This window comes from Erythranthe guttata, chromosome 10 (genome assembly GCF_056151865.1).
Source record: "Erythranthe guttata isolate IM_541 chromosome 10, IM_541, whole genome shotgun sequence".
NCBI lineage: Eukaryota > Viridiplantae > Streptophyta > Magnoliopsida > Lamiales > Phrymaceae > Erythranthe > Erythranthe guttata.
Genome location: NC_142542.1, coordinates 5794094 through 6045344, shown reverse-complemented (window position 1 = coordinate 6045344; position 251251 = coordinate 5794094). Strand labels below are relative to the sequence as shown.

Sequence of the window (251251 nt, the reverse complement as noted above, 5' to 3'; positions counted from 1 at the left end):
TTAAAAAAAAAAGTCAATTAACAGTTAAATTACTGTCTCCGACAGTTAAATAACTGCTGGAGACAATAATTTAGCAACGAATATTGTAATATTAATTAAATTTTTTTAAGAATAAAAAAGTCAATTAACAGTTAAATTACTGTCTCCGACAGTTAAATAACTGATGGAAACGGTAATTTAGCAACGAATATAGTAATATTAATTAAAATATTTTTCAAAAAAATCAATTAACAGTTAAATTACTGTCTCCGGCAGTTAAATAACTGCTGGAGACAGTACTTTAGTAGAAAAGACAATAATATTAATGAAAATATTTTTGAAGAAAAAAAAAAGTCAATTTACAGTTAAATTACTGTCTCCGACAGTTTAATAATTGTCGGAGACAGTAATTTAGCAGTCAAGACAGTAATATTAATTAAAATACTTTTTTTAAGAAAAAACAAAACTATATAAAAAAAAAAAAAAAGTCAACGCCGGGGACCGCGGTCAACGGCAGTTGACCGGCCGGAAAAAAAAATTCTGGGGAAAAAAGTTAAAAAAAAAAAAAATCAACGCCGGTCAACGGCGGCGACCAGCGGTCTCCGGTGGTGTCGGGTGAAAATTGAAGTTAGGGTTAAAATTGGTTAATTGATGAAATTGGGCTAAATTGGGGTGTAAATAATGAAATTGAAGTTGAATTGTGTTTCAATGAATTGGGGGTAATTTTGGTATATATAAAGTGATTTTCCTTATTTGCGAATAAGTTTGAATGAGTTGGATTTATTTGAAAGACAAAAAAGTTGGATGTCCCTCTTTTAATTAAGTGCCCTTGTCATGGGCCTATTTGTCATTTACCCTAAAAAAATCCTAAATCGTGGACTAATTGCCGGGTAGTTATATGCTACACCTGGTTATTTACATCGATTGGGTTTGAGTCGTTGATTTGATTAGGTAACTCACTAAACAAGTTTACACATGTATGTATTTGTGATTATACATAAACTTACGATTCAAATTCACTCAACATAAATAACTAGATGTAGCACTCGATTTTCCCTAATTGCAATGGATTTGTGTTATGGATACAACTTAAGCGGTACAAGTGTACATATTAGCCCTAAGTAGTTAACCCGGCCATGATAATTTTCATTTCAAGTTGATAATAGAATTAATATTGTTATAATTATTTTACAAATGAATCCAATCAAATGTACGTGAATTCAGTAAATTTCACTCTTGTGTAATAACATGCAAATCATACGAAATATGAACACTGTATCGAGCAAGTTATGCGCGATATGTTAATTTGTTTTTTGTTCGGTCAAAATATCGAACTCAAATCGCTAAATATGACTGTGTTGTGTTGTCACTGACAGTAAATTAACGTAATTATACTGTCAATGATTGTTAATTAACATAATTGTACTGTCGTTGACAATACATTTATGTAATTGTGCTGCCGTTGACAGTAAATTAATGTAATATTATTATTTTTTATTTTTTGTTATTTTTTTTATTTTGTTTGATTTGTTGACAAGTCAACGTAATTATATTACTGTCGTAGACAGTAAAATAACTGTAAACACAATAATATTACTGTCAACAACATCAATATTAGTATTTTTTTTAGGTTTTTTGTTTTGTTTGAGTTATTCACGGAGTAACGTAATAGTATTACTGGCTATTATTGTAATATTACTGTAAACACAATAATATTATTGTGGTTGACGGTAATATTAATGTTGTTATAGTAATATTGATGTCAACCACATCAATATTATTATTTTGTTTGGATTTTTTTGTTTGTTTGAGTTATTCACAGAGTATCCTAAAAAAAAAAGTTATTCACAGAGTAACGTAATAATATTACTGTCTATTATTGTAATATTACTGTGATTGACGGTAATATTACTGTTGTTATAGTAATATTACTATCACTCACAGTAATGTTAATTATTTTGGTATTTTATTATGTTTACATTTGTTGAACGGTCAACATAATAATATTACTCTATTACACAATAATAATGAGTTTTGTTGTGTTAATATTATTGTGCTAGAGATTAATATAGAAATATTGCTATGTTAAACTGTAGTTCAATTAATTTTACTGTGTTTAACAGTAATATAGTTAATATACTGTCAATCACACATCAATATTGTTGCTTAACGAAAAAAAATGTTATAGAAAGGAGAAAAAAAATCGAAAAAGTCAACGCTAGAGACCGGCGAAAAATTCCGGAAGAAAAGAATTTTTTTTTTTGAAAAGTCAACGCCGGAGATCGGCATTGACCGCCGGAATCCGGCGGGAAATTGTTTTTTTTTTTCTTTTTTTTGTTTGAAAAAGTTTTGGGTCAAAATTGAATAATTTGTGAAATTTGGGGTCAAATTGAAGTTAAATTAAGTTAAGAATGAAATTGGAGAATATTAAAGTATGAAGGGCTATTTTAGTCATTTACAAAAATCTGGACCATGTGTGGACTTATTGGTAATGAGTTTTTTGTCTGGATCTCTTTATGAATAAGTACACATTGATGGGCTTATTTGTAATGATCCCATTGTTTTATTGAAGTTTGGAATGTCCAACAAAAAATATGCTTAAAAGGCAAGATAATTCATGATAACATAATATTTGCGGGTCAACCCGATAAGTTATTGGGGATACCAACTATCAAACAAAGTCCAACTATTTAGTTAATCATGGATAATATCCCAACAAAATGAGGCCCTAGTATTACACTATATAAACTGATAAATTATTAAACAAAACTTACGTATATTTCTAGAGCTAATTGCATATAACCCCCTGTGTAATTTCGAATGGCTAAAAAAACCCCTGCGTTAAAAAAATTAGCACAAACCCCCTATGTTGCTTTATACGTAGCACACTGCCCCTTTCGTTAAAATTAGCTATTCACTTACATACAATCACTAATTTACCCTTACGAAAGAAACATAAAATTGTAAAAAAAAAAAAAAAAAAAAAAAAAAGTAAAAAACGGAATTCAGATCAAAACCCAAAACAATCTTCCCCAACACACTGAAAAATCTTATTAAAAAAAAAAAAAAAACATCTTACAAAAAAAAAAAAAACAGTGAAAAAAAATGAGCTATTGTTTTTTTTCCTTTTTTTTGAATAATTCTTCATTCAAATCCTCCCCAAAACATTCATCTCCTTAGATTTTAATAATTTTTCAGTAATCATTCCACACAACTCGCCAGAATCGAAGTGTTACTGTTCAATTTGGCCAGAAAATGTTTGCCCACGTCGAATCTACCTTTAGCCAGGCCCCCACCCTTATTTCTCGCCGAAATAACTCCCGTAGTCGGATCCGGTTCTTCTCGCCGGAAAAATGTTGTTGAAGGACGCATGTACTGCAAATCCTCCATTATCGATGAACGGCGGAGGGCTGGGGGGTTCAAGCACTTGGCGTTGGTGAAGAAAAGTTGTCGGTGGAGGAAAAGATTGGAGAAGACCGGCGGTGGGAGGAAAGGGGCGGCAGTAGGAGGAGGAAATTTGGGAAGAAGACGAGTTAAATTGAGATCTATTTTTTTTAAATTCGACTGTAGAATTTTTGTTTGCGTAAGAAATTTTGAAAATTATAATTAGATCCAAACTTTTCTATTATTTACATTAAAACCCAACTAGATTTATGTTTATTTATAAAAGAATTTAAGTGGGTATTTTTGACTTTTCACCTTAAAAATTACACTCTCGGTTACACAAGCCACGCGTACAACACACGACATGCTGTCAAGGAGTTTTTCGCATTTGACTAATTTTCATCGGGGGGTTCTTGCTAATTTTTTTAACACGAGGGGTTTTTCGGCAATTCGAAATTACAGAGGGGTGGTTCTTGCAAAAAAACTATATTTCTAGGTTGATACTATTTCATAACGGCCAGGCCCTCGATTTTCTTTCATTAATTCCGGCCTCCAAAATAAGGCTCTCAACAACTTCTACTTCAACCTATATGGGTGATAAAATTGTTGAGAGTCTTATTTAGTGGCCCGAATTCATAAAGAAATATTTTCCATTAGAAATGGAAGAAGAACGCCCACAAATTATTTGGGATTCGTAACTAAACACACGATCAATATATATAATATTAAAATATATCAATGGAGGAAGAATAACGAAATATGACTATTGAGAGCATTATTTTGGAGTCGAAATCCGGTACATGACCAATTTTAAAGTTCCGAGCTCATCGGGCCAGCCCGGAAAGAGCAGCCCGATCAAACCGGAATCAGAATTCATCAACCCAAAAAATGCGGTTACATGTGGATTTGCATTAGCTCTAGCTAGGTATTAGAGATAGACTGCAGAAACATGTATTTATAGTAGATGATGCAGTGCAATTTATTAATGGAGAATCTTCTGTCGTGATATTTACATTGAATATCGAATTATGTCACGTGTAAAATTGATATGTTTTTTTATCCGTTACTTTTTTCTGTTAATTTTCAATGAATGAACTTTGCTATAGAAGATTACCATGGAAGATTTTCTCTACTTTATCTGTGTATAAATTTTTACTAACAAATCGATTGATATTAATTATTAAAAAAAGAAAGAAAATTTAAAAATCCCTCGAGCATATTTGCTTTGATTTTTACAAAATAATTTTGTTTTCGATATCGTTTAGGTGTGAAAATTAGACGACGGATCAAAGTTTACCATTTTCAGGGAGAACAAAATCACTTTTTTTCTTTAAATGAAAAAACTACCGCAGACTCATATTTTTAGAAAAATCATGAATATTGTGTAATCGAAATTTCAAAAATTGAAATGAAACTTTTATATTCCAAAATCAGATTTTTTTTTGTCTAAATTAGCACAATAAAATGCATGTAATGTTGGTGTCGTAAATGTTATTCATGTATACTAGAAAAAAAAATTATTTTGAAAATTAAAGTTGAATTGAAATATATATATATATATATATATATATATATATATATATATATATATATATATATATATATATTATATATACTAAAATTAAAAGTTTGTTTTATTGTACTAGATCTAGTATTAAAAATGCCAAAATTCCGATGCCAAATGTCATGTAATTCAATAACATGCATCTCTAATTTGACAATAAGCATACACGTTGTAGTATTTTAGGGATAAGTCGTTTTATTTTTCTTTTTTATTAACTACCTATAACATCTAATGATTATTAACTATTGATCTGCACATAATCACATGCAGTACCCATGTATATATACGTGCTTAGCAAGAAGTTATTTCACTACAACAATGATTAAAAATTACCCGATGTGTTTCATCGGGTGTAACGTCTCAACTCCGATCGAACAAACTACTTATAACTCCTACTATTTAGTCAATCAATTGATGACTTAATAATAAAAATAACAAATCATCAAATAAGATACACAAATATAGTACAAAATTTAAGCATTGCAATTTGGAATCTTCTATTTACAATTTCGTTCATAGTCTATTGATTAAGGAAAAAGGTTAATATATATTACATTTCAGTATCATTATTTTCGTTAGCAATTATTTTAATGACCATTTCCCACAATGCACAAATTAAAATCCAACAGCAATTAAACTTAGCTATTTTAAAAACAAAAAATCAAGAAAACGAAAATCAGGATTTTTTACATGATGTAATCCACCCACATTTTCACTATAAATGATTCACCCTCCCTCTTCTTCTTCAATTCATCTCAGATAAGCAATAACAAAGAAAATACAAGAAAACATCCAATTGGGATTTAATATAATTAATATATTTATATATAATATAATGGCAAACGCAGGTCCATCAGTCCACAAAGCTTGCGCTGCATGCAAGCACCACCGCAGAAAATGCGATCAAAACTGTGCACTGGCGAAGTATTTTCCGGCGGAAAAATCCGGCGATTACGAAAACGTGTACCACCTTTTCGGCATCCAGAACACGCTGAAAATACTGAAATCGGTGGACGAAGATGAAAGAGATGCCGCCATTGAGAGCCTTATTATGGAGGCGAGAATGAGATTGGAATATCCGGTGCACGGCCACTTTTCGGTGGCGAGAAAGCTTAGTATCGAGATTGAAAAGGCGGAGAAAGAGCTTGAAATTGTCCGCCAAAAGATTCACATATGTAAAGGAGCGGATAATCGGGCCGGCCCGTCGACCCGTGGAGGGCAGCCCGATCAACTGTGAATGTGTTTTGGTAAAATAAAATAAAACTTTCTATTAGACCTAGGCTGCTCGAACGTGTATTTATAGTGCGTTGGATGATTGTGTATTGATACATTTTTGTAATGAAAAATCCTCGATCGAGATATTTACATTAAATCGACTTACGTCACGTGTATAATTAATTGAATGGCTTTTACCTTTTTAATTTAATCCGATCCGATAGTTTTTATGTTTTCGTGGTTGACGTGTTCTGATTATCCGTTATCCGTTATTTTTCGATGGAAATTGCTATGTTTGTTTACATTCTTTGATAACATTTATATATATAAATATTGTGATAAGGTTGCGAAATAAAATTTTATTCAATGAATATATAATTTTACGGTTTGAACTTTTTATCCATTTTTGGAAATTTAGCCATTTTTGGACGAAAAGAGAAAAAAAAAATTTTGAGATCAGTTTGTATGTTTCCAGGGTCGAACATGTTAACTACTCGATATATTAAAATGCTTATGCCAACTGAGCCAAAAATAATTGTTGAAAACATTTGTACATAGTCAAATATATAATTTAGCACAATTGGAAGCTCTACACTCATTCACTTTGGACTTGGGCCAGCGCTGCTTATAGCATACTGAATATTCTCTTATCACCCTTACCGAAGACACGTTCCATACTCAGCCCGACCCACCATAGCTACGGTAAAGTAGCTTTTCCATTATATAAAAAAAAAAATTATATAAATATTACTTAATAATATATTTTCTTAAATCTGAATTTCAATTTTTGTTTTATATATAAGACTAAAACTTTAAGCCTGCAAATAAATTTTTTTTTTAAGGTTTTTAAACATTTTTTGTTATTTGGAATTTTTTAAACTTATAATATGAAATTTTAGTTAAACTTTGTTAATCAATTAAAAAAAATGAATTAAGGAAATAAAAGATTTGAACCGTGTCATAATTAACTAAAATAATCATTTAAACTCGAAGCTCGAAAAAATCCCAAATCCAGCCGTAGAAATCACAGTAAGACATTCCCCTACTTGATAATTAAATAGTTACTACTTTGATTTTAGATGTGGTGTTTCAATAACGCCTCTAATTTAACAATAATTTGAAGCTAGATTGTAATATTTTAGCGATAATTCAGATTTTTCGTTTTATTAACCATGTGAAAATTTAATATTCCATATATAGCTAATAATTTTATTGGATATTAGCATTTGTTTACGAGTTTGAGTTTTTAATTGCTGGAGTCGAGCTATCTTGAATATATATTATGTCAACCGATTATAACTCTTATTATTTAGTCAATCGACGACTTAATAGTAACAACCGAGCAATACTCTAATGATGAACATTTTCATTTACAACGTTTCCAAAATCACCAAATAATTCTAAATTTCGAAAAAATTAGTATAAAAAAATTGGTACACAAATATGGTAGAAAAATTCAAGCAATGTAATTTGCAATCTTCTATTACAAATTATGTTCATAAGTTTTTTTGGATATTCTTTTAATGAATGTTTCCTAATTTCTACTATGCACAAATCAAATCCAACAGCAATTAAACTTATGTTGCTATTTCAAAAAACAAAAATCAAGAAAAGAAAACGCAGGATTCTTTCTATGATGATGTAATCAACGTGTCTTCACTATAAATTAGTCGCCCTTCGCCTTCATCTTCTTCGTATCACACAAGCGAAAAGATAAATACAAGATATATACTTAATTTTTTTTTATAATTAATATAAATGGCGAACGCAGTTCCGGTAGCCCAAAAAGCGCGCGCTGCTTGCAAGCACCAACGCAGAAAATGCGACCAAAACTGCGCGCTCGCCAAGTATTTCCCGGCGGAAAGATCCGACGATTTAGAAAACGTGTACCATCTTTTCGGGATGCACAACACGTTGAAAATATTAAAATCGGTGGAGGAAGAAGAAAGGGATGCAACGATTGAGAACCTTATTATGGAGGCGAAAATGAGATTAGAACATCCCGTGCACGGCCACTTTTCTGTGGCGAGAAATCTTAGCATCGAGATTGAAAAGACAGAGAAAGAGCTCGAAATTGTCTGCCAAAAAATTCACATATGTAAAGGGGCGGATAATCGGGTCGGCCCGTCGACCCGTGGAGGGCAGCCCGATCAACCGTGAATGTGTTTTGGTAAAATAAAACTTTGTATTAGACCTAGGCTGCTCGAACGTGTATTTATAGTGCGTAGGGCGATAGTGTATTAATCCATTTTTGTAATTGAAAATCCTCGGTCGAGATATTTACATTAAATCGACTTACGTCACGTGTATAATTAATTGAATGGTTTTTACCTTTTTAATTTAATCCGATCCGTTGATTTTTATTTATTTTTTCCATGGTTGACGTGTTTGTTTATCCGTTATCCGTTAATTTTCAACGAAAGGAATCGCTAAGTTTGTTTTTCGTTTACATTCTTTTACAACTAATGAACTAAATAAAGATTGTATTGTTACAATTATATAAATATATATTTTTTCAAATTTTGATCTTGCTTTTAAATATTTCTTGAGATATTTTTGTTTGCTATGTATACTAATTTGAAAATGAATGGGCCCAACTGAGCAACTATTTTCTCACGAGGTATTGGGCCATAAAAATGTCATTGGCCCAATAATGTGAATGACGTCATATCTCTAAAATTGAAATGCGACAAACATTGAATAAAGGATAAAAAAATCCTAAATCGTGGACTAATTGCTCGGTAGTTATATGCTACACTTGATTATTTACATCGGGTGGATTCGAGTCGTTGATTAGATTAGGTAACTACTCACTAAACACATTTACACATATGTGTATGTAGAATTATGTATAGATTTACGATTCAAATTCACCAAATATAAATAACCAGAAATTGTACTCAATTTCCGCTAATTGCCTGATAGGTTAATGGATTTGTGTTATAGATACAACTTAAGTGGTACAAGTGTACATATTAGACCTAAGTAGTTAACCCGGCCATGATGATTTTCATTTCTAGTTTATAATATATTTAATACTGTTGTTATTATTTTACAAATGACTTCAATCAAATATATGTGAATTCGGTAAATCTCACTGACTCTAGTATAGTAGCATGTAAATCATACAAAATAAGTTATTTGTTCGGTCAAAAAAATCGAACTCAAATCATTAGACGTCGCACTGTCCTTATTACCCTTATAGGCCAATTGAAATTCTTTCTATTATTCACATGTAGGAATAATTTCCATTTCCTTTAATAATTTGTGGGGTAAAAACAATTCTTTAAAAAAAGAAAATCTTCTTTTTTTTTTCTCTGACCTATTCGGTTGAAAGTCACATGCAACGTAGACTGGTGTAAGAAATAAGGACCAATAATAAATAAGCCAACACTCATAAACAAATCCTGACCACCGAATTTGATCGTGTCAACACGATCAAAAAAATATCTATTTAATTCCACAGAGGAAGATAAAATAAAATATCTTTTTTATTATCCGAGGTCGTCGTGTTCCCTGGAAGGCGAAATGACCAAAATGCCCCTCCGATGCCGGAGGGTATTTTCGTCATCTTTTACCTCTCCGCCCCTCTGTTGAGCATATCTTTGTACCTCAAAATGGAGTCCAGCCTCTGCAGCTTCAACTGCTGCCTGAACCTGCTGATGAAATCGTCGGCTTTCGCATCCACCGCCGCGTCGTCTTCGCCGCCGCCCGCCGCCGTTCTCTCCCTCACCGTCGCCGGCCTCCGCCGATCCACATCCTCCTCCTCCTCCTCCCCGTCCATCTTTCCGGCCGGCGTCATTCTCTCACTCACGGACTTCTTCAGCACCTTCTTCGCCGGCGGCGCCGCCGCCTTCTTCTTCTTCACCGGATGGGACTTGCTCCTCGTCACGGGATGGAATTCTTCCACGGCCTTCTCCACTTCCTCGGGATCTTGTTCATGGTGGACGACGGCGTGTTGTTGTTCTTGAGCCGGGACGACGGCGGCGTGGTGGTGATCCGGGCCGGGCTGGTCGAATTGGTACCGGGAGAGGTTGAAGGACTTGACCCGTTCGAAAAAACCCGGAACCCGGCCGAGCTGGCGCGGCTGTTCGTCGTTGTTGTCTTCGCCGGAGTTCTGTGGATTTCTGCGAGGCTTGACTATTTTCGATCTCATAAAAATGGTGCCGATCATTAGGTTCAGAAGGCAGAAAAGAACAGTCGGCGTTAGCCAATTCGCCACCAGTTCTACTCCGTAACCGCCCATCGTTAATCTCCCTCCGACGAACGACCAATACGACGTCGTTCGTTCACAGTATGACTTTCGTTTAGCTGTAGAGAGAGAGAGAGGGTAGTCTAGAGAGAGAGAGAGAGTCTGTTGTGATGTCTGTTCTGTGTGTTTGTGTGTGTGTGTTTTATACTGGGTGGGAGGGAGAGGGTGAAACGTGGAAATTTGGATATATATGTGGTCAAACTGTAATAGGATAAAAAGTGTAAATCCTTATTTGAAATAAATAAATTTTAAGATTGAGACCGTTGAAATTAATTATCTAATTAATTACAATTTACAACTTCGGTTAGCATTGTATGTATGAAGTTACGATGTCGACAATTTTAATCTGTTTATTTTATTTCTAATTTATTTATACCTTTAATTTGTTTAATCTGGGTAGGTTTAATAGATGATTTAATATTGCTTATTTAATTTTCAATTAAATCCATAAGGTCGTCTTGGAAATTGCACACATTATTTATGTTAAAACAATTTGGGGGATAAAAGATATTATGAGTTTAATAATATAAATTTAATATATTATCAGTTTAGAATTATTTTCCATATATTTGAGCAGAATATTATTTACAATCATTATTATCTTCAACTTTATAAAAAGAGTTTTGTGTAGATAAAAGATACTTTTCTTTCTTATTTCCATTTTTCACTTCAATTAATTGGAAACATTGGAACTTTATTCGACCTGAATTTTATTTTTTTCGTAAATATTTAATGAAAAATTACAGCCAATATGATGAAGAAATTATTATTATATAATAAAAGTATTTAATTAATGGGAAAAATAATATCCACAAGACTACAAGATATTTTAGGTCTAACGAACAATATGCTATTTCTTTGTCCCAAACATTTCTCTCAAGACAAATACAGTGGTGGAAACATTAAACTCTACAGTGATGTGTCTGTCTTCTCTCTCTCTCTCTCTAGATAGATCTATCTCTCTCTCTCTCTCTAAAAAATATATTGAATAATATGATGACGTATGGGGTAAGTGAGATATGTTGATATTTTTTACATAATTCTGTGGAAACATGCATCGAATGATGACATCACTCCAATTTTAAATTAGATTAGATACATATTATATATGTGTGTTTTAGCAATTATTTAAACTGCAACCGGAGTGTATATAACATTTGGATGAGCGAGAGGACAAGTCGGTATTAAGTATTTTATTCTTTTTTAAGAGCGGAGGACCTGTTTTAATAGGAAAATCGGATATCGGAGGATGACTGACACGTGGATAGTTTAAATAAAAATATAATTAAGATTCTAATAATTGGAAAAAAGAAAAAGAAAAAAAAAAAACTCCAGCATAATTCATTACTCATCTAACCCTAATTATAATCAGCGTGATTAATTAAAAGATAAGACTAAAGAGTGTCACATGTCAAAAAATTAGAAGAATCCGATTTATATTAAATATCGGCTCATCCGCACAGAATTTAATCTCTATATTTAATTGTGTAATACTAGTTTTTATATTATAAGATGCTTGCATATGAATAAAATACAATTTTTATAGTTTTTATGATGTCATTTCTAAAATTAATTATCGAACCGCAAGACACTCCCTCATTTCTTAATTAGATGTTGAACTTTGCACAAGTATTAAGAATTTCAGTGAATATATCTTGATTTTACGAAGAAAAAAAAAACACATTAGAAAGACTAAAATAACTTTGATCGTTCAATGATATGATAAGAGATAGTTAATACTTATAGTTGAATTAATTAATAAGATTAAAATAAGAAAAATGGATTTAATGTTGTATTTGGAATCTAACGCAACATAATATATAGAACAAAAATATTTTTAAAAAAGAAACAGTTATTACGAAAAATAATGAGTATAAAAACATCGTTTGCTATGCAAACACATTTTTTTGTAATTTCACTAATATTATTATTAAATAATTAGTATTAACGCATACAGCTTACCCATTTATTTATGTTTGAGACCAACAGCTTACCCAATTAATTACTCAAGCGACTTTAGATAATTTTTCTCTTCAAAAGGTCACAACTGAAAAGAGTTGCTTACACGTTTTATTCTTCTTTCATAAACTTAACGGCACTTCACTTTTGTGAAAATTAATGAAAGTTTGCCTTAAAATGGACAAAATCAACTACTTTCCGTTTGGAATCATGTTATTTATCCATGGTTATTACATTGATTTTTAAAGTATATACAAAACCTCTCTTTTTTCTAAATAAAAATAAAATATTTTGTTGGATTTTGGGGCCAACTGAATTATCCTAATTCAATCCATTAACTCATATCTTTATTAAGGCAACCCAACATGTTCTCAGTCCAACAACACAAAAGTCCAATACTCTGGTTAAATCTTGAGAATTCTCTAGAACTTCTATCTAGACCGTTGATTTTGATCTTTTGGTTGTCTTAAGTTTCCGACATTTTCTCTCTCGTTATCTCTCCTCTTATTATTGTACCACTGTATTTAATTATTCTTGTTTACTTTCCGCAACACTCTCGTTGACGATGACAATGGTTGTACCTAAAATGTCTTCGACCATTTTCCTTTAATTTATCCAAATATATCGATGTATATTGTTCACATTTTTTTCTTTCTAAAACATAATTTTTATTTCAAAATAAAGCATGTCTTTAAAAAAATAATTAAATGAGTAAAAACAATACTTTTACTAGCATTTTCGTACTTTAATCATCACTTCAATCTCAATTTATTTTAGTGAGATGAGAGAGAGAGAGCCACATATTTTAATGGTCGACATGAAAAGAAAATTTCATGGGGTTCGTCGTCCACGCGGGGAAAAAGACAAAAATAAGATAGGTGCATGGAAACTTAATTAAGATTTTAGTAATTATTAGCTGGTTGGTGGCAGTGGCGGATCCAGGACGAAAATTCAGGGTATGCCGGCTGTGCCGAGTCCAAGAATTTACTGTACTGTGGGGTTAAAATTTTTGGGGGTTCGGGAGCAGCGCCCCCGGAAAAAAAAATTTGAACCTTTTTTTGTTGGATAAATTAGGAGAAGGGAAAAAAAAATTGAAACTTTTTTTTTTTTTTAGATAAATTAGGAGAAGAAAAATTTGGGACTTTTTTTGTATATTTTGAATTTTGGGTGGACTAAATAATAATATAGATATAATATAATGTGTTTTTGGGGAGAGGGGCTAAAAAAACAAGAAAAAATTTAGGACTTTTTTTGTATATTTTGAATTTTGGGTGGACTAAATAATAATATAGATATAATATAATGTGTTTTTTGGGAGATGGGCTAAAAAAAAAAAGTTAGGACTTTGTTTGTATATTTTGAATTTTGGATGGACTAAATAGTAATATATATATAATATAATGTGTTTATGGGAGAGAGGCTCAAAAGAAATTTAGATAAAAATATTAAACAACACTTATTTGTACCATAAAGGAGTCGAACTCATGAATTCATGTAACAACTTGGAGATCTTTGCCACTAAGGCAAATTTATTTTCATTATTTGGGGTGGTCCATGGCATACTTGGCCACCCCCTAGATCCGCCCCTGGTTGGTGGTGTGGACTTGTACGAAAATATTTGAGCAATTAATAAATATGAATAATAAATTTTGAAAATGATGTAATTTAAGTCGTGTAATTAATTATTAAGGTTCGCACTTACTGTAACTAGTCAAGTTCACACTTCATTTTCTGGGGCCATGCAACATTTGAAAACGTGACAAAAGTCTTTGCTTAGCTTGTTGAATATTTAACCTTTAGCCCATACCAAAATCCTTTATGATGAATTGTCTGATTACTTGATTTCACAATCTTTATATTTCTAATTTTGATAAAGGTACCCATAATTAACGATGGGACCAAACTAATCGCTACTCGACTCATGATCGTTCTTTAAAAATTTGTTTGTTCCCAGATTTGAATGCAATTATGTTGCATAAATTATAGATGTACTCGAATCGAGGTCGATATAACTTTAAAATTCAGACAAAGTTATGCAAACATAACATCGTCTCAAGCTCGACTCAATTCATATTACCACTCTACATTCACAAGATTCATGGGCTCTCTCATGTATTAGTGGTTAGACAAAATGTGAAGAGTGAAGGATTATAAAGTAGGGCCATATGCTTAGTATAAAATTAGCACATAAACTTATTGGGCCTGTTAGAATCCGAGAGGATTCTATTTCGGTTTTTCAACACGTGTGCGAAAAACGTGTATAAAAACTAGGGAAGTTTCCTTAGTTCTTTAAACTCTTATTTTGTCATTAATTTATTTAATTGCCTAAGTGTTTTATTAACAAGGAATTTATTTGTCTAAGACTTTCCTTGTTTACATAACTCTTTTTTCCTTACGTGAAGATTATATCTAACCTAATGGGCTCTAATTTTGTAGGGCTCTACTAATTCACCTAAGGAAGTATAAGAAGGGCAACATCAACGTTTTTATACGTTGTCCCTTTTATTTTGAGAGAAAACTATTTTCTGCTCTTACGTTGCTGCTCCAGAATTCCTGATCTTAAATCGAGAAGAAAATACAGAAAAAGGAGTTTGCTTCTTTCACCGAAAAGAAGATCGGTTCTTCGGGAGGAGAACTCAGAAGATCTCGGGAGGAGGTCGATCCGCCGACTGAGGGACTCAGCGTTGAAGGAATTTCAACCGTGCGGAAAGGGACGTGCTGCAAAGTGAAGATTCACAATTCAGCGTAGGATACAAGAACGGCGTCGACAAAGAGGGAGTCTTTGCATTTTCGATTAAGTCCTATTACTGTATTCGTAAAACTAAAAATTAGTGAATTTCATTTGCAGGTCCCCGTGGATGTAGGGTACAATTGTATCCGAACCACTTTAAAATTTGTGTCTTTTTATTACTGTTCCATTAACTGTTGCAACTCTTCGTAAAACAGTAGAACAGTAGCTAAAACTGAATCTGGGATTTATCGGACACAAATTTATAATTAATTTGCACGAAATAATTCTATCAATTGGCATCAAGAGCCTGTCACTAAATATATCTAGTGAGATTTTGGGAACTGATTACTCTTATTTTGTGCAGATATGAATACTCAACGAGAAGGATCTTCAACTACTCGTCCACCTCTTCTAATCGGCTCCAACTACTCATACTGGAAATCAAAAATGAAGATGTTTATCAAATCCATAGATGAGAGAGCATGGCGCGCCATCATAACTGGTTGGACACCTCCCATGATCAAAGGAGAAGACAAAGAGGAAGTATTCAAACCAGAAGCAGATTGGAGTGATGGAGAAATACTACTCGCAAACTACAACTCGAGGGCCCTAAACGCAATATTTAGTGGTGTTGATGATAATCAATTTAAACTAATAGCGTCATGTGAATCTGCAAAGAGAGCTTGGGAAATTCTTCAAGTCACATACGAAGGAACGTCAACTGTAAGGACATCCAAGTTACAGATGTTGGCCACCAAATTCGAAAATTTGAAGATGGAGGAGAATGAGACGATCACTGACTTCCATGCTAAATTATGTGATATCTCAAATGAATCATACGCACTCGGTGAACCATACTCAGAAAGCAAATTAGTGAGAAAAGCTATGCGCTCATTACCTGAAAGATTCGCTTACCGAATTGCTGCCATTGAAGAAGTCAGAGACGTTGACACGCTCAAACTAGACGAACTCATGGGGAAACTTCTAGCACAAGAACTCAATCATGGTGAAAATCATCGTGAAAAGTCTAGAGAAAAGAAGATAGCCTTTCAAGCAGAAACATCATATGCAACGCCCCAAAATTCGTCAACTCAAGAAGATGAGCAAACAGTTGAAGAATCCTTGGCACTATGTTGGTCGATAACCTACACGCAAGTGCACGTATCGTACAAGTAATATAGTGGACTAAAAGTCCGGATATCGAACCCACAGGGAATATTTAATTACTTAATCCTAGACGCTAAATTCTAGCAATTATTATCAAGCCCACCCTACACAGTCGAATTTAGAGATAATTAACTAAATTAAAATAAATTAAAAAGCAAATTAAAAAGACAAGAACACGAAAGCAATTTAAAAACGAAGATTAATCAAAGTAGACAAGCCTAGGATTTTATTCTTCCCCCTATGTGATTATTACTCCCCCAATTCCTTCAATTATGCAAGCAATTAACCCGGATTATTAACCTGAGATGCTAAAATAATCATAACCCGCTTCCGCGTGTATTACGATTCTAATACTCTAGATTCAATTACTATATTCCTATGCAATTAATTCTAGAACACAGCATTAAGCACAAATCTCAATAATGGCTACCTAAGAGATTAACTATATTCCTATGTTAATACCACAAAGGCTCTTCTACCACAGTTCTAATTATTAACCCGATCTTCCGATTCATGCGATTAACAATAACATAAAAGCACATAAGTTGATCAAGTTCATGCACTTAATAAAACAAGTAGAAGAAATAATCCGGAATTAAAACTTGCATAAAATCATAGAAAAGGGTTCATAAATCCCACATAGGGTTCCAAATAAAATCCTAGAAATAAGTAGTTTAGCTACTCATAATTAAATCAAAAACGCAAGGAAAATAAATCATAGACGATAAATCTATGCTTGGAGTCTTCGTTATTGCTTTGTTGCTCTTGAAATTGCGTAAAAAGATGGCTCCCTAATTGTGTGCTTGGCTTGGTCTTATATAGGGTGAAAAACTTGGGGAAGAAGGCAGTTTCCTTGTACAATTAAGATTCCCTCACTGCGCCAACTCGCCCATCCGGACGGCCGTGTGAGATTTATGCCTAAAATCCGCACGGCCGCGCGGTCTATTCTCCAGAATTCTGCTTTTTTCACTTTTGGCCCATATTTTCTCCAAAATTGCAGTTTTGACCCCATACTTTTCCAATTCTTCAATTTGTACCTAAAATACAATAAATCAACTTTTTAAGCACCAATTATCGTTAAAACACACCAAAAGCTCAAATAAAAAGATACGATAAAGTGTAAAAATATACACTTAACACACCCCCAAACTTGAACTTTTGCTTGTCCTCAAGCAAAAATCTACCAATAAGCAAATAACTCAACGATAACATCTCATCACATAGATCAATGATCAACTTCACGTTTTCAGAACTTGTAATTATAATGACAATTCCTTAGACATTCGCAAGCTCAAAATTCAACAACACTTAGTCACTCACCATTACAAAAAACCACAAATCATACAATTGCTTCAAGTATCCCATATTTGCAAGTTAAAAATAGAGAAAATTTATACTTACATGCATATGCTTGACTCCAAATACTCACCAAATTATTCTACTCCACTAATATCGAACATTAAGCTATTGGGATCATTGGGGCTTTGTGGCTTTCAATTGTTAGGCTCTTTGGTTCGAGGTAGGAAATATGGGTATGTGTGGCTATTCTTCTTGAATTTAGGTGATTACGCCAAAATTTGAAAGATAGGCGTTTGAAACAATGAATTCACCTCTACGGACTTTAATACACTCGATTCTCAAAAGTTCAAAAGTCTCCACTTTTGCTTTTGAGGCAATGGATCGAGTTTTCAAAACAATTCACAAACTAGTCCTTATTTCTCCCTTCTAGTCTCTTCTTCTTCTCTTTTTCTCTCTCTCTTTTTTTTTTTTTTTCTTTTTTTTCTCTTTTTTTTATATATATATAGAAGCATAGATATTTGTCTTCTTTTTTTTTCTTTTTTTTTTTTTTTTTTTTTTTTTTTTTTTTTTTTTTTTTTTTGAAGAAGAAGAAGAAGGACCTTATAAAAATTTTCGACCGAACTCCAAGGGATAATTTTATTCAAGAATCTCCACCTATTCTACCTTACACATTGGCTAAAAGAAAGAACACCTTTTCTCCGAGGCTCAAAACAAGGTTCTAAGGATAATTTCGATAAAAAGGTCAGCTTGAAAGGCTCAAACGGTTCAAAGAAGGCCCAAATCATATCCCAAAACACTCACTACTCAATACTTCGTATCATAAATTTCCTAAGGTGAGTCTTAAAACCGAACATAGCATGATCTAGCACAAATTAATTCCAAATTTAAAATACAAAACATTCAACCAAAGCAATGCACAAAATGTGATTCCTAGCAATAATTCGCTTCTAAGTTCCGTTGAATCGAAAGCTAAACAAACATCAAATCTTTATCACACAAGCACAAGCAATTTCATCATCAAACATTGATCATCTCTCATCATCATAAATCATCGATGCATTCGACTCAAGCAATTTTTTTTTTTTTTTTTTTTTTTTTTTTTTTTTTTTTTTTTTATATATTCCGGAAAAACGAGAAAAACAATAAAAACGAATAAAACCTAATGCATGCAAACTAAAATAATTAAGCACAAAAATAACATGTTTTTCACCCCCGAACTTAAAATTTTCGTTGCCCTCAACGAAATTAGCACAAAGTTTAAGGATAGAAAACACCTGATTTAGTCGGAGTCGATGTGATCGGGGTGTTCCTCCCTAGCTATCTCATGCTCCTCATCATCGGAAAGCTTGGGCACAGGCTCAAGAATGGGTGCCGGTGGATGCCGGCTCGATGCACTCGGGCTTGACTTGAAAAGATGAGATTTTGAAGAAGTTGGTTCGATGCTCTAGCCTCCCTGTCAATACCAACACAAAATAATAATTTGAGAATGCGTGAGTGAATTATATGTGTGAAATTGAAGAATTTTTGGAAGAGAAATTCAAAAAAAATTCGAAAATTCGTGTGTGGGAGTTAGAAAGAAGGAAAGAGGGGGGTTTAAGAAATAATGGGGGAGAAAATCGAATTTTTAGAATTTAAAACGCTCAGTAATAGCCTCGGACGGCCGTCCCATCTTTTAGCCTATTTCTCGGACGGCCGCACCGTTTCTCGAAATTGGGCAGAAGCGGCTCCGAAACTCGGACGGCCGTCCGAGATTTTAACCCTCATTCCGCACGGCCGCGCCAAGCTGCAATTTCGTCCAGTAGCTGCTCCAAAATCTTGCACGGCCGTGTGAAGAATTGCAATTGGGTCCCTACTCGACTCTCGACTCACGTTTTCGGCCCTGACAAATAAAATCCAAAAATAAATAAATTAGAATGCATGCTTATGATACTAAAAACGAAACGAAAAATTAAATAAAAATACGAAAAACAATAAAGCTCGGGTTGCCTCCCGAGAAGCGCCAAGTTTAAAGTCTTCAGCCGGACGTTGCTTCTTTAATTTCAAGCAAAAGTGACCGAAGTCACTTGGCAATCTTCACTCGCTTCCCAATACGGTTTGAGCCGGCTCCGTTTTACATTGAGCGTACGATTTGAATCGCGCTCCTTTATTTTGACCACCTCGTGCGGAAGAGCTTCTTGGACAATAAACGGCCGCGACCACTTTAATTTGCACCTCCTTGGAAGTAACCAAAGACGGGATTTGCACAATAACACCAATTGTCCTTTGTGCAATTCCTTTTTGATTTTCTCCTTACGACCACAATAGCTTGACTCATCCTTCTCTCGTGACTTGCTCGAGCTTTTTGGTGGCAACATCTTCCTTGCATTCTCATCGTCGTTAAGACCTCGACTCGTATGATTTTCTCTCGGAGGATTTAAAATTGAGTCCATAAAGTAAACTTGCTCCTTCCGATTCCCGTTTCCGCCATCATCTCCTGCACTCAAAGATGCTTTCCCATTGTCCAAGTGCAAAACATCAAATTTTTCATTATTTGTAAAATCCATAAGCTCAATAGCAAAACAATCATTACTATCACATGGATTTTTATTAGCACTAAAAACATTGAATTTGATTGTTTGATCATGCACAGTCATTGTAAGATCACCACTAGCACAATCAATGAGAGTTTTCGACGTGGCTAAAAACGGTCTCCCTACGATAAGAGGTATCTCCCTATCCTCATCTATATCTAGTATCACGAAATCAACAGGGAAGATAAATTTATTGACTTTCACTAGCACATTCTCTAAAATACCTTTTGGGTAAACTAAAGATCTATCGGCTAATTGAAGAGTTATAGCCGTCGGTTCAATTTCTCCTAACCCAAGATTTTTAAAAGTAGAATACGGCATAAGATTAATGCTAGCGCCTAAATCAATGAGCGATCTAAAATTTTTACCTCCTATAGTACAAGGAATAGTAAACTTACCTGGATCGCCGAGTTTTTGTGGAAGAGGCCGAGTAAGAATCGCACTAATTTGCTCCGTGAGTTGGATCATCTCGTTCCCTTGCAATTTCTTACTTTTCTTCACGAGGTCCTTGAGGAACTTCACCCACTTCGGCATCTTTTGAAGTGCTTCAATGAAAGGAATATTTATGCGAATTTCCTTCAACTTGTCCAAAAATCTTTGATATTCGGCGTCGAGCTTCTTCTTTATAAACTTTTGAGGATAAGGAATTGGAGGGACTTGTGAAGGCACCGCTGATGGTGGCTCTTCATGAGTTGATTCTTTTTCCTCATTCACTTTCGGCTTCTCAATTACCGTGTTTCTCTTCTTCTCTTTTCGTGGGGCTTCCTCCAATTTCTTACCGTTCTTCAAGGTGACTGCTTGGCACGTCTCGACCTCGATCTTTTTTGTTAGCAATCGTTGTGGATATGGGATTGGCTCGACCCATTCGGCTACAGTGACTTGCGGCTTGATTTGAATTTCTTCCCTTTTTTCGCTCTTGACATCGATAGCTTGGCACGTCTCGAACTTTTGATTTCGAGGATCTTCCGTATTCGATGGCAATGCTCCCGGCGGGCGTTTCTCTTGCTTCAAAGCTAATTGAGCGAGTTGATTCTCCAAATTTCGCAACGAGGCTTGGGTAGCGGTCATGAATTGGGCCAATATCTCATCCGTGTTTGATTTTTGGGCCGGTGGATTGTTGCCTTGATAGCTTTGTTGAGGAGGGGCTTGATTTTGGAATTGACCTTGAGGTCTTTGATATCCTTGGCCTTGTTGATTTCCTCCATATTGCCCTTGTGATCTCCACCCTTGATTTTGAAATTGGCGAGGCGCGTTATTGACGTAGTTGAGCGATTCCACATCTTGTTGGCATTGGAGTGTGTAGTGATTTCCACCGCAAATTTCACAACATGGAGATTCGATTGCTTTGACTTGTTGTGGTGGACTTGCTTTGATGTGCTGCAGAAGGAGTTGATTTTGTTGAGCAATTTGGGTCACTTGAGCTTGAAGGGCCGTAATTGCATCTAACTCCAACACTCCGGGAATTTTCTTAGCTCCACTAACCGTCCTTTCGCTTGACTTGGCAAACCGATTTTGTGCAATTTGATCCAACATGATAAATGCATCCGGTATCGATTGACTCATAAAATTACCTCCGGTTGAGGCATCTAAAACGGTTCGTGCATTCTCGTTGATCCCTTGGTAGAAGATGTGGATTTGCCGCCATTGTTCGACTCCATGTGTTGGACACTGCCGCAAAAGAGTTTTAAATCTCTCCCATGCCTCGTATAATTGCTCGCCTTGCTCTTGGACAAAATTGTGAATTTCTCGTCGGATTCTCTCGTCCTTCTCGGGTGAGCTGTAAACTGTCATGAAGAGGTTGAGGAGTTGAGACCACGACGAAATAGAGTGGGGGGCTTGGGACATCAACCACTGGCGAGCTCTTCCTTGTAGGGAGTGCTTGAAGAGAATTAATTGAAGCGCCTCTTGTGAAAAGCCGTTTTGACGGTGGGAATTACAGGTATCTAGAAAATTGACAATGTGAAGATGGGGATCTTCACCTGCCAACCCACTAAATAGCCCGTTATTTTGGAGCATCGTCAAAAGGCCTTGCTTGATCTCAAAATTGTGCCCCTCAATAGGTGGATATTGGATGCTCGGGCGGAATCCGTCATGAGTCGGGATTATGTAATCTTGAAGTGCCCGTGGCCTAACTGCTGGTTGTGCTGGAAGTTGAGGGGGTGGGTCATGGACTTGGTTTCCGTTGGCCCCGAGTAAATTACCCGCTGCCCTGCGTTCTTCGTCCTCCATTATATTGTTTGCGCGTTGAAGTCTCCTAGCCGCTCGAAAAGTGCGTTCGATTTCGGGATCAAACGGTTTTCTGGCAAGATCGAGTCTCCTAGGCATACACCGTACCTAAAACAAAAATAAAATAAAACAAAAATTAAATGGGTGAATCGTGAAAATTGTTCAAATCTAGAGCTAGAATAAAATAAATAATTAAAATAATCCCCGGCAACGGCGCCAAAAACTTGTTGGTCGATAACCTACACGCAAGTGCACGTATCGTACAAGTAATATAGTGGACTAAAAGTCCGGATATCGAACCCACAGGGAATATTTAATTACTTAATCCTAGACGCTAAATTCTAGCAATTATTATCAAGCCCACCCTACACAGTCGAATTTAGAGATAATTAACTAAATTAAAATAAATTAAAAAGCAAATTAAAAAGACAAGAACACGAAAGCAATTTAAAAACGAAGATTAATCAAAGTAGACAAGCCTAGGATTTTATTCTTCCCCCTATGTGATTATTACTCCCCCAATTCCTTCAATTATGCAAGCAATTAACCCGGATTATTAACCTGAGATGCTAAAATAATCATAACCCGCTTCCGCGTGTATTACGATTCTAATACTCTAGATTCAATTACTATATTCCTATGCAATTAATTCTAGAACACAGCATTAAGCACAAATCTCAATAATGGCTACCTAAGAGATTAACTATATTCCTATGTTAATACCACAAAGGCTCTTCTACCACAGTTCTAATTACTAACCCGATCTTCCGATTCATGCGATTAACAATAACATAAAAGCACATAAGTTGATCAAGTTCATGCACTTAATAAAACAAGTAGAAGAAATAATCCGGAATTAAAACTTGCATAAAATCATAGAAAAGGGTTCATAAATCCCACATAGGGTTCCAAATAAAATCCTAGAAATAAGTAGTTTAGCTACTCATAATTAAATCAAAAACGCAAGGAAAATAAATCATAGACGATAAATCTATGCTTGGAGTCTTCGTTATTGCTTTGTTGCTCTTGAAATTGCGTAAAAAGATGGCTCCCTAATTGTGTGCTTGGCTTGGTCTTATATAGGGTGAAAAACTTGGGGAAGAAGGCAGTTTCCTTGTACAATTAAGATTCCCTCACTGCGCCAACTCGCCCATCCGGACGGCCGTGTGAGATTTATGCCTAAAATCCGCACGGCCGCGCGGTCTATTCTCCAGAATTCTGCTTTTTTCACTTTTGGCCCATATTTTCTCCAAAATTGCAGTTTTGACCCCATACTTTTCCAATTCTTCAATTTGTACCTAAAATACAATAAATCAACTTTTTAAGCACCAATTATCGTTAAAACACACCAAAAGCTCAAATAAAAAGATACGATAAAGTGTAAAAATATACACTTAACACACTACTATCGAAAAATTTTGGGAAATTTCTCAAAAAGATCGAAAGAAGGGGAAATCTTCCAAGCACAGGGAAACCCGTGAATTTTCAAAATTCTAGGAGAAATTCAAATCAAGATAACTCAGAGGAGTCAAAACCAAGAAGAATACAATGTCGAGAATGCGAAGGCTTTGGTCACATTCAATTAGAATGCGCAAACACCCTGAAGAAAAAGAAGAAAATGTCACTTACTACTGGTTGGAGCGATGAAGAAGAATCTGATGATGACCAAGGAAACAACAATCAAGTCACTAACTTTGTAGCATTCAGCAGCAAAGTTCCTCTGGACAGCTCAGAATCAACTGTTGCTTCAACTGTTGCAACAGACTGTGAAACAGAATCCAGGTATGAAAATATGTGTTCTGATTATGAAAAAAATCTAAACGAAAATTCTTCTTTTGCAGAGGATCCGAACAGCAGCAGTGATGAGGAATAACCAACCTTGGATGAAGTAAAGGAGGTATATGAAAAAATGTACCAAAAATGGCTCGACGTCGTTAAGGTAAATAACTTCCTGGAAAAGGAGAAGTTTGTGCTTGTAGAGGAAAACAAGACACTAAAGGTAAGAATCTCTACTCTTGAGGAAAGGGTCATATCTAATGATCAAGAGAAAAATAGTTTGCAGGCTAAACTTACTCAAACTCAAGAAGCAATTGCAAAATTGAACTTGGGTAGAGGTAATCTAGATGAAATCTTAAGCAACAACAAGCCAAACTATAATCGTCTAGCCATAGGAGGGAGTCAGCTACCCAAAGTTGATCTAAAGCGAAAGGAAGATCAAAACAAAAAAATCAACTTTGTTAAACAAGCTTCTGTCTCACAAACAGTTGCAACTGTTGAAGCAACGAAACACAATTCAAAGAAAAGGTTTATTCCCACTTGTTTTTTCTGTCAAAATCCAGGTCACATACGTCCTAGATGTTTCAAATATTTAAAACTTGTGAAAAAGCTTGTGGCTCGTTCTCTTTACTCTGCTAGGGCTGATTATTTTCCTTCACCCTCTCAAAAACCCAAAAATAAAATTGATATTTCCAACAGACCTCAGCAAAAAATTTGGGTTGAAAAGTCCACGTTTAAATGCTTATCTGCGATTACTTCTTTAAAAGCAAGTACTACTAATGATTGGTATTTTGACAGTGGGTGTTCACGACATATGACCGGTGTTAAAGAGTTTCTGAAAAACTATCAACAAATCACCGGTGGAGCTGTTACCTTTGGAAACGGAAAAAAGGGTGAAGTGCTAGGGAAAGGATCGCTAAATCATGAGAATCTGCCAAAGCTGAAGAATGTACTACTTGTAGAAGGACTCACGTCAAATCTGATAAGCATCAGCCAGCTATGTGATCAAGATCTTGAAGTCAGATTCAACAAATTCGCATGTCGAGTATTAGACAAAGACGAGAATTGTGTTATTCAAGGAACTCGATCATCTGACAACTGCTATATTCTTGTCTCTGCTGGTATGAACTGTTTCAACAGTCTGTCAGACTCTACAGTGCTTTGGCACAAAAGAATATCTCATGAATTCTCCGCACCTAAAACACCTCAACAAAATGGAGTGGTTGAACGCAAAAATCGCACTCTGCAAGAGATGGCCAGGGTCATGATGAACGCAAAGGAGATCGCTCCTCGTTTTTGGGCAGAAGCAGTTAACACTGCATGTCATATTATAAATCGAGTCTATCTTCGACCAGGTACCACTAAAACTCCGTACGAAATTTGGAAAGGACCACTGGAAGAGGAACCAACAAAGGAATCGGAAAACAGCTCCAGTGTCGCACCAACAGTTCCAACAGTTGATGCAGCCTCTACCAATTCAGAAGAAAGTGATGTCAATTCTGAAACAGGAGACGAAGCTGAAGTCAGGCCTCTCGAATTGGATGATCAAACTCACAAGGAACCCTCAAGAAGAGTCAAAAAGAATCATCCAGTGGATCAAGTCATTGGCCCGGTAGAAGAAGGAATTCAAAACCCGAGGCTTTAGCGATGCTGATTGGGCAGGTGATGCAGACGATCGAAAAAGCACAACTGGAGGATGTTTCTATCTTGGGAACAATCTCGTGTCCTGGTACAGCAAAAAACAGAATAGTATCTCGCTTTCCACTGCTGAATCGGAATATATCGCCGCTGGTAGTTGTTGTGCCCAACTCTTATGGATGAAACAAATGGTATGTGATTATGGTATTAGTCAAGATTTATTGCATATTTATTGTGACAATATGAGTGCGATTAATATTTGCAAGAATCCAGTACAGCACTCTCGAACTAAGCATATTGAAATTCGCTACCATTTCATTAGAAATCTTGTAGAGGAAGGAACTGTCTCATTAGAGTATGTCACAACGGAGAAACAACTTGCTGACATCTTTACTAAACCCCTAGATGCACAAAGGTTTGATTCCTTGCGAAATTCGCTTGGAATTTGTATTGTCTGACCTGTGCAGTTGCATAAACTGTTGCAACAGTCTGTGTCCAGACTTGCAACTTTTAAAGTTTTATGGACACATCACGCATACTGCATTTTGTTCATCTAGGTTATGCATTAGACATATTGCATGTGATGAGACCCCTTGTGTATTGGATACTATCTGTACTTTCGTATCTTGTGAGGTAGAACTTCATCAATCCCCAAATGATAGCTACAGAGGTTTTAGCTTATTTACTACCCTTCACAGTCTTGTCATGGTTGAACACACTCATAAGGTAAAGCTGCCGCTCCAAATGAGTGAAAGCTACTCTTGAATTTTCGTTAATTCTATATATAAAATGTCAATCAATTGGTCTGTGAATAGTTCGAAGCCTTTTTGAGTTGAGTCAGTAAATCACGTGGCCGAAAGCTCGCTACAAGGCTCAATTAGAAAGCCCAAGGGACTACACATTGCACGACCATTATAAATTTTATATGCGGTCAGTGAATAGTTCGAAGCCTTTTTGAGTCGAGCCGGTAAACCACATGACCGAACACTCACTACACGACTCAATTAGAAAGCCCAGGGGACTACACATTGCACGATCATAACTATCTCGCTATTTTAATTGCTCTGCTCTTCATGAATAAGCTACCTTTGATAGTGTGTGTATGCTGCCTAATAAGAGTGTTTTTGTGCTTGATTTGAGGATACTAAATTTGCTGTTAGTCTCCTTAGTCTATCTCTTGGAGCTTGCTTTTTGTTAAAATTGAAGATAAACCCCATGGTTTGATAGTCCTAATAGTATCCTATTCACTTGTGTTTATTCACTCATTTTTTTCTCACGTTTATTTTTCGTCTTAGTTATTTGCCTCTGCATGTTAGGCATTTATTTATTTATTTATTAAAAAAAAAAAATTCCGGGGTGGGTTCGTAATTTTTGGCGGTAATATATTTCTTCGGAGTAACTCACTGTTCTGAGCATTTTTTTCTTCTCGAAGTTTATTTGAACTGTGTTGGGCTTCATATGCGAAAGTTGAGAGTTGTTGTATCTGAATTTGATTTTCATTAATTGAATTTATTGTGAGCATAATTATTATATTTGCAATTCTCTCACTTGACTATTCCTAATTGCTAAACTACCCCTGAGCAGAGCAACAGTCATCCTTGGAGAATCCCGTATTCAATTTTTTTCTCTCCAATTTTTCTTCTTCCCTACTGCTCTGTTTGCTTCTTCTTCTTCTTTTGCAGCAAAACCCCAAAAATTCAACACAGTCGAAGGGAATCAACAACATCGTCATGGAAAAAAAAAAAAAAAAAAAAAAATTCGGTGGTTCATCCTCGTCGTCCAAACGACGGTCCTCACGGCCGCCTTCGTCGAGAATTTTGGCAATCTGCCACTCATTTTGGTCCCTAGGTTTTCTCCACCGCTGTCGCCGCCAGTCTCACCGCCGTCACCGTTCATCTATTCTCCACCATCTCCTCAACTGCCACACTCGCCGGCTGCCCAATCGTCACCACCACCGTGTGCACCGCCATCGCACCACCCAAACCGGCCTCACCTGCAACCCGCCACCTCGCCGCTCTCGTCGACGCGTTACTCACTCTGCCTCGCCTTCCGCTACTCGCACCACCGCAGGTCACTCTGCACCGGATCCCGTGGTGCCTATCTCTGCTGTCGATGCTTTTAATTCTCGGTTCTTTCTCCGAGCGCATCAAACCCGGTGGCGTCTGTCAAGTGCTTCATGATTTTTATGCCAACCTACCTAGTGGGGTCTCTGATTGTCGAAGTCGTTTTTACGAAAAAGAAACTCGACTATTTTACTGCCCTTGCTCAGAAAGGGGGAGATTATTCTTGAGGGGGAGTTGACAACGAAGCATCAACCCAGGAGGAACCGCATACAGGGGGAGCTGATGCAGCTGCTGGAACTACTACTGATCCAACTGTTGTTGCTCCAACTGTTCCAACAGTTGATGGTACAACAGCTGAAGTTGATACGAATGATGACGAGGAGTTGTTCGTTGATGCTGAATATATTCTGGATTAGTTTTTTTTGTGGTTGTCGAATTCATTTTCTGAACAACGGCCTCTAATAGTCTGCTAGGCTTAACTTTTTTCTTGTTTTGTTAACTGCTGTTTTCTTTAACTGTTCTAACAGTTACTCTATTATGCAGTCTAATGTTTTGTCAGGTATTTGATCAAGGGGGAGGACTTGATTATAATAAATAGATGACAAAGGGGGAGATTGTTAGAATCCGAGAGGATTCTATTTCGGTTTTTCAACACGTGTGCGAAAAACGTGTATAAAAACTAGGGAAGTTTCCTTAGTTCTTTAAACTCTTATTTTGTCATTAATTTATTTAATTGCCTAAGTGTTTTATTAACAAGGAATTTATTTGTCTAAGACTTTCCTTGTTTACATAACTCTTTTTTCCTTACGTGAAGATTATATCTAACCTAATGGGCTCTAATTTTGTAGGGCTCTACTAATTCACCTAAGGAAGTATAAGAAGGGCAACATCAACGTTTTTATACGTTGTCCCTTTTATTTTGAGAGAAAACTATTTTCTGCTCTTACGTTGCTGCTCCAGAATTCCTGATCTTAAATCGAGAAGAAAATACAGAAAAAGGAGTTTGCTTCTTTCACCGAAAAGAAGATCGGTTCTTCGGGAGGAGAACTCAGAAGATCTCGGGAGGAGGTCGATCCGCCGACTGAGGGACTCAGCGTTGAAGGAATTTCAACCGTGCGGAAAGGGACGTGCTGCAAAGTGAAGATTCACAATTCAGCGTAGGATACAAGAACGGCGTCGACAAAGAGGGAGTCTTTGCATTTTCGATTAAGTCCTATTACTGTATTCGTAAAACTAAAAATTAGTGAATTTCATTTGCAGGTCCCCGTGGATGTAGGGTACAATTGTATCCGAACCACTTTAAAATTTGTGTCTTTTTATTACTGTTCCATTAACTGTTGCAACTCTTCGTAAAACAGTAGAACAGTAGCTAAAACTGAATCTGGGATTTATCGGACACAAATTTATAATTAATTTGCACGAAATAATTCTATCAATTGGCATCAAGAGCCTGTCACTAAATATATCTAGTGAGATTTTGGGAACTGATTACTCTTATTTTGTGCAGATATGAATACTCAACGAGAAGGATCTTCAACTACTCGTCCACCTCTTCTAATCGGCTCCAACTACTCATACTGGAAATCAAAAATGAAGATGTTTATCAAATCCATAGATGAGAGAGCATGGCGCGCCATCATAACTGGTTGGACACCTCCCATGATCAAAGGAGAAGACAAAGAGGAAGTATTCAAACCAGAAGCAGATTGGAGTGATGGAGAAATACTACTCGCAAACTACAACTCGAGGGCCCTAAACGCAATATTTAGTGGTGTTGATGATAATCAATTTAAACTAATAGCGTCATGTGAATCTGCAAAGAGAGCTTGGGAAATTCTTCAAGTCACATACGAAGGAACGTCAACTGTAAGGACATCCAAGTTACAGATGTTGGCCACCAAATTCGAAAATTTGAAGATGGAGGAGAATGAGACGATCACTGACTTCCATGCTAAATTATGTGATATCTCAAATGAATCATACGCACTCGGTGAACCATACTCAGAAAGCAAATTAGTGAGAAAAGCTATGCGCTCATTACCTGAAAGATTCGCTTACCGAATTGCTGCCATTGAAGAAGTCAGAGACGTTGACACGCTCAAACTAGACGAACTCATGGGGAAACTTCTAGCACAAGAACTCAATCATGGTGAAAATCATCGTGAAAAGTCTAGAGAAAAGAAGATAGCCTTTCAAGCAGAAACATCATATGCAACGCCCCAAAATTCGTCAACTCAAGAAGATGAGCAAACAGTTGAAGAATCCTTGGCACTATGTTGGTCGATAACCTACACGCAAGTGCACGTATCGTACAAGTAATATAGTGGACTAAAAGTCCGGATATCGAACCCACAGGGAATATTTAATTACTTAATCCTAGACGCTAAATTCTAGCAATTATTATCAAGCCCACCCTACACAGTCGAATTTAGAGATAATTAACTAAATTAAAATAAATTAAAAAGCAAATTAAAAAGACAAGAACACGAAAGCAATTTAAAAACGAAGATTAATCAAAGTAGACAAGCCTAGGATTTTATTCTTCCCCCTATGTGATTATTACTCCCCCAATTCCTTCAATTATGCAAGCAATTAACCCGGATTATTAACCTGAGATGCTAAAATAATCATAACCCGCTTCCGCGTGTATTACGATTCTAATACTCTAGATTCAATTACTATATTCCTATGCAATTAATTCTAGAACACAGCATTAAGCACAAATCTCAATAATGGCTACCTAAGAGATTAACTATATTCCTATGTTAATACCACAAAGGCTCTTCTACCACAGTTCTAATTATTAACCCGATCTTCCGATTCATGCGATTAACAATAACATAAAAGCACATAAGTTGATCAAGTTCATGCACTTAATAAAACAAGTAGAAGAAATAATCCGGAATTAAAACTTGCATAAAATCATAGAAAAGGGTTCATAAATCCCACATAGGGTTCCAAATAAAATCCTAGAAATAAGTAGTTTAGCTACTCATAATTAAATCAAAAACGCAAGGAAAATAAATCATAGACGATAAATCTATGCTTGGAGTCTTCGTTATTGCTTTGTTGCTCTTGAAATTGCGTAAAAAGATGGCTCCCTAATTGTGTGCTTGGCTTGGTCTTATATAGGGTGAAAAACTTGGGGAAGAAGGCAGTTTCCTTGTACAATTAAGATTCCCTCACTGCGCCAACTCGCCCATCCGGACGGCCGTGTGAGATTTATGCCTAAAATCCGCACGGCCGCGCGGTCTATTCTCCAGAATTCTGCTTTTTTCACTTTTGGCCCATATTTTCTCCAAAATTGCAGTTTTGACCCCATACTTTTCCAATTCTTCAATTTGTACCTAAAATACAATAAATCAACTTTTTAAGCACCAATTATCGTTAAAACACACCAAAAGCTCAAATAAAAAGATACGATAAAGTGTAAAAATATACACTTAACACACCCCCAAACTTGAACTTTTGCTTGTCCTCAAGCAAAAATCTACCAATAAGCAAATAACTCAACGATAACATCTCATCACATAGATCAATGATCAACTTCACGTTTTCAGAACTTGTAATTATAATGACAATTCCTTAGACATTCGCAAGCTCAAAATTCAACAACACTTAGTCACTCACCATTACAAAAAACCACAAATCATACAATTGCTTCAAGTATCCCATATTTGCAAGTTAAAAATAGAGAAAATTTATACTTACATGCATATGCTTGACTCCAAATACTCACCAAATTATTCTACTCCACTAATATCGAACATTAAGCTATTGGGATCATTGGGGCTTTGTGGCTTTCAATTGTTAGGCTCTTTGGTTCGAGGTAGGAAATATGGGTATGTGTGGCTATTCTTCTTGAATTTAGGTGATTACGCCAAAATTTGAAAGATAGGCGTTTGAAACAATGAATTCACCTCTACGGACTTTAATACACTCGATTCTCAAAAGTTCAAAAGTCTCCACTTTTGCTTTTGAGGCAATGGATCGAGTTTTCAAAACAATTCACAAACTAGTCCTTATTTCTCCCTTCTAGTCTCTTCTTCTTCTCTTTTTCTCTCTCTCTTTTTTTTTTTTTTTTTTTTTTCTCTTTTTTTTATATATATATAGAAGCATAGATATTTGTCTTCTTTTTTTTTTTTTTTTTTTTTTTTTTTTTTTTTTTTTTTTTTTTTTTTTTTTTTGAAGAAGAAGAAGAAGGACCTTATAAAAATTTTCGACCGAACTCCAAGGGATAATTTTATTCAAGAATCTCCACCTATTCTACCTTACACATTGGCTAAAAGAAAGAACACCTTTTCTCCGAGGCTCAAAACAAGGTTCTAAGGATAATTTCGATAAAAAGGTCAGCTTGAAAGGCTCAAACGGTTCAAAGAAGGCCCAAATCATATCCCAAAACACTCACTACTCAATACTTCGTATCATAAATTTCCTAAGGTGAGTCTTAAAACCGAACATAGCATGATCTAGCACAAATTAATTCCAAATTTAAAATACAAAACATTCAACCAAAGCAATGCACAAAATGTGATTCCTAGCAATAATTCGCTTCTAAGTTCCGTTGAATCGAAAGCTAAACAAACATCAAATCTTTATCACACAAGCACAAGCAATTTCATCATCAAACATTGATCATCTCTCATCATCATAAATCATCGATGCATTCGACTCAAGCAATTTTTTTTTTTTTTTTTTTTTTTTTTTTTTTTTTTTTTTTTTTTATATTCCGGAAAAACGAGAAAAACAATAAAAACGAATAAAACCTAATGCATGCAAACTAAAATAATTAAGCACAAAAATAACATGTTTTTCACCCCCGAACTTAAAATTTTCGTTGCCCTCAACGAAATTAGCACAAAGTTTAAGGATAGAAAACACCTGATTTAGTCGGAGTCGATGTGATCGGGGTGTTCCTCCCTAGCTATCTCATGCTCCTCATCATCGGAAAGCTTGGGCACAGGCTCAAGAATGGGTGCCGGTGGATGCCGGCTCGATGCACTCGGGCTTGACTTGAAAAGATGAGATTTTGAAGAAGTTGGTTCGATGCTCTAGCCTCCCTGTCAATACCAACACAAAATAATAATTTGAGAATGCGTGAGTGAATTATATGTGTGAAATTGAAGAATTTTTGGAAGAGAAATTCAAAAAAAATTCGAAAATTCGTGTGTGGGAGTTAGAAAGAAGGAAAGAGGGGGGTTTAAGAAATAATGGGGGAGAAAATCGAATTTTTAGAATTTAAAACGCTCAGTAATAGCCTCGGACGGCCGTCCCATCTTTTAGCCTATTTCTCGGACGGCCGCACCGTTTCTCGAAATTGGGCAGAAGCGGCTCCGAAACTCGGACGGCCGTCCGAGATTTTAACCCTCATTCCGCACGGCCGCGCCAAGCTGCAATTTCGTCCAGTAGCTGCTCCAAAATCTTGCACGGCCGTGTGAAGAATTGCAATTGGGTCCCTACTCGACTCTCGACTCACGTTTTCGGCCCTGACAAATAAAATCCAAAAATAAATAAATTAGAATGCATGCTTATGATACTAAAAACGAAACGAAAAATTAAATAAAAATACGAAAAACAATAAAGCTCGGGTTGCCTCCCGAGAAGCGCCAAGTTTAAAGTCTTCAGCCGGACGTTGCTTCTTTAATTTCAAGCAAAAGTGACCGAAGTCACTTGGCAATCTTCACTCGCTTCCCAATACGGTTTGAGCCGGCTCCGTTTTACATTGAGCGTACGATTTGAATCGCGCTCCTTTATTTTGACCACCTCGTGCGGAAGAGCTTCTTGGACAATAAACGGCCGCGACCACTTTAATTTGCACCTCCTTGGAAGTAACCAAAGACGGGATTTGCACAATAACACCAATTGTCCTTTGTGCAATTCCTTTTTGATTTTCTCCTTACGACCACAATAGCTTGACTCATCCTTCTCTCGTGACTTGCTCGAGCTTTTTGGTGGCAACATCTTCCTTGCATTCTCATCGTCGTTAAGACCTCGACTCGTATGATTTTCTCTCGGAGGATTTAAAATTGAGTCCATAAAGTAAACTTGCTCCTTCCGATTCCCGTTTCCGCCATCATCTCCTGCACTCAAAGATGCTTTCCCATTGTCCAAGTGCAAAACATCAAATTTTTCATTATTTGTAAAATCCATAAGCTCAATAGCAAAACAATCATTACTATCACATGGATTTTTATTAGCACTAAAAACATTGAATTTGATTGTTTGATCATGCACAGTCATTGTAAGATCACCACTAGCACAATCAATGAGAGTTTTCGACGTGGCTAAAAACGGTCTCCCTACGATAAGAGGTATCTCCCTATCCTCATCTATATCTAGTATCACGAAATCAACAGGGAAGATAAATTTATTGACTTTCACTAGCACATTCTCTAAAATACCTTTTGGGTAAACTAAAGATCTATCGGCTAATTGAAGAGTTATAGCCGTCGGTTCAATTTCTCCTAACCCAAGATTTTTAAAAGTAGAATACGGCATAAGATTAATGCTAGCGCCTAAATCAATGAGCGATCTAAAATTTTTACCTCCTATAGTACAAGGAATAGTAAACTTACCTGGATCGCCGAGTTTTTGTGGAAGAGGCCGAGTAAGAATCGCACTAATTTGCTCCGTGAGTTGGATCATCTCGTTCCCTTGCAATTTCTTACTTTTCTTCACGAGGTCCTTGAGGAACTTCACCCACTTCGGCATCTTTTGAAGTGCTTCAATGAAAGGAATATTTATGCGAATTTCCTTCAACTTGTCCAAAAATCTTTGATATTCGGCGTCGAGCTTCTTCTTTATAAACTTTTGAGGATAAGGAATTGGAGGGACTTGTGAAGGCACCGCTGATGGTGGCTCTTCATGAGTTGATTCTTTTTCCTCATTCACTTTCGGCTTCTCAATTACCGTGTTTCTCTTCTTCTCTTTTCGTGGGGCTTCCTCCAATTTCTTACCGTTCTTCAAGGTGACTGCTTGGCACGTCTCGACCTCGATCTTTTTTGTTAGCAATCGTTGTGGATATGGGATTGGCTCGACCCATTCGGCTACAGTGACTTGCGGCTTGATTTGAATTTCTTCCCTTTTTTCGCTCTTGACATCGATAGCTTGGCACGTCTCGAACTTTTGATTTCGAGGATCTTCCGTATTCGATGGCAATGCTCCCGGCGGGCGTTTCTCTTGCTTCAAAGCTAATTGAGCGAGTTGATTCTCCAAATTTCGCAACGAGGCTTGGGTAGCGGTCATGAATTGGGCCAATATCTCATCCGTGTTTGATTTTTGGGCCGGTGGATTGTTGCCTTGATAGCTTTGTTGAGGAGGGGCTTGATTTTGGAATTGACCTTGAGGTCTTTGATATCCTTGGCCTTGTTGATTTCCTCCATATTGCCCTTGTGATCTCCACCCTTGATTTTGAAATTGGCGAGGCGCGTTATTGACGTAGTTGAGCGATTCCACATCTTGTTGGCATTGGAGTGTGTAGTGATTTCCACCGCAAATTTCACAACATGGAGATTCGATTGCTTTGACTTGTTGTGGTGGACTTGCTTTGATGTGCTGCAGAAGGAGTTGATTTTGTTGAGCAATTTGGGTCACTTGAGCTTGAAGGGCCGTAATTGCATCTAACTCCAACACTCCGGGAATTTTCTTAGCTCCACTAACCGTCCTTTCGCTTGACTTGGCAAACCGATTTTGTGCAATTTGATCCAACATGATAAATGCATCCGGTATCGATTGACTCATAAAATTACCTCCGGTTGAGGCATCTAAAACGGTTCGTGCATTCTCGTTGATCCCTTGGTAGAAGATGTGGATTTGCCGCCATTGTTCGACTCCATGTGTTGGACACTGCCGCAAAAGAGTTTTAAATCTCTCCCATGCCTCGTATAATTGCTCGCCTTGCTCTTGGACAAAATTGTGAATTTCTCGTCGGATTCTCTCGTCCTTCTCGGGTGAGCTGTAAACTGTCATGAAGAGGTTGAGGAGTTGAGACCACGACGAAATAGAGTGGGGGGCTTGGGACATCAACCACTGGCGAGCTCTTCCTTGTAGGGAGTGCTTGAAGAGAATTAATTGAAGCGCCTCTTGTGAAAAGCCGTTTTGACGGTGGGAATTACAGGTATCTAGAAAATTGACAATGTGAAGATGGGGATCTTCACCTGCCAACCCACTAAATAGCCCGTTATTTTGGAGCATCGTCAAAAGGCCTTGCTTGATCTCAAAATTGTGCCCCTCAATAGGTGGATATTGGATGCTCGGGCGGAATCCGTCATGAGTCGGGATTATGTAATCTTGAAGTGCCCGTGGCCTAACTGCTGGTTGTGCTGGAAGTTGAGGGGGTGGGTCATGGACTTGGTTTCCGTTGGCCCCGAGTAAATTACCCGCTGCCCTGCGTTCTTCGTCCTCCATTATATTGTTTGCGCGTTGAAGTCTCCTAGCCGCTCGAAAAGTGCGTTCGATTTCGGGATCAAACGGTTTTCTGGCAAGATCGAGTCTCCTAGGCATACACCGTACCTAAAACAAAAATAAAATAAAACAAAAATTAAATGGGTGAATCGTGAAAATTGTTCAAATCTAGAGCTAGAATAAAATAAATAATTAAAATAATCCCCGGCAACGGCGCCAAAAACTTGTTGGTCGATAACCTACACGCAAGTGCACGTATCGTACAAGTAATATAGTGGACTAAAAGTCCGGATATCGAACCCACAGGGAATATTTAATTACTTAATCCTAGACGCTAAATTCTAGCAATTATTATCAAGCCCACCCTACACAGTCGAATTTAGAGATAATTAACTAAATTAAAATAAATTAAAAAGCAAATTAAAAAGACAAGAACACGAAAGCAATTTAAAAACGAAGATTAATCAAAGTAGACAAGCCTAGGATTTTATTCTTCCCCCTATGTGATTATTACTCCCCCAATTCCTTCAATTATGCAAGCAATTAACCCGGATTATTAACCTGAGATGCTAAAATAATCATAACCCGCTTCCGCGTGTATTACGATTCTAATACTCTAGATTCAATTACTATATTCCTATGCAATTAATTCTAGAACACAGCATTAAGCACAAATCTCAATAATGGCTACCTAAGAGATTAACTATATTCCTATGTTAATACCACAAAGGCTCTTCTACCACAGTTCTAATTACTAACCCGATCTTCCGATTCATGCGATTAACAATAACATAAAAGCACATAAGTTGATCAAGTTCATGCACTTAATAAAACAAGTAGAAGAAATAATCCGGAATTAAAACTTGCATAAAATCATAGAAAAGGGTTCATAAATCCCACATAGGGTTCCAAATAAAATCCTAGAAATAAGTAGTTTAGCTACTCATAATTAAATCAAAAACGCAAGGAAAATAAATCATAGACGATAAATCTATGCTTGGAGTCTTCGTTATTGCTTTGTTGCTCTTGAAATTGCGTAAAAAGATGGCTCCCTAATTGTGTGCTTGGCTTGGTCTTATATAGGGTGAAAAACTTGGGGAAGAAGGCAGTTTCCTTGTACAATTAAGATTCCCTCACTGCGCCAACTCGCCCATCCGGACGGCCGTGTGAGATTTATGCCTAAAATCCGCACGGCCGCGCGGTCTATTCTCCAGAATTCTGCTTTTTTCACTTTTGGCCCATATTTTCTCCAAAATTGCAGTTTTGACCCCATACTTTTCCAATTCTTCAATTTGTACCTAAAATACAATAAATCAACTTTTTAAGCACCAATTATCGTTAAAACACACCAAAAGCTCAAATAAAAAGATACGATAAAGTGTAAAAATATACACTTAACACACTACTATCGAAAAATTTTGGGAAATTTCTCAAAAAGATCGAAAGAAGGGGAAATCTTCCAAGCACAGGGAAACCCGTGAATTTTCAAAATTCTAGGAGAAATTCAAATCAAGATAACTCAGAGGAGTCAAAACCAAGAAGAATACAATGTCGAGAATGCGAAGGCTTTGGTCACATTCAATTAGAATGCGCAAACACCCTGAAGAAAAAGAAGAAAATGTCACTTACTACTGGTTGGAGCGATGAAGAAGAATCTGATGATGACCAAGGAAACAACAATCAAGTCACTAACTTTGTAGCATTCAGCAGCAAAGTTCCTCTGGACAGCTCAGAATCAACTGTTGCTTCAACTGTTGCAACAGACTGTGAAACAGAATCCAGGTATGAAAATATGTGTTCTGATTATGAAAAAAATCTAAACGAAAATTCTTCTTTTGCAGAGGATCCGAACAGCAGCAGTGATGAGGAATAACCAACCTTGGATGAAGTAAAGGAGGTATATGAAAAAATGTACCAAAAATGGCTCGACGTCGTTAAGGTAAATAACTTCCTGGAAAAGGAGAAGTTTGTGCTTGTAGAGGAAAACAAGACACTAAAGGTAAGAATCTCTACTCTTGAGGAAAGGGTCATATCTAATGATCAAGAGAAAAATAGTTTGCAGGCTAAACTTACTCAAACTCAAGAAGCAATTGCAAAATTGAACTTGGGTAGAGGTAATCTAGATGAAATCTTAAGCAACAACAAGCCAAACTATAATCGTCTAGCCATAGGAGGGAGTCAGCTACCCAAAGTTGATCTAAAGCGAAAGGAAGATCAAAACAAAAAAATCAACTTTGTTAAACAAGCTTCTGTCTCACAAACAGTTGCAACTGTTGAAGCAACGAAACACAATTCAAAGAAAAGGTTTATTCCCACTTGTTTTTTCTGTCAAAATCCAGGTCACATACGTCCTAGATGTTTCAAATATTTAAAACTTGTGAAAAAGCTTGTGGCTCGTTCTCTTTACTCTGCTAGGGCTGATTATTTTCCTTCACCCTCTCAAAAACCCAAAAATAAAATTGATATTTCCAACAGACCTCAGCAAAAAATTTGGGTTGAAAAGTCCACGTTTAAATGCTTATCTGCGATTACTTCTTTAAAAGCAAGTACTACTAATGATTGGTATTTTGACAGTGGGTGTTCACGACATATGACCGGTGTTAAAGAGTTTCTGAAAAACTATCAACAAATCACCGGTGGAGCTGTTACCTTTGGAAACGGAAAAAAGGGTGAAGTGCTAGGGAAAGGATCGCTAAATCATGAGAATCTGCCAAAGCTGAAGAATGTACTACTTGTAGAAGGACTCACGTCAAATCTGATAAGCATCAGCCAGCTATGTGATCAAGATCTTGAAGTCAGATTCAACAAATTCGCATGTCGAGTATTAGACAAAGACGAGAATTGTGTTATTCAAGGAACTCGATCATCTGACAACTGCTATATTCTTGTCTCTGCTGGTATGAACTGTTTCAACAGTCTGTCAGACTCTACAGTGCTTTGGCACAAAAGAATATCTCATGAATTCTCCGCACCTAAAACACCTCAACAAAATGGAGTGGTTGAACGCAAAAATCGCACTCTGCAAGAGATGGCCAGGGTCATGATGAACGCAAAGGAGATCGCTCCTCGTTTTTGGGCAGAAGCAGTTAACACTGCATGTCATATTATAAATCGAGTCTATCTTCGACCAGGTACCACTAAAACTCCGTACGAAATTTGGAAAGGACCACTGGAAGAGGAACCAACAAAGGAATCGGAAAACAGCTCCAGTGTCGCACCAACAGTTCCAACAGTTGATGCAGCCTCTACCAATTCAGAAGAAAGTGATGTCAATTCTGAAACAGGAGACGAAGCTGAAGTCAGGCCTCTCGAATTGGATGATCAAACTCACAAGGAACCCTCAAGAAGAGTCAAAAAGAATCATCCAGTGGATCAAGTCATTGGCCCGGTAGAAGAAGGAATTCAAAACCCGAGGCTTTAGCGATGCTGATTGGGCAGGTGATGCAGACGATCGAAAAAGCACAACTGGAGGATGTTTCTATCTTGGGAACAATCTCGTGTCCTGGTACAGCAAAAAACAGAATAGTATCTCGCTTTCCACTGCTGAATCGGAATATATCGCCGCTGGTAGTTGTTGTGCCCAACTCTTATGGATGAAACAAATGGTATGTGATTATGGTATTAGTCAAGATTTATTGCATATTTATTGTGACAATATGAGTGCGATTAATATTTGCAAGAATCCAGTACAGCACTCTCGAACTAAGCATATTGAAATTCGCTACCATTTCATTAGAAATCTTGTAGAGGAAGGAACTGTCTCATTAGAGTATGTCACAACGGAGAAACAACTTGCTGACATCTTTACTAAACCCCTAGATGCACAAAGGTTTGATTCCTTGCGAAATTCGCTTGGAATTTGTATTGTCTGACCTGTGCAGTTGCATAAACTGTTGCAACAGTCTGTGTCCAGACTTGCAACTTTTAAAGTTTTATGGACACATCACGCATACTGCATTTTGTTCATCTAGGTTATGCATTAGACATATTGCATGTGATGAGACCCCTTGTGTATTGGATACTATCTGTACTTTCGTATCTTGTGAGGTAGAACTTCATCAATCCCCAAATGATAGCTACAGAGGTTTTAGCTTATTTACTACCCTTCACAGTCTTGTCATGGTTGAACACACTCATAAGGTAAAGCTGCCGCTCCAAATGAGTGAAAGCTACTCTTGAATTTTCGTTAATTCTATATATAAAATGTCAATCAATTGGTCTGTGAATAGTTCGAAGCCTTTTTGAGTTGAGTCAGTAAATCACGTGGCCGAAAGCTCGCTACAAGGCTCAATTAGAAAGCCCAAGGGACTACACATTGCACGACCATTATAAATTTTATATGCGGTCAGTGAATAGTTCGAAGCCTTTTTGAGTCGAGCCGGTAAACCACATGACCGAACACTCACTACACGACTCAATTAGAAAGCCCAGGGGACTACACATTGCACGATCATAACTATCTCGCTATTTTAATTGCTCTGCTCTTCATGAATAAGCTACCTTTGATAGTGTGTGTATGCTGCCTAATAAGAGTGTTTTTGTGCTTGATTTGAGGATACTAAATTTGCTGTTAGTCTCCTTAGTCTATCTCTTGGAGCTTGCTTTTTGTTAAAATTGAAGATAAACCCCATGGTTTGATAGTCCTAATAGTATCCTATTCACTTGTGTTTATTCACTCATTTTTTTCTCACGTTTATTTTTCGTCTTAGTTATTTGCCTCTGCATGTTAGGCATTTATTTATTTATTTATTAAAAAAAAAAAATTCCGGGGTGGGTTCGTAATTTTTGGCGGTAATATATTTCTTCGGAGTAACTCACTGTTCTGAGCATTTTTTTCTTCTCGAAGTTTATTTGAACTGTGTTGGGCTTCATATGCGAAAGTTGAGAGTTGTTGTATCTGAATTTGATTTTCATTAATTGAATTTATTGTGAGCATAATTATTATATTTGCAATTCTCTCACTTGACTATTCCTAATTGCTAAACTACCCCTGAGCAGAGCAACAGTCATCCTTGGAGAATCCCGTATTCAATTTTTTTCTCTCCAATTTTTCTTCTTCCCTACTGCTCTGTTTGCTTCTTCTTCTTCTTTTGCAGCAAAACCCCAAAAATTCAACACAGTCGAAGGGAATCAACAACATCGTCATGGAAAAAAAAAAAAAAAAAAAAAAATTCGGTGGTTCATCCTCGTCGTCCAAACGACGGTCCTCACGGCCGCCTTCGTCGAGAATTTTGGCAATCTGCCACTCATTTTGGTCCCTAGGTTTTCTCCACCGCTGTCGCCGCCAGTCTCACCGCCGTCACCGTTCATCTATTCTCCACCATCTCCTCAACTGCCACACTCGCCGGCTGCCCAATCGTCACCACCACCGTGTGCACCGCCATCGCACCACCCAAACCGGCCTCACCTGCAACCCGCCACCTCGCCGCTCTCGTCGACGCGTTACTCACTCTGCCTCGCCTTCCGCTACTCGCACCACCGCAGGTCACTCTGCACCGGATCCCGTGGTGCCTATCTCTGCTGTCGATGCTTTTAATTCTCGGTTCTTTCTCCGAGCGCATCAAACCCGGTGGCGTCTGTCAAGTGCTTCATGATTTTTATGCCAACCTACCTAGTGGGGTCTCTGATTGTCGAAGTCGTTTTTACGAAAAAGAAACTCGACTATTTTACTGCCCTTGCTCAGAAAGGGGGAGATTATTCTTGAGGGGGAGTTGACAACGAAGCATCAACCCAGGAGGAACCGCATACAGGGGGAGCTGATGCAGCTGCTGGAACTACTACTGATCCAACTGTTGTTGCTCCAACTGTTCCAACAGTTGATGGTACAACAGCTGAAGTTGATACGAATGATGACGAGGAGTTGTTCGTTGATGCTGAATATATTCTGGATTAGTTTTTTTTGTGGTTGTCGAATTCATTTTCTGAACAACGGCCTCTAATAGTCTGCTAGGCTTAACTTTTTTCTTGTTTTGTTAACTGCTGTTTTCTTTAACTGTTCTAACAGTTACTCTATTATGCAGTCTAATGTTTTGTCAGGTATTTGATCAAGGGGGAGGACTTGATTATAATAAATAGATGACAAAGGGGGAGATTGTTAGAATCCGAGAGGATTCTATTTCGGTTTTTCAACACGTGTGCGAAAAACGTGTATAAAAACTAGGGAAGTTTCCTTAGTTCTTTAAACTCTTATTTTGTCATTAATTTATTTAATTGCCTAAGTGTTTTATTAACAAGGAATTTATTTGTCTAAGACTTTCCTTGTTTACATAACTCTTTTTTCCTTACGTGAAGATTATATCTAACCTAATGGGCTCTAATTTTGTAGGGCTCTACTAATTCACCTAAGGAAGTATAAGAAGGGCAACATCAACGTTTTTATACGTTGTCCCTTTTATTTTGAGAGAAAACTATTTTCTGCTCTTACGTTGCTGCTCCAGAATTCCTGATCTTAAATCGAGAAGAAAATACAGAAAAAGGAGTTTGCTTCTTTCACCGAAAAGAAGATCGGTTCTTCGGGAGGAGAACTCAGAAGATCTCGGGAGGAGGTCGATCCGCCGACTGAGGGACTCAGCGTTGAAGGAATTTCAACCGTGCGGAAAGGGACGTGCTGCAAAGTGAAGATTCACAATTCAGCGTAGGATACAAGAACGGCGTCGACAAAGAGGGAGTCTTTGCATTTTCGATTAAGTCCTATTACTGTATTCGTAAAACTAAAAATTAGTGAATTTCATTTGCAGGTCCCCGTGGATGTAGGGTACAATTGTATCCGAACCACTTTAAAATTTGTGTCTTTTTATTACTGTTCCATTAACTGTTGCAACTCTTCGTAAGCTAAAACTGAATCTGGGATTTATCGGACACAAATTTATAATTAATTTGCACGAAATAATTCTATCAGGGCCTAACACTCAATTGGTATAACACTTGTTATAAAACATATTTGTAAAAGGGCTTATTTAACACTGTTAGAATTTATTTCGTGCAGATATAAATTATTTGTGTCAGATTCAGTTTTTCGTTACTGTTGCGTGAAGTATTGCAACAGTTCGTGAAGCAGTTCGTAAAAACAGAAATAAACGAGACACAAATTTTAATGTGGTTCGAATACAATTGTACCCTACATCCACGGGGACCTGCAAATAAAATTTACTAATTTTTAGTTTTACGAATACAATAATAGGACTTAATCGAAATACAAAGATTCCCTCTTTGTCGACGCCGTTCTTGTATACTACGCTGAATTATAAATCTTCAATTTGCAGCACGTCCCTTGCTCCGCACGGTTGAACTCCCTTCAACGTTGAATCCCTCAGTCGGCGGATCGATCTCCTCCCGAGATCTGTTTAAGCCCCTCTCCCGAAGAACCGATCTTCTTTTTGTATAGAAGAAGCAAACTTGTGATACTCCTTGAATCTTGGTGTCTTCAACACAAAGCCTTGAAGCCGGTATATTTTCTATGAAAATCACGTATCACGATGGAACAATAAAAAACGAGAGCCAAGAATATTTTCTGTGAAAAACTTCTCTCGATCAAAGACGTTCCGGCAGCAGCAAAGAAAAGAGAAATCTTTTTTCTCTCAAAATAAAGGCACACGCTACACACACGTTGATGCTCTTGTTTATATATATTTCCTTAGAGAATAGTAGATCCCTACACAAAATTAGAGCCCATTAGGTTAGATTTGATCTCACGTAAGGAAAGAAAGAGTTGTGTAACAAGAAAGGTCTTAGTCAAGAAAATTCCTTGTTAACAAAACATTTAGGCAATTACCATAAATTAATGACAAAATAAGAGTTAAAAGAACTAAGGAAACTTCCCTAGTTTTTATACACGGTTTTCACACACGTGTTGAAAACCCGAAATTAGAATCCTCTCGGGTTCTAACAATCTCCCCCTTTGTCATCTATTTATTATGATCAAGTCCTCCCCCTTAGTCAAATACCTGAAAATAAAACAATTAGATGATAGACGAAAGCAATAAAACTAAGGATCATCATCAACTCTTTCAACAACAAGAGTGGCATCAACTGCTGCAATAGTAGGTGCCACAGTTTCAGCAACTGTTCCCACAGTAGTGGCTTCGGCAGGTGGTTCACAACGGAGTCAGCTCCCCCTGCATGTGTGTCTTCCACTGTGAATGATCCTTAGGCAGCTCCCCTTGTAAATGACTTCATTCTTCCCCTTTGCTTACTTGGCTTTGTAGACTTGGAGGGCGACGTGGTAAATCACCCACGTGATAAAAGACTCAGCAAATAACGTTGGCATTATAGCACCTCCTTTTATATTCTTGTGAAGACCTAAACCAATTAATGACAATAAACATCTCCATAGAATTCCACTTGGTGTTGTGGACTTAGAATCCCACCGAGATTCTAACACTCTCCCCCTTTGGCATTGATTGGTCAGAACATTTACTCCCTCTAAATATATGATACATGCATGAACAAGGGTCAGCAAATTCAAAATAACATCTGCAAATATAAACAGTTGCAACTGTTTATCAAACAGTTCAGCAGATAGTGTACATTTGTTCAATTTAGCAAAGAACAACAAAAAATATGCAGTGGCAGAATCAACTTCCCTTTACAATGAATTCCTCCGTATTTGTCCTGTATTTCTGCACTATTCCAACAACTGTATGATGCATTGTCTCAACAGTTGTCTGAACTCCCCCTGCATTCATGCACTGTTCCAGCAACTGTCTGATGCACTGTCGCAACAGTTGTCGGAACTCCCCCTGTGTTCATGCCATCGATACTGTTCTTTTCTCCCCCTTTCTGGGCAATCACCATGCATAGATAACTCAACATGGTGCACGTAGATGTTCAAACACTTAACAAAAAGATCTTGATGATTCGAGCAAGCTGTTCAAACACTTAACAAAAAGGTCAAACGTAGAGAGAATTTTGAAAGTAAGTGAGAAGAATCACCATACATAACATGCACACAAAATCACAAACTCACAACTCAATACCACACGATAATTGCAATGCGAAAATCAAAGGATAGTGATATCAAATCCAACATAAAATAACAAAGACTACAGACTTTGCCAAACTTCCTAAGAAACGTGGAGATGAGAGGAGTAAACTCAATAGATCCGGCTGCAACAAAAAAATAAATTTTACCGGCACATAAACAAAAATCCCGTCTCTCTTTCTCTCTCTCTTTTTTTTTTTTTTTTTTTTTTTTTTTTTTAAATAATGCCTAATGCAAGACAAGAAGTAAACATGAGAAATAAACATGAGTGAAGAGACATATGTGAATAGGATACTGCATGGACAAACAAAACATATGGGATTTATCTTCACATTCACGATAAGCGCAATCCCCAAAAATCCGACTACCAATGCAACCAACAAACTTAATAATCCCAAGTCAAACACAAAGATGCTCGTATTAGGTAGCGTACACACACGTCTAATGGTAGCTTTTTCTCATGAAAAATAGAGCAATTAAAAGGAACGAGATTATGGTGGTCGTGCAATGTGTAGTCCCCTGGGCTTTCTAATTGAGCCTTGTAGTGAGTGTTCGGTCAAGTGGTTTACTGGCTCGACTCAACTAGGCTTCGAACTATTCACTGACCATATGTATAATTTATATTGGCCGTGCAATGTGTAGTCCCCTGGGCTTTCTAATTGGGCTATGTAGCGAGCTTTCGGCCACGTGATTTACTGACTCGACTCAAAAAGGCTTCGAACTATTCACTGACCAAATGGTTGTAGATATATATATTAGTAACAGTAGTTCAAGAGAGCTTTCATACATTAAAAGAGGCAGCTTTTCCCTATAAAAACATCCAACCATGACAAGACTATTCAGAGAAATAAATAAGTTGGAGCCTTTTAAGTAATCATTTTGGGAATTGGTGAAGTTCTACCCCCACAAAATTTAGAAGTACACGAAGTATCAAACTCACATTTGTCTCAATCATATGCAGTATGCTTAATGCAGGTCCTATATGAGATGCAAAAACATATGAAGTGTCCTACCACTAAAAGTTGCAAGTCTGGACACACAGACTGTTGCAACAGTTCATCCAACTGCATCAGATTAAACAACATAAATTCCCAGCGATTTTCGCAAGGAATCAAATTTATGTGCATCAAGGGTTTTTGCAAAAGCATCAGTTAATTCATTCTCCGTTGCAGCATAATCAATTGAGACAACCCCCTTTTCGACCAAGCCCCTTATGAAAAGATGACAAATATCAGTAAGCTTAGTTCTCGAATGCTGAATTGGATTCATAAACTTATTTTTCGCATACAAATTATCACAATTCAGATTACCAAGTTTTTTATTCCCCAAACTAGCTTTGTCACCAGAACTGTTGGAACAGTTAGTACTATCATCACATGAGTTTAAAGAAGTAATGGCAGATAAACAATTAAGATCAGACTTCTTTACCCAGATTTTTTGTTGAGATTTATTCACTAAATCAACCTTTATCTTGGGTTTTTGAGACGACACAAAAGTGTGATCAATTTTAGCGGAAAGTGGTGAGCGGGCCATTATTCTTTTAACCATTTTCAAGTACTTAAAACACCTGGGTCGTATATGACCAGGAACATGACAAAAATGACAGGTAGGGACAAAGCGTTTTCTTGGAGATGACTGTGTTGATGCAACTGTCGCAACAGTTTGTGAAACAATGGATTGTTTAACAAAATTGATTTTTCTTTTTGAATCTTCTTTCTGTTTCAATGCATCATTAGATAGTTGATTACCCCCTATACCTATACGACAGTAGTTCGGCTGATTTTTGTTCAAAATTTCATTCAAGGTTACTCTACCAGTATTAAACTTAGAAATAACATCTTGGGTTTGAGCAAATTTAGCCTTCAAGCTATCTATTTCTCTACTAGAAGAAATAACATTTTGTTCAAGAGTAGAAATTCTTACCTTCAACACTTTATTTTCCTCTATGAGAACATGTTTATCCTTTTCAAGGCGCTTATTTACCTCAGATACTTCAAGCCACTTCCGGTACATTTTTTCATATACATCTTTCACCTCTTCGAGGGTTGGCTCTTCATCATCACTACTGCTCTCAGATTCACCTGCAAAATTAAATGGTGAAGTCAGACTATTGTCCTTATTTAAAGATAATTCATCATACCTGAAATCTGTCGGACAGACTGTTGCAACAGTTCCCTCGGTTCTGCTCATCGAAGTAGTACCACTAAATGCCATAAAGTTAGTGGTTTGATATCCTTTGTTGTTCTCATCCTCATCACTGTCCTCTTTATCACTCCAAACAGTGGTGAGTGACATCTTGTTTTTCTTCAAAGTGTTCGCACACTCGGCCTGAATATGTCCAAAACCCCCACACTCTCGACATTGCTTTCTCCTAGACTTTGCATCACCAAAATAACCATTATTAGAAAACTTTTTAAATTTGTTAGGGTTAACAGACTTACCTGATTGAGAGGAATTTTCTCTATTTTCAATTTTTTGACGCAGGCTTTCGAGGTTATTTGACATAATTGCTAAGGATTCTTCAACATCAATGTCACACTCATGAAATGTTTGGCCTTGTGAGATGCCATGGGAAGCTTCAGCTTGGAATGCCACATTCTTCACCTTTTTCTTTTCTCGAATATTTGCTCTAAAATTCATTTCTTGGGTTTGCAGTTTACCCATGAGTTCATCTAGCTTTAGCGTATTGATATCTCTCACTTCTTCGATTGCTGCAACTCTGTAAGCGAATCTTTCTGGTAATGAACGTAGTGCCTTTCTTACCAACTTTGTTTCCGAGTATTGTTCACCTAGTGCATACGATTCATTTGAAATATCACACAGCTTAGCGTGGAAATCAGCTATCGTCTCGTCCTCCTCCATATGAAGACTCTCAAATCTCGTGGCTAGCATCTGCAGCTTAGATGTTTTAACAGTTGATGTGCCTTCATACGTCACTTGTAGGATCTCCCATGCCTTTTTTGCTGATTCACACGATGCTATCAGTTTGAACTGATTGTCACCAACGCCATTGAAAATTGAGTTTATCGCCCTTGAGTTGTAATTGGCAAGTAATATCTCTTCATTAGTCCATGCTTCTTCTGGTTTTACCGTTTGCGTACCATCCGTTCCTTTAGCCATGGGCGGGGTCCAACCAGTCACGATAGCACGCCAAGCTCGTTCATCAACGGACTTGATGAACATCTTCATCTTCGATTTCCAGTAAGAGTAGTTTGATCCATCCAAGAGAGGTGGTCGTACTGTAGACGCTCCTTCACGATGAAGCATATCTGCACAAAACAAATTAAAAAATTAAATCCCAAAATCTCACTAAGTGTATCTAGTGACAGGCTCTTGATGCCAATTGTTAGAATTTATTTCGTGCAGATATAAATTATTTGTGTCAGATTCAGTTTTTCGTTACTGTTGCGTGAAGTGTTGCAACAGTTCGTGAAGCAGTTCGTAAAAACAGAAATAAACGAGACACAAATTTTAATGTGGTTCGAATACAATTGTACCCTACATCCACGGGGACCTTCAAATAAAATTTACTAATTTTTAGTTTTACGAATACAATAATAGGACTTAATCGAAATACAAAGACTCCCTCTTTGTCGACGCCGTTCTTGTATACTACGCTGAATTATAAATCTTCAATTTGCAGCACGTCCCTTGCTCCGCACGGTTGAACTCCCTTCAACGTTGAATCCCTCAGTCGGCGGATCGATCTCCTCCCGAGATCTGTTTAAGCCCCTCTCCCGAAGAACCGATCTTCTTTTTGTATAGAAGAAGCAAACTTGTGATACTCCTTGAATCTTGGTGTCTTCAACACAAAGCCTTGAAGTCGGTATATTTTCTATGAAAATCACGTATCACGATGGAACAATAAAAAACGAGAGCCAAGAATATTTTCTGTGAAAAACTTCTCTCGATCAAAGACGTTCCGGGAGCAGCAAAGAAAAGAGAAATCTTTTTCTCTCAAAATAAAGGCACACGCTACACACACGTTGATGCTCTTGTTTATATATATTTCCTTAGAGAATAGTAGAGCCCTACACAAAATTAGAGCCCATTAGGTTAGATTTGATCTAACGTAAGGAAAGAAAGAGTTGTGTAACAAGAAAGGTCTTAGTCAAGAAAATTCCTTGTTAACAAAACACTTAGGCAATTACCATAAATTAATGACAAAATAAGAGTTAAAAGAACTAAGGAAACTTCCCTAGTTTTTATACACGGTTTTCACACACGTGTTGAAAACCCGAAATTAGAATCCTCTCGGATTCTAACAAACACACTAAAAAATGTATGTAGAAATTATCGTTAGCAATTTTCTTAACAAGGATATATAATAATATATTCTTTTTAGTAACGAAAGAATCCGCAACCAACTCATATAGGTGAACCGGGTAAATTTATAATTTTATATAATAGTTTGCAAACTATACGAGAGACGTAAATAACACTAAAATAATCATGTGAGACAAACTCGAATTATTGACTGTTAGACAAGAAAATTTGAATTGAAGTCATACACTCAATTAGTCTAACCACTATATCATTTTTTACCGGACAAATATAATATTATTTAGAACTATAGGGTATAGGCCTAGGGCGATGCATTATTTAAATCTCATTATCTTCAATTAGATGTGCCTAACAATCAATTGGTTCAAATTTGCTAAAAAAATAATTATATTTGCACATTTACTTTTTCACCCTCAATCTCTATATATATTATGTAGTGATCTCTCTTGGTATAACATCAATAAGATGCACAATAACACGTGTAAATTAATTAATATTTAAATTTAAATAATTTGCAGTGTATCGCATATAATCATTTGAACATTAGGGCATTTTTTATTATAATATAATTGACGAGGGTTGACTTTGGAGGACTTGGTGGTAATTTCACAGGGCACGGAAAACGGAAGGGGAAACGGGAAAACGCAGTTCCCCATAACCCATCACACGCCTTCAAGTGCAAAGAAAACGCCGTTTACTCCACGAAGTCAACGACACTACCACAGGCTGAAGAAAAATGGTGTGTTTTACGACGTCGTATAACGTGGGCATTGAATGCAGGAAAAAGCAAAAACAGCAAACGAAAATTACCACTTAAGTATGGTTTTACTTCCTTCTACAGCTAATCTGCCCACAATTTTCTTCCCCTTTTGTCACGATTGTTTTCCATCCCCATTCCCCATTGCCTCTGTACTGTGTGTGTGTGCGCTTTTTTCGCGCGTGTGAAAAAAGATAAATTACCTTTTTTTATGGGAGAAAAAGCTAGGTGGGAGATGAAGACGATCAGCATTATGTTGGCGGTGGTGGTCGAACTGCTGATCGGAGCGTCGCCGGCGAATGCATTTTATCTCCCCGGCGTTGCGCCGCGTGATTTCCGTACGGTTAGTCTTTTTCTCTGATTCTGAAAATTAGTGGGCTATTATTTTAATTTATCTGGGATATTTTCGTAATTTTGAAAAAAATTGAAATAAAATTTGGGGGTGAATTTTTGATTTGTTGTATGGCTCTCTTGTATATATATATATATATATATATATATATATGTGTGTGTGTGTGTGTGTGTGTGTGTGTGTGTGTGTGTGTGTGTGTGTGTGCAGGGTGAAGTTCTTGAAGTTAAAGTGAACAAACTTTTCTCAACAAAGACACAATTGCCATATGATTACTATTTCTTAAGTTATTGCAAACCTCCAAAGATTAGTAACAGAGCCGAAAACTTAGGAGAAGTTCTTCGCGGTGATCGGATCGAGAATTCCGTATATAGTGTAAGTATTTGTTATTCTGATCTAAAGAAAAAAAACACAATTATTTTTGTTGTTTCGTTTGTCCATATAACTTCGTTAATGTATGCGCGTTCCAGTTTCGAATGAGAGAACCACAATCGTGTAAAGTAGCATGCAGAGTGGAACTAACCGAAGCATCTGCTAAGAACTTTCGAAAGAAGATCAACGATGATTATCGCGTCAATATGTAAGCTTTCGTCGTTAGCCGTTTGTTCGTTTATATAAGTTTTTTTTAGTATTTTAGTGTTAAGTATTTTAGTGTTTGCATGTAGGATTTTGGACAATCTTCCTGTTGCAGTTGTTTGGCGAAGTAAGGATGGAAGTGAACGGAAAATTTACGAACGAGGATTCCCGGTTGGATTTAAAGGGAAATTTTCCGGAGTAAGATTCAATTACGTTTAAATATATTTTTTATTTTCTTACGAATTTCTTGTATACTTATTCATTTTACGATTAATCGTTGTTTTATGGAGCAGAGCAAAGACCAGAGATATTTTATATACAACCATCTTAACTTCAAAGTTAAATATCACCCCGATCCTGATGCCGATACTTCTCGTGTTGTCGGTTTTGAGGTCACTCCTCTAAGGTTTGTGTTCTAGTATCTTTTTCTTTTTTTCTTTTCTTTTTTATCATTTTTTTAAATTTTGATTATTGCAAAACAGCATAAATCACCGTTACAAGAAATGGAACGAAAACAGCACAAAGTTATTAACGTGCAATGCCAACAACAAACAAGTACTTCAACCGGGTTTACTTTCTCAAGAAATCAACTCAAACAAGGAGATAGTATTCACCTACGATGTTTCCTTCGAGGTTCGCCGTTTTCAATAACAGGGTTAATTGCATTCAACACCCCTGTCTTTACTCCAATTGTTAAAAACCCCTCCGTGTTATAAATACTAGCAAAACCCCCCCTATGATTCAATTTTATTAACAAACTACCCCCTAAATTTCTGTACTTCGACTTCTAAACGCTCGTTTTTTTCACAGTCAAGTGATATCCGATGGGCATCAAGATGGGACACATATCTCCTAATGAACGACGACCAAATCCACTGGTTCTCGATCATAAATTCCTTAATGATTGTCCTTTTCTTATCGGGCATGGTAGCTATGATAATGATGAGAACCCTTTATCGAGACATAGCCAATTACAACCAATTGGACCAAGAAGAGGTCCAGGAAGAAACGGGGTGGAAATTAGTCCACGCAGACGTTTTCAGATCGCCCACAAACACCAGCCTTCTCTGTGTCTACGTAGGGACAGGTGTCCAAGTCTTCGGCATGACATTTGTCACCATGATATTCGCCATGCTCGGTTTTCTCTCCCCTTCTAACCGAGGCGGTTTAATGACGGTCATGGTTTTCTTGTGGACATTCATGGGCTTATTCGCGGGTTACTCGTCGAGTTATCTTTACAAAACATTCAACGGCAAAGATTGGAAAACGGTTTCTTTAAAAACGGCACTCACATTCCCTTCGGTACTTTTCATCGTCTTTTTTGTGCTGAACACTCTCATATGGGGGGAGAAATCATCCGGTGCAGTTCCTTTTAGTACAATGTTCGCACTAGTACTATTATGGTTCGGTATTTCGTTACCGTTGGTTTTCTTAGGTAGCTTCTTGGGAGCGAAAACCCCCGTGTCGGAGAATCCGGTTAAAACGAATAAAATTCCTAGGCCGATTCCGATTCAGCCATGGTACATTCATCCGTTATTCGCGATGCTTTTCGGTGGGGTTTTGCCATACGGGGCGGTGTTTGTGGAGCTTTTCTTTATACTGACTTCGGTTTGGCTGAACCAGTTTTATTACATATTCGGATTCCTTTTCGTGGTGTTTGTGATTCTTTTGGTGACGTGTGCGGAGATTACTATCGTGATGTGCTATTTCCAGCTGTGTAATGAGGATTACAGGTGGTGGTGGAGGGCTTACTTGACTTCTGGTGCTTCGGCTTTGTACCTATTCATGTACGCGGTTTTCTACTTCTGCACGAAGCTGGAAATTACGAAAATGGTGTCGGGGGTCATGTACTTCGGGTACATGTTTGTTATTGCGTACGCGTTTTTTATACTCACGGGGACGACTGGTTTCTGTGCTTGTTTCTGGTTTGTGAGGAAGATTTACTCGTCCGTCAAGATCGATTAGTTAAGGACGAGGATTTACGATTTTCCTCGTAAGAACGAGGGTGATAAGAGTTCATAGTTGATATCTTGATGTACGGCTTAAACTGTAATTTTTATTTTTGGTGGTTAAAAATGTGTTACTGTAGTTGATGAAATGAAACTGCAGCTGTTTTTTATATGAACATTTATGTTGGCCCTTGGAATCTGGATCTTTAATTAAATATTAATTTGTTTAGCAAACTGATTTAATTTTTGAATTTAAATGTTCCAATCAATTTTTAGCATTTATTAAATATTATTTATTTATTAAGAAAAAGCAGATGAGTTTGTTGTACACTTGTACTTTTCCTTTTTCACTGTGAAAAGCAGTACGGGCAATACTTTTTCCATCCTTAAAAAAGAAAAAAGGAAAAATAAAGAAAGAGAAAATAGAGGAAATAAATATTCTTCCCGCCATTTCTAGCTCGCTCCATGCCACGATTCACCTTACCCTATGACACGTGGCAGTCTACGGCACCCACCTCCTCTGTCAGTCAGTAAATATTTTCCCCCAACCCCCCACCCCCAACCAGACGAAGCCATTTCTGTAGTTTGCACTCCAAACCGACGTCGTATGCTCCATCCTGCACTGCCATTCCCCATTTTCGATAAAACACACACACACACACACGCATTCCCCTATGTAAATCAATGTGATGCATAATCAGAGCTAAAAACATTTACGATTTTTAATCTCTTTCTCTCTCACACACAAAAACGCACTCGGATAAGAAATGGAAGACGGAAGCAGAGGAGCTGCGGTTGGTTTCGGCGATACGACGGCGGAAGAGGACGACAGCTTGGTGATGGCTTCGTCGCTCATCGTCGACGAAGAGACGGCGTTGGAGCTCTCGAAGCTTCTGGACCTGTTCCAGGCGCCTCCGCCGCCGATGAAGGTCCGGTTCATCGACGACCCGTACTCTTCGCTGGTGATTTTCCAGTCCTCGTCGGCTTACGTCACCATCAACGGCAACGAGGAGTCCTGCGGCTCCTCGTTCTCCGACTCCGACTCCTCCGTCATGGCCAGCGTCGACGTCTGCGGCGCCAGGAGGAACAGAGGCGCGTGGTGGTTCGACTCCACCGAGGCGCGTGAATGGTGGATGGAAGGAAGCGTCGGGGAGGCTGACGTGGATTTGGACAGATTTTTAACCGACGGTGGCGATTATGGCGATGAGGCGGAGGATCCAATGTGGGTGGAGTTTCTCAGCGAAACATTAGGATTAGGGCAACTCTAATTAGGGGAAAAAAAAAAAAAAAAAAAAAGGAAGAAGAAGGTTGACTGGGGTTTGACCGCCGTCTGTAAATCGATTTGGTTGTTGACTTCGTTTTGAACGGAGAAATTGTAAAGTTCAATTCTCTAACATAAGATCCAACTTTTTTGCTGATTCAGTTCTTCTTTTCCACAAAACTGTAGATAATCTTCTTTATGAACATGCCTTCTATCTGTTTGCATAAATGCTTCAATGGCGATAGTTATAGTAATCAAGAAGCCTATTTGCTTCTCTAAGCCCACTAAAGTAAGCTCCATGAGTGGTGGAGTACAGCCTTCTGTGTGTGGCTTCTCCTGCAAACATAATCTGAAGTTGTGGATTCAGTGGCTCAGCCAATACATCCATGTCGTCTCCACTCGATCCAACGGCTACGAAGCTGTACGATCCGAAAAACAGAGGATCACTCCCCCACTGGGTCCTCATCGCTTTAACAAACTCGAACCGCTTCCCGGAATTCGAGTTCGACGACAGCAAGTTCGTGGTGGTTGTTGAGAACCCTTTGGCAATCTCAGCTTCTTCGAGAGATTCGATCTCGAGCGCGTTTTTCCCTGTTATCCAAGACACCCAAACGCTCGAGTTAGTGTAGATCGGATATAACAAAGATGTCTTTCTGATCCAATCAGGAATCTTGGGGTGCCTTAGTTCGGAATTCGGTTGACGGAACACCATTTGCAGGAAGGGGGACTTGGTTTCTTGATCGTGTGGAGGTAGTTGTAAGAACACTTTGTTCACAACACCAAATCCGAGTTTCGAAATTGCCCGAATCTTGGAAATTGGCAGTGGTGGATCGAACATATGAATCCCATTTTTGAGGACTCCTAGTGAGACGGTAACTATCACATGATCGGCCGATAGAGACGTTCCGTCACTAAAATGCAGCTTCACAGGCCCAGATTCGTGCGATTGTTGCCATTCGATTTTTTCGACTTTTCGATTTAATTGGATCGTACCCGAAGGCAAAACAGAAGCTAGAGACTCGACCAGGCTCGTGTAGCCTCGAGCTATGGTAATCTCTTCCCCCGGAAAAATTGCGTCCGCGTACTCTCTCTCCGCGTTGTAATCAAGAACCGTTAAATCATCCGCAGAACTGTAACCCCTCTGTATATTCTCGTGCATCGCGAAAATTGCCTCCTCGATCGATTTCCGGCTCCAATTTCCGACCCCTTCGACACCTTCCCGACCTTTCGAAACTCCCCAATAAGCTTCGAGACCTCGCCTGAGAAAAGAACCAACACTCAGATTTTCACCATCAGGGCAATTCTTCCCTATTTCAGAGATGAGGTCACCATCTTCAACAACGGACTTGCCCCTCATGTGATTCATGAGATTCTTGAACAGGGTGGAAATGGGGTGGACAATGGATGGGCTGAGGCGGTGGCCACCTTCTGCTACGGTGGTTGGGTTGCCGGAATCGATGCCGATCATGCACTCCCATGGGCGGTGAGAGTGGAGCAGGTTTTGTTCTTGGGCGATTTTGTAAAGCGGGCTGCCTTCAATTCCGTGGATCCAAGTAGCGCCTTGCTCGATCCGATCGCCGCAGAACTCGGACGAGTTAATCCGGCCGCCGATCCTGCTTCCGCCCTCCACAACCATGAGCTCGAAAAGCTGCTTCAGGTGGGTGGATGTGTGGAGCTTGTTGGCGGCGGTGAGACCCGCCATTCCGGCGCCGACTACCACGACTCTGGGCTTTACGTTCGCCATTTTTTTCTCCCTTTCTTTATTGATTTCCCTTATCTTTTTTAGCTGCTCGATTATTTGCTTATTCACCGACAAAAAAGAAAAGGGACTGCTGAACTGGTGAAGATAAAGCTGTCTGTATGAACTCTTATTATAGTAGCAACTGAATGATGTACCTACCTTTCTTGAAATCTACCACTTTGTTACAATTATGTTTTGAGATTAAATTCTAACTTCTAAGGTGATCCTATTGAATATAAATCGGATTCTATTAATTTTTTGACGTGTCCTACTTTTAAGTCTTAACTCTTAATAAATCACGCTGATTATAACTAGGGTTAGAAATTAGCTGATTATAACTAGGGTTAGAGTTATAATTACGGTTAGAGGGGTTACGGGTTATGCTCAGTTTTCTTTTTCCTTTTCTTTTTCTTGCACCAAAAGGCGAAATCCCTCGCCCCCAGGGCCCCCATCCCTTGGCCCGACAAGGATTGATGAGGGAATGTAAATCATGGTAACTCAACGGCCCGTTAAGGTAGCGGACCCGGACCTGGTGCCCACAAGGAACCAACCTTATTGGAAATCCTTTTCTTTTTCTTCCAATTATTAGAACGAGCATTTTTTCCCGTGCGATGCACGGGATATTATTTCAAAAGTGAAAAAAAAATTAATCAATTTAATACATAATAAGAAAATATAGTATACTACAATAGTAAAATTTAATAATGTAGTATTATTCATATTTTATATAATATTAGTTTTTTTTTTTTTTAAATCTGACATATTAAGATTTATAATTCAAATATATAGAGATTAATAACGAATCGAAATTATATCTTTATCTTTTAAGATTTGAGATATATTGATGAAAAATAGGAGATTGGTAATTATTGAAAATTATAGTAAAAAATTAGTAGACAAAAAAATATTAAAAATAAATAATTACAAAAGTACCGTTCGATAGGATTCAAAATATTGAAAATATTTAATTACAGAAATACCATTAGGGTTCTTTAGGGTGGTTGCCCAACGTTTATTTCTTTTATATATAAGATCCTAATTATATTTTTATTTAAACTATCTACGTGTCAATCATCCAATAACATCCGATTTTCCTATTAAAACAGACCGTTCGGCCTAAATTTGCACCCTTTGAGTAATTACGAGGATATGCATTTTCAAGCTAATGGACCGTAAAAAACGTTAACATGATGTATTACATTATCGAAAGTAGCCATGTGTTAAAATTAGTTATCGAAAGAGTAATCGTAGTTTTGAATTTGGAAAAAATCCATGTACTGAAACAACCGAGCCCACTAATTGGAGTATGGATCCATACCCAATAAATTGATTTTAGTCGGATCCGGATCGAGCCCAATAATTGGAGTATGGATCCGTACCCAACAAATTGATTTTTGTCGGATCCGGCCCGAGCCCTAATCTGAAATAGCCACCCCCTTTGGCGGGAGAATCTCTCTCCTCTCTCCTCTCTCTCTCTCTCTCTCTCTCTTCTCCGATGTCGAGATTCCCAGAGATAAGCTCTCTATTTGGTGCACTAGCATCCAATCTCCAGACTCAACATCCGGCGGCCGAAAATGAAGTAGATCACTCTCTCTATGTTCTGAACCGTTCACTCAACCTGAGTGAAGCGCCAAGGGTTCGCGTTCTGGAAACCGCTCTCTCGCTCATGGGCTTCATTGCTCCACAGGTCTGCTTTAGGTTTCCCTAAAAATCATCGAATTTCGATTACGTAATCGGTGATTTTTCTGATTTTTTTTGTTTACTGATTTTGGTTTTTGATTTCTCGTAGGTCTATGAGTCGGCGATTGAATTTACAGTGAAAACATTAGTTGCTGTTTTATCTTCTTCGATTGAGTGCAAGGTGTTGAAAATCAATAGTTATCGGGTTTTGAAAGTGGGCGGTTTGATTCCGGGAAGAGATTGTGGCAGTGTTGTGGAAATGTGTGCCGATATTTTGGGAAAATTTGATGGACATAATAAAGGTTATCTCTATGTTGTTAATTGTTATTATCAATGCACATTCAGTATTTTTCTACTTTGCGTTTACGTTTACGTTTCTATGGTAGATTAATTTCAGATTAAATTTGCATTACTTGTTCTGTAACCGGGTGGTTCGGGTAGTTTTATTTCCTGTTTCGGCATTCAGGTATCTTGAATCGTGGAATATATTTGCTGCAGGTAACCTTTCTGCTTTACTTTTGCACAACGTTATCAGAGTAGCAGCTCTTGCACCCTGTTCTCCACATGCATTGCCGTCGACTTCCGATGTCGATATGGAGTTCGATGATTCCAGCACTTCTGCTCTTGCAAATTTAGTTGGCCATTTGACAAATGAGTTCACAGTTAAGAATGGCGAAATACCTTCAAGGTGGGGGGCTATGTGTAATTTTAGTATGTGCTACCATTTTATACGTAAAACTATTTGTCACTCCCTTTTTGTGAAAGCATCGTCGAAAAAGTGAGATATATGTATGTGTTTGCAAGCTTACTCAATTGCTTTTGCAGGTTGATGTTATGGCATTTAGATCCGATGATGTTGAAGCAAGATTTATCACAAATTTTGCAAGAAATCGTCGAAAGGCCATTCCTCTGTTTGAGCATGGAGATTTACAATAGGATAGAGTGGAGATCCAAACTGATTTGCATTGCCATATCACCCTCGATTTTCGCCGAGACAAGGGCTTTGTTGCACAAGTGGTTCCTAATGACGTAAGTTTGTAATTTCATTTTAGGGTAAATTCCACTTTACCCCCTCGTACTCTGCCTGAGAGTCACTTTACCTCCTCGTACTCTCAATTTTATCGATTTACCCCCTTGTACTTGTACAATTTCCCAATACACCCCTTTCCTTCATTTTTTGTCAATTTTGACTCTAACGCCATTTGGTCAACTCTGTAAATTACAAAATTGCCACTGCATATAACGCGTCGTTTCTCCTCCGTCAATATTGTCATTTATTCTTCTCCCACCACTTCCCCTTCCAAGATATCCCCAAATTGAACCCCTAACTTAGTAAAAATCAAGACCCAAAAATTGATCGATTCCACCCAGTGCAAAGAAAAAAATATATGAATGTGTGAAACTTTCTCTTTTCTAATCTCGAGAGTCAAAATCGAAAAAACTCAATATTTACGTCAATATTTTGACTCTTGACCAAATGGCGTCAGAGTCAAAATCGAAAAAAGTTGACGAAGAGGGTTGTATTGGAAAATTGTACAAGTACAAGGGGGTAAATCGACGAAATTAAGAGTACGAGGGGGTAAAGTGGTTCTTGGGCAGAGTACAAGGGGGTAAAGTGGAATTTACCCTTCATTTTAATATTTTTGATCTTTTACCAAATTCTTTCTCCTTTTCGATTTAAACTTTGTAATTCAAACAACACATTCAGTTTATGCTATTTTCTGAGAAGTTCTGAAATTCTGTTTCTAATGAAAAAATACAATGTATATTCTTTTAGGAGGTCAGGTTTTATGTAACCTATATAATTTGAACGAAACTTGAAAGTAACTTAGGAGATCTCATCTGACTACTGTTTCACTAAATTGGTAGGCTTGGATTTACGTAACAGGGGTCTGGCTTCCGTCATGGAATTTCTGACCGTGCTTGTTGGGCAAGTGCTTGATATAATTTCCAGACCGATGTGGTGGGGAATATCCATGGAGGTTGGATCGAAGCTCCCATTTTCTCATGCGTATTTCCCCTACGACCATGATTTATTGAGAATTTTGGCTGCACCTGTATCCCTGGAATACTTTCAGTGCTTGCTTTGCAAAATAAGTGGCTCGATTTCTACTGCTGGAGTTCATTCACATTCCTCTCCCTTGAGAACTGCAATAAAGATTAGTACAGTAGATCATAAATCCATGTGGTACATTCTTCTACCTGTCTCTTAATAATCATTTTCACTTTTTTTTTTGGAAAACTAATTTTATCTATCGTGTTACAGGTCCATGGTGGTGAACTTCCCTGATTGGTTCTTTTATGCATCCATATTGCTCTTTTGTGATAGCATTCCCGCAGATAATCTTGGTTCCGGAACATTCCCTACGTCAGTTAAGCTTAAGTCTCGTCTAATGCATGATTCTGAAGTAGCTTGTCCCTCAGGGGCAGCAAAGTTTATTGCCTGGTTTTTAAACCCCATGAACGAATCTAGTCAATCACTCACCGTTGATTATCTAGTGAAGGTTTCGGATTTATGGACTCTGAAATGCTCCTGCCCAAATAAAGGTACAGAGGTAAAACGGGTTCCTAAGGAGAAGACTAGCAGGCTCAAATTATTACACAATAAAAAAGGAATAACTCCCCAAGAGCTGGATAGTTCTGCGGTGTTTATTTGGCTCAAGGAATTCGAAGACACGTATATTAAGATTTTCAAAACGAGTGGTGTTTCGAGTTCCAACGCAAAGGGCTTCAGCTTCCACCGAAACCTTTTTTTGAGGAAGGTGCCGTTAGGCATATTGCTTCTGTGTCCTAATCGTTTAAATTTAGCAGGATGCTCCTTGCTTTTGCATTATGCTGCTACTGGATCTATTGTAAAGCTTTCAGATATGCAAAATTCTGGAAAAGGCAAAAAAGTACCGAACTACTATTGGCAGGGGGACTCGTTGATATGGATTGAGCATTATACTAAAACGGAGGCTATTGCAGGGTGTAGAATCGTCTTTGATATAACAGATGTTGCCGAGAGTATTTCTCCTTCTATGTTTGAAACCGAAGAGGAGGGAGTGAATTTTATCTGCCAACTGAAATCAAAGAGTTGGGATTATCTATTTCAGTGTATCAAAAGGTTGCTTGAAATCAAGATTGATGGAGACGGGGCCCACATGCAAAAGGATCTTCTCGCAAGAGTAATGAGGTGGAGGCATCAAGGTAAAGATGTTTTCGAAAACAACAAGGATATGGATTTCGTATGCAACACTTTGGACGTATAAATAGCTTCATCACGGTATGTATAACTAAAACTGAATCTTAATTCTTACATATGTATTATCATGTCTCGAAAACAATATGTGTGTATAAAAAACTTGTTTTCACATTGCGTATATTGCTGACTGGAGAATGATATATCTTTACAATTTGCCATTCACCCCCTCTAGGCAAACAGTGAGAAATTTCTTTAAACTCGAAATCCTCCATTGAAGCATCTTTTACTCGAAGACGATACATCTTGATCTTTATATGTATGTATGCATGACTATGCTATTCTCTTATCCAAAGAGATCTTAGTCGGATCGCCACCCCATTCTTCGAATACAACCAACAGATTCCCGCTTGGTTTCAGCCATGAACGCGGTAGATGGTACCTAAAAGTTCTCATTTTTAGAGATATTTTTTTCTAATATGAATAAAAGTCATTTAATGCTGTCAAATAAGCTTTTATTACCATCTCTGAGAGGGCTGACCGCAATTTCTTTGGCATTTCTTCTCAGTGAAAGTGCCAGCATAATTACACTCACCGCAGCTACCTTTAGCTATATATCCAGGCCAGTGTCTGCCTATGCTTTGCCCGTTTATCCATATCTCACCTTTTCCCATACTAATCATATCTAATCCCAATGGATCGTTTCCTTCTGGTGCGTCAAATGTTGTCTGTAACAAATCAAAAAACGTATATATATGTTACACGAACTTATAAGCTAGATTAGTTGAGTTTTTTTTACCGGACGAAAACTTACCTTATACCACGTTAGAGGTTGGTTTTGAGCCAGCTGGAGGGATCCTTTTACCCTTTCACTGACAGTAGCAAGGCTTAGTGATTCTCCTTTCAGACCAGTCTATACACGAAGTAAAACAAACGTCGTGTTACGCTTATGAATTTTTGTAATGCTCGAAAATAATTGTTTTGTAGCACAAACCTTATAAAACCATCTCTGCTTTGTCAAGTCTCTTGTCCCTTCATTGACACCCTTCAATGTGATTGGACCAAGAACTCCCGTATTCCACCTCTCGTAATGCACCCCAACATTCTGACCGGAAAGAAAAAAAAAATCGATTTTTATCATTAACAATGTAATAGCATAAGTAATTCGGAAAGAAGGTATAAACTAACCGGTAGACCAACGGAGACGCTAAGTAAAGAAACTTTGTTAATTCCCGCTCTCAAATTAACGTATTTGCTGTAAGTTAATTTCGGTTTGTCCAGGCTTCCGTATACAGTTCCTGCCACAGATAATTCAGCGTGAAAAATATGCATATTATGATACGATGAAAACCCGGGTTTCTAATTACCTGAAAACTGGCCGTTGATGAAAACATGCAAAGTATCTCCAGCTGACATTACTGTGAGAAGTGGCCACTGTCCGCTCTTTAGAAATCCTTCGTTCGAAGCTATATTGATGCTGTAAATAGTAGAAAAAAAATACGTATTATATAGACGAACGAGAAATTCAATAATAAAATAATAACGAACATTCTTGATATACACTTACTCTGTCAGATACCATAGATAATCGGAGGAATCTCTGGTAACATTTACTTGCTCCCACAAACCTTGCATTGCAAGTGTGTCGCCGTCGTCTGCAGAAGGAGTCTGTTCGTTATACGATTCCCAATTTAATCCACTACTTATTGGTACCATTTTTGCCTCGGACCCTTTTGAGTTAATCTGCAGCCACATACGTAAATATGCATATCGAATATTAAAATCCATCGCTCTTTTTTCATTAATAGAAAAAATTGATTTATTTTGGATGATTATCAATTTCTTACCGTTGCAGTGTTGTAAACTGCAGTCTTGCAATCGGGCAAAATGCTGATTGACCAGGGGGGCAAATCGTATTGCATATTTCGAAAAGTCAACTTTGTCGAATATGTAGTGTCGAAATTGGAAAGAAATGCGGCACAAGCCCCCGATTTTGATTGGAAGACATGAACCTACGATGGGTTTACGAGCCAAGGTTAATAGGGAAGAAAAAAAAAATCGTCACAAGAATATAAAGTATAATTTACTTCTTGATTTTTCCCAGGCCATGTTACTGTGGGATATGAAGAAACTAAAGCTGCTTCACTTTGCTTAATTGCTTTGTGCAAATCCCTCAAATGCCCCCATTTCGGCTCGTTCAGAAGTCCTAATTACGAAAAATAATCGTATTTATTTATATAAGACACATTAATAAAGATTAATTTACAGTAATGGCACTTAGGCAATTATTACCATATTCATCTATTGGAGCATCGTAATCGTAGCTGGTGGCGACGAAAAGACCAGCTGCATTTCGACCAAAATTCGTTCCTCCGTGGTACTGTAGCAAATAACAATAATCAAGAATTATTAAATTATTTGTTTATCGAACAAAAATGCCTATTTGGAAGAGAATTAAATATAAACAATTACCATGTAATAATTGAAGAAAGAACCATTGTTCTGTACAAATCTAGCCACTGAAAAAGCCAAGTCTTCAGCAGGTCTGTAAGGAACTGGACCACCAAATTGTGTGTACCTAAATCACATATAAAAAAAGTTCAAAAAAATATTTTATTAAAATATATAAATATTTATATAAAGAACTGATAATTCGATAAATTACCAGCCAGTCCAGGCTTCAGTCCACATTTTCGGTTTATTCGGCCTATTAGGAGTGAAGCCTTCACAGTAGAAACCATTGCAAGTATCTATCTGGAAGAGTTAAAATACCGAATTAGCAAAATATCTAAAAAGATATCCGAAATTTGAAATTCAGAGACGAGAAGATAAATACACTTAATATAATATTTTTTTATCTGATCATTTAAAAAAAAAACGTAATCAGAATTTTCTTACCATTGGATCAGGAGCAGTTTCTTGTTTGCACATGATCCACGGAACACCGGTATCGAGGCCAACAGCCATTTTTGCTGCCCATGCACTATAAGCTTTACCCGGAGCACCAATTTCCCACTCTATCGGTCCATATTCGTTTTCTATCTGCAGTTTTTCGATTCAACAAAATTAATTTTTTTTAAATTAATTAATTTATGGGTAAAAAACAAGCAAAATAGACTAATAAATCACACTCTTTTTCAACCTGTGACATGATTATTGGCCCTCCCTGAGGCTCAAACAAATTTTCCGACTTCATCAAGTTGACGATTTTTTCAACAAATCTTTGCATAGCAACCTTAACAAGTCAATGAATACCAAAACCCATTAGCTGAAATAAATTAAACTAATGCAATTTAGTCAACAAAACAAACCTTAAAAAATAAAAATTCAAACCTTAAAAGGTTGATTGTCTGTCCTAAATTCTATTCCTGGAACATATTTCAGCCAAACAGGGAATCCCCTGCACCAGAAAACAGAGCAATATGCATGTCAGTAATAATAATCAAGAAACACAACATAATTTCATATTATTTTGCATGTCTGTAAAAATTAATTAGCATTACCCAAAATTCCATTCTCCACAAACATAAGGCCCGATTCGGAGATGAACGTAGAGCCCGGCCTGATGTACTAGTTTAATGAACTTGACAAGATCGAACCGCCCTTCGAAATTATACTGGAATGAAAAAAAGATTCAATGTTTCAGCTTAAAAAAGCAAAAAAAATAATATAAAAAAATAAAATAAAAATGCAATCTTTTTTTTTTCAGGTTTATTATACATTTCCAGGAGATGGCTCATGCCCATTCCAAAACACATATGTTTGTATAACATCTAATCCTCCATCTTTAGCCTTCTGTATAAGATCAGGCCACATCTACAACCCAAAATAAAAAAAAAATAAAAAAAAAATCAATTAATCAACATTAAATTACACATAAATCAAAAGAAGAAAAAAAAAAAAGATTCGATTTTTATTATTTGTTTTACCTCAGGAGTGCTTCTTGGATAGTGAATAGAACCGGATATAAGAATCTTCCTTTGCCCATTAATGATAAAGGCTTTGTCATCATAAGAAACAGTTGCTCTAACAGAAGAACAAGCAATTGCCAACAAAACCGTAACCACCAAAAATTTGATTTTCGACATTTTCAAGATTGAACCCATTTCTCATTGGGGTGTCTCCTAGCAATATATATACAGGGTTTTTTTTTTTCTTTTTCTTTTTTTGTTTGGGTTCTTGAAAATAGGTTAAAAAAATCAAATCTTTAATCGAGCACTAGAAAACAGAAAATAGAACAGAAAGAAAAGATGAGAAAAAAAGAAACGTCCAAGAAACCGTCCTTTATTGATTCTTGCAAGAATGAAAAAAAAATGAAAGTTGTATTTAATAGTTATATCTTTGTTGTGTGCAGCTGAATGTATAAAGAAATGTGGGGGAGTTAATTTATTGAGTGGAGTTTCTGGTTATCTGTGCATGAGAAATTGGGGAAGCTCCAACTGCTTCATAAAGATTTATAGAGTGGATTCATAGATTGTAGGGGCCCACCCGTTCATCCTTTACCGGGAAATATAAAATTTTCGCCCCTCAATTTTGCACGGATTATAAACATTTGGTCCCTCGTATTTACAAAAAACACCTTTAATCCCTCATATTTCAATAATTTAACACTTTCGATCATTTTCACTAATTTATCGTTAATCCGTCAGTTAAGTCAGTGCAACGAACACGCTTGATTCCATTAGTGCTAATGGATATTTGACGAAAATGACTAAGAGTGTCAAACTTTTGAAACATAAGGGACCAAATGTGTTTTTTGTGAACATCGGGAACCAAATGTGAAATCGGTGCAAACTTTAGGGACGAAAACTGTATTTTTCCCTCCTTAACCAATGAAGTTTTACATTTTAGTCCCGTCTCACAAGGGATAAGCTCGTAACTGGAGCAAGTGAATCCGTGTCAAATTGATCCAAATTTGAATCATTTTGCCAAAAATTGTTACGTCGGGTTCCCCCTCAAATATTATATATTTTTTTTAGAAAGCAAATATTATATTATTCCGATAAAATAATTGAGTTTTCTAAAAACATATTGTATGTGGTTAATATTAATTTGAGCATATTTGGACCAAACATCAATCCACTTAGCTAGCATCAATTAAATCATATGCACATACCATTTAAATCCAGATAATATTTATTTTCTTTTTTATTTAATTTCTTGCAAGTTGGCGTAGGCCTCACAATTCACAAACATGTCATTAATTCCTGGAAAACTTGTTTGGGAAATTTGTTTGCTTCCAGAGTTTTTTCATTTATAAGCACAAGCTTCCAGTTGGCTACTAATAGCCCTCTTTTACCTACCCTTTTTATTTCATATTTTCAATATTTTCTTGTTTTTTTTTTTATATATAATAAATATTTAATTTTACATTTGAAAAGAAAGATTATAAAAAAAATAAAGTGAGAGAGAGAGAGAGAGAGATGGCATTCTTTATAATCTTTACATTAAAAAGCTAATGTAGATTTTAGGTCATCTGGAACATTACAAAAAGAAGCATAAAGAATAGATTTTCCACAAATTATTATTATTCCATCTTTAATTAGGTGGTCTAATCTTGTTTATAAAAAAAAATATATTAATTTGTACGTATACAATGCATGGCTACCTGACATGCACTAATGCATTATCTAATTCAAGCACCATACACTAATCCATCATCTTTTGGGCATTATTAATTTAAATTAAAACAAATCCAAGCTTTAGTTGCGATGAATCTTTATTCATTAATATTAAAATAACTGTCCTACTTTTTCATTAGTCGTTACTTTAAATGTATAATTAATCTTAAACGACATTTATTTCAAAACAATTTTCATCGCCAACAAGAACCTTAAAAAGAGAGTTTTAAAACAAGGGGAAACTACAGATAAATCCCTAATCCAAAACTCAAAACACAGATCAGTCCCTAGGTAGTTTCCCTAAGCAATTCAGTCCCTATTCACGCGTCTGACATGCAGATCAGTCCCTAATGTGAATTTTATATATTTTATTATATTCTCTCTCTTCTTTTTCATTCTCACCCTTTTCTCTCTCCTCCTTTTCTCTCTCTTCATTTTCTCTCTCTTCATCTTCTCTTTCTTTCTTCTCTTTCTTCATTTCTATCTGCTCTCTTTCTTCTCTATTTCTTCTCTCTTTCTCTCCTCTGGTTTCCTCTTTTTCCAAAGAAAATATCATTGTAAAACCCACCCACCCCACAATGGCTACAAATGATGTATCTAATGATGTACCCACTGTGATTCTTGGAAGTTGTCGATATAAGCATCTGATAATGAAGATGAGTGTGGTCGACATTGTCGTGATCCGCAAAGATGAAGCTAATTCGCGTGGAAAGAGGGTTCGCACCGATGGCTGGTAGGTCTCCATATTTTTCTGTACTGCTGAAATGCATTTCTTTATGGTCGTTAATTATTGTGATACATAGTATAAAATATGGCACGTAATAGTATCATGCTAATATAAATATGGTATGGACGTATGGTACTTACAGTACGTAATCGTTGTTCGTATAGTATGCGTGATTGGTAAATTTGGTACTGTTGGTGGGAAAACATAGTATCATATAATGGGGAAGATAGTACGTAACCTTCATCTGAATAATATGGGTGATAGGTAAATTTGGTACTGTTGGTGGGAAAACATAGTATAATATAATGGGGAAGACAGTACGTAACCATTATTCGGATACGTACAAGCAGGTATATCAATTCACGATTAACCCAATTCCCTCGTTTGATGAGGACTTTGACTTGTACGATGCGTGTAATGCTCCGCCCGATGTCTTTGTTAATGCAGCTGATTGAGAACTCGACCAGGACGTAGAAAGACAAAAAGAATTCATTCACAAGTGCAGTTCGGGTTTTACTGTTGCCCACACCATGGTTACTCCCATTGGTGTGAACCATTTGAAGTTACGCAAACTTTTTCCAACTCAAATCGTGAAGAAAATGAAGCTACAAGTGCGTCGATGAACCAAGTCCATCGAGAAAGTGAAGTGAAGAATTGCAATTCTGAAGGTGGAGTAGTTCATAGTTTGATAGTGTTGAATCTAGTAATATTTGCAGTCTACATGCTATGTAAAACCTATGTACTGTTGTTTAATTAGTGAACATAAGAGTACAATGTATAAGCTGGTAAAGTTAGGGTTATTCGTGAATATAGTACGCTTTGTACACATGTGAAGTACAAGTGATTCGTGAATATAGTACGCTTTGTTCACTGATAAAGTATATGTTTGTCATTCATATAGTATTGTTACACTGTATATATTATTGTCGGGCCAATGCATCCATATGATCGCATTTGAAGACACAACTCTTCAGTTTAAGACTATTAAGAATGAATGGAGACAGTGTGGGAGTTGATCAATATCGATTATGGTAACAATTGAGGAAAATATTAGTTTTACACTTGAGCATTGTAGGCTTGTATGAATATATTGTATAGTATATGAGTATCATGTATGAAATTCAACATATTTATGGGATCTTGTATTCCAAACGCAACAATAATGCTCACCTACCTTAAAATAATCATCTAAAACATAATTTATGCATCTCCCGTACTTATTGATCATTAAAGCGTCAATGAAATTGGTACAATTCAATTCATCAAAAAATATGGTACGCTTTGTTCATCAAGTAAGTACAATGAATGCACATGTGAAGTACAAGTGATTCGTGACTATAGTACGCTTTGTTCACTGATAAAGTATATGTTTGTCATTCATATAGTATTGTTACACTCTATATATTATTTCCGGGCCAATGCATCCATATGATCGCATTTTAAGACACAACTCTTCAGTTTAAGACTATTAAGAATGAATGGAGACAGTGTGGGAGTTGATCAATATCGATTATGGTAACAATTGAGGAAAATATTAGTTTTATACTTGAGCATTATAGACTTGTATGAATATATTGTATAGTATATGAGTATCATGTATGAAATTCAACATATTTATGGGATCTTGTATTCCAAACGCAACAATAATGCTCACCTACCTTAAAATAATCATCTAAAACATAATTTATGCATCTCCCGTACTTATTGATCATTAAAGCGTCAATGAAATTGGTACAATTCAATTCATCAAAAAATATGGTACGCTTTGTTCATCAAGTAAGTACAATGAATACACATGTGAAGTACAAGTGATTCGTGACTATAGTACGCTTTGTTCACTGATAAAGTATATGTTTGCCATTCATATAGTATTGTTACACTCTATATATTATTGTTTGGCCAATGCATCCATATGATCGCATTTTAAGACACAACTCTTCAGTTTAAGACTATTAAGAATGAATAGGAACAATGTGGGAGTCGATCAACATCGATTATGGTAAGTTTTTCGTGAATACACATGTGAAGTACGCTTTGTTCATCAAGTAAGTACAAGTCTAGTGTTGACAAAGTATCTTCGAATAGACTAGAAAGTATTTGTTGCTCATTTTTATGGTACGCTTATATTCTTTATACAAACTAATTAATCGCAAAATAAAGTACCATGTGTTCAAAAGGTAAGTACATTTCATCGAAACATATAGTACAATGTATACAATGGAAAAGTACGAGTAGAGCTAATCAATAGTATTATTAGCTCTACAACAAAAGGACAGATTGTTTATGGCACAAAAAACACATTCATCTATTTGAAAAGCGATCGGTGAGCACCTGCAGCCTATTGATAGCTTACTGCAATCTTCTTTTACATCAATTCCTGCAATTATATACACATAAAACTACAATTATAACAAATACAACGTACTATAAAGTTCAACTACTAGTACTTCCAGTAATTTCGTTCAATACCATCCAAATGCACTAGCAATACCATTGTTGCATATGACACATACTACACTACAATCAAACATTATACTATTCGAATGCACTAGCAATATCACTCAACAGCACTAGCAATACTATTGTGGCATATGACTTATACTACAGAACCACCAAACATTATACTTCAAGTACCCTGTGTCAATACCATCTAAATGCACTATTAATACCACTACTGCGCATGACACATACTATAGAACCAGTACGAAAAATACAATAAGCCTCTTTCCCATATCATAAGAATAATACCCAAGAGAAAACTATTACAAAATCATGAAATTCGACAACAAATAAATGATCTTTGCAAACCCAAACAACAGAACAACAGATATTGGAACCGATTTAATGATTAGGGGAAACACCGAATAAAGTCGAGGCATAATACCCATGAGTGGATATGTTCAAAATCATGCAATTCTATAACAAATTAACCTTTTGCAAGCTCAAGCAACACCCAAATGGGTCTGTTTCCAATAAAATGAAAAAAAAAAAAAAAAAATCAAACCTTGTTGTTTACCATGCTTCACCATTGTCTATAAATGGGTTTGTTTATTTTTATTTTTCCTTTCGCTTTATTATTTTTCTGCGTTTTGTTGATTCTTCGTGCTTCGTAATTTCTTCGTTCTTTGTTGTTTCTTTGTTCTTCGTTTCTTTGTTCTTCGTTTCTTCTCTGTTTCTTCTTGGTCTGAAAATGGGTATAAACTGGCAAAGAGCGTGTAATACAAACGGCGCGTTGGAAGTTGAAAAGAAGTTATGTAAAATTAATATAAAGTAAAGGGTATTTTAGTATTTGCACATTTTATTAGGGACCGATCTGCATGTTAGGCGCGTGAGTAGGGACTGAATTGCTTGGGGAAACTACCTAGGGACTGATCTGTGTTTTGAGTTTTGGATTAGGGATTTATCTGTAGTTTCCCCTTAAAACAATTTTAATAATATTATTTTTTCATAAATTAAATAACCTTAAAAAAAGATTTTTTTCTTTCATATAACCTAAGATAATATATAAATTATAATAAAAGTGTGACGTTTAATTATTTTAATAATTATGCTAGTTGCTGTACCTTTGTCTTTTCAGCCATGCAGTAATTTGCACCAAATATTCAATTGCTTACATGCAACGTAACTATAAAAGGCATGCAAGAAGTCATATTCCTAATAATAACTTTTGTTAGAATATAAATTAAATGATAAGAAAGTTACGTGTGAATTAGTCCAATAACAAATCAAACCAATTTTTCTTTTGGATGAGAATGCCATGTCATGGTTAGTTGGGCTATACCTTCAGTTCAACGAGAAACTAGGTGGGCCCCAATTTTCACATTATCTATATTTAATTATTTTTTCTTTTCTTTTTGTTTATTGATTCGAAGTTTAGAATTTATCCAAATCTTGTTATCCAAGTTGGTTAAGCTATCGGCTAATGACTCATGATGAATATGATGTCGATTAAAATATTATATTTTTTTCCCATTAAACGAATAATTACAACTAGATAATTGTTAAAATAATTGTGGGGCCCACGTGACCTTGACTTTTTTTTAAAGGTCAAATCAAAGTCCAAATCTCATCGTCGTATATTTCAAAAGAATAAAACACGTACACGAGTTTTCAAAATTTGAAGCTTGTCGTCTTTAACGAACTCCTTAAGTCCAAGGAGATGACTGAAAATTAATTTTATTCAATCAATATTTTCAAGTAACATAAAAATTCAGTAAACACAATTTATATAAAAGTCATTAATTGCCACAAATTATACGAGAAAGTATGCATTTTGTTTTTCCTTTATTTATTTATTTTTAATAGTTTTTGGGTGTCCAAATATTCCTAATCTAATTTTGAGACGGATAATAATAATAATATACAATTATAATTTATTTATATTTAAAAAAGGATTTTCTAGATAAAAGCAAATTATAGTTTTCTTTTGGGCCCAACAAAACCAAGTGAAGTTGATATATAACAGATGTTGGGCCTTTTTGATTCATGTAGATTATTCGGTCTCTATTCGAAAGTTTTGAGCCCAGATTTAATTAATTTTTCGGCAGCCCAACTCCAGGAATTGTGCCCAATAATTTAAGCCCAAAACTCCAAGTCAACTGTTGATCTTGACCGTACAAATTGAAGAGTTAATCATGGATGTCCATCCACTCATGTAAGTATTCTCTCATGTCCATAATCGTTATGTCTCTCTCTCTCTCTCTCCTCTTTCTCTCTCTATAATACCATCGTAACTCGTTGTCTTTTTCCAGCGACATATTTACGGACCTTGCCGAACAATGAGTGACTTTGATTCCGTAAATTATTGATAGTTTGATACCACATTTAAGAGTACAAAAGATGCCATTTTTATGTAAATTCTTAGCCAATCCTAATATCATATACCCCACCTATGTCTTAGTGTTCTCAATTCATGTACCTTTTATATGTATAAAAATATAATTGAAAATAAAATAAATAGTAGGTGCATAGCATAGATAATGTGATGTGATATAAGACACCATCATATTTACAATTCTAACCACATAACTAATTAAGGATTCAATAATTTGACAAGTATTTATATAATATAATATTGTTTGTAAATTAATTAATAAAATTAACATATAGTTTTGAAGTCTGTACCAAGTCCTGGTGGACAACGACAGCGCGTGGTGAGCCGTAAAAACCAATGTGGGGGACGGGGGCTTTTTCGACATTTCATAAAAATGTCAGAGGAAAGGGCCCTACAGATTTAGAGGCAGCAACATGAAAACTACCTTAGTTTGGACATACCTCATATTACTGACAACTTTTTTATTTCCATCACTGTCCTCGCCCACAAGTGACTCTTGCTCCGCATACGTGGTCTCTCTGCTCATCATATACTAATTCTTTTTTCTCTCTCATTTAATATTTATAATAATAATAATAATAATAATAATTTTATTTATTTTTAATATATATATAGTCTGTCAGGAAGTGTTTTTATCCAAGGAACACCCTACAAATAGTATGTTTTATTGACCCATAAATAAATTCATGGCATTTGTACTTGGATCTAAGAATTTGAATTTTTTTCAAAAATATATAAATAAATATTAGTTATTATTACTATTTTTTTAAATTTTGATTTTATTATTAGTAATATTATTTATTAATTATTATTATAGAAATCGGCGGTAGCACAACTGAAACACAAGTTGCAGTGATTAGTTAAAATTGTAGAGATCTAAGAAATCTAAGTTTGCTTGGCTGGGATTGATCGCAGGGTTTTATGGTATGAAATTTAAATATGTTTTTTTAGATGATTATTTATGTACAGCAAGTTGCTGCAAAAAATTAGAAAAGTGTATGATCATATTTCACACACACACACACACTCATCACACTGCAAACAGGACCAATTGCATGCAGTTGACCAATTGTATGATCCCTCACTGAAAATGAAATCACGGAGCTTTAATTTATTAATATTCCCCAACACAAAAATCTTGCTTGTATTAATATTGTAAAATTAATTAAACATGGTCTTCATTTTTCATGTTTATGTATGTATGTATGTATCTAATTAAGGATTATTACAACATTTGTCATAATTTTCCCTACCATATGACCTCATCTCTCTCTCTCTCTCTCTCTCTCTCTCTCTCTCTCTCTCTCTCTGTGTGTTATTTTTTTTTGGAGTGAATATAAAATAAATAATGTTTTAATGTTTGCTTTGTTATTGAAAAATATCAAAAGAGATCTAATATTGAGAAAAAAAGAAAGAAAGATGAATTAAATGGAATCTACTAGGCATGAAGAAATCTAATTTGTAATTGAATAATTGATTAGTTGCTTTCAGAATTGGTCAAGTGGCCAAAAACTTTTGGGGTCCTATGGAATTAGTATATCATATATGTATATCTTATCGATACATTCTATCAGAGCCTTCTAGTTTAATTTGGATCTTAATTTTTTATTTAATTATGTAAACTCAAAATTGAATTGATTTCTATAATATAATCATATTAAAATGAAATTCTAAATAAAACAAAATGAAAATGAAAATTATCATAAACGGCAAAAACGAGTTAATGAGTACTAAATATGATCGGTTGAGTTGGAACTTTAGACATATGCTATTTGTTTAAATTAAAATTATGGTCAAAATCGAATGCTCGAAAATTACCAATTAATTGGATCACCCGACACAATTTTATATATATTTATATATATAAAATAACAGAGATTTGAGAAATGTTTGGATGGCCCGTTGGCCATATGCTGGCTCCACCGTAGCTTAAAAAAAATTGTAATAAAGTTGATATATATATATATATATATATATATATATATATATATATATATATATATATATATGTGTGTGTGTGTGTGTGTGTGTGTGTGTGTGTGTGTGTGTGTGTGTGAATTATGAAGTGATAAAAGAGTAAGATTAATATTAGGATGGGTGTGGGGGAGGTGGTCTTGTCCTATACATGCAGGCATTCAATGCCTTTTGGCAACACTTTGACAATCATAATATTATTTCATCATGAACTCCATCTATACATACAACTGATTGTATATAAATCTACAGAAGATAGATATATCAAGATTAATAATATTAATATACATATATATATATATATATATAAATATAAAATTAATAATGTGGTGCAGTATATCTTGAGGGTTTCTTTTTTTTTAATTTGAAAATTCCATCAACCGACCCTGTAATCTTAAATTCTGTATAATGTAATAAATCATATGAAATTGTTTTATATGTCACTTCAAGTTCCTAAAGTGTATCATATATACTACAGAATATGCATTAATTTAATTTCCTTATTACCTAACTGAAAAATTCTGGCCATGCATGCTAACATTACATATTTATATTATGTATGTCAGAAGTTTATTCCCAGGGTCATGCAATATTGTTCATACTAATTAATCCCATCACTACTGATCAATCGTACGTGCATGCATGTTCTACTATATATATATATATATATGAACATTATTAAGGATTAATTAACTAATTAGATCTAGCAACTTCTGATCTATGCATCAAGAATATTAATCTACTAACTATAAGAGTCGTAATGTAATATAATAAAATACAAGTCATGTTTAATTATATATTATAAGAATGAAAGGGGGTTTAATAATTAATTTAAAGATAGGGTTCTGTGAAATATATGGTGGTGTGGTTGCATTCTGCTCCTTCCTTTTCATTTTGTCTTTTTTTGTACATGTTTGTTTGGTTGTCAACAAGTCACGTGAATTTCTCGCCCCCACCCCCACCCCCACCCCCCTCCATTTCATCTTCCTTTAAAAGAGCTTCAAAACTTTGCTCATGATGAACAGAACCTTCTACACACATAATTAATCAACACTTCCTTCTACAGTACTTGATTGATATATCAAGCTAGCTAAGAACCCTAATTTTCAATATAATATATAATATAATAAAATGAACCTAAACTCTTTGCCTGCAATAGAGCAAATGAACCACAAGGATCACGATCAACAACACTACCAGCAGCAGCTTCCCTTCGCCTTGATCGCTACTCATCATCAACTTGTTTCTTCTTCTTCTTCGTCTTCTTCGTCTCAACTTTTCTTCACTACGCCACCTCATCATCAACTGTACAACCAGCCCCACTTTCAAGATCATATGGTACATATATAGTTTTACCTTCGTTATTGCATGATCTTCTTGTAGTTCAACCATTAATTAATTAGTACAATGTTATATATATATATATATATATATATATATATATATATATATATATATATATATATATATATATATATATATATATATATATATATATATATATATATATATATATATATATGCTGCCATTTCTCATTAATTAATATTTTATTTTTAATAATCTTGTAGGATGAAAACTATGCTTATCGCGGAGGATCATCATACGAGATCAAGAATAGTAATAATAATAATAATAATAATGGTCTGAAAATAACTCTATGGAAGAAAGAACCAGACGAAGGGGCGGCGGCGGATATTAATCCAGTGAAATGGATGTCTTCGAAGATAAGGTTGATGAAGAGGATGAATAAGAATATTCCGGCAAAATCCAAGATCGACAGCGATCAGAATCCATCTTCAAATTCTTCATTATTAGAAAGTAGCGATCATTTAAGCAGCGGCAATAGTTCCTCGTACAACAACAACAACAACAGCAACTACCCAATTAGGGTTTGTGCTGATTGCAACACCACCAAAACTCCTCTCTGGAGAAGTGGTCCCAAAGGCCCTAAGGTAATTCATTCATTCATTAATTAATTCATCATTTTTTTTCTTCTTAATTATTATTTAATACACATTCCTTAGTTAAATATTTTTTTCTAATACTCCCTTTGTTTTCAAATTATCTGTCGTTTTGGAGATCGGAGAACTTGTCTTCTTTCATTTTATACGCACTTTACAATTCTAACGATGCATTAGTTATTCTTTTCTCAATTTTGCCTTTATTAATTTTAATTAGATTAAGAATGATTTAGTGAAAATAAAGTTAATGAGAAATCTATTTTAGTCACACTATATATTTATTAATTTATTTTTATTACATGTGCAATAATCTAAAACAACACTTATTTCGAAACAGAGAAAGTAAACAAAATTCACACAAGTTAGTGGATCACCATGTTAATTAATATATCTAATTCTTAACATTTTTCTACATTTGATGTGCACACAGTCACTTTGCAACGCGTGTGGGATAAGGCAGAGGAAGGCGAGGCGGGCAATGGCCGCAGCCGCAGCTGCCGCCAGCGGAGCGGTGGTTGCCGCCAACCAGCCGCCACCGGTGCTGAAGATCAAGGTGCAGCACAAGGAGAAGATGGGCAAAAATAATGGACACTCGTCGCAGCTCAAGAAACGCTTCAAAACGGCTGATAATAATACTAATGCCGCCGGATCATCGGCCGATAGTACTAATAACGGAAAGAAGAAGCTCGGTTTCGAGGAATTCTTGATTAATTTGAGCAACAATTTATCGATTCATCGAGTTTTCCCCGATGATGAAAAGGATGCTGCAATTCTGCTTATGGCTCTATCTTCTGGCCTAGTTCATGGTTAAAATTAATTCCAATTTATTTATTTAATTCTTATTTAGAGAGATCATAGGTTAAATCAAGAATTAGGGCAGATTACAATCTTTATTTAAGTTTTTGTGATGGATCATTTGGTAGCTAGGAGATCCAGAGAGTGAGATTTTTGTTTTGTTTTTGTTTTTATTTAATGAATTAAATAAGAGTAATAAAAATTAATTAATTAATTTGTGTGGCGATGTGTTGTAAACATTTTTGGATGGATTTGAACAAGTTGATAACCTAATATGGAGCCAAGCAGGCAGCTCATATGCAACTTGAGGCCTTCAAATTTCGTTTTTTATTTATTTGCTTTTATTTTTGTAATTATCTAAGTGTGTGTGGACCAATGTTTTGAAAATCAGACCGGACAAGCTACTGACTCAATGTTGGACTGATTCAATCGGGTTCAACCGATTTTTTATTTTTTTCTTACAATTATTTGTACATATTTTTTAATAGTAAATAAAACATATTTTCTTTCACATACACTAACTCATTATTCATTTTCAATTGAAACATAAATGGATTTAATATTTTTTCAAGTGGGCAGTAAAATAACGCCGTTTTATTTGTTTATTTCAAAAAACAAAAATTTGGACAAAAAGAACCCGATATTCACTCGAGTTCCGATATTACGTTTCAATCTGTCAAACCGGAGCGGACAAGACAATGGTTCGTGATTTAATCGGTTCAACCGGCCGATCACGTCCGGGTTTCAAAACATTGGTGTGGACACTGGACAAAGAGAAATTATATAAACTACAAAGTGGTGCTTATTATTTAAATAAAAATCAGATAAATTAAGAAATATAATAATATATGTATGGTGGCCGTTATGTTGGTATGCGGCTGGCTGGCGGGTCCCACTGTGAAATATCGGTACAGACTCTTCCTTCATTTCTGTTAATTTAATTTGTATATTCCATAAATAAAAACAAATATAAAAAATTCAAAAACTCTATCACGTACGGTGTTCTCTCTTTCTTCTTTTCCTTCTCTGATTTCTGATTTCTGATTTCTGATTTCGTCTGGTTTTGGATGTACTTTATCAAGTAGTATACAATAAATTCATGAAAAACATTAAAAATAATAATAGCAAGAAAAATAATTACTAGCAATTGTAAACTAATTAAATAGCCATTTTGTATATAATTTTCCTATTCTACTCATTAAACTAAGGTATAACTAACGAAAAAATGGATAGAAGGGTATATATGCCAAAAGGTTAAATGTTTGGGTTATAATTGAAAATACCAAAGTTTCTGGGAGGTGAATGCAAATTTGCAAATAACCCTTTATTTATTTATTTCGTGATTTTCTTGCAAAAACAAAAAAATAAAACGAGTTTTATAAGAAAAAATCCTCTAATTGGTTTTCCAATAATCGCCTCTAGAAAAAAGTTATTTAATTATTTATTCAAAATGATAAATAATAATTTATTTATTCGATTAGGGTTTGTAAATTGGGGAAGCCCTTTCCTTTTCCCCCAAGTTTAGAAAATCCATGTTCAAGATCATCCCAATCTACTGCAAATTTTCCATTTTCAGAGCTCAATTTAACGATTCAATTTGTCAAAATCCAGTTAATCGCACACTTTCCCCCCCTACAGAAACCGCAGACGAAAATTGAGGAAGGAATAAGCAAGATAGTGAAAATGGAGGGAAGCCCACCGGTGTATCAGATTCCAAGTTCAACTGCTGTCAGATTCACCAAATATCTCTGGCGCGGCTTTTTGATTGCCAATTTCGGTCTCGCTGGTTAGTTTTAATTAATTTTATTTTTTTTATTTTTGGCTTTTGTAATTAATTAATGAAATGTTGAAACACAATCGGAATTATGCTTTGAAGTAATCTGGGTTTTGTCTTAATTTTAGTTTAGTCGATGTTCTTGAACTGATTTCTGGGTGTGGGTGTGTGTGTGGGTTTATTCTTCGATCGAGCATTTTACATCGTTCAATTTATGCATTTGGAGGATTTTTTTTGGTTTAAGTGAGGGAAAGATCACAGTTTGAAATGAAAAACGGAAGGTGTTTGGTCATCACTTGATTGCAATTCGAAGTATTTAACCCTAGGTTTATGCATGAAGGTTACTGTGACTATTTCGATTATATATGAACTGCTGTTGTGAAGGATTCATCTTTTAAGATAGTCGGAGAATTTTGTAACCTAGCTTTTAAAATTTTACTTATAACCGGGATTATCTCAGAATTGCCATGGAAACGTCGGATCGAACAAGCTCATTGATTTGATTTGTTAAGAGAGGATTTGAGGACGGATTTCAAATGACTCCAAATGAGACGTATTTGACATCCACAGCGATGACTAAAAAAATAACTGAAAAACGAGTGCTCGAGATTTGAAATTCCCATGGTCAATAGAAACGAGCTCAAATGGATTTGTTATTATGACTTTGAAATTCCTTGCTCAAACCCTTCGATTAAAATGCAACTTAAAACATCATAAAAATAGGCTGCCATGGTTTGCAGGAATAAACACCGCCAGGATAAAAAATAACAGCGACTCTTGAGTTTGGTAATTTGGTTTACATGTTAATCTTTTGTAGCCAGTTAATTGGTGTGCATAACAATTTATTTATTTGTCTTGCTTTTGTCAGACAATTCTTTTGCTCTGCCATCGTTGTTGATCTAGAAAAAAACGATTCAGCAAAGAGAGAAAGAAAAATACACTAATTGATTGAAGCTTTGATGTAATCTGATATTCGTTTGTTAATTGTGTTTGTAGCGTACATGTTTGCTCTGCCGAGTAAGAAAGAAAGACAGAAAGACCAAAGTGAAGTCCCCCCCGAAGCTGCCCACGTTCCTCCTGCCGAAGCTGCCCCCGTTCCTGCTTCCGAAGCTGTCCCCGTTCCTGCTTCCGAAGCTGCCCCCATTCTTGCTGCCGAAGCTGCCCCCATCCATGCTTCCGAAGCTGCCCCCATTCCTGCTTCCGAAGCTGCACCCATTCATGCTTCCGAAGCTGCTCCCGTTCATGCTTCCGAAGCTGCACCCATTAATGCTTCCGAAGCTGCACCCATTCATGCTTCCGAAGCTGCACCCATTCCTGCTGCTGAAACTGCTCCCATTCTAATCCGAGAGGAAACAGTATATTTTCATCCGATTCCAAAGCCCGTGATTGTGCGCCAGCCCATGCCTGAGGAACAGCAACGTGAAATTTTCAAATGGATATTGGAAGAGAGGAGAAAGGTAAAACCCGTGAACCAAGAAGAAATGAAGCGTATTGATGAAGATAAAGCTATTCTCGAAGAATTTATTCGATCTGATTCTGTTCCAACCATTTGATGTTTTTTTAGATTCTTGTCTTCTTTTAGTAGCTAAACTTTTCCAACCCCCCACCTTCCTCCCAGGCTTTTTTTTTTTTTTTTTTTTTTTTTTTTTTTTTTTTTTTAATTTTATCTGTACAAATTTTTGGGGCAATAAATAACTCTTCTGGAACAAGAAGATATCATATAGGCTGCTTCTTTAAGAGAAGATTTTTCTTCTTTAGATGAGATAGGGATCTATATTCTAACTTCATCAGCTTGTGAATTGAAATTTATTTTGTTTTTTAATAGCGAATTTCTCATTGATTTTGAATTTTATTATGCATTTCATATTTTAGGTGACTAATAACATGGAATTTTTCGAATTCGGCCGATTTCGATCAGAAAATTAACGATTTTGGAGAGAGTATTTTCATTCCAAATTACCAAAATTTTCAATTTCTGCCTTTTCCGAAATCCCCTATTTCGATCCGGTTTCCACTCCTAGTCTGGAGATAATACATTGAAAAATGAGGGAAAATAGTACAACAGATGAGTTTGTTGATGGAAGATTTCTTCTTCATTCATCAAATTCTTGTTTACCTAATCTATGTACACTATAAATTCCCATCTTCTTTTGGGCAATGTACCTGAGTTAGATTCCATACCTAAAAACCGGCAATCAAATATGCATTGCCAGTCTTCAGAAATATCAGTCGAAAATCTAAAAAAAAATTAATCGAAGATTCGGAAAAAATATATCAAGAAAATGAAACAAAGTGACTACTTCGTAATCACTGCTGATCAATAGGTTCCTCGATTTTCCGATCACCGGTGAAAACTATATGATCTCCGTCTCTCAACAATTCTATACAGTCGATTTCAGCTCCGTCTCTGCTCAAAACTTTCTCAGGCAAGAAACCATATTTCTTCACACATATTTCCAACAGCTCCTCAAATCCACGTGGCAGCAGCACAAGCTTCCCCGCAATATCCCCCTTCTCCGGGCAGCTCACGGTCAGCCGGGCAGCATAAACCCTCTCGGGTCCCACACTCGTTGCCCTCGTTTTATCCACCGGCGAAATCAAATTTCCTTCCCCACCATTCTGCGCCGCCGACATAATCCCGAATAGAGAATTATGGAAACTATTTTTAACCTTCCTTCTCGGGCGGGTCCTGCTCCACGACCCGTCGGACCCCACAAACGAACCGTCGGGATTGAACGGCACAATCGTCGGCTCGCTCTTGAACCTCCCCAAGAAGCGGACCCCACGGCTCTCCTCCGGAAGAACCGTGACCGTAGGATTACGATCGATCTTGGTGGGGGCTTTATAGTCGTACGATTCGAAGAGGTTCTTGATCTCGTCGTGGCCTTGCTGCTCCGCCAGTTCGCGCGAGCCCCACCCATTATCGTCGGGCGCTTCAATATCGGCGCCCTGGTCAAGGAGATACTTGACTATCTCAAAGTTGCCTTCCGAAACTGCAATGTGGAGAGCGCTGGTGGACCCGTTGTTTTTGGGCTGGCCCACATTGCCACCGTGGCGAACGATTTCCTTGAGCAAGTCCAAGTTGTTTTGTTCGGCTGCTGTGCACGAAAATAGGCCTACGTCACCGCCGGTTATTTTAGCGCCGTTATCTGACAGTAGCTTGATAACTGATTTATGTCCACCGAGCATCGCCTCCCATAACGGCACACTTCCTTCCGAATCTGCACGACAAAAAAAAATTTTAAAAAAATAATTATTTAGAAGTTAAAAAATGTAAATATCGAACAACTAATTAACTACCTCTGCTATTTGGATCGGCTCCAGCATCGAGCAAAAGAAGCACGCAGTTCTCGTTTCCTTGTGATGCTGCAATATGCTGCAAGAAAAAATAAAATAAAGAAATTAGAAAAAAAAAAGGAAATTAGTATAGAGGCCCGCCTATTTAAATAAACGAAGATATTATATACCAAAGCCGTTTTTCCGATATTATCGGATTCGTTAGCATCCAAGCCTCTCTTTAACAAATGATGCAAAAGTAAGTCGTCTCCTCTAAGTGCAGCAAAACATAGAGTGAGAGGTAAGTCCATTCTTCCTCGAGCAAGCATCGTTTCAGTTTCCATAAGTACTCCCTCCATTATCGGATCCTTCGTTTCTTTCAAATGCTGAACATCAAGAAAATTATTCAATGCAATAAGTTCAAAATACCACTATTTATATTTCATTTTCAATTATATATAAAATATATACCTGTAGAAGATTATTCATGATAATTGTCCCATCTCCAACATTAGCTTGAACGATGTTTAAGAATGTGGTACGATTAAGCCGTAATAGCTGGCTTAATCGTTTTGTACGAACTGTGAATAATTGAGGCCTATAGCAAAGCACACCAATTTCACCACAAAGGTCACCGGTTTTCGCCTCTCCAACAACCTGCAATTATTTACAAGTGTTTTTTGGTTAGTTTTTTTTATCGAAAAAAACTCTTCTTTTTTTTTTTAACGAAATTTTGGATTTAAAAATCGAGACTTGCCTGTTCAACCCCATTTTTCATAACCAATAGTTCCTACAAAAATACCACTATACATCATGAGATGGGAATATATAATGTGCGCGGAAAAATATATTGAGTTAATTGCATTTAGTACCCCTAGTGTTACACCGAATTGCTAAAAAACCCTTCGTGTTATAAATATTAGCGAAAAAACCCGTATGATGCATTTTTCTAGCACACAACCCCCTAAATGACGTGTTTTTAAGGGGTAGTTTGCTAATATGGTTGCAGCGTAGGGGGGATTTTGCTAATATTTACAACAAGGGGAGTTCTATTACAATTAGAGTAAACACAAGGGAGCTAAATGCAATAAACCGAAAATATAGTAGTCCAAGAAACGGTGAATGCACATACCACTGCCCCGGTAGCAAGAATATAAAAGTCGGTCGGTGCTTCGTTCTGCAAGATCACATCTTCTTTGGGAGGGAAATACTCGGCTCTCATTTCCGAAACCTTTATAGTACAACACACGATTATGACAAAAAAGTCGAAAATTCATAGAATAAAAAAAGAAAAATAGTTAGGGAGAATTAACAATTTACCAGCTGGAAAAGTAAATCGTTGGACACCCCACGAAACAAGTAGACCTTATCGACTAAAGAGTAGAAAAGGAAATGGGAAATACTCGATCGAATTGCTTTCGGAAGTGAATCGAGTGTTTCTTGCTGTTGAAGCCCCTCCGAATCAGTTCGAAACTTCAGGCATAAATGCGAAAGCATTTGATCTTGAAGGCGAGCTGGCAATTGATTCCTCTGTGCAAAACTCGATGCCGCTTGAATTGTATCCCTCTATACAATTTAAGATGAAATTAAATCGATAATGAGATAGTTGCTAACTTTTTTTTTTCAAAATAAATACATAAATAAATAACTTACGAATTGCCGGGTCTTGCTAGTCCCGTGGACCACTAAATTAGTCATGTTTCCGATCAAATATGCGGTGAGTCCTAAATTGAAGAGCATGTAGAAAATATCGAATATCATTTCTCTCGTATTTTCTGCATGCAAATCTCCATAGCCGACGGTGGTTAGTGTAGTGATGGACCAGTAAATCGAAGTAACATAGCGGACCCACAAGCTCTGCTGAAGGAAATCGTGCATGGATGCTCCGATCCACGTGTTTTGTGGATTTCGATAATGTGCTGCAAGTAGGTAATAAAAGCAACCTGCACAATGTACTGCAAAAAGAGTAACCTGCACACACAAAACAAAAAATCAAGAATTCGAATTCGAATTCAAATTCGTATTTCTCTAAGCTGCATTTTATTTACATAACGAATTTATAAAGGACTTACGCATATAAGCTTCGCACACCGAACCCAAAAGTAGTTGAAGCTTCTATCCTTCTCCAATCTGTTTTTTTTTTCCAAGACGACATAAATAACCGATTATAACAAAAAAATAAAACAAACAAAGCAATATTGAAAAAGAATGAATTTTTATTTTTTTTACCGAGCGAATAAGGCACCGACTCGTCTAAGCCGCCAAAGACGAAGCATGTTGAATAAACCGTAAGTCCGTAACGGTTTAGGGGAGATTTTTTGAGCTAGTTCCGAAGGGATTGTAGAAATAACATCGAATGCTAACCAAGAAGTAGTGTATTTCCAAGCGATTTTCTTTGGATTGTCGACTAGAAGATACGTACTCCGATCCAAGAAAGCTACGAAGAATGTTAGGATTATATCAACCGCGAAAAACCCGTTGACAATGTTGTCCATTATCGACAACGGCCCTCTCGGTTTATCGAGAAACCCGAATTCGAAAGGCGAAGCCCAAGCGGTGTAGATCACTAGGATGACTAGAAATGCCTCCCATGCTCTGTCAAAATTAATTCAATACAACAAATTAAATATAATTTATTAATTGCAATATATAGTTATCTAGAGAAATTAAATAAATGTGTGTTCATATATACAAGTTGATGGTCCATGCTTTTTTCAAGAAAGTCTTGGAAAATTGAATTGAATGTAAGAACATTACATTGACAACATTAGTAAATAAATAAATAAATAAAAAAAAAAAAAAACATGTCCCACCATCAAGATTTTGTGAACTAGGTAGGTGAAGTCCATAAAAGGCAAATAAAATAAAATAAAAAATTAAAATTAAATTGAATAAAAAAAAGGGTTCTTGAAAAAAAAAAAAGAAAACCTATATTGGCGATCATAAGGGGAGATGATGAAAGAACGAAGCTTGATTCTACGATTGCTTCTTGCTCCAAGAGAAGGGAGAATCCCAGTTGACAGGCTGTAATGGCTGCCTTCTCTGGAGAACTGTTCAATCTCCTCCGTCTGTGCGCCGCCGCACATGGAGGCGCCGAACATCCGCCGCCCTCCTCCTCCTCCTCCGTATACATCCTCCATTTTTTTTATTTTTTTTTTTCTGGAAAAAGCAACACGAGGTAATTTATTTACCTTGTGCTCTCTAGTTCTAATTTCTGTCGAATATTTTTCTGCAATATTTATATAGAGGTGGCAATTAATATTTGTATATCTATATTATATATATGTATGTATGTATGTATATATTTGTGCCAAAAAGTATCGGTGGGTGTCCCTACAGACTTCACTTTCAAGAAAGTCTCTATATACGTTGACACCGGAAACCAGCGACAGAAATCAGGGTTTTTCTTTTTCTTTTTCTTTTTCTTCTTTTTTTTTTCTTTCAAGATATATTATTAATTAATTTTGATAAGGGAAGAAGATTTGCATTATGAATTTCTTGTAAATCTTTTGGTCAACAAAGGTCAAATTTATATTGTGTCCGTGTACCTACGTGTTGTAAAATCGAACGGTTCACAAAAATTAAAAATCGGATTTTCAAGAACGGAAATAAAAAAATTTGAGACAGAAACGGGTGGAACTTTTTTTTTTTTTTTTTTTATAATATGAAGTATATAATAATGTTGATATTATAAACATAATTTGTTATAGAAAAAAAGTTTTACTATAGAGTAGAACCTCGCTAAATAAATAATCTCGATTAAATAATGGTTTCTCTCGGTCTCGACTCGGTGAATACATGTTAAATAAATAAAGGTTTAACTGTAAAGGTTTAACTGTAATTAATAAATATTTTGACAATGTGGAAAAAGCAAAAGCAAAAAATCTATATAATTATGCCACCATGCTTGTTGCTTTGGAAAGTCAAAAGGACTTGGATGCAAATTTTGGTTTGAACTTTGAACTGCTTTTTAATTCATAATTGATGTGCTATTGATATTTAATGTTGACTCAATCACAAATTGGCACGTTGTTTGATTTTTCTTATTATATTCTAAATCATTCTTTTATTACAAAAAATTAATCGTTAATCTCAATGCTACAGACTCACCATTTTGGAGCAAATTTTCATGTCGATAAAAATACTTGGTTTTAAATCGTTGATCTACATCAATAGTTATCCGTTAAGCACATATGCATATAAATATTGTATTTTATCAGATGTAGATTCTACAAAATCGCTCGAAGGTGCATTATGAGACAGAACATGTTTTGCCAAATCTACACTTTCTTAAATATTTGCGATTGGGTATTAATTTTTAAATTCCAAAAAGGTAATAAAATCATATTCTGACTTAAGTATCTTCTTATCTTATAACTTATAAGTTATAAGGTTTTTGAACCAGAATCAAGTGTGTTAGACAATCATTCATGTTACACCATAATAAATTAGTATATTAATTAAGTGAAAATATATTTTTTCTTAAATTATTCATCTATACATAATAATAATAATTAATACACATATCAGTATCTATATATGTCTTACACGTGCCATTTCTTTCTTACCTATTTAATAATAAATGGAGTACTTATTTATATAATATATATTCAAAGCTGGGTTGCCACCTTTCATCCTAAAAAATAATAAAATTAAATTAAATAAAAAAGAAAAAAAAAAAGAAAAAAAAAAAAAGAAGAAAGAGAGGTGGATTGACAGAAATCTATGTAGTATATAAAAGTTAGAGGTGGGAGTGGCATACGAGGATGTCATATTGCAACAATTTATGTAAGTGTTCTCTCACATCATTTAATTTTTGGATTTCTTGCTGATTTCTTGGCATTTTCCTCTACCAAGTTGTAATATTGAAATATATACAAAAATAAAAAATATTAAATTAAAAAAGGAAATGGAAATAATTGAGGGTATCGCTCAATGGCAAGTCAAGAGTACAGTCCGATTTATCGAACGAAAATATGCAATCGAACTCGGTTCATTAGGTTAACAAACTTGAGCTCAAAAGAGCTTTTAATGAACGATCTCCAATCGAATCAAGTATCTGGTAGTTTGATTTGAAGTTCTTTCTATTACTATTACGTAGGCATGTTTTGGAGTTTACGAGTCGAACTTAACTCTAAAGTAAATTTTATAATGACCGACAAATCTTGTCAAATTGTTTACTTGAGTAGTTAAATATCATACAATGAAAAATAAAATTAAAATAGTTTATAAAAATATATTAAATGAATTGTTAGTAGCTAGTAGCACGGACACGGAAGCGGCAGATACGGGAAAACGGCATGTCTGATATGAGATAATAATTCTATGGACGGGGCCGGGGCCCACCTAGAATTAAATAACACCGCAGCCGGTAAGTTTCAATCCCACACTTCAAAATTGCCTCAATTTATGGCACACCACACTACCAGCAGTAATTGTTACCACTAACTCTTCATTGGTTCTTCTGGGAAATATCACAATGATATATATAAAAATAAAATTTCAACTTTGTGTAAAGTCGAAGCCACCGCCACCTTGGGATGTAAACGAGCCGAGCCGACCCGTGAGCTCGACGAGCCGGCTCATAAAAAACTCGAACTCGGACTCGAGATTTTCGAGCTCGAGCTTTCTGACAAGCTGAGCTCGAGCCGGTTTTCAGTTGTTCATGAGCTCGCGAGCCGGATTTATTATTATTTTTTATTTTTTATATGTTATTTTTATTTAAATAATGTATAATAATATAAAATATTATAGAAATAAATACAAATATTAAAAATATATATAATTACAATTTAGTTTTTATTTTTTATTTTTTTAAATAATTTTTAATAATTAAAAAAAATTATAAAAAAAAAAAAAAAAAAAAAAAAGACAATGGGCTCGAGCTCGACAAAATTGACACGAGCTCGAGCTCGAGCTCGACAAAATAAACTCGAGCTCGAGCTCGAGCCAGCCAAAAGAGGCGAGCTCGGCTCGTTCACACCCCTACCGCCACCCGTAAAAAAAAGAAAAGAGAAAGAACAACACGTGTAAAGCTTCAAACGTATTGGAGATATAAGTATCAAATAATTCAGACGAGGATAATTATTTATTATCACAACATATGAAAAGTATAAACTTTTGAACGTCGGAAAGTTCAAAATAGGGGACAAGAACAATGCAATAAACCACAATTGACCTTTCTATAGTTTGTTCTTACAACACCATTGATTTACATTGAGCTGTCTAAGAAAGAAAAATGTTAGTACAAGTGTACAACAGAGTTTCTGAATGTGAGAGAGAGAGTAATACCCTATGAGTTGACCGGTTTGCCGTTTAATTTAGGGAAAGGGTCTTGTTTGCTTAAAACCGCCACTTTGCTCTTGTGGGCAAAATAACCTTTAACGAGGTTCTTGTATATAAGAATGGCCATTATGCATTCCACCTGTACAGAACAAAACATAATACAATTGTATAAGCATACTACGATCCATGATTTTTTGCTTACATTGTAGCGTCGAATTATTAAGCATTCAGTTTAAAACCATTGTACTTATTGACGCCTTTTTTGTTAGATTTTATTTGCTTCTTGAAAAAAGTGGCGCAACTTGAGTAAGTTTAGACTGTTTAGTAAATGTACCGAAAAGGAAGAAATACGAAGAAAACATTACCTCATCGACATCCATGTCCATCTCAAGCCATTTCAGTGCTTTAACAATAACGTCTAACTTAATCTGGTGCGCTTTATTTGGATCCTTCTGCTTTTGAATGATATAGCTGTGACAAATGCAAATAGAGAACTTAATCCAAGCACTTGGCGTAACTACCGTAAAGAAAAGGCCCAGTTAACGGTGCTACTAACATTTTCTTAACTAATCGTTGGTAAACTTGGAGCTCTAACTTCTCCAGAACAAGGTATACACCAGACCTTAAGAACCTGACAGTGATGCGGTGGGATAAATTATTTTGTGGATTAGTATCTAACAAAACCTTGTGCCGGATAAAAAAGGAGGGAAGAAAATACTGGTACCTGTCCTCGTGTTCTTGAAGGGCATGTCTTAAAAGTCGAAGATCACCTCTTCGAAGAGCAAGCACAACATCACTATACTGCAAAAAATAGATAAAAGGACGGACATCTTACATATCATGTATATATATGTGTTTCTGTGTGTTATTATTTATTTCACATCCACTTGTGCATGTATGATAAAATAACAAAGACCGAACATTGAACAAGTAAACCAAATAGAAAGGAGGATAACTTGAAAAATGATTTAATGATGATTTTAGTAGTAAAATGTTTTCCTAAATGTATGATAAAATACAATACTTAGGGGACGTATTAATGGTCAGCATAGAGATCATACATACCTCAGTTAAGTTAAACTTCTCAAGAAGCGTTGTTCTAGGTAGGATGCCGATGGAGAGCTTCACAGGTATCAGATATTTTAGTATCATCCTATTGGAAAAAGAATAGAGGATAAGTAAGCAGTAAAGAAAGACCCGTCATCTACCTAAAAAATGAAAACTATTGAAAGAAAAGGGCAAGCTAAAGAACAAAGAATTTACAATGAATACTTTAAAAAACCGAAGAACGTTGTCATTATGAACTAAAAAACCTAGCTAACACATGTAGGAAGTGCTTTATGCTTCGGTATTTTGCAAATTTGCTTCAGTTTTATGAATAACAATGAAATGAGAATATATAGGCACCGTGTGGGGACCTTATATTTGCTTCTTTACTTGCATTGCAATGCGCCAACGCATATGATAATTTGTGGTCGGCAGCTGGAAAGTTTTCATTGTACACCTCGAGACGACCAGTGTAATACATGTATGTGACCTTATCCCTGTCCGGGAACTCCTCAAAGTCAAAAAATTTAGCGGTTTCGATACTCCTTATCACACTGCGACATAAGTGCACAGTCCCCAGCTTGAAATAAATTTTAAATAGTTGGCATGTCACGTATAAAGCACCGACGCGTTTTGCTCCTTTCCCAGCAAGAACACCAAAAACTTTCATGAGGAAAGAACCAGCACCTTTCAATTTTTCCGGGGTTTTCCCTATTGAAGCCAACTCTATATCAGCCTTCAAATGCAACAGCATAAATTAGTTAGCTTTTGTGAGTCTCCTCTTTAATGTATGTGCGTATTCCACAAGGAAAACGAGAGAAACTAATGTACATCTTACCCTCTCTGCAAGAATCCTAACTTCATATGCGATCACATACAGTGCTTCCAACGCCCATGCTGATTCCCAATTTCGAAATTCCTGAATAAAAGCACTACAGTTCTCCATCATTAGGAATTACACTAGCACGCAGAAAGCCGAAGCATAAAACAACTTTTTGTTGAAAACAAACATACTTGGATACTTTTTCAAATGCCACGTAAGCCTCAACCAGATTTCTCAGCCGATAACTCTGCAAGGCACGGAATATAGGAACTAGAATGTCTGTATACTGCGAATATTTCTCAGATTGCCTAATAATTCTGTTAGCATCCTGCAGATTTAAATAGCAACGTCAATTACCTAGACGATTTGAGAAGCCATACTTTCCCAAGGAATTACTTTAGGCACGTTGTAATATATACGTACATTTCAACAAATGATTGAAGCAAAATTAAAAACAGAAATCTGCCTTAAAATGCCAATTCACAATTATGAATTATATACCAAAATTAGCATTTCAACATAGTTTACTGCCAGAAATCAGATTCTCTCCAACCACACTTTGAGCTACTTGCAGATGTGCGGATTCACCAGAGAATCAAACTTCAGTACCACATCAACCCAACCTAATTACTATGCAGAAGCACAACTTAACTATACTTCAAAGCCGTGAATTTTCGAGGTGGTTGCAGCTTTAATAAATTCAAAGCAGAAATTTTACGAGTACGCTAAAATTGAAAGTATAAAACGAGAAATTGGACCTGGTAGGTGTTGAGGGCGTCGGCGAGGGAGAGGAGAGCGGGGGAGTTGGAGGAGACGGAGAGGAGACGGCTGAGGGATTGGCCATCCTGATACGAAACGGCGTCGGAGAATCGTGTTAGGTACTCGGTGATTCGCCGGTGAGCTTCTCCCATGCTTACATATGCTGCCATTTTCACTGTCAATGTAGAAAGAAAGCCCTGCAACAATTTCACTCGGCGGTGCTTCGGTAATACGACGTCGTTACGGTTTTAGGTTTCGTGCTTTGTTGTTATATGGAGCGGGTACGGGTTTGGGTTTTTTTGGTGGCTCCGATTGGTCCACTAATAATGGGCCGTAGCCCAATCAATATGCATAGGTCTTGTAAGGCCTTGTTTTGTGAACTATTATTAGATTTAACAATCTTTTTTAAATGTTTGGAGTTTTTATATATATATAATTAATCACATTAAAATAAAGGATAATACGGCAAATTACGACCACCCATGGAGTAAGGTCAAATTACGAGTAAAAAAAACTAGGGATGGCAATGGGTACGGGTTTGGCGGGTCTTGGACCCGGAACCGACCCGTTTGGGGCGGGTCTGGGTCAGCTAAATGGTTTTGGGTCGGGTAATGGGTTTAAGTTTCTAGAACCGGATGGGTCTGGTCGGGTTACGGGTCTTATTGGAACCGACCCATAACCGACCCGTGTATATATATATATATATATATATATATATATATATAATTTCGGATTTCATTTATCAAACTATCAATTTTCATTCTGTCTATTCTCATTTACCTATTTTCACTGTTTACTTTTTCGAATCTCATTTCTCATCATTAATATTTAACACTTGTCGACCACCGCTAATTTTCTTGCATTTTAGATTTTACTTATTATCGAAATTAAATATAAGTGTGCAAATTTAGGTCGGATGACCTGTTTTAATAGAAAAATCGGATGCCATAGTATGACACGTGGATATTTTAAATAAAAATATGATTAGAATTCTAATAATTGGAAAGAAAAAAAGAAAACCCCAGCATAACCCGTAACCCCTCTAACCCTAATTATAATCAACGTTGATTTATTAAGAGTTAAGACTTAAGAATGCCACGTGTCAAAAAATTAATGGAATCCGATTTATATTAAATATCGGCTGATTCGCTCAGAATTTAATCTCTAAATATAATTAATTGTAATTGTATTGTTCATGTTATATCACTTGTAGAGATTTTTTAAAATATTTTATTTTAGTATTGAAATTATTTCGTAAAAATATACAAGCAAAATGTTATGAAAGTTAAAAAATATTAAACTTTTTGTATGTTAACGGGTCTAGCGAATCTGGCGGGTCAAAACTGTTTAGTTAGGGTCTGGGTTGGGGCGAGTCTGGGTCTAAGCTAAAACGGGTTGGGGCGAGTCTTGGGTTTATATATTTTTCGTGGGTCGGGTCTTGGGTTTAGGCAAACCCGACCCAGAACCAACCCGTTGCCATCCCTAAAAAAAACCTCGTGTTTGTACATAAATTGTGGGGTACGCCAAATTTACACCATTTAGCGTTTGGTTCGATAAAAAACCGAATTACCAAAAATTTATTAAAAATATTAAAATTTTGATTTTTTTGATTTTGTTTTTAGTTTAAATACTAATATTGCATATTTATAAACTAAAGTGAAACCAAATACCACCTGAATTAAGGGTTCGGTAATCGGCATGTACGAATTTTCGTTCGGCTCGATTCGATCGATTTACCGGCCGAGTGAACACCCCTACCCCTAGATAAATAAGACATCGTAAAGGACGTATAAGACAATATATAATTAATTGGTGGATGAGTTTTTTGGTAATTTATCCAATATTAATAACATAAGAGTTTTCATTGGATGTTGAATCTGCAGGAACTTCCATACACGCCGTGGAATCTACCTACCCACTTGGCGGAGAGCAACTCCACCAACCAACCACCGTCAGCTGTCATTTCCTCCAGTTCACTACTTTCCGACCATCTTTCAAAAATCTAGATTCCCCCAAATTCTACAGAAAAAAAACCCATCTTCATCGTTGAACCTCTGACCTAACCCCAGAATCTCGGAGCACATGGCTTCCAATTCAGCACCCATCTTCACCCGAAACGAACAAAAGCCAATGCCGATCTCAACTAAAGAAGAAGAAGAAGCAGAAAACGAGCTTCCGATATCGAATTCATCCTCCAAATCCGCCCTTTTACCCTCCAACCCCTCTTCCAAACCCCCTCGCAAACCAGTAACCACCACACTTCTCTTCGTCTGCCTCGTCACCTCCACCTGCGTCTCTCTCTCCGCCGCCGTCGCCTTCGCCTTTCTCTTCTTCTCCGCCGCCTCCTCTCCGGCTAACTCCCTTTCCACCAATTCGGTCTCGAGATCTCTCTCGAAGCTCAAACACCCAGTTGTTCTACTGATCTCCTCCGACGGGTTCAGATTCGGGTACCAATTCAAAACGGATACTCCGAATATAGACCGGCTGATCCAAAACGGGACGGAAGCCGAGCACGGATTGATCCCCGTTTTCCCAACGTTGACTTTCCCCAACCACTACTCCATTGTCACTGGCTTGTACCCAGCTTACCACGGCATTATCAACAACAAATTCTCCGATCCCGTAACCGGCGACAAATTCAACATGGGCAGCCACGAGCCGAAGTGGTGGCTCGGCGAGCCGCTTTGGGAGACCGTAGCGAATCACGGCTTGAAGGCTTCGACTTACTTCTGGCCTGGCTCTGAGGTGCACAAGGGTTCTTGGGATTGCCCTAAAGATTACTGTATGTTTTACAATGAATCCGTGCCGTTCGATGACAGGGTCGATACCGTATTGAACTACTTCGATTTGCCGAGCGATGAAATCCCTTCATTCATGACGTTGTATTTCGAGGATCCAGATCACCAGGGTCACCAGGTGGGGCCCGACGATAAACAGATTACTGAAGCGGTTGCTAATATAGATAGATTGATCGGAAGATTGATAACCGGTTTGGAAGAAAGAGGAATCTTCGAGGATGTGCATATGATTATGGTGGGTGATCATGGCATGGTTGGCACTTGTGATAAAAAGATGATCTTTTTAGATGATTTGGTTAATTGGATCGATATTCCGACGGAATGGGTTCAGTCTTACACTCCATTGCTCGCGATTCGCCCACCGGCTAATTATTCTTTGGCTGATGTTGTGGATAAGATGAACGAGGGTTTGAAGTCGGGTAAAGTGAATAACGGCGAATATTTGAAGGTTTATTTAAAGGAGGACTTGCCGAGTAGGTTGCACTATTCAGATAGTTATAGAATCCCTCCGATTATTGGGTTGGTGGAAGAAGGGTTTAAGGTGGAGCAGAAGAATTCGAAGATTCAAGAATGTGGAGGTGCGCATGGTTACGACAATGCGTTTTTTTCGATGAGGACTATTTTTATTGGTCATGGACCAGAATTTGCTGTCGGTAGAAAGATTCCGTCTTTTGAGAATGTTCAGATATACAATTTGGTTACTTCGATTCTGGGAATTGACGGAGCTGTCAATAATGGGACATCTTCGTTTCCACAGGGTGTTCTTTTGCCTAGCCGTTGAAACTTGAAAAACTCCTTTATCATCTCCAATCAAGTGGAACTACTTGGAGAAATTGGACGGTTGAGATTTTCCGTAATGATGAATTATCGCAATGAGTTCATGGCGAGATTGATGTATAACTATTTATTAAACTCATGCTTTTATCAAGTTTGTTAGACGAAACCGAGTAGGTATCGATATGTTGTGTAATATGCTCTCTGTATTTGTAACCCTTTTACAAGGGGTAATTTTTCGTCACTCGATGAGTAGTTGAATCTGTAATTGTAATCTTCTTGTTCAAGTATTACCCTTTTACATATGAATGCATGTGGTTGAAGGGTAAGACTAGAGCGCCGTGTGTTCGAGAAATTTATTCGAATATACAATCTTAATTTGGTTTATCAAATTGTTATTTATTTTTCGCAAGTTCGCATTATATAGTTGAAACATAAATGTACTGCACTAACTGATGTTTCTTTTAGCTGCTTGTCGTCTTCGTCTATATCGGTATTGCTCTGGTTGTTTTATTTATTTCGGAAGCTGATTAATATTGAACAGAGTGGGTAAGCTTCAAAACGGTGAGTTTTTTTTGAATTTGGAGTCTATTAAATCAGCACAATCGTCATTTAAATTGGCCACTGACAGTTGAAGCGAAAATCGTGTTATGTACACAGGTGATTCGCCGTATGTGTAGATTTACAGTTTAAATCCACCCAATGTAGCGTCTAAAAATTCCGGGATTATTCAATGAAAAAAATCCATGTTCCTGCCTTGTCGATCACATGTATGTATAAAAAAATGCAAGTAAAAAAAAAAAAAAAACCTACTTAATCTTAAAGATTGAAAAAACATATTCCTGCCTTGCCAAACACATGCATGTATAAAAAATTCAAGAAATCTTAAATTAATCATACGATTGATTCTCAATAAGATCTTGTCTTCTAATTTTCTGCAATTGCATGCCATGTGCACTTATAAAATGTTAGTTTCGATCTGATCCGTTCGATTAACACTACCGCGCCGCGCGTACCAATCTCACCTACTGTTCCTTGTGTTGACTGTTAAGTGTATATTTATACACTTAATTGTACCTTTTAATTGGAGCTTTTGGTGTGTTTTAATGATAATTGGTGCTTAAAATGACTATTATTTATATTTTAGGTGCAAATTGGAGAATTGACAACTTTTGGGGTGAAAACTGCAATTTCGGAGAAAAAGTGGGCCAAAAGTGAAAAAAGCAGAATTCTGGAGAATTAAAAGACCGCACGGCCGTGCGGATTTTAGTTCTCAATCTCACACGGCCGTCCGGGTGGACGTGAAGGCGCAGTGAAGAAATTTTAATTACACAAGGAAACCCGCCCTATTATATTTTTGCACCCTATTTAAAGGCCAAGAGCACACAATTAGATAAATCTTTTACCTTTTATCGTTATTATTAGTTCTTAGTTTTTTATCTTTTCTACACGCAATCAAGGAGCAAGAGAACGAAGACGAAGACTTGACGACTCTTCATCCTAGTTTTCCTTTTTCCTTTTCTTTTCTGATTTTTATGAACTTTCGTATTTTTATTATGTTTTTCGTTACGAACATGAGTAGCTAAGTTTTTATTCTAGGATTTTATTGGAACCCTATGTGGTAATTCGAACCTATTTTTCTACTTTTATGCAAGTTTAATTCTTCGATTATTTCGTCTATCTTGATCTTATTTAGTGCATGAGCGTAGCTAACTTATGTTGCTATTTGTTATTGTTAGAATTGATTGACAGATCGTTTTAATAATTAGAACAGGGATAGAAGAGCCTTCGAGTAGTTTTTCACCGAATGCGTGTGTTGATTGCATGTATTATCGTAGACATACAGATAATACCTTAGGTAGCCGTTTGCGAGACTTGCTATTTAATGCTTTATTTATACTAGGTTTGCATAGACATATAGTCAATCTTTTATGAATAATAGGTTTATAGCGCATCGACAGCTGGTTATGAATAATTTCGTGTCTTGGGTTAATAATCGGGAATCGTAACTTGCATGATAGGAGATTAATCGGGTGAAGAATTATCGCATAGGGGGAAGATAAAATCCTAGATCCGTTTATTATTGATATTTTCTCGTGATTACTTGCTTTCTCAATTAGTTTAATTTATTTAGTTAATTAATTTGACAACCCTGCGTAGGCTGGATAAAAATCACAATTGTTAGGATTTGGTACTTAGGATTAAATAATTTGCGTATTCCCTGTGGGATCGACATCCGACTCTCACGAGTCTACTTTACTACTTGTTTGCGATACGTACACTTGCGTGTTGGTATTTAGCACCCAACAAGTTTTTGGCGCCGTTGCCGGGGACTACGGCTAAATTATTTATTTATCCTAATATTAAATTTGAACAATTTTTCTTACTTCAGCCAAATTTTTTTTTATTTTATTTAATTATTTTTTTTTTTTTTTAGGTACTTTTTATGCGAAGAGGACACGACACGAGCCTGCTACCTCTTGATCCCGAAATTGAGCGAACGTTTAGGCAAGCCAGGAGAAATCAACGGTTAGCCCAAAACACTCCGGCAACGATGGAAGAAGAGATAAATCGTGGGAGAGGTGACCAAGGGCATCTACCGAATGCAGTGGGGGAAATCATCAATGAACAAGAGCAACGCCAGCTAATTAATCCACCACCTCGTCAACGAGCACTGCATGAGTACACCGTTCCAACGCTAAATGGATTTCAATCAAGCATCCAGCAGCCCCCCATTGAAGCCAATAATTTCGAAATTCGAGCGGGACTCCTCACGATGCTCCAAAACAACGGTTTATTCAGCGGATTGTCTCATGAAGACCCACATCTCCACTTGGTCAACTTTCTAGAGACGTGTGATTCGCACAAGATGAACGGAGTGACACCCGAAGCACTGCAACTCCGCCTGTTCAAGCACTCCCTACAAGGAGCAGCCCGAGAATGGTTGCAAACTCGCGCACCGCACTCCATCTCGTCTTGGGCCCAGCTAGCGCAACTTTTCATGAACACATACAACTCCCCAACAAAAACAGAGAGAATCCGGAGAGAAATTCAAAACTTCATACAAGAAGCCGGTGAAGCGTTATTCGAGACGTGGGAGCGGTTCAAGCAGTTAGTAAGGAGGTGCCCGAATCACGGACTTCAAGAGTGGCGCCAGCTGCAAATATTTTACGATGGGCTACAAGACAACTCGAGAACCGTGCTCGACTCTGCAGCTGGAGGAATGTTCATGAGTCTGACTTACGATGAAGCATACGAGCTTTTGGAGCGAATCGCCAGAAATAAATACATGCGGGCATCGGATCGGTCGAATAGCGGAGCCGTCAAGACGGGAGGAATTTTGGAGTTAGACGGAGTCACTGCAATCACGGCCCAGTTAGAAAAGTTATCGAAGCAAGTAGCGGCTTTGCAAACTCAGCAAGTCCATGCAGTCCAAGCTCCTGACCAGCGCATAGAAGAAACGGAGTCTCTGAATTATGTGCATGACACCAACCGACAACAGAGGAACCCGTACTCCAACACGTACAATCCGGGATGGAAAGATCACCCAAATTTTGGGTGGGGAGGAAATCAGCAAGGACAAAGGCAAGCACCACCTCAAGGTCAACCGCCTACTTATTCACGACCAGCTCCCGGATTCCAAAATCCGCCTCAAGCTCAACCTCAAGGTGGAGATCTCGCAAATATCTTGGCGCAATTTATGACAACCACCCAAGCCTCCATCCAAAATTTGGAAACACAGATGGGTCAACTTGCAACCCAGCTAACCGCGAGGCCATCGGGAGCACTGCCGTCGAATACGGAAGATCCTCGGAAGAACAACGTCGAGCAGTGCAACGCTGTGAGCTTAAGGAATGGGCGACAATTGGAGGAAGCCCCACGAAAAGAGAAGCTAGACACGGTGATCGAGAAGCCGAGCGTGATTGGGGAAAAAGAAGCAACTCACGAAGAACCACTATCGTCCCCAGTGAAATCACGAGCCCCTCCAATTCCATATCCTCAGAAGCTTATAAAGAAGAAGCTCGATGCCGATTATCAAAGATTTTTGGACAAGCTGAAGGAAATCCAAATAAATATTCCGTTTATTGAAGCCCTTCAAAAGATGCCAAAGTGGGTGAAGTTCCTCAAGGATCTCGTGACAAAGAGGAAGAAACTGCAAGGGAACGAGATGATCCAACTCACGGAACAATGTAGTGCAATTCTTACACGGCCCCTTCCACAAAAACTCGGCGATCCAGGTAAGTTCACTATCCCTTGTACTATAGGAGGTAAAAATTTTAGATCGCTTATTGATTTAGGTGCTAGCATTAATCTTATGCCTTATTCCACTTTCAAAAATCTTGGGTTAGGTGAGATTGAACCTACGGCTATAACTCTTCAATTAGCCGATAGGTCTTTGGTTTACCCAAAAGGTATTCTAGAGAATGTGCTAGTAAAGGTGAACAAATTTATCTTCCCGGTTGATTTTGTTGTACTCGATATTGATGAAGATAGGGAGATACCTCTTATTTTAGGGAGACCGTTTTTAGCCACTTCAAAAACCTTAATTGATTGTGCGAGTGGTGATCTTACAATGACAGTGCATGATGAAACGATCAAATTTAATGTTTTTTGTGCTAATAAAAATCCATGTGAGAATAATGAGTGTTTTACTATTGATCTTATGGATTTTACAAATCATGAAAAATTTGATGTTTCAATTTTGGACCATGGGAAAACATCGTTGAGTGCAGGAGATAATAACGGAAAAGGGAATCGGAAGGAGCACGTTTGTTGTGCGAACTCAATTTCAACACCTCCGAGAGATAGTCAAAAGAGTTGGGGTGCTAACGGTGATGAACGTGCAAGGAGGATGTGGCCACCTAAAAAATCAAACGAGCGTCATCGGGGAGAAGAACCCAATTGCCGAGTGACTTCGGTCACATTAGCTTGAACAAAGAAGCAGACAAAGTTCGGCTGAAGACTGTAAACTTAGCGCTTCTCGGGAGGCAACCCGAGCTTTCGTTTTTCTTATTTTATTTTTATTTAAATTTTTAGTTTGTTTTTATTTTATTTTTCTAAAAAAAAAAAAAAAAAAAAAAAAAAAAAAAAAAAAAAAAGTTTCAGGGGCACTAATAAGAAGTTTTTATTTTGCAGGGACCGAAATGCAATTATTGACACGGCCGTGCAAGAAAGAGGGCGAAATCTCACACGGCCGTGTGAAACTTCGGGGAGGCTACTGCGCAAAACAAGCTTTTGGCACGGCCGTGCGGATTTTAGGCCAAAATCTCGCACGGCCGTCTGAGATTCGAATGGGCTACTGCCCAAATCCGGCTTTTGGCACGGCCGTGCGGATTGCAGGTAGGGGTGAACACGGGCGGGTTTGGGCGGGTTTGGGGGAAAAAATAACCCGACCCGAAACAGGCGGGTTACTAAAACCACAAACCGCACCCGCCTAGTTATTCTTGAAAACCGCACAGTTCGGGTTCGTCGGGTTGGGCAGTTGGCAGGCGGGTTGCGGGCGGGTGAAGAGAAAATGGATTACAATTTTTTTTAATTCTAAATAATGTACATCCAACATCAGTTGAGTAGAAATAAGCTAATTCTTATACAACTAAAATTTTCAAAACAGACAAGCAATACAGATGTATAAAAGAGAGTCCAACTGAACTCGTGAATAAATAGAAAAAAAAGACGAAAAATAAGGCTCTTAAAGTTATGGTGTTAATACTTAATACGGTGGAAATAAGACCGAAATGATTCCACAATCTAAAGTGTTTGAGTTTATAACACCTGCCATGAAAATGAAAATCTTTTTATTCCTCAAATGAAAATTTAGATCTGCTGCCGGTGGAAGAATCGAGCGGTGTCGTCGATGGGAGAATCCAGCTGTGTTGCCGATGGTGGTGAATCTAGCAGCGATTGTGGATTGTATAAAATGAGAAGAATCAGAAGAGTAAAGTTGGGTTTTGGGAATAGGGTTGACGGCGCATAGTGGAGATGGGAAAGAAATAGCTGAATTATCATATTTATACTTAAATTGTGGGTATGGGTGCGGGTCGGGTTTGAAGCGGGTTTCAGTAACCTAACCCGCCAACCGACCCGTACTGTGCGGGTTTCTCACTTTTCAAACTGCTGTACAAATAATAAATTTGAAAACATGCGGGTTTTGGGCGGGTCGGGTCGGGTTGAGCGGGTCGGGCGGGTCGAGCGGGTATATGTACACCCCTAATTGCAGGCCTGAATTCCGCACGGCCGTCCGAAAAAAAAAAAAAAAAAAAAAAACGGGGCCGATTAACAAGGTTTTCCAACCCACGATTCTCACAATTCTAATGCTCATGCGCACGGTGGAGTTGGTGAGCAACCCGACGGTGGTTCCGACATTTAAACAGGTGTTTTCTATCCTTAAACTCCGGGCGAATCACATTGAGGGCAATGTGAATTTTAAGTTTGGGGGTGTTAACTACTTGTTTTCGTTTATGTGCGCTTTATGTGTGTTTTATTTTTTATTTTATTTTGCATGCTTTAGTTTTTGTTTTAATTGCCGTTTTATTATTTTCGTTTTTCGAAAAAAAAAAAAAAAAAAAAAAGAAAAAATTTGTGTCCGATGCATCGATGAATTATGATGATGATAGATGGTCAATGTTTGATGATGAGACTACTTGTTTTATGTTGATAAGGAGTATGTATTTGTTTAGCTTTCGATTCAACGGAACGTAGAAGTGAATTATTGCTAGGAATCACACCTTATGCATTGCTTTGGTTGAATGTTTTGCATTTTAAATTTGGAATTTATTTGTGCTCAATCATGCTTTGTTCGGTTTTAAATCTCACCTTAAGACATTTATGATACGAAGTGTTGGGTAGTAAGCGATTTGGGCCTTCTTTGAACCGTTTGAGCCTTTCAAGCCTACCTTTAATTTTTTATCCTTAGAACCTTGATTTGAGCCTCGGAGAGAAAAGGTGTTCTTTCTTTTAGCCAATATGTAGAAGGTAGAAAAGTGGAGATTTTTGAATAATTATCCCTTGGATTTCGGTCGAAATGTTTTATAAGATCTTTCTTCTTCTTCGAAAAAGAAAAAAAAAAAAAAAAAAAAATAGATAGATAAAAAGAGAAATAGATATATATGTGCATCTTTATATATATATCTAAATTCCTCGATTCGAAAAAAAAAAAAAAAAAAAAAAAAAAAAAAAAAAAAAAAAAAAGATTAGAAGGGAGAAATAAGGACTAGTGGATGAATTGTGTTGAAAACTCGAGTCATTGCCTCCAGGCAAAAGTATTAACGTGTGAATTTTGGAGAATCGAGTTTATTAAAGTCCCTAGAGGTGAATTCATTGTTTCAAACGCCTATCTCTCAAATTTTGGCGTAATCACCTCAATTCAAGAAAATTAGCCACACATTCCCATATTACCTACCTCGGACCAAAGAGCCTAACAATTGAAAGCCACAAAGTCCCAATAATCCCAAGAGCTTATTGTTCAATATTAGTTGAGTAGAATAATTTGGTGAATATTTGGAGTCAAATATATGCATGTAAGTATAAATTCTTTCTTTCTTTAACTTGCAAATATTGGATACTTGAAGCAATTGTATGATTTGTGGTTTTTGGTAATAATGAGTGACTAAGTGCCGTTGAATGTTAAGCTTGCGAATACCTATGAATTGTCATCATAATTGCAAGTTCTGAAAACGCGAAGTTGACCCATCGATCTATGTAATGAGATGTATGGTTTTGTTTTGTGCTATTTTATTTGATTTTACTTGAGGACAAGCAAAAGTTCAAGTTTGGGGGTGTGTTAAGTGTATATTTATACACTTAATTGTACCTTTTAATTGGAGCTTTTGGTGTGTTTTAATGATAATTGGTGCTTAAAATGGCTATTATTTATATTTTAGGTGCAAATTGGAGAATTGACAACTTTTGGGGTGAAAACTGCAATTTCGGAGAAAAAGTGGGCCAAAAGTGAAAAAACAGAATTCTGGAGAATTAAAAGACCGCACGGCCGTGCGGATTTTAGTTCTCAATCTCACACGGCCGTCCAGGTGGACGTGAAGGCGCAGTGAAGGAATTTTAATTACACAAGGAAACCCGCTCTATTATATTTTTGCACCCTATTTAAAGGCCAAGAGCACACAATTAGATAAATCTTTTACCTTTTATCGTTATTATTAGTTCTTAGTTTTTTATCTTTTCTACACGCAATCAAGGAGCAAGAGAACGAAGACGAAGACTTGACGACTCTTCATCCTAGTTTTCCTTTTTCCTTTTCTTTTCTGATTTTTATGAACTTTCGTATTTTTATTATGTTTTTCGTTACGAACATGAGTAGCTAAGTTTTTATTCTAGGATTTTATTGGAACCCTATGTGGTAATTCGAACCTATTTTTCTACTTTTATGCAAGTTTAATTCTTCGATTATTTCGTCTATCTTGATCTTATTTAGTGCATGAGCGTAGCTAACTTATGTTGCTATTTGTTATTGTTAGAATTGATTGACAGATCGTTTTAATAATTAGAACAGGGATAGAAGAGCCTTCGAGTAGTTTTTCACCGAATGCGTGTGTTGATTGCATGTATTATCGTAGACATACAGATAATACCTTAGGTAGCCGTTTGCGAGACTTGCTATTTAATGCTTTATTTATACTAGGTTTGCATAGACATATAGTGAATCTTTTATGAATAATAGGTTTATAGCGCAGCGACAGCTGGTTATGAATAATTTCGTGTCTTGGGTTAATAATCGGGAATCGTAACTTGCATGATAGGAGATTAATCGGGTGAAGAATTATCGCATAGGGGGAAGATAAAATCCTAGATCCGTTTATTATTGATATTTTCTCGTGATTACTTGCTTTCTCAATTAGTTTAATTTATTTAGTTAATTAATTTGACAACCCTGCGTAGGCTGGATAAAAATCACAATTGTTAGGATTTGGTACTTAGGATTAAATAATTTGCGTATTCCCTGTGGGATCGACATCCGACTCTCACGAGTCTACTTTACTACTTGTTTGCGATACGTACACTTGCGTGTTGGTATTTAGCACCCAACATTGACTATACTCTTGTATTTAAACGTGATCGAGTGAGAGAGGCGGAGGAAACCATATATATGCGTCAAACTCTTATTAACTCTTGAGCTAATTCAATCTCCAAAACTGTAGCGCATATTTTCTTCACAAACCATATGGGCATGGCTTCCGATTCACTATCCATCTTAACCGAAAACGAACACAAACCATTGCCAATCTCAACACCGAAACGAGAACAAATTGATCGCCCAAATTCACCCTCGAAGCCATGTTCCTTCATCTCTCTCGTTATCTCCTCCTCCGTCGCTCTCTCTGTAACCATCGCCCTTGCCTTTCTCTTCTTCTCCACCTCAACCGCCACCTCATCATCAGTCAACCCCGTTTCCACCGACCATCATTCGGTCTCGAAATCTCTCTCGAAGCTCAAACGCCCCGTCGTTATAATAGTTTCCTTCGACGGGTTCCGGTTCGGGTACCAATACAAAACGGATACTCCGAACATCGACCGGCTGATAAAAAACGGAACCGAAGCTGAGCTAGGACTAATCCCCGTTTTCCCAACCCTAACTTTCCCCAACCACTACTCCATAGCCACCGGCTTGTACCCAACTTCCCACGGCATCATCAACAATAAGTTCACCGATCCGACTACGGGAGAACAATTCACCCTCCGAAGCCGCGAGCCGAAGTGGTGGCTCGGTGAGCCGCTCTGGGAGACTGTTGCTAACCACGACTTCAAAGCAGCCACTTATTTCTGGCCCGGCTCGGACGTGAAAAAGGGTTCTTGGATTTGCCCGAAGGACTATTGCATGTTGTACAATAGTTCCGTCAGTTTCGAAGAGAGGGTCGACACCGTTTTGAACTACTTCGATTTAACTAGCGACGAAATTCCGTCGCTAATGGCGTTGTACCTCGAGGACCCAGATAGTCAGGGCCACGAAGTGGGGCCCGACGACCCTAGGGTTACGGAATCCGTCGCTAATGTCGATAAATTGGTCGGAAGATTGATAACCGGTTTGGAGAAAAGAGGAATCTTTGAGGACGTGCATATTATTATGGTTGGTGATCACGGCATGGTTGGCACGTGCGACAAGAAGTTGATATTCTTAGACGATCTTCTTAAGTGGATCGACATTCTGACGGAATGGGTTCAATCCTACACTCTGTTGCTCGCGATTCGCCCGCCGGCCAATTATTCGTCGGCAAATGTCGTCGCTAAAATGAGCAAGGGCTTGAAATCGGGTAACGTGACTAACGGAGAGTATCTAAGGGTTTACTTGAAGGAGGATTTGCCAAGTAGATTGCACTATTCGGACAGCGAGCGGGTCCCACCGATAATCGGGTTGGTTGCGGAAGGGTTTAAGATAGAGCAGACGAATTCAGGAATTCAAGAGTGTGCAGGTGCACACGGATACGACAACGCGTATTTTTCGATGAGGACTATATTTATTGGGCATGGACCAAGATTTGCAAGGGGTAAGAAGATTCAATCTTTTGAGAATGTTGAGATATATAATTTGGTTACTAAAATACTAAAGATTAAAGGAGCTTCCAATAATGGGACTAAGTCTTTTGCAAAAGATGTTCTTTTGCCTAGCCGTTGAATTTGTAATTTTAAGTTATGTTTCTCTTGATCTTCTTCTTCCTTCTCTACGTTGAGTAATTTGTATTTTTAGATAATATGTTCAAATAAAGTGTTGAATTTGGATTGGATGATTTGAACCAAGCATTGATTCTAATTCATACTATAAATTTTATCAAGCTTTGTTTACATTTGATCAATTTAATAATAAATAAATAAAAACCTAATTTAAAATGAGTACACGTGTTCTTGCCATGTGACATGCTTGTATAAAAAAAAAAAATCAAGAAATCTTAAAATAATTATATTAAGTAGAAACTCGATACATTAATACCTAATGAATTAATAAATTTGGTTAAGTAATAATTTTTCCCGGTTTTGACTTGAAAATAACGTGCTGAACTAATAATTGGCTATATTTATAGGGTAATACGCATTCGAAAACTTTAAGAAGTCCCATATAATATATATAAATTAATAATAAATAAAAATAATTTTAAATTACACAGTACAATATATATTTTATAGATCCATAAATACTAATAAAATATAAAATTAAAATGTTATCTTAATCAATAAAATTTCCTTTTTTAATATCCAATTAGAATAAAGTAATTAATTTAGTTTATAAGGCTAATAATAAACTATTTTCTTTTCCATAAATAAAATTAAAAAAAAAAAAGACACATACAAATAGTGTGACTGTGTGACGCAAGGCCCAAGAGAAATACAAGCCCCACCCAATCCTCTCTGTTCCACTACTCACGTTGAATCGCCGCCGCACACAGATCCCTCTCGCACGCCGCCGCCGCCGCACTGCACCGCGATTCGTACAGGGAAACTTAAAATTAGTACGGTTCCTTTGATTTTTCAGCTGTCAGAAGCTTGAATTGATTACAGTGAGTCAACTCAGGTTCAGAATAGGTATAAAAAAAAGGAGAAATGACGAGCTATCTGTGGAGGAAATACGCAGACTATGTGTACACGAAATGGGAGAGGACGATTCTCTGGGATATGATTGATCCTTACCGGCGGCCCAAATCGTTCACTCCGTTAGTCACCATCTACATCTGTGCTTTTTATACCGGTGTTGTAGGCGCTGCAATCACCGAGCAGCTCCACAAGGTAAAACCTAACCACTTGTTTCTCCGACCTATTTTTCAGATTCAAGATGAATTTTGCTTGGCACTATTAATTTGCTCTATTGATTTTCTTATGAATTATTGAAATTTTTTTATGCTATGATCAGATGATTATGTTTTTTTTTTTTTTTTTTTATAACTGCAAGTAATATTAGATTGGTATGCCTCTAGTTCTAGGTCTTTTAGATTGTTAAATATTAGGGTAAAATAGAACAAAACCCGAATTCTGGGCATCGAATTGCATAATTGAATTCCTTCGTTTCGTGTTTGCTGATTTTGAATTCAATTGAAATCTACGATACTGATTTTGACGAAGAACAAGAACCACACGTGTTGTCGATGCTCTTTGCTTTATAACTTCAGTTGCATTATATCTCATATATCATATATATATATATATATATATATATATATATATGTGTGTGTGTGTGTGTATTCTGAAATAGTTATAATTCGGAATAGTGTTTTGAAATTGAATTCTATTGCCTGCATTTTAGAAGCTCTTGCTACAAGTCTTTCAATCTGCAAGGTTAAGTCCGTTATCGGAATATGAATGCACGCTACTTAAGATCATTTCCTGAATGGTTTCCTTTACTGTTTAATTGTATGAGAACAAGCGGTTGCCTATTTTTAATACGTAATTATCATAATACTGGTACTGAAAACTGAAAAGATTGCGATCAATGTATTCAGAGGCCTGTTCGACTAATATTTGTTTCGTTTTTGTTTTTATTTTTTTTTCTTAGGAGAAATATTGGGAAACACACCCTGGGGAATCGGTTCCTTTAATGAAGCCAATGTTTTATCGAGGGCCTTGGAGGGTTATGAGAGGTGATGTGCCTCCATTCATCAAGAACGAATAGCTAAAAGCATCCACGAATTAGCTATCGGTGCTTGGTTGTCATTTGTACATATCGAAGATATATATGCTTATTAATCGAGATTTGAGGTACTTGATTTAAACTATTGGAGTTGTTAAGCATCGTCGTATTCGTGGCTGCCTTTTCGAGAAAAATGCAATAGTTTCCTTTTTGTTTCGTTTTTGTTTCTTAATTCTTACTAGGATAACGCGACCCTTCATGGGACGGACACCAACTTTGCTGGTCTGTGTTTGCTTTTTTTGTTCTGCGTCTGGATTGAATAGTGAATACTAAAGGCTATATTTGTAAAACTCGAAATGGAATAGATCTTTTGTATGATGTTCGGTCAAGCTCAACGAAACAATGCTTGCAAACACACTTGACCAATGCAGGGATGGATGCCTATGAATGTGAATATATGCTCAAGGCATCTCAAACCAACTGAATGCACCAATGGCGATGAAGATTCTTTCTGTCTACGATCCAATTGATGGACACTCACTATACAGTCAAATTTCAGTATCGACAGACGGCTTAAACTACACGAACATTTCATTTTCATACAACTCGGAATGCTCTACCAGAGATGAAATACACATCAAACTCGCGTGAACTACTTTAAAGCTGTTTGAACACCAATCCAAGACAAAATAATTTGCACAATGGAAGCAAAAAAGCATCTCCATATCAGAAAAGATGCAGCAAAGAAAGAAAAATACGGAGTTGTAGAATCGAGGACTTGATGCAAAGATGCAGAATAAGATGTTATAGTCTTATAGACAAGCTCAATGATTAGTTGTAATTGACAAGAGTAGTACAAATAGGAAATACATAGGAACAACAACAGCAATACTCGAGAAAAACAAGAATTGCAGTTATTCATTGATCATCATAAATAATAATTTGCAAGATCGAATCTACAGTTGCAATAATCTTAATCACAGATCACCGGAATTCGAATCGTGAATAGCCAGAGGCTTATTCGTGTTTTCGGTACGTTTTTGTTTTTTCAGCCAGAGTGACAGTAAAATACCCGAAAATCACACTTGGGCGAAACTGCCTTCAACACAAGCCTTGCAGTATCTTCCTGCCTGACCTTAGCACCTTCCTTCTCCACCAGCGCTGCCGCCACAATACTCTCGTAACCGCCGCCACCGCTCGCCACATAGGCAATCAGTGCCGCCTGAACGGGGCCTAAGCTGGGATTATAAGCTGCAGATTCGGTGTAAGAGCCTTTATACACATTTCCTTCAGAATCCATCAATGCCACACCCGACGGACACCCGCTGTACGGTGCGTGTGCGTTGTTTGCAGCTTCCAAAGCCGATTCCCTCAAAAGATCCTCACTTTTTTCATACTTGCCGCAATTCCCATTTGCCAATTTACTGAAGTTCTCATCATTTCCGTTGCTCAAATTGACAGAATTGACGGCATTTGGGGGCAATAGATCCAGCCGATTGTCGTGTTGATCGAGCAGAAGCGGGCATTCGTGATCGAGCAAATCGTGCGGGCCGAACGGATTGGGTAAAAAATTGGATAAGGGTTTGCGATTCTCTACATGGTCAATGTTCTGAGCGCAATTTTCTTCATCGATGACGAGGATTTGGACGGAGGAGGAGTGGCGGAGTTCCTGCAGGAACTGGCGGCAATGGCCGCACGGGGCGGAGGAGACGGCGAAGGAGAGGAGGCGGCGGCAGCGGTGGACGGCGAGATTCGTGAGGAGGAACTGCTCCGCGTGGACGGAGTGGTGGAGCGGCAGGCCGGGGAATTCGAGATTGACGCCGACGAATACGCGGCCGTCGGAGCCGAGACCGACGGCGCCGACGTTGAAATTGGAGATTGGGGGCCGGGCTAAAGCCTGCGCGGAGTGGACGAGGTGGGGGAGGAGGTGGAGCACGGAGGGGAGGTTCAGTGATTCGGCGATGGATTCCGCAGCTGAGGCTTCAATCACGAATTGATTTGCAGAGAGATGGATCTGATTCATTGTGTGACTGTGTGTGGGAAATTGAAGGTCGGAAGAGAATCAATGGAGGTTTTCCGGCGGGGGGAGGGGGGAATTTGGGAAGTGGTGGTGGTGGGGTATTTATAAGGCTGAGATTCGGTGGTTTGCATTTCATAAACTCAGCTTTTGCTAACATGCGCCACATGATTCCTTTTTTGACCTTTTCATTCCCCTATTAGTTGTAAAACATTAAAATATGATAACAAATAAATTATTAAATAAAATCATCTTATAATATGACCAACAAGAATTGACTTAATTACTAAAGTAGGAGAGACTATATGTGAAAATAAATAAATTATGTTTTTTTTTTTTATTATATATATTTTTAATTGATATTTATCTATTTGTTGTTAATAATTTTCATTTGATATATGGTAGTAGTTTAAGAAAAAGAATCATTGAAGATGATGAGAGAAGGGTCCCCATGACTTTTGTTGGCCTTATCTGGATAATATTGCATTATTTGGGGGCAATAGGAAAAGTTTATTGAATTTCCTTGGTGTTTATTTAATCTCAATCAAAGATTTGCATTATTTGATTACTATACATGTGTGCAATTATTTGTGTTGTTTGAAAGATTCTCATTAGTTTTTATCTCTTTTTTCAAGTCCAAGTTGGCCTACTACTAACAACCAATACTCAAAAATTGATTTAATTAAGTGGAAATTAGATAGAAGTTTCTCAAAAATATTTTTTATAGCTTTAAGAACAAGTGATTAAGTAGATTTGATGTAGTGCAATGGAGTTGGACCGAATCGGACGGATTGCAATTAAGTTACACGGGACGAAGATAAGTCTAGAAAACAAAGGTCTTTTAACAAATTGAATTTGCTAAAATCCGACAGTTCTATTCTAATCATTTTGTGCAACTAAGTTTATTTCATTTATTTGTGGTAAAAACTTGGGGGGAGCTTGGAAGCTATTTATTTAAAACCTGTACAAAGGAATCTTCACCTATCTCGACTCAGCGAAACATAAAATAAAAGGGTGAAGAGAAATCGGTGGGAAGGAAATAAAGACCATTAAATTATGAAGCGGACGACTTTAATCTATAAATTAAACTATCACTCGATGTGATACACGAGGTGTAACATCTTATAGAGACATATGTCAACTATGAGAAGAAACTATAGGCTTTGTCTATTAATAGATGTGACAATGATATAACCCATTCTTTAATTTGGTAAGTTGGACAAAATGTATATAATGTTACAAAACAAGTCATATTCCTTATGTAGTTAGTTGGTGCAAGCTTGCAAGCATTACTATATAGAAATTCTATTTCAACACGCTTTTCATTTAATTTAACTATCAATAACGCTTTTAGATCTCGTGTTTTGCTTTCTCTAAATCAAGTCATTTTCGCGGAGCCAATTAATTTCCTTACATGTCAAAGTTGCATGGCATTACATTATAGGCGCCCGTTATATGCAAGCCCATTTTTTTATTAGTTCAAACCCACATAAAAAGATTTATTAGTTCAAACCCCTAAACTAATTTATTTTTATTACATCAAGACCAAAGATGACGAATATACCCTTATCCACAAATAATACTTGAATATAAATAAACCCTATTTTTTATTTGTACAACACCAAAAAATAAAAAAACTCAAAAGACATAAAAAAAAGAATACGGAAAAAGAATACGACAGCCGCATGACCATCGCAGAAGACCGCCGCACGACCACCGCACAAGACTGCCGCACGACCACCACTAGACCGCCGACGACGATCAGCAAGCCACCACCACCGCACTACCACCACCAAACCATCTCCACCGCACCATCACCATCACCCCACCACCACCAACAAGTCCTTTTTACTAAACTTTTGTTTGTCAATTAAAAAATATTAATCGAGCATCGATTCTTGATAAATATGCGTGGATGAACATTAATCTATGCTTACTTCTTGTTGGGTTGCAATGCGTTAGCCGATTTTGGAAAAAAAATTGAGATTGAAATTGATTTTTTTGTGTGTTTTCGTTGTTTTCCCAAATCGGTTTATCCAGACCGATTTTGTACACGAAAATCGACGTCACAATACCGATTTTTGTTAACAAAAATCGGCAACACAACGCCGACTTCACAAGTCAAAATCGGCGTTGTAACGCCGATATTTTTTTTTTTTTTATGATTTTTGTTTTTTATTTGGCTTTGAATTTCATTAAGGGCAAATTAGTATTTTTATGTTGGAGGTTTTGAACTAATAAAAAAATGGGCTTGCATATATCCGTCGCCTACATTATATTGATTAATTAATTAATCAATATAACAACCAATTACTGATAATAATATAATAAAAAATAAAATGTTCTTCAAAGCCTAATTAATTAATATATAAAAATTACAAGATGGCAGCCCAATTAGTTAGATCAAGAACAGCCCAAATTGTACAACAGAATTTAGGCCTGGTAAGATTTGTTAGGACAAAAGCCTTATCCTCGTACACGTGTGAACGAGAAGATGGCCACGTCAACTGCTCACACATCAATCACCAACCCATGATTTAAAAAATTAAATTTCATATTTTAACAAATATATTTTTTAATTTTTTTTTGAAATTTATGTATGTTATTCATGTATTAATTAGTAGGAAGTAAAAAGAGAGAGAAAATGGGGAATCCAATTGGCATAAAACTGCAGCTTTTGGGTGGGATTTATCATCCTGCAACAAAAATTTTATCTTCGTCTTTACCAAGAATCGGTGAACACAGACAATCACGTAGGTTGGTATTAGGTTTTGGTGTTTCATTTCTGTCTCAGTTCACCAACATGTCTCATGGCGCCAAATCTTTCACTGCTTTCGCCGCCCGCCAAAAGGGTGCTGTTGAGAAGGTCATTATTCTTCAAACTTTTTTTTTTTTTTTTTTTTTTTTCATTTTAAATTCTAGGGTTTGGGTAATTGTAATTTTCTGGGCTTTTGTCGAATTGGGTGTTGTCATTTTCTTGAAAATTTGGTACAAAATTGGTACTGGTGAACTGTTATTAAGCTTTGCATTGTCTAGAGAACATTCCACGGAATTTTGAAGATTCCGTTGAATTTGATATAAGGGTGAACGTGGAAGAAAATTCATAGTTGACGAGTACCGGTTGTAATTACCCAAATAGAAGGGGTAATTTTGTAATTTGGCCTTACCTCAGGCGTGGCTGTAATAATCCTGTGTCAATGTGTCATGATTAACTTTTGTTTAGATTTTAAAGGTTAATCACCAGCTGCTGCTAAAATGTTTAATGCATTTAGTTAACTAAAAATTCTGCTTAATTAATTATGATTTAAAAGGTATTAGAGAATGTGGAATGGCCCGAGCAATTTCCCTTCAAGGACGAGGATTTCCTGCGCTTTGACGAGTACGTAATCCCCGAAATTATCTATATGTCTATATATATTATTACGATTAGTTAAGGTTGTCTGAAAAAACAACACGACAGATCACCAGATACGACGTTCTACGAATCTCCCCGTTTCGTGACACACATAGACGATCCCGCCATTAAAGCGCTCACTAAATATTACTCGGAGGTTTTCCCTCCGAGTAATACACCTGGCGTTGCTCTACTCGACATGTGTAGCAGCTGGGTGAGTTTTTATTTACTTATTATATCTTAAACGTTATCACCGCTTCTTTAATTTATCAAAGTTATTACACAAAACGTAACACGATTCTTGTGATTTGTTTAGATCAGCCATTATCCAAAAGGGTATAAGCAATCAAGAATAGCGGGAATGGGTCTCAACGAAGAAGAGCTAAAGCGAAATCCAGTGAGAAAATCATTATATTGTTAATTTGCTGTTTGAATCAATTAATTAATTAATTGATGGCTTTGTAGGTTCTGACAGAGTATGTTGCGCAAGATTTGAACGTCGATCCGAAACTCCCGTTCGAAGATAACACCTTTGATGTTATTACAAATGTGGTATGCTATCTTATTTTATATTCAATATACGTCGTCCATAATTAAATAAATGCTAGGCTTATGTATAATCAGTAACTCGATAATGTTTCAGGTAAGTATCGACTACTTAACAAAGCCTCTCGATATTTTCAAGGAGATGTCTCGGATCCTCAAACCAGGTGGACTTGCTATTATGAGGTATATTTAATCACTTCCATTAATAATTTTTTTTTATAATTTAAATAATTCGTCTAATTTTGTGACTTTTGCCATGAAGCTTCTCTAATCGATGTTTCTGGACAAAGGCAATCTCGATCTGGACATCAACCGGAGATTCTGATCATGTAATGATAGTCGGAGCATATTTTCATTATGCTGGAGGATTTGAGCCTCCTAAGGTAATTAATCCATATCCAATTTTTTTCTTACTTATAAATTTCTAAAATTCTCGTTTTTTACCAATTTTTTTTTTCTTTTCATTTTTCTTAAATAATATTTTTAGGCAGTAGATATATCGCCAAACCCTGGTCGAACCGATCCTATGTATATCGTGTACTCGAGAAAATTATCAGCCTGACTCAGGATCACAAATTAGTCCCTCGGAAAACGGTGAGCCTTCGATTCAATGTTTCTGTTTTCGGCGTGCATTCTGGATAAATGCATGTAACTTGCTCGAATATTATGCTTTATTTTTTATATGAAAGTCGATCAAACACGAGAGAATGTGTTGGTGGTTTCGGTGCATTTGTCTGGGAATATTGCAAACTCACATGCCTTATAATTTAAATATAAATATCATCTTGAAGAAACATAATAGTAACAATTTGTGTACATAGAGATAAATAGATAATTAAATTAACACATATATACATGTAATACATGCATGATTATAATACCGATAAGCCGACTCGGACTCTTATTACATAGAATAATATGATTCAAACATTGATTTAAGGGTTTCTAACATAGAATAATATGATTCAAACATTGATGTAAGGGCCACTCTGGATGTACGGTCAAATTACGAAAAAACTCCTCATATTTGGATAATTAAAATCACCCCTCAATTATGATTCTTCTTAAATGTCCACCCTTGCAGTGTCAATTTAGTGGAATCTTCTAGATTATGTGGAATGTTTTTAATTTTGTTTCGTTTTATCCCATTTTAGCTCCTCATTTAGAAACAAGATAATTATAAGATGTGTACAGTTAAACCTCTATAAAATAATAGAGTTGGGACAAATAAAATTCTATTCATTTAGTGAAATATTAAATTATTGAACTAATAATTTGGTAGGTTTTTATCGAGTCGGGATCAAAAGAAACTATTATTTAAACAAGGTTATTAATTTCTCGAGTATTAATTTATCGTAGTTCTACTGTATATTAACTTATAAATATCAGATTGTGATGCATCGGAAACTGCAGTTTTGCACAAAACGAGTACAGACTAGAAAATATTTCATGGAGTTGAGAAGATTATGTTGAAAAAAATTCAACGCGAGGGGATTTTTGTAATTTGGTCTTACCTCAAGGGTGGTCGTAATTTACCGCATATATAAATGTATACATACAACTATACACGACATTCATATTGCAGAATATATTGCTAAGGGCAGAGGACCAATGGACTATTGACACGTACATGTGATCAAAATATTCCTGGAAAAAATAGACTTTAATTGAAAGGAGTCCAATATAACATAAAGAGTTCAAAAATAATATTCTCATTCCATTCTAACACAAAAGATCAAGAACATGAACTCCAAATTCCATAACTCAAAAAGCAAAAGCACAAAACTACAAGCAAAAGAATATATACAAAGCCAATAAAACGTCACGAAAAGTTGCCGGAAAAAAAAGAAAAAAGTCGAAATAAAGCGTTCGCTTATTAATGCTTACGATTATTATTATTTTAAGCCCATCCTTGTTTGTATTTACGGAAAAGTTCCTCCGTTTGGGCGTTCTTGTAAGCACTGCAAGCTATGAGATAAACCCATATCAAAACCACAACCGTCACTATTAGCACCACATTCACTTTCCTCCACTCGTGCCGTAAATTCCCGAGCAAGCCCGCTTTGCAAGAATTGCAGTTGTAGCAGAGTTGGCTCGGATCGTTGTTCCATATAACACAATCTGGATCCACTGCTGCGTTGGGTGGCCCGACCCACGTTGTCGGGCTTGAGTACTGGAGCCCGCATATCATCGGAGGCTTGCAGCAGCCCGACTTTAGCCCGGCCCGAATAAGATTTTCGAAAAGAATATATTAGAATTAGATTCAAAATGTGATTAAGACAGTTATAGAGCATAGGAATAGGATACCTTTCGGCCACTACTAAAACAACTTTATATTTTTATATCTTTCACAATACAATATATGATCTTAATTTCAGGGGGGAAAAGTCCAAATTGCCCCTTTGTGACTTTCATCTTTTCTTTTTCACTTCAATTAATCTATATCCATTAATTTGTTAATCTATTATTAATGTTGGGGGTAAAGATGGAAAAAAAGATTATGCTTCAAACTCTTGCACCAATAAAGGCGAAATCTCTACCCGACGAGTATTTGATAAATGTAAATTATGGTGACTGAACGGTGGTGCGTTTGTTTAAACTCATTAGTGGAGACAGGGATTTTTATTACAGATGACAAAAAATGATAAAAGGGACCCACCATTAGGTAAGATTCAAGAAACAGAGCAGGATTACAGACTGGATTTTTAAGGAGGCAGGTGAACTGAAGTTACAGTTAATCTTATTTTGTTAATTTAAATCAATTTAATTTTGTAATTTAATGATTGAATTCGAAAGAAATAAGCAATTTCCTTAAACTCCATTAATTATAATTTAATAAAGAAATAATAAAAAAATTAAAATTTAAAAAAACCTGAACAGGAGAGAGATGGGCAGCGAAGAAATCAGCAGCAGAAATAAATCTCTGATTAAGCTTAGGACAAGTTTGTGAGTCAGCCAAACAGGCCCTTATACCACCCCAGTTGTCGCTGCTGGTGACGTGGTCCCTCAGCCAAGAAGAGAAACCCTCCAGCCTGTACTCGTGGAACCCCATCCCGGGGGATGCGTACGCGCCGTTGGGGCGCGTGACGACGAAGGCGAGCACGAGGACGACGAGGAGAAGCACGATGAGGATGAACATGCAGACAAGGTAGACGCCGAGGAGTCCCTCCTTCTTCCAGTACGCGCCGACGAATCCGGTGAGGGTCACGAGCAGGAAGGCGAGTCCGATGAAGACGAGGGGCCACCGGAGCCAGCGGATGCAGTCGTTGTCGGGCTTGGAGGCGAGCCATATTCCGGCGGAGATGATGGGGATTGAGCACATCAGTGCGACGAAGTTGAGTAAAGCTGTGAGGTTGTTGCTCACTGCCATTTTTAGTGCGTGGAAAGAGGTGAGGCGGCGGAGATGCTCTGTTGGAGGAGGAGGATCGAACAGAGGATTGATCCCAGTGTGAAACGGACAGACACACAGTACATGTGATCTATACTGAGAGGAATGTGTGAGAGAGAAAAGTGTTTTAAGTCAAAGCTGTAAATAGAATAAGACAGAATATTGTAAAAAAGAAAAATCATGTTACAAACTTAAAATTAATATTCAATATTAGAAAATAACTAAACAACAATGGGTCCATAGCTCAGTGGTAGAGCAATTGACTGCAGATCAATAGGTCACCGGTTCGAACCCGGTTGGGCCCTTAATTTGTTTTTTTTTTTCCTACATTTACATTGATTTTATATTAATTGTTTTTTGTTTTTTTTTTCCTACATTGATTTTATATTATAAATCTATAAAAATAGGAATTTTTTTCTGGAATTAATTTTCAAAATAATCCTTAAAAATCTATTTTTTTTTCTCCATAATTACATTCATAATCTCAATCTTTTTATATTATTTACATTATAAATATATAAAAGTAATGAATATGATTTTCATTTCAAGTTATGATTTTAAATTACCAATGATTTTGATTAAAAAAAAAAGGTTCGACTTCGGAATATGATTTTCATTTCAATTTTAGGAATTCCACTTTCCATTTTCTTACGAGAGATGAGATGAATGATAGGAAAAAGAAGGGGTTTAGCTCGTAAATCTCTTTTGGCTAGTTTCGTATACTAGTCAGTTTCAAGTACTATACTTTGGACACTGTATTCCTCCATTTTAAGTTTCCGTTACATTACAGTGAGCTCATTGGTAGAGCAATTGACTGCAGATCAATAGGTCACCGGTTCGAACCCGGTTGGGCCCTTAATTTGTTTTTTTTTTTCCTACATTTACATTGATTTTATATTAATTGTTTTTTGTTTTTTTTTTCCTACATTGATTTTATATTATAAATCTATAAAAATAGGAATTTTTTTCTGGAATTAATTTTCAAAATAATCCTTAAAAATCTATTTTTTTTTCTCCATAATTACATTCATAATCTCAATCTTTTTATATTATTTACATTATAAATATATAAAAGTAATGAATATGATTTTCATTTCAAGTTATGATTTTAAATTACCAATGATTTTGATTAAAAAAAAAAGGTTCGACTTCGGAATATGATTTTCATTTCAATTTTAGGAATTCCACTTTCCATTTTCTTACGAGAGATGAGATGAATGATAGGAAAAAGAAGGGGTTTAGCTCGTAAATCTCTTTTGGCTAGTTTCGTATACTAGTCAGTTTCAAGTACTATACTTTGGACACTGTATTCCTCCATTTTAAGTTTCCGTTACATTACAGTGAGCTCATTGGTAGAGCAATTGACTGCAGATCAATAGGTCACCGGTTCGAACCCGGTTGGGCCCTTAATTTGTTTTTTTTTTTCCTACATTTACATTGATTTTATATTAATTGTTTTTTGTTTTTTTTTTCCTACATTGATTTTATATTATAAATCTATAAAAATAGGAATTTTTTTCTGGAATTAATTTTCAAAATAATCCTTAAAAATCTATTTTTTTTTCTCCATAATTACATTCATAATCTCAATCTTTTTATATTATTTACATTATAAATATATAAAAGTAATGAATATGATTTTCATTTCAAGTTATGATTTTAAATTACCAATGATTTTGATTAAAAAAAAAAGGTTCGACTTCGGAATATGATTTTCATTTCAATTTTAGGAATTCCACTTTCCATTTTCTTACGAGAGATGAGATGAATGATAGGAAAAAGAAGGGGTTTAGCTCGTAAATCTCTTTTGGCTAGTTTCGTATACTAGTCAGTTTCAAGTACTATACTTTGGACACTGTATTCCTCCATTTTAAGTTTCCGTTACATTACAGTGAGCTCATTACCCAGCTGAAGTGACTAGAATGCCCTTCATTAATAGACTCAATTTAGGAAGTTAGTAATCCAGAGTGCTTGTGAAAATGCCCAAAAAAGACTTAATAGTTAAGACATATTTATATATTTAAACTTTATTATTTATGCATACACAAACACTCACTTTATTTAGGTAGGAAAAAGTTAAGGAAGCAGTTTTATAGCAGCTTCTCTTGAACTTTGACAGCCAAAACTTAAACAAGAAAACACACACACACACATAGCACACATCACACATAGCACACAGCACACAGCACACAGCACAAAGTATTATTACATATTAGCAGGCTGGTATAAGTATAACCCTCACTTCTCTGCCTTAAGAACCTCTTCTTTCCCATTAGCCATGTTCTTCAAGGACTGAAACCTAAAACCCTTGTCTCCGAACTTCGTTTTCGAGTAAAAACTCAGATAATCTCGAAAACGAACACAATTCGGAAGCAAAAGCTCCGGAGCAGGGGAAATAACCGCATCGCCGCACGGGTTATAGAAAGTGGCAATCGAGAGCCTATTCCCATCCTTCATTGCCATCACCCTGTGCAGAGCACTTTTGTATACTCCATTACTCAGTATCTCGATCTGATCGCCCGTATTTATGAATATTCGATTATTCTTCGAAGGCGGGATTTTCACCCATTTCCCGTCTTTGAAAAACTCGAGCCCCGGCACTTGATCGTCTTGGAGCAAGAGAATAATCCCGCCTGCATCCGTGTGCTCCCTGAGCCCTCTTATAAGCTCAGGATTCGGACACTGAGGATAAACTGCTGCTTTTGTCCCCACAGTGGGGCCCACACTTCCCGAGAATGCATCCTTTATGCGATCCTTGTCGATTCCAAGATTCTCGCACATGAGCTCCGATAGATTCTCTGCTAACTTGATTAGTTGCTCGATGTATTCGTCCATTGCCTTTCTGCATATACGGGCGTACATTAATTTTTTTCGATGCAAGATCGAATTATTTCGTGTTTCTTAAAACTTACTGGAGGTCTTTGGAGAGGCCGGAGAGATCGTTGATGTTGGAATTCGGGCGGTGCCAAACGAAGAAGGTGCTCTCCCAATCCTTGTCCTTAATAAACTCGTTGCTCTCCATTTTCTTCGCCGTATCCGAGTTGTAGAAGCTCTCTTTCATATTGTCTTCGTAATGAGTGTTCATTAAAAGCTTCACCTTCTCCATGATGTCTTTATCAATTCCATGGTTCTCAATCTAAACGTACCGAAGAAAGAAAAAACGCAATTATTTTCCGAAAAAAAAAAAAAAGAATTCGCGTTGAAATTAAATTTCAGTTACCATAAAGAAGCCCCATTTTTCGCAAGCCTCGTGCAGAAGCACCATCGTGTTGCTTCGTTTCTCGCCGTCGAGCTCGCTAAAGTCGATCACGGGTATTTCCATCTTCACAGTTTTATTGTTCTTGTGTATATATATATGTTTGAATGTGAGATATGAGAGTTAGTTGATGGGGTGTATATATATAGGCAGCAGTTGGGGAATGTTGAATATACTTACATTATTACATATGTATATATTTTATTACAATTATGGTTAGTTACATGTTAACGGTAAACTTACTGAAAGTAGATTAATTAGTTTGGCGCTTTGGGGAAAAACGAGGAAGGTTAATTAAGGCCCATATTCAGACCACCACTCCACCATCACCATGTGATTTTAAGCTTTTAATAATAATTTGACTTCAAATCAAATCTATTATTTTATTTGTCTCCCATATATCTTTGCTTCATTCTTGTTGAAGATTTTTTTTTTTTTTGTCTTGTTATATATGATGCTTCCTTTCTTCACCTCCTCCCCATGTGAATTAAACCGCCAACAACTTTATTTTTAAGAGAACTCGCAGTTATTCGAACTGCGCTGAATAAACTCCGTTTTCGTGCAGTAGCTCACTAATTACACGAAAAATACGAAAAATGAAAATTATGTTCAGCTAACCATGTAAGAGTTTCAACTCTGGTTAAAATTATCTTGCTCTGCCAACTAGGTGACCCGTGAGGGACATTTTTTATTTTTGTTTCTTTTTAGCATGTCTAATGGGATTAGTACTATTTAAAATTTTCTTGTATTAAAAGTATTGTAATTGGCTTGCATTGTAGATCATTGTTTTGGTAAAACCAAGTGCAAGTGTGCCATTGAATGAGGTGACTTTAGATATGGGCAATAATCATATTGGCTCCACCACAACATAATATTAATTAATTTTTCGAATTTATTCGAATTTTTATCGTTCTATATTCGAGTCTGAGTCAAGTTTCATATCTTGTGTCGCACATAAATGTTCCCAATTATGGGTTCACTTTGTTCACAAAACGAGTTCAAACAAACCTTTATAATTTCATTCAAGCTCGACTACCATGATTTACTTTTAATAAAAAAATAAAAAAAAAATAATTCAATAAAGTAGAATAAAAAAATGAGAGAGCCCAACCAAAATGAAACCATGGGCTTACTTTTTTTTTTCTTTCCAATGGGCGGTATACATATTGGGCTGTCCCATTATGTTTTCTGTTTAATTATGATAATGTCTTATTCACATAGTTTTAGATTTTATATTAAAAAAAAAAAAAAAAAAACACCCAATTTTGTTCTCAATCATTCGAACCCTATCTTTGCAATTAGCTTTTGTTTTTTCAAATTTTCTCACCATTGTCATGCAGGAAAATTTCTTAGGTTGTTCGGTCGGTTTTTTTTTTTTTTAATAATAATATATATAAGGGTCTATTAGATATAACCCCCTTAAACATTCAAATAATAGGGGTAGACCCAAATTTAAATTTGCCATTTTGATAAAAGCCCAAGCTTTTCGTAATTACATAATTACCCTCAATCAAATACCACAAATCCCGTTACTTTACCTTTTGAAATAATATCAAATCCTTCGGCCCATAGTTGATTAACGAGATGCATAGTCGAATTACATCTGTATTAATATACTATCTCATATCATTTAATAGACTATCCCACTGGTATAATTTTACTATGGATCTCGTTAATCGACTATGGGCCGAAGAATCATCAAAACCCTAGATTTGAGAAGTGACGGCGGCGGATTTGTTTTTAAAATTAATAGACTATCTCATATCTTTTAATAGACTATCCCATGTATCTAATTCGACTATGGGTTTAGTTAATTGACTATTGGAAAAATAATAATATATATGGAAACTGAATAATATGTTTGTTTGAAATACTAATCAATTAGGGTAATTTTCCTTATTATATGAAAACGATTAGGGTAAATAATAATATATGTGAAAAAATAATAATATATATGGAAACTGAATAATATGTTTGTTTGAAATACTAATCAATTAGGGTAATTTTCCTTATATCATGTAATAGACTATCTTATTGATCTAATTCGACTATGGATCTCGTTAATTGACTATGGATCCCGTATTATTCAACCACATATAGTATATTAATAATTTCAATATAGTACATTAATCTGCTATGATAGTATATTACGGTTATAGTAGTGATATGAAATTGTGTTACAAACAATATACCACTGAAATGACAAGAACATTGAGAACAACACCAACGTAAAGTATTCCACATAACCAATAAAATAGTACATTAATAATCTCATAATTTCAATCTAGGGTTTTGATTAAATACATAAAACACATCATAACAAAATCAAACCAATATGTCGAGTTAAAAAACCCTAGTACATTAATAATCTCATAATAGTATAATAAAATGAAAATGGTAGTATCATACGGTATTCATAATAGTATACTACTGTATTACAACGGTTTAAGTACTTAACCGAAGTTACCGAGCCATTACATCGTAAACACCTCTTTATAGCAACCAACCCACCAAACCTCAACAAAATCCGTACGAAATTCGCCATCGAAAAAACCTAAAATCATGAAACAAAATTAAAAATGCAGAATACTAAAAAAATGATTAAATAGACTGCAAATACATTTGAATGATAATACATTAATATCATCAAAAATAAACTTAAAATGCAAAATCCATACGCTAAATTAAAAAAGACTATGAACTATATTTTAATGTACTACCCAGCACACTTAAATCGGCTGTTATAAACAAATAAACCAACTATCGGTCGGGATAAAAACATGAACTCGACCACAGCGGACAATTATTCGGATTATTGCATAAACCAACTACGAAGCTCATATAAAACAACTCTGGTCCGATCTGCGTGAACCATCCTCTTCTAACTCTGTCAATCCTCTTCCAAACAAACATCATCGGCCAAAAAAACGATATATATATGACGGAATAATTTTGTTAAAAAACGTTCTGCTTAATATAATCAAGTATCAACACAATTCTTAAAAATTTCTAACCACCGTACACGACAATCATGGACATTGAGCAAAAAATAAAAACAAATAACGCATTCATACCCGCTTAACAACGTCCAACAACAAACGCTCAAAAATCGATCCTATTTCCACGACGGTGCAGAAATCTTCAAAGACGATAAAACCCGCTGGAACGATGAAGAGAATCTTCAAAAAATATTGTACACGATTTGATATAACGGCCAATGATCTCACGTAAATTTATTCCGTGATTTTAGGCAACGTATCAGCAAATCTCAAATCACGTATTAAAGGAAATAAATGTCGTTTAATAATAAAACATGGGTATTAAAGAGAAATTATATAATATATTTTGCCAAGTTGGCAAAATTGGGTGTATCTCAAAAAGGGGAAAAAAAATTGGATCTACCTCATTAGAAAATATGAATAAGGGGGTTTTCCCTAATAATCAAATGCAAAAAAAATAAATAAAAATAAAATAAATTAAATTAAATAAATAAATTGAGGGCGAGTCAAAGTATTATTTGTTTTGTGATACAATGAATGCGACCTAGTTTCGTCAATCACGCAAAGGTAACTTTAATTTCACCTAAATTAATTAATTAATTAATTAATGTACAAATGAAACAACTTTGCCATAGATTTTTGTTATGGGAGTTAATTTCCAGCATTTCCTACGTGGCAGAGCTGACCTGGATAACCACGGTTATTTCTATGCTACACCCGGTGAAGGTTACACCGGGTAATTTTTTACCGTTGATCTACACACACCAATGTGGGTGTGTGTGTGTTTGTGTGTATATGAATGGTAAAGATCTACCCGGTGTATTTCACCCGGTGTAGCATAGTATAAGCCGATAACCACCCACTAAATCATAATATGTCAACGTGAAACGGGTCAACCCGTTTGGACCGAACCTACCCATTTCACTTCCAATCTAACATTCCAACAAAAACCTCCACACCCGGCCCAATGAACCCTGGCCCAAAATCTATTTCATCTTATGCAATAATTTGATCCCCTAATAAAATAGTTTTTGTCAATATAAATTATATATAACGCATAGTTGAGAGTTGTTGCAATTACTCAAATAAAAAGGGATTTTTAAATTTATTATACCTCAGGGGTGAATGTAATTTACCCATATATATATATATATATATATATATATATATATATATATATATATATATATATATATATATATATATATATATATATATATATTGTAGCATCCAAGTTGAATAATAGAAGTCAACATCTTCTTAAAAAGGTCAAAATTGAGGCCATAACATGTTAGAAAGTTATGGGTAGCAAGTTGGAAGTTTGTAGTTTGGTATCATTAATTAGTTTTTGATGAAATTGCAAAGGGGACCTCATTGTTGTCCGGAATTAGTGTTTTGTCCTAAGTGGGAAGGGTAATATTGTAAAAGTACATATCATAGTTCATCCAATTCCAAAGGACAAAATTTGTCTTTCTTGTTGTCTTTTCATCCTTTGTCTCATACAAACATCTTAATCCCACAAACCTTATCATGTGGTGTCTCAACTCATAGCTCACACACAATTATGGGTACATATTTGAAATATTTTCTTGAATTCTGTCGATTATAATATGATTTTTCTTTTCGATTTTGAAATAATATTAAACAAAGGAAAAATGTCTTATTTTGTGAAGAGAATTAATAAAGATAGGTGAAATTATATATCCCAAAGGAATAAGAAAATGGACCACTTTTACTAAGTTTATATACATGCGGTATTGAAGTGCAAAACGTGTCTGAATATAGACAAAGCTCTTTTTGCATACCTCAATTAAATCTAAAACTATAGCTGGAAAAAGTTCCTTATTTCACCATCACTAATAAGTAATATTTACATATATAAAAGTCATGGCTTTTGAGATCCTACACCGGGTAGATCTTTATCATTTATATACACACAAACACACACACACCCACATTGGTATGTGTAGATCAACGGTTAAAAATCACCTGGTGTAACCTTCACCGGGTATAGGATAGATAAAACCAAAAGTCATGACAAACTACACAACTTCTTCTACCTTCTTCTGTGGTCCTATTTTTTTTTTTTTTTTTTTATGAATTCATCCAACTTGCACATTTTACACGTCATCAAATCCACATTATCAAAATTTGTTAAAATCTGGTATTAAATCCGATAGGTCAATAACAAACTAACTCAGGGGTAAAATTGTCATTTTTCATCTTTTAGCTTTATTAGTCATTAATTACCTGCAAAATTAATCACAAAGATAGGAAGACATCTTCTAATTATAACTTTTATTGATAGCCTGCATTCGTTTGAATCTCTACAACCGAACATGTTATGAATCTCGAAGAAATATAATACTATATTTAAAAAGTGGCAAAATAAATTTGTGTGCAGATGAAAAACAAGTTGGGTATATATATAATATATGTATGGACACTGGCGGAGCTTCTAAGGGGCAGGGGGGCTGTTGCCCCCCCCAAGAATTTTTTTTTTTTATAGCTATTTTGACCTAATATTTTTTGAATATTACTTTTGACCCCCCAAAGATTTTGTAAATATGTTTCTTAACCCTTACTTTTTTGTTTATTCTCCATAATTTTATATAAATTATAGATATATATTATATTATATATATGTGTCGTAATTTTTTTCGCAGTATAAACCTATTTTTTTCAATGTCTTGTGAACCTAAATTTTTTTTCGGGGCGCTGGCCCGAACCCCGAAATTTTAGTTAGCCACCCCTACTTTCTAATACTGGTTCCGCCCCTGTGTATGGATATCATAATAATAATAATAATAATAATAATAATAATAATAATAATAATAATAATAATAATAATAATAATAATAATTTATTATTAATAATATATAAAAAGATAAAATAATTTTAAAGTCTTGATCGATAGTTACAGGATTGTCGTTTACCAGAGTCATTGTATCTGAAAAGCGAAAAGACAGCTGAGTAAGGTTTGTATTTATTGATATTCTTGGAATTATATTATGTATTTATTTGAATATGAGATGAATTATATGGTATATTTGCTACACTGCTGATTTATGGTATCCAAATTAAATACTCACACCCCCACTTTTGCTTCACCCAGAGTAAGTAGGTTCCAAAAGACAGCCATGAAAATTGAAATTTAATTTCCAGGACCAGTTTTTTTTTTTTTTTTTTTTTTGCTGGTGTGGTCCATTTATATATACTTATGTGTGTGTCTATATATATATATATATATATATATATATATATATATATATATATATATATATATATATATATATATATATAATGTTGAAATCAAGACTTGTCTATATCTGCATGAGACATAATTACAAGTTGCATCCATTCATATTTTCATGCATAAGGAAAAATATATGTCTTTTTCGGTGTGGTGAATGTCGTTTCAGTTTTAATTACATTGTTCCGATTTTAAATGTGATTTTGAACAACTTGGACTTGGAATTTGGCATAACTCAAAACACATAATTTTTAGTTCTTTGACTTACCTTTGTAATCCAAATCGAATCGTCAAGATTAGATGTCGGGTGAGAAAGATATATATGAATTAACGAACATTAACCGCAACTTTGATGTTTTTAGTTTATATAAAATTCAGAGTGTAACTCATTCATGCATAATTTTGTCATCTAACGTCCAATTTAGCTGATTCAAGTTTGATTAGAATGCTAACTAAAATGACTACAATTCCCGTGCTTTGAATTTTGCCAATATCAAACTAGAAAATGGTCAAAGTCACATTCGAATTCAAAACGATATTCGTAAAATTGAAACGACATTTAACATTTCAGTTGTTTTTCGCCCTAAAAAATCAATATAATTTCTTAGTCTTTTGGCTATTTTCGTGAAAGACAAACATAGCCAGTGAATCCTCTTGTCTAAATTCACCTAACATGGATGTACTACTACTTGAATCAAAACTTGTACGGACCTTCTTCTCTCTCTCTCTATATATATATAATTATATATACACATATACATATATATACATGTACATATATTCCAACCCCAACTACTAGTCTACTCTTCTAAATCCTAAGGTTGGAATTTTGTTCAAGGACTTGACTTAGAAACTTGAAATCAATAAAAGTGCTAGTCTAAATCAAATTCTTCATATAATTTGAATTAAATATAACATTAGCTAAACGAAAAGCTCGTTAGTTTTACGATGAATAATCATCTTATCGAAAAAATCGACGTCGTTAGAGAAGTGTATCATTTAATTTTGACTCTAAAACACATTCTCTCGAGTATCATATAGGCTATTGTTAATTAGCCGAGACTAGAAAACTAGATGGTCCCAAGTAAAATGGACGTATCGTTTTAATATTTATTGACTTGGACCGAGTAAAATAAACATTAACGTTTCAAACGGGTCGATCATGGTTTTATTATTATACACGGTCAACCCTGTATTATTCAATTGTGTCTATTCACGGGTCGAAACTAGTACAATCAATTACGTTCCATTGATAACTCAAGCTCAAAACTTTACAGTGCTGTCTAATTACTTGCAACATTATATAGCTAAAACCAAAACACCAGACTGTAAAAATACTTTTAAGTTGTAATTAAATTAACAAATTATTGCAATACTACAGCATAATAGATAACTAGAATGCTCGACAACAAATTATTCATAAGGATCAAGAGACGCCAATCGGTCCCATTGGAGCTGATAATGTAAGTTCCAAAGGTGGAGCTCCTGCATTTGAAGAGTAAGAAGATTCGTATGACCAAACGAAATTTTCTTGTGAAGAAGCAATTAATGGAGATATTTCGCCACCACATTCTCGCTCGCTTGATTTCTTGCAATCATCATCATCTTCATCGCCTCCAAATGAATTCAGGTCAAAACGAACTCGCCATTTCGAGTTGTTTGTGGAGACTTTTTCCGAACCAGCATTGTCTTTTCCACCAGCCTGTGGTATATGTATAGCCATATTAGCCGAGACAAGTTCATTATTTCCAATTTTTTTTTTTTTTTGTTAGATTATGATTATAAATACCATGTCGAAGAGGCTGGAACGTCGTTTTTTCTTGGTGATGGAGGCTTGTCGGAGAAAATACTTCTGAGCATGACTAGCAACTTGAGTTGGTGTTCTCGAAGTTACATAGTTTCTTGAAATTCCCCTCCAATCTCCCTTTCCAAGCTTCTCCAGCCCTATTAGGAATGTTCGATGTTCCTCTTCTGTCCATGGAACTCCTAGACGAATTTAAAAAAAAAAATTAAAAAATTAAAAAAATGAAAATTCTCATCTTTTCAGACAGGGGACAAGAAATGATTACGGAACGAGAACACGGGCTTGGAGGAAAAGAGAGGTAGGAACAAACATGGATATATATACATATATATATACTAGTATTTTTTGCCATATAAAACCAGACAAGAGTAAAACAAACAAACAAACAAAAAGTTATTATTCCCTCGGGATATTAATGCTTCTCAACTGCATAATAATCTACCTGCAAATCTTTTTCTCACACACACACACACAGATAAAGAAGATAAATACCTTTCTTTCTTTCAGGGATTCTGGCTAAATTGCCATCAGAGAGATAACCGATGGATGCTTTATCATCGTTGATTGGAATTCTTGTCGAAGACGATAAGGAGGAAGAAGACGATAGGGCTGACGGTGTGGACGATAAGCAGTCCAAGCTGAAGCTTTTCTTCATGTGAATATTATTATTATTAGTATACGAATACGAGGAGATATTATCAAGCTGCACACCAAACAGTCTCACTGATCCACAAACACCGTTAATGGCTGCCCCTTTGGAAATGTTATTGCAAGTTCTTGAATTGTGGCCTATGTTCCCACATTGTGAGCATTTTCTCCCCATTTTCATCAACACAAACAACCTCAAAACTTCCAAACCACCAACACCTTAATTTAGACAGACACCCCTACATGCACTCTCTGGTATCTCTCTATGTGTGTGTGTGTATGTGTGTGAGAGAGAGAAAGATAGAAATATAGAGAAATTACTGATAAGTATATATGTGATATGATATGATGTATAAGGGTGAGTGGGGTTTATGAAAATGTTCCCACACCATATGTAGATGATTGGATGGACATTTGTTTTATGCTTGATATTTTTTGCCAACTTAAATCATCTCTCTCACACACACACAGTCACACACACACACACATGTATATGTATATAAGGAGCAAAGAGAGTAATAGAAGGTAAAGGCTAACTTTCATGTGAGTACTATTTTTGAAGTGTCAATTGCCAATTTCAGAGACAAAGGGGGGACCATTATTTGTTTATCAAGAATGTTGACATCAATTAGCATTCATCAAATCCACTTCCCATAGATTTGATGTTTTCCCCATAAAGATAAACCTTTCCATAATCTCTTGTTATAATTATCTTAATTACGTAACTTCGAGATTAAAGACACAAATCACATAGACAATCAACTTCTAAAATTTTCTAATCAAGATGCTGACAGTTTCTGACAGGGGCTTTCTAGAATTCTATGTATCTGGGGAAGGTGGCTATGGTATTCCATAGATTGAATTCGTATATTTTTCCAATAGAAATCGAACATGTGTTCGTCTCAAACAAGTAAACTAAAACATTTTTAGTTTTTTTTCCTTTCTTTAACCTAAAATTTAACATTCGACGAAAGAACCCGCAACCATATACATAGTGATGATAATGATTTCAATTGTTTATATATAAAAAAAATTGACAATATAGATAAGAATTTTCTAATGAACTTACTTTATCTAAAAAATAATTAACTAGAGGATACTCCTGATCTTCTTTTAAATGATTAAGCTCTTAAAGATAAGTAGTTCTTGGCTTTAAATATAAATTTGTGCCCAAACATTATCTTCATCGTGCAGAAAAGTACCTCCATTATTGCCTTGAAAAAGATATTTTCCTAACTCCCCAGTACCTTTTCTTTTGGCTCAAAAGTTGAAAACACAATCAATATTTCGTAACTTCGAAACGAAAAAATCTCGGTCTATGCCAATCCTACCAATGGCCCGTTAAACTTTTTCTATTTATCGATTTTGTTATGTTGGCATTGTTCTTGATCCGACAAATTCTGCTCTCTTCGTTGTTCTCCAAACCAACTATGACAGAGGAAATGAGAAGGTTAAGTTTAGCAGATACTTCACTATTTCGGGGTATTATTAATTTTGACGAATACTGAAATGGTGATTTTTGGAACATAGGAAGTGTCGAACCAAATGTAAAGTTGAATGGATTAATAGCACCAAGCGATTATCATCATCTCAGTTCATATAATCACATACAAATAAATTATTTATAGCATAAAAGAGTTCACAGTAGAGAAAGCACATCAATGCATGCAAAATTACCATTTTCTATTGATTAAACGAGCAGATAACCAGAGTAGCAAGATGCTAATCATGCAAGTGCTTTGACGTCCTATTTACAGAAGTTTCCTGCAGAAAAAAATAAATAAATAAAAAAAGGCCCAGTTGGAAAAGATTATAGTGAAAATGAAACCAGGCGTAAAAATGATATGTTTGGTACTCATAATACATTGTGTAAGCGATCCGTTAGTTGAAAACAGCCTTCCACCGACGATGCTCCGAAACTAAATTGTCCCTGCAACTGCAAATTACAATTTGAGATAACAGTGCTTAGACATAACAATAATAATTATTATTAAGGTCATGAAGGACCTATGTGCAATTAATCAAATACCATTCCTTGCAGATTGTGCTCGGTGGTATGATGATGGCTGACATGTGCCGAAACTGCATTCAAATTTCCCTAAAATGGAAAAGGCAAAGGAGTTTAAGTAAAACTTTAGCTTCTCTTAAAACGACATATTACGTATAGTAGATTCACAAGGATACAGAGCACTATTACCAGAACACCCTGAGTAATTGGTTGGTCACTGTAGTAGCAATCGTGCAAGGAAGATAGAGTATTCGGATTCAAATTCCCCTGCCAATATTCATTCCAAAAATCACTTTAAAGTTTAAACACAACAACACGACTCCTCTGTACTAATATTCCAAAGTAAACACCAGACTATAACCAAGATTATAGTTTATTGCAAACATACAAGTTTTGCTTAGAAAACATCACAGAAAGCAGCATACAATTTGACATACCATCCCTTGCGTGTCCTGCTGAGAAATGTAGGACTCGTGAAAGCTGCGAGATCTTTCGTTCAACTGCTCCTATAACATTGATCGGAGCTGCATAAATATATAACTGCATATGTTCTCAATATAAAAAAATAATTATAAAAATTTCAATGAAGACAAACCACATTCTGGCTGCTTTCCTCAATTCCAAACGATAATGTTTCATCCTCGGATCGCACCTAAAAATATGAATAGACAATTATTCTTCAGGAACTTCCTTATCGAAATTTCTCGAAAAACCCAATACAAAACTTACCTGCCGCTTCTTTGAAACTTTCTTTATTTTACCGTAAGGACCTCGAGCAGCAGTCCTATCAGTTTCCAGGACACTCTTCTCAGAATTGTTCACGCCCACGCAATGCTTCAATGCTTCTTCTATAGCATTGAACGCAACTTGATAAGCTTCACCCGATGAAGAACCTTCTTCACTCAGTTTCATAGCAACTTTGCAAAGATAATTGAGGCGCTGTACCCTGAAGTTTGTATTAATTAATGCTGGATTAGTTGTATCTTTAATCTTTGCTTTTCGTGTCCACCGCTTCAGTATATAATCAGATGGGATAGTGGAAATGCCTAATAGTTCGAGTACTGATAAAGCATGTCGACAAAGAAATCCGTTATATTCAAACAAACGGCATAAACAGCACATGTCACATTTCCCCTTATCCCATGATAAAGCAAAGCTCTGCTTTCTTTCGAGATCATCCACCCGAAATGTTATGGTTTTCTCATCTTCGGCTTCCTTTCGAACACTACAAGCAGCCATTCCCCAAACTTCATTTTGAAACTTTTTAAATGTTGCATGTGTGTAAAGTCTAGACATTTGCTTCTCGAAAGGTGAACGAGAAATTGATATTGGTGGAGCATGGTGAGTTTCGATGTCTGCCCTAGCTTCTTCTTCACACCTCTCGTGCAAAAATAACGTGTACCGATCAATGAACTCCTCGATTTTAGTTTCTTTCTGCAAGTACTTGTCGAAGAAAGAGGCTACACTTTGTGATCTCTCGACCGTACAAAATCCACCAAGAAAAACATGCCTCATGTAAGTCGGGACCCATTTCCTACGATCTTTGTACATCGATTGCATCCACTTATCATCTGCAAGATCAAATTCTTTGACCATATTTTTCCATCTGTGTTCAAATTCTTCATTCGACCAGGACCCAAACATGCATTCTTTAAGTTCCAGCACGAAAACTTCAAGCCCACTCAATTTATGACTTAAAGTTGGACCAACTTCGTTTAACACATGCCCAGGGCTAAAACAATGGAAAGCATTAGGAAAAACCTCAGACACAGCTTCGATAAGTGAATTGTCATTATCAGTTATAACCACTTTGGGGCTGTTGCCACTAACTGCCCTAAGCCATGTGCGCATTAACCAAACAAAAGTCGACTGTGATTCATCCCCAATCAAGGCGCAACCAAGCAAAACAAATTGAAAATGATGATTCACTCCAATAATAGGTACGAAAGGAATGCCATACTTGCTTTTAATGTAATGAGTATCAAAGAAGACCACGTCACTGAAATGTACATAATCATGTCTACCTTTTGGATCGACCCAAAACACATTTCTCATACATGCTTCTTTGTCGAAATCTAGTACATAGTAGAATCCAGGAGCCTCGGCCTGCATGTACATGAAATAATCGAGCAATAATTGAACATCCCTCTCATCCAAAGCCAACTGCAGCCCTTTCTTTCGGCACAAAGCATTATCATTCCGATTCTTTTTTCCCCTCACAGAATTATTATAGATGTCGTCAGGGCGAATTTCGTGATTGTGCTCCTGAACAAAATTGCATATATACCACTTGCCATCGGGTATTTTCTTGATGTGCATGCTTGCTTTGCAGTCCGTTTTGGGGCATGATTTTGGACTAATAGCCGTGTTGGAGTGGCGGTTGCTCCCAAACCTAGAGCAAGCAATTTTGATATCGATGAACTTGCCGGATTTCTTCGATCGTCGGCTGGATTTTATTGTGATCCCAAATCCTATTTTCCGAGCATACTCGTTATAGAAAGAATACGCCGTTTCCTTCGACTCGAATTCCATACCATTTCGAGGCATGCCACAATTCATCACAGTCCCAATATCATTATTTATGCCCACACCGGGGTTTATTCCGGGTTCCTGCCCCGAACAAAATTCGAGATCAATCTCCATGGGCAGAAATATAATCAGTACTGCATCACATATATTTGTCCTCGAAAATGTACCTGACAAAATTGGGGGTAGAAATTCATTCCGGGTGTCGACAAATTGAAGAAATTTAACTAATTGCAGCCAACACAAGTGACTAAACTACTGATTCGTAATCAGCAGTACGCTTCTACACTAATTATAAAAAAAATATCAAACATGTGTTCTTATATACGTGAAAGTGTACTTACAGTTCTTTCGTTTTGCTTTCTCGATCGGAAGCAGTGAAATTCAGTGGCGCTCGGAATATGTTCGTAGGAATGGCAATTTTCAATTTTTGAATTTTGATCGGCTATTTTTGCAGGAATTACGCTTCCAGTGATTCTACTTCTGCAGTAGAGTGCAAGTACGGTTACCCAGTTTTTGACGCATTTGTCCTTGTTAAATTTGTTAATACTCTCTCTCTCTCTCTCTCTCTCTCTCTCTCTCTAGGTTTGGGAGAGTGATGAAATAAGCTGAATAAAATGCAATTATTTGCAAAAAAAAAATAATTATATATATGTATAATTCCTGAGATATTAATTTGTCTCAATTCTATTTATACAATTTACAGAAAAAAGTACAAACAAATTTTAATTCAAATTTCAAAACAAAATTAAAATATATATATATGATTTAATGATTAGTTACAAACTTACAGTCCAATACTAAAATAGATATACAGCATATCAAAATATTTGTTTATCTAAGAAAAAAAAAATATCAAAATATTTCAGAATCAAATGTAACCGAAACATTAACGTTCCTAAGCGGAGGGATGACAGATTCCACATCATCCAAGCAAGCAAAATATGTATCCAAATTGTGCTGACTGTGTAATAATAATTACCACTCTAACTCACCCTTGTTGAATGTTAAACTGTAGAACTGAAGAAGAAGAAAAATCCAATAATGTGGACTGAAACTCGAATTTCATTGTCGAAAGAAGACACATAAATCACCTTGAATGTACTAATACCAAATACTTATAAAAAAAAGGTACTAATATCAAGAAGATCCAGTCCAGGACCTAAACTTGCAGATTCCACGACGATCCTCTGCAAAGGAATCTCGGATTGATTTTACCATTAAACACACCACTGGAATTCGACCCAGTTCCTCATCCTTTTCCTGAAAACAAAAATCCATTATTTTTTCGTAAAGCTAAGTAACGAGATTAAAAAAAAAATCTGCTATTGATGAATTACCAATTCAGTCAGGCGGTCTTCGATGCCCAATAGATTTCCTTCACTAGGCATAAATATTTTTCTATACGCTGCTCTCAGGCTCTTTATCTGTGTATAATAAATAGAATATGTGTCGTTAGCCATACAAGAGTATGTAATTAACGACAAAGCTATCATATTTCCATATAGATTTTTGAAGTAAGAAAAAATTGAAGTGAAAAACCAGCCTCCACAATCGAAAACCCACGACGCCTTAGCCCTTCTAGATTTAATCCACGCAGTCCAGCTCGTTCACCACATACCATTGTGTACTTGGGTACATCTTGAGAAACCTTCAACATATGTCAAAGACAAAGCAATATTAAAAAGAAAAAAAAATCCATTTAAAAACAAATGGAAAAGAGATGCTATAACAAATTGCTACGAAATTATCGAAATTCCTTACCACCGAACCACCACCAATAAAAGAAAAAGAACCGATATGACAAAACTGGTGTATTACAGTTGCCCCTGCTGTGTGAGTATAGTCCTGCAAAATAAATCACTTCATCACTATAAACGAGATAATACCATCTCGGAAACTTGCCATGGAAGGCAAAAAAAGTACAAAAGAAACAACGATTTTCACCTCCACAGTAACATGGCCTGCTAATAGAGTATTATTTGCAAAAATGTTATTGTGACCAATCTTGCAGTCATGTGCTATGTGACAAGATCCCATAATAAGATTGTTATCGCCAATTATCTGTTGAAAAACATTTTATGAGACATAGATGCATCCTAAAAGCAATGTAAGAGAATAAGCAAAGGTTTATGTTTGCGTACTGTTGTTTCATTTGGGTGTGAAGATCGATGAACGGACGTGTACTCTCTAATCTCGTTATTGTCACCAATCTCAAGGAAACATTCATTCCCTGGCTAAGATAATAATAATAAAGTAACCACTTCAAAGACTCCCCTAACTATTTCAAGGTAGACACGATTTTTTTATTTTATTTTATGAAAAATTGGCCTTATAATACGGCCTTACAATTTCATATGGCCTCGATATATAGAATTTGAAACCAACCTTGTATTTCATATCTTGACATTTAATGCCCACCACAGCATGATGCCCGACAATATTGTTGGATCCAATAATCGTACGGCCCGGAATATCATCACCAACTACAGCACCCCTAACAGACACACAGTAAACAGATTCAACTTCAAACAGACGTAGCATAAAGAACTATGAACTCAAAGTCTGAGATATTTATATACGATTTTCTTACATCATCAAAATGCAGTTATCTCCTAATTCCGTATTTCCAGAAATATGGCTCCCGGGGTATAACTGACAAGCATCCCCCAACTTTGCAGAAGCTCCAACAGTACAAAAAGGACCGACCGAAACACCCTACATTTAGAGTAACCTTTATCAAAATTCATATAACCTAGCTTCAAAAGCTTGCAAATTGCAATGCATTAAACAGAGTGATAAACCATAAACCAAACAAATTCAGGTCATACTGTTTATGTGAAATCAAATTAAACCTAGAACATTCTCGAATTTAATTTAACTAGACCTATATTTTTCTGTTTGATTTTTCTCCTTAACTGTGATAAATTACTGGAAAATTAATGACAATACCTGACCTAAAATGGCGTCCGGATGAACTACGGCAGATGGATGAACCAAGCTGCAGTTGCTTCTCGTTTCTGTAGGGTTCAATTTGTCTTCCTCCTTAAAATCTACAGATGAAATAACATAAAAGTGGGAATGTATGCATAAAAAGATGAAAGAGAGCTGTAACTGAAAGCAATAATACATGGGAGTGAAGCGGAGAAGCTTCGGAGATTGAGCCGTTGAACAGCAATGGTGAACGGGCGGCGAATTCGTGAAAGTGAATTCATTATTCCCACCCAAAAAAGGAAAAGGGGTTTTCTTCTACTACGGTGCTACCCTTTTGTGTTCATAGTCTGTGGTTTTTGAAATTAATTAAATATTTCGACTGGAGATTAAGGGGAAAAAAATGGAAAAATTACAGTTTTCACCCCTCAAGTTTTCTTTAATTACACATTTGGTCCATCGTTGTTTCGATAAGTTAATATTTTTTTGTCATTTCCGTCGATTTACCATTAGTTCGTCAGTTAAGATAGTGTGGGACACATGCTTGATCATGTTATTACTAGCGGAAAATTGACGCAAATGGCTAAAAGTGTTGAATTGTTGAAACAAGAGGGACCACATGTGTTTTTCTGCGAACATTGGGGACCAGATGTGGAATTAGTACAAACAGGTGAAATTTGTATTTTTCCAGGAAAAAAAAATTGATTGAAAAGCTTACTAAGATTTATTTATTTTTTTTTTTTTTTTTTAATTTGGCAAAACCAGAAGGTAGTAAGTAATAGACAAATAGTATAATATCCGATTTTTTTTAGGAAGATACAAATTCGATTTCCATTTCTGATCCGATTTTAATTTCAGTTTCTATTTTCAAAATTTTGAACATTTTTTCTCATAAAATTACCCTAATAATATCAATATACGTCACTAAAACAAATTCCAAACTCCACTTATCTATATAATATATAAAAGTTGAATTGCACACCTAATTGATTGACATTTGGCAATTTCAATTGGTGACAAGTCCTCAATTTTATCCCAAGTGGCGAATTGATTGGTGGAAATAAATCATAAAAAAACATGTCATCATTTTCCAAAAATTAAAGATAATTAAATTTATTTAATTATTTTATTAATATATTTATATCCAACCATTTATAAAATGCTCTAAATATATCAACTTTGTTGGAAACTCTAGATAAATTTATTTTTTTAATTTAATTTTATAATTAATTTAATTTAATTTAGTTAAATTTAATTTAAAATCTTCCCTTATTATAATTGCTTAATTGGTGGTATTACAGAAATTTTGTATTTTAATTCATAAACTTGGATTTATATTAACAAAATATTGCAGAATAAATTATTTGATATGGTACATTTTACATGAACATGACCAGAGAATATGTTTTTTTAACTAATTTAATATTATATATTGATATTATATGTAAAAACAAAAAAGATAAATGTTCGAATTTACAATATTGCGAAAATCGACACTATGTGTTTCTACCATGTGTAGAGTAATATACTCCCCATTATTTACCATATTAGAAATTATACTACATGAATTTCATGTTATTGTTTAATCGGTTATTTTTTCTTCACCGAATATAGTGACAATAAATTTTACGATTGATTTAGCTTTTTGAATTATATACTAATTAAAATAAAAACTTTATCATGATTATTCTAATAACTTGAATAACGTAAGTTAAGTTTAATCAATTGATAAAAAAAACGAATTGATTTTATATATTTCAAAATATAACAATGTTATTCTAAATCTTTGGTATTAAATTACTTTATTCACTCTATTTCAAACCAAACATTAAGAATATCATATCTTTTGGTTAAAATGTATAATGATCGTATATACTATATATTCTATATATTTAGAATATCAGCTAATTTTTATTTTTCCATTTTTTATTTATATAAGCATTTTATAGTGACTTTTGTTTACTTGAAATTTGATCTATTTTCAATAGCATCACTCTTTATGTTTGTTTTTAACATATGGTCATACCTGTAAATAAGTTAATTTAAGTTGTATATTAACAAAGATAACTTATGAAAACCACCTGAACTTAGGCTAAATTAAGAAAAACACTCCCACATATTTGTAATTAGCAAAATCCATTGATGTTTATTTCCGTCTTACATCGACCCCCTTATGGTATGAGTTTTCAAGGAATTTTTTTGTTACGCGGAATATTCCCCGAAAAATGTTGATTATACCCTGCACACGCGACATTTCTTTATGGTATTTTTTAAAGACAAAAATTACCCTCAGGGGACTTTACGCGAAATCTTTATTCTTCCTAAATAAAACTTTCACAAATTTTTATTATGACCATGACCACCCCTGAGCGTAATTTTTGTATTTAAAAAGTACGATAAAAGAAATGACACGTCTGCAAGGGTAGAACCCATATTTTTTGGGATATTACATGGAATAAACGATATTCCGTATAATATCACACCATAAGGGGGTCGTGTAAGACAGAAACAACATCAAGTAGATTTTGGTAATCACCAATAACTGGGGGTGTTTTCTGTAATTTAGCCTAAGTTCGGGAGAATTTTCATAATTTATCTTATTAACAACGATTATTGTTCTTTTACGTCTTAACGTTTGCTTATACCCTTATAATATTTTAAATAATTTAATGTCAGTTTGATAATATAATGAAATATTAATTTCTAATATATTTTAATATGCATTTTTTGATGCTTCAGCACATAAGAAATTTGATATAAAGGTTCGAGATTGAATATAATTTTTTTTTCTATAAAAAATAATAGATCATTGCAAAAAAAAATACTGATGCAAAATCAAAATTTGTGATTAATATTAGCATTAGAATTAGAATTATAATTAATATTTTTTGAATTAGTATTAGTATTAATACTAGAAATAGGATTCGGATTGTAATTAGGATTAACAATATTATAATTAATATTGGATTATGACTAATATTAGTATTAGAATTATAATAAGATTATGATTATGCATAGTACGATAATTAGTGACATATATTAGTATTAGGATTATGGTTAACATTAGGATTGTGATTAGAATTATAATTAAAATTAGAATCAGAATTGACATTAGCATTGGCATTTGCATTATTAGTATTAAAATTATTAGGCTTATGATTAGTGTTGGGAATAGAAATATGATTATGATTGGGATTAGAATTATAATTAGTATTATGAATAGGATTAAGAATAGGATAAGGATTTGAATAATATTAGAATTACAGTTATAATTAGCATTAGCATAATAATTAGCATATCCAAATTAGAATTAACATTAAATTTAGTATTAACATTAACATATTAGTATCAGTAATAGTATTAATAATAGTATTAGTATTAATATTAGTATTAGTATTAGTATTAGTATTAGATATTAGTATTAGTATTAGTATTAGTGTTAGTGTTAGTATTAGTATTAGTATTACATTTAGTAATAGTATTAGTATTAATACAAATATTAGTATTAATATCATTATAACTATCCATATCAACATTAGTATCGGTATCAGTATCAGTACCAATATCAGTATCAATACCAGTATCAATATTAGTATCGGTATCAATATCAATATCAATATCAATATCAGTATATGTATCATTAGCATTAGTACATTAGCATTAAAATTAGTTTTAGCATTAATATTAGTATTATTAATAGTATTAGTAATGTTATTAGTATTAATATTACTATTAGTAATAATATTAGTATTAGTACTAATATTAGTATTAATATCAATATAAGTGTCTATATCAGTATAAATATCGGTATCAGTATCAGTATCAATTTAAGTATCAATGTTGGTATCAGTTTGAGTATCAGTATCAATATGAGTATCAATTTCAGTATAAGTATCAATATTAGTATCAATATCAGTATTAGTATTAATATCAATATTATTAGTATTAGTATTAGTGTCAACATCAATATCAGTATCAATATCAATATTAGTATCAGTATCAATATGAGTATCAACATGATTGTGAGTATCAATATTAGTATGAGTATGAATATTAGTATTAGTATTTATATTAATATTAGTATGAGTATCAATAAAACATCAGTATCAGTGTCAGTATCAGTATCAGTATCAGTATCAGTATCAATATCAGTATCAGTATCAATATCAGTATCAATATCAGTATCAGTAAGTATTAGTATTAATATTAGTATTGGTATTGGTATTGGTATTGGTATTGGTATTGGTATTGGTATTGGTATTGGTATTGGTACTGGTACTGGTATTGGTATTGGTATTGGTATTGATATTGGTATTGGTATTGATATTGATTTAAATATTAGTATTAGTATTAGTATTAGTATTAGTATATTAGTATTAGTATTAGTATTAGTATTAATATTAGTATCAGTGTTGATATCAGTATTGGTTGTGGCGTATACATTGTATCTCTTTTGCAACATTTATAAGTTGTGTTGTTGTTTGAGTAATGTACATCACTAATTGAATGTTGTTAGTGATAAACTTGCAGGTTATTTGAATATCTATTGTGTTACTATGTTTGTTGTTAAGTTAGTTATTTTGCATAAGATTCACATGGTGTAGTAATTGTATTCCATGAAATAGAATTATACCATATGTTTTAAATGATTTCACATAATCTTCATATCGTGTTTTGCGCGCTTCATGTATTATTCTTTGTAATATTTAAATGAATTTCATATGTTACAACTATGAATTAAGAGATAATTTTTTTTATTTACTTCAATTTTATTTTACTTGAATTGGTGTTGTTATAAAGAGCTAATCATTTAAATATTTTTATTTTTCTCATTTTGAATCTGACCTCCGTGCAACGCACGGGTGAAGTACTAGTTTTGATCAAACATTTTAATTTCTGAAATTTCAATTCTGATTTTTTACGATTTTTTTACAATATAATTGGAATTATTTTTTCATTTAAAAAAAAACTGATTTTTTTTTTACTAAAGTGTTAATTCCGTTCTGATCCGTCCAATTTTGAACCCCATTGTAACCGTAACATAAATGATCTAGCTAATCACCGAAGCAAAACCAATGCAGCACAATACTTGAAGCTGTTATAAATTAACTCACAGCACGAATGCAGCAACAGTAACAAGAACAGAAACAAGAACACATTGCAATAAGTACTATCATATTACTAATCTTACACATCTATATTGATATGCTGTGTCATATTCATATAATATAATCCGACCATCCAGACATAAACGAGGTATGATCCATCGACTCTCCAGGAACTTCCTCGTGCTTCGTGGGCTGCTCTTTCCCCCCCACCAACCTAGCCGGATTACCGACAGCTGTCGTCCTAGGTGGCACGTCTATCAACACGACGGACCCCGCACCAATTTTGGCCCCCTCCCCGATCTTCACGTTCCCCAGTATTGTGGCCCCCGCACCAATCAACACACCGTCGCCGATCTTGGGGTGGCGGTCACCGCCAAACTTGCCGGTGCCGCCTAGGGTTACATGGTGGAGGATGGAGACGTTGTTTCCGATGACAGCTGTCTCCCCGACCACAACTCCGGTGGCGTGGTCGAAGAGGATGCCTTTACCAATCTTGGCGGCGGGGTGGATATCTACGGCAAAGACATCTGAGATTCGAGACTGGAGCGCCAGTGCTAACGGCCTTCGGGATTGAGTCCACAGCTTGTGAGCCAATCGGTGCGCCTGAAAGTAAATTTTGTAAATATTTTTTTCTTGAGAATCATAACAAAAATTTCAGCTGTTAAACATTAGAGCGCATGCAAAGGTTAATATGTTGGTTTCAATTGTATGTACATGTTGAGGTGCAAACAATGTCCCACATTGGTTTAATATGGGAAAGATCTATGGTTTATATAGAGGGGATAGTAACTCCATTGGTATGAGGCCTTTTGGGGAAACCCAAGAGCAAAACCAGATGGGCCCGGCCAACAATACCATACCAATGTGGAGTTCGTGCTATCCCCGCGGGGGCCCAACAGTATACAAGACATTTTAAATTGTATACCTTCTCAGCCACATGTACAGTTCTTTTCGAGCTGCTATTAGTCTCTCGTGATGTTCGTGATGTTATTTTGGTTGATCTACGTAAAAATTCCGACCCACTGAGTAAGAGTTTTAAGACATGAGTTCTACTTGTACGAATAGTCCAGTGATAAAGACATGAGTTCTACTTGTACGAATAGTCCAGTGATAACCTTGTTTCTCAACTTGGTCGATCCAATAAAGAAGTGTCCATTGACTATGGTTTTAAAGCATCAATGATAAATTTCTGACTTATAATATACACGAAACCAAATTTTACGGGAGCATGACAAGAAGTCTAACATTCTTCTCCTCGATTCTGGAAAATTTACAGAATCAGCAAATAGTGACAGATAGATATTATTACTTCGTGAAATCCGATCCTACACCAAATTTTTTAAGGTCGATTTTACAACTCCCGAATCCAGAAAATGTGCAAACTAAGACACCAGACAGTAAACACCATAACTACCTTCAAACAATATTCGACAAATCGAAGAAAAAAAACCAATTCATAGAGTTATCCATGTAACAAGGATTGTTTGAAAATTAATGAACTTGTCTAGTGTACTCTGCAAAATGCAATCTGATGTAACAGGCAAAAAAGCTTGCAGCTGAGCATCCAATATGCATCTATTATCTAAAGCAAAATAAGAGAATTATGAGCATAAACTAAAATTGGGCGAAAATTACTAAACTCCGAATTACTAAAAATTCACAAGCACTTGCTCCCAAAATCATCAATTTCGAAAATTAAGAAAATTAATTAACCTGGCAAGCGAGGAATCCTTTGTAATTGAGAAGGCAGTGGGAGAAGGAAACGCAGGCGGGGTCACGGAAACGGGCGGCGCGTAGGTCGGCGACGGTGGCGGAGCGGAGGCCGGCGTCGGTGGAGAAAATGTTGAGGAACAGATCATAGAGAAGCGTGGAAAGCAGCGTCGAGGAGCATAGCTTGTTCCCCAAGTGGAAGGAGAGAGAACGCTCCAATGAAGAGTGAGATAGGATCGTCGAGTACAAGTAGCTGGCCAGAGCCGGCTCGGCTTCGGCGTCGCGACGAGCCTCCGATTTGATCTGCGTCCACACCCACGCCTCCTCTTCCTCCGACCCCGGCGGCGGCAGCGGTGGCGAAGGCTGGCGGAATTCTCCAGCTGGCATCGGAGGAAACGTCGTCGTTTTTCTCTTGGTTAATCGTCTCGCGGCAGTGGATATGATTTGGTATTTTGCCGCATTTGTGGATGATGATATATACACATACGAGACAATTTGATTTTTTATTTTATTTTATTTAATTAAAGTTGGTGTTAATTATTGGCCTTTCAAATTATTATCTTATTACATTAACGCCATTTGATAGTGACATCTTATCTAAGCAGCACCATTAACCAAATAATTAATTAGTAACTAGATAATTAATTCAGTCTCATCTAATTCAATCTAATCCGATTCCACAATTAATTCAATTTCATCTAATTCAATCTAATTCGATGCCATAATTAACTCATTTCATCTAATTCAATAGATAAACAGAACGATTTTGTTTTTGATTTAGGGTTATATGAATTATGATGCAATTAATTTACAAAAACTTTCATCTGAGATTTGCTAATCTTTCTTCCTTTATGCTCTAAACACCTTTTGTTTCTTCTCAAAGGCTTCATTTCACAAGCAGAACCATCATCCAAGATAAACCCACAAGTATGGCTCGATTCCGAATCTCGAAAATCGCCACCCTCTTTCGAATTACAGCCGTTGATTCTCAGTCCTTTGTGCACGGCGCATCGCTTTCGTCCAACGACAGGTGGTGCGGTACAAACAGATCCATGACCAATGGCAACTCCACATATACCATCAGTACTAGTGCAGTTATCACGTGAGCCATGTTGCATCTGTGTAGGCTGCAGCCTCTTGATTCCGAATATCCTCGAAAAAGTCGTGTTGTTGTTGTTCGTGTCGCTTGGATTATCGGATCCGTTCTTTGGCTGGCAAGTTTTGATTCTAATGCCGACTTTCTTGTTGTTGGTAAAAAAGAACTTCTTTGCTAGGAGGGAGAATTGGGATTCTTTTGCGATGCGGTCGAGTTTTATGCTGACATCATCTTGGCGGCGTTTGTTGTTGCTGTCTTTGTTCCACGCGTAATCGAATTTTTCGAGCAGCTGTTTCTCGGTTATCTCTGCGTCCTTTTTGCTTTTCATCTATCGAAAAATAAAATCCAGAAATAAATGAGAATATTTATTTGTTACACTACAAGGTTTTCAGCTCACCAGCAAATGATCGAGCATTCAGTAAACTAATACGGTAGATACAATTACTTACGGGAGCACATCTGTAAACAATTGGCAACCCTCTCGAGAATACACCGGTGAATAATCCAAGCCCCTTATTCGAAGAAACGCTTTGGCAGTCTGTAAGTTTGTTATTTGAACATCGACTCTCTAAATGGGAACCATCACGACCGTACTGCTGTAGTCTTGTCCTAAGATTGTCGGCTTGTCCGAGATAAACAGGAACTACAGAGTTCGAGTCAAATTTGCGGTGGGCCCCTCTCCCAGAATGTGGGCGTGACGAAGCTATTCCAAGTTCGTAAACTCCTGGACAAGAAGTCCAATTCGGAAGGTTTTGTGTTCTGTACTTTTCCGCTCCTTGTTTTGCCATTGAATGATCTTCCCAATCGTAGGCTCCGATTAGAATCTGGTAATAACCGCACAGAATGACGGGATATTCATCAGCACTTTAAATCTAATGCCAGGAACAAAATACGCAAATTCTATTGAGATCCAGAACTCAAATCAACTACCACTTTGAAAAATAAAATTCAAAAAAAAATAAAATAGCATGTGCTTGTTTCGTCGAAAGCATATTCTACATTCCCAGCCACAACTTGATGATACAAATAGAGCAAAAGCCCTTAAAAGGGGCCGAACTCGACAAAAACTAGCTGTGACTGCTTTCTTTGCCATTTGTTTTACAGTCCTTCTCAATTGTTTTCAAATATTATTGTGGGCAATGGTTTCGATTCGAGTTCGAATGAGTTACATTCCGAACATTTATCATCATACCCTTCAATTAGAGCGAAAAGAAAGAACAAAAAAATAAAAAAAAAAATCGAAAACTCCTTCAATTAAATGAACAGAAGAACGTGAGAAATCCAGATAGATCCCCTGATTATCTCGATTGAGCAATTGCTAACTGTAATGAAAAAATAAATCTAAAATCAAAGTCCCAAACTACTTCGCTGTTACTAATTGAAACTCCTGAAAGCTCAAAAAAGGAATAACCATTATTCTCTCAGAGCAACTAGGTCAATCAAACAATCACCATCACAAAATCACCAAACATATAAAATTGAAACATTTGGAAATTATTAAAGCTCATCACTCGTAGACTGCTCTGTGTGTGTGTGTGTGTGTGAGAGAGAGAAGAGAGAGAGAGAGAGAGAGGACCTTCCAATCGGAGAAAGCAGAATCATGTTTGGTGCGGCTGAAATCTTCTCTCTTCAGCCTAGTGGCGGAGGTGGCGGAGGTGGCGGAGGTGGTAGGTGCTCCCATTGAGCTCGCCCTATATCATTCACTGCTGCTAGTGCTAGTAGACCGTTGCTCAACCATTTGTTGTACATGTAATTGTTTTTTTTTTTTTTTTAATGTAGAGCCAGCTCCTGGGTTGACCAATCAAGGTTGACCAAAATGAATACTTTATGCCTGTTTGGACCAACGGGCCTCAGATTTGGGCTTTTTTCTTAATAGTTTTATTTGGGTCTATCGGGCCATGGTCCATGTATATAAATATTAGGGCTTAATTGCACATCCACCCCCTGTAAATTTCTGATTTTCTCACTTTACCCCCTCAAAAAATTTAAAAGTGAATGCCCCCTTCAAAATGTTATTCTTGTTGCACGCACATTGCCCCGATAGTAAAACTCCGATGGATTATTCACCGCAATTGAATATTTTTGTTGCAATTTTATTCATATGCCTATATTAACACTTACATCTTCAATAAATGTAGTTTTATTACACTAACATAAGCAATGCTGCAGATGCCAATTATTAAAAAAAAACACACACACAATACCATATACAACTGGTAAAGAATGGTTATTGTTGAGTTCGAGATAGCGAAGGCGAAGAAGAAGAAGGGATCGAAGAAGGGTGGCTATTTTCACGAATATCAACAACTTTTGCCACCGCAGCCTCGTCTCTCGATGGAACTCGCAAGTATGCCTTCATGACATCGTAAACAGTAAATCCAATTGCTACCGAAGGCACAACCTGAAACTCACAATACAAAAAAAAAAAAAAAGAAAGAAAAAAAAACCGCATTCAATAATTGGTGTATGAAGAAGAAAAAAAACGAGTCGTAAAAGCACGAGAGAATTTTTCGTTCACCTTCAAGTAGTTTATGCTGAGCCCGGAAAATAATTGCTTCCATCCTTGCGTTTGGAAAATCATAACAAGGGTTTCTATTGTCCCTCGCTTTGCAATGTTATGATCAGATATTACGAGCCGCTGTACCTGATTAGCCAAGACGAGATTTTTTTTTTTCGATACACAATTTCCCGATAAAATAACCAAACAGTAACTATAATTATCTAATTAATATCGTTTTGCCAACCAAACAAGGCCTTAATGTAACACTGAATCGGAAACAAGTATATAACTATATATATTAATTAATACCTGCATTTGTCGCCTGACAACATCGAGAGGATAAGTGAAAGTCTGACCGAGTAAACCGGCAATGGAGCCGCAGACAAGTTTAACGGTGATGTCATTTTTGTGATTTTGAGGGACGTGTCTTTTCATTTCCTCGTAGAAATAAAACTTTAATCCCGCATACGGAAATATTCCATAGAGTGACGGAGCTGCGAAAAAAGATTAATTATTAGGAAAAAAAAATAAAAAGAAAAATTCCGTTAAATCATACGACCGAAGCAACGTACCGACACCTCGGTAGAGACCTCTTAGTCCAGCATCTTTATATATGTTCGAGAAGCAATCTCGAATTCCTTTATAGACTACGTCTTTTGAAGCACGGCTTTTGATATTGAGTTTCGAGGGTTCTACAACCTGCACGAGTCCTATTTTAAATCATTGCTCGATTTTTTAATTTTCGAAAAACGGAACATTTGAACGAAAAATCTTGTATAGGTACTTGCCTGATAAGCTAATTTCGTGCGGACCAAATCGAGTGGATAAGTAAAAAGAACAGCAGTTCCGCCGGCAAAAGATCCAGCTAAAAGATCAAGAACCGGACCTCTCCCAACGCCGGGAAATCCCGAAATTACCCATCTTCGGTATTCTTCGTAGGCCATATAATGCAATGCTGCGTAAGGCACAATACGAGCAACGCTAGCTCCATTCCCTCTAAAAAGTAAATGAAATCGTATATGTTTGAGATTAATGAAACAATTAAATGAGAAAAATAAATAAATAAATTATTATGTCGGTAATAGAGTGTTCTACCTATAAAAACCAAGCACCCCTTCTGTTTTCATGATTTTTGAGAAGGATCCCGATAAGCCAAGGCTATGAAATTCGGCTCGCCTGGTCTGGGAAATATACGATATATAATCATGTTAGTTTCTTTTAAAAATTTATAACCGATGAAGATAAAAAAAAAAAAAAAAAGATTCAATTTTTCGAATCTTTTTCAATCATGAAAGCTACCATCAATGGAAGTACATTATCTATCGACTTTTGCAAGCAATATATAGCCAAGGATAACGAGGCCAAAAAAGCTGAAGAGTTGGCTTATTTGCAGTTTGGTTCAATCATTAATTTGCAGTTTGTCTTATAAAACACACATTTTCGCTTATTATCGAGGCAAACTTCATCTAGGACAAAAAGGGAGGTTAAAGTTCATGATTATCAAACGGCAACTAATTGTCGAAATTAAAATTAAATAGCATCTTAAAGTGCAGACCTAATCTAAGTTTACACTCATTAAATCTCAACAAACTTTCTCAATAATGCAAACCATTCATACAAATCTAGAGTCAGCCCACTTTTACAATGTAGGATCTTAAAAGAAAAAAAAATTCCCGAGAGCCCGAGCGATTGAAAGGTCAAATCTTTGATGATTCCATCATCTATGATTGAGTTGCGAAAACTTCTGGATAGGTGTCCTACATCTGCACCGAATTCTTTCTGGTTAAATAATCTCGTTCTAGTTGCTCTGGAACAATTACAAGATTCTACGAAACCAACCGGTTTAAACGAATTATAACCGTGATTTTCGGCAGCAATTCTAACAATGGACTCAATTAGCTAAGTTTGCTGTAATTAATTGGTAAATTTCAATGCAAGCACCGAAAATTAAACTCAGACAAGTATCCCACCTCCTCAATCCTAAGTACCCAAACCCCAGAGCAAATATCAAGAACAAAAATCAAGAACAGAAAATCAAGAAAATGTTATCAAGAACAAGAAAAAAAATGGTTTAACCTGAAACAAGATCTTGACACGTTCGAGAGGTGCAACGACGGTCTTGGCAAAACCACCAGCTACGCCGCCAGCAATCAGCTCTTTAACGAAAACAGGGGTCCCTTCAATTAACCCATTCGGCATAAACACCCCTTTTTCTCTCTCTTCTCTCTTCTCTTCCATTGCCAATTACTTACTTCCTTGATCAAGAATTATACAGACATGTATGTATTTGTGTGTGTATGTATATATGTACACAGAGAGAGAGGGAGAGAGATAGATCCTCCCTCGACACTCTCTCTCTCTCTTCGTGTATGTTGAACAAACAGAACAAAAAAAAAGAGAGGAATCGAAAACGTTTTACTGAATTGTTGTGGTGTTTTGCTGTGATGAAATTGTGGGGTTTTGAGTCAGTTGTTTGGTATGGAATTAACTGTATTTATTTATATTTTATATGCTTTGCGCAAGTCATTGGTATTTGCCTATTTAGATTCCAATTCCCAACTTAAAAGAGAAAAATAATAATTTTATATTTATAATTAAAAAAAATAATTAATAATATAATAATATAAAAATAAAAAGGCCAGCAAGTCAAGGAATTGGTCTAATTAGGTGTCTTCTTGCCCAATTCTATTAATAAGAGAAGGGCTGTTTCATTTGTGATATATATATATAGAGAAAATAATTGTCATCAATTACCAAGTTTGTTCTTGAATTTCACACATCGATTAAACCTTGATGTGTTCGATTTACAGAAACATAGGATGCATTTCACAAGACAATAAGTTGAGTAGTTCATAAACTTGTTTCATATCTTCAATGCGACTCGTTAGTAATAAGTTCGAGCATGATTCTAGCGAGATCTTCACCCTTGCCCCACTCGTGAATTTTCGCTCTAACAAGTTGAGGATTCTTCATTATACGGTTCCACAAAGGGAAGTTCTTTCTCGGCATTGCACAGTCTCTCTCAACAAGCTTCAGAGTTGGACAAAAATCATTCATCCCATCGCCGACGTATATTAATCGTCTTTTCCTCCCACTTTCTGTAGTAGAAGCTTGGATCCGGTCAAGCACACGCCCCTATAAATGACAATATTAACCGGAAGTTCAATAATGGTGCATTTAAAGAAAATTTGTCTAAAAAAAAAGGTCGAAAAATGATCGACCTTGCATAGATTGGGAGGACAGAGATCGCAACCATGAGGCGAAGGTGAGAAAGGAGAGATCCTAAGCCTTCGATTATCTACGACAGAAGGGTTTGTGGTGATCTCGGAAAAACACTCGTAAATTCCGTGATGTTCCAATATAGTTTTGATGTAGAACATATTCGAGTCACTCACAATCTTCAAATCGCATCTGCAACCACCCCAATTTTTTTATTTTTTTTGCATCGTCTTTTCCGTTAAATATTATACGAAGTCGCTAAACGAATGAAAGATTCCGAAAAAAGAAATAATCAAAATTGAAGAACAATGAGAAGATGGTGAGGAAAATACCCAAGAGCATGAGCTGATTTGATAGCTTCTATGACATGGGGATGCAAAGGCATCGATTTTAAACAGTCGGAGATTTCTTCGATTGTTTTTCCTCGAATGTGGAGCTCCTCCAACATCCTATCCTACACAACAATGGCTTTCTTTCAACACATATAATTCAAAAAAACACTTTGCACAAGTCAATCAAAAGACATGGATGGTCAACCTGATAAATAACCTAAAGAAATTTCCACTGATTGAAGAAATAAACCATATTTTATCCCAAATTAAATTGATAATCGTACTGCACACACACACACACACACACACACACACACACACACACACACACACACACACACACACACACACACACACACACACACACACACACACACACAGACAGAAATTGCAGACCATGAGAGAGTTCCACGGCAATGTGGGTCGGAGCTGATTGAACAATTGGGTCAGACCCATATTCGTCACCACCCATCTGTCGCTGTCGTCTTCGATAAGCGTCCTATCGAAGTCGAATATCACCACAATTTCTCCGGCCATTTTCCGTGGTTCTGCGGCGTCCAGAAATTGTGAGTTTCCCGGTGTCGCCGCCGTCTTTCTCAGACTCCAAATATTCTCCTTCTACAGTTTGGGCCGTTTAAACGATGTTTTGATGACGGCCCAATCGTCTGAAATTGATTTTTTTTTTAATCCATAATAATATATTCAATAGCCATTAAATAATTTAAATATAAAATAAAATATAAATCCACTATAATCTATATATAAAACAAGCTCAAATTATAAAATAAAAGAATTATTAATAAATGTCAGCTCACTTGCTCTCCATTATTCATAAATGTCAGCTCCAAGATTTACAAATAGAGAAACAAATCAAGAAATAACTCTAATGACCAAACTACCCCCCCCAATATTATGTCCAATAAAGAATTTCCTTCTCCTATCTAAACACACCCACCCCTCTTACTCATTTTCACAAATAAATGAAATTTAAAAAAAAAAATTATGTCTCCAATCTACAGAAGCAAAAATAAACTAAAAAATAAAGTAATTATCTTTGCGACGAAAGGCGAGTCTTGATCGGTTTTAGCTTCAATCCCATACTTTCCGGAGAAAAAAGTTCAGGCGAAATACAAGTAGGGCTGAGTGGACTCCTTGGGCTGCCACTAAACTGATTCGGTCTATGTAGACCAAACCCCATCAGAAAATACTCCATCGAAGTCAACATTGCTTGTGGCTGCTCTTCGGTCACCATCGAACCACAACCTTGTACCTGTAAATAAATGTAATAAACATCTGTTTCAATATTTTATTTATTCTCCGTTTATTTATACCCATTTATTACGTATGCATGTACCTCAACTAAGGCGCTGTATCTTCTGTCCAGTTTAGCAATCATATCGAGTGCATCTGAATGAAACGGAGAATTGTCACCCACAAATACTAGCGTTCGACACTTTAGTTTCTTCAAACCACTAGTTATGTCGGGTCTCCTGTTCATTGTCAAATTTAATTTTAAATAATTTAATTTAAACGAACCCATAAATATGATCTCGGTTCTTTTTTTTTTTTCTTTTTCTTTACCTATCTATTGCTTGAAGAAAACGCAGCACATTTATGCTCTGCCTCTCGTCTAGCAGCTGGAAAATCGGAAAGATTTTTAAAAACAAAATGCGTTGTTATACTCTAGCAAAATTTTCCAATAAAAAAAGAACAAAATAAATGCATGCATATCGACACATACTCTTCTGCACGCTTCAACTATATCTGATTCTGGAACTTCGGCATTGCCACGAACTTCCTGATAAATTAAATGTAAAGCAAATTAAATAATAAACAATTTATGTTAGTTGGCATAATAATCACAATAATATAGTAATGATTGTAAAAATATATTCAAGTTACCTTGCTAAAATATCGGTATAGTAAACATTCCTTCAGGACGCTACACATACCATAATAATACAACAAATTTGACATCACCTGCGTAATTCCATAACAATTCTCTATTTTTAGCCAACGATATTGAATTAAATTTCAGCAACAAAAAACTCGTACAAAAATGCAGATATGTACCTTGTTACAGAGCCATTCTGTCCAAGATGGTGCTTTGCACAAAGGAGAAACGAGGATCAAACCGACAACTCGCTCCCTATATTTCATCTGTTCAAAAATAAATCCTCATTACTATGAAAACACTAAATAATTAAACGACCTGGTGAAAAATAATATTGAAAACATACGGTAAACAAGGTAAGGATGTAAGCACCAGCCATTGCACCCATGCACATAACTGCACCAAGCCTGAACAAATTAAATAACACGTTTATAATCACAGCCCCCTATGATAATACAAAGGTGATTAAGAGATTTCCACAAATGCGGTATTAATTAAGGTTACCTAAAATAATTGAGCACCTCAAGAATTTGATCTGCTAAATCATCAACACTCGGCACAGGATTGCTATCACAAATTGCAGAAGCTCCCAACTGCAAGAACTCTTATCAGAGTCCCGTAAAAAATTGCCGTGAGTAATAAAATTCAGTATCGATAATAAAAATAAAAATCACAAAAAATTAGTAAATAATTACACAACTTACAAACCTCGTGACCAGGAGGACTGATATGGTAAACGCAGAAATTGTGAAGTAGCAAAGCTGCTGCTTCTGGACAAAAGAACAACCCTTGAAAACAAGACATATCTGTAGAAACACAGAGCAGCGCATAATCAGACAAAAATAATCGTAAATTGGAGAAAAAAAATAAAAAATGGAGTTTATTGCGAAGGAAACTAATTACTCACGGTTTAAAGCTAAATCAGGGTAAGTGACGAGAGCTGGCTTATCTGGATCTCCATAAACAATAACAGATACAGAACCACTACCCGTTCGTACAATGTGCTCCTGGTGAAAGATTATATTTAAGTTACAATAAGCAAAGGCCTACATTTAACTAAAATCAAAATTCAAGAACCATAATAAAGAAGAAAAAAAAACCCGCAATTATAGTACCATTAATATTTTCTCCCCCAAACAGGAAACTATTAATAATCAAATAGAAATTACGATCTAGTCTTTGATCATCCTTCAAGAAAAGGGAAACACCAGAATATATAGAAGCAACTTTTTCATTCTTAAGAAAAAAGTAAACCATGTTCACCCACAAAATTATTAAATTAGTCAAAGCAGGAAAAATAAATAAAATAATTTTTTTTCCAGCTTCCAAAAGAGCATGGTATAGAATGAGATAGTGATAATAATGTAATGATTGCAACTTCTAACCACTAGCAAAAGAAACAAAAACAGACAGCAACAACCAAGCTGTAGTAAAGAATTGTTTTCAATAAAGAAAAGCTACAGGTGTCACTAAATATTCTTCTAGATGACAAACCAGTTTTAACTAATGACATTAAAGAATCACAAGCTATACGAGGAAATTCATCACCACCACCAATGTATCTTCATTATGATAACATAAAATACTGCCCTAACAGAAAATTAATTAATACCGGAAATTGAATCGAAAACCACAAAATACATAATAAATGCATTACCAAAAAAAATTAAAAAAAAAAAAAGCAGATTAGAATAATTGAACGGAAAATCGCAATTAGCGACGAAATCAAGTATTCCGCCATTAATGGAAGAGTAGTAAAAGCTTAGAAGCAGATCTAATCAGAATAATAAAACTGAAATTCGTAAGGAGAGAAAAAAGGGGGAAAAAATTGAAAACCTTTCCGCCGAGATAAATCGTTTCAACATCGAGGCAAACGGAATCGCTGCTGAATTCAGCCATGGCCGTTGCCTCTTCCAATCGCAATAATTTGCTTCTGTAATCTAAGAATACATTAATTAATTAAAAATCTTCGAGACGAAGAACTGTGTGTATATGTATAAAAAATTGAATTTTTTTCGATGGCTTATGTACGAAGCGATTCTTCCGCCTCCCTTTTTTCTCGACTTTTATTTTCCACTTCAACAAATATTCTTCCTTTTTTTTTTTTCTTTTCTTTTCTAATTCAGTGAAATAAAATCAACTCTCTCTCTCTCTCTCTCTCTACATATATACATACATACAAATTAAAAGTGATGATGAATAACGGGGGCATTTGTGTAATTTAACTGATTCTGTGAATGGACTGTGGTCAAGAATCTAACCGCAGTTAACGGCCGACACCGGCACCGCTGACGGTTTACTGATACGGAATATGCCAAATAATTTTGTCCTCTCCGTTTCAACCTCTACAGCCACACAATTTTCTTAATTTCTTTTATGATTCTCCTTTTTTTTTTTTTAATGTAATTATAGTATTTGAAATATAAATGAAAAAATAGGAAAAATAAATAAATAATACATTGTAAATTGTATAGCCTATTTATTTTACAATATCAACGTAACCAAATTTTTATATTACAAATGGAAAAATAACAAAGGTTTCCATTTTTTCTATAACATCATGAAGAGATAAATTGATGAATTGGTAATAAAGAATTCACCAATCTATATATTCAGTAACAAAATCCTATTAATTTAACGAAATATTAAATTATCGAACTAATAATTTAGTGTATTTACACCGAGTCAGGACCAGAAGAAATTATTATTTAAGTGATTGCTATTAATTTATCGAGATTCTACTTTGGTTGGGTTTCTTCTTTATCAGTAAAAAATATCAACGAAAATCCGATAATGCTTAACGACCTTCGCAAATTATTAACTGTTACAATGTGCAATGAAAACACATGATTTTCGAGAGACGAAATTTAATATAATCCGATTCCCATATCGCCCCTGACCTTCTTTAGTCCTTTGTACTGTTCTTTATCCACTCCAGATACTGTGAATTGCCACCGGTTATGGGTAACGCAATCACCTCAGGCACCCTATTTATTAAAAAAAAAAAACCCGTTTTATTTAGGACACAAATGCTAATCAAAACCATGGTCCGATATTGTTATCTTTTTTCGATCGATCAACGGCAATTTACCAACACACGTATAGTACTTACTCGTATTCATGATTTGCCTTCACATGCTGTGTTAGAGCTTCTAGAAGGGACTCTCTAGTTTTTATTATAAGCAGCTCCTCGGAATCGGTTTGTATCTGTTCATCGATGAAGCCGAACAACAAAATTAATTTTCCCAAACTTTTACGGGAGTCCCTTTTTTTTAAATATTGGAATAATATTTACCTCTCCCTTCCACTCATAAACTGATTCAACACCTGGAGACATAATTTGCACGTCGGAGTAAGCATCGTGTGCCGGTGTGCGTAAAGAAAAGATTAAAAAAAATGCTGAACTACTCTAAACTGCTACGAATATATTAATATTATATACCATACTTTCATCTATTACTAAATATTTACTCAAAGGCAGAAAGCAATATAACCTGGTACTCGGTTAACACATGCTGCAAGCCGCTCTTTGACTATGCTTTCTGCCAGTTTTTTCCCTGCACCAGATCGCGTCACAAGAAATCGTAATCGAACGATATTTCGATAAGATGTTTTACAGACTAAAACGAAGAACAACAAAGCAAAAAAAAACCTGCTTCCTTGTTCGGAACCGTAACATACACAACAATGCTGGGCACAGTCGTCTTATCTGTTTCCATTCTTATCGTATGAGCGTTCTTACGTGTTTGCGCACTAAATCTTGATCTACACAGAGAGGAAAACACAGCTTAAGATGAAAATCATTGCAAAACAGTTTGTTCACTGAATGCATTCAAAGTTAAAAAAAAAAAAAAAGAAGTTACCGTAAAAGAAGAACAGAGGGGAGCGACTGAGCGAAACCCGTATGAGAGGGGAGACAAATAGAGCAGAGATTCGAAAGGCCGAAACTGAGCACACAAAAAGCACCTACCAGAGGCAGTCTCCGACGAACCACTGTGGATGAGACAACCGACGAAAGTCTTAATGCCATGTCAATTTTGCAATTCTTTTTTTGTTTTGGCTTTTTAGTCTTTTTAAGTATCACCTGATACCACAAAGCATGTGTAGTTTATGCCAGTAATCAAATTCGGATTGTCGAAATTACGAAATAGCTTCAGGAATATTAATCAAACTATAAACTAGCACTATATATTAATTTTACTCTATATTTTCACAAAATACAAACTTCCCATATGTAAAAGATTCTATGTACGCTGCAATTGAAAACTATACAAGCATTATCTTACCCTCTCACCTACAAACCCTAAAATTTATTTATTAAAAAAAAAAAAAAAGAGGAACTTTAAAATAAATAATCATAATTGACAAGCATTTATAATATTCCTTTACCAAGAGGATTGGATTTCTTGATATCAAACGCTGTATCAATTTTCGGGCTTACGGCACGTAGTATGGGATTTAATTCAGAGCAGGAAAAAATAAAATCGGTTTCAATTTGATGCAAAATTAAAAGAAATGAATTCAGAATTGCGAACTTCCAGTACCCAGAAAGAAAAAAGAGAAAATAAATTCACCTTGTTGTTGGCGTTGGTTTCAGATTTCCTGGCTTTCTAGTAGAACGGAGAGGAATGCAGTGCGAGGGTGAAGCATATGAGGGTTTTTTGGTCACGAATTCGTTTTTACTTTTCCCCCCCCTGTATTTTGAGGAAAGGACATTTAACCCCCTATTTCAATTTAATTTTTTTTTTTAGTATATTTCACTTTAATATTAGACTCCATCTTTTTCTTTTCTCCCTTTCTGATATGGCATTTTTACAACTCTATAAATTAAAAAAAATAATATATATATAGACTTATATGATGATATTTAATTATTTTTCCACTGTAATCATATGAATTGATTCTAATTTTATTTTAAAATTCAGAAACAATGTATGAATTAAGTCATCTATTATTTCCTGCATCTTGATTCATAAACAAATTTTGGGGAATATACATATTATTTTCTCTCTTGAAAAAAAAATAAAATAAATGAACTTTCGAGTGTGCTGCAAAACCTTGAAGATTTCGGGGAAAAACTCGCGAAAAAAGAAAGTGAATTACTATTTTGGTTTGAATATACTCTCAAATCTCGATGATCGCCATTCGGTAGTACTCTTCAAATGTATATACTTCAGTTCAGACTGTTAAAACTTAAAACAACTTTCTTTGGACAGTAAAAATGAACTTTTACATATGATTTAAAAAAAAAAAAAAAAAAAAAAAAAAAGAGAAGAAGAATCTCTTCATATAGTCTAGTTGATAAGAGTCATCCGCATGTAGAGGCAAGCAATCGTTGCATATTCAATATCGGTCGCTCTCAGCAAACGACTTGTTCATAAGATTTACTGCTGAATCCATGAACTGAAACCAATTTAACAAGAACAAACTAGTTAATTGCACGCAATAAAATTTTGAAAAAAAAAAAAACGTATTTTAACAATTTGGTAGGAAAAAAGAAAACGGAATTTTTACCTTTCCAATTGCTTTAAGTTCCCGGCCGACCGGTTCCATAAACTTCAAGTCCACTTCAATGGGCCATACCTGCACAAATGACAAGACAAACGAATCATCACATTGTTATCGGATCTTCTGTTGGATCCAAATCTTCATGTTTGCAGTACTATGCAGTTCATATTAAACACCATAGAAGCACAATTCATACGTGTACGAATAGAATTTTACACAACCAATAATCAAGAACTGAACTGTTTACAATAACAGCTTTCTTCTGTTTGCTCTGTTCCGAATAGATGAATTTGCTTTCTACCGTTAGATGGCGATGATATATGCATCGTGAATTCTTTTTTTTTCTTGAACGGAAAATATTTTGAAAAAAATGGAAATGCACCTTAAGACCAAGTAATTTGACAGGTGTAACTTGTCCAGGCACGATGCAGTCTGGCCCAGCAGCTTCAACCACAGCCCCTTTCCCTAGCCCACTCCCGATCGGATCTTCGTGCTGAAAAAGAAAATTATAATCGAAAACGCACGAGAATTTCAACACCACAAACACAGTGACATTAATATCCAAAATATCCATGAGGCATAGATACATAACAAGACTTTATATATAATCCATGAGCTCGATGATGCAACTACATGTTTAATCGATTATTATCGATGAAAGAAGCATTGAAAAACGCATTAACATTTGCATTAAGATCCAATATTATGTATCGATTTTATCCACTTCTTTGCTGTTTTTAGAAGAAGCTATTAAAGCTTAAAATTGCAGTATTTTCTCTTGGATTTTCTCAAAGCAATTTTCAACAACTCTCTCTCTCTCTCTCTCTCACACACACACACACACACACACACACACACACACACACACACAAAAAAAAAGGGATTAAACATGAATCGTTCATCTAAAACTAAAACTACATAAATGCATAAATCACCTAACCCAATAACCATAAAGCTTGTGGCTTTACAACGAAATAATCAAACCCTTGTATAATAAAACCACAATCAAAGGCCATAATTGATTAAAAAGAAAACATCAAGTAAACAAAAACACACATACTAAAGAGATGAATTATACAAATAATAACCTTCATAATAAAGAGGGCATAATTGGAATAAGGAGTCTGCTGGAGCCGAAGAACGGGAGAATGATGAATTTTTGGAATGGGCTTAACAGCAGAGGATGCTGCTCTCCACGGCACATCGTTTTGCAGGGCGGCTCCTCCTTTTCTCGACATTGTTTTTCAGTATTTTACTGCGCAGTGTGATTAAGATTATTTGCTATAATCCTCTCTGCTTCAAATCGGATGAATGAAACAGAAATTGGAGCAGTTATGAAGGAGAATTTCTGGTGATTGCTGTTGTTTCTTGTGAAGATAAGAATTTGGATTTTGTGCTGAATTAAGAGGGATTTATGGTGGTGGTGATGATTTAGGGGTGAGGAGGAAGATGGGAGCCGATATCGTAATTAACTGGTGTTAGACGCCAAAACGACGTCGTAATCACTTCACGACTTTAATTTTTGTTTTTTTTTTCGTTTAAATAGCACTTTAACCCCTGTGGTTTTAACTTTGTGCACATAAGCCCATGTAGGATGAATATGATTTTGACTCCAAAGATCAGGGACTAAAATGAAATTTTACCCGGCCTTTACCTCGCTGTATGTAAACATTATCAAACCCTAACTCAAACCTGTTGAGGAATACGACGACAGTTTTCCGTACAAGACCGTTGATTTTGATGTTCATGAGTTGGTTGTTGAGAAAGAGAGAGAGATAGATCAGCTGAGGTACATGGACGATACGTTGGATGGTATGGCGTTCTTCATTGGGACGGGGCATGGGCTCGTAATCGAAGGAGACGACGAAATGGTCAAGCATAATGTGGAGCCTGATTCGATCTATTTCACCGACCTGGATGCACTCTGTCCGACGCCTTGGAATCGAGATATTACAACGTACGGTGGCCACGATCTCGGCATCTTTAATTACAGACAAAAGAAATCCTACCCCCATCAAAAGAAAGGCTCGCAGAGTCTTTCAGAAAATATAGAAATATGTAAAAGTGAATCTACCCCTATCTGAAGAAAATGAAATTGTGGCACACACGTCATACGACAAACTCAAACCTACACATAAACAAAGCAAAAAATCTCCAGCAGATGAAGGTATTGATATGATTAATATGACTAATTAGTAATTACATCAAGTTTAATTTCTAATGGCAATTAAACTACTGTGGGAACGAAGTGGCTGATGAAGGTATTCAACGACTAAGTTCCTTGCATAATCCATAGGGAAAATTTTGAAGTAATCAAAAGTAGGAAAATGCAAAAAAAAAGTTGATGAAATAGAAATAGTCCTCACTGTTATGAATCTGCTAATTTATAAAGAAATAAAACAATTCTCTGCAAAATAGGTAGAACTGTATTGATGAAAAAGGTAATAAACATTCGATACAAACTGGACAAAAACTCCATCACAGCTATACTACTCTACCTACTTTAAGTGATATATATCATAAAAGCATACAAGAAAAATGTAGATATTGATGGTCTATAAATAAAAATACTCCAAAGGAGACTTGGGGAGCACTCAGATGTCTTGAAGCATGATGAAAGTGTGAGTTCTCAGCACAGTCATCAAAACGGAGACGTTTTGATGACTCAAACTTAAAATAAAAAACGTGTTTTGCTTGAATAGACGGGCGCGCTACTGTAAGTGTTGCGACGTCGTTTTAGGGAATTTAAGGAAAAATTGAAAAACGGTTAATACCGTTACACGACCCTTCCCTTCCAAGAGCCATGACTCATGGCTTGAAGCTTGGGAATTTCTCCTCCATCTCAGCTGCAACTTCCCACGTAGCTTCCTCCACTGGCAGATGTGCCTATTCCACTAGCCATTGCACTTGAGCCACATTATTGTACTTGACTAACCTCTTCTCTCTCACAGCCACATGATACAGTAGGAACTGGTTCTGCTCATCCAATGGAGGTAGGGTTGCTGTGACCCTTGTAGTATCTCCAATATGCTTCTTCAGCTGTGATACATAGAATGGGTGTACTCTAGCATCTGCAGGTAATTGTAGTTCATAAGCTACAACTCCAATCCTCTTGGTAATAAGAAATGATCCACAATACTTCGGAGTTAATTTCCATATATCACTCTTCCTCAAGCTCAACTGTTTGTAAGGTTTGAGTTTTAGATAGACCCACTCCTCTTCTACAAACTCCCTCTCACTTCTATGCTGGTCAGCATACAACTTCATCCTTTGTTGTCCCTCAGTCAACAACTCCTTCAGCCTCTAAGATACCATTTGATGATCCTTAACCTATGTTTCCAGTTCTCCTATCTTCCTTAACAAATGGGGTCCATATCCAACTTGAGGTGGCTAGGGCCTCAAATGGGGTCATTTGGATGGATGAGTGGTGGGAAGTGTTATACCACCACTCAGCCAAGGGAATCCAAATACTCCATTTCTTGGGCAACTGCCCATACATGCACCTGAGATAAGACTCAAGTCATTGATTAACTCTCTCTTTATGTCCATCAATTTGGGGATGATGGGTAGTGCTCAATTGTTGTTACACCCCCAAGTATTGCATAAGTTTTTTCCAAAACTGGCTGGTGAAGAGAGGATCTCTGTCTGAGACAATGTAACTGGGAATGCCATGGAGTCTGTATACCTCCATTACAAATATCTGAGCTAGTTGTGATGCACTAATGGGTTGGCTGAGTGCTATGAAATGGTTGTACTTAGTGAATCGATCGACAATCACCCAAATTCTACTCTCATCAAAAGAAAGGCTCGCAGAGTCTTTCAGAAAATGTAGAAATATGTAAAAGTGAATCTACCCCCATCTGAAGAAAATGAAACCGTGGCACACACGTCATACGACAAACTCAAACCTACACATAAACAAAGCAAAAAAATCCAACATATGAAAGTATTGATATGATTAATATGACTAATAATTACATCAATTTTAATTTCTAATGGCAATTAAACTACTGCGGGAACGAAGTGGCTGATGAAGGTATTGAACGACTAAGTTCCTTGCATAATCCAGAAACAAGTTGAGAAAATGACCAGAATATTAGGGAAAATTTTGAAGCAATCAAAAGTAGGAAAATGCAAAAAAAGTTGATGAAATAGAAATCAATAGAAATAGCCCTCACCTTCATGAGCATCATCCCTCTGCAGTGGTTCCTCCGCATTCGCGTCCTTCGCCGGCGCTTCTTCCGCCTTCTCCGCGACGTGTCACGACCCACCAGCTTTGGCCCAACCATTTGCCATTGGGAGGTCAAGATGTCCAAAATTTAGCCCAAATAGGTTGGGCCAACTCCTTGAGTTGGCAGGTTAAGAAGTCCAAAACTTAGTCCAAATAAGGTTAGGCCCAAGTTGGCCCAAATGATATTTTGTAGAGATACTTTAGAGTAGGACTGTGCGTTGGTTGGTTTGGTTAAAAACCATCCATAAAATCAACCCAACCCATCCAACCAACTTTGGTCAATATTGGAAACCATTATCGACCCTATTTATATGGGTCGGTTGATGGTTTGGTTGATGGGTCATCCATCTAATTATTTTGTTAATTTTATTTAATATTTTATTAATTGTTACAATATTATATATTTTATAAATTAAATATGACTAGTTCAACAATATTCAAATAAAAAAAATTCAAAACATTACGGGCCATATATATTGCAATTAAACATGAATAGTTCGACAAATAATAATCGTCCAAATATTTATACTATGGTTATGTTTGTTACCATTTTCAAATTCTTTTCACACTTTCCCGAAAATGAAAATTATTTTTCTACACTATTTTCAAAAACTTTCCCTAAAACAAATTCAAATATTTCTCTCTCTAACAAACATGATTTGACTGCTACAGTGAAAATTGTCTTCACTAAAATACAAAATCAAATTACTTTATCTTTTAAATTCTTCTTCCAAAATACATTTTCCCAACACCTTTCAGACATGATTTGACTTGCTACAGTACAAATTGTCTCCTCCCAAAACACAAACAAACTTTATTTAATTTTCAAATTATTCTCCCAAAATATCTTTCCCCAAAATAAAATGGAAATAGAAGCCCAAAAGCTTACCAAACAGAGCCTATATGTCTTAAAATTAAAATAATTCAAAATAGATAATTAGGTTAGATTTATTGCTTTTAAGATTTTGGTCAATATTAAACAATTTAATAAATGTGATATAAAATAGAAATTTGAAATTAAAATATTAAATATTTTAAATAAAATTAATAAATAATAAATTAATAAATAAAGTTGGTTGGCTGATATTACCCGACTAACCAACTTTATAGCATATTAGAAACCATTATCGACCCTACTATACATGGGTTGGTTGAGATTATCGACACAACTTAAATGGGTCGGTTGATGGTTGATTATCCGTCACAAATTATGGGTCGAAAATGGGTTGGTTGGTGGTTAAAATCGATCCATGCACAACCCTACTTTAAAGTGTTCTAGTGAACAACTCCTATCCGTTAGATCAAATCAATCTCCACCGTCCATTAAGGAGGTGATCAAGTATAAATAGGGGTAGGGTTCTCATTTGAATCATCCAACAAGAATCCAACATATCCACATATCCAAGCACTTATGCAATACCGATCACTTAGCATTCGCAATACATTCGGGAGATGATAGATCATTTAGCATTCACAACACATTCGGGAGATGCTGACTTAGCTCACTTAGCATTCGCAACACATTCGGGAGATGCTGACTTAACTATCGGTTCACGGTTCATTGTTAAGGTAACAAGATTGTCACGGTTCACGATTCATTGTAAAGGTTCACGATTACTTTTCACGATTCATTGAATGGATAAACGACAATTTATAATGGATATAAATTATAAAATAAACATGTCATCAATTCATTTTCCATATATTACTTCATATAGATATGTTTTAATTGGAGTAAACAAATTTTTTGTACTCCTAATTATTTTTTGTGCACTATTAAAAGGAAATCTATATCTATATAATATATAAAGGGAGAATACACAATTGAAGTTTTGACATCTTCAATTTTGATCCCAAATCTTTTCATCTCTTTTATTTGTGGACTTCTTTCCTTAATTAGTCTTTATTACATTTTGTCTTATTTATTATTTAACTTATTTCAAAAAATGATTTCTTTATTACATTTATGTTAGTTATAAAATAAATTTTATATTGATATTTAATAAGGAAATTTCAAATTTCCATTAATTTGGCCAATCATATCTTTTATTTTTTCTTACAAATTTGAATATCAGCATTTATGTTAATTATATAATAAATGTTATTTCCTTATTTATACATATTTAACTTAATTATCATACTCAATACAAGTATATAACCACATTTTTCATCCAACACCAAAGCAAAATTATCCACCCTCATCTTCACCTTACTCCGACGCCAGAAGCAAGAAATAAAAGAAGAAAAATGTTGGCTGATGATATTTTGTTAGTGTTGTTTTTTCCGTTTTTACTATTATACTTTGTATACAATTTTATTTCAATGATGTTTTATCATTTTCATTTACTTGTTTATTTCTCTTTCTTTCAAAAGATATTTTAAATTACCATTCTATTTTATTTCATTTTTTTTAATAGATCCATTCAAATCTTTATACATTTTTTTAATAAGTTTGAACTATTCTTTTTTATATTATGTTCTTTTAGTTTTGGTTTTATTTTCATATTTTAAATATCTCCCAATGTTAATGCTATTTATTTTTATATAATAACTTATTAAAAATGTATTTTAACTTATTTTTATATAATAACTTATATGATAAAGCATCACTGAGATAAAATTGTATAAAAATTAAAATAACAAAAACGGAAAAAACAACACTAACAAAATATCATCAGCCAACTTTTTTCTTCTTTCATTTCTTGCTTCTAGCGTCGGAGTGAGGTGAAGATGAAGATAAAAATGGGTGGACAATTTTGCTTTGGTGTTGGATGGGAAATGTGGTTTTATACTTGTATTGAGTATCATAATTAAGTTAAATATGTATAAATAAGGAAATAACCATTTATTATATAATTAACATAAATGCTGATATTCACATTTGTAAGAAAAAATAAAAGATATGATTGGCCAAATCAAAGGAAATTCGAATGTTAAGGGAACAAGCCTGTCAGGAGATGACATTATTGTTAAGGGAACAAGTCTGTCACGGTTCACGATTCATTATAAATTAGAATATGTTTGTTCTACAGAAAAATAAAAAAAGCAAAACTAGAAGATAGTATGAGTGTATGACTATTTTCCCAGTAGATACACCTTGCAGCAGCAGAGAAATGACAAATCGAGATCCTCCAAAATAGAAGTGCTTTGTTTAATTTGGGATAGCAAACGTTAAGGATTGAACAACTATACAGAAATACCCTTCCGAGATGAACAACAATACAGAAATACCGTTCCAACAATACAGAAATACCACTTCCACACGAAACTAGGCACATGAAGAGTTATCTTTTGACGCAAGAATTTGAAATAGATTCTTTAACCCTTCAACTCATATTACACCAGTAATCATATGTATTAATTAGGACTATTTTTGAATTCCACCTTTAACTGAACCAGATTCCCAGCAATAATTATTCTCAACACATCAAGTTTATCATGAACAACATAAAACAAGGCCAAATTTTAATCTTAACACAAATTGATCTAATCGTACTCAGCAAAAGAAAGACACGTAGAGTTTTTCAAAAAATACAGAAATATATAAAAGTATAAGAGTATCGAGCTCTAGCTCGCTCTCTCTCTCTCTCACACACACACACAGAAATACACACTTATGTTGAGACGAATGGTGCATATTGATATATGGGGAGTCAGGAAGCCCTTCTTGTTCTGGAGTGGATAGGGATGAACCCTATGCTGGTTTTTGTTATGGCGGTTCAGGGAATATTTGCAGGATTCACTAATGGATGGTATTTCAAGATTCCAGACAGCAATGTGGTACATATATACATACATATAAGTACACATAATCAAAGCAAAATATCTCCAGCAGATGAAGGTAGTGATATGATTAATATGACTAATTACATCAAGTTTTAATTTCCAATGGCAATTAAACTACTGCGGGAACGAAGTGGTTGATAAAGGTATTCAATGACTAAAGCAATTTTGCTCATCTAATACGCAAACACTCCATCAAATCGGTTACGATTATGGCAATATTTCACTTGGCCAAAGCCAGAAATGTAGGCCAGTGCAAAACGGAGAGAAAAACAACGCACTTACGTTGAAAAAATAACCAGAAAATTAGGGAAAATTTTGACGCAATTAAAAGTAGGAAAATGCAAAAAAAGTTGATGAAATAGAAATAGTCATCACCTTCATAAGCACCATCCCTCTCCAGTGGTCCTTCCTCCTTCGTGTCCTTCGTCGGCGCATCCTTCGTCGGCGCTTCCTCCGCCAGGCGCCGCGGCGGCTCCATAAACTTTAGTTACAAACAAAATGAAGCTAATAAAACACACTGTAAAACGTACATTAAAACATACATTAAAACATAAACACACACCCCGACGCATAAACCAGTGCGTTTGGCGGAAAATACCGAAAGAGAAATGCGTGGCCGGAACAACGACGCCGGTGGTAATAGAAATGTGGGAGACGACGATCAGATACGCAATGGAGCTACGAATCCTTTTGTAGAGTACAATAAGTTTTGTCGCCATGTTTTCTCTCTCGATTTTTTTCTCTCTAGATTTTTTTCGATCGTAATGCGTAACCCGCCTCTGTACTGTTTCAGGGAAATGCAGAAGAAAACAGGGGAAATAGAGAAGAACTGGGTGATAAACTGCGTCACAAGGGTGTGCCAACTGCAAGGGTGTGCCAACTGCAAGGGTGTGCAGTTAAGAAATGGGGTGATCCACTGCGTCGAATTTTTCTGTTATTATCATTTTTTTCTTTTTCTGTTATTATCATTTTTTTCTAAATCGTCGTGTTATTTTTTAGTGATTTCTAATTTTAGCATAATTAATTTATCGAAAAGATATATATTGCAATTACCTTTATTGAAGGTGAAGGAAGACCTATCCAAAGTATTTCACCAAATGCATGTAACGTTTAAAAGACCATAAAACAATTCCACATAATTTGTGAAATTTTTGACATAATTCCCTTATGGGTTGTTCATAATCGAAGGTAAATTTTTCAGACATTATCGACAAAGATTAAAGACATTCCTTAACGAATTTGAGAACAGGTGCAGCTAATTCATCTTGATGTTTAGAATAACGATGATCGGCCCCTTGAATAATTTCCAACCAATGATTTGGTATTATCTTCGCAAACCCCAGCTCAGCGTCTTTGACTGAGATATCTTCATCGGCTGATCCATGAACTGTCAATACCCTGTATGTATAATATATACACGCCTTCAAAACTTAACGAGACCCTTTTTTTTTCGTTTTTCGTTTCACTTGGTTAGAGGTCAAAATTTAATAAAACGAAACTGAAGATCAAACATACCTGCATTTCGGGTCAACTGAAAGGCACGCCTCGTGCATGTTTGTATTGAGTCTCTCCATCATGCTCTCCTCTGTGACTCTATATTGAACACCACCTACGAAAAACAGACCAACACTCGATTTTTTATTTAGTTAAAAAAGCTCTCGTGCAATAAACATAATCCGTCGAGTGAAAATACAGCATGAGATTTTGCTAATAAATGAATTACCTGGTAGTTTAACATCAATGTACCCGTCTTTCTTGAGTCTTTCCGAGTAATTTGCACCGAGGCGTTCTTCAATGCCTTTTTTGAGATTATAACGACCGGAGATATTTACCACAGCACCTATATCGTGATACTTGGATGCATACAGAAGCACAACATTGCCACCTGTAATATGTGGAAACGAGAAAAAATCGAGATTTCGTCACATAAATCCAAGAACTGGAAAGAGGGCAAACCAAGGAATATTTTGTTGTTTATACTACGAATCAGATTGCCCGATGGATGCATTAACTCGGATATATTTAGTTCTGATATACCTTTACTATGCCCAACGATAGCAACAGTCGAGCGGTTTATTCCGGTGAAGTATTCAACCACAGCTCTCAAGTCTTCAACCTCGCTATAGTAGTTACCATATTGAAACGAGCCTTCGCTTTCTCTGAAAATCAACCATAAAGCATGAAACCCATATTTTAAAAAAAAAAGTACCAAGTAATTAATGTGTTTCAAGACTTTACCCATTTCCAGCAAAATCGAAGCGAAACACACTGATTCCTTCCTCTTCTAGAACACTGGCAAGGTTGACCACAAGTTTGCTCTCCTGCAGATTGAAAAGATTTACAGACGAATCCAATAAATTTTGCCAGTGTTCTCAAATCATTCTACGAGAAAAAATGAGAAATAATGTCCTCGTCTTTTGCAAAATGTACGAAGTTGAAGGTGTTGTTAAGTAACTCCTCGTCTATCACCATTGTTCACTCACCATTGTTTACTCGGAGAAAGAAAAATACACAGGCACTTGATATGACCTAGGGTGTAATTAAACAATAAGAAAATTGAAAAAAAATAGCACAGAGTAACCAAGCTAAAGAGAAGCTTTACCGACCTTTGAGGATCGAAAACCATGGCACAGAACTACGATTTGTGGTGATTCAGTTTCATGCAATACACCCACAAGTTTTTCACGGCGCTTGTTTAATATTATTATCTTCTGATTCATCTCTGCAGAAGCATTGTAATCAATATGCAGTAATAGGGGTTCAGGGGTGTGTGTGTGTGTGTCTATATATATATATATATAACACACTTGTATTTAATCAGGCAACATTCAGCTTTACATATGGAATAACCAGTTTCTGAACCACAAGCAAATTACGCAAGCAAATATTGATGCTATAATTTAAATCACAGAAGAAAAAAAATGGAAAATTGATGATTGAAATTCAATTATTCAACAAAATTTCATAACATTCATAATATAAGTAATTAATTTGGCGTTGAAGAATTGTTTCTGACCTAGGTTTTGAGCTGCGGCGACGAGGAGATTTCTTCTGTGCTTGATGATGATTTTGTTGCGCGGAGAAGAAAAACTCAAGTGAGCTGAAAAGGGTTTCTCTTTCCCAATTTTCAGATTTGGGTGCACCACTACATTCGAATTTATCAGCATTTTTTTTTTTTTTTTCTTCTTTTTTTAATTAAATTAAAAAATATCATGGATTGTGAATGATGAGGTCCAAACAAGATAACAAAATAGCTTCTTTTATTTAAAATTTCCCTTATTACTTTTTTTTGTTTCAAATATTGAAATTCTTATTTATTTTGACAACAAAATACATTGCATTACTCTAATAAAAATTTAAAAAAAATCAGAGGAATCAAAATCAAATTTAATTAGTAGTAATAGTAAAATTCCAATAAAAATAATATAACATTGCAGTTAGCATATCTAAACAGTAGCAGTAAACAGTGTAATGTCTTACAATCAGAACAAAAACATGTTAATATTACAAACAAGAACCAAATAAATAAACTGGAACATCAAATTAAACCAGCAAAAACATTACAAAAATAAACAAAAAAAAGATTCAAGCACGCCTTTTGCTCAACCGCCACGAATTAGGCTCGTGATATCGGTCATACAAGGGCTCAATCCGCTCTTGCCTCTTTCGTTTACTCATCTTTGTGGGGTCCGACACTTTGAAGAAACGTGGTGCCAGCTCAACGAGCCACTTGGGGTCTATAACCGTAACTTCACGCATATACTCTTTAGTTGTCATAACCAGCTCGTGGTAAATAACCCAATCGGGTTGTCTTTGGAACAGAGCACTGCTCGGGTGTATGTAAACTGGCTGGTTCTCGACTATTGTTCTGTATCCTTCTTGTGGGTCCTTTCTTGCAGAATGGAAAAAGAAGCCCGCAGCTATTGCTTTACGAATCTTCGAAAAATTCTTGCCAGCACTAACAACATCCAATTTGTACCTGTTGAGACGGGCACGAGTTAGAAATGTGTAAAGATTAATTTTTTTTACTCGCGTATTTATATCAACTAGAAAAACTCAGAATCTTGAAAACCATCGTATTTGAATAATCAGAAACCCAAAAAGTGAGATAGACTAACTATTTGGCATAAGACGGTTAAGCCTAACGCGTAAATCTTATAGCTAGAGTCATATTTCACAGAAAAATTGTCCAAAGAAGTCTGTTACTTTACATCATTACACGAAATCTACTTCAGATGCGTAGTAATTCAATAAGAGGTGAAATCTTCAAGGAGCACTACTTCACCAACAGAAACCCCAGCAAAGAACCATCAATTGTAAGATATTTAACATTTCATCGCTATGCATGTTTATATAAACAAAGAATCATTCAGAAACAGAATATGGGCATAGAAAAAACAAGGAATGGAATTACGTACTTGTCCATGATGGATAGAAGTTGCTTCCTTACATCCTGCGCTCTTCTCAACGATCGGGACTGAACAAAATTCTCAAAGCACCACGGACCTGAGAAATTTTTCGCTTTCCAAGCCTCGTAAACAGCAAGTAGAGTCAAATGGTCTCCTTCAGGCTGGAAAAACTTGGCCCTTTTCTGATCCGCCTGCGCTTGTTTCTCCCTTGGTCGGTAGAAGATATTTCCGGTTTGAATCATCGCAATAATTGTCAGAATCTCGTCACTGCATCCAAGATCTACACTTGCAAGAAGCATTTTCGAAAGTGGAGGATCCAATGGGAATTCAGCCATTTTCCTACCCAACTTAGTGAGAAGCCCCTCTTCATCCAGTGCTCCTAAACTGTACAGCTGTTCCATAGCAGAAAGAAGTGCCTGAGGCGATGGAGGGTCCATAAAATCAAAAGCCATTAGATTATTGATACCCATAGCTTTCAGATTAAGAGTAGTCATCCCTAGATTAATCCTCTGTATTTCCGGAATAGATGTCGGAGACATCTCATTGTGGAATGCACTCTCTGTATAGAGGCGATAGCACTTCCCTGGTCCTGTACGTCCAGCTCGCCCAGCCCTTTGTTTGGCCGATGCTTGTGATATTGGAGTTATCACCAAAGAATCGAGCCCTTGTTTAGGATTATACACATTCTGCTTTGCAAAACCAGGATCAATAACGTAGAATATTCCATCGATGGTCAAAGAAGCTTCGGCAATATTAGTAGCAACAACTACTTTTCTTTTTCCTGGAGGCGCAGGATCGAAAATCCTCGACTGCATCTCACTGGGCAAGGCACTGTACACAGGCAAGATAATCAGCTCAGGCACACTTTTATCTAAACCCTTCATCCTCTCGTATAAGCACTGACATGCGTAATCAATCTCTTCTTGACCGGTCAAAAAGAGAAGAATATCTCCCTCGGGTTCAGTCAAGTGAATCTGCAACACGGTGATCAGAGATGCATCGAGATAGTCACTCTCGGGCTGCTTCGTGTAGAGTATTTCCACAGGAAAAGTTCTTCCCGGAATCGTGAAGATGTTGCAGTTGAAAAAATAACCCGAAAACTTCTCTGCATCCAAAGTTGCGGACGTGACAATCAGACGAAGGTCAGGTCTCCGCTTCACGAGCTGCTTCAACAATCCGAAGAGTACATCCGTGTGAATAGTCCTCTCGTGAGCTTCGTCGAGCATTATCACCGAATACTGAGACAAATCTTCGTCGATCAGAATCTCCCTCAGAAGCATTCCATCTGTCATGTACTTGATCACAGTCTCCGGACTAGTGCAATCCTCGAAACGAATTGCATATCCCACTTCTTCGCCTAAACGACAACCGAATTCTTCAGCAACTCTCTTTGCAACAGACATTGCAGCCACCCTACGAGGCTGCGTACATCCTATTTTTCCCCTAGTAGTGTACCCTGCCTCGGCCAGATACTGTGTCACCTGTGTAGTTTTGCCTGACCCCGTTTCACCAATCACAACCAGGACCTGATTATCGTGACAGGCCTGAACAAGTTCCTTCTTCAACTTGTAGATGGGCAGACTTTGCCTCTGTTCCTGAAGTGAAAGCTTCGATCTTTGTCCAAAAGTTAGCGCTTTACCATACGCATCTTTCTTCCACTCCGGCATGTCGTACGCGGACAACCCAACACCTCTCAATTCCTGAGCTAGATGCCTTTCACCTGTTTCTGGCATTGGATCTTCCCAAGGACGATTCAGATCCTTTGGAATCGAATCCAGCATTGTCCGTTGCTGTTGTTCCCTAACTTCCCTCCTCTCCTTTATCAAAGCCGATTGCAGAGCTGCTGCACGGCTCAAAGATCCCTCTGGATTCTTGAATATCTTCACGGGTGACATGTCAATAGAATACCTAGTTTGCCCCTGCAAGAAAGCAGGTTCATCCTCATTTAACTCAACTTCGAGCTCCTCTTCCGCTCCTTCCTCCTGATAAAGCATGCCATCTCCATCTTCATCAAACATAGGATAATCCTTTACACTCATAACTCCAGAAGCTATCAACTGCTTCGCCTCCCATATCTCGGGCGAGCTCATTCGCTTTAGCGGCCTTCGTGAAGGCACAGCATCGCTTTCCTCTGTGATCCTAATTCCCGACAGACCAATCCTACTCCCCATCCCTCCACCATCATTCCTACCCGAAGGATTCGCAGTCAAACCATCATCCCCATCACCCCTCTTCAAGGGCAACAAATCCTTCCCACTGTTCTGATCCACATCCCTCATCGATAAACTCAAATTACTCCCACTCATGGAGATGACCTTCACGTACACCTCCTGGTCCCGCTTCACTACATCCTTAGCATTCGAAATCCTCCTAGTCGCCATCTGAGAGACATGCACAAGCCCCTCTTTCCCTCTAAAATCATTAAACTGAACAAAACAACCCTTGTCCATAACCCTCGAAACCCTTCCCTTGTAGATTTGGTACAATTCCGGTTCCCCAGAAACATTACTTTTCTCCTTCCTCTTTCCTTTCCTCTCATCATCTCTCTCTTCCTCGTATCCATTCCTCCAATCCTCACCCCTGTCACCATGTTTTCTCCTATCTCTATCATCACTATAACCATCTCTATCGTTGTTTCTGCCCCGTTCCTCCCTATCCCTGTTTCGAACCCTTTCCTCTCTCTCCACATATCTCTCTCTTCCCCTATCATCTCTATCTCTATCCCTTCTCCCATCTCTACGGTCACCATCCCTAACCCTAACTCTATCCCTGATCTGTTCCCCATCGTCATCTTTCTCCAACCGCCTCCGGTTTCTGGCTTCCTCTTCAATCTCCCTCTCCAATTCCTTCACCCTCTCCTTCCCATCCTTGATCGAAAGGGCGGCGGAAATTTCTCCCTCCTTCTTCGACCCCTTGTCGGATTTCGGCTTCGGCTTGGGCGGCAATATTGCGTGGATAATCGTGAGCAGTGTCCGTACGAAATAATCCGGCATCTCAGCTCCGTTCTCCTTCAATTTAGCATCGAACTCATCAACGGTTTCGCAATTCTGACCCATATCCGTGATGAACTCGGCCAAAGTTTTGTTGCCACATCCGAGATGGTTTTCTAACTCGGAACACACTTTGGAAACAAGAGAGAGATACTCTAGTTTCTTCAGCCCATCGGTTTCGATTTCTGCCCCCATCTTTTACAGGAAAAAACGCAGAAACACCTGTGGATTTATAAAAACCTCAATAATTCTTTGTGTGTGTACTTGCTATGGATACAGAAAATACCTGTAGGAATTGGCGATTTAGGGTTTTGGTTGAGCGAGCAGTAAATTTGGGTTGGGGGCTTCTGCTCGAAGGGGGTGAAATCAAATCGAAGTATACCTGGGTGTGGATACGGCGTCGTATATAAAAACGAATTAAGGTAGGACAATCCTAATCTAACTCTAATGGAATTTTGTAATTGTCTATTTTTTTTCTTTTTTCTATTAGTGAAAACTCTCTCTAGTGTTTTTTTAATAAGAGTGGATCCACTCACATTTTTCATATTAGTACTAGATCCACTATTTTCTTTATACCCCTTATACCCCTCTGAAGGCACGCATCGATTAAGAAAAAGTGCATCTCACATGACAAAGCACTGCTATAATCACTCACCCAAATCCCCCATTCCTCGCACCCACCTTCCTTCTCAACTGCCACTACCAAAACAAAATCTCAAAACCTCTGAATTCAACTACGTCGGCGACCATTGTAGGCCAGAAAAATAAATCGACGAAGCTTCCAATCAACGATGAGAGTCGCCGTGTTCTCGTATCTACGTCGGCAGCGAACTACTACAAGAAGAACTATTTTTGTGCTATTTTTTATCAGTATGGTCGGCTCATACAAATAGTCATGTTTAAAACCTACTACATCTTTTTCAAAAAACCAACCCTAACTTTTTTTGTGTGTGTTTTTGTTGTACAAGGGAACGACAGATGAAAACGACGAAATTTTTTTGACTCCTGGACACAGGTTAATAAATCTAAAATATTTTTAAATTATTTAGTCGAATTTGATAATTACAATTCTAGTTGTATTATTTGTTATTTATAATATGAAGTATGTTTTGTTACACAAATGGGTTTGAAAAACCTGCTGCACAAGTTGTGTGAAGTTTGTGGTTTCTAGTTAATATTTTTTTATAGTTGATTACAAAGACAAGTTTGAATAGGATGTGATTGGGAACGATTTTGGAACTTTATTTTTAAGAAAATAGTAGTTTATGAATAATAGTTGTTTAAAGTATTTGTTGTCGTTAAATTTGTATCCTAATGTTGACCATATGTTGGCACTATCTGATTTCTAATACTTATGTTGATTGAAGAACTAATAGTAGATTTAAAAAAATAATAGTCGATTTCATAACAGTTGATTTACATGAAAAGTTGCTTATCATCTTAGTTGATTGTATGTTTGGAAAATTCCTTGCATTTTATTTTAAAAACAAAAAATGTGGTAAAAAATAGTTCATAAAAGTAGTTGGTAATTGTGTTCTTTGCATGTTTGACGGGAATTGCATTTTTTGTTTGCATTACGTAATTAATTATGCCAAGAAAAAAACTGCAAATTAGTTGTTTACATAATGTTGATCTATATTGTTCGAACACATGGCATGAAAAAGATTTGTCCTCAACCTCGACCTCACTGAAGAAGATCAAGAGAAAAATAGTCAGTGATGTGCCATAGCAAAAAATAGTGTTAATTGTGGCGTTGTTGTTTTGTATTGGATAAAGGACATATTCGACCATCAGTCAACGTAAGAGGATGCCGAAAAAGATTATCTCAAAGTATGCAAGGCGGTTGTGCATACTTTACTAGAATGGGGGAAGGATAAATATTACAATGCTAAAGAAAATAGTGAATGCTTATTTTGTTCAATAATTTTGATACTAAATAGGATTTTCATTGTAACGCATATTTGATGTGCATTTTCTTTTACTTAATGTTCGAACATGCTTAGTGATTTTGTACTTTATGAACATCAAGTAGTACGACTGTCATTTCAACTACAAACAACATGCCATTTTCAACTCAATTGCAGTTTTTTATGAAAATAATAATAATTCAACTATTTCTGAAATCAACCATTCTATAATCAACTACATATTAAAATCAATACATATCTATTATGCGTTGATGCAAATCAACTATTTTCTAAATCAACTATTTATTCAGTCAACTTATATCCATTATAGTACATTAATACAAACCAACTATTCCTTAAAACAGACTGTTTATTAATTCAACTATTTATTAAATCAAACACATCTTCAAACTAGTGCGGTTATGAAAACAACTATTTATTAATTCACATTATTCCACCATCAAGACCATTAATCACAACACATGCATCTAAATCCGTTAATCACAGCAAATGCCTCTGAAGCCATGGGCAAAGCAACATTCCTGTATTTCACATAGAAAAAAACCTCATTTTATGTCCGACGAACCCTAACGCGAACAATACACACCATAAATCCTAACGGAAGGAGGGGCAAATAACTTCGTCTTAGAGTTCCTCGCCAACGACCTACCTAGTTGATGATTTGTTAGTGATTGTCGTCGTGGGAGTTCTGATTGTTCTTCTACTTTAGATCGGCCTACAGAGAAGGGAGAGAAAGAGAGAAAGCGAGAGAGGAGAGAGATGAGAGATAAAGAGAGAGAGATCCATATTAATTCAACCGAGAATTTTGTGATTAGTTATATGACGTAAATTATAGTTCAGGGCTAAATTAGTCATACCGTGAAAATTGTTACAAAATATTAATTTTATTTAATAAACAAGGGGTTATCACTAATAAAGTAAAAGGAGGTGGATCCACCCTCATATACGTTAATGTATTGGGGGTTCTCACTAATAATCCTTTTTTTTTATTATTATTATTTTTCTTTTATATATAAAGATTTTCTAATTATAAAAAAATTCAAAATTGAAATCAAAGTTGTGTAGAATTCTTTTCAACATCAATCTCTTATTTTTTTTAACCATACATATTTAACTATATTTATATGGAAAAAATATATTTTTTTTTTGCTCTTTTAATTGCTTTATTTCTTTAGCAATCAAATTTATTTTATTTCAATTATGTTTGTATAATATTTTTCATAGTCGGTTTGTATTATCAGATTTGTATGAATGTCGATATTGTTGTTCTAATTTAAATACAAATAAATTTTATATAATAGTATAATATATATTTTTATTATAATTGTTATTGATATGCATTTAAATATATTTTTTTCACTATTTAAATTTTAGTACGGGAAGAAATACTAATATACTTAATAAAGAAAAAAATGTTTTATTCATAAATAAATAAAATGTATAAACAAGCTTTTGCAAACACCAATTTTAGTGGGCTTTTATACTAGGCTAATGGAATTGGCCCACGAGCATAATCAATTGTAGGTGGGTCGAAATTGTACGTGAACATTGGGCTAATTTTCTTTCTTAAAAAAGAAAAAGGTAAATAAATATTCAGTACAAAATGTTTTGTAGAATCTACACCTGGTAAAATTCATCATGTATTTCAACACTATTGATCTATATATTATAACACTATATACATAAGGTATGTATATATGCGTTTAGTCAGTAGTTATATACGTAGAGCGTTTAGTCAGTAGTTATTTACGTAAATCTACGATTTAAAACGACCTGATGTATTTCACCAAATTTACAATCTCATAAGCCAGTACGAAATCAAAATTGTAGGAGGATTAAAAGACAACCGACCAAACCAACCCAATCCAACGGACCGATGTAAAATAACTCTTCCCATTTGAGATTATTTGTCATATTCAATAGTCAAACCAAAAGAAAGTGACACCTAACAGCCATTTTATTTACATTACTAATCATAGTTTTCAATACAAAATATTTGCAGTCACAATCGAACAAGACTATATATATAAATATATATATATATGCACTCAATTAATTTAACCATTTAATTAAACCGTACATGGTTCACATTATAAGTTCACACCATAGATAAAAAAAAAAGATCTCACAGTAGAACCATAATGCAAAATTTATAAATTTCAAGTGAATTAATAACATTTAATTAATTAGTCCCAATAAATAATAATCAATGAATTCCAAATATAAAATTTTAATTTAATTTAATTTAAATTAAACATAGAAAGGACCACCTTGACACAATTCAAATAAGTAGACTTTGACCCATTACTTTTCTCCACCCCCACCCCCCGCCCCCTACCCCCACTGCCCCCCTGACCTGCAAATACTTTTCATTATTTGCTGAATAATATTCCAATCTCCTTTATTAAAAATAAAATAAATAATCTTCATATATCTGAACCCTGATACACACCTAATCAATAATTATGATGCATATACTTTTCATATGATGAATAAATGTGTTTTCATGGGGGGAGTTAGTTAGGTTCTTCATATATATACATACAGTCTACAGACATGTATGTATATATATATATAAAAATGATGACGACGACGATGAAGAAGATGATCGTATGCAGAAGATAAAAAAAAAAAAAAAAAAATAATGGATACGGTGTTTCTTCTTGGCGAAGGAGATCGCGCCGCCTTTCTCCGGCAAATGATGCACTCTTTTGGTTCTGTCTACGTTTGTCTTTGGTCTTACTTACCTCACCCTTCCAAGTAACTTTACTTACTTCATCTCTCTCTCTAGATTTTCTCTCTCTCTCTCTCTCTCTCTCTCTAGAATTTTCTCTCTCATGCAATATATATATATATGTATGTGTATAGCAGCTGCTTGCTAGCATTGGATGGGATATGCCGAGAACTGGCCGACGACCGGCCGAGCTCGTCGGCCGGAAGCCTTGGTAGGCGGCTTTTCGACGTCTATCGAGAATCCGTAAACTATGTTGATTCCGGGTATGTATGTATATTTAATTATATATAGAGACAATTTTAGTATTAATACAAGTTTAATTAATTAATTAATTAATTAATTTGGGTAATTAATTAATTTCAGGAGAGTGCCAGGTTTGGCTTTCAAGAGCAACATTCCATACATGGAGCTTAATTTGCATGACCTTCAAAGGCTGGTTTCTAATCAAGTCCAGCTCCAATTCTACCAAGTAATTAATTCATTAATTAGTTTATTTAATACTCATTAATTATTTTTATTCATTTTTTAATTGTTTCATAAACTTTAGCCACTTTTAACTGATTCAAATTTTTTTCTACATATTTTCTTGATTTTTCAGGAAGCTGGGATTAAGGTATGCATTCTTATTCATAATTCAGAATATATATAGATCATTATATTGTAAATTAATTAATTATTACAATTTATGTAACATGTGTTTTTTTTATATTCTAAAAATACAGACAGTCTTGTTTATGGGGTGTGCCACAGGAGAGATTGAACTAGGAATGTCCAATGATCCTCATGTAAGTAATTTCTATCTATGTATCTATATATATATATATATATATATATATATTATATATATATATATATATATATATATATATATATATTAATACTGCATACAAGAAACAACAAGTCTTACACATGCATGTATGTCAAAATAAATAAAAAAATTGCAGGTAGACCTACAAATGCAGATGAAAAACTTGTTCCCAGCCGATTTCTCCCGACCCGCCGGAGATCCGAACCAGCCGCCTTCGTCTTCATCGTCATCACTAAGATCATTATCCGTCGAAAGCCCACCGGAATATTCCCCTCTCGTACTATCCCACAACATCCCCTCCACTACTTCTTCTTTCCTTCTAGAACCTTCCAAACAAGCCGCCGCCGCCACTATTACCATCACCAGCCCGCATCACGATCATCATCGTCAAATCCGAAACATCGTTAATTTTCCGAGGACAGAAACCGAAGATGCCGCGATGACAAAGGCGATTCTTGCGGTCTTGTCTTCTCCTTCAACCACTTCGTCAACGAATAATAATAATAATTCTCAACAGACTTCACATAACAGTACTAATTATCCAAGTACTACTGCATTTACAAGGTATCGAACCCCCCCGCCCCCCGTTGCCACGTCATCATCGTCGCGTAACATGTTTAAGAGATCTGTGTTGTTCTTCAGAAACTTGAATATAAGGAGAAGCCATGAGTTATTACAAGTACAAGGAAATAGACCGAACACGACACAGCTGCACCATATGATATCGGAAAGACGACGAAGAGAGAAGCTAAACGAAAGCTTTCTCGTCTTAAGATCGTTACTTCCTCCAGGAACAAAGGTAGTACTTACGATATTGATATATATATATATATATATATATATATATATATATATATATATATGTTTATACGTAAACCCTAGCTTAATTAATCAATATATCGATAATCGAAGTTTAAAATTTGGATCTGTATATATCCATGCATGCAGAGGGATAAGGCTTCGGTGCTTAGCGGCACGACCGAGTTACTGAGTTCGTTGAAAAGTCAAGTGGAAGAACTCAGACAAAGGAATCAGATGCTGGAATCGAAGATTTCTTCGAGTACATTATCAGATCAAGTGGTGGTGGGAAATTCTTCTTCGTCTTCTGCGGTCGATCATCAAACTAGGGTTAGTGTTGAGATTACGCAGGTTCAATCGCCGTCGACATCGGATGCACGACTATTGGATTTAAGAGTGAGAGTAAGAGGAGAGAGAAGCATGTTGGATTCGGTTATTCGAATAATGGAGTTCTTGAAACAGCAACGGAATGTTATAACCGTGTTGTCCATCGAATCGAATACGAGGATGTTTGAATCGGTTCCGGTGCATGGGATAGTGCTGAGATTGAAAATTGAGGTATGGTTATTTAATTTTCTAATTAAAATTCAAATCTTATAATCTTTAATTTAAATTCATGACATTTGATTTTATGTTTGCATGTTCAACTGCATGCATGTGTTATAATTCATACCTTCCATGCATTAATAAAATCTTGATAATTAAAATTAGGGTTTTTTCTTTAATTGTATTTATCAAATTCATTGTAATTATTTTACTAAATTCAAAATCTCGTTGATTTCGTTCGCGATGAGGTTTCTATTGATATATTAATCCAATCGTAAATCCGTTACCGACATCATAGTTGACGATTTTCTTTTGTTACGATATATATATATATATATATATATATATATATATATATATATATATATATATATATATATATATATATATATATATATATATATATATATATATATATATCGTCCCACTATATTTTTTTTCCAAAATAATCAAAATAAATGGGATTAATGCACTTATATATAGTTGTCTTTCTCTTATCTTAATTTGACTATGAAGGCAATTAAATTAGGCATAAAAAGTAATATAAATTACACCAATAAAAGTGATAAGGAAATTGTTAGGAAGCTTGTTAGGTTATCACACATGCATGTACTTCAATTTTATATAATCATTTTAATTAAATATTGTGGAAGAAATTAAAATAATGTTGATTTGATGTAAGATAAAAAAGAATTATATATTAATGATTTGTTTCTTGATTTTGGTTTTGTGCGTAGGGAGATGAATTTGACGAGTCTGCTTTCCAAGAAGCTGTAAGAAGAGTTGTTGATGACCTAGATTGACACTATTTTAGACCACCAACCATCTTCCAACACGTGTCCCCACTCATGCACTAGTGATGATTCACCACTCTTTTTGTAACCTAATTTTAGCCATTAGTTTCCACAATTTTATTTTTGGCCTTTTAAAAGGTAACAATATTGTAAATCTAGAGTATCAAGAATATTTTTCTTATATTAATATATATAATTTTTTTTAATTCATCGAATATATGCTCCAAATATATTTGATGTTAATCATTTCTTTCTTAATTAAGTTTTCATGAGCCTACTATAGGGTTGAAGTCCAAAAGAATTAAATATTAATATTGCAATTAATTAAATCAGTGAAGATTATTTATTTTATAGGAAAAAAATATATGCAGACTTGTATATATAAGTTATACACACTTACACTTGTATATATATGTTGCCAATCTTGACCGATAACATCAAAGAAAGCAACGGCATCAAAATGAAGACTGATTTGATGAATTCAAAATCTGGTCAAACGTCAAAACAATTATACTTCGCTCTATAGAATATTTTTCACCTAATCAAACGTTGTTTTCATAGTCTAAACTAGTTTAATTAATTAATTAATTAATTACCCTAATAAAAAGTGCAATAGTTTTATTAAGTTTCTTGAACATTTCATCACCTAATTATATTTAAATACGCGGTACTCCCTATGTTTAATTTGGTTTTCGGGTTTTCGGGTTCGGATTTCGTGTTTCGTGTTTTCAGGTTCCTATAGGAACTTATAAAATCTTCTAGATGAATTAACTTTGTCAAATTTTACTGTTATTGGTAATAAATAATCATAAGAGTTAAGAAGGGTTGATGACTTGATAAGACACTTTTGGGATAGCCTTTGAATTGAAAATATTTCATAATTTAATATTTTAGTCAAACTATTGGTTGACCTGAATCTGTTGATTATTATTTTTCCACTCTCGAAAATGACTAGTCATAAATTGGAAAAGTTAGTATAATCAGTTAGTGCTTATTGATTCTGTGAAATCTGGAAAATTAAAAATATTTTTGCTGGAAATGATGTTGTCATCGAAATTTTGTTTAATAAATTATAGATTGGTAACCCAAATATTTAATTATTAATTTGAGTCTCAAATTAAAATTCCATAATAAATTTGGGTTTTACAAATATTCCGGCTCATGCCGCAAGTCAAGTAATCCTAATTTGTCCCACAAAGCCCTAGCTTGTAGTTGTAGCTATAAAGAATATCTTCGGTGCATGGAAAAAAGGCAGACTCGCATAGATACACATCGAGCTTCCAAGTTCAAGTCTTGAGTCTTCGCCTCGAATCCGTAACATATTTTAATTCTAGGTGTTTATACTTATTCGATTCAAGAAAATACATATAAACCAAAACCAAAATACTTAATTCTAGGTGTTTATACTTAATTCTAGGTGTTTATACTTATTCCTACCAAAGGGAGTCATCAACTTAATACATATAAACCAAAAGCTGTCACATTCTAATTCTTGATCATAAAATTCAGCACCTCCAGCTCAGAGTTGATTTTATATATACATATATATATATATATATATATATATATATATATATATATATATATATATATATATATATATATATATATATATATATATAGCTTGGAATTTTTCCATGATGAGAAATCAAGAAAAGAAAAAGGCAATGAAATTATGGTCTCCGTAAGAGCTGGCTAATATGCACAACTTGTAACAACTTGGGAAACATCTTAGCACTTATTTTTCTATTTATGACAATAATATTTTTATTTTTGCAATCCAGTCCAAAATTTTGAATATGGTAAAAGAATGTTCCAACACACAAAATGTAGCCAAAAAAACTACATCAGCAACCAGATAATTTCGACTAGAATCACAAAATTTTCCATTAACTAGACGGCTTTCAAGTGTATATATACGAAGGGTTTTCACTAGCAAGACCGTAATTAGAAGAATTAACGTAATATAATCTTCAATAAATAGATGAGATATAACACATACACTATTATGCTTGATTAGCTGCAGTTTCGGATTCTTGATCAACATTAGTTTCTTTCTCGTTGTCTGGTTTGGCATTTATAAGCTTGTCTCTTAGCTTCTTCACGAGTTCTTCTCTCGCAGTTTCGTTCAGACAGGTATCGTTTGAGAGAATCCTTACCGTGAAATGTCTGGTCGTTCATGTAAAGGTAAGGGACAGCCTTTGTGATGAATTTGTGTTTGCAACCCAAGTCTATTAGCTCTGCCTCTCGACAAATCCCTTTGCCGAATTCGAGCTCAAATTCTGCAGTTTTGAACGGAGGTGCGTGCTTGTTCTTTACGATCTTTACAACTACCTGACTTCCTGTAGTCTAAAAAAAAAAAAAAAGGGTCTAACGAAAACAAAACATTTAAGGAAAAACAAAATCAGGCGCGTTTACATGAATAAAGAAATGAGTACGATTAGTACCTCGTCTCCTTTCTTGACTAACCCTGTTCTTTTAATATTTAGACGAACTGAAGAATAAAATTTCAAGGCATTCCCTCCACAAGTTACTTCAGACGGACCACCAAATCCTCCAAAAGTCGATAGCTTTGATCGAACCTACATCCAATAGTTGTTTTATCAAAACACTATGATAAAAAAGAACAATATACGCAGTTTTGCCTAAACGATGATATATAATCAAATGTGATAATTCGAAAATATTTAATCATGCGAAAAGACGAAAGAAAAACACCTTCCAAATAAAAACTTGAAAAACCCGATTAGACCAACCAAAAATTACATCAAATATGGCAATCGGAATTTAAAAAAAAGACAAAAATAAAATAAAAAATGGCTGGCTCTTACTTGATTTGTAAAAATTAATATGGTCTGTGCGAGGGATAAAGAGTGGGTTAATTTGCGTAGCGCCTGGCTCATAAGTCGAGCTTGCATTGCCATGTGAGCATCTCCCATTTCACCATCGAGTTCACCTTTAGGGACCAGAGCAGCTACCTGCGCAATAATGCAAGATTGCAACAGAGAAAAGATAAGACAAATACCGCACGGCGTTTTTTGAAGTGAATCCATCATCGTTTGTACTCACACTATCCACAACAACGACATCAACCGAACCACTTCGGATTAGGGTGTCCACCAAACTAAGAGCTTGCTCACCGGAATCCGGTTGTGAAATCAGCAATTTCTCGGAGTCAACTCCAATAGCCTTGACCAAAGCTGGATCAAGAGCATGCTCGGCATCAACAAAGACACAGTAACCTGTGTAACGACAAGAAATACGGAACTAATTTCAGGAGTAGAGATAATTCTGAAAAAAATCGGAAAATCACAAATAAAACAAGACTTCGATTTTTTCACACGTAAACAAAAAAACGAGGAAAATGACTAACCTCCCTGTTTTTGTGCCTCTGCAATAACATGCAGCGCAAGAGTTGTCTTCCCAGAAGCCTCGGGACCATATATCTCCACAACCCGTCCCTAATAAAACTCAAAGAAATAACCAAATTAAAATGCTGAACGGAAATAGTATCTAAAAATCTATCACAATAAGATGCCACTAAAATAATAATTGACATCATTGTCCAATCACAAAACTCCTCGTCTTTGCTAAGCACTCACAAAATCGGTCGGATTTGGTTAAAACCAGCCCATATTCGAAGTCTTAACAAAGTATATTACATATCTAAAGCTTATGCAGACCAGGCGACAAAAAATTACAAATGCCTACTATTGAGCAATTAATCGAAACTGCAGAATGCATACAATTCAATACTTTATTTATATTTATTTAAATTCGGTAGGAGACCTTTGGAAGTCCTCCGATTCCCAATGCAATATCCAAAGAAAAAGATCCAGTTGAGACGACCGCAGTCTGCCTAGGAGATATAGATCGGCCATGCCACATTATCGACCCTTCGCCAAATGATGCTGTGATTTGATCCATTGCTACCTTCAGTGCCAAGTCTTTCTTCGACATATTCTCTTCCCCGGAGTCACTTGTTTGTGACTTCGATTTCTTTCTACCTTCAGTCAAATGAAATTATATGGTATTAATTTACTACAAGTGAACAATGGTAAATATAGAAACTCCTAGAAAAAGCTCAAGATTGATGCACGGAAAAGACAACTTAGAAACTCGTCCTCTTCAACCCAAACGTTGAAGGATCGGATTATATCATGAAATAAAATAATCGAGTAAAGGCTAGGATTCATCTACTACAAAACCCACAAATTCAATAGCTATTATTCTATTCTAAATTACTGCATATAGTAAAACAAAAGAAGTGCTTCTAAAACATTAGGCCGAGACATGGAGACAGATGAATTGAGACAGAATCGCATTATCCAGTTAAAAGCAGTCGGGGGAATAAATAAATAAAACATAAGAAAATGAGTTAAAATATAGCAAAAAGTTCGAACAGATATTAGAGGGAAAATTAGTGTGGAAGTGCAGTGCAGTACAGCGTAATTTAAATTGCAGCAGAACGCACTCCAAACAGGCAAACAATCAAAAGCAACTGCAAAATTGAAGCAAAATCTGCTCAAAATACTGCACGAAACACAACTACAACATTTTCCAAGTAATAGCAATAAGCAATCAAATTTTAGGGATGTGTAATCGAATCGAGGAAACGAAGCAAGCCGACAAACCCTCACTACCTTTAGTAGAGAAGTTGCACCGATTAATACACGTTTCCGATAATCCCGTCACGGGTCCCTGCAAAACAGTTAGAATAATGTTGGGCTGGAGAGACAAAAAGGAATATTTGCTTCCTTCAACAGAAAACAAAACATAGAGCAGAGAGAACAGTTCACAAAAAAGAAAATTGATAAAAAAAAAAAAAACCTGCAACTGCGATAACATAGAGCTGCTGAGAGAAGAAGCCCTTCGCAGAAATCTCGCCATATCAGATAATAACCCAAAAATTAAATTAAAACAGAAAAACAAAAACCCTTCTTTTACAGTGAAAAGTACTCGAACAGCACTCGTGTAAGAAAAAAATAAATTTTTCGGTTTGATATTTCTCTGCTAAAGTAATCTCAATACGATTCGTGATTTCGTGTATTCAAATTGAAACAGTGAGGGAGCGGGTGTTGTGTGGGTTGAGGGGAGGAATTTTAGGGTTCTAAAGGATTTTCCCGCCCTTTTCAACTTCTCACGGAGACCAAGAATGTAATGTATAGCAGTATACAATATATGTTTTAAAATACAAATATAAAATTAATATTTGATTATTCATTATTAATTAGTCATAATATCTTCTAATCTTAAAAAAAGAATTGAAAAAAATCCTTATTTACAAGAATTACATATGCCCATCGTCCTTCTGCAATTACGGAAGATAATTTAACGCCGCCACCAAGCACGCAGCCCTCCTCCGCTCAACCCGAGAACTCGAGCCCGACACACAGTGCCGTTCCGATGGAGGATTCTTCGCCGCAACGGCAAAACCTAGCCCTAAATCCATCAAATACAAATTATACTTTCCCCCCGCACCGCCGACGGCCACTGCGCAGCCGCACGTATCGCGCACTCATCGGAATTATGTCTCACTCCCGCGTTGACTCTCCCCATCTCCAAAAGCTAGGTATTACACGAAACACCCTAATTTCGATTTTAGTGTCTTAGTTAATTTAGTTTATGCGGAATTGCTGATTTGCTTCACCAACTTGTGTTGAATAATATATTTATTGAAAGAAAGGTTATGATATTCGTAAGCTAGGGTTGATAGCTAAAACTAAAAGCTTTGTTAATTTAACTAGCTAATGGTGTTGCCTTTGGTGAAGTTGACAGTGATGATTCCGTATTAAGACCAGCGTTTCAAGAAAATGGATCAATGGCTCGTAATGAGGTCAATTCGGTAGATGTGTTAGCTCCTTATCCTAATAGCAAGGTGCCCGAGGATACGTTAGTTCAAGAAACTACGGTCGGTGAGAACAGAGAAAAATTATGTTTTCAGGATGGAGTTATCGATTGCATAAACACAACGGAATCAAATGTTGATCACGTAAAAGTGGTAAAAGATGTCGAGCATGAAGGTAGTAGGAACTTATCGGTGGTTGAGAACCAGATGGATGACTTTGATTTTCATGTTTCCAAGGATCAAGAAAATGCGAATGGTGTTGATATTCAGATGGAAGGGCTCGAAGTGGACAAGGACTTCTGTATTGGCGATTTTTCCGAAGCTCTTGACTCTTGCTTTGACATGGATACGGTCGTCGAATTATCAAAATCGGGAGAAGATGGACAAGAAAATCGCATGGTTTTGGAGGAGAACATACCTAAAGAAACTGAGTGTCAATTGAAGGCGAAGGAGATGGAACTGGAGAAACTCGTGCATAGTTCGGCTGTGGTGGAACCATCTTGTTGTCTAAATGCTAACGAAGACGATATGGAAGAAGGGGAGATCTCTGGGGAAGATGAGTTTGTTGATGCGCCTTTTGACGCATTGTCCGAATTTGCTGTGCATGCCTCTGACGGCTCCTTTGATAAAGAAAAAGACACTTGTAATGATGAAGACAGAGGACGTGAAAAAACGGATCCCTCGCTTTTTAATGTAGTGAATAGTGACACTGACTTTATGGAAGTGGAAAGCAGAACGACGTTTGGAAAGATGCAAGAGAATGCTGCTGAAGATGAAATTTGTGCTGCAACTGAGAAGGTACGGGAATTTTTTCACACATTTTTTTGTAGTAAATATGTGTTAAGATCACACACCTTATCTATGTGCTTAATTCGAATGTTGTAACGGATGTGCTTAATTAGTTAAATGTTTTCCTTCTAATCGCAATATGAAAATCTTTTCTTGGTGCTACTGTGGCTTTGTTTGGCAATTATTAGTCCTTAATTGATTCATTGATAGAACTCGACTCGTATACAATTTAATCATGTGTAAATTTGTTAGTGGGGGTTTTTTTCAGTTGAATCAAGCTCGTTGTTTGTGTAAATATCATTCATAGATTTGGTGTTTGTTCCATTTCCTTTTAGAAGCTACACATCGTATATTTGTCTCATAGTACATGCTGTCTGCATAACTGTTAGAATGTGATGTCGAATTTTATGCAGGACCAGGACCAGGACTTCGGGAAAAAGAAAAGGAAAAAAGGCCCTTTGACCAAGGAAAGAAGAGCTAAGAAAAAGGTACGTGCTAAAAATGTCTACTCGAGATGTAAATTTTTCGTGTGTTTATCAACGACGATATTTAACCACTATTGTTGGTCTGTCTAGTTTTTCATCTTAGTGACTGATCATATTCATATACCGTGGTTTACGGTTTATCTGTCTTCATTTTTGTAACACGAAATTATCTTGCAGAAAAAAGAAAGAATTAAAAGAGCAGAAAAAAACAGAGAAGATGGGGTTAGAAGAGCAAATCCGCAACCTATTATCAAGCCAAAGAAGATATCGGAATGTCGCCACTATAAATACGGGAGATGCTATGAGGTTGTATTAGATCTTACGATCTTATCTCAGTTTTAATGCATTGTTCAGCTATACACCATACCAATAACTGAGAAACACACGCACTCACAGAGTAAAAATGCCTCGAAACTTGTCTTACATTTATATTTTTATTTTCTATTTGTTTTACAGGGTGAGAAGTGCAAGTTCTCCCATGATACAGTTCCATTGACGAAGTCCACGGTATGTTTAACTCAACTAAGTGATACTTATGTATTGAAAAACTGAAAACTGCACTACTCTTTTGGAAATTCTTGCATGATTAGAACGTGGTACTTGCCACGTTTGTCTTAAAGATTAATCTTCACGTGTAGATAACGGTTTATGGTTATTAAAACTTGTATGTAAATGTCTTGCAGCCATGTGCCTATTTTGCTCGTAACAGTTGCATGAAAGGAAAGGACTGTCCGTTTGACCATGAACTCTCCAAGTACCCATGCACAAAGTATACTTCAGATAATTCCTGTCCTAGAGGCTCTAACTGTTTGTTTTCGCACGAGGCAAGTATTTTCCTAGTACGATTTCTCATTCCTGTCTAATTTTTGTCATTTTCTATGCTCGTTATTAGTTTCTATCTTACATGACAGCTTAACGTGTTTTCTGCTGTTTTACCCTCTCTCAGAAGCCAGCCAAGCAGAATTTCTCCATAACACCAAATACGTCGTCAGTACCCGAGTTAACGTCTCCTCAGCATACAGTGCCTGACAAAAGAAGATCCTCTACCGAATCAAAGGCCACCAAGCCTGAATTGAAGTTCTCAACCCCACCAAACAACACGAACACTATCAAACAAACAGATAATTATGGTATACTTCATCGGAGAAGTAATGGTAAGAGTACAGATCCGCTTCCATTGAATCCTGTCACAAGAACTGTTAGGCAGCCACCCAGAGGAGTTAGCTTCCTCTCGACCGGCGAAAAATCGTCCGGTGAGTCCAGTAAGCACAAAGTAGACGAACCCTGTGTGAGAACAACTAACGGTGTTGATGCTGGTTGTAAAACAAGCCTTGACAAGTCGAACGAGATGTCAGAGAAGGTAGCTCCAAGGAAACCACGAGGAATAAACTTTCTCTCCTTTGCCCAGCCTTCTTCGGATAATTCCAGCAGTAATATATTCTCTAACCTGCCCTTGAGTAATAGTAAATCAGGAACATCAGTAATAAACGGTACAAATGAAGGCAAGTTAACTTCCTCACTGCTAGAGAACGATGGAGCTCTCAAAGCCAACAGACAGGACACCATTCAAATACCTTCCCTTTCCTTTGGTGGGCAAAACTCACATTTTTCTAGCTCTTTTAAGACGTCACTTTTGTCAAATACACCAAATTCGGTGCAGAATGCTATCCAGTCAACATTAGCTTTTGCAGAAAAGTTTGAGCCTGACATTAAAGTTGGATCATATCTTCATCAACTAAGAAGCTAGAAATTCTCAAGATGAAGTGATGCCTTTGAGAGTTTCGGTTTTCTTACATGAGAACCTTTAGAAAATTGAATCTCGGGACAGAAAATCAATATCGGAATTATGGTTCCAAAGATGTGTTAGATACAGGATAGAATTATGAGAATGATTGAAGCTTTCAGTTTCTACAAAGCATCCAGGTTCGTTGGATGAGGGATACGGTAATTATGAAGACCAGTTTGTGCCAAGAAGATGACTTTAACCTACAATGGAGGGGGTCATGCAAAAGGTTCGACAATCTTAAACGATGGCTGTGGTAGAGTTATAGACGTAATTTCTAAAGGTATGGAATAGTTGCTGATGTCACAATAATTGCAGGACAGAGGGTGGCGCCCGGTAAGGGCATTGCCAGGCCATTTGTGCTCGGCTTATTGAGGTACAGCATTTAGGGTTTCTCGAAATCCTCAACAGTTGATCGTTCTTTTTAATCAGACGCAAGAGCAGCAACTTCAACATACAGTGCCCTCTGTTCAGCAGACACTAACTTGTACATGTACAAATTCACTAAGAAGATCTGTGCCCCCGAATTTTTTAAATGCATATTTCAGAAGTTATTTATTTGTGTTATAATTTAATGAATTAGCTACGTCTGCATGCGTAAGCGTGTCTTGGTAAACGATTGGCAAGTACAATAAAGAATCTTACATACATGATACATGAATTTCTCAAGATTTATACAGTTTTAAACATGATCGAAACTATTACGATATACGAGCTTCGTACGATGCAGTCCTCACCAAAAAAAATTGAGACAATAAGAAAAGAAAAATGAATTTTAGAGTCAATCCTTGTTATGACCTCGAGGAGAACATATCTTTTCCAATCGTTTTCCGACGGATGCCGAAAAACCACCTTCCTTCTTCGGAGCAGAATCCTTCTTAGGATGTATTGTCTGAATTAGGGCTTCGATTTCTTCCTTGGCTCTTTCAAACACATTGGGACCTTTCACTTCACTGATTGGTGTGTCTTCATCAATGTCGAAACTCATTCCATGAGTTTCTTTACGATGATTTGGTTTGTGTCCAACTGTTTCAATCTCTTCCTTAGCCTTTACAGTTTTGTTTGCTGCCTTCGCATCCTTTTCTGAAAGAACATCCATCAACGAGAATATTTCACTAAAATGCAGATAATGGATCACGGAAAAAAGTCCGCCTTAGATATTTTCGTTGAAATTTAGTAATAGAAATCAATAATTTACAAAATTGAGATGGAATTTCAAAGAATGACGATCTAATTTACAAGACGAAACATTGAAATCAACTAGGGTTTTTGATTGCAGTCTATAAGTTCTATAGAAAAAAAAAAACCAGATACTTAACCAGGTAGGAATCAAATAAAAAGACCAAGTGAAAATACGTCGTAAAATCGTTGTTTATGCTATTCCTTTGTGTTCACATCCACACATTAAAACCCAAAAGAGGTGTATAATATAATCTATATAATCATTGTCAATCACATTGACATCATCTTCTCTAATAAGAGCATGCAAACAAAATCCGATAAAAAATAAAGAACCGAAACACAATGACTATACAAAAGATTCAGATAATCACACCAAACACTTGAAAGACGTCGATACGAACACATTTCGTACGAACCTGAATACGGCTCCGATATCTCGGATTTCGAACTTTTCGCCGACTCCTTTTTAGGATGAATTGCCTCAACAAGGGCTTCGATTTCCTCCTTTGCTCTCTCGAAAACATTTGGGGCTTTCACATCACTCATTGGGGTATTCGCATCAATATCTTCGCGCAATCCATGTGTTTCCTTATTTCGGCGATTCTCGTGTTTGTCTTTATGCAAAACTGCCTCAAACTCTTTGCCTGCTCACCATGCCAAAATAAAATTAAAAATTAAAAATAAAAATTGCATCTTTGGAGAAAAAAAACTACATGTAATGTGCAAATTGAATTAGGGTTTGATTTAATTAGACTTGATTTATGCAAACAAAAATCCAGAATCTCCAGCCAGAAACCCCAAGTTCAGAAAAAACACAAAATTATAAATGTATTCACCTGACAAAGAGTTGGATGAAGAGGAATCCGCCATGAAAGGATTCTCCGAGTTTGTGATTCGTCTGAATTTTTCTCAACGGTGGTGAATTTGTGATGAGATTGAAAATCTATTTTTGAAGAGCTTTTAATTCCGTGTTGGAAATGAGTTGGGTTTCGAGAGAATAAGGAATCAAACGTTTCAGAGATGCCTGCCTGCCTGGTTTATTAAACCAGCGCTTGGACCAAATTTTTGTTCTCTAATTTAATTAATTTAAACATCTAAATACAATTAAAAATAGGGTAAATAGCACTTAACCCCCTCGTGGTTTAGGCATTTTGCACATGACCCCCTTATGGTATGAATTTAGGCACATAACCCCCTTGTGGTTTTGACATTTTGCACATGACCCCCTTATGGTATGAAATTAGGCACATAACCCCCTTGTGGTTTTGAAATTTTGCACATAACCCCCTTATGGTATGAAATTAGCACATAACCCCCTTGAATAGAAAATTGAAAAGACTAAATTACCTCTATCAAGTTAAAAAAAATTGTTTTAATTTAAAAATAATTATTCTATAAAATGAAAAGCTTAATGTACTTTTTTGTAAATTGAGAAATATAAGGGGGTTAAGTGTATGATTGAAAAATTATTCGATTTTAATTTTACTAGTTATTGTAAGATTGACAATTTATTCGATTTAAAAAATCAATTTGATAATCTTTAACATTGTCCTGAATTATGATTATTATATTACTATTTGCTATATAATATATTATATTATAGCTATTATCAAACTTTAATTTTTTTAAGAAACAAAGTCTTTATTTTTTTTATTTTTTTAGAAAAATCTAAAAAAATATTTATCTAAAGTTGAAATGAAAATTAAATTTTAAAAAAAATGTGCGGTAAAATAGAAAAAACACAATAATATATTATATTTCTCATTTTACAAAACAATACATTAAGCTTTTCCTTTTATAGAATAATTATTTTTAAATTAAAACAAGAATTTTTGACTTGATAGGGGGGCAATGTAGTCTTTTCCATTTTTTTATCAAGGGGGTTATGTGCTAATTTCATACCACAAGGGGGTTATGTGCCTAATTTCATACCATAAGGGGGTCATGTGCAAAATGTCAAAACCACAAGGGGGTTATGTGCCTAAATTCATACCATAAGGGGGTCATGTGCAAAATGTCCAAACCGCAAAGGGGTTAAGTGCTATTTACCCTTAAAAATAATGCAAAAGTTGAGAATTTTTTTTTTTTTTATATAATTGAGATTTGTATTATTTTGGGTGGGTATTCAAAACTTGATGGACAATTCTCATACATCTTAGAGTGTTTTGTTCCTTCTTTGTTTGGAGTACTTAATTTAGTTTGTCATTTAAAATATTTTTCATTCGGATTATTAGTCACTTTAGATTTTCAATACTGCATTAAACGTATTTTTTATGTTTTAACCTTATTAGTGAAACTCTAATCATTATTTTTCTCTTATAAATCATTAAATGATAAAGATTGTTTTAGTCCTTTTTATACGATTTTCCTAAAATCAAACTATATTTATTAAGTTTCTTAATCTTTGTGAAAAGTGAAAAGAGACCCTTCTTTTGGAACGAAGATAGTATAATTACTTTTATTTTGATAGTTTAATAACACTTGTAGACTAAAAATATATTAATAATGGAAGAGCTGTATAAATTTGTACCATCGAGTGGAAAAAAAATCAATAATATTTCGAGAAAATGATTTATTTTTTCTTTCAAAACTTGCTTAGGGGCCCAAATTTGTTGGACCGATCCCGTTCCACGGAATTCCTTTACTAATCTAAGAGTATTGTAGAAGGGGACTTTACAAATAAGCCCATTAATGGTACTTATTTATAAAGAGATCAAGATAAAAACTCTTTTACCAATAAGTTCACACATGGTCCAGATTTGTGTAAAGGACTAAAATAACCCCTCATACTTTAATATGCTCCAATTTCATCTGTAACTTAATTTAACTTCAATTTGACCCCAAATTTCACAAATTATTCAATTTTGACCCAAAACTTTTTTTTTTCAATTTTTTTTTTGAAAAACTTTTTTTTTTCCGCCGGTCTCCGGTGTTGACTTTTTCAACTTTTTTTTTTCTTTCTTTCTTCCGGATTTTTTCGCCGGATTCCGGTGTTGACCGGCGGTCAACGCCGGTCTCCGGCGATGACTTTTTAATTTTTAATTTTTTTTTTCTGTAACTTTGTTTTTTCCGTTTAAACAGCAATATTGCTGTAATTGACAGTAATATTAACTATCTTACTGTTAAACACAGTAAAATTAACTAAACTATAGTTTAACACAGTAATATTGCTATATTAACCTCTAGCACATTAATATTAACACAACAAAACTCATTATTATTATGTAATAAAGTAATATTACTATGTTGACCGTTCAACAAATGTAAACATAATAAAATAAAAAACAAAAAAATTAATATTACTGTGAGTGACAGTAATATTACTATAGCAACAGTAATATTACCGTCAACCACAGTAATATTACAATAATAGACAGTAATATTATTACATTACTCCGTGAATAACTCAAACAAACAAAAAATCCAAACAAAATAATAATATTGATGTGGTTGACACCAATATTACTATAACAACAGTAATATTACCGTCAATCACAGTAATATTATTGTGTTTACAGTAATATTACAATAATAGACAGTAATATTATTACGTTACTCCGTGAATAACTCAAACAAAACAAAAACCCCAAAAAAATAATAATATTGATGTTGTTGACTGTAATATTATTGTGTTTACAGTTATTTTACTGTCAACGACAGTAATATAATTACGTTGACTTGTCAACAAATCAAACAAAATAAAAAAAAAAAAACAATAAAAAATAAAAAAATAATAATATTACATTAATTTACTGTCAACGGCAGCACAATTACATAAATGTAATGTCAACGGCAGTACAATTACGTTAATTAACTATCATTGACAGTATAATTACGTTAATTTACTGTCAGTGACAGCACAATTACGGTCAACGTTTAGTGGCGGACGTGGAAAAACAAAACAAACCAAACAAAAAAAAAACTTAAAAAAACACATAAAAAGTCAACGCCGGAGACCGCCGGAAACCGGCGAAAAATTCCGGAAGAAAAGAAAAAAAAAAAAAGGCAACGCCGGAATCCGGCGGCAAAATTTTTTTTTTGAAAAAAAATTTGGGTCAAAATTGAATAATTTGTGAAATTTGGGGTCAAATTGAGATTAAATTAAGTTAAAGGATGAAATTGGAGCATATTAAAATATGCTCCAAAAAAAGTCAAAATTGAAACCGGCGAAAAAATCCGGAAGAAAAAAAAAGTCAATGCCGGAGACCGGCGTTGACCGCCGTAATCCGGCGGCCAAAATGTTTTTTTTGAAAAAAAAAATGTTTGTGAAAAAAAAAATTGGGTCAAAATTGAATAATTTGTGAAATTTGGTGTCAAATTGAGATTAAATTAAGTTAAATGATGAAATTGGAGCATATTAAAATATGCTTCCGAAAAAATCCGGAAGAAAGAAAAAAAAAAAGTTGAAAAGTCAACGCCGGAGACCTGCGTTGACCGCCGGTCCACGCCGGAATCCGGCGGCAAAAAACGTTTTTTTGAAAAAAAAAAAAAATTGAAAAAAAAAAAGTTTTGGGTCAAAATTGATGTGAAATTTGGGGTCAAATTGAGATTAAATTAAGTTAAAGATGAAATTGGAGCATATTAAATTATGCTCCAAAAAAAAGTCACAATTGAATTTTGTGGTCAAAATTGGATTTTTGTGGACAAAATTGAAAAATAATGAGGTTACAATTAAGAATTGGGTATAAATGGTTAAGGGTAATATTGAGATATACATGAATGTTTCCTTTAGTTATAATAAATATTAAAGGAATGAGCTTATTTGTGAAAGAGATATGTCCCTTAAACCTAGAATAATAAACATGTTTGGTTGGGGACTTATGCATAAAAACCCCATTGTAGAATATGGACAAAGTTGGGTCGGTTGGGCCAATTTTCGGCGACCTTCAACATATAACTCGAGTTCATCAAATTCGACTCGAGCTCAACCTCGCTACACCCGTAGATCTAACTACCTTAGTAAGGTGGTGTTTGCAAATGCTTTTTGAAAGTGATTATGCGGTTTTTTTTGCTTATAATCTGTTTTTAGGTGTTTGCAAAATCAACTTTTGTTTTTGCTTCTCTTAAAATAATCTGCTTTAAGCTATTTTTTTAAAAGCACCCCTAACCCTGCTTTTTCAATTTTAGTTCATTTTCCGAAATATTTGCAAACACCCCCACCTTTTAGAAATAAACACTTAAAACTAATTTAAATCACAATCACTAACTTCTGCTTTTAAATATCATTTGCAAACACCACCTAAGTCGTTATTAATGTAAGTTTCTTTATTACATCTAAGTGTATTTAATTTAGGTATGTATTGTAAAAGGCCCAAATATAGGCCCAAAGTAAGACTTTTTGCATAATTACAAAAAAACCACCTGCCCAAATTTCAAAGGCCTTTTTCTTCCTCAACGTAATTGAATCAAACAAGGGTTTATTCTTTTTCGATCAATTCTTATTTTTGTAATCTGAATTTCATTGGCACTTGCGTCGGAATTTGGTGCCGTACAAGAGAACAAGCATCACTACTCCGCCGATTTTCCGCTCTGATCGCGAAATTAGGGTTATTATTCCCCTTTTTTTTTTTCACTTCTCTCTCTATATATGCATGTGTTCCTTGTGTCACTCTGTACGTGTTCTGCTTCGAATATTTTTATTTTATTTTATTTGTGATTCTAATTCTAAATACAATTGAATAAAATCTGTAACTGCTTGGTTGCGACTTGGTTGAAGATCACGGAAAAATCTGAGCTTTGTTTTGTTATCTCTAATTTTTTGTGATCCTGGGTAAATTGGATCAATCTGAACATTATATTTGTCGGGTTTGAATTTGCCGCATCTTTATTTTGCTTGATTGAAAATTTAATCTTGATTTTTCGGGTCGAAAAATATTCAGGGATGATGGACGCATTGCAAGAGCTTCGGGAAGAATTGTACCTTACTGCAGCAGAAGAGTTTATAAAGGAATACCAAGACTCGTTGGACTCTGTGAGAAGGAATTTGGCAATCTATATGGACCCTTGCGCCGCCATGTCAGCCCTAAATAACCCCCCAAAGCCAATCTCAGACAACGATCACGTGGCCGACAAGAAGGTTGACCAGCTAGGGGTTCTACACGACCGACAGCTGGCGGAGGCGGAGCATATTTTGAACTACGTGCTCGACTTCTACCTGGCGAGGCCTGGTGTTGTCAATGCCGATGAGATTGCTTTTGCAATCGAACGGTTCTTAAACAAGATCCAAAAAGCAACCGATTCTTACACGGTGAAATTGGGGATTAGCCCTTACCAGAACATGAGCCCGTACGGCGATTCTCTGCTTGTGATGATGAACAAGTTTCAACACATGCAGCTTAAAGCAGTAGACTGTGGCTCTGATGGAAAATCAGGGCTAGGCGCAACCGAAACAGTATAGCATTATCTGGTTTAGTTATTGCATTCAATTAATCTTTTGCTTTCTCTGTCTTAATATATCGAAACCTCTTCTTGACCAAATATTAATTAGTCTAGAATTGTGTTTTCTGCTAACGAGGCCTTCAATGGTTTCATTTATGACTTGAATTGACTTTTTTCGTATATAGTTCAATGATTCGAGTCTATTTTGTCAAATATCTCGTCGTACTTTCAACAAACTTACTAAAAAGTCCGTTCCATGAAAACACATGTGTATACTAGATAAATCGATGAACCTCAATGAGAGAGGGAATGTAGTAACTATCTGCATATTTTCTTGGACTGTCGGTTTTTATTGAAGCTTTAGGCTTTGTATTTCAGGCAGAGACTATTTGGCAATGTTCACTACTGTGGTTCTCTCTTTTCGTGTTCTTTTCTATGTAATAAAAAATGTTAGCAGGGATGCTAACTTGAAATATTTTGCAGAAAAACGAAAAGCTTAAAAGAGAAGAAAAGAAAAGACTACTTGGGGTTAAGATCAGATTAAGTTCGCCACCAGTTATCAAGACAAAGAAGATACCGTATTGTTGTTACTATATACAGGGCAGTTGCCGAAAGGTTGTATGAGATCTTATACTATGTTACCTTAAGCTTTACTTTTATGGGATCTAATATTTTAGTTGCTAATCCATTATTCAGTTATTCACTGTACCGAAAAATGAGAAACACGCACGTACACAGGAGAAAATGCCTGTAACATTGTCTTATATATTTCTGTTTTCTGTTTTGTTTTACAGGGTGAGAAGTGCAATTTCTCCCACGATACAGTTCCATTGACAAAGTCGACGGTATGTTTAACTAAGTGATACTTATATATTGAAGTAGTCCTTAAGTGATGCTTCACGTTTGATTGAACGCGTCTTCCACAATAATCTAATTAGTGGCTAAGATTTTAGTTAAACAATATGTTCGTTCATAATTCATTTGTCCTGTTTTTCTGCTTATAAAAGCCCGACTTCGGATGCTGTTTCTTGATTGTCCAACATTTGTCCCGTAACTAATCCATGCAAATGTTTTGCAGCCATGCAAATATCTTGCTCATGGCTTTTGCATGAAAGGGGACGACTGTCCGTTTGACCATGAACTCTCCAAGTACCCATGCGTAAAACATGCTTCGAATTATCCCTGCCCAAGACTCCCCAAATGTTTGTTTTCGCACGAGGTAGTGTTTTCTTGTACGAATTCTAACTAAAAAAAAATTCGGTTTGTTTTACTTTGTATGACTGTTATTAGTTTAAATATTACATAGGAGCTTGATAAATTAATGTGTTTTCGGTTGTTTTAGATTGTCAAACAGCTCGAGAATGCGACGGAATCTTGACGGTGAAATTGTAAGCCTACATGGTGAATCGTATGGCATCACGTTGTTCATTTATTACTTCGATTATATTTTACTTATTAGAGTTTATTGACCAGATATTGACCTATTATAGAACAACAAGATTCACCTGACACAGAGTTGGATGAAGGTGATTCAGCCATGAGAGGATATTCTCTCTGATGATGGTTTTTTTCTTGGTCTGAATTTTGATGAGATTGAAAATATATTTATGTATTTATTAAAGTTTACAACCAACAACACTTGCATTTATTAACTGTACTGTATATATTCAGATCAAATTATTCATTGAGTATGTAATTAATAATTATCATTGATTTATCCACAAACACATTAGTGTGCGTAAATTAGGGGTGTAAATGAGTTGAGTCAGATCGTGGGTTCGATGAGCTGGCTCGACAAAAGCTCGACTCTATCCTTAGTTGTTCATAAGCTCTCGAGCTTTTATATATATATATATATATATATATATATATATATATATATATATATATATATATATATATATATATATATATATATATATATATATATAAGGAATTTTAAGGGAGGCTGTTGGCGAGAATGTCTTGATTACGAGTCATTAGTCGGCAGCATGTCTAATTAGTCAACCTGATAAATAAACCTTTGACTATTGACCAATCAGTAACTACTGTACATAAAATTCTACAATTTGCTATTAAAAAAAGATTTAAAAAAAAAAGACTTAGACAAAATTACACCATTTGTGGCTTCATAACTTAGTTGACCAAAAAAATTGTCATATCTTGAAATTTTAAAGTGACACTTTGCATGCAAAAAAAAAACACAATATGTTAAGATGACACTTAAAAAGAAACGAAGGGAGCCGTAGAACACAATGACAGAAATGAAGGGAGCCGTAGAACACAATGACATTATCCGTAAGTATTTGAACACTTTATTGCTCAATGAAATAACACCATTTAATCGAGGGGTTCAACGTTTGTAATAGGTTTGAATAAGAATGTCTATTCAAGTCAATAGAATTTAATAACAAGCTAAGAATGAAACGAAGCCATCTGCATGGGTATAACTCAACTGATTCCGGAAATAGTAAATTAGTGCAAAGTCCTATGGTCGTGTACCGACAGTGGCATGTAGTATAGGAATAAAATCGGTCAAACGTTAGAATAGTGGGAGGTCAACTAAATGACTAACAGAACATTGAATTGAAAAAAGCAGAAGATAGCCCACAAGCTGATCTGCTATATTACGTGTTTGGCGCGTTTTTATAGTGTCACAAAAGACGTTAAAACTATTTACTGTCTGCAACTACACAACAAACTGTTGGTTGACCTCCATTAATATCATAATATCTACTACTCATATATTAATATTAATATTAATCCCAAATTCCAAAACATTATTTATTTATTCTTTTTTCCACAGCCAAAAAATAAAAATAATAATAAATACATAAATTCTTGTTCTTGATTCTTCAAGGAAGCAGCGTTGTTTGTCGAAGCTCACTTTCTTTGACCATACTTCCCTCATCTCTCTATTTTCCACAGTCACACACACACTATATGTACGTGTTTCTGAGTGCCGTTTTTTTCTTGAAGGGTTTAAAGATTTTAATTATTGCAAAAAGGGGTTTTCCAAAAAAGATTTTCCCAGCCTTTGAATTCATCAAAGCTCGTGTCTTTGAAAGTAGGTAGAAATCTTTGAACCAGACCCACCATTTTTTTTTCTCCATTCACATTCTTCAAGAAAACACACAGAACTTTCCCCGCTGTCTGAAATTCTCGGTACGAGAAAAGAATTCAAAAGCCAACGCCCCCCTTCGCACACGTATGTATCAGTCGTGTTCGTGGGTTCAATAATCCAACATATTCCAATTCCATCAAGCATATATATTAGGTGTGGAGTTGGTGGTCATATTCACAAACACTTGGTGTGCATAGCAAAAAAGAAACTAAATAAACATATACACATCTGTAGCCTCACAAATTAGCTGCGGCTCTCCCATTTCTGGTGAGTATTTTTTTTCATTTACTTTGTTTATGGATTCAATATTGCAACAATCTTGATTTTTTTTTTTGTGCAGACGGTGGGGACCTAAAAATTAGTTGATGGGATTATCTCTATCACTGCTAATTTCAGCTTGGCAAGAAATTGTGAAAAACACTCTGTTCGATTTAGCTATAGGTTTCCGATTTGGGGGTGGGAATCAAGAAATGACCATGACTAAAGGGATCAACAGCATGAGCAGAAAAAACTCGATTAAGCTAAGGAACTGCGAACCCGTTAAACTCGTTCTCGGAACCTCGCTTTCATTCAAGGACTTGGTTCCAGAAATCAAAAACTCAGATGCAATTGCAAATGATAATATTACTGCTGCTTCTCAATTCCCCGAGCCTGCGATAATGTTTTCGCCACGACCAATTAACGAGCTCGACGAAGCTGCGGTTAAGCTCCAGAAGGTCTACAAGAGCTACCGCACTCGACGGAATCTTGCCGATTGTGCAGTTGTTGTGGAGGAGCTATGGTTTGTTTAGTAATATTGTTTCTTGCTTTCGTTTTTTCTACGATTTTTAGTAAGTTTGAAAATTAATGTGTTTCGTATTTGAACTATGTATAGGTGGAAAGCCTTGGACTTTGCAGCACTGAAACGAAGCTCCGTTTCGTTCTTCAATGTCGAGAAGCCGGAAACCGCCGTTTCACGGTGGGCCAGAGCGCGAACCAGAGCAGCCAAGGTTGGTTTTTTTTAAACACCCTTTTTTTTATTTCTTTTAATGAATTTGTTGTGTCGAATTTTTTTCGATTGGAGCTAATATTTGAATGTCTTGCAGGTTGGAAAAGGGTTGTCGAAGGATGAAAAGGCTCAAAAGCTAGCTCTACAACACTGGCTGGAAGCGGTAAGTCTCTCTCTCTATATTACCGAACTCAGACGAGTTTTTTGATTCGATTGTGTTTTAATTTGTGCTCCGATTATTCAACAGATTGACCCACGCCATCGATATGGGCACAATTTGCATCTATATTACGACATATGGTTCCAAAGTGAAAGCGCACAACCTTTCTTTTACTGGTGAGTTACGCATAATCTCGTAATCTTTAAGTGCATTTCAAGAAACTATTTCTTGATGCAGTTATTAAAAAATTTCTTGTCTGGTATTTCGATGATATTTAGGTTGGATGTCGGAGATGGGAAAGAAGTGAACATCGAGAAGTGCCCGAGGACCAGTTTGCAAAAACAATGCATCAAATATCTCGGACCGGTAAATCTCCGTTCGCTCATTGAATCAAGATTTATTTTTTTATTAAATTTAACGAAGTAATTAATAAGCTCATATGTTTATCTATTCAACAGAAAGAGAGAGAATCTTTCGAAATCGAGGTTGAAAATGGGAAGCTCGTGTACAAAGAAAGCGGTATCTTAGTAGATACAGTCGAGGGGTCGAAATGGATATTTGTTCTTAGCACAACTCGAACTTTATACGTAGGGCAGAAGAAAAAAGGGCTATTCCAACATTCGAGTTTCTTATCTGGTGGGGCCATCACAGCAGCTGGGAGATTAGTAGCTCACGAGGGCGTTCTCGAGGTAATTAAATTATATAATTTATTCAAAGATTAGTGTTCGATAAACCCGATTATTTTTTCTAACGACGTGTTCTCGAATATCTACAGGCGATTTGGCCTTACAGCGGTCACTATCTTCCCACACAAGAGAATTTCAGAGAATTCCTTAGCTTCCTTGAGGAGCATTGCGTCGATCTTTCGAATGTAAAGGTAATTATAATTCTTCAAATACCTTACATTTAATATGGGTGGAAATAGGAACACAAATTCAGAATTCCGCCGATTCCGATCCAAAAATTTCCGGTTTTTGAACAATATTTTTGCATTCAAATTCCAGAAGTTCGGATTTACAGTCCGATTTTAATTTCTAAAAAATCGACTTCTTTTTTTTTTCAAAAAATTACACTTATAATATTAATATTATTAACTACTTTGTTATTATTAGTGACGGAGAAATTAGAATGTTCCGAAAACTTCTGATTTTGGAACAAGTATTTTCATTCCGATTTCCAAAATCTCGATTTTCAATTCATCCGATTTTTTTGGAACAAAATTGAAATTAACTTTCCACTTCCGAAAACATGGAATTTTCCCCAAAATACCAATTCCGATCCGATCCATCCATTTCCACCCCTTTCAGCATATATATACGCCTATTTTTTATCTGATGAAAACTCGTTTTTTTCTCATTTTGTTCAGAAATATGCGACTGATGATGACTGTGCTCCCGTTAGTAGTAACAACGATGCCTCCGAGGAATCAGTTCCAAGACTTGAATCAAACAAAAGTACTATCGAACAATCCGAAGATACTAATAATAAGGATGTTTTATCGTCGGATCAAGAAATAACAAAATGCGAGCACAAAGAGTACAATTTGGCTAAACGAATGTCGTGCAAATGGAGCACAGGAGCTGGGCCGAGAATCGGGTGCGTGAGGGAATATCCCGCGGAGTTACAATTCCGAGCGCTCGAACAAGTCAACCTCTCCCCCCGTTTGGTCAACGGCCCATTCAGCAATTACGGCCCGATCCCATCGCCCCGGCCCAGCCCTAAGATCCGTTTGTCTCCTAGGGTTGCGTATATCGGATTGCCGAGCCCGAGGACCCCTATTTCAGCGACTAGCTGAGGCGAAAACGAAAGTAAAAAACGGGGTACGACGAATAAATAAAGCAGAGGATATATATATATATATATATAGTTAGATTGACCTCTTTGCATGAGCAACTAAGTAAGTTAACTCAAATGTTTATTTATTTTATTTAATTTAGTTTTGTAAATGGCTCATTTGCATGCCAAATTGGAATTAGGTTAATCTTTTGTGTGTGGAAGCTGTGAATTAGACAATTGCGATTCTTTAATTTGTCATATAATAATTTCAATTAATTAATTGTATTTGTGACTAATGTTTATTGACTTTTTGGAGGGAATTTTTTTTAACTGACTTAGCAAATACAGAATTTTCAATTTTATGCTTTTCATGACTTATATGTGGTCGCATCAAAATGAGTAAAATGAAACAGCGACTCTCCTTTTTGAAAGGTGCTTTGACTTATTTTCTTAATTTTATTTTTTAGACATATATTTTATTTTCTAATCGAGTCAAGTTCCGTATCTTATCGAACAAAAATATATGTCAGACCGGTTCGTTATTGAGCTCAAACGTTGAGCTTTTAAATTTTAATGATCGATCGCTTGCATTTTGAGTTTGGAGTAGTCTTAAAAATAATCGAGGCACCGATAAGTTAAAATAAGTGATTAGAGAATAAAGATAAACTTCGTTAGGAACCGAACGAGGCATGAATGTATCCGGTAAAATTCATCTGCCAGAGAAACACAAGTTACATCATCACATCACAATCCAAGAGTCGATATAAGAGTGCTGATCTAGTGACGAGTTGAACCAATCCTAAAAGTTCAATGGATGACACGGACGAATTAAAATATGAGTTTCGTGCCAAGGAGGCGAAGTAAAAAGGCAGACAAGTTTTTTAATCGAAAACTTAAATCAATCAAAATCTTGAATCTAGTGGCAAGATTATGGCGAATTTAATAAACCATTTCGGATCAAAAGATTTCCGAAAATGTACTACGAGCTAATTAATTCTTGTTTAAAATTCAATCGGCAATTACTCTATTCGGTTTCTGTTATCAAACGAGTTCTCCGTTCGCCTAAGAAGCATCAAAAGCACGACCAGCAATTATCGAAGGTACGGGTTTTAGTAGACGAAACTAAGGATCGATCCGTCGTTTTTTCCAACAAGATTTTTCATATAAAACCACCACCGAATTACACCCGATATTCAAGATCATCATACAACACAAGATTCACATCACTATTAAAAGGAATATTCTTCAAGAACAAAAACCCAATAATCAAGAACATAAGCAAAGTAGAATCCATATAAATATATGTATATATATATATATATATATAAATATAAATGTGATGAATCATCAATCACCTATGTCCATAAACCATCAAAGTGTACCTCTCTTTGAGCCACCTGAAACTTTTCTTGATCGAGCCCTTCATTTTTCCTTCAACTGTGTAAGCTTTGTAGCTAGCTACCCTCTTCTTCCTCAGCAGCTCTGGATCACTAAAGCTCCAATTTTTAGAACCCACCCCATTTGTCGACTTCCCTTTCTTGAACTTCCACTGATCTCCGCCGCCGCCGTCCGCCACCACTATATCCATCTGCCCATTGTTTTGGGCGGCGGCGGCGGCGGAAGAAGAAGATGAAGCGTACGAGGCGCTGTAGCACCTCAGATCTTGCATCCCACTCGGATTTGGATTGGCTGCGTAGTGGGGCGGCGGCGGCGGCGGCGGCGCCTCGTAATCACTGAAACGGGTGCTGTAATAGTTGGAAGTATTCTCCGCCGGCGTTGATCTTCCGTTGCTGTACGATTTGGATCTGAAATTGTCCATGGATTTGATCTGCGCAGTGTGAAAAGGGTTTGGATTTTCCGGCGGTGGATGGTTGAATTAAAGAAGAGAGGGGGCAGTGTATAAATTGTTTGCAAGCGTCGGTGGTGCTTTGATATTTACAATTGGCCCCTACTGTTAAAATTCTTTCTTGTTTCTATAGTGGACTTTCTTTTTAATAGCCTACTATTTTACATCAAAAATAAATTACAGTAAGTTACGACGATCCCTGGTGTAAGATTAAATTACAAAAAATCATTAATGTTTGAGTATTGCAATCACCTATCAACTATGAATTTTCTTATGTGTTTATTTTTTCGGTGTTAAATTTAGTGGAATCTTTTAGATGATGTGGAATATTCTACAGGTTTGTACTCGTTTTACAACATTCGAGCTCCACATTTTGAAACAGGATGATCATAAGCTGTGTCTTTTGCCTTGTAAACAATCAAATTATTTCTTTTTTGAGTAAAAATAATCAGATTAACTGTATTTTTGCACCAAATAAGTACAAATTAGAGAACATTCCACGAAATTAAGAAAATTATGTTGAATTTGACAACATAAAGTTAGTCGTGTAAGAAGATTTACAATTGAGGAGGTGGTTGTAATTACCGAACAAAATAGGGCATTTTCATAGTTTAATTTTAGCTCAGGAGTGGCCGTAATTTACCCTTAGTTTTATCAATTTTCTTTTTTGTTATTAGGACTGTCAATTGAGTTGATCTGAGCGTGAAGCCCAATAGCTTGATACAGTTCCAATTAAGTCCGGCTTAGCCAGCTGTGAGACGGGCCGAATTTGAACCAATATATTAAGCCCGAAAAATTTATGGGCCGACATTGAACTTACTAAACTCGATTAAATAAATATTTAATAATTTATTAAATTATTGCTTACTATTTGACATATTTTATAAATATGCATTTTATACAACTATATTAGTTGATAAGAACACTTTATTATTGATTTAAATTTTGAACTTCACAATCATTAAATAATGTTTTGAGTAATATGTGGAATAATTGTTTATTTCAAATAATTTTGAACTTTAAGTAGTTAATTTAAAAGTTGATGAGTTTGTATTATATATTTGTAATTGTTAAATTTATTTTGATAAAATATTTCAAATTTCCAAGAATTGAAAACTAAATAAAATAAAATCGTATATTTATTTTCAAAATTAGGCTTAGTGATAACTAATTCCGAATTTAACCTTTCAAAGTGCAGTAAAATAAATAAAATAATCTCCGCTGCCCTACTTTTTTCCCCTTTTTTAAAAATTTAAACCCAAAGTAACAAACGCATCTCCATTCTCCACATAATTCCCAAATTCAGATTCTTCCGCGCCCTAATTCATGTGAAGTGCCTGTTTAATTTTCAGTTCCCTACTCAATTCACCATCGCCACCGTCTCACTTACCTCCAATCTTTTCTATGGTCGCACGGTTTGGAATCCCGTTAGCAAACTGTTGCGTAATTAGGGTGGGATTTCAGAAACAGCATCGTTTTGCAGTTCAAGAATCGCGCAGCAGGCGAAGTTAAATTGTTTGTTTGAGGGCGGAATTCAATAATAGAAACGTTTTTCCAGTTCAAGGATCGCGTTAGCAGGTAAACTTGGGGTTTATTGGGTGGGGTGGGGTTGTAAATTAGGAAGATTGGACGCCTACTTTTATTGGAATTGCATTACGCAAAACAAATAAGTTGCATCTATTTTTCCCCATGATTATGATGTTTTTTTCTTCTTCTATGTAAATTGCTTTTAAAGAATGAACAAGCATGTCTTTTTGTTACTTCAGTTTTTATGCGTTTGGGATTATCATGTTAACATATTTCAATATTTGATGAAGAAGTATGGAATTTACTGTATTGGTAGTGAGAATTTATGTAGGCTGGTTGGTCAAATGTTCTCAAATTTTATGATCCTCCTATGTGATATTGTTGTGGGAAATAAGTATAGTTTTAAAAAAGAATAGATATTGATTCTGTATGGTCAGTTCAAATTTTGAGGTTTAACTCGTTACCCTCTCTTACATTTGTGGCAGTTATACCAGGACTCTTGCAATTGGTGAAGAAGGAAAACATGATTTATACAGCAATCGACACGTTTTATCTGACAGATGAACAGCTGAAGAACTCACCGTCAAGTAAAGATGGGATTGATGAAGCCACTGAAACTACACTTAGAATCTATGGGTGTGACCTCATACAAGAATGTGGCATACTGCTTAAACTGTATCCTTTTACCAACTGGTCTTATGTTTACTTACTCATCGGTAGTTTGTTGCCTCGAATATTTACTTTATTACTTCTATTATATGTGGTAAATAATTATTTGCTACTTTCTAATGTGCAATTCACTTTTACTTTGCATTTGATTTATTTTTTCCTTATCTACACTGTGCTCAGACCTCAAGCTGTTATGGCAACTGGTCAGGTCTTATTTCATCGTTTCTACTGCAAAAAATCATTTGTCCGGTTTAATGTAAAGGTGTGTTTTGCTGTTAATTTCAATTTTACCCCTTTATTGCGTTTTTACAGCTGCATTTGATAATTTCGTTTAGATTTTACTACCTGGGGATTCATTACCATTTTTTCGTTTGCTTGCAGAGGGTTGCTGCCAGTTGTGTTTGGCTTGCTTCAAAACTTGAAGAAAGTCCTAGGAAAGCAAGACAGGTTCTGATTGTTTTTCACAGGATGGAATGTAGGAGAGAGAATCTGCCCATTGAACATTTGGATACATTTTCCAAGGTTAGCTATGGATTTTGCTATTTTGTTCTAACATGCTCGGCATCATATTTTTAATGAGCTCGAACTATTTTTCAATCATCTGTGAATAAGAATCCATTACGCTCAACTTACTAGTTACATTGTTCTAGGTTGTTTTTGTCCGTTTAAACTCTAAGCATGAACAAGTTTGGGGTGGTGAACTGAACTCTTGTATTTTCTTCTTTAACAGAAATATGTGGATCTAAAGGGAGATTTGATTAGAACAGAAAGACATCTATTAAAAGAGATGGGTTTCATCTGCCATGTTGAGCATCCTCATAAATTTATATCAAATTACCTTGCAACACTGGAAACTCCCCCAGAACTTAGACAAGAAGCATGGAATCTTGCAAATGACAGGTACAATTTATGGGCCTAGTTTTTTGTCTGATAAAACTAGTAGTTGATTATAATCTTTATCAATAGTCTGAAACTGCAATTCATATTTGTACATTAGGATATATCCACGAGTACATACTGATGAGAATTCTTGTTCAACCATTTTTTTACCTTGACAAATTAATATTTTCCATTTAATTGATTTTAGTCTGGACGCACATGATCCTTGTATCTCTTATCCCCAAGTTTTCTAGTCCTTCTATCCTCATCCAGTGATCTTTTTTTTTTGTTGCTTACGAACAGTTTACGCACAACCTTGTGTGTGAGATTTAGAAGTGAGGTTGTGGCTTGTGGCGTCGTGTATGCTGCAGCACGTCGATTTCAAGTACCACTACCTGAAAACCCTCCTTGGTGGAAAGCATTTGATGCAGACAAATCTGGAATTGATGAAGTTTGTAGAGTTTTGGCTCATTTATACAGCCTTCCAAAGGCCCAGTATGTACCTGTATGCAAGGAAGGGGGTTCTTTTGCTACGCCTAATCGAGCCTGGGATTCACCACATCAGTCAGTTTCAAAGGTGAATGCCACATTCTTTGAGTACATTGGTTTTTGGTTTCATAGAGCTATTAGTTTTCTTTACAAAGGAAATTGCAATGATATCCTTGTTAATTTTGTTGTTTCTTGTTCAGGATGGTTTGTTGACAGGACCAATCGCTAATGAAGATGCTAGTGCTGGAAAGGTGTCTTCCGCTGCTGCTATAAACCAGGAAGTTGGAAAGGATGAACTGATTAAAGATGCTCCTGACAAATTGAAGGAGTCGAAGAAAACCGATGATGGATCATTAAGCACGATTAATGGTGGAGAGTCGAGAGAAGAACCTGAGTCAAAATTAGTGTCGGATAATAGAACAGACACTAGTGGAGAAAGGGTCCTTGAGAGAGAGAGAGGCAGAGAAAGGGAAAGAGATAAAACTAAGAGCAGAGACTATGAAAGAGGGCGGGAATCTGATCGGGAAAGAGGAAGGGGAGACACTGAAAGGGACAGGGACAATGTCAAGGAAAGGGGTCATCGTTCGAGGGACAAAGGAAAAGATTCTGGTGAGTACATTTGATTCTTGCATTATTACATGCTCTTCTAATCTTAGCTTAATTTCCTAAACTGACACCTTATTATGTAGGACACATGGAGAAACCTAGACATCATTCATCTCGAGGTATACCTCTTATTAATCACTGTAAACCGTAGGAATAATGTAGGTCAAATGTCTAATTTGTCATCTTTAGCTTATGAAATTATTTTATGAAGCAGATCGTGACTACCGCAGCTCTTCTTATTCATCGAGAGATAAAGACCGCAGGAAACATCATTCGTATGCTTGAACTGAGGCCTTCGTTCGTTTTCGGCTATTCTGCTCCATGATGGTGAGTTGTGTATTACTTGCTTCCATTAAAAAAACGAGTCGTAATCTTGCGTAAAGAAAAGTCTTTAAAATCTTGAAGCCGATATAAAACCTGATATCAGTTTCATGCCTGGGACTTGATTTTGGTTGCCTATGATTCACTGACTCATTATAATTTTTCGTTTCTCGATGTTGCTATATTGCAGGTATCATAATACTTGTGGGCACATACATATACAAGGAGTTGAAATGTGATGCGCATCCATTGAGCGAATGTGGATATGCGGGAGGGAGATTCATTTTTGTTGGCTGTATGTATGACTGAAAATACATAAAAAGTTCAGTGACTGTATTATTATTATTATTATTATTATTATTATTATTATTACACATACTAAATGTTCTTTTTAGTAGTAGTAATCTGAATATTGCAGGTATCGTTTTTGTTGAATGTGAATCAGCAGTGTCCTAAAACTAGGGGCCATCAAGAGATCTATGCAATCTGAAACCTTTTTTATTTTTTATTTTTTTTTTATTTATTAATTGATGTTTGATTTCATGTTCTAAATATTTTTTTTTAACAGAAGATCAGTTACTACGATTTATATGTATTGTTGTGATTAGAGATAAGAATATGAATTAGTAAACAATAAGGCACATGCCTAGAAGGTACGATAATAACATAATACTAGCGGTTTGACCCGGCAAGTTATTGGGGGTACTAAACATCAAACAAAGTCTAATTATTTAACTAACCATTGCCAATCATCCCAACCAAACGAGGCATTAGAGTTTGCCACAAATATATGTAAATTAATTTGGTCCCAAACTAGACAGTGGGATAATAGGCAAGGGTAAACCGAATTCATCCAATCCTCTCCCCACCAGGCACCAACACACACACACACACACACACACCAACCAAATAGAAGTGCATATTTAAGCTGCAAAACGAATAGCAGCTGCAATATAAATTCATGTAGCTTAAAAAAGGTTCATCTGTCCACTACAAGGTGGTTACTACTCGACAGTCAATCAAACGTCATTCCTAGTAAAACACCGTTGAGATTTCTCGAGCTTATTTGTAAGCCATCAACTTCTTGATTTTTCCAATAAATATACAGATTACCAAAAAAACATATGGTGGAAAAAGCTCCCCAAAACACTCTCGGATGTGTGTCCATGCTTTTAACCCAATAAGTTGCGTAAGCAAAGCAAAAAAACGTCACCAGCTAATCAGCCAAATATCACCATGGCTAACTACAAATCTCTAACAGCAACATAGGATTAAAGTGTTTTTTTTCTGGACTACAAAAGATAGAATCAATTCGCATTTTTTCTTAAATAGGATTAAGTCCTCTAGGAGATCTACGGAGTCTAGACATCTCACCTTGAACTCGTTTGAAGCCCGCAAACTTCTTTGGAGTACTCGTTTCCTCAGATGCCATAGATTTACCCTTTTCCTTAGCCGATTTAAGCGGAGAAGAACAGACTCCAATTTTCCCATTTATGTTTGCCATCTTTGCTTTGCTAGGGTAATACAAGTAATCAGGGTTCAAAGGTAGAGAAGCAGGATCCAGTTCGAACGAACCCACCGGCACATCTTCTCTCTCATCGCCACTCATTTTGGTAGACGGCACACAATGCGAGAACTTGTACAGTTCATTCGCCCCTACCCAAAACAAATCAGCCTCTCTTTCACTTGCTCTCTGAAAAAGGCTCACGAATCCAGCAATTCTGTCCAAATAACCAACTTTTAGTCCAGCACCTTCAACGAAATCTGAGACAACCTCGACAATTTCATATTTAAACTCGTCTCTGTGATTCTCAGGGTTCAAACTCCAGCTCGTATCCCAGTTCTTGAAAAGAGCCCAAACTTCGCCTTGCTTTGGGTATATGACTAAAGAACCTCTCTTCTTTCCTTTCTCGATATGTACTTGATGAGAGAACGATAGACGTACCGATGTTTTATCAGTATCGCCGAGCTTAAAACCGCCACAGCCAACCGGCAACTCCTCGTCTACCCATTTTTGAAAAGTTTTATCAATGGGAACAGCTTCTAACCAGGTGATGGTCAATTGGAATGGAGAAGAACGGACCTTCTTCACCTTTGCATAGAATCTTGGCATGCCATCTAATGTGTCGTAACAAGCCCAGAATTGATTAACCTGAAAACGGTTTTCATCTCGCGCCTTCTCAAAGTTGCTAAATTCTGGATCGGGGCATTCTATCTCAATAGCTGCTTTATCGATACGGGAGATATCTTCGTCGGAATCACTATCAATGTGAACTGTATCAACACCAGTGCTCGGCTTGTCGCCAGTTTCTCCTCTCGCCTTACCTTCTTTATTACAGTCAGCATTCTTGTCACGAAAGCTTTCTTTGGGCTGAAAAGTTCCCATTTCTTCAGGTTTCGACTTCGAACAATATGCATTACTAGCGAAACTACTTTGATTGTCATGCTTTGAATCTTCACTAACCACAGCAGCCTTTGGCTCCTTCACACCCGATTCCTTATCTGTGACATGCTGCTTTTTCCGTGGTGATCTCCGTGCAAAACTCTCTTTCACGTTCAGATCTTCCTCATCAAAGTGATTTGTCTCCCTAGATTCATTCAATACCTTCCTATCCCTCTTCCTGCCTTTGTTTCCCACCTGTCCTGCTTCTTTAGAAATTGCATCACCATTCGATGTTTCAACTCCCTTTCCACCATTCATTGAACTGCCATTATGAGTATCTGTTCCTTTGCTTTTCAAATTCCTAGCTATCCTGGCAGCATGTGCCTTATCACTTCCTGTCCGGGCACTTGGTTCTGGTCGAACAGTTTTTGCGCCGGCAAGTCCTTGTGATCCAGCATGTTGTGCTGAAGGTCCTTCATCATTTCGAACACCCGTTTTGCAGTTCCCCTGATTTGGGACGGCCGTTTCTTGGAAAGCAGCACCTCGACTCGGGACAGGTTTAGGAGGCACGCGTTGAGCACCTGGTTGGCTTGACTTGGACCCCACACCTCGAGGTCTTACTTCATACCCCACAAATGCCTTTTCGCATGACGGGCAGCGCAAAGATCTGTTAATAAATTGTCTTAAGTACTGGTATTCGACATGACAAAACGGGCAGCATGTCCAGAACACTTCTTGACTGGTAGAGGAGGTTGACTGAGTTGATTGATGTTGATTCGGATTGGTAAAGCCATTAGGAACTTTGGTTTGGGCACCATTTTGATTGCTAACATTAGAACTTCTGTTAATGTGGTGAACTGTTGAATTTGCTGGACCAGATCTACTCAAAACCCTGACCTTAGCGTCGTATAAAGATTTTTTTGCGGGGTCCGACAGAACTGCGTTGGCTTCGCAAATCAACTTGAAAGCACTCTCTGCACCAGGAAATCGGTTCTTGTCAGGATGGAGAGTTAGTGCTAGCCGACGATATTGTTTCTTGATCATTGACTCGTCAGCCAACTTTTCAACTTGAAGGATCCCATACCAGTCCTTTTCAGATCCCAAAAGCCCTTTTTCTGATGAACAGTGAACTGTGCAGATGCTTAACAGCTGAGCAATATTGTCCAGTTCTGGGTAGAGAGCCTGCGCTTTCATAGCAATCTTTTGAGCACCTTTGAAATCATTATTTTCCATTTTCTTCTCCGCGAGTTCTTTGGCCCGGATAGCCTCGTCTTTGTTGCATTCCATTGCTAATATACCAGTACGGAAGTTGACAAAGAATTTGTGAATCCTCCTCTTCTGCAGTCACATTATCCCACAAAAGTTATCCACAAGTCTACGTTTAGTCAATTACAAGCAAGCCAAAAAAAAAAAGGTACAGGCTGCATTCCTATGCTATTATAAAGAGAAACAAACATTGCAAGTTTAAAAGGATGATTTAACATACCGCGTTATCGCTAAGAATATGATTCTTGACTGGATTGGCCAAGCAGCACAGAGCTCTTGGCCTTCAAAAGAAAAACTTTTTTGCACCTCAAAACCAAAAGTATGATAGTAGAACCATCAATAACCAAAGATTCAACCGCGCTCCATAAACCTGACAAAGAAAATGTAAAATTCATCAAAAGTTAAAAACTTAAAAACTTTATAAATCAGCGCATTCAAAAAATCTCAATCTTGTAGTTCAGTGACCGGACACGTGTCGACGAAAATGAATAATAAAAAGAAACCTTAAACGAATAAAGTAGTTTTAGTCGTCTGTTCAAATGTAAGACTTCCGGTTCTCCATCAAACACTTGTCCAATTAAAGCTTATCCCGTTCATATTATATCTCCCAACAAAAGTATATATATTCTACGCAGGATGATACGGGAACGCAAACACAATGATATGCCGCACTGTGCGGAAAGCGACATGAATCAAACAGGAAAATAAAGATTTTTCACTCAGAGAAATGCTAATGGAAGTAAAATAGAGAAAGATATATATGTATATGTAAGCAAACAACAAACGTGTTTCTGACCAAGAAGGTAACAACATTACTGAAATTCCATAAAACACAGGCACAAAAATATCAATAATCAGCATATAAAGCATATGAATCATGACATTATTAAACTTAAAGACTATTCTAAAAATAGCAGTAATAAATGAATAATAATCAAGTTTCCGTTACATTCCTCTAAATCCCCAAAGACTAAGGGCAAAGCTTTAGACCTAAAATATGGGGGTAAAAAGCATACAAATGACAAAAGTGGAGTGGAATTACCAAAATATAAAATTGCAAATCAAAGGAGAAAAAACCCTAGAAACAACCAACACTAAAAAACCCACAAGCACAAACCCGATAAATCAGTACAAACAGAAAAAGGCAAAATCGAGAATTTTCGAACTTAAAAACCACGCGCACAAATGTGAAATGCAGACTTAGATCAAACAAAAAAAAAAAGACACATGCAGAGATGGATACGCACCTTGCGTCGGTCCACACTCCACAGAAAAGAGAAGCAGCGGCGAGAAAATGTACGCCAAAAATTGAGAGTGAAAAGCTTTTTTTTTTTTTTTTTTTTTGCTGAAAGTTTAATCAATGGAGATTTGGTACAAAAAGAGGGGGGAAGATAAAAGGGAGGGAAAGGAAAGAGTGAATGTTTTTGGGGGGGAGCAGTGGAGAAGAAAGGGTGGGCAGATTTCAGACCCTCAATTCCTCTGTAATTCCATTTGCCCCTCTGAAGTTTTTCAACTTGCAATGGTGAACAAAAAAAAAAAGGGTTTTTGGTGATTTAAAAGTGGGCCAAGTTTGATTTTGGATCAATTTGATTGGGTAGGCCCAATGGGCCTTGGATTGTTATAGTTATGAATTATGGTGATTACTCGTGGTAACTGACGCGGGAACCAAATTCAACTCACTCTAGTTAGATTGAGGCTATCAGAAACGGTCGCACGTCTGAGTTATTCGATTTTGAATTCCCTAATCTTCAATAGGATATGTAAAAGCTTGTCGCTTTCATTACATTGTGTTGACGCCAAATTTCGAGCATATGAATTTGAAGAAAACCGAGCATTTTTTTATAAAGATTGACATCAATTTTATTCCATATTTTTTTTAGTTAGGAAATCTTTTAGATCACAAGGGTGTTTGGCTAAGCTTATTTTAAACAGCTGATAAGCTCTCACGTCTTATAAGATATTTTAAGAGCTCATAAGTTGTTACATCTTATTTTTAAGATTAATTTTTAGAGTGTTCGGATAATAAGCTTCTTTCCTATTTTTACTCATTCTAAGATCTTAAATAAAAATGTGGGGTAGAGATACTTATTTAAAAAGATCTTATTTGCTCTCCAACAGCTTATTTTTTTTTAAATTAAGATCTTTTTAAAAAAAAAATTACCAAACACTTTGGAAGAGCTTATAAGCTCTAAAACATCTTATAAACTCCTTTTAACATTTTATAAGCTTAGCCAAACACCTTCCATATCTTGTAGAGATTTTATTGTATATGACTTTATTTATTTTCTTATATTTGTTCTAGATAATGAAATATTGTAAAAAAATTATGATTATCTAAATTTAGATTGTATAGATGATGAAAGATTTTATTTCTTTGTGATTGATTCTTTAGGTTTAGGTTAGGTTTACTGAGCATATTTTTCGTGTATATATAAGCCCTATGATTCATCCAAAAAACTTAGGCTATGTTTGGTAACGTTTTCAAATTATTTTAACACTTTCCCCAAAATAAAAATTATTTTTCTACACTATTTTCAAAAACTTTCCCCAAAACAAATTCAAATATTTCTCTCTCTTACAAACATGATTTGACCGCTACAGTGAAAATTGTCTTCACTAAAATACAAAATCAAATCACTTTAACTTTTAAATTCTTCTTCCAAAATACATTTTCCCAACACCTTTCAGACATGATTTGACTTGCTACAGTACAAATTATCTCATCTCAAAATATAAACAAACTTTATTTAATTTTCAAATTCTTCTCCCAAAACATTTTTCTCCAAAATAAAATGGAAATAGAAGCCCAAAAGCTTACCAAACATAGCCTTAGAGTTTTTATTGAAAAATGTATCTCATATCGAAGGTTTTGCAGGGTGTAATCTCTACAACAGTCATGGAATGACGTTGTCGGAACATTGGAGGGAGTTCTGTGTGCGGATGGAAGAACTGTTACGATTAAGACAAAGAGTTCGACTTGTGCTCAAGAACGACGAATATATGGAGTCTCTAGTATTTTTAATAAGTATTATTATTGTGCACTTAAATTTAAACTAGTAATCTCTTGTTTCCAATCCTCGTGAATATAAGGAACATTTATATCCTAACCACTTTATATCGTGTGTCATTTAACTTATGGTCATTCATTGTCGGGTTTATAGTACAAATTTGGTGAACATACACCCTTCTCTAAGTCAACCCGAAAACTTATATGCAACGACCCGTTTTATTCTCCACAAATTCTTTAGTCGGACGATCTCTATAGCTACTTACTTGAAATGGTTCGTCGGCTATCAACAGTTAAATGAAATTTCAAATTCCGACAACCTTACCAATTAAATGCATTTATTTTCAAAACCCACACCGGCACACTTCATGCCCTAAAAAATTGTAAGGAATACGAATCGCGAGTTGCACCTTGATAGTGAAACCGTAGAAGTTTGTTAACTGATAAAAAATATAAGGAATTAGATTTCAAATATTTGTGCTTGATTCACATAATTATTCCATTCCTAAACTCATTTCTTTCTTGAGTTCATCCGCCATAATTTCTTTAAGTATGAAGGTTAATGGTTTTATCTTTTTGGTCTTTTTTGGACTTTTTTAATTTTGAGTTGGTTAAATTGTGCAACTAAATAAATATTGGGGAGCAAATAGAAATATCAAAAGATGTGGTACAAAAGAGATACGGGGTACTATATTTTGAATTAAAGCAGCAATTATATAATATTTATAGGTCTGTTCTGATGTGACAAGGTAGAAAGGATAGGGTGGACTTGGTACATATTTGGACTTTTTTAAGGGCATAATTGTCATACACTGCTCAGGTATTAAACTTTCAAAAAAAATACTATTTTTATTTTTTATGATATACCGAGTCAAATCGCTGTTCAATAATTCAAATATTTTAAATAGCAGATTTAAGGAATATTTTACGAGTTTTACATTGAAGAGTGATTAGAGTATTTTTCTTTTTTAAAACATGCAATTTTCATTAAAAAATGGTGATTCCAGTTTACTCAAAGTACGACGGTCGACCAAGGGAATGAATGATATTACAGACTTATACGGAAAGAAAATGCAGATTTACAAGTGTCATATAGCGGCTAGCGTAAATGTACAAATTCAAATGTCAAATGTGCAATAAAACTCGACCCAAAATTGCATGCCCCTAACCCCCTTTACATGAAATCATAAGCAGTGCATTTTCTTCGGCACCCCCGGGTTTTTTTTTTTTTTTTTTCCCCTTTTTTTTGGGGAGGGGTATTGGTATTCTGAGGATTTATTCTCCGGGGATGAAGATCTTCTTACCTTGCACTAGCTTTTCGATTCATCAAGTCATGATAGTATAGCAGCAAACACATAGGTTGACCGACGATGCAGAAAAAACACCAGAACATCATATTGCCCACCTGGCAGAAAATTAAAGAACACGAGGTTATTCTTTTTGCTTAAAAGGGACTACAAAATTGATCATTTGAACTTTCAAAGAGCATTTTACGAGAAACGGAACAAGTAAATCGGGAGCAGCAAATTGCTACTAGATTTTTCCTTGTAATAATGCTAATGAATCATCTTTCCAACTAAGTTTAGTAAATTAACCACTTAAACAAAGAGAAGCACGTGGGAGAAAGTAAATGGGGGCAGGAAGAACTTCAAATCGTCCCTTTGCATGCGATCAATTTTACACCATAAATCATTTTCTGTATACATTTTTTTGACTTCCTAGTCCAAGATGAGAAAATCGAGGCGATAAAAGAAGCAAGAAACAGAAAAGCAAATAAAAACACGCACACCAATTTAATTAACTTCAAATGAAGAAATTAATCAACTAAATAAATGTGAAGCAAATAGAAAGCTTACCATCGAGTTTTGGAATTTGTTTTGCAAGTAATTAGTCACAATTACAAGAGGGACCTGTTCAGAGACAAATTCAAGGACCGGTTAGAAGCCATTTTTGACACTTTTAATGGTCGATGAAATATACATCAATTTAGAAAGGTCAATCCTTCTTCATGCCAGTGTTATGGTCACTGTAATTCAAAATTGATTACAGAGACAAAAATGTTTAGAGAAGAGGTAAAAGTAGATATTTTCTTGAACCTTACTTTTCTTACCCAAAAAAGTTAAAACTTTTAATGGTCACTATTAAACACTGACTAAGAAACTCTGATGGTCTAAAGGATCAGTAAGGCCTGCATGTTTGACATTTACTCCATAACTGCACAGAGTTCATTTACGAATGTACAGCATCGTGCATTATGGGACTTAGTATTGAATAAAAGTTCAAGATTATTTGCATATTCATGGGATAAAGTATGTTGATTTAATCATCCATGTAGAGGTAAACATTTTAGTTCAGAATAAACAGTGAAACTGTGAAATGTAGATCTTTCTGTTTTTATAGGCCAAGGAGTGTGATATTGCCAAATCACGTTGTTGTTTAAATACTTATTTATCTCATCAGTTTCTTCACCACAATCAAGTTTCAACATTATCGGAAATGAGGTTCTACAATGGAAACTGAATATCATTAGTGGACATACTAAAGGGAAACAGAATATGTAAATGCCCTAAAAACATGGATATCATTACAGCATAATTGGAAACTAGATTGTGCAGTGACTGAAATTGTCGTACCTGAAACATGATACCAATGAACGCCCAAAGCTTGAATATGTGACAAGGGACGGCAATACACAGCTATTAAACAAACAGAACTCGGATTATATATTGAAAAGCTAGGCTCAAGAGAAAAGGCAGTTCTTGAGTTTCATTAATCTCTGTGACAATAGCAGAGAGATAGAAAAGGATAAGGTGGCATCGTACCTCGTGGAAAATAGCAGACACAAGGAATGCAACCAAAACTGCAATTCCCTGCATCAGAAACCAATGGGCAATCAGTAACCAAAAAAATTGCAAGAGGAGACAAACAATCTGTAAACTGCCTACAAATGCAACTAATCAATTGATTGCACTTTGAAAGTGCAAACAAGCAATATTTACAAGCAATATATAGTGAGGGATGTGATAAGCACTGCCTCACCCTATAATCAAGGTTTGGTATATATCATATATTGATAATTAGGTCATACAACCAAAATCCAAAAAGTATCACACCAGTAAAGGAAGTTCGAGAAGAGCACTTCTAAATATCAATCTTCTAAATATTCCAAAAGAATCCAAACCCCTCAAACAGGGGCCAAATAGATAAAAAGCTGTGAGCGGTTCTCCAAACAAAAGTGGGTTCAGGAAGTAGGAAAGAAACAAGCCAATTTGATTGGAAAATCAATAAAATTGTTGAATTCCAGCTTCACTAAGGATCTTGTAAAAGACTTCACATTAACAGCTTAACAATTAAGTACATTACAATGTAAAAATACCTTCGATATCCCATTCCGCAAGCATGGAAAGTATATATGCCGGACCATCCATTTATGAACGGGCTGCAATTAACAAGGTTTTCTATCAATGCATAGTGAAACCAAGCAACTGCAGAAAAAACAGAGAACTCATAAACGGTAGCAAAACCCAAGTTTGATCTATTTCCTACATGGAACCTTGAACAGCTTGACCGTCACATAACCTGTACATATGAACTATAAGCAATTTTCTCAACTCCTTTTCTCCTCAGCAAACACGTACACTGCCATTCTAAGAACTAGTTGCAGCAATTGACACATAAAATTACAACTTCTACTATCTCCTACTGCTTAATTTTTCCTCATCATTGAATTCTTTTCTCCATTCTAAAGTACCTTATACTCTAACCAATTTACATACAAACATTCATATCGTGGCTTGTTTTATTGTCACAACTCTCAAGGTAGTCATTGGGTCCATGTAGGGATCTAAATTAAAATAATCAATAGTATCAAATTTCAACAGTGAATCTGTTTTAACACATCAAGTGTAAAGCTTCTAGAGATGAATTTAGTTCCTTAACAAATTCTTTAGAACAAATTCAAATGAATCAATCTCCGAATAGCTTAACTTACCATATTCCACATTCTCCAATACTGATGACAGCAACAGCAGTTATCCCATCAAAATACAATACGAAGGAGACAGAAAGTTTGTCAGCCACAAACCGCATTCTAATAACAAAAATTAGCAAACTCACAATATCAGTTGATAATACTCTACCTCCTCAACTGTTCTTGCATTCCACCAGTCCTTATAGAATTCACGATCGCCAAAGCATAGAAGTTCAGCAAGTATATTTAGCCTATATCACAGAACTGCATGTAAGTATAATCAGCGAGACAATCAAAAGGACGAAAAAATTTAAGTTGAAAACCTAGTTGCCTTTTCATAAAGATGCTCCAAAATTGAAGGTTTTTTTTTGGTCAATTATGCTGGCATTATGCAAGAAAAACCTATATTAAGAAGGCAAGAATAAGCTCTGCCCTAAGGCAATCAGGATTGTTTTTTTAATCCATAGGCAATCAGGAATGTGAGTTTCAGGCTTCTGCATTAGTTCTTTTGATATTGTTGGACAAAACCAAAAAAATGTGTGCATGAAACTCAATCTGAGATGAAAATCAATTTATTCACCCAGTTATCCTTGGAAAACTTCTATAATTCATATAAATTACCTGGTGGTGCAGATTCAGCTAAATGTGCAGATAAATTGAATTTTAAATATCATTTGTAATTGTATTTTTCCATATTTACAATCGAATGTATTTGGCATTTTGCATGCTGCAGTAAAAATCTAAATCCAATATATGTCAGAACTCTTTCCTAGACCACCAAACTACCTAGCAACTATCCAGATATGCATTTATTGCATACCAACAAGCGACGGATGCCTAAATGAACATATTTCAGAGGGGAGGACAGACAGAGCTATATAGATGCAATAATGCTTCTGGACGTGAACACAAAGCAAAAATAACGAGACATGCCAATAATATTCCATAAACTTGAGAAGAAGAGAAAATACCAGAGGTGGAAAAAACAATAAAACATGCAGAGCCACACATATAGATTTGGAACTGAAAGCTTCAAGACCCTCTCAATTGCATATAGAAAGTCTCCTTTCAATGGATGTTGCGAATTTTGCACGATTGGGTTAATATACTGCATAATAGAGCAAACTATAAAAGCCTAGTTCACATTAGAGCAAGGAAAACCATTACAATGAGGAAGAAATGACACATCACCTGCTCTACAATAAATCCCATGAACCCTGAAAATATTACTAGTTTAATGAGTTGTCGAAAAACCCAGCCCTTTCGAATGCACGCTGTACGTGGATAGCTTGGCTGCAAACAACCAAATTTACTTTGTCAAGATATAAAGACTTCGAATCAAATTCTTAAAGAATACGGTGCAATACTAGCACCATTTTACATAATGAAGAACTTTGACAACAGGTTAATGAAGTGCAACTGCGTCAGAGTACAAGCACTTGGCAATTAAACAGTACACTCTACAGTTCCAAATGGCATCTTCACCATCATGTTCATTAGTATGCAATATTATAACATGCACGCTAAAAAAATATGAGCATTTCCAAGGGACAAAAATCATAAACGTACTGTACTTAGTTTATTTGCCTTGGCAGTTTTACCTGATCAAAGAGAATATGTTTCCCAAATAACCTCCATACATGAACTCATTTAGACAATACACACCACAAGCATATTAGATAAAGATACATGAGAAATGTTCGCAGAAATGTATGAACCTAGCAGGCCTATGATTCAATGAGATTGAAATATCCATCAGAGTATACTTTTTACTTCATGCATAAATGCTTCTTACAACAATAAACCACACATGCAAATACATAACTCCTCTCTGAATCGCACATTTCATCAGATATGCTCTTTATGCAGCATCACCACACGTTTATGTTCAAGAATATAAATAAGTATGTCAGAATTATGAATATTTCCCATGGAAGCTTTAGATCAGCCATACTTATACAAGAAACTGTATGTGATGTCTGTACTGCTAAATTATAGGGGCCTGTGTACCTGGTAACATAACGTCGGCGCAACCATGAAGTATGCGAGACTCTGAAAGCTAACATCATAAGAGTACTCCATGTTCCAGTAACTGCATAAAGCTTCCCACTGACATCATATAAGAAGCTTGTTAATTTGAAATATTATGAACTTCTTACATTATCAACAAAATTACAAATAAAAATATTTAATCACATGCATCTGTGCTCATGAGTCACTGTGTCGTTGCTGCTTCTACATTTATTTCTTTTCTTTTTCTTTTTCTTTTTTCTCTTTTGTAGGGTTGGGGCTGCTTAAATTGCCAAAGGAATAGGCTCAGTGGTGAAAGGCTTTCCTCTCCTTCCAGTCACTAGGGAACAAGCTTTCAATCGCATTAAACTATAAAGCTAATTATCCAACTAGTACTCGCCACGTCAACTTAAAATAATATTAAATAAATACCAGCAATTGAAAACATATTCTTTCGCATTACCTTATCAAGTGATTTTGAGAGTACCCTCAAATCATAATTTGTATGCGCGTAGGAAACCAACTTCAACCACACAATGCAAGCAAAGAGCATTAAAGTGACACCCGATAGAACAGCAGAATCACACCTGCGCAATTCCAAAGTCAGAAATATTGCATAAAGTTGTAAATACAGTCCAAAAAGATACACCCAACCAATAGAACTGCTTCAGTTATCTTCTTCAGGTATCTTTCAGAAAACATTATTAAACAATTGTCTTAAAAATCATAATAATTAAAATAACTTCTTCTTAGTAGTCAAGACATACCTAAGAATGACAACAACTGGATACAGGATTGATGTTGTTGTTATTATAACATGAAGAAAGACTGCAACCTGCAAAATTGAAATGAAATTGTATTTCGTATATGAAATTTCATTCTGGTGGACTTTTAAGCACAACGGTTACAGTCACAAGCTTAATTTGTGTTCATAATGGTAAGGATAATAAATAACAACGAAATAACAAAAATGAAATAACAAAAATGAAATAACAACAGGAGAATGCACACCATTAACTTGAGGAACACTTGGCTGGCAGGATAATTCTAATTCAACAGAAATAGATATATTTTCACAACAGAATAGATAAATAAACAGATATAACAAGAGTACAAAAGTCTGTAAGGACCAAACTATTTAAATCAGCTGATTTTAAACCCAAAATCAAGGCAAACGATATTACCATTCCGATAGACATGCACTAGTCCATAAATATCTATAGTTGATACCAGTATACAACAAGTTCATTGAAGTTGATTCTTAGGTCAGTATTAAGGAAAAACTTTTCAATCAGTAGGCTAACCTTCAACGAGTATATATTAGAGGTAACACAAATATCAATAATCATGGAACTAAATATCCATAAAATTCATGACAACGTAGCCCATACAAGAACTATTTCCCTTTCAGTATCTCTAGTAAAATTTGATGCTACTCTAGTGTAAGTTGCCGAGATGTCTGATTTATATCTTATTAACAAAGGATAGGCCACCTGCAACCTTAATTCGACAAAAGATACATCTGTTTACATTACATATGAGTACAGTTTCAAAACATCCACTTAACATGATCATAGTTGAATCTCCACATTGGTTTTCAAGGGGATTACTACTAAGAGAGTAGGCAGACCACAATCATTCAATCGTGCCTGTGTGAGAGTTGGAAAAAAAAAGGAAGTTTGACTGTTACTCACCCATTCAGGTATACTCTTTTGTTTCACCAACTTCTCGACAAGAAACGCAGCAAGGGGGAAGATTGGGAGACTTAGACTGAAAAAAATAATGTTGAGATTTGTGATTAGATAATTTTTGTTGACATTATTGTGGTCATACCATACTAAGATGACAAATGTCCAGGATGTAATTACCAACACATGAACAGTGGCCAATCCCTAAGTGATTTAGGACCAAACCAAAAGCCTACTTTAATCAGCCAGCCGTACTGCAAGTCAAAGACAATATTAGATACCATGTAGCAGTATACTAAACACATTTTATTCAAAAAGTGACGATAAACATGCATCAAAGATAACTCATGATTTTTGTAACTAGCTAATTTGAGATACTAACAGCACTCTACTGTAGTTATATCAGTTATATCGCTATTTATACAGATACAAAAGATTCATGCAGGCATAACAGACGCACCTTCATCAAATTTTCAATGATTAGTCTGCTATTTACAGCAACAAGCACTACTATACAGAGGTTGAAGAGACCTGCATGACTCTGCAACAAGAAAACAATAAGTTATGAACATCAGATACTTGTCAGGCAAACTAACACCCCCAAAAGTATTTGCTAGTTGATGGTGCACCAGAAATTTGTTGGATCCTCCCAAACAAAGCGCAACATCTCCAAATTACAACAGTTAAAAGCAAGTACAACCCGTACGTTTACTTTGCTCCCTGAGTGTCTTACGTCCAACTATAAAAATCTCACACTGCCCATTAATCCCCAGAGGAATAAAAGTGGTAAAAAAAATATATATATAAGCACAAATAACCGCAATCTAAATCACTATTGTTTCAATCTTTCAATAAGTTGCCAACTTTGAGTATTTTTTAAAACCTAATCTCCCAGAGGTCACTTCAGGAATACTGCAACTTGTCTCTTCTTGTACAAATATCCATTACAAGACCAACCACAGAAACAGTTGCTCTAGATGTCTTCACCGTGCCAACTCTGGATTTTTTTGGATTTGCTATTTCCGGAAAGTATCCTCAACATTCTTCAGTAGGACCATAAAACAAATGCAGCATGTCGATGTTATCTTGCCTCATTCAAATTCTTACCAACTGATGGCATCAATGGTGCAACTCGAGCTAGTTAATTCTAAGATCGAAACAGGAGAAAAGTACGAATGCTAATAAATAAATAACAGACTAAGTAAAACAAGATGCTTCTAGGAATTCATCACCAGATTCCCGGTGAGAGTAAAAAGCTTCATTTAATATTCACAAATTCTGGAGATGTATACACGTAAATAAACGTTGATGAAACCTAAAAAGAACTGCGAATGCGAACCTACCTGCTTAAAGATAGCGTCGGAACTGAGAGGGCTCTCCTTGTTTTTGCGGTGAGCTGGCGCCGACGGCCTGTACGCGAATTTTATCGACGAGGCATCACCTCCTTTGCCGCCGTCACCACTTTCTCCGTTCTCCTTCACTTTGTCCTCTTTCTCCTTGCCGAAGCTCAATCCTTCACTTGCGGATTCCGACTCCTGCTCTTCATTAGCAGATTCCACCGCTCCTCCGCCTAGATTCCCGATCAAATTGGCCTCATTCTGATCATTCTCAGCGTCGTTTATGGCGCTCTCGGTCTCGATAGAGTTGGAATCGGAGTCCAGCAGAGGCTCCACTGACCTCGCGCTTGGTCGGCGGCGAATAGTAGCGGCGCGCTCGTGGCCGTGGCCGTGGCCGTTATCGGTACTGGACGACGTTGTGTCAAGGCTCTGCGGCGAGTCCAGGATCGCCATCAAACCAGCACACAGAGAGAGAATTGAAGAACGAATTCCAGAAGAAGAGCGAACGCAGAATCGTAGTTCTAGAGAGAGATGGAGATACAGATTCACACAAATGATAGCACGGATTCAAATTATTCAATTCAACAATACATACACATATACATACACATTTGTTCTAGTCTAGATAAAAAGGGGAAATAAAATAATAATAATAATTGAATAGTTAAAGGTTTAGGCGGTTTGCTTAGTCGATTTGGTATGTGCTTAATCCAACTTTGGAAGATTCTGATTTTGGCATATCATCAATCATTAAATAATTTCCAATTACAAGTACATTATTTTTTTAATTTTTTTTTTTAGTTTATTCTATGGTCTACTTTTTTTATGATCATATTAATTAATGTCAATATATTTGCATTGAGTCATAAGTGGTGGTCCACACAAATTGAGTATCTCCCAAAATATTATTTTTGTACAATTTTTTTAGGGTAAATTCCACTTTACCCCATTGTACTCTGCCCAAGAACCACTTTACCCCCTCGTACTCTTAATTTTGTCGATTTACCCCCTTGTAACAATTTTCCAATACAACCCTCTTCGTCAACTTTTTTCGATTTTGACTATGACGCCATTTGGTCAAGAGTCAAAATATTGACGTAAATATTGAATTTTTTCGATTTTGACTCTCGAGATTAGAAAAGAGAAAGTTTCACACATTCATATATTTTTTTCTTTGCACTGGGTGGAATCGATCAATTTTTGGGTCTTGATTTTTACTAAGTTAGGGGTTCAATTTGGGGATATCATGGAAGGGGAAGTGGTGGGAGAAGAAGAAATGACAATATTGACGGAGGAGAAACGACGCGTTATAGGCAGTGGCAATTTTGTAATTTACAGAGTTGACAAAATGGCGTTAGAGTCAAAATTGACAAAATTTGAAGGAAATGGCTTTATTGGGAAATTGTACAAGTACAAGGGGGTAAACCGATAAAATTGAGAGTACGAGGGGTAAAGTGACTCTCAGGTAGAGTACGAGGGGGTAAAGTGGAATTTACCCATTTTTTTATTAAATAGTTTTGTAGGGGATGATCTAGCAGTTGGACCACGGGAGTTTGTATCAATAGAAGCGAGCGTAATTAACGTCTTTCGTATCGTTTGCAAATCAATAATACAATAATTTCGATTTATCAAGTGCATTTATATGATCGTCCGTTGGTTCATTCGTTATAAAAACAATGTAGATCCTAAAAGAAATAAAAATAATTCGAATAAAAAAAAAAGTTCCTAATAAATCCTAAAAGAAAACCGACAAATAGTAGTTGTCTAAATATGACCAACTTAAACATCAACTTTTGTCATGAAAATGACCACTTTAAATTGAAAACATCAATTGGAAAAAAATCCCAACTTTGGAATATATATTTTTCCAATTTATTAAAATTTCATCTATTTATTTATTTATTTCAAATTTTTATATTGAAATGGAAATTATATATGAGATTTTCGATTTTCAATCTAATTTTAATCTATGAAAATAATTACAACAATTACATGTTTACAAACAAATATATTTTAATCTTCATGTTATTACATTCTGACTTCTGTATCTATATTATACCGTTACATGTTGGTAAGATATATGATTTCTTTTAATAATTTTGCCAATTCAAATAAGAAAATCCGATTTAGAACATTTTACTTGGAATAAAAAGGAAATGAATCTAACTTTTAATTATTCATTTATTATAATAATTTGAGTAATTTGATAATTTTACTATAGAATATAAAAAAATAAAAATAATACTACAAGAAATGCGTTAGAGGAAAAGAGAGGTCAAAGTCAAAGATTGGTATATAATTGGTTGAATGTGCTGCCCAAAGCCTTGAAAAAGCTCGATTCATTTTCCCAGTCTGCACTCTGCATGTATATCAGGATTCAGGCGGCGGTGGCCTGGCCGGAGACTAGTGGTGGAAGTTGTGCCGGCATAATTCCCAGCCCCTTGGGATATTAATAAATGTCTTATTCCCCCCCCCCCCCCCCCCCCCCTCCCTCTCTCTATTTTTCTTTCATGTTTATTTCTCTCTTTTATTAATATAATTGAGATTTATGTTTTTAAGATTTTTATGAAAATATAAATAAGGGTTTTGACTCGAAAATCCCTTTTGGTTAGTTTCATATACTAGACAGTCCTCAAATGGTAGCGTGTGTATGTGCGGAGCTATGACGCGAAAAGGGAGCAGAGGTTGAGCATGATATTTTTTGTCGTAATTTTGAGGAAGTATCGAACATGTTTGGGAATTATTGTTATATTTTGGGACGATGAATATATAGATAAAATAGAGAAGAAAAAAACCGCAAAATCGTTTAATGAAGGGCATCCCAGACATTTCGGGTGGAATTATCTATGTATGATACTCAGCAAAAGGGATTTACGAGCTAAAACGCCATATAAATAAGGCAACGAATATATGCAAGACTAAAATTACTAAGTGCAAGACCTTACTTGATACAAGACCAAAATATAAATAAATTTACTAAGAGCAAGATTGAAAATTGCAAATATAACCCCAATATTGATTTTGATACTATTCATTCAAATTAGACATAATTACTATTGCAAGACCAAAAAGAAAAAAAATAAAGGAGAAATTGAAAAACGAGAGAGAGGGATGCTGTAGGGGAAGAAGAGAAGAACACAAGACGAGAAGAATTGTCGCCGCCCATCCACCGCCGAAGAATTGCCGCCGCCCAACCACGGGTGCTTGAAAAGGAAGAGAAAAAGAATATGGAGGAAGGAGGAAAGAAGAAGGAGGAGGAGAAGAAGAAGAAGAAGAAGAAGAAGAAGAAGAAGAAGAAGAAGAAGAAGAAGAAGAAGAAGAAGAAGAAGAAGAAGAAGAAGAAGAAGAAGAAGAAGAAAATTCGACCTGTACATGTTGATTTTTTGGCGAAAAATCGACATGTAGATGTCGATTTTTTGCTAAAAAATCAACATCGAAATGTCGAATTTTGTGACAAAATTCGACATGTCAATGTCGAATTTTGACTGTGCGAATTTTCTTTTTGAAAACTTAAAAATCGATCACCTAACTATAAAAAATTAAAAATACATTCATTCATAGTTTGTTTTCTATTTTTTCTATACAATTCTCCATATTGATGTCTCGTGACTCCATAATGTTATCATTTACATGTTTTAGTAAGATTTGATGGTTTGAGGATTTTTAAAGAAGATGAAGATTTTTTTTTTTTTTTTTTTTGAAGAATTTGAGTGAAATGGGTTTTGCTTGTGTGGTCTTGCACAAAGGAAGTTGTGGAATTTTGTAATTGTGGATTGTAACACCCCACCTTTTCAAAACCCGAAAACCCTAAAACCCGGGAATAATATTTCTAACTCGAGAACCCTAGAATAATATTAATACGTAATAGGAATTATAGACATTACGTGAATTTAATTATGTGACTTACGTGAATAATTACGTGCGTTATTATATGTGTGATTTATATGATTTAAATTTTCGTAAATTAAAATTTTAGGAATTTCGTGAATTACGTGACTTATGTGAATAAATTGCGTATCTTATTTATTTGGTAAATTAATCGAAACTTTCTAAATTATATGGATTATGTATATATATTTATACGTACATACATGCACATGCATATACATACCTATACATGTACTACTACATGCAATATATACATATGTTTGAGTATATGATCGAAGGTGTGTGTATGTGTGTGTGTGTGTGTCCGGATTGTGTGTGTGTGGTATTTATGCAAGTTGTGTTTATTTTAAATAAAATAATTAGTGAATAAGTGTGCATGTCTTTACACTTGGCACGCCCTAATCATTTGTATAATCCCACACTCAAAGTAACCCAAAAGACACTCTCATTTCTCCTTCTTCTTCCACATACACCTATTGCTTCTCTTCTCCATTTCTCTCCACCGAAGCAAATCACCACCACCATCGGCCTCTCCTCTCTCCACTACCTCACCTCATATTTACAAAGAAATTCCCAAAATAAAATGAGAGTTCCTTATTTAACACTTGCCTTAGACTACTCCAAGAACACCATCAAGACCACTTGCCTTCTTTCGGGAGATCACAACTCCTCCCTCCTTGAAGCTCACACCATTTCATTCACAATCAAGGTAGTTGGACTTCGGTGCTTGAAAGCCTCTCTTCCTTCGGTTATTTTCTTTCTTCAATTTTAAGGTAAGAAATTTTGATTTCTTGCTGCAATTAAAGGGCATCAATAGTATTGAAAAGGTTTTCATAAAATTTTAAAAGATTGGGAATGATTTCGAAAATTTAGGGTTTTTTGGAAAAAAATGAAAAATGAGTGTTTCTTGTTAATTTCTTGTTCTTGCATGCATCATCTATGTTGATAGTGGGTAGATACAACTTTTATTGGCCAAAAGCATTAAAATTTTCGGATTTCAAAAAGGGGTTTCAAGAAAAATGAATTTTTGAATTTTATGTGGTTGCATGTGTAGATCTTCGAAAGTTTTGGGTCAAATCTGTAATTTTGGTAAATTCAGTCCTAAAAGTGTTTTCAAAACTGTTTTCTAGCATTTATTGAACAAAAATGTCGGATTTAAGGAGATTTTGTAAGAAAAATTGAATTTTGAAATTCTAGTAGGCTTGCATGTGTAGATCTAGAGATTTTGGGGTAAAATGTGTAATTTCCGAAATTTCTGCATAAAGTAACTTTTCAACTTCATTTTCTGCATCTAGTAAAGTGAAATTTCCGATTTGTTAGGGGTTTTCATGAAAAAGTGGAAATTGAACTTCTAGTGTGGTTGCATGTATAAATTTTGAAACTTTTGGGTCAAAACTGCAATTTCCGAAAATTCTCTCATTTTTAAAGTTTGGATCTGTTTTCCAGCTAGTACTAAATAAGAAAAAGTTTTATTTACCAAGTTTTTAAATCAATTAAAGTTATATTAGAGTTTTGGATTTTTAAATTGAAAAAGGGATTTTCCTAGTTTTTAATTTCAAGAAAATTCGAAACTTTGTAAAAGTTTAAAATAATTTCAGAATCTGAAATTTGGATCAGTTAGGAGTTCTAGGATTTAATTTGGGAATTTTTGAAATTGGTTTGCTATTATTTCAAAAATTAGGACAATTTGCATGTCATTTATATATGTTTTGTGCCTTAATGTTTATGTTTTGATTTAATGGTTATGACTTATGAGTGATGAGTTTTGGTATTTTTTTACTTTTTAATTGCTGCTGGATGTGGTTTAATGGCTGTGAGAGGTTATTGAAATGGATTATTACATCGAAGTTGTAATAAGTTCATTAAATGAGATGTGAGAAAGGGGTATTTGTGTTTAAGCATGGTTTGATGTTAAATAGTGAAGTTTAATGTGTTGGCTGCATGTGTGTGCAGTGGCGTATCTAGTATGGTGCAAGGGTGTGCAGCTGCACACCCTTGATTTAAAAAAAAAAATATTTCCTATATATTTAGATATTATATAACTGTAAATGTAAAAATGGTAAACGTGATGCTGTAGTTGAACTGGTGGAGTGCTTCCCCCATTTTGTAGAGGTGCCGAGTTCGACACCCTGCGCTGCCCTCCCTATGCCTTTTTAATTGTATTAATCAGATTAATTTTTAACTATCCTGCCTATGCCTTTTTATATATGTATTAACTAGAGTTCGACTTTCGAAATTGACTTTTATCCTATTACATATAAATATTTCAGTTGTTTTTTACATTTTAAAAATTTTCTAATGAAATATATATTTTGCTCTTTGCAACTTTAATTTTTTTTATCCCTCCTTCATCATTTTCGCAAATTTTTCTCTCTAAACATTTTCTTAATTATTCCAAAATTCTTCACTTAGCTATTTTCTAAATTTCCAACTATGTGGGTATTTTTTTATTTCAAAAAATCAAAATCCGTTAATAAAATACTTGTTTTGCTTTACAACTTTAATTTATTTCCTGCTCCTTTAATATTTTCATCAATTTTCTGTTTAAATATTTCCTAAATTATCCCAAAATTTGCAAATAATCTTTTTCAATTTGAAGTTATTACATATTTTTATTGTTTCATGTATATAGTATTAAAAAAAAAAATCGGGGGCGCTGCCCCTGAACCCCCGTAAATTTTACTCAACCATTATATATTTTTTTAAATATTTTTAATTTCGAACACCCTTGACAAAAATTCTGGATTCGCCACTGCGTGTGTGTGCTGAAAAATGTGTGAATATGTGTGTGCTGATTGTGCATGGTGAGTGTGCCGTGTGTGGTTGTGTGTTTATATGTGTGAATTTGGGATTTTTGCCCAATTTACAAATATGTGGTAAATTGTAAGGTTTGTGTGCTTTTGAGGCACTTGATTGATATTTGTGATGTCATGTGTGGGTTATAGCATTATTTCGAAAAGTTGCATTAAATGATTTTTATTTGAAAGATTAATGGAATATCGGGTAATAAACACCTCGGATATAGTGGGCCGGTATCCAACTAGGATGATGTGTGTAGTGGTTTGATTCCACTTAGTGAAAACGGGCTCGTAACAGGTTTATTATCCAGGTACAGAAATTAATCTTTCACGGATCCGATAAACGAAAAATGTGTTTTTCATGGTTTTCACAAAAAGGGCATTTTAGTCATTTTGCATGATTACGTGAATTTGTGTTAAATGATGTGTTTTCGTGAGTCACGTAATGTTATCGAATATCTGGTGTTGTTGTACGAAACGTGGGTAAGAATGGATATATAATATTATATATTATGTATAACGTATTTTCAAAGTTCGATATTTGATCGGATTTCTTACTGAGCTTTATAGCTCATATAGATTTCTTTTAATTGCAGGTAGTAGTAATCCTCAACCGGGATGGATCGAGTAGTGGATCGAGGTCTTGCCCGGAATTTTTGGAAGACGTACGAGGACCTATGAACGATGCCATATTTTGGGTTTCTTTTGGTGATGTAATATAAAAAATGTAACATTTTCTTTTCGTACCTTTTGAACTCATTTTCGTTATGAATCGTACTTAATCCCTACTATAATATAGTAAGTTTCGTAATTTGCTATTTTCATGCCTCCGTTAGTGATTTCTGAATTATTCACCAAAATAACCTTTTTAAACTCTGATTTCTCCTCGAACCGAAAACCGATAGTGATACTGTAGCACTCGAACAAAAAAAAAAAAAAAAACCTCCCCTCGAAACTTTTTTCCAAACGAAATCTTTATTCGGCTAAAGTAACATAAGAAAAGTTTTTCTTGAAAGTGCAAAGTTTTCAGTACTCAAAAGAAGATATTTTTGAAAATTGCATTTTCGCCTCACTCCAATGTTTCAATATTTACAAAGAGATCCTTTGCTTCCGGTAGTTCAATGATTATTCCGATAAACCGGTACAAAGAGATCCTTCGCCTCACTCTAAGTAATTTTTGTGATTGCATATAGTCGCTGCCTATAAATAATCCAAAAGTATTAGGATTATTCAAATATAAAAACTATTTGTTAAGTGGAGTACCGTTGACTTTTTGTTGATGTATGTATAAAGTAAGGGCCCATTAAGAAATGATATTCAGAGTAGTGGGCCGACCCAAACCACTTTGGCCCAGATATAAAATATTGAAATGTACTCTTAATTTCAATAATGAACTTAGTAATTAAATTGCAACAAAATTATTCTAACTGCAGTTGAAATAACAGTGTGCTCGATGGCTGTCAATGAGTCGAAACGACTCGTGAGGATAATGGGTTGTTTCGAAAAAAACACGACTCGTGAGGATAATGGGTTGTTTCGACAAAAACTTCGATTACATGTTCATGAGCTCAAGAGCCGGTTCGCGAGTTTTTTAATTTTTAATTTTATTTTGTTGCTAAAATAAATAATATCTATAATACAATTAATCTTTATTATAAAAATTAGTAAACGCCAATTCATTTTTTTTTAATTTCAAAAGTTGGATTATAATATAAATAATTTATAACAATGTATAAATTATATGTATTTCGGATGCAAACTTCTCAAGTAAGTTGGGGTCATAAAAGATATTTACCATAGTGCGAACCCTCAAATGCAAAAAAAGAAAAAGAAAAAAAGGAGAACCCTTCATCACATCGCAAAATTCCTAATTTCAACTCCAGTTTAGTGTTTACTTTCCTCCTCGAGCCCTAGAAATACCAGTGCAAGCGATCTCATCGCCAGAAATTGTAAGTTACTGTTACGTTTTCCTTAGAATTAATCATTAATTTAGTTTGATTTTAATATCAGACATGTTTTCTTATAATCACGAGTAAATAATTGTGTGAATTTCAGCCGTTCACTTCAGTTTTTATCTGCTTCTGCTGCGTATTTTTCTGCATAATTTCCTGATTAATGAGTTTAAACAATGTAGAAGAGTTCTTACAGTTTTATTTTAGCCTTCATTATCTGCGTCTGCTGTTTATTTTTCTGCATAGTTTTCCAATTCAAGAGTTCAAATTTAATATAGAAGCGACCAATCATATACTATCTTTTTTGAAAATATTGATTTGAGGATTTATTGCAGTTCTTCGAAATGGCCGAGAAGGATTCTCCATCCGGATCCAGCAAAGAGAACCCGAACCCGAACCCGAACCCGAACCCAGATCAGGATTCCGACGTAAGCCGATTTCAAAACACCATAGAAAACATTGTCCAGAAGTTTCAAGGCTCGAGTTTACAAAACCACCAGGAGCACAAGTTTTGGGAGACTCAGCCCGTCGGCCAATTCAAAGATCTCGGCGACTCGAGTTTCCCCGAGGGCCCCATCGAGCAGCCAACTCCATTATCTGAAGTCAAGCAGGAGCCCTACAATCTCCCCACTCTGTACGAATGGACCGTGTGCGATATGGACTCGGACGAGATCTGCAACGAAGTCTACGTTCTGCTGACCAACAATTACGTCGAGGATGACGACAACTTGTTCCGATTCAACTACTCGAAGGAGTTTCTCAGGTGGGGTCTCCGCCCCCCGGGGTATTTCAAGAATTGGCACATAGGTGTTCGTGTAAAGTCCTCAAAGAAACTCGTAGCTTTCATCACCGCTATCCCTGTGAAAATGAGGGTGCGAGACGAAGTAGTTCAAATGGCAGAGGTCAACTTTCTCTGCGTGCACAAAAAACTACGATCGAAAAGACTCGCCCCTGTAATGATTAAGGAAGTAACGAGAAGAATCCATTTGGAGAATATTTGGCAGGCGGCATATACAGCTGGCATTCTTCTCCCCACCCCACTCACCACTTGCCAGTACTGGCACAGGACATTAAACCCTAAAAAGCTAATCGATGTCGGTTTTTCTAGGCTCGGAGATAGAATGACTATGAGCCGTGCGATTAAACTCTATAAATTACCAAATTCAACCGCGACTCCCGGATTTCGAAAAATGGAAATCCGAGATGTTCCGAAGGTTACTATTCTGTTGAGGGGCTATCTGAGCAGGTTTGTTGTGGCCCCCACTTTCGACGATGCTGAGGTGGCGCACTGGCTTCTCCCTCAGGAGAATGTGGTCGACAGTTTCGTGGTGGAGAATTCGGAGACTCGTGAAGTGACGGATTTCTTCAGCTTCTATACGCTGCCTTCGTCTATACTCAACAATCCGAATTACTCGACTTTGAAAGCGGCTTATACTTTCTATCACGTCTCGACCAAGACTCCACTGCTTCAGCTGACTCAGGATGCTCTTGTTATTGCAAAGCAAAAGGAATTCGATGTTTTTAATGCGCTCGATGTTATGGAGAACGAGCCGTTTCTGAAGGAGCTCAAATTTGGAAGGGGCGATGGTCAGTTGTATTATTATCTCTATAACTATCGGCTGAGAGAGTCTTTGAAGCCGTCGGAACTTGGACTCGTGATGCTATAACTTTGTGCGTGATCTTTTTTTTTTTCTTTTTTTTTTCTTTCTGTTTGGAATTGATGATTGGACAAACAGCAGGGCTTTCTTTTTCTTGTTCTCTTTCATGTTGGCTGTTGAACTATTTTTTGGTTGAATTTCGTTCATATTGACTTATGCAATGAATCGCGGGTGCTTGAATGCTGCGGTTGGTGGCTTATTTGAGGTTTTTTTTTGTTTTTTTTTTATCGAATTTCGATATACTTGGATTATGATGACATTTTTTTCCTGCAATATTTTTGTTATTGTTGTATTTGAACCAGAGTAATTTTTGTTGTATAGATAGAAAATAGTATGACATTTACATTTTCTCTTACATATAATCGTAAACACGTTCATTGATTATTGATATGCAATTCAAATTCACATTGACTATCGACATGCAATGCGAATTCAACGATCCAAATCGAAATATCCGATACAAGATCTCGATACACATCTTTACAGGTCTAAGTATGTTTGTATTCCTTACACTGCATCAATCCACCTGCGTAAATTCAAGTGCATTGGCGTCTGGATCACGTGTGAAAATCGCTGGCCTCCCCGAGCGACTAAGTGTATAAGGAATGCCTGAATAATAATAACATAGTAAATGCAATAATAGAAGCCCAAGAAAAGAATTAGTAACGAGTACGATGAATTAGATGATAGATTTTCAGACAAAGTAATTACCAGCTTTGTCGAGGATGTCTTTTAATTTAGACACATGTCGAATAGCAATGCAAGCATGTCGATCTCGACCCCCATGTTCTGGTCGTCCGGTCAATGGATCGGGATTTGGAAGTTCCATCAAATGTATCATTTCGGCACCCACCCATAACCAAGCACCTCTATACGGTAGCTTATCGTGTGGACGTGCCTCGTTTATTGTTAAACCTATTCTTTTCAGACACGAATTCAAGTTTTCTTATTTAAAGAGAAAAAAAAGATAAAAAATTATAATCATTGAAGCAGAAAGAAAGATTTACCAAGAACATTCTGGTAAAAGTCTAACGATCTTTCGAGATTCTCGCACAAGATTCCAACATGGTGAACCCCAACAACTCCAAAATCTGTAAAAAAAACACAATCAATTATTTTTCTTTAAATTTGGGTAATTAAAAAAAGGAGTGAATTAAGAAATGATTACCGTCATTGTTTTCAGCTGTTTCAACGTTGACAGAATCCTTAACGAGCACATCTGCCTCCAAAGATGCTTTGTTTTTTATTGCCGAAAATTGCGCTCTTTGCTTACTATTTTTTCTCGAAAGCGTATAATCCATCTTTGACGGTGGTTTTACGGCAAGAGCTCTTATATTTCCATGACTAACCTACGAAACAAAGGTCGAATAAGCCTCCAGTTACAGATAAATCTAACCAAAAAAATCCGGAACAAACATAAACGGTACATAAACACTCCAGACTATCGATATCCACCTAGGCAGCTATTCCTGCATATTTAGGCCTGTTTGGGAATGTCAATGGGATTGATAAGATTGATCGAATCGATTTAGAATTGTAAAAGATGCACACCAAATCGAAGTACGAAACAAAATCGTCATACAATGTACGGAAATGGTAGTGTAATAATATACTACTTCATTTCTACTAGATTATATTCGACAATAAACACGAATCCTCTTCGTCTTTATTTGGTTTCTACAGATTTCAAGAATTTATATATTATTTTAATTTGATTTAATATAAAATCAACATATTAAAATCCCCAAGCTACTTCAACCGGTCCTTAATAAATCGTCTGATTACAACAAATTGAAAAAAAAAAATTAAAAAAAAAACAGTGATCAGAGGAGTTTAATTAAAAAAAATTAAAATCTTGAGCTACTGTTAAACAAAATTAAAAATAAAACAGTTCATTTCCGCAGCAAACAATAATAAATCAAGGATTCAATTGTAAAGCTAAAAAGACATACAAAACCCTAGAATCAATACGTATATGCGCAGATATATGCAAGTAAACAGGAATTTGTTCAGAGAATTAGTTTTTGTTACCTTGTTAATGGGTAAATTAAGAGGTGGGCTCAGTAGAGAAGCCATTAATGGAGATTGATCGTTCAACTGCTCAAAGAATTGGTGAGGATTTTATTTATTTATTATATTTAATAAGTAATTATTTCACGGCTGAGGATATTCGGTGGCAGAGCACCACTCATTCATCGTTTTGGGGGTTAATATGCAAATATGTGAAACTATTCGGGGGAATATGTCATATAAAGGTTCCTTTATGTACCTCCGAATAAAATAAGAAGAAAAAAATATTTTTTTCTTTCCGTGCCACGGTGTCGGGGGCAATTAAAATACAAGTTATGAGGTAATTATAATTACGAAAAAAATTCTTTTTGTTTGTATAATTATAACCAACCCTTAATATATATTCTTTTACACGTTTATCAATATGATGTCAAATTTATATAGGGGTGTTCATCTGGTCGATAAATCGATTGAATTGAACCGAATAAAAATTCGTACATGCCGATTACCAAACCGTTAATTCGGTGTAGTATTCAATTTTATTTTATTATATATATATATATATATATATATATATATATATATATATATATATATATATATATATATATATATATATATATGTAATATTAGATTTAAACTAAAATTAAATTTTAAGAAAATATAAAAAATCAATATTTCTAACATAATTTTGGTAATTCGGTTATTTATTGAATCATACGCTCAACCGTATAAAATTTTGGGGTACCGCAATTTCTTCACAATTTTAGCGAATGAATGCCCCTGAATCTATCTAACTTGAGGAATTTCTCGTAAGATAATACATAGTTGAGGAGTGCTTGTGATTACGCAAACATGAGGTGTTTTTCCTGTAATTTGACATTATTTCAGGCCTAAAATAAACGATCCCTTAGTCATTTACATATATACCCTTCCTCACCACGCCCCATATGAACCGAGTTTCCTCACTCTTTCCCTCATTTCCCAAAATGCCCTTACAAGAAACCCAACCGCGTAAAGTAAAAAAAAAAAGAAGCTTATTCAATGGGGTTTCCTCGTCCGAAATCGAAACAGAAATCGCCACCGTCCAAACCCCCACCCCCGCTGGCAGCTGTCCGCCAGCATCTTCCTCCTCACCGTGTCTCAACTCTCACGCGTCCCGCTTCAGTCAGTCTTCACCCAACCCCGACTATGTATACACACACACATATATATTTATATATATGCATCTGGAACGAACTCGGTCATGGTGTTCACACTGTCGTTCAGACTTCTTTAATTGTCGTCTCTTCAAACCCTTTCACATCTTACTGCGTTGAATTCAATTCAATGGGTATCTCGTCTTCCCCATTTCCAGATGACTCGTTCACTTCTTCTTTCTCGCCCACATCCAAGAAGCGGCCCAGAACCGACACCTGGTTCGACGATTCCGATAATGACCCGTCGCTTCAAGAATTCCTGACCAATTTGCTGGCTTCCGACAACCCGCCGGAAGAAAACCCCGCCCAGAATGTTCCTTCGCCACCACATCTTTCAATCTCAGCCGCCGGAAACTACATCGAAAGCAATCGAGCAATGCACGAGGCCGATACCTACTTCGTTCATTCAGGCAATTCATCGAACACCAAGAGGGCGCGCTCCCATCCCCCAGACGATTCATCCGCCGCCGCGAGCGGCGGCGTCCACCGCCGACTGTGGGTGAAAAACCGGCCAAATGCGTGGTGGGAGCAGGTCAACAGCCCCGATTTCCCCGACGAGGAGTTCAAAAGGGCCTTCCGAATGAGCAGAGCCACCTTCGACACAATCTGCCACGAGCTCGAATCTGCCGTCACCAAAAAGGACACTATGCTTCGTCTAGCAATCCCCGTTCCTCAGCGTGTCGCCGCCTGCATATGGCGGCTCTCTACCGGAGAAGCCCTCCGGGAGGTGGCCAAGCGTTTCGGCCTCGGAATTTCCACCTGCCACAAACTAGTCCTCGAGGTCTGCACCGCAATAAAAACCGTGCTAATGCCTAAGCTCCTACAATGGCCAGACGAAAACAAATTAACCGAAATAAAAAACAAATTCGAATCTTTCTCCGGCATCCCAAATATCTGCGGATCAATGTACACCACCCACATTCCGATCATAGCACCGAAATCCAACTCATCCGCGTACTTCAACAAGAAACACACCGAGAGGAATCAAAAGACTTCTTATTCAATAACCCTTCAAGGGGTGGTGGACCCCACCGGCGTCTTCACCGACATTTGCATCGGATGGCCAGGTTCGATGACCGACCAACAAGTTCTCGAAAAATCGGCTCTTTTCCAAAAGAGCGATTTGAGTGGTGGTTCTTGGATTGTGGGGAATAAGGGGTATTGTTTGTCCGACTGGGTTTTGGTTCCATACTCGCACCAAAATCTGACGTGGACGCAGCACGCGTTTAACGAGAGGATCGAGGATGTGCAGAGGGTGGCGAGGGATTCGTTTATGAGGTTGAAGGCCAGGTGGCGGTGCTTGCAGAAGAGGACCGAGATGAAGCTCGAGGATTTGCCGGTGGTTATTGGAGCTTGTTGTGTGTTGAATAACGTGTGCGAGATGAGGAATGAAGGGTTGGGCGATGAGTTGAGGTTCGAGCTTTTCGATGATGATGTGGCGGCCGTTGACAGTGGTGGTGTGGCTTCGAGCGGTACGGTGAACGGTAGAGATCGGATTGCGCATATGTTGTTGCATCATAGTTTTGCAGGCACTAATTTCTCACATTGATTAGTGATCTTATTCTTTCATTGCTTGGTATACAGTTATTTATGTTAGAAGAGTAGGAAGTTAATAGATGATGTAATGTTATATATATATATATATATATATATATATATATATATATATATATATATATATATATATATATATATATATATATATATATATATATATTATATATGTAAAAGAAAAGAAAAGAAAAGAATAGATGTAATGTAATAAAGAAACAACCATTTTTGTTTTCTTAGTGATGTTTATGCTAAATGCACACCATTGCTCGATGTTAAACGAAAAAAAAAAGTTACTTCGTCCTTTCCGTTTTATTTGTCGTTTTGAGCATACGCATTACAAAAATTAATAAACGTGCTGGATTCTACAAAAAAATCATAATAAAATGACCAAAAACCCCCTCTCGTTAAGTGTTTCACTTATTAATTCTCTTAAGAATAGCAAGGACAAAATTGAGAAAAATACACTGCTTTATTGAAGTAATAAATAAAGTGACCACTAATCTAAGAGCAACTCCACTGGAGGAATTAAATAGGGAATTAAATGGAATAACTTCTATTTTGATGATCCAAAACATAAATTTTCATCTCCAATGGGGAAATTAAATTGGTAGTTATTTTGATATTCAACTTCCGGAGATGCAAAAACTGCATCCTAGATAAAGAGGTATCAAAACATTAACTACCCAACAAACCAATTAAAAATTGACACGTGTCAATATTAAATATATTTATGCTTGTATTTAAAATTAGATGATTCATTTAATGCTTGCGATTGGAGTAAATGAGTATCAAAATAATAAAACGAGTATCAAATTAATATTTGATGATCGATTTTGATACTTTACCAATGGAGTTGCTCTAAAACAAATAAAAATTCTCTAAAACCACAAATAGAATGAGTCGGAGAGAGTATTAATTAACAAAATTAATCTTCGTAGTTTTTTTGACTTTTTTCACTTCAAAAGACAATTAATATTATTATTATTATAATAATTGTTATTAATTATTTTTTTGATAAAACAACACTTTAAAAACAAAAGACAGTAAATAAATACTGAGAAAATGGATAAAATATAGGACTCACGTTTTTATCCCTTCCACTATCTGCCGTCGTCACGCTTTTTTATGGTTACTCCGACGTGGCACTTCACACACACAAACACACCTACATATATGTGTGTATATATATATATATCGATAGACATATTTTTGGTTACAAGCTGAGTAATAAACGCAAGGGTGCGAAATTTTGCATCTACATTTTCTGATCCTTTTCCGACGCACCCACCCCACCGGTTCTCGCCTTCTCCGGCATCCCACATTTTCACGCACTAATTAATATGGCGGAGGAGAGGCGGGTTTTGGCGGTGGTTGAGGAGGAGGAGGATATCGATGAACAATTGGTGGTGGAGGAGGAGGATATGGGCTCCAGCTTGACCCTCGAACGCGCCGCTGCCGCCAAAAAATACATCGAGAACCATTACAAAACCCATATGAAACGAATGCAGGAACGCCGACAAAGGTATCATATATATGTATACATATGTATGTATATATGTAGGAGCATGCAATTGGGGCATTTATTGATCATTCATCGTGCATGTGCGTTCAATTTCTTCATCAATACTTTCGAAATTATATGTTAAATTTCATGATTTATTTTTCTTACGATTTTTTCGATTTAGATCGCATGATTTGATTTTCGTGTTGTTTTTATGATTGCAGGTGTATCTATCTGAATTTTAATTTATTTATAGGAATTTGAGTTCTGATAAATAGTTTTATTTAATCATGTCGAAGATTCTCTGTTTTCTGCTGAGCTGAATTGTGATTACCTGTTAATTAGTAGTTAAAGATATGTTTCCTAATTAAATCACAGAATCTGCACTGACAACATAATGCACTATAAATGCGAATCACAGGCGCCAACTGCTCGAAAAAATGCTAGCTAATTCGGGTGTATCAGAAGAAGAGCAGATGAATTTTCTCAAGGATTTGGAGCGCAAAGAGACAGAGTACATGCGGCTGAAGCGTAACAAGATTTCCGTCGACGATTTCGAGCTCTTAACCATAATAGGCAGAGGAGCGTTTGGAGAGGTTTCGATTGCTTTTATAATTCTTTTAATTAAAGTTGAAACTCCCATGTTTATAACATGTGATAATTAGATTCCGTTGTTTTAGTAACAACGTGTTGTGTCGTTTTGTTATAGGTTCGATTGTGCCGGGAGAAAGTAACTGGCAATATATACGCAATGAAGAAGTTGAAGAAGTCGGAAATGCTTCAAAAGGGGCAGGTCAGATCAAATCAATGTATAGATACATCTTTTATATCCGTCAAACATTTGCTAAGTGTATCTATATATATGCTATAGGTTGAACACGTAAAAGCCGAAAGGAATTTGTTAGCTGAAGTTGCGAGCGAATACATAGTGAAACTTTATTGTTCGTTTCAAGATGCGGATTACTTGTACCTGGTTATGGAATATCTACCTGGTGGTGATTTGATGACTTTGCTGATGAGAGAGGAAACCTTAACCGAAACCGTCGCAAGATTTTACATCGCGCAAACTGTTCTGTCGATAGAATCTATTCACCGGCACAACTACGTCCACAGGTCAGCAATTCAACAACAAATCAAATACAGTCGAACGATTTTTGTAGAAAACTTAGTTACTTATATATATATATATATATAAATGCAGGGATATTAAACCCGACAACCTTCTTTTGGACAAGAATGGTCACATGAGGCTGTCCGATTTCGGTCTTTGTAAGCCTCTAGATTGTTCGAATTTGTATCCTGCAAATGGGAATGAACCAACCAATGGAGAGAATCAGAGAGGATTGGTCGATGGAAACGGATGCTTTCCCGATAAAGGCGATGGAAGCCTTTGGAAGAGTCCTCGTGAACAACTTCAGCATTGGCAAAAGAACCGAAGAACACAGGTAAAAGAAGCTCGTTTTGATTAGGACATACTTAAATATATTCTTATGGTTTTCTGGAAAAAAATACTTTTTTTTTCTCATCACAGGCATTTTCGACGGTTGGCACGCCTGATTATATTGCGCCCGAAGTATTACTTAAGAAAGGATATGGGATTGAGTGTGACTGGTTAGTTTCTTCACACAGAGTATTGGTTCGGTTTATTTATATCTTTTGTTTTTATGAGGAGCTTTGTTGCAGGTGGTCACTTGGTGCCATTTTGTACGAGATGCTTTTTGGCTATCCCCCGTTCTACTCTGATGATCCAATAACAACATGCAGAAAGGTAACCGTCAAACAGTTTCTCGTGATTCTTGACCTTGTTTTTCCGGTGTGTTATATCCAGACATTTCTTTTGTTTCAAATGAATTCTATCAAAGAGAATCAATCCCAAGTGCACGATAAAATAAATTTATTTTCGTCGTGTGGATAATCTGATCGATAATTTCAACAGATTGTGCACTGGAGAAACCACCTAAAGTTTCCAATGGAAGCAAGGGTAACTCCAGAAGCAAAAGACCTGATCCGCAAGTTGCTTCGTGATGTTGATAATAGAATAGGTTCTCGTGGGGCCGACGAAATAAAGGTTTTCATTTCTCATCGATCGCAGTTTCATAATTAATGAAACAATCTTATTACTCACATTCCATCAACATTATCGTCAGAGTCATCCGTGGTTCAAAGATGTAAAGTGGGACAAACTTTACGAAATGGAAGCAGCGTACAAACCGGAGGTCAATGGTGAACTCGACACTCAGAATTTTATAAAATACGATGAGGTAGAACTCTCTGTAGTCTAGATTTTTAATATATGCCTAAATTATTAGCTTTCTGATGTATTCCATCTATATCCTAGGTGGATCCCCCGCCAGCAAAATCTAGTTCCGGGGCCTGGCGGAAGGTTCGTTGTTTCATATCATCAGTTTAAATAACGAGATTTTTGCGCTTTTTTTTTTTTTTTTTTTTAATTCTGCATGTCTTGCATGTCATGAAATACCAATGCCCGAATATTTCTTGCAGTTGCGAAATCCAAACGATTTGAGTTTTGTTGGCTACACATACAGATTGTTCGAGCCCGTGAAAGGGTTAACTAAGTCTTCAGGTAATTAGTTGCTTGCACACATTGTTGTACAATAACTCCCTTGAAATTTCTACGCAACTTCCGTTTTATGCAGACAAGGCAAATAGCACATCACCCGAGCGTCTATCAACAGATTCCTCCCGGAGTTAGTTTAACTTTTCACTCATTGGTCATTACATACTTTTCCGGACTAGATTTGAATACAAACGCAAATATATCTAATTTGTAATTAATATCCGTTTGCAGGTGATTCTGCGGTCGATTATTCCTCAAATAACGCCACCGTTGAAGTGGAACTCCTAAAACGTACTTCATCGGTCGATACGTTTTCTCACTGATGACCTATATATTATTGCAATCTAATATTATTGTAATTATAGTATAGAGCAATTTAATTCCAGGGTGATGTTTGTTTGTTAGTCATATGCTTTTAGTTGCAGTTTATTTTTGGTCCCTATGTAGATATATATCCATAGATGAACTCAGTCAGGACTCAGTAGCCTGGCTACTGCTTTTGCCCCCTTATAATTAATAAATCGTAATTTATATCTAGAGTAAATTACAACCACCTCGAGAGGTATGATCAATTTACGAAAAAACTCTTTTTGTTTGAATAATTACATCTACTTCTCAACTATGTATTTTTCTTAGATCTCCACCCTTATGGTGTCAAATTCAACATAATTATCTAGATTTCGTGGAATATGTTCTAGTTTATACTCGTTTTGTGCAAAAATACGGTTTCTGATGCACTACAATTTAATATATATATACAAGTCAAAAAACACATTTTATGATTATCTTGCTTCAAAAAGTGGAGCTCGAATGGGATAAGACGGGTACAAACTTGAGAATATTCCATATAATTTGGAAGATTCCACTAAATTTAAAACCGCAAGAGTAGACATTTAAGAAGATTTATAGTTAAGGGGTGGTTGTAACTAACCAAACAGAAGGGAATTTTCGTTATTTGACCATACTTCAGAGGTGATTGTAATTTAGAATTCAAATGTTGGCAACACTCGCGCTGTTGCTTCTTCTCTATTCTCACGTCATTCAGCTTAAACCCTAGCAGAGTCTAAAAGTAATAGTGTCTTCGCTATTCGCTATGCACCTTAAAAAACAAGGTTCTCTCCAGCTTCGTCGCCGCCAAACTGAAGTTGACTCTTACGCGCCGCTTCTGCGGCTAGTCCAAGTGTAACAGCTGGTCATATCAACAGTACCTGACTCGCGTGGAGGCTCTGTACAAATCCGTACTACAATATAGTAATTTAACTATTAATTAACCTTTTCCAAATATATATATATATATATATATATATATATATATATATATATATATATATATATATATATATATATACAGGGGCGAGTCCATCCTTGGGCAAGGGTGGACTCAAGCCCACTCTCATTTTATTATTTTACCCCCTATATTATACCATATTTCTATTTAGCCCACCCAAATTTTATTTACTAGCCCACCCAAAATTTCATTTAATGCAAAAGAAGACCCATATTTTATTAATTAGCTTACCTAAAATTTAAATTAATACAAAAAAGTCCCAAATTTTATTAATTAGCCCACCCAAAATCCAAATTAATACAAAAAAAACTCTAAAATTTGTTTTTTTTTTTTTTTTTTCTCGTTTCTTCTTTTCCTATTTTCAAAAAAATCCTAAAAAAATCTCGGGGGCGCTGCCCCCGAACCCCCGAAAATTGAAGCCCCCCTTAACTGAATTCCTGTACTGAAAATTGAAGCTCCTTTAATATCACGTTCTCAATCACACCCATAAATCTCGTTCCTTGAACATAAATAAAAATATATTTCTTTTTTCTCTTGCCAGTTTCTTCTCTCCCCCGTCGCCGCCCCATCCTTCACCCGTCGCCGCCCCATCCCCACCCTGTGCCGCCCCAGCCCCCATCCCTATTTCTTCTCTCTTCATTGTCGCCGAGCGATATCTATGCGGTGGTAGAAAAAAGTAATTTTTTTTTGTTTCAATCATCTTTCAATGAATTTAGGATTTGTGGGGGACAATCCCTATTTGATAACAATATTGTGAAAAATGCTATTAATTTTTATAAATTAATATTTTTATAATAGCTTTTTCTTTGATTCTTGTTTCTAATTCTACCGTTTTTCAAACAATTGTTGCAGCAAGAAATTCTCTTTGTTTCTTTCTTTTTCGGATTTTTTTTTATAATATTTTTTGGGTCTCTTTTTATCTGGTAGAGGGAGGGCGACGTTTTTCTTAATGGCTAATTAAAATTTAAAAGGGATAATTACTAATTAATCTTTGATATAATATTTTTATTTTATTTTTGAGAAAATTATACTTGATTTACAAGAATTTCAGTTACTAAAAAGTTTTGCTTTTGGAAGTTTTTTTTCATTTGTTAATTAATATTTTTTCTTGTTCAGATTTATACGGTGACCCTCGCCGGCCTTATTGGTGGTGGTGTACTGATCTTGCACTTTTTCCTGGATATAGTAATGGCTTATGTTTCAAATAGTGGATTTTCGAATAGTGAATTTATGTTTTTTTAAGTTGTGTTAGTAGTGGATTACGTATGTTTTTATTGGATTTCGATAAGTTTGTTGTTGATTATGTTATTATGAAAGTGGATTATGTTAATTTTTCGTAATTGTTCTTGCACTTTTTTCTTGGAAATAGTAGTGGTTTACGTTTCAAATAGTGGATTACGAATAGTGAATTTACGTTTTTTTGTTTGTTTGTTTTATTTATTGAGCTGTGTCAGTAGTGGATTACGTATGTTTTTAGTGGATTTCGATAAGTTTGTTGTGAATTATGTTAATATTAAACTGAATTACATATGTTTTTAGTGGATTTCGATAAGTTTGTTGTGAATTATGTTAAGATTAAACTGAATTACATTAATTTTATAGTAAATTTCACGGTAATTTAATATGGTTTTCGATAAATTTGTAGTGGTTTTCGATGAATATATAGTGGATTTTAATTTTTGTTAATTTTATAGTAAATTTCAAGGTAATTTTATAGTGGTTTTCGATAAATTTATAGTGGTTTTCGATGACTATATAGTGGATTTTAATTTTTGTAACCCGGGTGGAAAAAAATAAAATACAAATTGAAAATAAAAAATAAAAAATAAAAAATAACATTGGGCTTGAAAACCATATTATTTAAAATTCGGTGAAAAAAAAAACTGAAATAAAATAAAATTAATATTTTGTTTTAAAATTGAAATTAAAAAAATCATAATTTTTGTGGAAAAAAAAACAATTGTAATAACGTGACAATTTTTAAGAGTTATTTGGAGAGAGAGTATGATAAGGGCATTTAAGATAATTTGAGTCAAATGGGTTTATGTCAAATATGAATTAATAAAATAGATTTATATTGAAGTGGAAATTCACAAAGGGTGTTTGTCAAATAGGCCATATATATATATATATATATATATATATATATATATATATATATATATATATATATAATCTAGGGCAGAAGTGAATTAATAGTATATTTTTTACAAGTAAATGGCGTCGCTTCTACGCGCCGCCGTTTCTACGCTCAGAAGTAATGGCGTCGCTTCTACTCGCCGCCGGCTTATGAGCACCCGCATCCCAGAGGAGCAGTTCGACGCTCACGTCGCTGGTCTCTACAGTTCCGTATTGAAAAGCGTGGTCATAATCGGTAGCTCATTCTCCGGCCACGAAGATCGCTACGGCGGCGGCGTTTTCATCTCCCCCACCTTACTCCTCACCTCCGCCCACTTAGCCGGACGCTTTGCCACCTCATACGAGCAAAAACGGCCGAGAAACCCGACCGGTTCGGGCATGGCCGCATCCTTCACAAATCTCACATGGCCACAAAATTTACCGTTTCCTCTGCCATCGGAACCCTGGAGACAAAGCCACTGGCGGTGAACTTCGGCAACGACGTCGCCGTCCTGAAGGTGGTGGCGCCGCCGCCGCCGTCGGAGACCTTGTTACCTCAATTTTGCTCGATGGCCAAATCTCCGCCCCGTAGAGGTGATCTGTTGGCGATTTTAGTTTCTGTGGATTTAGTTGGCAGTGGCAATTTTGAGTGGGCTGAGTGGTGCAGCAAATGTTAGGGCAACCGGAGAGAAGACATTCAGAGTGAAGGCACCTTGGCCACTCAACAACGATTCCCCGTGGATCGAATACGACGATTACTACGGATATTGATGCAGAGACGATCCTACTGTGTGGAGTAGTGGCTATTCGTTCAACAGCAGAGAAGAGCTTGCTGGCTCCCTACTGATATGCATAATTGGGCCAACCCAATGGGCCTACAAATTACTTATCTACTGGGCCACGAGCCCAATATCGAAGACCACTATCACCGAGACCCAATCACCTTCAAGTAAGGTTTGGGCCCGACAATCTCAACTAAGCTATAAATAAAGGTTTGAATTCATTCCTTAAGATACGTCCTATTAACTGAGCAATACTATCAACTGTATTCTCTGGACTATTTCCACTATCATCACGTCTGACTTGAGCGTCGGAGGGGTTTCCGCCGGATCAACCCCCGGCGTAGTTCACGGGTGTTCATTTCGCAGGTACCTCAGGATCATCAAGTTGCCAAGCTACTGATCTGCTTTGCTCCCAGTTCGTTTTCTACACTACCCCAGGTGATCTAAGTAATTAGCATCATCATTTTGGCGCCGTCTGTGGGAACGATGCAAACCAGATCACGTAGCCAACAAGATCCTCCTGAGGCGTCTGCTCGGAGAGAAAATGACACAGCTAACGACCTCCCACCTCGGGGAGGCTCTGGCTTGCCACCTCCTCCACGTCCCATGGATTCGCCTCGCGAGGTTCAGGTGATCCCCCCTAGGGACCCACCACTCGCCGATCCACCACTCTCTGCTCCTCGAATGGTTCAAATAACCGATGATGCGCTTCAACGTATGATAGCAGAAGCTTCAACTCGCGCTGCCACAGAGGCCGTGACCCAATATATCGCCACGATGGGAGCAAATGCTCCCAACGCGATACCAGCACCTGCTCCACATGTGGAGCCACCTATGGCACCACCGCCATCGACTCCCTGGGGGTATACATCTGCCACCAAAATATTTCATTCGCCAAGGGTTATCGACTCCCTGGGGGCTTACCTCTGCCCCCAAAATATCTCGCTCGCCAAGGGTTATCGACTCCCTAGGGGTATACAGTGCCCCCAAAACATTTCGCTCGCCAAAGGTTATCGACTCCCTGGGGGCTTACATCTGCCCCCAAAATATTTCATTCGCCAATGGTTATCGACTCCCTGGGGGTTTATAGTGCCCCCAAATTTTTTTGCTCGCCATGGGTCATCGACTCTCTGGGCCTACTTCCGCCCCCCTCGAACGGTTCTGATAACCGAAGAGGACCTTCAACATATGATCGCCGAACCTTCAACAAAATCAACTTCTACTTGCTCCTCTAACGGTTCAGATAACCGATAAGGACCTTCAGCGTATAATCGCGGAAGCTTCAACTTGTGCTACCACTGAAGCAGTGGCACCATACATCGTCATAGTAGGAGCCAACACTCCTCCTCGTGAGGTCCCACTGGGCCCTCAACATAATCAATTTCTACTTACTTCTCGAACGGTTCAGATAACCGAAGAAGACCTTCAGCGTATGATCACGGAAGATTCAACTCGTGTTGCCACTGAATCAGTGGCACCATATATCGCCAAGGTTGGGCATCTGACCCCAGTGGTTCGTGATCGCCTCATCCTAAATGGGGGGCTATCCAATCCTAAAGTTGGGCATCTCATCTCAAGGGTGGTACATCCACTTACCTTTCAACCCCAAGGGGTTTCACATCCCATCAAAAGTTTCACGTCCCTACTTCAAAAACAAAAAAAAAAGGTCTGACGCGCACGCGCGAACCAATGGCACAACCGTGCGCATCTACCTCAGACCATAGGTCTCGAGCGCCTCATCCTACAGTGGGCAGTTATCCCCATCCTAAGGTTGGGCATCACCCTTACATTTCAACCCCAAGTGGGTTCACATCACATCCCCAAGGGGGTGCACATCCCATCTCAAGGAACGAGGATAATCTCCCTACTAAAAAAATAGAACATCCCCAAGGGGGTGCACATCCTATCTCAAGGAACGAGGATAATCTCCCTACTCAAAAAATAGAACATCCTCAAGGGGGTGCACATCCCATCTCAAGGAACGAGGATAATCTCCCTACTCAAAAAATAGAACATCCCCAAGGGGGTGCACATCCCATATCAAGGAACGAGGATAATCTCCCTAATGAAAAAATAGAAGAAGATGAAAAAAGAAAAGAAGAAAAAAGAAGAAGATGAAAAAAGAAAAGAAGAAAAAAGAAGAAGAAGATGAAAAAAGAGAAGAAGAAAAAAGAAGAAGAAAAAAGAAGAAGAAAAAAGAGAGTACAAGAAGAAAAAACAAAAGAAGAAAGAAGAAGAAAAAAAAAAAAAAATGAAATGAAAAAGAAGGATATGCAGCCGAGCCGCGCGCGCGCGGCTCCATTCCAAAAAAAAAAAAAAAAAAAGAAAAAAAAGGAAGGAGAGGCGCGCGTGCACAGCACGCGCGCGTGGCGAACACGCGCCAGACGCGCGTGCAGTGCACGAGCGCCAGGAAAAAAAAAGGAGGAAGGAGAGGCGCGCGTGCACAACACGCGCGCGTGGCGAACACGCGCCAGACGCGCGCGCGTGCACTGCACGCGCGCCAGAGAAAAAAAAAAATAAAAAAATAAAAAATCTCACACGCGCGCGCGCCTCCCAAGACCACCTTGGAGCGCGCGCTCCCACCTTATTGGGCACAACTTTTGCTACTCTCCACCAAATTGCGTGTAGATTTCACCTCGCTTCACCAAATTGCGCGAGAATTTCAACGCGCTCCACCAAATCGCGCGAACTCTTCAACGCGCCTACCAAATCGCGCTCGCTATCAAACGGATAAATAAAAAAAATTATTTCTCCACGCCATGCCAACGATCCATGCCAACGATTAAAGCAAGACTACAACACAGATCTACTCTCAATACGATCCGGTACCCCTTTCTACTTGGCTCCCACATCGCCTCGAGAGTGGGGGGCTTGCGAGACAACTCCCACGAGGAGCAAACTCGCTCAGTACTACCACCCGCAACGAGACAACTCCCACGAGGAGCCAACTCCCTCGGATCTACGAAACCACAGCGAGATAACTCCTACGCGCAGAGAACTCGCTCTGTCCTACATCCCGCAGTGAGACAACTCCCATGAGGAGCAAACTCGATCGGTCCTACAACCAGCCGCGAGACAACTCCCACGAGGAGCAAACTCGCTCTGTCCTAGATCCCGCAGTGAGACAACTCCCACGAGGAGACAACTCGTTCGGACCTACAACCCCTCGCGAGGAAAATCCCACGAGGAAACAACTCGCTCGGTACTACGAACCCTCAGCGAGATAACTCCCACGAGGAGAGAAATCGCTCAGAG

At 36.0% G+C, this 251251-nt stretch overlaps 45 protein-coding genes, 2 long non-coding RNA genes, 1 other non-coding gene and 1 pseudogene across 61 annotated transcripts; 21 read left to right on the top strand and 28 right to left on the bottom strand.

Annotated features, from left to right (window-relative positions):
• Positions 1–5762: 5762 nt before the first annotated feature.
• LOC105966447 (LOB domain-containing protein 7) lies at positions 5763–6164 on the top strand. The gene has a single exon (XM_012991004.2). The coding sequence runs from the start codon at positions 5763–5765 to the stop codon at positions 6162–6164; it is 402 nt and encodes a 133-aa protein (XP_012846458.2).
• A 1736-nt stretch (positions 6165–7900) lies between these two features.
• Positions 7901–8302, top strand: LOC105966438 (LOB domain-containing protein 7). The gene has a single exon (XM_012990991.2). The coding sequence runs from the start codon at positions 7901–7903 to the stop codon at positions 8300–8302; it is 402 nt and encodes a 133-aa protein (XP_012846445.2).
• Positions 8303–9352: 1050 nt separating this feature from the next.
• On the bottom strand, positions 9353–10660 carry LOC105966177 (uncharacterized). The gene has a single exon (XM_012990747.2). It carries the CDS (start codon positions 10386–10388, stop codon positions 9717–9719), a length of 672 nt encoding a protein of 223 aa, XP_012846201.1. The 5' UTR covers positions 10389–10660; the 3' UTR covers positions 9353–9716.
• A 39286-nt stretch (positions 10661–49946) lies between these two features.
• Positions 49947–53355, top strand: LOC105966168 (transmembrane 9 superfamily member 7). The gene is made up of 7 exons (XM_012990735.2): positions 49947–50590; positions 50807–50971; positions 51067–51176; positions 51262–51370; positions 51466–51578; positions 51655–51805; positions 51983–53355. The coding sequence occupies exons 1-7, from the start codon at positions 50459–50461 to the stop codon at positions 53135–53137; spliced, it is 1935 nt and encodes a 644-aa protein (XP_012846189.2). The 5' UTR covers positions 49947–50458; the 3' UTR covers positions 53138–53355.
• An 85-nt stretch (positions 53356–53440) lies between these two features.
• Positions 53441–56126, bottom strand: LOC105966157 (putative polyamine oxidase 5). Its single transcript, XM_012990723.2, has one exon. The coding sequence runs from the start codon at positions 56124–56126 to the stop codon at positions 54615–54617; it is 1512 nt and encodes a 503-aa protein (XP_012846177.2). The 3' UTR covers positions 53441–54614.
• Positions 53889–54539, top strand: LOC148767364 (uncharacterized). The gene has a single exon (XM_088823695.1). The coding sequence runs from the start codon at positions 53889–53891 to the stop codon at positions 54387–54389; it is 501 nt and encodes a 166-aa protein (XP_088679821.1). The 3' UTR covers positions 54390–54539.
• A 1258-nt stretch (positions 56127–57384) lies between the features above and the next one.
• LOC105966149 (acyl-CoA synthetase family protein) lies at positions 57385–61156 on the top strand. Its single transcript, XM_012990712.2, has 6 exons — positions 57385–57810; positions 57913–58105; positions 58302–58491; positions 58629–58832; positions 59692–59991; positions 60070–61156. The coding sequence occupies exons 1-6, from the start codon at positions 57619–57621 to the stop codon at positions 61052–61054; spliced, it is 2064 nt and encodes a 687-aa protein (XP_012846166.2). The 5' UTR covers positions 57385–57618; the 3' UTR covers positions 61055–61156.
• LOC105966139 (beta-galactosidase) lies at positions 61042–65470 on the bottom strand. Its single transcript, XM_012990699.2, has 18 exons — positions 64914–65470; positions 64705–64800; positions 64488–64600; positions 64318–64384; positions 64127–64219; positions 63883–64026; positions 63650–63738; positions 63457–63562; positions 63277–63364; positions 63072–63190; positions 62832–62996; positions 62552–62727; positions 62352–62461; positions 62173–62282; positions 61979–62089; positions 61799–61897; positions 61507–61712; positions 61042–61426 (listed from the first exon to the last, which is right to left on the bottom strand). Exons 1-18 carry the CDS (start codon positions 65088–65090, stop codon positions 61318–61320), a joined length of 2178 nt encoding a protein of 725 aa, XP_012846153.2. The 5' UTR covers positions 65091–65470; the 3' UTR covers positions 61042–61317.
• A 3969-nt stretch (positions 65471–69439) lies between these two features.
• On the bottom strand, positions 69440–70752 carry LOC148767363 (uncharacterized). The gene is made up of 2 exons (XR_016033842.1): positions 70337–70752; positions 69440–69709 (listed from the first exon to the last, which is right to left on the bottom strand). It is a non-coding gene; the product is annotated as an uncharacterized LOC148767363 (long non-coding RNA).
• Positions 70753–75159: 4407 nt separating this feature from the next.
• Positions 75160–77134, top strand: LOC105968460 (putative GATA transcription factor 22). The gene is made up of 3 exons (XM_088824455.1): positions 75160–75478; positions 75710–76093; positions 76533–77134. The coding sequence occupies exons 1-3, from the start codon at positions 75272–75274 to the stop codon at positions 76911–76913; spliced, it is 972 nt and encodes a 323-aa protein (XP_088680581.1). The 5' UTR covers positions 75160–75271; the 3' UTR covers positions 76914–77134.
• Positions 77135–78279: 1145 nt separating this feature from the next.
• LOC105968990 (uncharacterized) lies at positions 78280–80493 on the top strand. The gene is made up of 2 exons (XM_012993705.2): positions 78280–78683; positions 79668–80493. Exons 1-2 carry the CDS (start codon positions 78581–78583, stop codon positions 80222–80224), a joined length of 660 nt encoding a protein of 219 aa, XP_012849159.2. The 5' UTR covers positions 78280–78580; the 3' UTR covers positions 80225–80493.
• Positions 80494–80741: 248 nt separating this feature from the next.
• Positions 80742–85379, bottom strand: LOC105968992 (potassium channel AKT1). The gene is made up of 11 exons (XM_012993707.2): positions 84876–85379; positions 84177–84542; positions 84020–84077; positions 83601–83918; positions 83268–83513; positions 83080–83178; positions 82705–82737; positions 82419–82604; positions 82139–82333; positions 81972–82047; positions 80742–81892 (listed from the first exon to the last, which is right to left on the bottom strand). The coding sequence occupies exons 1-11, from the start codon at positions 85085–85087 to the stop codon at positions 80979–80981; spliced, it is 2703 nt and encodes a 900-aa protein (XP_012849161.2). The 5' UTR covers positions 85088–85379; the 3' UTR covers positions 80742–80978.
• Positions 85380–87977: 2598 nt separating this feature from the next.
• EER5 (proteasome family protein) lies at positions 87978–91106 on the bottom strand. The gene is made up of 9 exons (XM_012993504.2): positions 90861–91106; positions 90294–90430; positions 90118–90211; positions 89651–90015; positions 89298–89385; positions 88957–89033; positions 88789–88863; positions 88598–88703; positions 87978–88371 (listed from the first exon to the last, which is right to left on the bottom strand). The coding sequence occupies exons 1-9, from the start codon at positions 91029–91031 to the stop codon at positions 88240–88242; spliced, it is 1245 nt and encodes a 414-aa protein (XP_012848958.1). The 5' UTR covers positions 91032–91106; the 3' UTR covers positions 87978–88239.
• Positions 91107–92662: 1556 nt separating this feature from the next.
• LOC105968831 (nucleotide pyrophosphatase/phosphodiesterase 1) lies at positions 92663–94820 on the top strand. The gene has a single exon (XM_012993502.2). It carries the CDS (start codon positions 92944–92946, stop codon positions 94438–94440), a length of 1497 nt encoding a protein of 498 aa, XP_012848956.2. The 5' UTR covers positions 92663–92943; the 3' UTR covers positions 94441–94820.
• Positions 94821–103549: 8729 nt separating this feature from the next.
• LOC105964846 (nucleotide pyrophosphatase/phosphodiesterase 2 pseudogene) lies at positions 103550–105077 on the top strand (annotated as a pseudogene).
• Positions 105078–105747: 670 nt separating this feature from the next.
• On the top strand, positions 105748–107387 carry EMB2752 (embryo defective 2752). The gene is made up of 2 exons (XM_088824916.1): positions 105748–106160; positions 106924–107387. The coding sequence occupies exons 1-2, from the start codon at positions 105978–105980 to the stop codon at positions 107038–107040; spliced, it is 300 nt and encodes a 99-aa protein (XP_088681042.1). The 5' UTR covers positions 105748–105977; the 3' UTR covers positions 107041–107387.
• Positions 107388–107810: 423 nt separating this feature from the next.
• LOC105969103 (cytidine deaminase 1) lies at positions 107811–109281 on the bottom strand. The gene has a single exon (XM_012993842.2). It carries the CDS (start codon positions 109019–109021, stop codon positions 108047–108049), a length of 975 nt encoding a protein of 324 aa, XP_012849296.2. The 5' UTR covers positions 109022–109281; the 3' UTR covers positions 107811–108046.
• Positions 109282–111505: 2224 nt separating this feature from the next.
• Positions 111506–113684, top strand: LOC105969132 (S-adenosyl-L-methionine-dependent methyltransferases superfamily protein). 2 transcript variants are annotated; one of them, XM_012993872.2, is made up of 8 exons: positions 111506–111881; positions 112327–112394; positions 112476–112623; positions 112726–112806; positions 112875–112961; positions 113053–113138; positions 113218–113338; positions 113443–113684. In XM_012993872.2, the coding sequence occupies exons 1-8, from the start codon at positions 111660–111662 to the stop codon at positions 113515–113517; spliced, it is 888 nt and encodes a 295-aa protein (XP_012849326.2). In that variant the 5' UTR covers positions 111506–111659; the 3' UTR covers positions 113518–113684. The 2 variants fall into 2 exon arrangements, with proteins under 2 accessions (XP_012849326.2, XP_088679884.1); XM_088823758.1 differs by having other exon boundaries at positions 111571–111881; positions 112324–112394.
• Positions 113685–114651: 967 nt separating this feature from the next.
• Positions 114652–116499, bottom strand: TET2 (tetraspanin2). The gene is made up of 2 exons (XM_012993861.2): positions 115828–116499; positions 114652–115167 (listed from the first exon to the last, which is right to left on the bottom strand). The coding sequence occupies exons 1-2, from the start codon at positions 116323–116325 to the stop codon at positions 114856–114858; spliced, it is 810 nt and encodes a 269-aa protein (XP_012849315.1). The 5' UTR covers positions 116326–116499; the 3' UTR covers positions 114652–114855.
• A 77-nt stretch (positions 116500–116576) lies between these two features.
• Positions 116577–116648, top strand: TRNAC-GCA (transfer RNA cysteine (anticodon GCA)). The gene has a single exon. It is a non-coding gene; the product is annotated as a tRNA-Cys (tRNA).
• Positions 116649–118360: 1712 nt separating this feature from the next.
• ACO1 (ACC oxidase 1) lies at positions 118361–119720 on the bottom strand. Its single transcript, XM_012993162.2, has 3 exons — positions 119564–119720; positions 119256–119479; positions 118361–119185 (listed from the first exon to the last, which is right to left on the bottom strand). The coding sequence occupies exons 1-3, from the start codon at positions 119663–119665 to the stop codon at positions 118582–118584; spliced, it is 930 nt and encodes a 309-aa protein (XP_012848616.2). The 5' UTR covers positions 119666–119720; the 3' UTR covers positions 118361–118581.
• A 7358-nt stretch (positions 119721–127078) lies between these two features.
• On the bottom strand, positions 127079–129233 carry LOC105968821 (transcription factor MYBS3). Its single transcript, XM_012993494.2, has 3 exons — positions 128148–129233; positions 127641–127837; positions 127079–127553 (listed from the first exon to the last, which is right to left on the bottom strand). The coding sequence occupies exons 1-3, from the start codon at positions 128482–128484 to the stop codon at positions 127278–127280; spliced, it is 810 nt and encodes a 269-aa protein (XP_012848948.1). The 5' UTR covers positions 128485–129233; the 3' UTR covers positions 127079–127277.
• LOC105968820 (protein FAR1-RELATED SEQUENCE 2) lies at positions 127707–133502 on the bottom strand. 4 transcript variants are annotated; one of them, XM_088823674.1, is made up of 9 exons: positions 133182–133502; positions 131041–133007; positions 130907–130963; positions 130749–130817; positions 130501–130578; positions 130333–130401; positions 130168–130239; positions 129981–130067; positions 127707–127837 (listed from the first exon to the last, which is right to left on the bottom strand). In XM_088823674.1, the coding sequence occupies exons 2-8, from the start codon at positions 132952–132954 to the stop codon at positions 130026–130028; spliced, it is 2301 nt and encodes a 766-aa protein (XP_088679800.1). In that variant the 5' UTR covers positions 132955–133007; positions 133182–133502; the 3' UTR covers positions 127707–127837; positions 129981–130025. The 4 variants fall into 4 exon arrangements, 3 of the variants coding, with proteins under 3 accessions (XP_088679800.1, XP_012848946.2, XP_088679801.1); XR_001173768.2 differs by lacking the exon at positions 127707–127837 and adding an exon at positions 129296–129731 and having other exon boundaries at positions 130749–130835; positions 133182–133476; XM_012993492.2 differs by lacking the exon at positions 127707–127837 and adding an exon at positions 129296–129731.
• A 356-nt stretch (positions 133503–133858) lies between these two features.
• LPXA (bacterial transferase hexapeptide repeat-containing protein) lies at positions 133859–136130 on the bottom strand. Its single transcript, XM_012993953.2, has 10 exons — positions 135968–136130; positions 135790–135890; positions 135431–135555; positions 135226–135334; positions 134982–135074; positions 134785–134901; positions 134602–134685; positions 134384–134488; positions 134178–134264; positions 133859–134100 (listed from the first exon to the last, which is right to left on the bottom strand). The coding sequence occupies exons 1-10, from the start codon at positions 136050–136052 to the stop codon at positions 133978–133980; spliced, it is 1029 nt and encodes a 342-aa protein (XP_012849407.2). The 5' UTR covers positions 136053–136130; the 3' UTR covers positions 133859–133977.
• A 4714-nt stretch (positions 136131–140844) lies between these two features.
• LOC105968985 (serine acetyltransferase 5) lies at positions 140845–143121 on the bottom strand. The gene is made up of 2 exons (XM_012993700.2): positions 142590–143121; positions 140845–141479 (listed from the first exon to the last, which is right to left on the bottom strand). Exons 1-2 carry the CDS (start codon positions 142971–142973, stop codon positions 140988–140990), a joined length of 876 nt encoding a protein of 291 aa, XP_012849154.1. The 5' UTR covers positions 142974–143121; the 3' UTR covers positions 140845–140987.
• A 217-nt stretch (positions 143122–143338) lies between these two features.
• Positions 143339–145477, bottom strand: LOC105968493 (protein EFFECTOR OF TRANSCRIPTION 2). Its single transcript, XM_012993127.2, has 3 exons — positions 145259–145477; positions 144132–144506; positions 143339–144010 (listed from the first exon to the last, which is right to left on the bottom strand). The coding sequence occupies exons 1-3, from the start codon at positions 145361–145363 to the stop codon at positions 143390–143392; spliced, it is 1101 nt and encodes a 366-aa protein (XP_012848581.2). The 5' UTR covers positions 145364–145477; the 3' UTR covers positions 143339–143389.
• Positions 145478–145744: 267 nt separating this feature from the next.
• Positions 145745–148678, bottom strand: LOC105968462 (Mitochondrial substrate carrier family protein). Its single transcript, XM_012993096.2, has 7 exons — positions 148259–148678; positions 147278–147363; positions 146971–147178; positions 146755–146881; positions 146492–146676; positions 146201–146326; positions 145745–146083 (listed from the first exon to the last, which is right to left on the bottom strand). Exons 1-7 carry the CDS (start codon positions 148418–148420, stop codon positions 145910–145912), a joined length of 1068 nt encoding a protein of 355 aa, XP_012848550.1. The 5' UTR covers positions 148421–148678; the 3' UTR covers positions 145745–145909.
• A 235-nt stretch (positions 148679–148913) lies between these two features.
• LOC105968498 (Pyridoxal phosphate phosphatase-related protein) lies at positions 148914–150396 on the bottom strand. The gene is made up of 4 exons (XM_012993133.2): positions 150130–150396; positions 149734–149855; positions 149404–149593; positions 148914–149317 (listed from the first exon to the last, which is right to left on the bottom strand). Exons 1-4 carry the CDS (start codon positions 150268–150270, stop codon positions 149054–149056), a joined length of 717 nt encoding a protein of 238 aa, XP_012848587.2. The 5' UTR covers positions 150271–150396; the 3' UTR covers positions 148914–149053.
• Positions 150397–150510: 114 nt separating this feature from the next.
• Positions 150511–153789, bottom strand: LOC105969134 (protein NDL1). Its single transcript, XM_088824987.1, has 11 exons — positions 153464–153789; positions 152535–152634; positions 152336–152433; positions 152132–152220; positions 151974–152034; positions 151807–151893; positions 151636–151713; positions 151475–151531; positions 151315–151370; positions 151088–151223; positions 150511–151003 (listed from the first exon to the last, which is right to left on the bottom strand). The coding sequence occupies exons 1-11, from the start codon at positions 153524–153526 to the stop codon at positions 150782–150784; spliced, it is 1047 nt and encodes a 348-aa protein (XP_088681113.1). The 5' UTR covers positions 153527–153789; the 3' UTR covers positions 150511–150781.
• Positions 153790–154312: 523 nt separating this feature from the next.
• On the bottom strand, positions 154313–156339 carry CUTA (Nitrogen regulatory PII-like, alpha/beta). The gene is made up of 7 exons (XM_012993103.2): positions 156202–156339; positions 155491–155711; positions 155280–155392; positions 155122–155184; positions 154923–154954; positions 154740–154834; positions 154313–154614 (listed from the first exon to the last, which is right to left on the bottom strand). The coding sequence occupies exons 2-7, from the start codon at positions 155655–155657 to the stop codon at positions 154533–154535; spliced, it is 552 nt and encodes a 183-aa protein (XP_012848557.1). The 5' UTR covers positions 155658–155711; positions 156202–156339; the 3' UTR covers positions 154313–154532.
• Positions 156340–156715: 376 nt separating this feature from the next.
• Positions 156716–158605, bottom strand: LOC105969174 (hypothetical protein). The gene is made up of 4 exons (XM_012993920.2): positions 158224–158605; positions 157518–157628; positions 157142–157210; positions 156716–157030 (listed from the first exon to the last, which is right to left on the bottom strand). Exons 1-4 carry the CDS (start codon positions 158371–158373, stop codon positions 156971–156973), a joined length of 390 nt encoding a protein of 129 aa, XP_012849374.1. The 5' UTR covers positions 158374–158605; the 3' UTR covers positions 156716–156970.
• A 639-nt stretch (positions 158606–159244) lies between these two features.
• LOC148767361 (uncharacterized) lies at positions 159245–160402 on the bottom strand. The gene is made up of 2 exons (XM_088823976.1): positions 160071–160402; positions 159245–159263 (listed from the first exon to the last, which is right to left on the bottom strand). Exons 1-2 carry the CDS (start codon positions 160400–160402, stop codon positions 159245–159247), a joined length of 351 nt encoding a protein of 116 aa, XP_088680102.1.
• Positions 160403–166240: 5838 nt separating this feature from the next.
• Positions 166241–168425, bottom strand: LOC105968464 (putative uncharacterized protein YDL057W). 2 transcript variants are annotated; one of them, XM_088824119.1, is made up of 8 exons: positions 168169–168377; positions 167759–167874; positions 167636–167681; positions 167391–167473; positions 167190–167311; positions 166876–167037; positions 166668–166761; positions 166241–166550 (listed from the first exon to the last, which is right to left on the bottom strand). In XM_088824119.1, the coding sequence occupies exons 3-8, from the start codon at positions 167636–167638 to the stop codon at positions 166370–166372; spliced, it is 645 nt and encodes a 214-aa protein (XP_088680245.1). In that variant the 5' UTR covers positions 167639–167681; positions 167759–167874; positions 168169–168377; the 3' UTR covers positions 166241–166369. The 2 variants fall into 2 exon arrangements, with proteins under 2 accessions (XP_088680245.1, XP_012848552.1); XM_012993098.2 differs by lacking the exon at positions 167636–167681 and having other exon boundaries at positions 168169–168425.
• A 136-nt stretch (positions 168426–168561) lies between these two features.
• On the bottom strand, positions 168562–173033 carry LOC105968741 (ATP-dependent RNA helicase). 2 transcript variants are annotated; one of them, XM_088823690.1, is made up of 3 exons: positions 172838–173033; positions 169571–172746; positions 168562–169131 (listed from the first exon to the last, which is right to left on the bottom strand). In XM_088823690.1, the coding sequence occupies exons 2-3, from the start codon at positions 172744–172746 to the stop codon at positions 168738–168740; spliced, it is 3570 nt and encodes a 1189-aa protein (XP_088679816.1). In that variant the 5' UTR covers positions 172838–173033; the 3' UTR covers positions 168562–168737. The 2 variants fall into 2 exon arrangements, with proteins under 2 accessions (XP_088679816.1, XP_012848856.2); XM_012993402.2 differs by having other exon boundaries at positions 169571–172881.
• Positions 173034–177064: 4031 nt separating this feature from the next.
• Positions 177065–180331, top strand: LOC105968550 (basic helix-loop-helix (bHLH) DNA-binding family protein). 2 transcript variants are annotated; one of them, XM_088824494.1, is made up of 9 exons: positions 177065–177239; positions 177351–177476; positions 177577–177682; positions 177812–177826; positions 177936–177998; positions 178158–178585; positions 178664–178820; positions 178970–179377; positions 180103–180331. In XM_088824494.1, exons 1-9 carry the CDS (start codon positions 177124–177126, stop codon positions 180166–180168), a joined length of 1485 nt encoding a protein of 494 aa, XP_088680620.1. In that variant the 5' UTR covers positions 177065–177123; the 3' UTR covers positions 180169–180331. The 2 variants fall into 2 exon arrangements, with proteins under 2 accessions (XP_088680620.1, XP_088680619.1); XM_088824493.1 differs by having other exon boundaries at positions 178158–178820.
• Positions 180332–181923: 1592 nt separating this feature from the next.
• LOC105968471 (DNA repair protein recA homolog 3, mitochondrial) lies at positions 181924–185316 on the bottom strand. The gene is given in 9 exon segments (XM_012993106.2): positions 181924–182291; positions 182293–182508; positions 182607–182741; positions 182991–183137; positions 183229–183401; positions 183533–183620; positions 183949–184166; positions 184803–184860; positions 184990–185316. Coding segments are annotated over 9 exon segments (1221 nt in total). The 5' UTR covers positions 185050–185316; the 3' UTR covers positions 181924–182165.
• A 50-nt stretch (positions 185317–185366) lies between these two features.
• Positions 185367–189712, top strand: LOC105968261 (uncharacterized). The gene is made up of 8 exons (XM_088823965.1): positions 185367–185731; positions 185931–186805; positions 187216–187284; positions 187459–187587; positions 187738–187788; positions 187965–188105; positions 188228–189293; positions 189383–189712. The coding sequence occupies exons 1-7, from the start codon at positions 185566–185568 to the stop codon at positions 189026–189028; spliced, it is 2232 nt and encodes a 743-aa protein (XP_088680091.1). The 5' UTR covers positions 185367–185565; the 3' UTR covers positions 189029–189293; positions 189383–189712.
• Positions 189687–191334, bottom strand: LOC105968986 (DEAD-box ATP-dependent RNA helicase). Its single transcript, XM_012993701.2, has 3 exons — positions 191083–191334; positions 190663–190890; positions 189687–190147 (listed from the first exon to the last, which is right to left on the bottom strand). The coding sequence occupies exons 1-3, from the start codon at positions 191114–191116 to the stop codon at positions 189846–189848; spliced, it is 564 nt and encodes a 187-aa protein (XP_012849155.2). The 5' UTR covers positions 191117–191334; the 3' UTR covers positions 189687–189845.
• Positions 191335–195631: 4297 nt separating this feature from the next.
• Positions 195632–198327, top strand: LOC105969218 (uncharacterized). Of its 3 annotated transcripts, XM_088824438.1 has the most exons (7): positions 195819–195858; positions 196126–196637; positions 197108–197239; positions 197419–197469; positions 197703–197843; positions 197967–198012; positions 198098–198327. In XM_088824438.1, exons 1-6 carry the CDS (start codon positions 195834–195836, stop codon positions 198000–198002), a joined length of 897 nt encoding a protein of 298 aa, XP_088680564.1. In that variant the 5' UTR covers positions 195819–195833; the 3' UTR covers positions 198003–198012; positions 198098–198327. The 3 variants fall into 3 exon arrangements, with proteins under 3 accessions (XP_012849421.2, XP_088680564.1, XP_088680563.1); XM_012993967.2 differs by lacking the exon at positions 195819–195858 and adding an exon at positions 195632–195792 and having other exon boundaries at positions 197967–198327; XM_088824437.1 differs by having other exon boundaries at positions 197967–198327.
• Positions 198328–199468: 1141 nt separating this feature from the next.
• On the top strand, positions 199469–202968 carry LOC105969113 (calmodulin-binding family protein). Its single transcript, XM_088824957.1, has 9 exons — positions 199469–200015; positions 200089–200529; positions 200623–200737; positions 200834–200899; positions 200984–201072; positions 201175–201262; positions 201355–201585; positions 201672–201773; positions 202263–202968. Exons 2-9 carry the CDS (start codon positions 200114–200116, stop codon positions 202689–202691), a joined length of 1536 nt encoding a protein of 511 aa, XP_088681083.1. The 5' UTR covers positions 199469–200015; positions 200089–200113; the 3' UTR covers positions 202692–202968.
• An 859-nt stretch (positions 202969–203827) lies between these two features.
• Positions 203828–204629, bottom strand: LOC105968263 (uncharacterized). Its single transcript, XM_012992893.2, has one exon. It carries the CDS (start codon positions 204489–204491, stop codon positions 204024–204026), a length of 468 nt encoding a protein of 155 aa, XP_012848347.2. The 5' UTR covers positions 204492–204629; the 3' UTR covers positions 203828–204023.
• Positions 204630–205772: 1143 nt separating this feature from the next.
• LOC105969092 (cyclin-L1-1) lies at positions 205773–209517 on the top strand. 2 transcript variants are annotated; one of them, XM_012993827.2, is made up of 10 exons: positions 205773–206096; positions 206531–206720; positions 206895–206976; positions 207096–207236; positions 207445–207614; positions 207897–208170; positions 208283–208691; positions 208772–208807; positions 208903–209015; positions 209200–209517. In XM_012993827.2, the coding sequence occupies exons 2-9, from the start codon at positions 206569–206571 to the stop codon at positions 208971–208973; spliced, it is 1335 nt and encodes a 444-aa protein (XP_012849281.1). In that variant the 5' UTR covers positions 205773–206096; positions 206531–206568; the 3' UTR covers positions 208974–209015; positions 209200–209517. The 2 variants fall into 2 exon arrangements, with proteins under 2 accessions (XP_012849281.1, XP_088681084.1); XM_088824958.1 differs by having other exon boundaries at positions 205959–206096; positions 206540–206720.
• Positions 209518–210061: 544 nt separating this feature from the next.
• LOC105968954 (uncharacterized) lies at positions 210062–215799 on the bottom strand. 3 transcript variants are annotated; one of them, XM_088824954.1, is made up of 3 exons: positions 215477–215799; positions 212879–213028; positions 210062–212730 (listed from the first exon to the last, which is right to left on the bottom strand). In XM_088824954.1, the coding sequence occupies exon 3, from the start codon at positions 212677–212679 to the stop codon at positions 210334–210336; it is 2346 nt and encodes a 781-aa protein (XP_088681080.1). In that variant the 5' UTR covers positions 212680–212730; positions 212879–213028; positions 215477–215799; the 3' UTR covers positions 210062–210333. The 3 variants fall into 3 exon arrangements, with proteins under 3 accessions (XP_088681080.1, XP_088681082.1, XP_012849119.2); XM_088824956.1 differs by having other exon boundaries at positions 212879–213905; positions 215397–215618; XM_012993665.2 differs by lacking the exon at positions 215477–215799 and adding an exon at positions 213906–214182.
• Positions 215800–216623: 824 nt separating this feature from the next.
• TAG1 (membrane bound O-acyl transferase (MBOAT) family protein) lies at positions 216624–225409 on the bottom strand. 2 transcript variants are annotated; one of them, XR_016033743.1, is made up of 16 exons: positions 224677–225388; positions 223794–223874; positions 223514–223587; positions 223340–223415; positions 222413–222480; positions 222109–222232; positions 221646–221744; positions 220827–220928; positions 220607–220743; positions 219805–219886; positions 219657–219677; positions 219042–219150; positions 218488–218535; positions 218299–218361; positions 217522–217575; positions 216624–217070 (listed from the first exon to the last, which is right to left on the bottom strand). XR_016033743.1 is itself a non-coding variant. In XM_012993626.2 (16 exons), exons 1-16 carry the CDS (start codon positions 225121–225123, stop codon positions 216966–216968), a joined length of 1644 nt encoding a protein of 547 aa, XP_012849080.1. In that variant the 5' UTR covers positions 225124–225409; the 3' UTR covers positions 216624–216965. The 2 variants fall into 2 exon arrangements, 1 of the variants encoding a protein (XP_012849080.1); XM_012993626.2 differs by having other exon boundaries at positions 219042–219104; positions 224677–225409.
• A 3858-nt stretch (positions 225410–229267) lies between these two features.
• Positions 229268–232174, top strand: LOC148767360 (uncharacterized). The gene is made up of 2 exons (XR_016034105.1): positions 229268–229331; positions 231953–232174. It is a non-coding gene; the product is annotated as an uncharacterized LOC148767360 (long non-coding RNA).
• A 944-nt stretch (positions 232175–233118) lies between these two features.
• Positions 233119–235165, top strand: NMT1 (myristoyl-CoA:protein N-myristoyltransferase). The gene is made up of 2 exons (XM_012993359.2): positions 233119–233305; positions 233644–235165. The coding sequence occupies exon 2, from the start codon at positions 233653–233655 to the stop codon at positions 234973–234975; it is 1323 nt and encodes a 440-aa protein (XP_012848813.2). The 5' UTR covers positions 233119–233305; positions 233644–233652; the 3' UTR covers positions 234976–235165.
• A 146-nt stretch (positions 235166–235311) lies between these two features.
• LOC105968711 (Lactoylglutathione lyase / glyoxalase I family protein) lies at positions 235312–237170 on the bottom strand. Its single transcript, XM_012993360.2, has 5 exons — positions 236998–237170; positions 236135–236315; positions 235974–236057; positions 235678–235881; positions 235312–235575 (listed from the first exon to the last, which is right to left on the bottom strand). The coding sequence occupies exons 1-5, from the start codon at positions 237040–237042 to the stop codon at positions 235484–235486; spliced, it is 606 nt and encodes a 201-aa protein (XP_012848814.1). The 5' UTR covers positions 237043–237170; the 3' UTR covers positions 235312–235483.
• An 822-nt stretch (positions 237171–237992) lies between these two features.
• On the top strand, positions 237993–239833 carry LOC105968708 (protein ALP1-like). Its single transcript, XM_012993355.2, has one exon. The coding sequence runs from the start codon at positions 238021–238023 to the stop codon at positions 239722–239724; it is 1704 nt and encodes a 567-aa protein (XP_012848809.1). The 5' UTR covers positions 237993–238020; the 3' UTR covers positions 239725–239833.
• A 1021-nt stretch (positions 239834–240854) lies between these two features.
• Positions 240855–244352, top strand: LOC105968709 (uncharacterized). The gene is made up of 13 exons (XM_012993358.2): positions 240855–241251; positions 241652–241826; positions 241940–242023; positions 242102–242343; positions 242432–242675; positions 242762–242841; positions 242914–242998; positions 243167–243298; positions 243378–243491; positions 243569–243613; positions 243733–243814; positions 243888–243938; positions 244040–244352. Exons 1-13 carry the CDS (start codon positions 241070–241072, stop codon positions 244129–244131), a joined length of 1608 nt encoding a protein of 535 aa, XP_012848812.1. The 5' UTR covers positions 240855–241069; the 3' UTR covers positions 244132–244352.
• The last annotated feature ends 6899 nt before the right edge of the window (positions 244353–251251 follow it).

Bases quoted from the DNA above. Each gene is read 5' to 3' on its own strand.
- LOC105966447 (XM_012991004.2), top strand. From the start codon at position 5,763: ATGGCAAACGCAGGTCCATCAGTCCACAAAGCTTGCGCTGCATGCAAG.
- LOC105966438 (XM_012990991.2), top strand. From the start codon at position 7,901: ATGGCGAACGCAGTTCCGGTAGCCCAAAAAGCGCGCGCTGCTTGCAAG.
- LOC105966177 (XM_012990747.2), bottom strand. From the start codon at position 10,388: ATGGGCGGTTACGGAGTAGAACTGGTGGCGAATTGGCTAACGCCGACT.
- LOC105966168 (XM_012990735.2), top strand. From the start codon at position 50,459: ATGGGAGAAAAAGCTAGGTGGGAGATGAAGACGATCAGCATTATGTTG. The intron at 50,972-51,066 runs GTAAGTATTTGT...TGCGCGTTCCAG, and splicing joins TCGAGAATTCCGTATATAGT to TTTCGAATGAGAGAACCACA. The intron at 51,579-51,654 runs GTTTGTGTTCTA...ATTGCAAAACAG, and splicing joins TTTGAGGTCACTCCTCTAAG to CATAAATCACCGTTACAAGA.
- LOC148767364 (XM_088823695.1), top strand. From the start codon at position 53,889: ATGGAAGACGGAAGCAGAGGAGCTGCGGTTGGTTTCGGCGATACGACG.
- LOC105966157 (XM_012990723.2), bottom strand. From the start codon at position 56,126: ATGGCGAACGTAAAGCCCAGAGTCGTGGTAGTCGGCGCCGGAATGGCG.
- LOC105966149 (XM_012990712.2), top strand. From the start codon at position 57,619: ATGTCGAGATTCCCAGAGATAAGCTCTCTATTTGGTGCACTAGCATCC. The intron at 57,811-57,912 runs GTCTGCTTTAGG...GATTTCTCGTAG, and splicing joins TGGGCTTCATTGCTCCACAG to GTCTATGAGTCGGCGATTGA. The intron at 59,992-60,069 runs GTACATTCTTCT...ATCGTGTTACAG, and splicing joins GTAGATCATAAATCCATGTG to GTCCATGGTGGTGAACTTCC.
- LOC105966139 (XM_012990699.2), bottom strand. From the start codon at position 65,090: ATGGGTTCAATCTTGAAAATGTCGAAAATCAAATTTTTGGTGGTTACG. The intron at 63,365-63,456 runs GTAATTGTTTAT...TATTTGCTACAG, and splicing joins CTTTCTTCAATTATTACATG to TACCACGGAGGAACGAATTT. The intron at 63,191-63,276 runs GTAATAATTGCC...TTTCGTAATTAG, and splicing joins TGCTCCAATAGATGAATATG to GACTTCTGAACGAGCCGAAA.
- LOC105968460 (XM_088824455.1), top strand. From the start codon at position 75,272: ATGAACCTAAACTCTTTGCCTGCAATAGAGCAAATGAACCACAAGGAT. The intron at 75,479-75,709 runs GTACATATATAG...ATAATCTTGTAG, and splicing joins CCCACTTTCAAGATCATATG to GATGAAAACTATGCTTATCG. The intron at 76,094-76,532 runs GTAATTCATTCA...ATGTGCACACAG, and splicing joins GTGGTCCCAAAGGCCCTAAG to TCACTTTGCAACGCGTGTGG.
- LOC105968990 (XM_012993705.2), top strand. From the start codon at position 78,581: ATGGAGGGAAGCCCACCGGTGTATCAGATTCCAAGTTCAACTGCTGTC. The intron at 78,684-79,667 runs GTTAGTTTTAAT...TTGTGTTTGTAG, and splicing joins TGCCAATTTCGGTCTCGCTG to CGTACATGTTTGCTCTGCCG.
- LOC105968992 (XM_012993707.2), bottom strand. From the start codon at position 85,087: ATGGAGGATGTATACGGAGGAGGAGGAGGAGGGCGGCGGATGTTCGGC. The intron at 83,514-83,600 runs GTAAGTTATTTA...TAAATTGTATAG, and splicing joins CTAGCAAGACCCGGCAATTC to AGGGATACAATTCAAGCGGC. The intron at 82,738-83,079 runs GTATGTGCATTC...GTATTTTTGTAG, and splicing joins TTCTTGCTACCGGGGCAGTG to GAACTATTGGTTATGAAAAA.
- EER5 (XM_012993504.2), bottom strand. From the start codon at position 91,031: ATGGCAGCATATGTAAGCATGGGAGAAGCTCACCGGCGAATCACCGAG. The intron at 88,704-88,788 runs GTTAGTAGCACC...CATTTGTCACAG, and splicing joins CAACGATTAGTTAAGAAAAT to CTATATCATTCAAAAGCAGA. The intron at 88,372-88,597 runs GTAATGTTTTCT...TGTTCTGTACAG, and splicing joins TGGACATGGATGTCGATGAG to GTGGAATGCATAATGGCCAT.
- LOC105968831 (XM_012993502.2), top strand. From the start codon at position 92,944: ATGGCTTCCAATTCAGCACCCATCTTCACCCGAAACGAACAAAAGCCA.
- EMB2752 (XM_088824916.1), top strand. From the start codon at position 105,978: ATGACGAGCTATCTGTGGAGGAAATACGCAGACTATGTGTACACGAAA. The intron at 106,161-106,923 runs GTAAAACCTAAC...TTTTTTTCTTAG, and splicing joins TCACCGAGCAGCTCCACAAG to GAGAAATATTGGGAAACACA.
- LOC105969103 (XM_012993842.2), bottom strand. From the start codon at position 109,021: ATGAATCAGATCCATCTCTCTGCAAATCAATTCGTGATTGAAGCCTCA.
- LOC105969132 (XM_088823758.1), top strand. From the start codon at position 111,660: ATGGGGAATCCAATTGGCATAAAACTGCAGCTTTTGGGTGGGATTTAT. The intron at 112,807-112,874 runs GTGAGAAAATCA...ATGGCTTTGTAG, and splicing joins AAGAGCTAAAGCGAAATCCA to GTTCTGACAGAGTATGTTGC. The intron at 113,139-113,217 runs GTATATTTAATC...TTTGCCATGAAG, and splicing joins GGTGGACTTGCTATTATGAG to CTTCTCTAATCGATGTTTCT.
- TET2 (XM_012993861.2), bottom strand. From the start codon at position 116,325: ATGGCAGTGAGCAACAACCTCACAGCTTTACTCAACTTCGTCGCACTG. The intron at 115,168-115,827 runs GTTTTTTTAAAT...GCCGGGCTAAAG, and splicing joins CCCATCTCTCTCCTGTTCAG to TCGGGCTGCTGCAAGCCTCC.
- ACO1 (XM_012993162.2), bottom strand. From the start codon at position 119,665: ATGGAAATACCCGTGATCGACTTTAGCGAGCTCGACGGCGAGAAACGA. The intron at 119,480-119,563 runs GTAACTGAAATT...CGGTACGTTTAG, and splicing joins AAAAATGGGGCTTCTTTATG to ATTGAGAACCATGGAATTGA. The intron at 119,186-119,255 runs GTAAGTTTTAAG...CCGTATATGCAG, and splicing joins GGCCTCTCCAAAGACCTCCA to AAAGGCAATGGACGAATACA.
- LOC105968821 (XM_012993494.2), bottom strand. From the start codon at position 128,484: ATGAAAATGGGGAGAAAATGCTCACAATGTGGGAACATAGGCCACAAT. The intron at 127,838-128,147 runs GTATTTATCTTC...AAATTCGTCTAG, and splicing joins AATCCCTGAAAGAAAGAAAG to GAGTTCCATGGACAGAAGAG. The intron at 127,554-127,640 runs GTATTTATAATC...CATATACCACAG, and splicing joins GTTCCAGCCTCTTCGACATG to GCTGGTGGAAAAGACAATGC.
- LOC105968820 (XM_088823674.1), bottom strand. From the start codon at position 132,954: ATGGAGATTGATCTCGAATTTTGTTCGGGGCAGGAACCCGGAATAAAC. The intron at 130,240-130,332 runs GTATTTGATTAA...TGTAATTTGCAG, and splicing joins AGCACAATCTGCAAGGAATG to TTGCAGGGACAATTTAGTTT. The intron at 130,068-130,167 runs GTATTATGAGTA...TTTTTTCTGCAG, and splicing joins TAACGGATCGCTTACACAAT to GAAACTTCTGTAAATAGGAC.
- LPXA (XM_012993953.2), bottom strand. From the start codon at position 136,052: ATGAATTCACTTTCACGAATTCGCCGCCCGTTCACCATTGCTGTTCAA. The intron at 135,891-135,967 runs GTATTATTGCTT...TTTCATCTGTAG, and splicing joins CTTCTCCGCTTCACTCCCAT to ATTTTAAGGAGGAAGACAAA. The intron at 135,075-135,225 runs GTTGGTTTCAAA...TTATTATCTTAG, and splicing joins GTCAAGATATGAAATACAAG to CCAGGGAATGAATGTTTCCT.
- LOC105968985 (XM_012993700.2), bottom strand. From the start codon at position 142,973: ATGCCAGCTGGAGAATTCCGCCAGCCTTCGCCACCGCTGCCGCCGCCG. The intron at 141,480-142,589 runs GTTAATTAATTT...ATTTACTTTCAG, and splicing joins AAGGATTCCTCGCTTGCCAG to GCGCACCGATTGGCTCACAA.
- LOC105968493 (XM_012993127.2), bottom strand. From the start codon at position 145,363: ATGGGAGCACCTACCACCTCCGCCACCTCCGCCACCTCCGCCACTAGG. The intron at 144,507-145,258 runs GTCCTCTCTCTC...GGTTATTACCAG, and splicing joins CTGCTTTCTCCGATTGGAAG to ATTCTAATCGGAGCCTACGA. The intron at 144,011-144,131 runs GTAAGTAATTGT...ATTTTTCGATAG, and splicing joins TTGTTTACAGATGTGCTCCC to ATGAAAAGCAAAAAGGACGC.
- LOC105968462 (XM_012993096.2), bottom strand. From the start codon at position 148,420: ATGGAAGAGAAGAGAGAAGAGAGAGAAAAAGGGGTGTTTATGCCGAAT. The intron at 147,364-148,258 runs GTTAAACCATTT...TATATTTCCCAG, and splicing joins GTGTCAAGATCTTGTTTCAG to ACCAGGCGAGCCGAATTTCA. The intron at 146,677-146,754 runs GTACGTTGCTTC...CTTTTTTCGCAG, and splicing joins AGGTCTCTACCGAGGTGTCG to CTCCGTCACTCTATGGAATA.
- LOC105968498 (XM_012993133.2), bottom strand. From the start codon at position 150,270: ATGGCCGGAGAAATTGTGGTGATATTCGACTTCGATAGGACGCTTATC. The intron at 149,856-150,129 runs GTCTGCAATTTC...ATTGTTGTGTAG, and splicing joins TGCCGTGGAACTCTCTCATG to GATAGGATGTTGGAGGAGCT. The intron at 149,594-149,733 runs GTATTTTCCTCA...GGGTGGTTGCAG, and splicing joins AAATCAGCTCATGCTCTTGG to ATGCGATTTGAAGATTGTGA.
- LOC105969134 (XM_088824987.1), bottom strand. From the start codon at position 153,526: ATGGCTGAATTCAGCAGCGATTCCGTTTGCCTCGATGTTGAAACGATT. The intron at 151,224-151,314 runs GTAAAGAAAAAG...GACAATGAACAG, and splicing joins TTTCTTCAAGCAATAGATAG to GAGACCCGACATAACTAGTG. The intron at 151,004-151,087 runs GTACATGCATAC...ATTTATTTACAG, and splicing joins GATACAGCGCCTTAGTTGAG to GTACAAGGTTGTGGTTCGAT.
- CUTA (XM_012993103.2), bottom strand. From the start codon at position 155,657: ATGGCATTAAGACTTTCGTCGGTTGTCTCATCCACAGTGGTTCGTCGG. The intron at 154,835-154,922 runs GTAAATATTATT...ATCGATGAACAG, and splicing joins TTTATGAGTGGAAGGGAGAG to ATACAAACCGATTCCGAGGA. The intron at 154,615-154,739 runs GTAAGTACTATA...TTTAATAAATAG, and splicing joins AAGGCAAATCATGAATACGA to GGTGCCTGAGGTGATTGCGT.
- LOC105969174 (XM_012993920.2), bottom strand. From the start codon at position 158,373: ATGTCGAGAAAAGGAGGAGCCGCCCTGCAAAACGATGTGCCGTGGAGA. The intron at 157,629-158,223 runs GTTATTATTTGT...TTTCTTTTTCAG, and splicing joins ATGCCCTCTTTATTATGAAG to CACGAAGATCCGATCGGGAG. The intron at 157,211-157,517 runs GTGCATTTCCAT...TCATTTGTGCAG, and splicing joins TCAAATTACTTGGTCTTAAG to GTATGGCCCATTGAAGTGGA.
- LOC148767361 (XM_088823976.1), bottom strand. From the start codon at position 160,402: ATGAAGTTGTATGCTGACCAGCATAGAAGTGAGAGGGAGTTTGTAGAA.
- LOC105968464 (XM_012993098.2), bottom strand. From the start codon at position 168,319: ATGCTGATAAATTCGAATGTAGTGGTGCACCCAAATCTGAAAATTGGG. The intron at 167,875-168,168 runs GTCAGAAACAAT...ATGCTTCTGCAG, and splicing joins CGCCGCAGCTCAAAACCTAG to AGATGAATCAGAAGATAATA. The intron at 167,474-167,758 runs GTCGGTAAAGCT...TTCAATCTGCAG, and splicing joins ATGGTTTTCGATCCTCAAAG to GAGAGCAAACTTGTGGTCAA.
- LOC105968741 (XM_088823690.1), bottom strand. From the start codon at position 172,746: ATGGGGGCAGAAATCGAAACCGATGGGCTGAAGAAACTAGAGTATCTC. The intron at 169,132-169,570 runs GTACGTAATTCC...CCGTCTCAACAG, and splicing joins CTTCTATCCATCATGGACAA to GTACAAATTGGATGTTGTTA.
- LOC105968550 (XM_088824493.1), top strand. From the start codon at position 177,124: ATGGATACGGTGTTTCTTCTTGGCGAAGGAGATCGCGCCGCCTTTCTC. The intron at 177,477-177,576 runs GTATGTATGTAT...AATTAATTTCAG, and splicing joins GTAAACTATGTTGATTCCGG to GAGAGTGCCAGGTTTGGCTT. The intron at 179,378-180,102 runs GTATGGTTATTT...TTTTGTGCGTAG, and splicing joins TGCTGAGATTGAAAATTGAG to GGAGATGAATTTGACGAGTC.
- LOC105968261 (XM_088823965.1), top strand. From the start codon at position 185,566: ATGGAGGATTCTTCGCCGCAACGGCAAAACCTAGCCCTAAATCCATCA. The intron at 186,806-187,215 runs GTACGGGAATTT...ATGCAGGACCAG, and splicing joins TTTGTGCTGCAACTGAGAAG to GACCAGGACTTCGGGAAAAA. The intron at 187,588-187,737 runs GTTGTATTAGAT...TTTGTTTTACAG, and splicing joins AATACGGGAGATGCTATGAG to GGTGAGAAGTGCAAGTTCTC.
- LOC105968986 (XM_012993701.2), bottom strand. From the start codon at position 191,116: ATGGCGGATTCCTCTTCATCCAACTCTTTGTCAG. The intron at 190,891-191,082 runs GTGAATACATTT...CATGGTGAGCAG, and splicing joins TTCATCCAACTCTTTGTCAG to GCAAAGAGTTTGAGGCAGTT. The intron at 190,148-190,662 runs GTTCGTACGAAA...ATGTTCTTTCAG, and splicing joins GATATCGGAGCCGTATTCAG to AAAAGGATGCGAAGGCAGCA.
- LOC105969218 (XM_088824438.1), top strand. From the start codon at position 195,834: ATGCATGTGTTCCTTGTGTCACTCT. The intron at 195,859-196,125 runs GTACGTGTTCTG...AAAAATATTCAG, and splicing joins TGTGTTCCTTGTGTCACTCT to GGATGATGGACGCATTGCAA. The intron at 197,470-197,702 runs GTATGTTTAACT...AATGTTTTGCAG, and splicing joins TTCCATTGACAAAGTCGACG to CCATGCAAATATCTTGCTCA.
- LOC105969113 (XM_088824957.1), top strand. From the start codon at position 200,114: ATGGGATTATCTCTATCACTGCTAATTTCAGCTTGGCAAGAAATTGTG. The intron at 200,738-200,833 runs GTTGGTTTTTTT...AATGTCTTGCAG, and splicing joins CGCGAACCAGAGCAGCCAAG to GTTGGAAAAGGGTTGTCGAA. The intron at 201,774-202,262 runs GTAATTATAATT...CATTTTGTTCAG, and splicing joins TCGATCTTTCGAATGTAAAG to AAATATGCGACTGATGATGA.
- LOC105968263 (XM_012992893.2), bottom strand. From the start codon at position 204,491: ATGGACAATTTCAGATCCAAATCGTACAGCAACGGAAGATCAACGCCG.
- LOC105969092 (XM_012993827.2), top strand. From the start codon at position 206,569: ATGATTTATACAGCAATCGACACGTTTTATCTGACAGATGAACAGCTG. The intron at 207,237-207,444 runs GTTAGCTATGGA...CTTCTTTAACAG, and splicing joins ATTTGGATACATTTTCCAAG to AAATATGTGGATCTAAAGGG. The intron at 207,615-207,896 runs GTACAATTTATG...GCTTACGAACAG, and splicing joins TGGAATCTTGCAAATGACAG to TTTACGCACAACCTTGTGTG.
- LOC105968954 (XM_088824954.1), bottom strand. From the start codon at position 212,679: ATGGAATGCAACAAAGACGAGGCTATCCGGGCCAAAGAACTCGCGGAG.
- TAG1 (XM_012993626.2), bottom strand. From the start codon at position 225,123: ATGGCGATCCTGGACTCGCCGCAGAGCCTTGACACAACGTCGTCCAGT. The intron at 220,744-220,826 runs GTGATGTGTCAT...TCTATTATGCAG, and splicing joins TGGGATTTATTGTAGAGCAG to TATATTAACCCAATCGTGCA. The intron at 219,678-219,804 runs GTAGAGTATTAT...TGCTGTCATCAG, and splicing joins ATGCAAGAACAGTTGAGGAG to TATTGGAGAATGTGGAATAT.
- NMT1 (XM_012993359.2), top strand. From the start codon at position 233,653: ATGGCCGAGAAGGATTCTCCATCCGGATCCAGCAAAGAGAACCCGAAC.
- LOC105968711 (XM_012993360.2), bottom strand. From the start codon at position 237,042: ATGGCTTCTCTACTGAGCCCACCTCTTAATTTACCCATTAACAAG. The intron at 235,882-235,973 runs GTAAATCTTTCT...TGAAAAGAATAG, and splicing joins CTTTTACCAGAATGTTCTTG to GTTTAACAATAAACGAGGCA. The intron at 235,576-235,677 runs GTAATTACTTTG...ATTATTATTCAG, and splicing joins AGACATCCTCGACAAAGCTG to GCATTCCTTATACACTTAGT.
- LOC105968708 (XM_012993355.2), top strand. From the start codon at position 238,021: ATGGGGTTTCCTCGTCCGAAATCGAAACAGAAATCGCCACCGTCCAAA.
- LOC105968709 (XM_012993358.2), top strand. From the start codon at position 241,070: ATGGCGGAGGAGAGGCGGGTTTTGGCGGTGGTTGAGGAGGAGGAGGAT. The intron at 241,252-241,651 runs GTATCATATATA...TGCGAATCACAG, and splicing joins ATGCAGGAACGCCGACAAAG to GCGCCAACTGCTCGAAAAAA. The intron at 241,827-241,939 runs GTTTCGATTGCT...GTTTTGTTATAG, and splicing joins GCAGAGGAGCGTTTGGAGAG to GTTCGATTGTGCCGGGAGAA.